The following is a 253,133-nucleotide window of genomic DNA, read 5'->3' as shown; positions in this document are numbered from 1 at the left end:
GGCTTTCTCTCACCAGCAGAGTGAAGCTGGACTATGTCTCTGATTTGATTTTTGTTTCACAGCCCTTGCATTTTCTGTTGAGGATGCTGAATAAAAAGTTAGAGCTTAAGCAGTGTCTGTCAGACACTAGGTGGTTTAAATTTGCTGAAATGTCTCCATCTGGTGGACTCTCTGAAATACTACATGGTTCAATGCTGTTTCAGAAAAACAATGGGGCGATAGCTGGGGCTGCCCTGCCCTGCTCAGAAACGCTGGTGGCTCCCCATTGTCTGCAGGGTAAAGTCCAAAAGCCAAGCCTGGAATTTAAGCACCTCCACAATCGGTCCCCGCCCTACCTATCGGACCTTATCACAGCTCCAACCTCCTGCCCCGGCCAGGCCGAGCTCCTCCCTGGCTCCGGAACCAAGGCCCATTCCAGCCTTGCACGTGGGCCTGCCCTGTGCCTTAGACAGCCACCTGCCCTCCTCCTCTCCTCCTCCTAAGGCTAACCTCCCTTCCAGGGGCGGCTCATATGCCACCTCTTCCTGGAAGCCTCCCAGGCTCTTAAACCCATCCTGGTCTTCCCTGACCTCCCACCAACACTTACTGTTGGTTATTTTTCATATTTCAGTATTGAATGTTGTGTGGTTTTTGTTTGTTTTCTTTGTTTTTTTTTTGAGACAGTGTCACTCTGTCGCCCAGGCTGGAGTGTAGTGGCGCGATCTCCGCTCACTGTAACCTCTGCTTCCTGGGTTCAAGTGATTCTCCTGTCTCAGCTTCCTGAATAGCTGGGATTACAGGCGCATCACCACGCCCGGCTAATTTTTATTTTTATTTTTTTAGTAGAGACGAGGTTTTGCCATGTCTTGAACTCTCGACCTCAGGTGATCCACCCACCTTGGCCTCCCAGAGTTCTGGGATTACAGGCATAAGCCACCGTGCCCGGCCTGTCGTGTTTTGTTAATGCACTGCCCTCCTGTATCCAGCATGACAGATTAAAAGAGCATAAGCCCCGTAGATCCATATCCTCATCTGGCCTTCACTACTTCCTAGCAATGACACCATGGGCATGTGCGGTAACCTTGGCTGCAGAACAGAGGTAAGAACACCAATCTCACAGCCCTGTTATGAGAATTAAATAAGATCGTGGATGCAAAGGTGGCTGGCACATAGTAAATGCCCAATAAATTGTCACTAGGGTGGCCAGATAAAATGTAAGGCACCCAGATTAACTTGAATTTCAGATAAACTTTTTTCTTAAGTATATCCCAAATATTACTTGGAGGTTCTGTGGCACATTTCACCGATAACTGTGCATTGTATTAGATGTGCTAGTGATACTGGGGATATGTTGATATAGTCCATCCTCCCTACTCTTGGATTCTGTATTTACAAACTCACCTAGTTGCTAAAACTTATTTGTAACATCACAATCAATACTTCACTGTCATAGTCATCTGCAGATATGTGCATACACAGAATACCAAAAAATTTGAGTCAGTCAGTGTGCACATTCCCAGCTGAAGTTGAACAAGGAGACTCTGCCTTCTTGTTTCAGCTCTCATACCATAAGTATGCTTTTTTGAACTCTAGTTTGTGCCATGTTTTTCACATTTTTGTGCTTTTTGTTGGTGATTTAACTGTTTAAAATGGCCCCAAGTGGAGTGCTGAAGTGCTGTCTGGTGTTCCCTACCCAAGAAATGTGCCTTATTGGAGAAAATAGGTGTGTTAGATAAGCCTCCTTTAGGCAGGAGTTATAGTGCTGTTGGCTGCGAGTTCAATGTTGATGAATCAACAAATTATATAAGGTGTCTTTAAACAGAAACACATGAAGTGAGGTTATGTATTGACCAGTTGATGAAAATGCTGTGACCAGAGACTCACAGACACCTAACCTTGTATTTCTCCTGGAAACATGGTTCAGTATTTGCTAATTCAGTGTTTGTGGCAACTTTATAGAACAGAATTACCTCAAATAATGAGAATGAACTACACAGTTGATATATGTGTGTGTGTATGTGTGTATATATATATATGTAGATGCAGATGTATTGTAATAAAATTAAGTCCTTATCTATTAGAGATACCTACTGAAATATCATGAAGTTATATCATATCTGGGATTGTTTTAAAATACTCCAGCAAGGAGATAAAAGTGTGTATATCGAGAATGCAAAAGAAATGAGATACCAAAGGCTGAAGGTTGTGGAAGCGATTTTTTATTTTTGAGACAGAGTTTTATTCTTGTTGCCTAGGCTGGAGGGCAATGGTGCAATCCCGACTCACCACAACCTCCACCTCCCCGGTTCAAGCGATTCTCTTGCCTCAGCCTCCAGGGTAGCTGGGATTATAGGCATGCACCACCATGTCCAGCTAATTTTGTATTTTTAGTAGAGACAGGGTTTCTCCATGTTGGTCAGGCTGGTCTCGAACTCCCAACCTCAGGTGATCCACCCGCCTCAGCCTCCCAAAGTGCTGGGATTACAGGCATGAGCCACCGTGCCCGGCCAGAAGTGATGATTTATTGGACTGTTTTCTCTACTTTTGTGTTGTATGTTTGAAAATAACCATATCAAAGGGTTTAAAATGCACTTGAGGAAGTCTTGGGGAAATTTTCTTTCTTTTTTAAAATTTACAGATTTTTTTTCTTTTTTAAATTTTTTTTTTTATGTTTTTGGGAGGGGAATTTGAGATCCCATTATCAGCAAACCCCAAATCCTTCCACGAGCTGGGATGGGATTTAAGAGACCTGGCTCTAGTCTCAGCCCCACCTCAGACCTGCTCGGTTATCTCTGACAACTCACAGTGCCACTAGAACTGTTTTCTTATCAGTTAAATAAGGAAGTTTAACTGGACAACCTCTGAATCCCTTTCATTGTTAAAGCCGTCTAATTCTAAAACCAGTATTTCTTAAATTTGCATGTTCTGGTCGGATATTACAGCCTGTCTTCAGCTGTCTCTCCCCTGCTCAATCCATCCTGTTACCATATCCTGTGACTCTTGCCAATTTTCTCCCTTTCTTTTGCAACATTCTTACCACAAAGCTCTTTGATTTTGGTTTATCTAAAGCCTGAACTCCCTAGCCTAGCAGTTAAGGTCCTTGCAACAGAGGACCCACTGACTGCTGCGACATGATCTCACTCTACCAAGAGCAAGCCCACAGTGCAGTTCAAAAAGGGCCAGGCAGGATGCAGTGGCTCACGCCTGTAATCCCAGCACTTTGGGAGGCCAAGGCGGGAGGATCGCTTGAGGTCAGTAGTTTGAGACGAGCCTGGCCAACGTGGTGAAACCCCGTCTCTACTAAAAATATAACAATCAGCCGGGCGTGGTGGCAGGCGCCTGTAATCCCAGCTACTCGGGAGGCTGACGCAGGAGAATCACTTGAACCTGGCAGGCAGAGGTTGCAGTGAGGTAAGTGAGCTGAGATGGTGCCACTGCACTCCAGCCTGGGCGACACAGCCAGGCTCCGTCTCAAAAAATAAAAAGGGCCAGAAAAACAGGGACAACACATGCCATGCCAGACTACTGCAGAGCACAGAGGCAAGTCACCCAAGCAGGTCTGGGGAGGCAAGAAGTCTCCTGGAAGAGGTGATATTTGAGCTGAGACCTAAAGGCTGACCAGGAATTACTGCAGCTTAACAGAGGGGAGGGAACATAGAGGCAACAGCATGCATGAAGGAATGGAGGCAAGAACATTGGCAAAGGTCCAAAATTCAACATCCATCATCACATCTAGCACCATGAATCTCTCCAGCAGTATTTGCCACTCTTCTTTGCCAACCTCCTTTGCCTCCTGCCTAGTCTGTGCGGTGGAACTCCTGTGATTCATATTTGGGAAAGTATATATTGGACTCCCCACAGGCCTCCTTTAAAATAACCAGGTCAGGAGAAACTTACACTTCCTATTGCACTCTAGTTTTGCTCATCGTCCGTAATTCTGATGGCCCATTTTTCAGTAAACTCAAGCTCAGAAAGGCTGTCAGTCATTCAAGCTCACGCAGCCAGTGAGGAGGGAAAATGGGGATGCAGAGCAGGTGGACCTGCCCCCTATTGTCCCTTAACTGCACAGGCAGTCTGGGCACACAGAGGCTTCTGGCCAGGTGTCTGCCAGAGGAAACGTCCTTGCAAGTTCCCCGCATGCTGCAGCGTACACAGGTGCGCTGCCGTGATCCTCTTTCTACACTGAGAAAGATGAGATCAGTTTCCTCAGGGCCATTTAATAAAGTCCTGCCGGTCGCCTCAAACATCCCATCCTCCGAGGGCCGAAGACTCTAGGTCTCTCCCACCTCCCACGTGACTATGTGACATCTGACGGGTTACTGCATCACATCTGTAAAATGCGTCTTGCAGGATCGTTCTGGCTTCTGTACAATCCTGCAGAGAGCAGCAAAGAGCACACGTAGCCTCCGCCTCATACTCCGCAGTGGCAGAGCTGGCGCACGGAACACCCGCCAGCCGGCCGTGCGCAGGCGGACTCCACCAAGTCCTGACGGGAGCTCTGCGGCTGCGCACTCGGCTGGCTTTGCGACCGCAGTGCTTGACGGCCGCGGTGTCCGCCCCACGGCCGGCGTTGCCGGGGTAACGGCGAGCGCTTGGGGCCAAGAAAGGTAAGGGCCCTGGGCGAGGAACGCGCGGCCTTTTCCGAGTTTGGTGATTTGCCGCGGAAGGAAATCTCGCTCCTCCGAAAGCCCTCCAGGCAGAGAGAGGAAAGGGCCCAGGTACTGTGTTGGAGTCGCACAGCCGGCCGAGACAGTGCCGGGACGAGGAGCCAGGCTTCCTAGTGCGCCGGTCACTGACTCCCACGCGCCTTCTTCGTGCGCCTGCAGCCCTTGGTTCTTGGAAACGCCGACGCCTTGTTCAGGGCTGGTGGGGCTGGGGCGCAAGGTGCAGCTGACAGTGCCCGAGAGGAGCTACGGCCTCTGGTGGAGTTCGGTCGGGTGTAGGGGTAGCCAGGGAAAGAAGCAAAGGGGTAAGACACGGAGTTAGGAATTCGTGGGGCCCCTAACGCTATTTGGGTGCGCAGTTGTTTATTTGTATTTGTATTTGCAGCTGTCGTCTGGTGAGCGCTTTCCACGTGGTAGGCCCCGAACGAAACACCTTCTGCAAAATTATGCATTTAATCCTCACAACAACTTTCAAAGGCTTGTCATCTGTTTATATGGCTTATTCTCAGGTTCTAACTTGAAAGCTCCCCAGAGGCAGGATTGTTTACCTTGTCCCTTTCATCCTTGCCTCCCTAAGCCCAGGAGGTGCGCAGATGGAGCTTGAAGCGTGTTTTGGTTGGGAGAAGGTGAGATTTGCTGGGTAGGAGGTTTTTTAACCAGGTTTGTTTGGCACCTAGTCCAGGAAGGTTGGAAAATTAAATGGAGCCACCTCCCCCTTTTTTGTTTGTTTTTCTAATAGACATTTACCAGCACCTAAGAGGTGTTAGCTTGTGTGCTCGAGGGAAGAATAAGAAATAGACCCTGCTTTTAATAGAAAGTAAGAATATGCAGCTCTGGAGTTAGGTGTGCACAGGTTGGGGAAAGAAGAAGTAAAGATTTCTCAGGGGTGCGCCGGGCCCCTCCGAGTCACTTTCCCCATCTGTACAATGGAAATAAAAATAGTCTTTACCTCCGGGGGCTATTGTGATTAAGTGAATTTGAATAGACCATGCTGTTACCAGTGGTTAGCTATATGTTAAAATCACCTGGGTCTACCGAGGAAATTTTGATGTAATTGATTGCAGGTGAGGCCTGTGCATGAGGCGTTAAGGGTAGCTAAGCTTGAGGGCCACTGTAATTGATTGCAGGTGAGGCCTGTGCATGAGGAGTTAAGGGTAGCTAAGCTTGAGGGCCACTGTGTGATGTGCCACTCCCAGGTTTAATTTTCTTAATCTGCATTTTTCAGTCATCATTCTCAACTTAAGAACCTGCAGTGACTCCAATTCCAAACCAGCCTTTGCATCCCAAACCTCTTGACAACTGACCCAGTCTTTCCTAGTATGTTTTTGTGCACCTCAGGCACCACTCTTCTTTCTTACCTGTGGAATGAGGATAGTACAGTCAGCGCTCCCTATCAGGTTCCGAATCTGTGGATTCAACCAATATTGCATCAAAAATATTTGGAAAAAGAAATTAAAACAATATATATAACAATGATTTAGCATTTACATTGTATTAGGTATAAGTAAGTAATCTAGAGATGACTTAAAGTAGATGGGAGGATGAGCATAAGTTACATGCAAATACTACATTTTATTTAAGGGACTTGAGCTGCGGATTTTGGTAGGGGGTGAGTCCTGGAACCAGTCCTTCTGTGGATACCAAGGGGTGACTATAGTACCCACATGTACAGCACATGGCAGTTGGTGCCTCTGGCATCTGGTACCTACCTATGACAATTTCCTCTTCTTATTTTACTCACATCCCACCTCTTACAGCATGCTGTTCTCCTGCCACGGCACTAAAGAACCTTCTTGAATGTCCATTGCAGATATGGGGAATGGTAAATGCAGTCTTTTCTCCTCTGCTTTGTCTTTCGAGTTCGGCACAAGAGGACTCTTCCATGAAACTAGAGATCATCTGATTTGTCCTCTTGAATTTTTCTCCCTTGGGAAGTGAGCTCTGCCTTCCCAGAGAGTTTCTTTCGATCTTTTCTAGAAGCTTCACGCTGGTATCCGTGAAGCCATTCTTGCAGGACATGGCCTGGGGGATGTCTTTACTTCTGAATTTTTAAAAATAGCTTTTTTGAGATACCATATAATTCTGTAAAATTCACTTTTCTGAAATGTACAAGTCAGTGGTCTTAGTATTCGCGGAGTTATGTAACCATTACCATCACTACAATCTAATTTTAAAATTTTCATCACCCTCCAAAATAAACCTCCTGTCTATTAGCAGTCACCCCCCCATTTCCCACTTTTCCCTGTCTCTGGCAACTGGTAATCTGTCTCTATGGATTTGTCTATTCCGGACACTTTATATTAATTGTCTCGTGGTCTTTTGTGTCTGGCTTCTTTTAGCATAATGCTTTCAAGTGTTGAAGAATGTATCAGAACTTCATTCCTTTTCTATGGCTAAATATTTGATTATATGGATAGACCACATTTTGTTGATCCGGTCAACTGTTGATGGACATTTGGATGGTTTCCACTTTGATGCTATTGTGAATAATACTGTTGTGAACATTCACATACAAATTTTTCCGTGAACATATGTTTTCAGTTCTCTTAGGTCTATACCTAGGGTTGGAGTTGCTGGATCATGTCGTAACTATGTGTTTGACGTTTTGAGGAACCGTCAGACTCCTCCAGTCCTGTTCAATTTGAAGATGAAACTGGGCTTAGAGAAAGTGGGTTGTGCAAGGTCACACAATAATAATGGCGGCTTTGCATGTCTGGAAGGCCTACTGCGAGCCAAATTCCTGAGGGGTGTGCAGCCACATGGGCAAGAGTAACACAAGAACCTGGATTATGAGGGGTGTTTTGTCGCAGGGACCCTTCCATCCCACACACTTGAGTTGGAGTACAGAGTTCTTTCGATCAAGTGTCACAGCTAAATCTTGCCTTTTTTAGATGTGACAGCAGTCTGAGAGGGAAAAACGCTGAACAAATGAGGCAAACTAAAATACAACTCTTTATTTATTGAGAGAATTTATTAGAACTTCTTGAAGGTGGCCATTAAATCTTTTTTCATTTTTTAAAATTCCAAATGTAATATATACAAGTCAGCTGCTGAGCAGAGGTTATTGTAAAATTGAAAAATCCCATAAAAGTCCAAACCATTCCTGGAAGTCTTTCAAAAAGTGCCTTACTAGAGACCAACATCCTGCCCCCAAAAAGCAGTGTTTATTTTCAGTTTTAGAATAAATTATTGTCTCTCCAATTGAGTACTAAATGTGATAATTGGCTTGGGCTGAGAGATAAGTCAGCAAGCAAGGTAAAGCCTAGTCAAAATATGCTCTTAAGAAAATCTCTTAGGTTTCCTGTGAACTTGCAGTAGACATGGTGTTGTTATAAACACTATACAGCAAGATGCATGCATACATATAAAATGTACAAAGTAATGCTCAGTATGTAATTCCTTCAAGGAACCTTATTTAGAGATTAATCTAGCATGTTGCTGCTTAGAACGATGGCAATTCTAGGAAGGTTCCAACTTCCCGATTCTTCTTGTTTTTCATGATTATCTTTGTAATTGATGTGTCATTTCTTCTAACTCTTCTTTAGTCTGTGTTTTTGAATGTCTTCATATAATTCCTCAGCTTCTTCCTTGAGAAGTTGGATAAAGATATCATCACACATTGGATAAGCCTTTTCATTTCTTAATGGTCATGACACTCTTAAAGCCACTCACCTTCCCCTCTCTCAGCTTTGGCCACCTTCTTGACTATTTCAGGCTTGATGGCATCCCTTGCCAATGGGATGCAAGTACTGAGTGCAGGAGCCACCTAAATAATTAGTCTTATTTTTTCCCTTGTGAGGATTTGGAGTCATGTAGGTTAAATGTGTGTATGATTTGGCTGCACTGTATCTTCAAGCACCACGTAAGCTCTCGGTTGAAATCAAGTCTAAACCTAGTATGGAGGGAGCAGCAAATTCAAGTTTCCCGTCTCATTCCAGGACAGCTGCTCCTTGAGTGGAATGTCTTGCACCATTTACATTGTTTTCCCATGTATATGGTTACGTTTTCCTAGGTTAAGTGCATCTGCTGTATCTCTGTGTCTGCATCACACAATATGCTCACATTTACTTCCCTCCTTTAGACATTAGTGGATCACAGCCAGTTCCATTAGCTCCAACCTGTTTTCTACGCTTCCAGGTATGTTATATACTTGTTTTGTCTCCTTGGATCCAATGTATGGCCCCAGAGGGACACGTACTGGCTTTGGCTTTCTGTTCTCCCTCACGGTGCTGGGTGCACAGTGGGTAATTCTGTTATTGCTCAATAACCCTTCACCGTCTGATTTTGAGAAATAGTCTTCAGACAAAAGTAGATAGACCCTGCCTGTGCTTTCAGCAAAATCCAGAGTGACAGCAAGGGCTTGGGAGTTCAACAGACCTGGGTCATCTGATGCCACCACACTAGGGATCCTCTACAAATCTCTCTAACCTGAATCTGTTTGCTATTTGTAAAATAGTGTTGCTACTGCTCACCCTGTAATACTAATTATAGGTGATACATGCATGGTACCACTGTGTGCCAGGTACTGTTCTAAGCACTTTATGGATCTTAACTATAAGATAGAGTCTGTTCTTATCTTGATTTTGCAGGTGAGGAAACTAAATCACAGAGAGAGTCAGTGACTTTTGCCCAAAATCACACTGCTAGGAAGTGGTAAAGTTGATTCCGATGCTGGTAGTCTGACTTTAGAGTCCCTGCTTGAAGCCAGTAGCATTTGGTAGTATATAATCGACCCTTAAATAACTGCTGCTGTCATTATTATTTATTAATGTACTTTAAAAATTGAGAGCTGATTGACCCAGTGTTTAGTGTGTATTTTAAGATCCTCTTGGAAAATGAAGTGCTTGCAAGATTTAATTTGTTGAGGATAGGGTCTCAGTTTTGTATTCGTCTCCCCAGCACCTATGATTATTAGGAATTCCTGGTAGTAAATGTCTGTCGGGTGAGTGAAATGGAAGCACTCCTGGTAGATACAAATCCTGTTGTGCTTGCTCTTAGGAGACCTACATTGCAGCTTTGGGCATGTCACTAGGTCTCAGCGTTGTCAGCTGGAGTAGAAAGATTACCACTCATTTCCTGGGGGTTATTGTGGGGATTAATTGCAGTATTCTAGGTCAATGTGATTTACGTTGCTCACACAAACTGTTCTTATTACTTTTAGTTTATTGCTTTATAAATGCTCGATTTCTTCCCACAGACCACTAAGTTTTTTGAGCCTACTAGGTACAGATGTACTCACATTTTGGATCAAGGTGGTTATTGATTGTCTGTTTCTTTCTCTTTGTTGTCTACTCTTTAAAGAATACCTCCTCTGAAAAATGGCAGAAGCAGTTTTCCATGCCCCAAAGAGGAAAAGAAGAGTGTATGAGACTTACGAGTCTCCATTGCCAATCCCTTTTGGTCAGGACCATGGTCCTCAGAAAGAATTCAAGATATTCCGTGCTGAAATGATTAACAACAATGTGATTGTGAGGAATGCAGAGGACATTGAGCAGCTCTATGGGAAAGTAAGTGCGGGCAGCCTCAATAGGATTACTTTCAGACAACCCTGAGCAAGCAGTCCTTTCCTTCTCCCCATCCCAGCCATCCCCTCACACCAGCCGTGAACAATGTGTATTTCCTTGTGGTTTGGTCCAGTTGTAGGAAAAGTACAATTTGAATTAGTGCCCAAAAGCCATACATTAAGGTAACAGAATGACAGATGGAGCACCCCTGCCCACAAACCTTTATTTCAGTGATGAAGTAGATTCAATGGATTGACTTTTTTTTTTGTCTTTAGTTGTAAAAGCAATGCATGTTTGTTAAAGGAACAAAAAAAGTAATTTATGGAAATATAATCGGTAAAAAAGTGAAAATTCCCCACTCACTTCCATTCCATTCCCAGAGGTAGCCACAGCGTGGCATAGTGTCCCTGCTCAGGCACGGATCAGGTGGGGCTTTGGCATGGAGCTCCTTATCTGCTGTCTCCTGGTTGGGGACCTCTTCTCAGATGAGGACAAGTTCTAGTTTTTACTGTTTTCCAGCATTGATCAAGTTGAATGAAGACTGGTAGTTCTTTAAAAAAAATTTTCCATAGTCTGTTCATTGCTGGGCATTTTTAAAAAACAGCTTTATTGAGTTATAATTTACAACTATAAAGTTCTCCCATTGTAAGTGTACAATTCAGTGATTGTCATAAATTTATAGAGTTGCACAACTCTCACCACAATCCGGTTTTAGAACATTCCCATCACCACAGAGTTCCCTTGTGCCCGTCACACTTAAATCCCTGCTCCCACTCCCGGCCCAAGGCAGCCATGGATCAGCGTCTTGTCTCCATAAATGTGCCTTCTCTAGACATTTTGTAGAAGACTGGGTGGTACTGGCCATGGTGAGGCGGGAGTCTCAGTAGGCCAAGGGCAGGTCACCAGAGAGGCTTTCATTTACAGTATGTAACATTAAGCAAGAGGCTTTATAAAGTGCTGTATGCATTATTTCTTCTTGGTTTTTGTTGTTGCTGGGTGGTTTTTTTTGTTTTGTTTTTTTGTGACGGAGTCTTACCCTGTCACCCAGGCTAGGGTGCAGTGGTGTGATCTTGGCTCACTGCAACCTCTGCCTCCCAGGTTCAAGTGATTCTTCCACCTCAGCCTCCCGAGTAGCTGGGGCTACAGGCACATGCCACCATGCCTGGCTGATTTTTGTATTTTTTGGTAGAGACAGAGTTTCACCGTGTTGGCCAGGCTGGTCTTAAACCCCTGACCTCAAGTGATCTGCCCACCTCGGCCTCCCAAAGTGCCAGGATTACAGGTGTGAGCCACCATGCCTGGCCTCCTTATTCTGATTGTTAATCTAGATGGAGAAAGGGGTGTTTGTTTTATTCTTTCAATTTTCTGTGTGATTAAATATTTTATAATAAAAAGGGGAAAAATACATGTTGTTTTTGGAATCAGCAGGAGTGAGAGGAATACTTCAATTCTGGAGTACAAAAGAATCCAAGAGGATTTTTTGGACCTAGTGGGCAGCATGGCTCCTGCCTTCAAGGCACACTGTGTTCCCAAACCATATGTAGAGAAGAAACTCTGCCTCTGCCTGCCCTCGGCTTATCAGACCTAGACTGAAAACATTAGTTATGGGATAAATGAGGTGTGCTAAAAACTTACTAGTACTCTTGAAGCGATTAGAAAGGTATTATGCTAAGAACATCCTTAGTCATCATTAGATAATCAGAGGGAAAGTGTAAAGACATGAAAAGTGGGGCGAACCTCTTGTTAACTCAGATGGGTACAATCGGCCCTCCATATCATGGGTTCCACTTCTGTGGATTCACCCAACCTTGGATTGAAAATATTTGGGGAGAAAAATTGCATCTGTATTAAACGGGGACTTTATTTTCTTATATTAAACAATATAGTATAACAACTATTTACGTAGCATTTGCATTGCATTAAGTATTATAAGTAGCCTAGAAATGACTTAAAGTATATGGGAGGACCTACATAGACTATATATAAATACTGCACCACTTTATATCAGGGACTTGACCATCTGCAGATTTTGGTATCTACCAGAGGTCCTGGAACCAGCCCCCTGTGGATACTGAGGGATTACTGTATATTCTACCTCAGCTAAAAAACTGGTAACTAAGCATGAACTAACTTCATTTTCTCTCTTCCTGGAAGGGTTATTTTGGAAAAGGTATTCTTTCAAGAAGCCGTCCAAGCTTCACAATTTCAGATCCTAAACTGGTTGCTAAATGGAAAGGTAAAGTTGTTGTATCATTCAGTTCTTTTGACAAATTAGCATTTTCCTTTATTTTTGATCTTGTACCTCAGGTTATATAGTAAATTCTAGAGAAGTAACATGTACACTGGCAGTTTTACGGCCAAAGTTAGCTAGAATAATTCTAATCAAAGCAAAAGGGTTATGATTGGGTGACAGTGTGTTTAATTTCTAGAATTATCAAGTGTTAATTGGGCTTTTCTGTTGTTAAGTGTTTGCTTAGCAGAGTACTATGCCTGTGGCAGGTACTGGTAGTTAAGTACCTGCTCACCTGTGGCACTGTGCAAAATTTTTAAAATTTTGTTTCCAGAACTAGAATTTGTAATAGCCATGACATGTATGTGTGTAGTTCTCCCTTGCTGATTCTCTTTAATTTATAAATGTTTTAGAATATTTATCTAAGGAATTCTCATGGTAATTACTTAAGAACCAATACCAGCATGTTAAAACATAATTAGAAAGGCTCTTTTAAATGTTTTATTGTAAGAAAATATACAGATTAAAACTGCACTGAGATACCATTTCAACAATCAGGCAGAAATCCAAAAGTGTGACAATATACTGCATTGGTGAGGACTTCAGAAACAGACCTTCTCTTGCGTTGCTGGTGGGGTGCTTGTCGTACAGCCCTCGTGGAGGTGAATTTGGCAATGTCTAGCAAAATTATATATGCATTTGTTTTGTTTTCTTTTCCCCCATTCTTCTCTCTCCTCAGTCCCTGGTAACCTTTATATGTTTTCTGTCTATGAATTTACCTATTATAGATATTTCATATATAAATAACAATCATACAATATTTGCCCTTTTGTGTCTGTTGCTTTCACTTAGCATATTTTCGAGGTTCATCCCTGCCATAGCATCTATCAGAACTTCATTCCGTTTTATAGTGGAATAATATTCCATTGTTTGGACATAGTGCCTTTAGCTCATCTGCTGATGGACACTTAGATTGTTTCTGTATTTTGGCTTTTCTGAATAATACTGTTGTGAACATTTGCATACACGTATCTGAGTCTATTTTTAGTTGTTTTGGATATATACCCAGGAGTGGAATTAATGGGTCATATGGTAATTGTCTGTTTAACATTTTAAGAACTAGCCAAACTATTTTCCACATTGACTGCATCATTGTACATTCCCACCAGCAGTGCACCAAAGGTTCCAATTTCTCCACATCCTTGCCAACACTTGTTTAAAAAAATAATAGTCGGCTAGGCGGAGTAGCTCACGCTTGTAATCCCAGCACTTTGGGAGGCCGAGGCGGGCGGATCACAAGGTCAGGAGTTCAAGACTATCCTGACCAACATGGTGAAACCCCATCTCCACTAAAAATACAAAAATTAGCCGGGTGTGATGGTGTGTGCCTGTAATCCCAGCTACTCAGGAGGCTGAGGCAGGAGAATCACTTGAACCCGAGAGGCGGAGATTGCAGTGAGCGGAGATTGCACCACTGCACTCCAGCCTGGGCAACACAGCAAGACTCCGTCTCTAAATAAATAAATATACAGAGCAAGACTCTGTCTCTAAATAAATAAATAAATAAAATAAAATAGTCATCCTAATGAGTATTAAATGGTAAAAGTTTTTCATTTTAATGAAGTCCAATTTATCTATTTTTTCTACTATTGCCTGTGCTTTTGGTATCTATTTAAGAAACCATTGCCAAGTCCAAATCATGCAGATTTCCCCCGTGTTTTCTTTTAAGAGGTTTATAGTTTGAACTCTTAAGTTTAGGTCTTTGTTCCATTTTGTGTTAATTTTCGTATACTGTGTAAAGTAAGGGTCCAGCTTCATTGTTTTGCCTGTGGATATCCAGTTGTCCCAGTATATGCATTTACTTTTGATCCAGCAATCTCACTTCTAGGAATTTATCTTAACAATACACTGACAAAAATATGAAAAGAAATAGCACAAGGCTATTCATGCAACATTGTAATATCCAAAGACTGGGAACAACTTACATGTTCATCAGGAGAGGACCAGTGGAATAAACCATATTTATATAATTAATCCATATAATGAAGGACTGTGGAGCTGAGACAGGAATGGGAGATCGCTAGGATATGCTGGTAAGCGAAGACAGCACAGTGTAAAGTAAAGTACGTGCTGTGCTGTGGTTTATCTAAAAAGATGGAAATATAAAATAGATATTTTATTATATTTTTTGAGACACAGTCTCACTCACTTTGTCATCCAGGCTGGAGTACAGTTGTGCAATCTCCGATCTCAGCTCACTGCATCCTCCACTTCCTGGGTTCAAGCGATTGTCCTGCCTCAGCCTCCTGAGTGAGTAGCTGGGATTACAGGTGTATGCCACCATGCCCAGCTAATTTTTGTATTTTTAGTAGAGACAGGGTTTCGCCATGTTGACCAGGCTGGTCTCAAACTCCTGACCTCAAGTGATCTGCCTGCCTTGGCCTCCCAAAGTGCTGGGATTACAGGCACGAGCCACTATGCCTGACCAATTTTTTTTTAATGGAAGGATAAACCATAGTTTTTTAAAAATTCCAGTAGGAAGGGATGAAACAGGATGAAGAGAGAGGTGAGACTTTATAGATTTGACTTTGAAACCAAGTAAATGTATTACATAATTATAAAACAAGTTTGGCTGGGCATGGTGGCTCACATCTGTAATCCCAGCACTTTGGGAGGCTGAGGCGGGCGGATCACCTGGGGTCAGTAGTTCAAGACCAGCCTGGCCAACATGGCAAAATCCTGTCTCTACTAAAAATACAAAAATGAGCTGGGCATGGTGGCAGGCACTTGTAATCCCAGCTACTTGGGAGGCTGAGGCAGGAGAATCGCTTGAACCCTGAAGGTGGAGGTTGCAGTGAGCCAAGATCGCGCCAGTGCACTCCAGCCTGGGTGACATAATGCAACTCTGTCTCCAAAAAAAAAAAAACAAGTTAAATTTTTACGAGGGATTTTTTTAAACATAGAAATGAAGTAACTGAAAGCTTATATTAAGTTGGTTGTATAACCACACAGGGAGAAATTATTTTGAATAACTTTTGGGTTTTTTGGAGATAGGGCCTGGAGTGCAGTGGTGCAATCTGGGCTCACTGCAACCTCCACCTCCTCGGCTTATGCCGTCCTCCTACCTCAGCCTCCCGTGTAGCTGGGACTACAGGCACATGCCATCACAGCTAGCTAATTTTTGTAGAGACAGGGTTTCACCATGTTACCCAGGCTGGTCTTGAACTCCTGAGCTCAGACAATCCACCTGTCTCAGCCTCTCAAAAGTGCTGGGATTACAGGAATGAGCCACTGAGCCTGGCCATTTGAGTAACTTTATAGTGATTTGATTGTTCAACCTAATGGGATAGACTGTGTCAGTTACTTCTTGTCACAATAATGCTGCTTAGTAAACCACCCCAAAATGTATTGGTTTTAAGCAACAACCGTAGTAGTCACTAGGTGTGCAGTCTTGGTTGGGTGTGCTCACTTTCCTGTGGTGTTAAAGCTGAACATCATCTCTTCCAATCCTTTAATGCATGCAGAAGAGGCTGAGTTTGGGAAAAGAGAAGTAATTAGCCCAAAGGCAGAGTTAGGAAAAGATCAGGACGAAAACCCAGACCACTGGGTGACCTGATAAACATTTTGGTTGGAAAGACTCCTCCCATCTGATGCCCTGCTTATGCCTGGGGTACAGGCAAGTTACTACAACCAAAACCTAGGGATTCAGAAACAGCAGGAGCCCGCCTGTCAGAACTGCGCCCTCATCAGGCTGGTTTTCAAAATAACTTGAGGTCAAGCCAGTTTGAGATTCTGCACAGGGAGCTAGAGCTGGAGCCCTGAACTCCCAAATCCACGCCCAAAACCAACACTGCAATCAAGTTCACTTTTCCAGCCCTTTTGATATACACTTGTAAGGAGCTTTCAGTGAAGAGGGAAGAATGGAGATGAAGCGCATACCTCTAGGGCCTCAGCATTCTCATTTGGAAGTTGGAATGAGCATTCAGCCGTGGCAGGGAGGTTTCCTCGCGTGCTGTTGCTGCTTAGCTGGAGCCCTGAGTTGAGAAGGATTCTGAGGTCCCCTCTAAGCCCAGCAAGACTGATGTGATTGATGGGCAGCACCTGCCAAGGGTATGGGTTCAGGGAAGGATGGCATAGAAAGCATGTTTTTGCCATTGCTGACGAGACAGTATTAACTTTCTAGGTGTGTGATTTTGTGAATCTTAAAATTCGCAGTCTTTCCTAGATTTTTAGTGTTGTTCCCCTTATGGGAAATTTGCCTGAAACTAATAGAACTTCTTTGTTCCAGATATGAAGACAAACATGCCTATCATCACATCAAAGAGGTAAGTCATAATGAACTTTGGCTTCTGTCAAAATGATGGTTTAAGTCAGATGTTTTTAGGTAGTCTTGTCACATGTAGCAGTCCAGTCTACACCTTTTTTTCCTTTCTCTTTTTGGTAGTAAATGTATCCTTGAAAATTATGTCTGAATTTAATGTGGATCAAATCATTTTTGAAATGCCTTACATGAGTTTATGGTTTGTTTAAATACTGTTTTGCCAGTTGAATTCTTTCCAAATTATGAATAACTATCCTGTAATAGCTATGTTATTAAGTCCTCATATTCTTGGGCCTAGATTTTGAACCAGCCTTCTGCCCTGTGGGCACAGATGGTCCTTTCCCCCTTCCTCCAGCTACACTGTAGGGTCAGAGAAAGAGGCTTTCACAGAGGCCCTTCCTCATTTAATCCTAGACATTTCCAGAACATTTCTCCCTGACTCCCCAAACACACACATATGGCCTGGCTGATTCCTGCATGTCCTCGATCCTGCTCATGCATGACCTCTGCTGGGTTTCTCTCCTTACCACCGTCCCCTCCTCTGTCCTGGGTGCTGCTCCTCTGGCCCCCACAGTCCTCTTTAGCATGCTGCACTCTCCTCATGTGTCATACATGGGTTCAGACTGTCAGTGCTTGGAGAGCAGAGATCAGGCCCTTCTCCTCTCTGCAGCTCCACACTTTGTGGTCCGTTGGTGAGATTGTTGACTGTCTCCATCCATCCCAGACCTCCTTGTCCCTGTGGTACAGTACAGCTCTTCCATGAAACCTTATAAAACTTCTCCCCAGTGATTGTGTTCATCTTGCTTCTGGCGTATACGCGCAAAATCCAGCAGCTCCTTTTTGGTTACATGCCTGGCAACCCCATAGCCAGCGGGGTGGCAAGGAGTGGTGGCACCAGAGAGATCTCAATGGCTGTTCTGCCTGTAATCTCAGGCTGGGGTCAGGAGTGGGATTCTGGTGTGTGGGAGGGACCTGCTAAGAACCTGGCAGAGCCCCCAGCCTTGGAGGAGCTATAGTGCAGACAGGTTGCCACAACAGAAACCTAGGGATCAGAAATAGCAGGAGCTCGCCCATCAGAACTGCATCCTGGCTAGGCTGGCCTCAGCATGACATAAGGTCAAGCCAGCTTGCCAGCGTAGAGGTTCTGCACAGGGAGAGGGCTACCTCCCTAAAGGGCATCTCTTTAGGAGCACTACAGTATCCCAGGAAGTTTCATTGACCCTTGTATTCATTTCTTAGGGCTGCCATAACAAAGTACCACAGACTCAATGGCTTAAAACAACAGAAATTTATTCTCATGGTTTTGGACACCAGAATTCCAAACTCAAGGTGTCAGCAGGGCCACAGTCCCTCGGAAGGCTCTGGGAGAGCATCCTTCCTTGCCTGCCTTCACTTCTGCTGGCTTCTGGCACCCCTTGGCATTCCTTAGCTTGCAGATGCATCACTCTAATCTCTGCCTCTGTGGTCACGTGGCATTCTCCCTTGTGTGTTTCTGTGTGTCTTTGTCCAAATTTTCCTCTTTTTTTTTTTAGCATTAAAAAAATTGATACATAATAGATGTATGTATTTTCAGGGTACGGGTACATGTGCTATTTTGCCTCTTTTAAGGACGCCAGTCACTATGTCCTTACATCAAACTGATTCCATCTGCAAAGACTCTGTTTCCAGATAAAGTCATATTCGCAGGTACTGGGGCGCGTAATCTGGGAGGTGTATGTTGTCCTAGTACTCCTCAGTCAAGGCCCCGCAGTTACGGAGTTGCACTGAGAAGTGAAAGTGATAAACTATTCACTAATAAGCAGGCCTGGTATGAACTCAATCTGCATTCAGATATATCTCTCTTCCCTCCTCAATTCTCTTGATATACCTTATTGTGTTATCACCTTAGTTGATTTTTCCTTCAATTCTCCTCTAGTCTAACTGACAGATTCTCATTTTTTAATCCCTTTGCCATACTTTGATCACTTTCATAGACTTCACGAATCCTGCATCTTTTTTGCAAGATTTAAATGTTCAATTTGCCGTGAATTTGCATTGAATTTACATTAACATAACAAAGGACAACGTGACATAGACTCAACACATAGTGACAGTGCAGGAATGTTGCTTGAAGGGGGTATGCTTGTGGGGATTAATTTTTTATAAGAAATTTTCAGATTACAACTCATTTCCCTGTGTGAACCTAAGGATGTTTAAAGATGTTACCAGCACAGTTCTATCAGCAAGCTACATATGTCCCCCAACCAAAACCAATACTTGATTTATTATTTGTTCACAACACTTGGAATCACAATCTAAATTTAGCTAAATGTAAGAAAAATGGATTCATGTTCATATTTTTAGATTAATTTTTCAATTTAAATACTTGTCATAATAGTTGTTTATATTTTTTGTAGAGACAGGGTCTCGCTCTGTTGCCCAGGCTGGTCTTGGGCTCCTGGGCTCAAGTGATCCTCCTACCTCAGCCTCCCAAAGCACCAGGATTACAGGTGTGAGCCACTGCACCTGGCCATAATTGTTTCTTTACTGGTGCCTCTGAAATTCTGATTTCTGTTTCAAGTGGATTCACTCACATTGGCCTTTTTCCAACAATAGTCGTCCTTGGGTGAAGAGCACCTTCTGCGTAACTCTTTCTGAAGGTAAGTGTCAGGACCCTTCTGTGATGCCTTTGGGGAACTGACACTGGTAGGGGTATGTCCCTGAAGGACCAGCCCTGATGGCCTTGCTGGTCGCCCACCCCATTGTGGTCCTTTATTCAGCCAGAATTCAGTATGTGTCAGGCATTGGGTAGGTGCTGGGGACTTGGGCGAGGAAAAGCCCCTGCCTACTTCCTCTTTCCCTCGGAGCGGGCGGCAGCGGCAGCGGCAGCATCGGCGGCCTGTGCAGCAATGGCCAAGATCAAGGCTCGAGAGCTTCGTGGGAAGAAGAAGGAGGAGCTGCTGAAACAGCTGGACGACCTGAAGGTGGAGCTGTCCCAGCTGCACGTCCCCAAAGTGGCAGGTGGTGCGGCCTCCAAGCTTTCTAAGATCCGAGTCGTCCGGAAATCCATTGCCCGTGTTCTCACAGTTATTAACCAGACTCAGAAAACCTCAGGAAATTCTACAAGGGCAAGAAGTACAAGCCCCTGGACCTGCGGCCTAAGAAGACACTCACCATGCGCCGTCGGCTCAACAAGCACGAGGAGAACCTGAAGACCAAGAAGCAGCAGCGGAAGGAGTGGCTGTACCCGCTGCGGAAGTACGCGGTCAAGGCCTGAGGGGCGCATTGTCAATAAAGCACAGCTGGCTGAGAGAAAAAAAAAAAAAAAAAGCGAGGAAAAGACCTAGTCCCCGTTCTTGAGGAATTTACAGTCTAGTGAGAGGAAGAGAAGTGAACAGTTGTGTTGTCCTGTAGTCGGCGTTGTGGTAGAGATACCATCACCATTATAGCCAACAGGTGCTGACTGCTCAGTGCCAATCCCAGTCTCTGAGCTTGCCTGCGTTACCTCCTTTCATCTTCTCAAGAAACCTTCGAGGGTAGGTACTAGAGATGTTTCCGTTTCATAGATGGGGACTCAGGTGAGGCTTCAGTAGCTCGCCCAAGATTACGTGGGCTCAGTGCCAGAGCCTGGGAGGCATTGATATGGGTGTGTGCACCAGCACTCCCTGAGCACCTTCCAGTGCTAAGTATCGTGCCAGTGATGGGCCTGTGTGTCATCTCAGGTCCTCACATCACTCCCATGAGGTGGGTCCCATTCTTACCCATCTTCCACAAGTGGAAGAACTGAACACAGGGAAGTGAAGCTCCTTGCTCAGGGTCAGTATGTGAACTTAGGCGCTGTGGCCCCAGAACCTGTGTGCACTAACCACTCTAAAGCACTCTGCTGTGCACTTCCAGTGATAAATGGGCATTCATCGGTACAACAATAGGGAACAGTGCCCTGTGCAAATAGGAGAGATGTGTGTTCAAGGGTGCAGAAACATGAGAAGCTGTGGCATGTTCTGATGGGCACGTCCTGTGTCCTTGCGGTCCTGGATGGTGCTGCTTTCCCCAGTCCTGTCACTGCTTCCAGTCGTGGCTGCTGCCTCATTCTTCTGCCACGCTCCCCCTTACGCTTTCTGCTTTTTACTTTTCATTTCTCTTCCTGCAACTGCTCCAGCATCTGGGATTGATGGCAACAGGACTTGGCTTTTTAAGGTGTTGCCAGCCAGCTAGAGGACGCCTTCAGCTCTGACCCATGTGTCGTTGTCTTAGTCATTTGTTTGTGTGGCTCCTTTCATCATGTCTGACTTGGAGGCTTTCTTCTACATGCTCTTCGAGCCTCAGTCTCCTTTGACCTTTCATAGCAATCCTCTGAGACCCTGAAAAGGGAACACAGGTATGGCCTGGTTCTGGTGTGTGGCAGAAGAGCACAGAGGTAGAGGTGCTAAGTGGCTGAGCTCAGAGCCACACAGAAGAGCCAACTCCAGGACCTAGACCTCCAGAGGCTGCGTTCATCCCCACACTGCTGCCTCTGTTCTCAACAGCAAATGAAGACATTTCCATTCATGAACATCTTTTTTAATATACCGTATGTTGAGTCTGCTTTATTTTTCAAGCCACTCCTAAAAACTCCACAATGATATAGTAGTATTGATTGAGCACTTCTTATGGGCTATGCACTTTACATGTCTTATTTAGTCCTTGCTGCAACCCCAGGAGGTAGGTGCTGTTATCCCTGGTTTGTAGATGGTCACTGAGCCTTAGAGAGGTGGGGTCATGTAGCTAGTATGAGAACGTGATGGAGCAAGGATTGGAACCCACATCTGCTTTGACTGCTCTGCTGCAAAGAGCAGAGCAGTGCCCTCTGTGTGCTCACTTCGTTCCAGATCTTCTGGTCAAAGGAGGAACTGTTGACCATTTAAATCAGTGGTTCTTTCACGTGTTTTGAGTCAAGGAATTTGGCAAAAGTTTTGGGTCCCTTCCCCAGAAAAATATATTTTCACAAAAATTTGTGTTCAAATAAAGGAAATTTATAGGCCCTGTAGAGCCAATTCTTTTGTTGATATGAAGAGCTAAGATTCTTTTTAGACCTCTCACATGAAAGTTCTTTTAAACGTATGCATAGGTGGCCATGTTCCAGGTGAGAAGACACCCTGCTGGTTGTGGCACAGCTATGTTCTTTTTGCTGGTTTTAAAAGTAATACATAACAAGATCCCTTTGAGGTGGTAGTGCTCATCTGCACATTTTATAGGTGGGAAAATTGAAGCACAGAGAAGTTAAGTAATTTGCATTGCCACATAGTTATAAGTAACAGGGCTGGACACAAAATGTGCCATACCAAAGTCACAGCGCCGTACTGTCTCTCAGGCATTAGGGTAGCCTTACCAGGTGTTAATCTTTAAGGTACGATTCCCAGCATATAGGGAGGCATCCCTGATGTTCATCCTCACGTGGGGTGAACAGGGTATGGACAGCTTCGGGATTCTTAGGAATCAGGGTTAAGCAACCACTAGTCTCTTTTTAGGTATAGCAGAAGCCAATGTCCTTGTTGAACTGTGTGAGATATGGCAGTTTATAAACTATGACAAATTTAGTCTTTTTTTTTTCTTTTGGAACATTTCACAAATTTGCTTGTCCTTGTGCAGGGGCCATTCTAAGTATATGTGCTGCCAAATCGAGCACTATTCAGTCTTCTTAACCAGGTAAAAGAAGGTGAAAAGTAAAATTACATCTGTCTTCTCACAAGCCATGTGTTGTCTTGGATGCCTTTCAGACTGATCACTGAAGGTCGAGGCAAAAAGCACTTGAGTTTCACAATGTCTTCGACCTTCTGATCAGATTTCCAACATCTGGTAGTTCTCACATCACATGAACACATCCCAGCAGCCTAGGCATGGACGCTTTGCCCTATTGTTTTGCCTATAATTTTTTGTAACTTGGGAAGTGTTTTGTAACTTGGATGTTAGCTTCAAGTTTTAGAAACTTAACATGAATTTTATCATTAAAATCTACTGTGAAAAGTATTGTGAGGAAAAGGGCCATTTCTGTTAGAATATTTGGATTAATCTACATAAGCCAAATCATTTCTCTCCTTACCCTGTGAAGAGGTTAGTGGGCACTGTGATGAATATTTGTTGAAATTCTCATTTTGCTTTCCAATACTAAACAAGTTATTTGTATTATGAATGGCATATCTATCTGAAAACGTTATGAGATCCAAAATTGAAAATAATACAAAACAAGCTGAGGGCAGTGGCTTACACCTGTAATCCCAGCACTTTGGGAGGCCAAGGTGGGTGGATCACTTGAGGTCAGGAGTTTGAGACCAGCCTGGCCAACATGGTGAAACCCCGTCTCTACCAAAAATATAAAAAATTAGCTGGGGGTGGTGGCGCGAGCCTGTCATCCTAGCTACTCGGGAGGCTGAGGCAGAAGAATCGCTTGAACCCGGGAGGCAGAGGTTGCAGACGAAATCGTGCCACTGCACTCCAGCCTGGGTGACAGAGCGAGACTCCATCTCAAAAAATAATAACAATAATACAAAAAAAAAAATCTTGATAAAGGATGGCCATTTTTTTGTTTATTTACCTAAATCACTTAATCTACCAGTTTTAAATTAGATAAATTTGCATAGTTTGTTAAACTGGGGGTTTTTTGTTTTTTGTTTTTTTTTTTTCAAATAAAGCAAATAAAATGAAACTATATTGTAAAAACAAAGAAACAAGAAGTAACATATGCTTGTTACCCAACACTTAGAAAATGCAGAGGCCGGACGTGGTGGCTCACACCTGTAATCCCAGCACTTTGGGAGGCCAAGGTGGGCGGATCATAAGGTCAGGAGATCGAGACCATCCTGGCCAACATAGTGAAACCCCATCTCTACTAAAAATACAAAAATTAGCCAGGCATGGTAGTGGGTGCCTGTAGTCCCAGCTACTTGGGAGGCTGAGGCACGAGAATCGCTTGAACCCAGGAGGCAGAGGTTGCAGTGAACTGAGATCACACCACTGCACTCCAGCCTGGCAACAGAGCAAGACTCTGTCTCAAAAAAAAAAAAAAAAATAGGAAAGTATAAAGAAGAAAAATATTTATCTGTAATTGACCATTCACTAATACTGCTGTAAACATTTTGGTGTGTCACCTTCCAGTCTGTTTTATGTGCTTTGTTGTTCTTTCAGTTTTGAAATTCAAGTGCTGTTTCTAACAGTATTTCTGTCTTGCAGGTATCAGCGTAGTGTTGAGCGGGCAGCAGAGCTGATGTGTAGACAGGGGCAGGATGAGAGTACAGTGCGCAGAATCCTCAAGGATTACACGAAACCGCTTGAGCATCCTCCCGTGAAAAGGAATGAAGAGGCTCAAGTGCATGACGAGCTTAACTCTGGAATGGTTTCCAACATGGAAGGCACAGCAGGGGGAGTGAGACCTTCTGTGGTAAACGGGGACTCTGGAAAGTCAGGTGGTATGGGTGATCCCAGTGAACCATTCGGCTGCCTGCAGGAGGGCTCTGGCTGCGACCCAACAACAGATGGCTTTGAGAAAAGTATGGGAGAGGACGCCTCACTTCTGCCCCAAGTCTGTTGCTGCAAACAAGATGCTCTCATCCTTCAGTGTGGCCCTCATCATGAAGACAGCAGCCAGCATGTCGGCCTCCTGCATGCTGGGGACAGAGGGCCTGACCATGAGTACGTGCTGGTCGAGGAAGCGCAGTGTGCCGTGAGTGAGAGGGAGCATGTCCCAAATGAGGAAGTAAGTAGAAGAAAATCGCTTCCTCCAAAGCCATCTGTTCCTGGAGATGTTGGCTAATAGGGATGTCTTTTGCCTGCAGCTGGTAGCTGGCCTGTTGTAAGGTCCAAGGGAAGCAGCAGGCTCTGGGCCACAGCAGCTGTGAGGGCCATTTCAACTAAAACCCCAAAGTTGGTGAATAACTTTTTAAAAATTTGTAAATTAAGACAAGGCCAATGGTATTCTCTCCTTTATTTGGGAGAAAACAAAATGCGGTGATAATTACACCTGATCTTGAGTATAGCTGAGAGAGAAGGGCTCATGTGTGGAAGTCAGCCGTCTCAAGAAAAGCCTAGAGAGGCTGGGTAAGAGCTACGTCATTAAGGGACTTGCTGTTAGAGTTACCCTAGAGCTGTCTGGAATCGCTAAAAATTAGAAACAGTCTAATGGCTAAGTGGGATATGAGATACCCATTCAAAGAAATATCATGTAGACTTAGAATGAGGTTTATGAAGTCATATTAAGAACATAGGAGCCAGGTGCAGTGGCTCACACCTGTAATCCCAGCACTTTGGGAGGACGAGGCAGGAGGATCACTTGAGGCCAGGAGCTCAAGACCAGCCAGGGCAATATAGCAAGACCTCATTTCTACTAAAAATAAAAATAGATTGCTGGGTGTGGTGGTACATGCCAGTAGTCCCAGCTACTCAAGAGGCTAAGGTGGGAGGATTGCTTGAGCCTGGGAGATCAAGGCTGGGCAACAGTGAGACCCGGTCTCAAAAAAACAAAAACATAGGCACATGCTTATTAGGTACAATTGGGTGAAAAAAGCAACACGTAAAATAAAATTCACCAACAAAATGATTACAACTGCAGGAAAAATTCACAGAGGAAAAAGGAAATAAACGAGAATCTTCATAGTAAAATTAAAACTTCCTTTTTCACACAAGTAATAAAAAAGCACTTCTTGGCCAAGCGTGGTGCCTCACACTTGTAATCAACACTTTGGGAGGCTGAAGCGGGAGGGTTGCTTGAGGCCAGGAGTTCAAGACCAGCCTGGGCAACTCTGTCTCTACAAAAAATTAGCCAGGCATGGTGGCACACGCCTGTAGTCCCAGCTACTGGGAAGGCTGAGGCAGAAGAATTGCTTGAGTCTAAGAATATGAGGTCGCAGTGAGCTGTGATCACACCACTGCACTCCAGCCTGAGCAGTAGAGCAAGAGTCTGTCTCAAAAGAATTTTGTTTTAATCATTTTTTAATAATATTAACACAATAGAATGTGAATCCTGAGAATTTGTAAGAAAAATGTTCATTTTAAAATACATTCTCTATGATATGTAGTGCTTGCATTTGTTCTGTGTATATTGTATTTCTTTCTCTTTAGTTGGTGCAAAGAAACAGATTAATATGCAGAAGAAATCCCTATAGGATCTTTGAGTATTTGCAACTCAGCCTAGAAGAGGTATGTTTTCAACATATTGTCATTTCAGCCATCGGTCTCTGGGCCTGAACTACACTATATCTGAACCTACCTCACAGTGTAGTTCTGTATGTAATTCAATTGTTGAATATTGTAATTCAGTATTGAAATCACTATGGGTAGCTCCCAAGTAGGCCTGCCCAAATTTCACTCCTCAGCCTTTATTTCATCAGTTCTAAGATATGTGTTTGCAGTCATTCCGCAGAATATTCGAGGGGTTTTTCTGAGTACTCCTTTTCTTGTTAAGATTTTAGATTGTTAGGCCGGGCGTGGGGGCTCACACCTGTAATCCCAGCACTCTGGGAGGCTGAGGCAGGCAGGTCACCTGAGGTGATCCGAGACCAGGAGTTCGAGACCAGCCTGGCCAACATGGTAAAACCCTGTCTCTACCAAAAATACAAAAATTCGCCAGACGTGGTGGCTCATGCCTGTAATCCCAACTACTCAGGAGACTGAGGCAGGAGAATTGCTTGAACCCGGGAGGTGGAGGTTGCAGTGAGCCAAGATCGTGCCATTGCACTCCAGCCTGGGTGACAGAGTGAAACTCCGTCTCAAGAAAAAAAAAAAAAGGTTTTATATTGATGGCTTGGTGTGATGGCTCATGCCTGTAGTCCAGCCACTTGCGTGGCTGACGTGGGAGGATTGCTTGAGCCCAGGAGGTCGCGTCTGCAGTGAGCCATGATTGCACTACTGCGCTCCAGTTTGGGCGACAGAGTGAGACTCTGTGTCAAACAAAAAAAAAGAATAAAAAGATTTCAGATTGTTAACAGATGCTGACTGGTGATGCCGGGGGTAGGGGGGTGGAAAGAAGAAAATAATGGATTTCGGATTGGCTGAATATTTTGTTACTAATTTTCACTAGCTTTTTCAAAAATACTATAATTCATATACCATACAATTTATCCACTTAAAGAGTACAAGTCACTATTGTTTGGTATATTCATGGAGTCTCTACTTTTCATATACTGTGCTACATGATTCAGATCATGTAGTGACTGCTAATTAAGTAAATGGATTTATTTCCTTCTGCAGGATCCCTCTACTTAATGCAGTAGCTACATTCTTGAAAGTTAGCTTGGGCCTGGTGCCATGGCTCACACCTGTAATCCCACTACTCTGGGAGGCCAAGGCAGGCAGATAGCTTGAGCCCAGGAGTTTAAGGTCAGCCTAAGCAATACGGCAAAACCCCATCCCTACAAAAAATACAAAAATTAGCCAGGTGTGGCGGTGCATGCCTGTAGTCTCAACTACTTGGGTGGCTGAGGTGGGAGGGTTGCTTGAGCCTGGGAGGTCGAGGCTTTAATGAACCGAGATCATGCCACTGCACAAGTGAGATCCTGCTTCAAAAAAAAAAAGTGGCTAAAAGTGGCCTTCCATAAACTGCATCATATTGTCCCAGTGACCTGGAGTTTCTCTAACCTGTGGTCACTTTATGCTCAGACCCTCTTTTCTTGCTTATGTTGATAGTGCACACAGAAATGTCTTTTCTGCCTTTGAAGATAGGACCCCTTCTTGGGCTCCCCTCTCCTCCAGGAGTTCTGTGATTGCTTTCTTTGATAGTTCCTGCAGCGTCCAGTGTGGTTCTTGGCATACAGGTAGGTCCCAGGAAGTGCTATGGAACACATCCATGTTGGTAATTTTATAGCTGAGACCACAGGAAAGTAATTTTGGGGACCGGGCGCCGTGGCTCACACCTGTAATCCCAGCACTTTGGGAGGCCGAGGCGGGCGGATCATGAGGTCAGGAGATTGAGATCCTGGCTAACACGGTGAAACCCCATCTCTACTAAGAATACAAAAATTAGCCGGGTGTGGTGGCACGCATCTGTAATCCCAGCTACTCAGGAGGCTGAGGCAGGAGAATCGCTTGAACCCGGGAGGCGGGGGTTGCGGTGAGCCGAGATTGCACCACTGCACTGCAGCCTAGGTGACAGAGTAAGACTCCGTCTCTAAAATAAAATAAATAAACAGTTCAAAATTCCTTTTCTCGGTTGCACCAGCCACGTTTCAAACACTGAACAGCCATGTGGCCACTGGCTACTGTATTGGACAGCACATGCGTAGGCATTCCCAGCATTGTGGAGCGCTTTACTAGACAGCCCATGTGTACCCGTTCTTTAGATGTTTGACCTCTCAGAACCTCAGATTTCTTCTCTGTAAAGTGAGGGCTATGTAACATCTTGTTCATAGGATGTTCTGGAAATTAAATAGTACATGGAATTGGGTGAGGACAGTACCTGATAATATAGTAAATGCTCAATAAATGTTAGTGCCTGCTATTTTTGTCATTATTAAGTTACTTGTAAAAGCTAATTAGCAGCTAGTTGGAACCTTCTTTTTGACAATCACAAAAATGCCCATTGGGTACACACTATGTGCCAGGCATTGGGCTAAGTGCTACCAATACTGAAATAAGTAGAACGTGACTTCGGTCTTAAAGATAGCCCAGAAATCATTAAAGTTCAGTGTGATAAGCATAGTGTGGCATATGGATCTTGTCAATATCGCTCTTCGTGTTTCCTTGGGCCCAATGCCTGACATCTATTAGGTGCGTAATAATATTTGTTAAATGAATGAATGTACAAGATAGGGAATTTGCGCAGAAGCTGATGGAGACCATCGAGCAGGGCTGAGGTGGAAAGCCTTTGTAGTCATGATAGCTGAGGTTAGTAAAGGATAAATGGGGCTTGCCACATGGACACAGGGTAGCAAAGGCTCTTCCAGATAGCTCAGCCAAAACAAACGCCAGATTGGGGAGGGTGTGTCCATGAGTCAGGGTCTGGCCTGATCCTGGGGCAGCAGGGCACTGCAGGGGATTCCGCAGGGGAGTGGCAGTGACCAGAGCTAGCATCAGTATGAAGGGTGGGCTGGAGGCCTGGCGTGGGAGGTGGCAACTGTAGGCAAAGGGTATTCGGTGTCAGATGCTGGAAGTTCAGCCGCACTGTTCAGTTGACCAGCTGCTGTCTTTTATTGACAAATTTTTTAAAGGCTGCTGCTGCCTGCTGCCTCCTTTTGAACACTCCCTGATGAAAGGCAAGAGTAACAGGAGACAGGAGATGAGGTTACTCTGCCTTCTTAGAAACTGCATGGCACCTGAGAACATTTCAGAGATGTGTTCCAGAAGTTTTCAGGGAGCATACCGTTAAACCTAGCTCTACTTGTCTTTCTGTTTTGGCAGATTTCTTTTGAATGAATCACCCATGTTTGGTGTACTGCCTGTACCCGCTGAGTGTTTCTGTGAATGTCAGTCAGGAACGCAGGCAGAATGGGGCCTCACCCTTGCTGTGGTGATTCACGACAGCTCTCTTAAGGGACTCAGAGTGGTAATACAGAGCTGACTTAGAAGTCTGCTCAGCACTGACATGGGAAGCTTTTGGTCTGCAACCTACCACAGATGTAGACATGCAGCCTTGTAGGAGTGTTTTCATGCCTTTGCCTTGACTCATTCAGAACAGAGATTTGGAAATTTTCATAGAGTAATTGAAGAGCTATAAACTATATTTACCTCAGTTATTTTTGAGTAGTTATTTCTGAAGAGTTCTGTCTCCATCCATCTTCTGCATCCTTCAGTGGACACGCACACACGCAAACACTCAAATGCTTTGCTCTTTAAATTTTTTATTTTTATATTTTTTAGAAACAGGGTTTCTCTCTGTTGCCCAGGCTGGATTGCAGTGGCACCATCGTAGCTCACTGAAGCCTCATACTCCTGAGCTCAAGGTATCCCACCACCTCAGCCTCCTGAGTACCTAGAACTACAGGTGCATGCCACACCATGTCTGGCTAATTTTTTAATCAAATACTTTTTAATTAGCAAGATACAGTGAAAAATAGATTGATTTGGGGGAGCGAATTTTTTTTAAAATCAAATGAAAGTTGATTTCACTGTAAATTAAAAGCAGTTGCATAATGCTGTCATAAAGTTAGGGCCGTCAACTTTTTTTTTTTTTTTTTTTTTTTTGAGACAAGGGCTCGCTCTGTCACCTAGGCTGCAGTGCAGTGGCATGATCTCAGCACACTGCAACCTCTGCCTCCTGGGTTCAAGTGATCCTACCACCTCAGCCTCCTGGTAGCTGGAACTGCAGGCACGCACCATCACACCCAGCTAATTTTTGTATTTTTAGTAGAGATGGAGTTTCACCATGTTGGTCAGGCTACTCTCGAACTCCTGGCCTCAAGTGATCTGCCCGTCTTGGCCTACCAAAGTGCTGGGATTACAGACATGAGCCACCACACCCTGCCAGGCAGTCAACTTTTGAAGGTTAAGGAGATTTAACGTTTATATTTCCCAAGTTCCAAAGTAGATGAGTTTAATTTTACCATCTCTGTGTGTGCCGTTGGGAAACTGATGGGAGGTGATTTAATAGGGGTGGTGCGGACCAGCTCACTCACTCCCAGCAAGATTCCCACCATGGCAGCACCCCAGTAGGGCCCTGCATTCCAGGTCTAATCCTTTGCTTGAGGGACTAAGAAGTTCGGATTTGTTAGAGCACAGAAAATGACTTGAGTTCTAGGAGCAGCATTCAGGCTGAGTGTGCTCACAAGAGCCTGGGGAATAAACTAGAATGTGAGTTTATTAACATCAGCAAAGGCCCCACCACCTGCCTTTCCATATTGACATGTTCTCTTCATGTAGAAAATTCAGATGCCGAAGGGTAATATAATTGGAAGGCTGCTTGGTGAGCACAGAGTCAGCCTGTGAGGAGTGAGCTGGATAATAAAAATGCTTAAGGATGTCAGGCTCATGTGTCCTTCTCCCCAAGGAGGTATAAGCGGTTTTTTACTTGATACTGAGATTCTAAGATTGTTGTATGTTTTTCCATTAATTATTTTACTTAATGTGGTAGCATTTATTCTTTTTCTTGAAAAGCCACCATTGAATTGAGGTATATCAAACAAAGAGCTGCTAACATCTAGACTGAAGGCAGTGTGGTACATGCATTGGTCTGCCACTGAACCCTTGGGTCGGAGTCCCATCCTGTGCGCAGTGCGAAGACCTTGCCACCGTCACCAGACTCCCCATTTGCTGAGTTTCCTCACTCACTCTGTGTCACATTCTTTAACTGTGTTGATATCATTCAGTTGTGGCTCTGAGTTTGTCAATGCATGTTGATTTCTTAGTCTAACTCCAGTTTTGGAGTCTACCTTACTGGTAACTTCTGTGTATTGTTTGTATATACTTATAAAGCTTTTAAAGTGCATGAGAAAATTTCTCTTTAATTAGAAAATAAAGAAAATAGTCCCCACACAGGAGGACTAGCTGGGAATGCTTGGAAACAAAGGGACAGACCAGGGTCGGGCGACAGCTCTCCTTGTGCCTGACAGCAGCAGTCTCAGTTGGATCTCGTTTACGCATCTTCTTGTGCCCGGCTCTTCCATTTTGTACCTCACCCGTTTTTTTCCACATTTCTTTTTCCTATTCTTAGTGTCCATAATATGGATTCCAAGTATCAGAATCTGGTGATTAGAATGTCTAAGATTCTTCCCTAGAATTTTGCGGTTATTTTTTTACTGCTACGTTGTTTGACTAGTCTCCCTCCCCTGCAATATGTCAGTGACTTTCCTTCTATCTAAACTTCTGAAAATTTTCCAGAGACTTCAACTGTGAGACAGTTTGGGTCCTTTCAGCAAGAATATATACTTACAGCAGAGCCTTTTGATTAAAGTTTGAAAAACTACTCTAATTTCTCTCTATAAATATATTTATATTCTGCTTATATACCCAGACACACAGGAAACTTCAGGTGAACTGCTTTGAGGATCGGGTTTTGTTTTAAAAGCCGTTGTGTGCTGGTGGGCAGGAGAGAAAAGAACTGCAGTTTTGCCGTTTGTTTCATTGATCCTTGTTTTAAGCCTACAGCACCCAGTATTCCCAGGCAGTCTCCCCTCCAAGTACTAACCAGGCCCAACACTGCTTAGCTTCTGAGATCACACAAGATCAGGCACATTCAGAGTAGCATGGCTGTAGGGCGTTACTCATTTTTAAAGTTCACTTGGAATCATTAGAGTAGCCAGAAAAAGAAAAGGAGATCTTACTGCAGCTGTTAATAAAACATAAAGTAACAATTAAAACAATATAGTCTTGGTATAGGAAAGGAAAGATTGGGCCACAGTCTACAAACAGACCCATTTATAGATGGGATTTCAGGGTACAATAAAAATAGCACTTCATATTAGTAAAGAAAAGATGCATGGTGTTGAGACAGCTGATTAGCCATTTGGAAAAAGACAAAGCTAAAATCCCATCTCCTAACATATACCAAAATAAATTTCAGGTCAATTAAAGATATAAAGGGAAATTTGAAATAGAAAACAAGGATAATTATGCTTTTTTTTTTTTTTTTTTTTTTGAGGCAGGGGCTCTCTCTGTCACGTAAGCTGCAGTGCAGTTGTACAATATTGGCTCACTGCAGCCTCAGTCTCCTGAGCCCAAGCAGTCCTCCCATCTCAGCCTCCTGAGTAGTTGGAACCACAGGCACATGCCACCACGCCCAGCTAATTTTTGTATTTTTGGTAGAGATGGGGTTTCGCCATGTTGTCCAGGCTCGTTTTGAACTCCTGGGCTCAAGTGATCCACCTGCCTTGGCCTCCCAAAGTGCTGGGATTACAGGTGTGAGCCACCCTGCCTAGGTTTTATATATTTTTGAGATATGGATAAGTACTTCTAAGAGGCCATAATATATAGATTTCATTACCTAGAGATTTAAAACTCTATGTTAAAGACAAAGGCAAAATTACAGGCAAAAGATGAAATGGGAAGAAAATATTTGCAGCATGCAGTATAACGCACAATAGACAGTGTTCTTGGCATTCCTCAGTTTCCTCAGATGTAATGTTCTCCTTCAGAGGAAGATAGTGAAGATTGAATGTAGTGTGATATGTGTAAAGTCTCTGTCCTGGAAGACACTTAGCAATGTATATTCCTCATTGTGTCCCCATCCCTCTTCAAGCTAGCCAACTTCCCTGGGTGGAGTGAAGACTTATAGCTTTAGTTCACAAAATGGCAGATATTTTTAAATGAATATATTTTCTGTAAATTTAAAATGGACTTCAATGCAATGTGTTTTATGGGCACTTTGGAGAAAGACGTGTGTGTGCTGAGGGAGGGCTAGCACTCACAAGAAAAAACACTTCTTGGAAATTGTGCTTTATTTTTGCTTGAATTGATGTAACAGCTAATGACATTCAGTGATGTATACACAACGACCAGCACAGTTCCTGGCACATGTAATAGGTGCTCATTTGGTTCCCGCCTTTATACTCCGCCTGGTAGCAGATACATACTCTGTCTCTAAATTGTTGATAATGATCACAAAATAGATCTTTTACTTAAATGGTGGAAGTATTACACAGTGACTAGGTCTTTCACACACACAGTGACTAGATCACATTAGTAGAATACACTTTTCTCCTGGTTAGGCACCTACAACTGTATTCACACGTGCCACATGGCATATTCCACATGCAACATCTTCCTTACCTCTGCTTTTAGCCAGTGACATTTTAACCCATACTTTTTGTGAACCGGTCATGGTGATGATTTAATGTTCAGTCTGTGTGAGTATTCATTTCAGGGATAATTAGATTGCCATGCCAGTTAGCTAATGTATTCCATTGTTTCATAGGGATCTGTTATTGAGATCTATTTTTCCATTACAACACTTGAGGGCCCTAACTACATTTAGCAGTATGATGTTAAAAACTATCATTAAACTTACCCTTCCATCTTATTAGTACTGTGAAAGTAAAACTTACTAAGGAGATTGCAGGGAATATGATTGTCAACCTCTACAGACCTCTCCAGTCTACTGATAATTTAATTTTAAATAAAACCAACTCAGTTGAATGAAGATCCCCTCCATCTGTAATAAGTGCCTAGTCGCATTTTGCATAGATGATCAAAGCCAATCACCATTTTAGGCCAATAAAAATGAGATATTGGTTTCATTCACTCTTGGGGAAATGTATGCTGGCTGATAATGAAAACACATCAGTTTTTGAAGAACTTACATTTTAGCAGATATCAAGAAAGAATCTCTTATTAGGCAAGGATGGGATTGAACTTTTTTTTCCAGGCTGTGCTATCCAGTTATTAGAAAGGGAAGAAAACTAAGGCCAGCTACGGTGGCTCATGCCTGTAATCTCAGTACTTTGGGAGGCCAAGGCAGGCAGATCACCTGAGGTCAGGAGTTCCAGAAAGGAGGAAAACTAAAATTAATTGAGCTTTTAGATGCTTTTCATAGCTTATTAAATATTTGTATGATTTCATCTTATTAAATATTTAGCTAAGAAAGCATTATTATCCCCATTGTATAGATGAGGCATGGAGAATTTAAGTGATACTTCCAAGGCCCTAGCTAACAATGACAATTTGAGCTCAGGTCTGTCAGATCTCAAACTTCAGTCTTTGTGTTACACTGTTCTGAACCAAGAAGTGCAAACTGTGGTAAAATGCAAGGGACTCAGCCATTTGAGGAAACAACTTTATCTTTTCCATTGCACCTTTTGGCTGGTAGTCCATCTGAAAAACAGCAGTATTCTGTATTAATAAGTAGTGAGTGATGGAAAGAGAAAAGGTCAAAATAAGATTGTGGGCCACTTGGCAGGGCTGTCAACAGCAGTGAAAGAGATGGAACGCAATGTTCACACTGAGAAGAGATGAACTGAGTGAGGTGCAGAGACCTGCTGTAGGGTGGCTCTGGCTGTTGTGGCCTAAGCCAAGGGCAGGATTGGGGATCTGTCTTTTTTGTCTTTCAACACAAGCATTGAACACCCAACATGTGCTAGACCCCCTTCTAGGCCAAGGGAACAGCAGGCAGTTTCTGTTCTGCCAGAGTTTACATTCTAGTTGGAGGAACACATGTAAGAGAAAGATTTTCACACAAAAGTAAGTGCTCTGGAGATGATCAGGGTGGGGGTTACTTAGACTTGGTGGCCAGGGAAGACCTCTCCGAGAAGTGACCTTTGAGTCTGGAGCAGAACATGCCAGATAGTAGGAGTAGTGATTACAGAGGCAAAGGCCTGAATGAGCTTAGTGTCTTCAGGGGCAGAAGTGCAGCCAGGACAGCTGGAAAGAGCAGTGGTAAGATCATGTAGGGACCTGGAGCTGGTGGCAAGCAGTTTGGACTTTATTCTAAGGGCGGTGAAATATCTTTGGAGAGTTTTAATTAGGGGAACGACATGATCTTCATGTGCCAAGAAGATGAATCTGGATGCTATGGAGAGTGGACTGTAGAGGGCTCAGAACAGGGAGGGTGTCACAGAAGGCAGGAAGGAGCCACCCACAGGCTGGGACCAAGAAGGCCATAGGAAAAAGTGGAATAGAAGGTGACCACCTTCATCTCCAGAAATGCTCTAGATTAGGATTTGGGTAAAACTAAAGTAGTGGTCCCTCGTATCTGTCAGTGTTTATCAAATTATAAATTAAAACAAAAATGTTGAGTATCAGTTTAACACATTTAAAAATAATAATAGTGATGTCTTCAACAGCACATATACTAAAATTGGAACAATGCAGAGATTAGTATGACCCCTGCCCACGGATGACACAAGTTTGTGAAGCCTTCCATATTAAAAACAACAACAACAACCCATACCTTGACATAAATACTTTAATGTAAGATTTTTATGAAAAATAACTATATTTTCCAAAACAAAAAATTTAGAAGAGGCTTCGTTTTTCATTTTTGCAAGTCGCTTTAAGGTCTGATTTCCTGAAAGTCAGCTAGATTGTTGCATCTGCTTCTGGATTCAGTCTTGGGCCATCACACGTCTTATAGTCACTGGAGAGAGCACAAATGAGGCAGATAACACCACGTTATTATTATGAAGTGGTTTTGACCTTGAGACCTCCTGAAAGGGTCTTGGGGATCCCAGGATCCCCAGACCACCCTTTGAGAACTGCTGCCATGAAGAGAGATGTCATCAGATAGCCAGGCAGAGAATGACAGGGTATTCACTGCTTGGAAGTCCTTCCACCTATATTACTTGTGCTGTCTTTTGTTCTGTGTATGCCGGGTTAGTGGTGGGGTGGAAGGACAGTGAGGAAACAAGCTGAGTGAGCAGTTTCTCAGTGCCTTGTTGCTGCACACAAGCCTCAAAGCTTATGACAGGGAGGGGATTATGTTTCTGCTCCCACACTGCACAAGAGGGCCCCTCCTCATCTGTGTCTGCTGGAAGCAGCAGTGAGAGCCGAAGCAGAATATTTGATGTTTGGTTATAAATCTAATTTTTCACCTTCATATTTAAAAAGAAATGTGACTCCATTTTACCACTGGCTACCATTTGGTCACTACCTGCTATGCACCAATCTCATGGGAATCCCTTCAGTGGTATCTGTAGACCCTAAGCGCCCTGGACAGGCAAAGCCAACAACACATGGCTCTTTGGGTGGTGTCAGTGTTTGGCAGTGTATTACTTTAACAGAAAGCCATTTTCATTTCCATTTAAGTGTGACTATATTCAACTGGAGCCGATTTTCTTTGCCATTCCTACAGCCTCCCCCCACACAGTAAAATATATCATTATGTGAGGTCAGTGCAAACATAGGGTTCTAGAAAATCACTGCACCAAAGATGACTGGGAAACTAGTATTTTGTCAGGTAAGCAAAATCAGCACTGCCCCACACTTTTCACACATTTTTTTCTTTGTATATTTTTCTCAATTTAAATATGGTTATTTAATTTTACAGGGAGAAACTCCAATGAGCAACAGGTTCTATTGCTACAGCTGTTAACGTCATTCTTCAGTTATATAGGTTTTTTAGGGAATAAATATGGAAACATTCATAAAAATTTTTTATTGTTATTGATTTAAGCCAGTTTGTAACATTTGTATTTTCTTAGATTTTTTTAAAAATCTAAGACATTTGAATGAACCATTTATATTAAAAATATGTGACCTTTGGCCGGGTGTGGTGGCTCACACCTGTAATCCCAGCTCTTTGGGAGGCCGAGGCAGGAAGATCATGAGGTCAGGAGATCGAGACCATCCTGGCTAACACCATGAAACCCCATCTCTACTGAAAAAAATACAAAAAATTAGCCGGTTGTGGCGGCGGGCACCTGTAGTCCCAGCTACTCGGGAGGCTGAGGCAGTAGAATGGTGTGAACCCAGGAGGCGGAGCTTGCAGTGAGCGGAGATGCGCCACTGCACTCCAGCCTGGGCGACAGAGCGAGACTCCGTTTCAAAAACAAACAAACAAAAAATATATATATATATGTGACCTTTTTGATGATGACTTAAGAGCATTTCTATTTGAGGTGAAAAGAGATCGGTCTGTAAAATAGTTTCACAAGAATGTGGAACTATTTGTAATGAGCATTTTCTGCTTGCTGTATTTTCAGGCCTTCTTCTTGGTCTATGCTCTGGGATGTTTAAGTATTTACTATGAGAAGGTAAGATGCTTTGTTTACATACAACCCACTTAAAATTTCCCTGTTGCCAAAAGCAGGTTGTACTAATTTCTATATTGCATTAATACAAATGCTTCTACTCTTACGGAATAAAATAGGAATTGAATTTTTCTCTAAAGTTTTGGATTTGGGTCCTGAGGTGGGACTGTTCAAGCAAAAGGCATCTTTGACCCTTTTAGATTGCATTTCATTCCTCGAAACTAGAAGTACAGTATCTTATACTGTATAATGTTTAGGAAATCTGTGTCAGAACAGTATTAAAAATTAACAAAAATAAAAGTTACCACTATTTGGCATCTACTGTGGTAAAAGCTACATTTTAGGTACTTTACATGCAATATTTCCAGTCCTTACCTCCACCTGGTAAGAATTTGCAGATAAGGGGCCGGGCGCAGTGGCTCACGCCTGTAATCCCAGCACATTGGGGGGCCGAGGCAGGCAGATCACAAGGTCAGGAGATCGAGACCATCCTGGCTATCCTGGCTCACATGGTGAAACCCTGTCTCTACTAAAAAAATACAAAAAATTAGCCGGGCGTGTTGGCATGCGCCTGTAGTTCCAGCTAATCGAGAGGCTGAGGCAGGAGAATGGCATGAACCCGGGAGGCGGAGGTTGCAATGAGCCGAGATTGCGCCATTGCTCTCCAGCCTGGGCGACAGAGCGAGACTCCGTCTCAAAAAAAAAAGAATTTGCAGATAAGGTAACTGAGGCTCAGAGAAAATAAATAATGTACCCAAAGTCACACAGCTAGTCTGGTTAGATAAATATTTGAACCTATGTCCAAGTAACTCCAAAGCCCATGACTTTGTGCTGTAGCCTGCTGCCTTTAGAAGGGAGATAATTGTAAAATAATTCAAATAAAATTTAAAAGAGAAAAGTAAACAGAACAGTAAATGGAGCAGATAAGGTATATTCTGTTTGGCTCTTGAGAGCACATAATTTAATCAGTCATCAAATTCTAATTGCGTAAATATTGTTCATGGGTATCCAGCCGTTTGGAAGCAATGTCTGCCTGACAAATGGCTCATTTTCCCAAATGGTGGCAATTCTTAGCCCCACCCTGCTTCCTCTCGCAGGCCTTAGCTGAAATTTGTCAGAATGTTACAGCTGTGACATAAAAGCCTCAACATCTGAACAACACTGGGCTGTGTTGGAAATTCAACCTTCTCTATGAGACTGTTGCTTGTTACTCACAGTGGGGTCACAAGGTCACACAGGTATGGAATTTTTGCATTAGGAACAACTGCAAAAAAAAAAAAAAAAAAAAAGCAACTCTAGCCTATTGTATTATAATCTTAGGCTGGGACAAAGTGAGCCGGTCTCACTGAGTGACTAAGCCTTAAATCAGCTGAAGACTTGATTGTTTCAGTAACTACTGAAATGAAGCAAAAATTTTCCAAACTTACCTAGTTATTTTGTTGTCATTGTATTTTTGGTAATGATACATTCAGAATATTCTCTAGACCAAACCATTCTCATTCTCTTTGACTCCCACATTAAAAACAAAATTGTCTTTTAAGCAGTTAATTATTAGTCTGTGCCATCAGATAACAAATTCTCTAGTTTCAAACACTAAATGGAGGTTTGTTTGTTTGTTTTTAAGTTTTACTATAAAATTGTTTTTTGTTCTTCTGAACGTGACCTGACATAGAATAGCCGCTCATTAAGGATCTGTGAAATGTTGTCACGAACTGCGCTTCAGCCTTGGTGGGCTTGTTACAGTGAGCCCCCTGCATGCACTGGTTCCTCTGCCTGGAATGTCCTTCCCAGCCCACCACCACCCCCTCCAGCCCCTTTCCCTCACTACTTCTCGTGCTCAAATGCTGCCTTTTCTAAGTCCTCTGGAGCAGTGCTGTGCAATAGAAGGACAGTGAGAGCCTCAGATGGGAGCCATGTGTATAATTTCAGATTTTTGGTAACCACATTAAAAACATTTTTTAAAAAGCAGGTGGTATTTTAATACAGTATTACACAGTTTATTTAACCCAGCTTATTCAAAGATATTGAAATAGTTTCTCTCTTTTTTTTTTTTTCGTACTGAGTAGGAAGTCAGTGTATATTTTATACTTAGAGCCCCTCTCAGTTCAGACTAGTTATGTATGGCTGGCAGCTGCCCTACTGGACAGTGCAGGGCCAGACCTTCTTGCTAAATTGCTCTGCTGGGAGTGAACCGAGATCGCGCCACTGCACTCCAGCCTGGGTGACAGAGCGAGACTATGTCTCAAAAATAAAATAAATAAATTGCTCTGCTGGGGGAACTGCATTTTATTCTCTGCTTCAGCTCCACACTTAGTATAGATGTTGATGCCCTGGCTGAACGGAGAGCGAATGCATACATAGTAATGCTTTTTGTTTTTTTGTAAATAACTTTAGGAGCCTTTAACGATAGTGAAGCTCTGGAAAGCTTTCACTGTAGTTCAGCCCACGTTCAGAACCACCTACATGGCCTACCATTACTTTCGAAGCAAGGGCTGGGTGCCCAAAGTGGGACTCAAGTACGGGACAGATTTATGTAAGTAATTCTTGGCGTGGTGTGTGTGAGAATGGAGTTTATATCAGATTCACCCTAGAACATCAAATTGGTTGTGTGTGCTGTTGATGATGTTTTCTAAGAAGGTGTCCTTTGGGTTTAGATAGGTTATTGGATATTTGGATTGGGGTAAGGGTAAGTGCAAAAAGAGAAAAGACAGTCTAGGGAGAAAGCCTAGGAGTAGAAGCTTGCATCGCCAGTTCAGGCTTTCCCTCTTGTTTGCTCTATAATCTTAGAAAAGCGTTCTGGCTGAGCGCCGTGGCTCACGCATGTAATCCCAGCACTTTGGGAGGCCAAGGCGGGTGGATCACAAGGTCAGGAGATCAAGACCATCTTGACTAACAAAGTGAAACCCCATCTCTACTTAAAAATATAAAAAATTAGCCAGGCGTGGTGGCAGGTGCCTGTAGTCCCAGCTACTCGGGAGGCTGAGTCAGGAGAATGGCGTGAACCCAGGAGGCAGAGCTTGCAGTGAGCCGAGATCGCGCCATTGCACCCCACCTGGACAACAGGGCGAGACTCCGTCTCAAAAGAAAAAAAAAAAAAGCATTCTATAGCACCCACCCCCACGTCTCACTAGCCATGAGATTGGGTAATTTGGGAGAGTCCCTTATCCCCAGGCCTCAGTGGCCTCATCTGCCAAGTGAGAACAATCATATAATTGTAATAATCGCCACAGCCATCATTGAGCACTTGCCATGTGCCAAGCATTTTACTAAGTATTTTACATTCATCATCTTGTTTAATCCTTATAGCAGTCCTATGCAGTGGAGACTCCTATTGTCTTTTTTTTTTTTTTTTTTGAGATGGAGTCTCGCTCTGTTGCCCAGGCTAGAGTGCCAGTGGCGCAATCTCAGCTCACTGTAACCTCTACCTCATGGGTTCACGCCATTCTCCTGCCTCAGCCTCCCGAGTAGCTGGGACTACAGGCGCCCGCCACCACGCCTGGCTAATTTTTTGTATTTTTAGTAGAGACGGGGTTTCCCCGTGCCAGCCAGGATGGTCTTGATCTCCTGACCTCGTGATCTGCCCACTTCAGCCTCCCAAAGTGCTGAGATTACAGGTGTGAGCCACCATGCCCGGCCGTATTGTCTTCATTTTCTGATGGGGAGACTACACAGTTTAGAAAAAGTAGGTCATTAGGGAGGAGCCAAGATGGCTGAATAGGAACAGCTCCAGTCTACAGCTCCCAGCGTGAGCAACGCAGAAGACAGGTGATTTCTGCATTTCCATCTGAGGTACCGGGTTCATCTCACTAGGGAGTGCCAGACAGTGGGTGCAGCATACCGTGCGCCAGCTGAAGAAGGGTGAGGCATTGCCTTCACTTGGGAAGCGCAGAGGGTCAGGGAGTTCCCTTTCCTGGTCAAGAAAAGGGGTGACAGACGGCACCTGGAAAATGGGGCCACTCCCACCCGAATACTGCGCTTTTCCGATGGGCTTAGGAAATGGCGCACCAGGAGATTATATCCCGGACCTGGCTCGGAGGGTCCAACGCCCATGGAGTCTCGCTGATTGCTAGCACAGCAGTCTGAGATCAAACTGCAAGGCAGCAGTGAGGCTGGGGGAGGGGCGCCCGCCATTGCCCAGGCTCGCTTAGGTAAACAAAGCAGCCTGGAAGCTCGAACTGGGTGGAGCCCACCACAGCTCAAGGAGGCCTGCCTGCCTCTGTAGGCTCCACCTCTGGGGGCAGGGCACAGACAAACAAAAAGACAGCAGTAGCCTCTGCAGACTTAAATGTCCCTGTCTGACAGCTTTGAGGAGAGCAGTGGTTCTCCCAGCACACAGCTGGAGATCTGAGAACAGGCAGACTGCCTCCTTAAGTGGGTCCCTGACCCCTGACCCCCGAGCAGCCTAACTGGGAGGCACCTCCCAGTAGGGGCAGACTGACACCTCACACAGCCGGGTACTCCTCTGAGACAAAACTTCCAGAGGAAAGATCAGACAGCAGCATTCGCAGATCACAAAAATCCGCGGTTCTGCAGACACCGCTGCTGATACCCAGGCAAACAGGGTCTGGAGTGGACCTCTAGCAAACTCCAACAGACCTGCAGCTGAGGGTCCTGTCTGTTAGAAGGAAAACTAACAAACAGAAAGGACATCCACACCGAAAACCCATCTGTACAACACCATCATCAAAGACCAAAAGTAGTTAAAACCACAAAGATGGGGAAAAAACAGAGCAGAAAAACTGGAAACTCTAAAAAGCAGAGCGCCTCTTCTCCTCCAAAGGAACGCAGTTCCTCACCAGCAACGGAACAAAGCTGGATGGAGAATGACTTTGACGAGTTGAGAGAAGAAGGCTTCAGACGATCAAACTACTCTGAGCTACAGGAGGGAATTCAAACCAAAGGCAAAGAAGTTGAAAACTTTGAAAAAAACTTTAGACGAATGTATAACTAGAATAACCAATACAGAGAAGTGCTTAAAGGAGCTGATGGAGCTGAAAGCCAAGGCTCGAGAACTACGTGAAGAATGCAGAAGCCTCAGGAGCCGATGCAACCAACTGGAAGAAAGGGTATCAGTGATGGAAGATGAAATGAATGAAATGAAGCGAGAAGGGAAGTTTAGAGAAAAAAGAATAAAAAGAAACGAACAAAGCCTCCAAGAAATATGGAACTATGTGAAAAGACCAAATCTGCGTCTGATTGGTGTACCTGAAAGTGACGGGGAGAATGGAACCAAGTTGGAAAACACTCTGCAGGATATTATCCAGGAGAACTTCCCCAATCTAGCAAGGCAGGCCAACATTCAGATTCAGGAAATACAGAGAACACCATAAAGATACTCCTGGAGAAGAGCAACTCCAAGACACATAATTGTCAGATTCACCAAAGTTGAAATGAAGGAAAAAATGTTAAGGGCAGCCAGAGAGAAAGGTCGGGTTACCCACAAAGGGAAGCCCATCAGACTAACAGCGGATCTCTTGGCAGAAACTCTACAAGCCAGAAGAGAGTGGGGGCCAATATTCAACATTCTTAAAGAAAAGAATTTTCAACCCAGAATTTCATATCCTGCCAAACTAAGCTTCATAAGTGAAGGAGAAATAAAATACTTTACAGACAAGCAAATGCTGAGAGATTTTGTCACCACCAGGCCTGCCCTAAAAGAGCTCTTGAAGGAAGCGCTAAACATGGAAAGGCACAACCGGTACCAGCCACTGCAAAATCACACCGAAATGTAAAGACCATTGAGACTAGGAAGAGACTGCATCAACTAACGAGCAAAACATCGAGCTAACATCATAATGACAGGATCAAATTCACATATAACAATATTAACTTTAAATGTAAATGGACTAAATGGTCCAATTAAAAGACACAGACTGGCAAATTGGATAAAGACTCAAGACCCATCAGTGTGCTGTATTCAGGAAACCCATCTCACGTGCAGAGACACACATAGGCTCAAAATAAAAGGATGGAGGAAGATCTACCAAGCAAATGGAAAACAAAAAAAGGCAGGGGTTGCAATCCTAGTCTCTGATAAAACAGACTTTAAACCAACAAAGATCAAAAGAGACAAAGAAGGCCATTACATAATGGTAAAGGGATTAATTCAACAAGAAGAGCTAACTATCCTAAATATATATGCACCCAATACAGGAGCACCCAGATTCATAAAGCAAGTCCTGAGTGACCTACAAAGAGACTTAGACTCCCACACATTAATAATGGGAGATTTTAACACCCCACTGTCAACATTAGACAGATCAACGAGACAGAAAGTCAACAAGGATACCCAGGAATTGAACTCAGCTCTGCACCAAGCAGACCTAATAGACATCTACAGAACTCTCCACCCCAAATCAACAGAATATACATTTTTTTCAGCACCACACCACACCTATTCCAAAATTGACCATATACTTGGAAGTAAAGCTCTCCTCAATAAATGTAAAAGAACAGAAATTGTAACAAACTGTCTCTCAGATCACAGTGCAATCAAGCTAGAACTCAGGATTAAGAATCTCACTCAAAACCACTCAACTACATGGAAACTGAACAACCTGCTCCTGAATGACTACTGGGTACATAACGAAATGAAGGCAGAAATAAAGATGTTCTTTGAAACCAACGAGAACCAAGACACAACATACCAGAATCTCTGGGATGCATTCAAAGCAGTGTGTAGAGGGAAATTTATAGCACTAAATGCCCACAAGAGAAAGCAGGAAAGATCCAAAATTGACACCCTAACATCACAATTAAAAGAACTAGAAAAGCAAGAGCAAACACATTCAAAAGCTAGCAGAAGGCAAGAAATAACTAAAATCAGAGCAGAACTGAAGGAAATAGAGACACAAAAAACCCTTCAAAAAATAAATGAATCCAGGAGCTGGTTTTTTGAAAGGATCAACAAAATTGATAGACCGCTAGCAAGATTAATAAAGAAAAAAAGAGAGAAGAATCAAATAGATGCAATAAAAAATGATAAAGGGGATATCACCACTGATCCCACAGAAATACAAACTACCATCAGAGAATATTACAAACACCTCTATGCAAATAAACTAGAAAATCTAGAAGAAATGGATAAATTCCTCAACACATACACCCTCCCAAGACTAAACCAAGAAGAAGTTCAATCTCTGAATAGACCAATAACAGGAGCTGAAATTATGGCAATAATCAATAGCTTACCAACCAAAAAAAGTCCAGGACCAGATGGGTTCACAGCCGAATTCTACCAGAGGTACAAGGAGGAGCTGGTACCATTCCTTCTGAAACTATTCCAATCAATAGAAAAAGAGGGAATCCTCCCTAACTCATTTTATGAGGCCAGCATCATCCTGATACCAAAGCCTGGCAGAGACACAACAAAAAAAGAGAATTTTAGACCAATATCCTTGATGAACATTGATGCAAAAATCCTCAATAAAATACTGGCAAACAGAATCCAGCAGCACATCAAAAAGCTTATCCACCATGATCAAGTGGGCTTCATCCCTGGGATGCAAGGCTGGTTCAATATACGCAAATCAATAAATGTAATCCAGCATATAAACAGAACCAAAGACAAAAACCACATGATTATCTCAATAGATGCAGAAAAGGCCTTTGACAAAATTCAACAACCCTTCATGCTAAAAACTCTCAATAAATTAGGAATTGATGGGACGTATCTCAAAATAATAAGAGCTATCTATGACAAACCCACAGCCAGTATCATACTGAATGGGCAAAAACTGGAAGCATTCCCATTGAAAACTGGCACAAGACAGGGATGCCCTCTCTCACCACTCCTATTCAACATAGTGTTGGAAGTTCTGGCCAGGGCAATTAGGCAGGAGAAGGAAATAAAGGGTATTCAATTAGGAAAAGAGGAAATCAAATTGTCCCTGTTTGCAGACGACATGATTGTATAGCTAGAAAACCCCATTGTCTCAGCCCAAAATCTCCTTAAGCTGATAAGCAACTTCAACAAAGTCTCAGGATACAAAATCAATGTACAAAAATCACAAGCATTCTTATACACCAATAACAGACAAACAGAGAGCCAAATCATGAGTGAACTCCCATTCACAATTGCTTCAAAGAGAATAAAATACTTAGGAATCCAACTTACAAGGGACATGAAGGACCTCTTCAAGGAGAACTATAAACCACTGCTCAATGAAATAAAAGAGGACACAAACAAATGGAAGAACATTCCATGTTCATGGGTAGGAAGAATCAATATCGTGAAAATGGCCATACTGCCCAAGGTAATTTATAGATTCAATGCCATCCCCATCAAGCTACCAATGACTTTCTTCACAGAATTGGAAAAAACTACTTTAAAGTTCATATGGAACCAAAAAAGAGCCCGCATCTCCAAGTCAATCCTAAGCCAAAAGAACAAAGTGGGAGGCATCACGCTACCTGACATCAAACTATACTACAAGGCTACAGTAACCAAAACAGCATGGTACTGGTACCAAAACAGAGATATAGATCAATGGAACAGAACAGAGCCCTCAGAAATAACGCCGCCTATCTACAACTATGTGATCTTTGACAAACCTGAGAAAAACAAGCAACGGGGAAAGGATTCCCTATTTAATAAATGGTGCTGGGAAAACTGGCTAGCCATATGTAGAAAGCTGAAACTGGATCCCTTCCTTACACCTTATACAAAAATTAATTTAAGATGGATTAAAGACTTAAACGTTAGATCTAAAACCATAAAAACCCTAGAAGAAAACCTAGGCATTACCATTCAGGACATAGGCATGGGCAAGGACTTCATGTCTAAAACACCAAAAGCAATGGCAACAAAAGCCAAAATTGACAAATGGGATCTAATTAAACTAAAGAGCTTCTGCACAGCAAAAGAAACTACCATCAGAGTGAACAGGCAACCTACAAAATGGGAGAAAATTTTTGCAACCTACTCATCTGACAAAGGGCTAATATCCAGAATCTACAATGAACTCAAACAAATTTACAAGAAAAAAACAACCCCATCAAAAAGTGGGCGAAGGACATGAACAGACACTTCTCAAAAGAAGACATTTATGCAGCCAAAAGACACATGAAAAAATGCTCACCATCACTGGCCATCAGAGAAATGCAAATCAAAACCACAATGAGATACCATCTCACACCAGTTAGAATGGCAGTCATTAAAAAGTCAGGAAACAACAGGTGCTGGAGAGGATGTGGAGAAATAGGAACACTTTTACACTGTTGGTGGGACTGTAAACTAGTTCAACCCTTGTGGAAGTCAGTGTGGCGATTCCTCAGGGATCTAGAACTAGAAATACCATTTGACCCAGCCATCCCATTACTGGGTATATACCCAAAGGACTATAAATCATGCTGCTATAAAGACACATGCACACGTATGTTTATTGCCGCATTATTCACAATAGCAAAGACTTGGAACCAACCCAAATGTCCAACAATGATAGACTGGATTAAGAAAATGTGGCACATATACACCATGGAATACTATGCAGCCATAAGAAATGATGAGTTCATGTCCTTTGTAGGGACATGGATGAAATTGGAAATCATCATTCTCAGTAAACTATCGCAAGGACAAAAAACCAAACACCGCATGTTCTCACTCATAGATGGGAATTGAACAATGAGAACACATGGACACAGGAAGGGGAACATCACACTCTGGGGACTGTTGTGGGGTGGGGGGAGGGGGGAGGGATAGCATTAGGAGATATACCTAATGCTAAATGGTGAGTTAATGGGTGCAGCACACCAGCATGGCACATGTATACATATGTAACAAACCTGCACATTGTGCACATGTACCCTAAAACTTAAAGTATAATAATAATAAAAGAAAAAGAAAAAGTAGGTCATTGCCCATAGTAGTTTCCAGGACCAGTAACTTGCAAAGCTGGGCTTTGAATTCTGAAGCTCATGCTTTTCGAAATGTCTAACAGTACTGCCTCCCTTGATCTTTTCTTTTTTTTAATTAAATCAATATTTTATTTATTTAATTTTTTTAACTTTAAATTTAGGGCCAGGTGCAGTGGCTCATGCCTGTAATCCCAGCACTTTGGGAGGCCGAGGTGGGCAGATCACTTGAGGTCAGGAGTTTGAGACCAGCCTGACCAACATGGTGAAACCCCGTTTCCACTAAAAATACAAAAATTAGCTGGGCGTGGTAGCAGGCACTTGTAATCCCATCTATTTGGGAGGCTAAGGCAGGAAAATTGCTTGATCTCGGGAGGCAGAGGTTGTAGTGAGCTGAGATCATGCCACTACACTCCAGCCTGGGTGACAGAGAGAGACTCCACCTAAAAAAAAAAAATTTAGGTTCAAGGGTACATGTGCAGGTTTGTTATATGGGTAAATTCATGTGACAGGGGTTTGTTGTACAGATTATTTGATCACCCAGGTACTAAGCCTAGTACTCAGTAGTTATTTTTTTCTGATCCTCTCCCTCCTCCCACTCTTCACCCTCAGGTAGACCCCAGTGTCTGTTGTTCCCTTCTTTGTGTTCATAAGCTCTCTTCATTTAATTCCCACTTACAAGTAAGAATATGCGGTAGTTGGTTGTCTGTTCCTGTGTTAGTTTGCTAAGGATAACAGCCTCCAGCTCCATCCATGTTCTCACAAAAGACACGATCTTGGCTGGGTGTGATAGCTCACGCCTGTAATCCCAGCACTTTGGGAGGCCAAGGAGGGCGGATCACAAAATCAGGAGATCGAGGCCATCCTAGCTAACACAGTGAAACACCGTCTCCACTAAAAATAGAAAAAATTAGCTGGGTGTGGTGGCGGGTGCCTGTAGTCCCAGCTACTCGGGAGGCTGAGGCAAGAGAATGGCGAGAACCCAGGAGGCGGAGCTTACAGTGAGCCGAGATCGCGCCACTGCACTCCATCCTGGGCGACAGAGCAAGACTCCGTCTCAAAAAAAAAAAAAAAAAAAAAAAAAAAGACACAGTCTCATCCATTTTTGCGGCTGCATAGTATTCCATTGCATCCCCCGATCTTAAAGTGAGGGTCTGGAGTAGGTGAGTTCGTCATTCAGCAGATAATGACTAAGGGTCTGCTGTGGGCCAGGTACTGTTTGAGGCATCAAGAATACAGAAGTGAACAGGACAAACAGAGCTGCCTTCATGGAGTTTACATTCTAAGGGGATGCGGGGGACACACAAGCAAATAACTACATGACGTAGTTTCTGCAACAGATAAGCACTGTAAGAAGAAGCAGAGTCAAGGCTACCCAAGGTCAACTGTAGTCAAAAAGATTCAGATATCTGCTGGGCACAGTGGCTCACGCCTGGATTCTCAGCAGTTTGGGAAGCTGAGGCAGGTGGGTCACCTGAGGTCAGGAGTTTGAGACCAGCCTTGCCAAAGTGGTGAAACTCTGTTTCTAGTACAAATACAGAAATTAGCCGGGTGTGGTGGTGCGTGCCTGTAATCTCAGCTACTTGGGAGTCTAAGGCACGAGAATCTCTTGAACTTGGGAGGCAGAGGTTGCAGTGAGCCAAGATCACACCACTGCACTCCAGCCTGCGCAAGAGAGTAAGACTCTCTTAAAAAAAATAAAAATAGGCTGGGCGTGGTGGCTCACACCTGTAATCCCAGCACTTTGGGAGGCCGAGATGGGCGGATCATGAGGTCAGGAGATCGAGACCATCCTGGCTAACACGGTGAAACCCCATCTCTACTAAAAATACAAAAAATTAGCCAGGTGTGGTGGTGGGCGCCTGTAGTCCCAGCTACTCCAGAGGCTGAGGCAGGAGAATGGCGTGAACCCAGGAGGCAGAGCTTGCAGTGAGCCGAGATTATGCTACTGCACTCCAGCGTAGGCAATAGAGTGAGACTCTGTCTCAAAAAAAAATAAATAAAAAATAAAAGTATTTTGAGAGATCAGATTCCCATAACTTTCATTACAATATATTGTTATAATTGTTCTATTTTATTAATGTTCTTAATCTCATACTGTGGCTCTTTTGCCTGCAACTTTAATTATCAAGTTATACTTTGGATGATGCATAGGGGAAACTTCCTTAATTTAAAGATATTCTGCCTTATAAGGATGGTTGGACAGATGGATAGATGTATGGACAGATAAATAGAATTTTGAAAACAAAAAAGATAAACTGCTCAGTTTACAACTCCCCTGGAGGCCTTTGCCCCCACTGGGACATATCATCTAGTCCCACATCTAATGTGGGACCAGGTCTCTGACTCACACACAGGGTCAGACTTGGCCAGCATCAGTGTTAAAAGTGTCTTTACATTCTCTGCTTAAGCAAAGGTTCTCGAGCAGTGCTAGTCTGGGATATGAGGAGCAGCTTCCTAAACTCTACCTCGTCTTCAGGCATGGCTGCACAGTTCCTGCTGCTTTTTAACAATATTATTTTAATTTCAAAGGCCAATGACCTAATCACATGAAGCCTAGAACTGCCAGCATAAGCTAAACTCTTAACAATTGTTTTTCCTTAGAGGTAATGACTCGTAATACAAGACCATTGTGAAATTCACATCTTATCAGGGAAACTTTTCCCTTGAATAAATCTTGTCAATCAAATTTCATTCCAGGAGCAGTATTTGGAAGAGGTGATATGGTTCTCAAATCGAGTGCAGCTGCCAACCTAGTTGACCTTGATTGCCTACTGGGGGAGCCAGCCCAGAAGCCAAGAGGGAGCCTTTCCTTATACTCCCCACTCAGCAGCTCCCCTGGCTGCCGGCTCCTAGGGCCAGTCAGGAACCTTGCCTTGGTGTTTCCTTCTCTTGTCTCATTTAATCTTCACACTCCTGTGAGGCCTGTAGTAGTAGCTTCCTTTTGTAGCAGAGGAATTTGAGGTTTAGAAGGGTTAGGTAAGTTGCTGGGGTACTTAACAGCACGTTAAGTACACAGATTAGGGCTGTGTGGGTCTGTCCTCCCTGTCCTCCTACCATATCTAAGTCATGTTGCCTGCCAAGAAGCCAAAAACTAACGCAGGATTTATATTGTCTTATGTACACAGTTATGGATTGATTTGATTTGGTTTGGTGTGACCCAAAGGTCTGGTTACTCCTAAGCCTCCTTCCCAGCCAACCCTAGTTGGGGATTTGCATTGACTGATCAGTATGATTTCTGAGCTTTCTGCCAATTAGAAGTCCCAGCACAGAAATGGAATGGTGGGAGCCATTGAAAGCTAGCAGAATTATGGAATTTCCAGACCCAGAAGAAACCATGACCTGTCGTGACGTCCAGCCCAGAGACTAACAGTTCTGTCCGTGAATGGAGGTCAACAGAGCAGCTCTCCATTTGTCACAGAAGAAGGAGATGTGTCTTCTTCTCATCTTCCTCTTTGATTCTTTTTTTTTTGAGACAAAGTCTCACTTTTTTGCCTTGGCTGGAAGTGCAGTGGTGCGATCTAGATCTCGGCTCACTACAACCTCTGCCTCCCAGGTTCAAACCATTCTCCTGCCTCAGCCTCCCAAGTAGCTGGGATTATAGGCGCACACCACCACACCCAGCTAATTTTTGTATTTTTAGTAGAGACGGGGTTTTGCCATGTTGACCAGGCTTGTTTTGAACTCCTGACCTCAAGTGATCTGCCTGCCTCGGCCTCCCAAAGTGCTGGAATTACAGGCGTGAGCCACGGCACCCGGGCCTTTGATTCATTTCTAAGCCACCTCCTGGCTTGTTTTTCTCGTCAAACTTTTGATATATTTTTGTTAATATTCTTCATGTTTACGTACATAATCCATATTAATCCGTAAGTATTTTTCATATGTATCTCCAAAGAATAGGGACATTCTCCTACATACCATATAATGCCTGAGAAAAATTAGATTTACTTGATATCATCCAAATATCCAGTCTATACTTAAATTTTTCCAGTTGTCCTTGTAATGTGTTTTGTGGCTATTTTGGTTGTAATTTTTATAGAGATGGGGTCTCTCTATGTTGCCCAAGCTGGTCTCAAACTCCTGGGCTCAAGCCATCCTCCTGCCTGGCTTCCCAAAGTGTAGGATTACAGGCGTGAGCCACCATGCAGGCCCCTGGCTTTGATTTTCTTGATACAGTCACAGTTGATTATTATATCTACCTTTTAGTTTCCTAGGGCTCATAAGAAATTACCACAAACTGGGTGGCTTAAAAGCAACAAAGATTCATTCTCTCACAGTTCTAGAGGCCAGAAGTCTAACTTTAAGGTGTCAGCAGGGCCAGGCTCCCTCCAAAGGCTGTGGGAGAGAATCCATTCCTTGTCTCTTCCAGATTCTGGTGGCCCCAGGCGTTTTGTGACTGGTGACTGCATCCCTCCATTCTCTACCTTGTCTGTATCAAATCCCCTTTCTCTTATAAAGACACTTGTCATTAGATTTAGGGGCCATCCAGCTAATTCAGGATGATCTCATCTCAAAATTCTAAATTTAGTTATATCTGCAAAGACTCTTTTTCCAAGTCACATTCCACATTCCAGGTCACATTCACAAGTCCGGGATTAGGACATGAACATATCTTTCTGGGAGCTGCCATTAAATCCAGTGCAATCTCTTTGGTCTCTTTTTTTTTTTTTCTTGAAACGGAGTCTCTCTCTGTCGCTCAGGCTGGAGTGCAGTGGCGCGATCTCAGCTCACTGCAACCTCTGCCTCCCACGTTCAAGTGATTCTCCTGCCTCAGCCTCCTAAGTAGCTGGGATTACAGGTGCTTGCCACCGTGCTTGGGCTAACATTTGTATTTTTAGTAGAGACAGGATTTCGCCATGTTTGCCAGGCTGGTCTCGAACTCCTGGCCTCAGATGATCCACCCATCTCGACCTCCCGAAGTGCCGGGATTACAGACATGAGCCACCGTGCCCGGCCTCTTGTAATCTGATACAGTCACTCTACCTTCTTGTTTTGTTTGTCATGATGTTGACTTTTTTCGAAGTCTTAAAGGATGTTCCCCATTCTCTTTATGTCTGATTGTTCCTGATGATCAGACTCAAGCTTGGGTTCTCTTGGCATACATAGGTGATGTGTGTGCTTATTGGAGTGTGTCAGGAAGTACGTGAAGTCAGGCTTTCCTGCTGTGGTGATGCTAAGTTTGATGGCCATTGTCAATCAATGTCTGTCATATAATTACAGTTTTTCTTTTGCAAAAAACAAGTCATTTGTGGAGTGATACCGTAAGTAGCTGTTTCTCTAATAATTATAATAGTTGTCTGATTTAATTATTGCACTAATCATTTTCTGATTTTGTCATTCATTCCACACCTCTATCTAGCATTCTTCTGTAAGAAAGAGTTTTCCTTTTATACTCCCTGTTCTTTCAGACCTTATTTTTACTTTTATTTATTTATATAGTTTTTGAGACAAGGTCTCACTCTGTCTCCGAGGCTGGAGGGCAGTGGCACAATCTCAGCTCACTGCATCCTCAACCTCCCAGGTTAAAATGATCCTCCCGCCTCAGCCTCCTAAGTTGCTGGGACTACAGGCATGCACTACCATGCCCAGCTAATTTTTTTTTTATTATTTTGTATTTTTAGTAGAGATGGGGTTTCACCATGTTGGCCAGGCTGGTCTCGAACTCCTGGCCTCAAGTGATCCATCTACCTCAGCCTCCCAAAGTGCTGGGATTACAGGTGTGAGCCACCGCACCCGGCCCTCAGATCTTTTTTTAAATGCCTACTATTTCTCAGACTACTTATGCTTTCATCTTTCTACTTGGGAGGTATTTTTGTAAAACAATTTCATTTTTCCCCCTGAGTACACGATCACCATCATACAGTCATGTGCTGCATAACATTTTGGTCAAATAACTTTTATACAAATGGCAGCGCAGTAGGTTTGTTCACACCAGCATCACCAGAAACATGCAAATAATGCGTTGCACTATGACAGCACGATGGCTACGATGTCATTAGGTGATAGGGATTTCTCAGCTCCGTTATAATCTTATGGGACCACGGTCATATCCATCATGGTTCATTGTATGTTGACCTGCACCCAGCCAGGTTAATTTATTATTGAAGAAAGAGACCAGGCATGGCGGCTCACACCTATGTAATGCCAGCACTTTGGGAGGACAAGGCGAGAGGATCCTTTGAGCCCAGGAGTTCCAGACCAGCCTGGGCAACATAGGTAGACCATGTCTCTCTCTCTATATATATATGTATATAAAAACCTAAAGACAGAAAACAAGTGTTTATAAAGAGTACAGTAGCACACAGTACTGTCCTAGAACTTCACATTCACTCATGACTCACTCACCCAGAGCAACTTGCAGACCTGCGGGCTGCATTCGTAAGTCCCCTATACAGGTATACGAGTTTTCTCTTTTATATCGTATTTTTACTGTACCATTTCTATGTTTAGATACACAGATACTTAATCATTGTGTTATAATTGTCTACAGATTCAGGACAGTCACATGCTGAACAGGTTTGTAGCCTAGGAGCAATAAGTGGTATCACATAGCCTATGTGTGTGGTGGGCTGTACCATCTAGGTTTGTGTAAGTACACTCTACCGTGTTTACACAACAACGAAATTGCCTAAGGACTCATATCTTAGAATGTATCATTGTCATTAAGCCACGCAGACTGTAATTGTTACTAGCATAGGTAACTTTGTGATGCTTACTGTATGTCATACACTGTGCTAATACTTCTGCCTTCACCATAATCCCCATTTTTATAAGGAAATTGACATACAGAGTTGTCCCATGGTCTTGGCACTGCTGACTTGACCTTGGGTCCATCTGCTGCCAGTGTTCTTGCTTAAACTAAGCTGTGCTGTGTCGGAGCCCATCATCAGAAATTACTTGCCTTGTGGGTGTGAGCTACTTTCAAGCTCTGTGATGCTCCAGGTGCATATTGGGTTAAAGATGTGTGATTACAGGTAATGGCATTTGAGGACTAGAAAAGATCTCAATTTCCCCTGATGTCTTCATTTTAGGATTTTGGAAACGGAGGCTCAGGGAAGTTAATAACTTGCCTAAAGGCACACAACTTGAAGAGGCAAAGATTGGGCAGGGAACAAAACTCCTGAGTTCACTTTTGTTCTAATACATGGTTTCTTTCCAGTACACTCCATCTCAAAAAGTTGAAAATTGTATGTTTGGATATTTACTTACATTTGTGCCGCAGTGAATTTGAGCTGACTTGTCGAGTACTTTACATACAGCTTAAATAGGAAATACAGAAAGGAAATGGACCATGGAAAATATAGACGCAAAACAAGACTAAGTGAAGGGTTACTGTGTCGTCCTTGGGGCCCTATATGGTTACTAAAGTCATGCTACAAATTTGGCTCTGAGCTTCCTGAGCCAAAAAGAAACATGATTAGTTACAGGATTGATGTGTCCAAAAAGGAAAATTCTATCCATTCCTCAAGGGAAACAAAACTTTTCCTTGAACTTTTCTGTGCTGGTTTTAGCACAGAGGACAGCTAACAGCTTACAGATGTAATTGTGTCGTTATGGCAATTCCCATAGCTGTAGTTGCATATAAACCCTAAGTCTCAGGGGCTTAACAATAGAGTTCATTTTTGTTCATGTGAAATCCAACACAGCTGTCTCTGATTGGTGGCCCAGTCAACTCCAAAAGATGCTTTAGTAACTGCTTCCTGGTGGCTCCCAGTCTTCAGCACACAGCTTCCAAGGTCACCTTCCATACCTAACTGTACGGGAGACTGAGAGCTGTGGTCTGGCCATGTACCTGGGGGAGAAATAACTGGATGCGGTGAACAGTTAGCCAGTCCCTGCCACAGACCATGTGCCTCTGAAGGTTTCCCTGCCAGATTCCAGAGTCTATGTGGCAGAGTCCCTGGTCCCAGGCTCCTTCACTGAGTAGCTCTCGACCTCCACAGACTGAATTCCCCCATCTTCTTCAGGTCCTCAATAGTGGAGCAAACTGATACTTGAATGGCATGTATGGTTATGACTTCTATCACTTGACTTTGAATTTCTTAAAAATAGGCATGAGTCTTATTCTTCTTCTTTTACCAACCCCTGTCACAGTAGCTGGCCAGAGTAGTGAGTCAGACACTTTGCATTACGTTGATCTGAAATCAATAACAAAATATTGATCCACATTCTATGAATCTTACACCTCTCAGTATGATTCACACTCACTCTGGAGAGTGTAAGACAAGAGGCAAGGCAAGATTGCCTGTACTTTGACTTTGGAATTTATTTGTAGGGTGAGATGAGGTGTTAGGGTCTTGACAACAGATTTCTTTACGAATTGTACTTTGTTTCAGGAAAAAAATAGTTTGGATTTTAAAAATAGATGATGGTGGCTGGGTGTGGTGGCTCACACCTGTAATCCCCCACTTTGGGAGGCTGAGGCAGGAGGATCACTCAAGCCCTGGAATTTAAGACCAGCCTGGGCAACATAGCGGGGTGCTGTCGCTAAAAAAAATTTTAAATTAGCTGCATGTGGTGGTGCACGCCTGTAGTCCTGGCAACTCAGGAGGCTGAGTGTGGAGGATCACTTGAGCCCAAGAGGGCAAGTCTGTAGTGAGCCATGGTCATGCCACTGCACTCCAGCCTGGGTGACAGAGCGAGACCCTGTCTGAAAAAATAGACCACAGGCATATTGCAGATTATCTGTCTACATATAGGTTATTGAGTATTTGCTTCCTTTTGGAGAAGAAAAGTTAATAAAGCAAGCTTTTTGTTGAGTCTTACTCCTCTCTCATTATTTTGAGTGGTTATACTTCTTTTTTTTCTTTCTTCTTTGCAGTGCTATATCGGAAAGGCCCTCCATTTTACCATGCAAGGTTTGGAGTGATTTTTAAATAAACTAATGGGTTAAAGGGACACAAGGAATTTCTGGCCTCTAATTTAACTTTTTGGTGCCATAGGAACAAAAGTCATGTTCTTCCTGGCCTCATACAAATAGATGCTATATGTTCATGCCTCCTTACACACTAATGTCATTATACTATATATAGGATGATACATAGTTTATGATAATATATGTTCTAGTGTTAAACATTGAGTTAATCTGTGCCGTAATTGTTCATTTTAACATCACTTAGGCCAGGCGCGGTGGCTCAAGCCTGTAATCCCAGCACTTTGGGAGGCCAAGGTGGGTGGATCATGAGGTCAGGAGTTCAAGACCAACCTGGCCAAGATAGTGAAACCTATCTCTACTGAAAATCCAAAAAAAGTAGCTGGGCGTGGTGGCAGGCGCCTGTAATCTCAGCTACTCAGGAGGCTGAGGCAGAGAATTGCTTGAGTCCGGGAGGCGGAGGTTGCAGTGAGCCGAGATCGCACCACTGCACTCCAGCCTGGGTGATAGAGCGAGAGTCCGTCTAAAAAAAAAACAACAACAACAACAAACAAAAACATCAGTTAGTATTAGTGTCTAAACAGTTGTGTGAATTTACAGCTTTCGCATTGGGAAAAGTATTTGTTTTCTCCTGTAAGTAAGTGTTGGAATCAGCCTGAAAGTTTTTAACTTAAAGTATGAATTTTTCATTAATATTTTCTCAATAGCAATTTAGGGGAATTTAGAATCAGATGATGTAAATTTTATTTTCTGTATATTTGTTCTTGGTAGGACAAATATTCTTTTTAAACAGGTTTATTTCATGCTTGCTTTTAACATGCTTTTTTTGTATTTTCCAGTTATTCTGTCATTATCGAGCTAGTTGATGACCATTTTGAAGGCTCTCTCCGCAGGCCTTTCAGTTGGAAGTCCCTGGCTGCCTTGAGCAGAGTTTCCATTAATGTCTCTAAGGTAACACAACGTCAGCTTTGCCATTGGAGTGTCACTTAAATGGTTCAGTTTTTTTTTTTTCTTAAATGTAGTAGAATCAAAAAAGTTAGTTGTAGAAACTTCATAACATTCCTGCCAGTGACATGCTGGAAGATTTGGTGTCATTTGTACCCTTCCCTTATTGCGCTAGAAGTTGTCCTCCCTTCATGTTACATTTTATTGTCCCCTCCCTCCCAACTGCTGCTGAGCTCCAATGATGGAGCTTTGAAGTTTCCCGTGGTGATCTGATCTGTGTAGGCATTGCTTCTCTTCCCAGGGGTATCGTTGCTATGTGACTTGTTTTGTACTGCAATTTAACATTCACTCATACACATATTCACAAAGGAGTCAAAACATTGAAAGTTTGCAGATCTCTTAGAGAGGAAGGGACTTGATATTTGTTGCTGAGCACTTTGCCACCCTGTTGTTATCCTCATCCTGACAATGAGAAACCAAGGTTGGAGCCGTTGAGTGACTAATCCAAGATCACACAGCTCGTGTGCAGAGTCGGGATCCAAACCCACAGCTCTCTGGCTCCCTGGCTTTTGTTTCACTATATCCTTCGTGTTGCCATCAGAGATAGGAGGGACTCAGCTTACACAAGGACTATCAAGAAAGAAAGCTGTGTGTGTTCTCATTACTCAGTGATTTGCTGGCTGAAAACAAATTGTAGATACCCTCTAATTTCATCCTCGTGCCGCTGGAGGTGAGGTGGGGCTGAGGCCCGAGGGTCTTGCAGGGCTAGAGATGACTGCCGTTTAGAGCAGGTTAGGTTTCCTAGGCTTTAGCTTGGTCCTATAGAAAATTAGGGAGCCTATACTGTTTCTAGAATTTTTATGCCCATTTTAGGGGACTCGTAGCATATACTTAATATGTCCTCACTTAACATTGTTGATATGTTCTTGGAAACTGCAACTTTAATGTTGTATAACAAAACCGTTTTTTCTTCTCATCATTTCAAGAAAACAATGTTGAAGTTTATTTGAAGACCTGCTGTACATCCGTTATTAGTCCATTCTCATGCTGCTATAAAGAAATACTTGAGACTGGGTAATTTATAAAGAAAAGAGGTTTAATTGACTCAGTTCCATGTGACTGGGGAGGCCTCAGGAAACTTAAAACCATGGTGGAAGGCACCTCTTCAAAGGGTGGTAGGAGCAAGAATGAGAGGACGAGTGAAGGAGGAAGCCCCTTATAAAACCATCAGATCTCATGAGAACTCACTACCACAAGAACAGCATGGGGATCGCCCCCATAATCTAATCACCTCCCACGAGGTCCCTCCATGACACGTGGGGATTGTGGGAACTATAGTTCAAGATGAGATTTGGGTGGGGGCACAGCCAAACCGTATCAACATCATTTCACTTAAAGTCCGTGTCCAAGGACCTATCAAGGACATTGAGGACTTAACTATATTTAGTATTCTTAATGGTGTGTTTATAATCAATGTATCTGCTTATATCTCTTGCCATGTTCAGTGATTACTAAATGGCAGGTACTTAGTCAGAACGTAAATCCCAGTTATGATTTCCCCAGGAGGAAACTGATGTGCTCTGTGAGTTTCCACTTGGAGTGCACAGTGAGAGGGACTGGAGACCGCCTGCATTTCCTGCTGATGCACCCAAATTTGTACTATTATTTTGTAGGATACAGAAGTGGTTTTTCATTTCTCAATAGGAACTTATGCTGTGCTATTTGATTAAACCCTCTACTATGACTGACAAGGAAATGGAGTCACCAGAATGTATGAAAAGGATTAAAGTTCAGGTGGGTAAACTCAGAGAAATTCATGTCATCCCAAACATTCTGTGAATCATAGTGTATCTGGAACATGTGGTCCCAAGAAAATAACGTGAATACAGTTTTGCCTTGGTAACAGAGCCTTCTCAGGCAGGCTCTGTAAGTCTCTCACCTTTTCCCCATTGAACCCATTGGACATGAAATCTATGCTGACTTCCACTATTCCTTAATTCCCTGCTTTATTACCTGTGATGTCCCCATCACTCAGCTGAAACTGCTCTCTTACAGGTGGCCTGTGACCTCCTGGCCAGGCCAGGACCACTCACAGGTCTCATTCCCAGAGACCAGAAGTGTCCCTGTTGACTCGTTCCTGCTTCTGGGCTTCTGTATTGAACCAAGGCGCCTCCTGTCATCTTGGCTTGTTTCTCTCTGGTCTGGCCGAGTTGTCTAGTGTGTGTCCGTGTTTCTGCATTCCCTCCCTCTGTGTGTAGAGCCTTAACGTTGTCATTGGCTCCTCCCAACATCCAGTATGTCTTTGTTGTCATCCTGTCTTGTACACGTTATCCTTTCTTTTCACACCGCCCTGCCCCCTGCAGACATGCTGGTTGGTCTCCAGGGTCCCAGCACCTCTTCCCTTCAGTTGGTCCCACTTATCTCCACTAGGCTAGTTTTTCATAAAATGCTCATCAACCTCATTTCTCCCTTCTCAGTAGCTGGCCCAGTTACAGCAATGCCATCACAGACCTAGCTCTAATGTAAAATGCTAGCTTTCATCCAGCCCACCTGTTTCTGAAATGTGCTAGTAGAATACCACAGCAGAGGCAAGCTTAGCTGTTAAAATCTTTGCCTGGTGAAAGTAGATACTATATGCTTGTAAGGTTTATATTGTTACATTCGTTTTCTCCAGATGTTTCTGTTATAAAGATGGGAACAGTATCATCATTATATAGACTGCCCTTTGTGAAATGTAGCTGTGGTGTCAGCTCCCCAGAATGGTCTTACATTTCTGTTTTAAGAAATGGTCTTTTTTTTTATTGGTTGCAGGAGGTGATTCTGAGTCGATGGGTTTCTTCACGAGAGAGGAGTGACCAAGACGATCTTTAACAATTCAACCTCAAATTTCTAATTTCACCAACAACTATTTATTGAGGGCTAGTTAAAAAGTTCTTTTTGTTGTAATCGTCCATTAATTTATAAGTTTTAAAGGGCATGGTGCTCCCAGCACCAGAAAACTATCAGCGTTTTTAAAGATAAATTACACAGGGGAGGAAAAAGATCCCTGTGCTAGGACTGCAGATTCTATACTTGTGTTGGCCTCTAACTCTCCAATCCCGAGCCTCATGCCTCTGGCCTCAGTCTGTGCCCTCATCCAGTCACTGGGAAGGTTGGACTAGATGAGTCCTGAGAGGACACTTCCAACAACAGAGACGTTTATTCTCTGATTTTACCTGAAAATGATAGTAGTTTACATTTATACAGTACAGTTTATGAAGCACTTTCATACACAGGCATCTCTTGTTACCTACATCTAAGCTGTTCCCGAAAGAGTGTTACAGAACACAACAGTATTGTACAATATTCGATAAGCATATCTTCACTGCACTTGTTATAAAAATGAGTGGTGAAATAATGTTTGGAGACATAATGAAAGCAATATTTGGCAAAATATAATAAAGCCTTTTTGTAATTGGTGAGAAAGTCATGAAGACTTAAGTTGCCTAAGGGCATTTGGTGGCAAGAGGAGGGAGATGGGTGGCTGGGCATGGTGGCCCATACCTGTAATCCCAGCACTTGGGAGGCCTTGGGAGGCCAAGGGACATGGATCGCTTGAGCCCAGGAGTTGGAGACCAGCCTGGGCAACATGGTGAAACCTCCTCTCTACTAACAAAAATTGACCGAGCATCGTAGCACATGCCTGTAATTCCAGCTGCTCAGGAGACTAAGGAGGATCGCTTGAGCCCGGGAGAAAGAGGTTGCAGTGAGTGGAGATCGTGCCACTGCAATCCAGCCTGAGCGATAGAGCAAGGCCCTGTCTCAAAAAAAAAAAAAAAAATGTGGGTAGGGGGGAAATGGGAAGGGGGAGTACTTGCTCTTTAGTGGTAGAATACTTAACTCAGGCTAAGATGGTAGCCTGAGCTATATCCTCTTAACTGGTCCAGACACTACTTGAATGATTTTGCTGCAAACCCTTACATGTTTGTTATATTTAATTTGGATCGCCAATATGGGGTAAAATATTTTGCAAACCATGATAGCAAACATTTGGAGAGTAGGAGTTGAGATGCGGCAGATGCCTGTGTATTTATCCCTGCAGCAGCCTTGTGAATTCAGGAGGAGGGACCCACAGAGGGGTGTTTGAAGCTCAGAGATGTTGATGGGTGTGCATCACTACCAGTCATGCACGTGGAAGACTGGACCTGAGATCAGTATCTCAGCTGAAATGGCGCTATCCAAAAAATTGCATACAGTCAGAAATAGAGTCCTGTTTGGTGGTAGTGGTGGTGAACAAGGAAGGCCACCCACCACATCGGGCAGGGCCAGCTTTGTGCTCCCACACAGTCCTCTACCTCGGGTGGGGTGCAACCTGAAGCCCTCTTACTTACTGGTTATGCCTGTGATTTCGCAAACAGTGTCAGAAAGATTCCACGATGACCACCTGTGGATCCAAGGGTAAGAACCTTGGTGCAGTGTGAGGTACTTGGCTTTTAATTCCCCAGAGAGAATTCTGAAAACTGGGTAGTGAAATGAACCTTCTAGAAAAGAACGCTTCAGATCTCAGCTCTGCTTCCCTGTGGTGGTGTGCCTTGGGCAATTTACTTGCCCTTGATAACCTCAATTTTCTTATTTCTAGCATGTGGCTAATGATGTTTACCTAATCATGTGGTTGTGTGGGTAAAGGAGAGCCCAAAAAGCACTGTAATCCCAGCGCTTTGGGAGGCTGAGGTGGGTGGATCACAAGGTCAGGAGATCGAGACCATCCTGGCTAACACGGTGAAACCCTGTCTCTACTAAAAAATACAAAAAAACTAGCCAGGCATGGTGGCGGGGCCTGTAGTCCCAGCTACTCGGGAGGCTGAGGCAGGAGAATGGCATGAATCCAGGAGGTGGAGTTTGCAGTGAGCCGAGATCGCGCCACTGCACTCCAGCCTGGGCGACAGAGCGAGACTCCGTCTCAAAAAAAAAAAAAAAAAAAAAAAAATTAGCTGGGTGTGGTGGCAGCACCTGTAATCCCAGCTTCTTAGGAGGCTGAGGCAGGAGAATCACTTGAACCTGGGAGGTGGAGGTTGCAGAGAACTGAGATCACGCCACTGCACTCCAGCCTGGGGGACAGAGTGAGACTCCATTAAAAAAAAAAAAAAAAAAAAAACCTGAAGTTTCATTGTTACTTATTGACAACTTTAAATTGATAATTTTTAAAAATTTGTCTTAATTATTTTACCTTTATTGTTACAACGTATTTGCTTTCTCTTTTTTTAAGAAAAAAAGATTCTGTTTACTTGAATGTGGTTCTTATTTTCACCTTTGTGGAGAAGTAGTTGGATTAAAAAGAAATAAATTTTCTCTCCTCCCCACCACCCATCTCCCATGTATGATTTTACTAACTGAATTGAATTTTTAAAATCTCATTACAGACTTGAATAATCATCCCATGAATGTTAACTCCCCTAACACTATAACCGAGGCCCATTTCTAAAGTCGATCTTAAAACTGGAAAATTTGAGTCTATCTAATTTTGTGAAATACAGGGATGCGTTTTACATGATGTAAAAATCATATTTGTAAAATGGTTAAACTAGGAGGCTACAATATTTTTATTGCAATTATGATCTCTTTTAAGTGAAAGGTTTCTGTCATTTAAAATGTTTAGTGTCTTTATATTTTCATAAACAGTATTTCAAAGGCAAATGTTCTTTTTAACTTTGTGTGTGTGTGTGTGTGTGTGTGTGTGAGACAGAGTTTTGCTCTTGTTGTCCAGGGCTGGAGTGCAGTGGTGAGATCTTGGCTCACTGCAACCTCCACCTCCCGAGTTCAAGCGATTCTCCTGTCTCAGCCTCCCGAGTAGCTGGGATTACTGGTGCCTGCCACCATGCCTGGCTAATTTTTGTATTTTTAATAGAGACAGCGTTTCACCATGTTGGCCAGACTGGTCTCGAACTCCTGACCTCAGGTAATCTGCCCGCCTCGGCCTCCCAAAGTGCTGGGATTTTCCTAACTTTTAAATGGCACATTCTGGTAAAGTAGAATCAGAAAACTCGGGTCCACATTTCAAATCACCACTGGGAAAACAGTGGCGACCTTGGGAATGTTGCTTGATCACTCTGAGCCCTGGTTTCCTCAACAGTAAAATAAGGATAATTACCACCTCCTGAGTTTGCTTTGCAGACTGAATGAAATGAGATGACATACAAAAGGGTCTGGCACACAGTAGGTGTACTTTTCCCCTTTCAGACAAAGTGTAAGCATTGCCATCCTTATTTTCTCTAGGAAGTGAAAAGCCTATTTTATGCCCTGGTAGGTGAGACAGTGGAGGAGAAGGAGGTGGTAGAAAATAGTTGGAGGTAAAGTAGTGAAGACAGCAGAGGAGATTGGGAGGAGAGGCAATACTGTAGTAAGCACCTGCTGTACACAGGGAGCTAGATGCAGCCATTGTGAGTTTTTGTTTTGTTTTGTTTTGTTTTTTAATAATGGTTGGTAGGTTGTCCTGGTTCTAAGAGTAATTCATGCATGCTGTAGAGGCTTTGGAAGATTACCTTTGTATAGATCATTTTAGTGTTTCAGATAGGAAACACTGTGACACTTGCTGTGAAAAGGATCCTGGTGGTCATCCCATGAACATTGATTGAGTCCCAGATGTGTGCTCCGGGGAGTGCTGAACAATGGAATGAAGAAGCACATCTCGGGAGGTGCTGGGAAGAAACTTGGGATTTCATCTGGGGAACAGAGTTGCTGCCAATGCTTCAGTTAGCATTTAGCTGGTATGATAAAGGAAACTTAATCTAAGGAGTCTCTGTTCGTAATTCTACAGACTGAGCAACATTGCCATCTATTGGTGTAAATCAATGGCTGATTTCCTTTATTAGGGGCAAAACCTATAGATTGGTATGTGGTCTTATTTATAAGAGGAGGGGGCCAGGTGCGGTGGCTCATGCCTGTAATCCTGGCACTTTGGGAGGCCGAGATGGGTGGATTGCTTGAGGCCAGGAGTTCAAAAACTAGAGTGGCCAACATGGTGAAACCCCGTCTCTATTAAAAATACAAAAAATTAGCCAGACGTGGTGGTGGGCGCCTGTAATCCCAGCTACTCGGGAAGCTGAGGCAGGAGAATCACTTGAACCCGGGAGGTGGAGGTTGCAGTGAGCCGAGAGCATGTCACTGCACTCCGGCCTGGGCAACAAGAGCAAAACTCCGTCTCAAAAAAAAAAAGGGGAATTCGTAGCCTGCTGAAGTGAGAGAGAAGAAATATGAGGCCAGCTCTTGCCAATGTCACCTCCAGGTTGGAGAGCACCCCCTAAAATAGGAAATGGGGACCATCTAAAGCTTTCGTTGAAAATTAAGGGGTGAGAATCCCAGCACTTTGGGAGGCTTAAGTGGGAGGATCACTTGAGACCAGCCTGGGCAACATAGTGAGACCCCGTCTTTACAAATAATTTTTAAAAATTAACTGGGTGTGGTAGCATGCACCTGTAGTCCCAGCCACTGGGAAGGCTGAGGTGAGAGAATTGCCTGAGCCCAGGAGGTTGAGGCTGCAGTGAGCCGTGATTGTGCCTCCGGACTCCAGCCTGGGCAACAGAGGAAGACCCTGTCTCCAAGAAAATAAATGAAAAAGAGAAGAGCTGCTGCCCCTAAGGGAAATTAGCATGAAATAGGCATTCCTTATATTATTTATTTTAGCTGACTTTTATTGTTTACCTCCTTCCCATGTTTGAATGTTGATAAAAGCAAATCCTTATTTTCTCCTTTTTCTTCTCTAATGATGGCAAAGTATTGACCCAGTTTCTGCACATACTAGGTACAGTTGGTCCCTTTCAATTTGCTGGGGTTGTCTTCTTGACCACTGCAGTGTGGCCCAGGGGTTAAGGGCACAGCTTTCGTGGTCAAACTCTGGTTTGAACCCCAGTTTTGCCACTGTATGACTTTGGACATTTCCTCAATTTCCCTTTTCATCTATAAAAGAAGCATAATTTATTTGTTTGTTTTTTTGAGATGGAGTCTCGCTCTGTCCCTCAGGCTGGAGTGCAGTGGCACGATCTCGGCTCACTGCAAGCTCTGCCTCCCGGGTTCATGCCATTCTCATGCCTCAGCCTCCCGAGTAGCTGGGACTACAGGTGCCCGCCACCATGCCCTGCTAATTTTTTGTATTTTTAGTAGAGGCGGGGTTTCACCGTGTTAGCCAGGATGGTCTCAATCTCCTGACCTCATGATCCGCCCGTCTCGGCCTCCCAAAGTGCTGGGATTACAGGCGTGAGCCATTGCGCCCGGCCAGAAGCATAATGTTAAGATCCACCTCAGAGGATGGTCTTGAGGATTGACAAGGAAGAATAAGTGTTTCTTCTGGTGAGGAGTCCTTTATGAATACTCATTAAATGCAGCTGCTGTTACTACTAATAATGAGCAAAGAATTAGACTAGAGAAGCTGAATCCTAGTATAAAATGTGAAGAAATGGGGGTAAATTGGAATTCTTTCATCTTTACCCTCTGGGGTTTTGTTGATTTCTTGAACACCATGGAATACTAGTCATAGTTCTGCTTAAAGTGGTGTCAAATTCTGGGTGGGCTGTTTTGTGTTTGAAGGAAAGTACTTGAGCTTGTAAATGCAAATGTCGCTATGCCATGCATTCTTTCCCACTGAAGTTAACTGTGCTGAAACATGGACTAAATGCCTATTTGGAAACAAGCTTTAAGGATCTGTAGCAAGTTTTCTGAATATCTTTATTACTAATGTTAAAGGATAAAACACATTAAAGTTTATTTGAGCAAACAGCCATTCGTGAATCAAGCCACACCAAAACTGAAGTGGTTCGGGCTCCCGAGGAAGGGTGTGAAGGGAGGCTTTTAGAGGGTGTGTGATGAGGCACAGGAGAGAAGTTGGTTGGTTAAAGTTTGAGCAGTTGTCTTATTTAGGTTATCCCAGTGGCAAGTATCTGATTGTGTAACTAACGCTCACTTGGCCATTTAGGATTGGCTGATCTTAAGTTTCATTTAGTTTAATTTGGAACTGGGTGTTGGATCCATCTCAGTCTAATGGCTTCCCCCTAAGTTATTTTAACACAAGGCGGTTATTGGTACCTTTAAGATGGGTTTGATTTTTGGAAATTAGACATCGGTTAGTACCAAGGCTGGGGAATAAGATTAAGTGAAGTGGTACATCACATTTGGTCAAAAACAACCGAGTTCTGGAAGAGGTTTCCAAAGAGGAATTCGGGAATGTTTTGCATGTTGGCCTTTTGAAGTTCGATGATTCTTTCAGTGCACAAACTCCAACATACTTGTTAAAAATCACCTCATTTCTTTACAGTTTCTCATCCCAGTTTCCCCAGCCTCCTGTGAAGGTGTCAGAGAAAGAAGATAGCCCTCTCTTCACGTCCTTTCTGAACTCTGCCTTTTCAGTGGGCAGAGGAAGTGCTTTGTAGCAGCAAACACAACCCCCAAACCTCCGTGTGTTGGGTCAGGCAAAATGAAATGGACACAGGCTGGAATTCTACTGATTTCAGTCATTGCTGGGCTCGTTTGTAAAAATAGACTCAGAAGAGCTCATTTAAAAGGAGTGACCATTTCCTTATTTAGATTCTGAGGGGGTTTTTGGTTTTGTTTTACTATTGTTCACTGTCATGAGCTTACCATGTGCTTTTTTTTTCTCTTAAGATGTAGTCTTGCTCTGTCGTCCAGGCTGGAGTCCAATGCTGTGATCTTGGCTCACTGCAACCTCTGCCTCCTGGGTTTAAGCGATTCTCGTGCTTCAGCCTCCTGAGTAGCTGGGATTACAGGCATGCACCACCACACATGGCTAATTTTTGTATTTTTAGCCGTGTATTTTGTATTGTAGAGATGGGGTTTCACCATGTTGGCCAGGCTGGTCTGGAACTCCTGACCTCAAGTGATCTGCCCGCCTCAGCCTCCCAAAGTGCTGAGAGTACAGGCATGAGCCACTGCATCCGGCCCTTAGCATGTGCTTTTAAAGTAAAAACCACAATGGGAAGGTACTCATTACTTAACTTGTGTCTCACCCACCTTGCCGTCTTCACATCCCCACTTTCTGTATGCACATTGGAAGGTGAATTTGTTCAGCTCACATTAATTTATAGGAATAATTTTCATTGCTGTGTGAATAAAATGTGCTGCCACTTTATGCTGTAAATGGATTCTTAGTTTAAAAACCTCATTGATATGAAAATAATTTTGTTGGAATGCGTATAATTTTTAAAACCTAGGGCAATTTTTATTTTATGAAGTCTTATGATGTAGTAAGCTGACATGCTTGAAGGGAAGCCATACACGTTTTTATTTTTTTATTTATTTATTTTTTGAGGTGGAGTTTCACTCTTGTTGCCCAGGCTGGAGTGCAATGGCACGATCTCAACTCATCCCCACCTCTGCCTCCCGGGTTCAAGCAATTCTCCTGCTTCAGCCTCCCTAGTAGCTGGGATTAGAGGCATGCGCCACCATGCCCGGCTAATTTTGTATTTTTGGTAGAGACGAGGTTTCTCCGTTTTGGTCAGGCTGGTCTCGAACTCCCGACCTAAGGTGACCCACCTGCCTCAGCCTCCCAAAGTGCTGGGATTGCAGGCATGAGCTGCCGCGCCCGGCCCATACACGTTTTTATTAACCACAGTTAAATGCATTTAGAAATCCATAGTACTGATTAAAGGTAGCAACCACCCTACCCCCAGCGTCCGGGCTGCGCTTACATAGCTCTCAGCACAAACCGCCGCCCTCAGGGGGTTGCGCCTCCTGCTGGGGACAGTCAGTGACACAGAAGCCATGCTCCCGTATCGCCCGGTAGAGTGTGATGAACTTGGATGCCAGCCTTGTCCGCGGGACCACGTACTTCTCCGTAAATTCACCCTTGTCCAGTTGCTGTCTACCTTCTGCCATCAGAATGCAGTTAATGAACGTGAGTGCATAAGTGTAGCAGTTATGGTGGTGGTCTTCATACCTTATGGAAGAGAACAAGGGTGTTGAGAAGAAAAGCCTGCTCAGAACAGGCTGTGAAGCTACCAAAGGCCTTTCCTAACTTAAATCAGGTGCCTCAGCAAGCAAGGCCCCTGCATGTGCTGGCTTATGTGGTTAAGCAGCTTCAAGATGTGCACTTCAGGCCAGGTGCGGTGGCTCACACCTGTAATCCCAGCACTTTGGGAAGCCAAGGTGGGAGGATCACTTGAGGTCAGGAGTTCGAAACTTGCCTGGCCAACATGGTGAAACCCCATCTCTACAAAAAATACAAAAGTTAGCTGGGCATGGTGGTGCACGCCTGTGGTCCCAGCTACTTGGGAGGCTGAGGCAGGAGAACTGTTTGAACCGGCGGGAGGCAGAGGTTGCAGTAAGCCAAGATCGCACCACTGTACTCCAACCTGGGTGACAGAGTGAGTGAGACTCCATCTCAAAAAAAAAAAAAAAAATGCAATTCTAGGGAATGCTTGGTCTCTTGGGCTGTTTCTGCTTGCTACTGATTGGCATAGACTCACCCAGATGTTCAGAGTGGTTACTCAGTTGCAAGTTAACTACCAATTTGGGGAACTTATTGAACTTCTAGAGTTTAGAGATGGAATTCCATATGAGTTTTATGATATTCCGTAGTATCTAAACTTATTTCAGGGGAAACCTCAAAATAATTTAAATCCACAAATATGCTATACGTCTTATAAAATGTTGAGAGTGAGAAATTAACTTGAAATTGCTAAAATTACAAAAAAGCAGCTTTTACATTTTGAACATTGTTTTTTGTGTTTTTTTGTTTCTTTTTTTGAGACGAATTCTCACTCTGTTGCCCAGGCTGGAGTGCAATGGCGTGATCTCGGCTCACTGCAACCTCCGCCTCTTGGTTCAAGTGATTCTCCTGCCCAAGCCTACCAAGTAGGGACTACAAACGTCCACCACCACGCCTGGCTATTTTTGTATTTTTAATGGAGACGGGGTTTTACCATGTTGTCCAGGCTGGTCTCGAACTTCCGACCTCAGGTGATCCATCCACCTGCCTCAGTTTCCCAAAGTGCTGGGATTACAGGCGAGAGCCACCGTGCCCAGCCTGAATATCGTTTTTTTTTTAAATTTTTAAGGAAATACAATATCGTGACTTGCTATGTGTGTGTAAAAATACCTTGTCACATAACTAAAATAACTGAATACAGGTTCTAGACCTTTCAGCTCTTAAAACGCTGTGATTTTGTTGTATGTGTATGCTGACCCACCTCTGCAGAAAACCTGTTTAAATTCTGTCAGAGATGCTAATATCTCTGTATCAGTTCAACGTGAAGCTAAATGCTGCTGAGTCCTCTGTGAGCTTAGGCTACATGGGGATCCCACTTGCATAGCATGTGTGTGTCAGCGAGGGGGCAGCATCTGCAGTCGTGTACCTGTGAGGCAGCCAGGCCCCCGAGGTGGAGAAGTCTTCCAGGTACTTGTCCCATTGCTCCATCATTCCGTACATGTTGGGCTGCAGTAATGGGATGCTTATGCTCTGTTCCCACCCTGCTCCATCTCGCTGGACACCATGTGCTCTGTAATTATACACAACCCCTGCAAATCAAAACCAAAGTCATGTGAAGCCTCAAGGAAACACACACCTCTGTGAAAAGGGACATCAGAAAATGACAGTAGCCATGTGGTAACATGACATAAGATAAATCCAGGGGGGAGGTTCTAGAAACTTCCATCCACCTAATGAGCTTTAGATTTGCCTAGAGTCAGGGAAGGGTTTATGTAGCCTTCCCTGTTATCAGCGGTCACTTCCTTGAGAGAAACCCAGTTCTAGCTCTACTTGCTGTTCAGGGCTGTGAAGTTGCCCCCGGGAAACAGAGACAATAATAGGCACCAGGATATCATCTCCAATATTTTTATTGAAGTTCTCTATTTACCAATGGGTCAATCTTGTTTCCTTAAATCAGGAATAAATTTCCACCTGCCAAAGATGAGTGGTAAGTATGACTGTTCTTGTCGGTAACTAAGTTCAAAACCGTTCTGGGTTTCTGATTACAGTGTCAGTTTCTCTTGCCTCAGTGGGTAAGGAAAGGCTGTTAATAGACTTCAGCTGTGAGGCCTGGCTAGGTGCGTCACCTGCCTCACCATATCCAGGCTACACATCCTGCAGGTGGCTCCACCCAGGCCCTTTTCCTGCAGACAAGAAAGCTTCTGGCTGAAGGGTTGCACACTGCCCTCAGAGCTATAGGTGGCCAAAGGAACAGTTTTGTTTAATCTTCACTTTCCTTAAAAAAAAAAAAAAAAAAAAAAATTGCAGGCCCCACCACATCCTGCTTTACTCCTGAAGTCCCTAGAATGTGGGGACCCAGTGGTAGTCAGCTAAGCGTAGGATTGGAAGTCAGAGGGCCTGGTTCCAAATTCTGGTTCGGACACAAGATGTGAGATCTTGGGCAAGTCAATCTCACTGGACATCTATTTCTTCCTCTTTTAAAAACCAATAAAAAATGTACAGGTTTGTGAGGTTCTTCAGTGAGAAAACATTAAAGAGCTTTCAAATATTTTGTATTGTTAGTAATAATTTGCCATAAAGTCAAATATTTCTCATTTGGGGGCAATGCCCACCTCATGGTGCAGTATGAGAACCCAGTGAACAATGGAATCACTCATTAGATGTTGTCATAATCAAATCTCCACAAATACTGCTTTCCTTTTGCTGGGTAGTAGGGGTTTTTTAAGCTACAAAACTGCACTTACCATTTGTGTTAGTTATTCCAACATGAAGATCAGACCTTCCATCATACTCCCTGAAAGAAACAAGGTTTGTTTTTTTCTGGTTTGCATGTATTTGGCATGAAGAATTGGCATGTAAAGCAGGAGGAGGCCGAGCACAGTGGCTCAGACCTGTAATCCCAGCATTTTGGGAGGCCAAGGCGGGCAGATCACTTGAGACTAGAAGTTTGAGACCAGCCTGGCCAACATGGTGAGACCCCATCTCTACTAAAAATACAAAAATTAGCCAGGCGTGTTAGTGTGCATCTGTGATCCCAGCTACTCGGGAGGTTGAGGCACAAGAACAGCTTGAACCCGGGAGGCGGAGATTGCAGTGAGCCAAGATCGAACCACTGCACTCCACCCTGGGGGATAGAGCAAGGCTCTGTCCAAGAAAATAAATAGAACCGGCCGGATGCAGTGGCTCACACCTGTAATCCCAGCACTTTGGGAGGCTGAGGTGGGAGGATCTCTTGAGGCCAGGAGTTCGAGACCAGCCTGGAAAACATTGTGAAACCTCGTCTGTACTAAAAAATACAAAAATTAGCTGGGCATGGTGGAGGCAACTGTAATCCCAGCTACTCGGATGACTGAGACACGAGAATCGCTTGAACCTGGGAGACAGAGGTGGCAGTGAGCCAAGATTGCACCATTGCACTCCACCCTGGGCAACAGAGTAAGACCCTGTCTCAAAAAATAAATAAATAAATAATAACAATTTTAATCTTTGTTTTACAGATAAGGAACCAGAGATACCTGGAGCTGGTTAAAAGAACCAGGATAGGAATCGGGCTTTATGACACCAGAGCCTGTAATGCCCTCTTTGCGTTGGCTGCCTCCCTGAGCAATGCCCAGGGATGCTGTCTATTTAGCACCTAACAGTATGACCAAAACCTTTTACATACTTTGGTTCGTTTAATCCTTGCAGGGACCAGAAGGAAATTGATTAAGGAAGTTAGTAGGCAGGAAGGTGAGTAGTCAACTCTCATTTTCTTACTCAAAACCAGCACTCTTGAGGGGACAGGAAGTTAGGAGGGTAAACTCTAGGGAGCATTAGACTAATGATACACAGGAGCTGAACATATTTCCTAAAGCATACACCAACATTCTACGACCCATGCTCTCCTAAAGGCTGACTTACGCTGGGCCGATCCTAATCCTATTGGTAAACTCCACGGGGACAATAAAATATAAATCTGGCTGGGCACAGTGGTTGACGCCTGTAATCCCAGCACTCTGGGAGGCTGAGGCGGGTGGATCACCTGAGGTCAGGAGTTTGAGCCCAGCCTGGCCAGCATGGTGAAACCCCTTCTCTTAAAGAATACAAAAATTAGCCGGGTGTGGTGGTGGGCGCCTGTAATCCCAGCTACTCAGGAGCCTGAGGCGGGAGAATCGCTTGAACCCGAGAGGTGGAGGTTGCAGTAAGCTGAGCCACCATTGCACTCCAGCCTGGGCAACAAGAGCAAAACTCTGTCTCAGGAAAAAAAAAAAAAAAAAAAAAAAAAAGGTATAATCCTTTCTTTTGCTTTCTAATTCATCCTTTTTGTTTATGCCGGCACTCTCAGCAAGAGAGAACTGAATTTGTTCTTAAAGCCAGGTGGTGTCTACAGTGGAAATAGATCAGTTCTAGTCTTCAGTTTAATTTGCCTCCATACAAAATAGTCTGCAAGTGCCAGTTCATCGGGCCCTGTAGGTTGTACCTGTTTGTCACTGAAACTACAAATTAATTGGCAGTAAAGGTATTAGATAAGATTAGCTGCTGGGTCATTTTCCCGGTTAGCCGCTGAGCACGTATTTTTCTCTCTGAATATCATATGAGCAGGTTTACTCTTCATATATTCCACATATATTCTTGCACTTATCACTGCAGGAACATATGCACACCATCTATTTTTATGAAGCCAGTAGGCCTGCATCTCAGGATTTAAGGCCAAAGCAGCACTGAAAAAATTGTTCACCAAACCTCACACATTATGTATTAAGAAAAGGAAAGTTTAGTGACTAAAACAGAAGGAAAAGTTTGCACAATGCAATTTAACACTTTAAAAAACACTGTACCTAAGAAATGTCCCCTGAGTTGGTCTGAGGAGGAATGAACATTTTTCTTGATGTCCATTAGTAAATGGATTAGCGATGCTAACAGGTGCGTCCTCCAGCTTCCTCGAGCCCAGGTCCTGCTGGCAGAGAGGGCAGCACTGGGGCACACTGAAGCTGTAGATGTATTTCTCACAGTGGTTGAATTTAATTAAAGCCTTCCCAGCCTCTGCGCAGTGCATAGCTTTCACCTCCTGGAATGCCAGGGGAGGTTTCCAGAGACTTCCTTTTCCTCATTATACACCTGGCGAATGCACACCACCCCAAGGAACCTGATCAATGGTGATGTCATCCTGACTGATGGCTTCAGAAGCCAAACCAGATAGGATTAACCAGTAGCCAGGCCTCCCCATAGACTGTTTCTTAAAGAGCTAGTTTCTATTTGTTTATTTCCATTGTTTGTGGTAACTGATAACTTCCAGCTCCTATTCATCCTTTAAAGCTTCACTTTTCTGTGAAAGTTTTCTCAGCTTCCCCCAGTCTTCCCTTGCAGTGGCAGCGCTGGATTCATGTTTCTGTCAGAACTCTTATTTATTTATTTAGAGACAGGGTCTCACTCTGTCACCCAAGCTGGAGTGCAGTGGCACGATCTTGGCTCACTGCAACCTCCACCCCAAGGTTCAAGTGATTCTACCCATTCAGCCTCCACAGGTAGCTGGAACTACAGACACACGCCATTATACCCAACTAATTGTTGTGTTTTTTGGTAGAGGTGGGGGTTTCACCATGTTGGCCAGGCTGGACTTGAAGAGGCCTGCCTCGGCCTCCCAAAGAGCTGGAATTACAGGTGTGAGCCACTGCACCAAGCCTAGAACTGTTATTTAATCATTTAGTTTTGTTTCTGCCGTTAGTCTGTGAGCTTCTTGGAATTGGAGACCTTTACTTTTGTGTTCCCAGAATTGGTTAGATCATTTGTTGTTGCATAAATAAATCCTTAATTTAAGGCTATTTTATTTTGACATTTTATATTATAAAAGTAATTTTGCTTATAAAAAAATTAACATCCAGAATGTTCTGGGGATTTTTTTAAAAAGTTGACAGCCCTGTTAGAAATAAGGATAGTGGTTACAGGAGGGAGGTACTGACTGGGAGAGGACAGAGGTGGTTTCTCGGGTCCAGGGCTGTTGTGACTCATCTGGGTGTTAATAATATGGGAGATTCCATTTGTGAAAAATCATCAAGCTATGCATTTTATTATATGCAGTATATAATTTTTCAATTTTAAAATAATTTTTTAAATTTTTTATTTTGTGGGTACATAATGGGTGTATATATTTAAAGGGTTTATGGGATTTTTTTTTGAGACAGAGTCTCACTCTTGTCACCAGGCTGAAGTGCAGTGGTGTGATCTTGGCTCACTGCAACCTCCGCCTCCTGGGTTCAAGTAATTCTCCTGCCTCAGCCTCCTGAGTAGCTGGGATTACAGGTGCCCACCACCACGCCCAGCTAATTTTTGTACTTTTAGTAGAGATGCGGTTTCACCATGTTGGCCAGGCTGGTCTCGAACTCCTGACCTCAGGTGATCCTCCCACCTCAGCCTCCTAAAGTGCTGGGATTACAGGCGTGAGCCACCACACCCAGCCTACATGGGATATTTTGATACAGGTATACAATGTGCAATAATCACATCAGGGTAGATGGGGTGTACAATTTAAAAATAATTTTTAGCTAGGTGTGGTGGTGCACACCTGTAGTCCCAGTTACTCAGGTGGCTGAGATGGGAGGAGTGCTTGAGCCTGGAAGGTTGAGGCTGCATTGAGCCAAGATCATCCCTCTGTGCTCTAGCCTGGGCCACAGAGTGGGACCCTGTCTCTAAATAAATAAATAAAATACTTTTAAGCAATTCCATAAAAATATTCAGAAAAAAAGTAATGCCCCTTGTTTCTCACATAACATTTTTCCACCCACCATATTCTACTTTCTGGAGAAAACTAATGGTATGTTAGGCTTTTTAAAAGCTCAATATTGGCTGGGTGTGATGGCTCACACCTATAACCCCAGCACTTTGGGAGGCTGAGGCAGGTGGATCGCTTGAGCCCAGGAGTTCGAGACCAGCCTGGGCAACATGACAAGACTCCATCTCTACAAAAAATACAAAAATTAGCCAGATTTGGTGGTGTGTACCTGTAGTCCCAGCTACTTGGGAGGCTAAGGTGGGAGGACTGCTTGAGCCCAGGAGGTCTTGACTGCATAGAGCCATGATCGCGCCACTGTACCCCAGCCTGGGTGACAGAGTGAGACCCTGTCTCTAAAAGCAGAACAAAACAAAAACCCTCAATATTGTTATATTGTATACTGTTTTGAAGTTTGTGTTTTTGCCTCATCTTGGAAACTTTTCCACAATATCAGTAATATAGGTCTAGTTCATTTCAGATTGCATTGGAATCCACATTTTGGTTGTACTACACTTTAACCAAGGCCCAATTGATGCCTATAGTTCCAAAGATAAGCAATCTTAAAGGGGAGACCCACAGAGAAGGTGTCATGGCAGGTAAAGGCACTTCAGGAGGGTTAAGTATTTCACAATGTACATTTAAATAAATTACAGTATGCTAAAATGCAGAAAAGTGCATCTTCAGTATTATAACATGAGAATGATCATCAGACTCACAGAACTAGAAAAGACCTCAGAAATCATTTCAACCAACCTTCTCTTGTTACAGTGAAGGCAGAGAGCTTATAGCTAGACACTCAGCTCAGGTGACAAAGACCTGAGATTGTTCATTATTAATACAAACCACATGGTACAGCTGGGCGCAGTGGCTCACGCCTGTAATCCCAGCACTTTGGGAGGCCAAGGCAGGTGGATCACCTGAGGTCAGGAGTTCAAGACCATCCTGACCAATATGGTGAAACCCCGTCTCTACTAAAATTACAATAAGCCGGCCGGGTGCGGTGGCTCACGCCTGTAATCCCAGCACTTTGGGAGGCTGAGGCGGGTGGATCACGAGGTCAGGAGATCGAGACCATCCTGGCTGACACGGTGAAACCTCATTTCTACTAAAAATACAAAAAATTAGCCGGGCGCGGTGGCGGGTGCCTGTATTCCCAGCTACTCGGGAGGCTGAGGCAGGGGAATCGCTTGAACCTGGGAGGCGGAGTTTGCAGTGAGCAGAGATCGCGCCACTGCACTCCAGCCTGGACGATAGAGCGAGACTCCGTCTCAAAAAAAAAAAAAAAAAAACAGCTGGGTGTGGTGGCGGACGCCTATAGTCCCAGCTACTTGGGAGGCTGAGACAGGAGAATCACTTGAACCCAGGAGGCGGAGGTTGCAGTGAGCTGTGACTGCACCATTGCACTCCAGCCTGGGCTACAGAGCGAAACTCTGTCTCAAATAAATAAATAAATAAACCACATGGTATTGTTTGTTAGGTTGCTTGAGTGACCAAAGCCACTTTCAATTGAGAATATAATCTTTCTGACACCAACACCAAGAGGTATTGTTAATCTCATGAAAAGAGATTGAGGCACCATGCTTTAATAAACATTTTAAATATACCAGCATTTTTTTTCAACACAAGCATCTTCAATCCTTTTTTACCTTGTCTCTATCTTTAAAAACCTTATTATAAAATAAAACACAGACACAGAAAACTACAGAAATTGTAGTTTTTAAAAGATTTTTAAAGGCACTTTATTTTTTATTTTATTTTATTTGAGACGGAGTCTCACTCTGTCACCTAGGCTGGAGTGCAGTGGCGTGATCTTGCCTCACTGCTACCTCCACCTCCCAGGTTCAAGCGATCCCTTTGCCTCAGCCTCCCAAGTAGCTGAGACTACAGGCACCCACCATCACGCCTGACTAATTTTTTGTATTTTTAATAGAAATGGGGTTTCTCCATGTTGGCCAGGCTGGTCTTGAACTCCTGACCTTGTGATCTGCCCGCCTCGGCCTCCCAAAGTGCTGGGATTACAGAAGTGAGCCACCACACCTGGCCTATGTTATTTGTTTGTTTGTTTGTTTATGAGATGGAGTCTTGCTCCATTGCCCAAGCTGGAGTGCAGTGTTGCAGTCTCAGCTCACTGCAGCCTCCGTCTCCCGGGTTCAGGCGGTTCTCCTGCCTTAGCCTCCCAAGTAACTGGGATTACAGGTATGCACCACAGCACCTGGCTAATTTTGTATTTTTAGTAGATATGGGTTTTCACCATGTTGGCCAGGCTGGTCTCAAACTCCTGACCTCAAGTGATCCTCCCGCCTCAGCCTCCCAAAGTGCTGGTATTACAGTTGTGAGCCACCACACCCAGCCTATTTTATTTTATTTTTTGAGACAGGGTCTTGCTGTGTCACCCACGTTGGAGTGCAGTGGTGCAATCAGTGCTCAATGCAGCCTCAAACTTCTGGGCTCAAGGATCCTCCCACTTCAGCCTCCCAATCAGCTGGAACTACAGATGCATAACACCACAGCTGGCTAATATTTTAATTTTAATTTTTATAGAGACAGGGTCTTGTTATGTTGCCCAGGCTTGTCTTGAACTCCTGGACTCAAGTGATCCTCCTGCGTCAGGCTCACAAAGTGCTGGGATTATAGGTAGCGCCCTATAATTTTGGCTTGAAGAACTCCTTTTAGTATTTCTTATAGGGCAAGTTTTCTAGTGATGAACTCTCACCTAGTAGAATGGCTAAAATCCAAAACACTGAGAATACCAAATACTGGAGAGGATGTGGAGCAACAGGAACTCTCATTGCTGGTGGGAATGCAAAATGGTATAGTGATTTGGAAAATAGTCTGCCAGTTTATTACAAAACTCAACAAACTCTTACCGTATGACCCAGAAATTGTGCTCTTTGGTATTTACCCAAATGAATGAAAACCCACATCCACACGAAAACCTGCACATAGACGTTTACAGCAGCTTCATTCATAATTGCTAATACTTGGAAGCAACCAAGATGTCCCTCAGCAGGTGAATGGAAAAACTGTGGTACATCCAGACAAGGGACTATTGTTCAGTGCCAAAAAGAAGCAAGCTATCAAGCCGTGAAAGACATGGAGGAAACTTAAATGCGCATCACTAAATGAAAGAAGCCAATCTAAAAAGGCTGTGTACTGTATGACTCACAATTATATGAAACTGTGGAAAAGGCAGAACTGCAGAGACAGGAAAAAGATCAGTGGTTGACGGAAGGGAGGGATAAATAGGCAGAGTACAGAGAATTTTTAGGGCGGTGAAACTACTATAATATGTCAGTATACGTTTGTCAAAACCCATAGAATAAGCCTGGGCAAAATAGCGAGACCCCATCTCTACAAAAAATTTTTTAAAACCTAGCCAGGCACTTGTCCTCCAAAATGCCCACTTGGCCCTCTTCCAGGTATATTTTACTTTCTTTTCATTCCTGCTCTGAAGCTTTTTAATAAACTTTCGCTCCTGCTGTAAAACTTGCCTCAGTCTCTTTTTCTGCCTTATGCCCCTCAGTCGAATTCTTTCTTCTGAGTAGGCAAGAATTGAGGTTGCTGCAGGCCTGTACGGATTCACTGCCGATAACTCAGACACCTGCCACCGGTAACATATTTTGGTGTTGGGTAACTCAGATAACTTCCTCTGCTAACATAGTTTGCTGTGTGACTCAAATACATTCCCTAGTGGACACGTATCCATTTGATTCCTTAAGGAAAGTGTACCATTCCAGTCAAAGCCTTGGTAAAATAACCAGTTTCTTCACAGTATCAGCAATACAGGTCTAGTTCATTCTTTCAGATTGCATAGGAATCCACCCATCAGTGGGACATGACAGAGGCAAAATCCTGCCCCTGTCTCCTTTGGACTTGGTTACATACCGCTTTCACCAACCCAAGGAGCCACCCTCCTGCCCTGACAGACAGCAAGTGGCCAAGACCCACAAAATGACCACCACCACCCCTCTGTCATTACATTTTATCAAAAAAAAAAAAAAAAAAAGGCCGGGCACAGTGGCTCACGCCTGTAATCCCAGCACTTTGGGAGGCTGAGGTGGGTGGATCACTTGAGGCCAGGAGTTTGAGACCAGCCTGGCCAAAATGGTGAAACCGTCTCTACTAAAAATACAAAAACACAAAAATTAGCCTGGCGTGTTGGCACGCGGCTGTAGTCCCAGCTATTCCAGAGACTGAGGCAGGAGATTCGCTTGAACCTGGGAGGTGGAGGTTGCAGAGAGTTGAGATCACACCATTGCACTCCAGCCTGGGTGACAGAGTGAGACTCTGTCTCAGAAAAAAGAAAAAAAAATCAAGATGATACATTTAAATCCAACTATATTACATTTAGTGTAAATGGAGTAAATGCTCCAATACAAAAAACAAGGCCGGGCACGGTGGCTCACGCCTGTAATCCCAGCACTTTGGGAGGCCGAGGCAGGTGAATCACTAGGTCAGGAGTTCAAGACCAGCCTGGCCAAGATGGTGAAACCCTGTCTCTACTAAAAATACAAAAAATTAGCTGGGCGGGGTGTTGGGCGCCTGTAATCCCAGCTACTTGGAAGGCTGAAGCAGAGAATTGCTTGAACCCTAGAGGCGGAGGTTGCATTGAGCTGAGATCATGCCGCTGCACTTCAGCCTGACCAACAGAGCAAGACTCCATCTCAAAAAAAAAAAAAGCTTTCCAAAACTTCCATAAAAAAATGAAATCTGAATAGCTTTATATATAAGCAATTAGATCTTTTTCATTTTTAAAAATTTAAAATTTTTTTTTTTTTAAGACGGAGTCTCACTCTGTCGCCCAGGCTGGAGTGCAATGGCACCATCTCGGCTCATCAAATCCTCTGCCTCCCGGGTTCAAGCTATTCTCCTGCCTCAGCCTCCCGAGTAGCTGGGATTACAGGCATGTGCCACCACGCTTGAATAATTTTGTATCTTTAGTAGGGTTGGGATTTCTCCATGTTGGCCAGGCTGGTCTTGAACTCCTGACCTCAGGTGATCTGCATGCCTGGGCCTCCCAAAGTGCTGGGATTACAGGTGTGAGCCACCATGCCCCACATTTAAATTTTTAATTAAAAATCATCCTGCAGGCTGGGCATGGTGGCTCACGTCTGTAATCCTAGCACTTTGGGAGGCCGAGGTGGGCAAATTTCTTGAGCTCAGGAGTTTGAAACCAGCCTGGGCAACATAGTGAGATCTCCTGTCTACAAAAAATAAAAAATTGGCCAGGAGTGGTGGAGCGTGCCTGGCGCACACCTGTAGTCCCAGCTACTTGAGGGGCTGAAACCAGGAGGTGGAGGCTGCAGTGAGCCAAGATCACACCACGGCACTCCAGCCTGGGTGACAAAGTGAGACCCTGTCTCCAAAAAAAAAAAAAAATCTTCCTGCACAGTAAACTGCAGGCTGAGATGGCTTCCATGGTAAATTCTTCCAGACGTTTAAGGGAAAAATTAATACCCATATTACACAGACTTTTCCAGAGAATAGAAAAGAAAGACTTCCAAGCTCATTTTATGAGACCAGCATATCCCAGATACCAACACCTGGCATGGACATTATAAGAAAGGAACACTACAGACTAATATCTCTCGTACACAAGGATGCAAAAATTCTAAACACAATTTTAACAACTAGATGATTTATAGAAAATATATCATGGCCATATGGGGTTTATCCTGAGCAATTGGATAGGGTTAACATTAAAAATCAATCAGTATAATTCAATACATTACCAGTATAAAAGGGAAACACAATATAGGTTTCTGAATACATGCAAAAAAAAGTGATAAAAGTCAAGATGTGTTCATGATAAAAATGCTAATAAAACCAGAAAGAAACTTTCTTAATTCGGCAATGGATAGCCTAAAAAAAATTCTAGGACTAACATTTTAAGTAAAATATTAGTTTAATATTTTAAGTAAAATATTAAATATTTTTATTGAATCCAGGAACAAAATAAGATGTACACTATTACTACTTCTCCTTAACATTGTTCTGAAGCCTGTAGACAGTGCATGCAATAAGGCAAGGAAAAGAAATAAAAGATACAAAGATGAAAAGGAAACAAAACTGTCATTATTTGCTGATGGCGTGATTGTGTGTAGAAAATCAATAACTAACTACAAATAAACCATTAGAATTCAAAATTTAGCATGGAGCTGAATCCCAAGTCAGTATACAAAGATCTAGCGTATTTCTATATATAAGCAACAAGCAGTTCGGAAATTTTAGGAATATCATTTAAAATAGCATCGAAAACCGCTTCTAGGGGCTGGTCGGCACAGAAAGAAAACGAAAGCTTTGCAAGAAAAGGGTCTCTGTGTCTCCGCCCAGATGGCCATTTTGAGTCCCGAGCTGGCAGCCACCCTTCTCTTCTGTTTTCTTAGCTTCTTCACCCGCCTCCATCTGATACGCCTTTTTCCCCCGTGTGTTTGGTAGCAAAGTTGCTTTTCCTAAGGGGCGAGAACGGGAGCTGGTGGTTAGCAAGCAGACGTAAAGTTTTACGCGCCCCTGCTACGGGCAGGAGCGAGTGGCCCAGCCTTCTCTGCCAGCGCGGGTTCCCTGGGGGTGAGGAAAGTGAGTTCCACGTCCCCGGTAGGGCAGGACTTGGTGTTTAGTGCCCAGCGCCAGATAACGCCGGAAGAACCCCAAGTGGAGACTGCTTGCATCCTTCGGGAAAAATCTAAGTGCTAAGTACCATGACAGTAGCAGGAACCAAGCTGTTGGGTACAGCTTGTGGAAGTGCACACTGGCCGTCGTTGATCCCGTGTTTTATTATTTATTTATTTTTTTCGTGTGTGTATATATATATATACACACACACATATATATACATGTATATACATATATACACATATATACATATACACATATATACATATATACGTATATACATATATACACATATATATACATATATACACACACATATATACATATATATACACACATATATATATATATAGCCCATGACACAGCCCTCAGGAGATCCTGAGAACATGTGCCCGATCCAGTGTTTTATTAGCACAGATACCCTAAAGGGCACCAGCAGTACAAGGCTGATGAAATAACTTACGGCATAGTCGTACAATGGAATACTATACAGTTCTACAAAAGAAGGAAGAGGCTCTATGTACTGATATGGAAAAATCTTCACTGATATGTACGCTGTGCAGAACAGTACGTACGTTATCTTTTCTACAAAAGGGAGAAAATAATATATATGTATTTACTTGTGTATATTTAAAGAAATTCTGGAAAGATATATACAAAGTTTATAACAGTGGCCAGGTTTTGAGTTTTTAAAAAATGTTTCTGCTTTTTGTTTTGAAGAGGCGGGAGCTAAATTGACAGGAGACTGAGACTTTTCACTTTACGCTTTTAAAATATTTGAACATAATAACGTTCAGATCGTGAATGTATTCCATAAAGAATGAGATAAGCTGAATTTTAAAAATAAGTGGCATGGGCTGGGCGCGGTGGCTCTCGCCCATAATCCCAGCACTTTGGGAGGCCGAGGCTGGTGGATTACCTGAGCTCAGAAGTTCGAGACCAGTCTGGGCAACAGGGTGAAACCCCGTCGCTACTAAAACACAAAAAATTAGCTGGGCATGGCAGCGTGTGCCTGTATAATCCAAGCTACTCCGGAGGCTGAGACAGGAGAATCGCTTGAACACGGGAGGTGGAGGTTGCAGTGAGCCAAGAGCACGCCACTGCACTCCAGCCTGGGTGACAGAGCAAGACTCTGTCTCAAAAAAAAAAAAAAAAAAAAAAAAAAAAAAAAAAAAAAAGACGTGTAATTTTTACGAGCATGAATTGCATGGATCAAATGTGTTATGAATTAAAATGCAATATTCAAGACACTGAAAACAAAATTTCCAGTATACTTCCAAATTCCTGAGAAAAATTTCAAAAGTTCTAAGTAATTGGAAGTATGTACCATGCTCATTCATTGGAAGACTCAATATTTTTATAGCAAAGTAAAAGAAGAACATACAGTTATACATACATAACATGGAAAGATCTCACAAATAAAATGTTAGTCAAAAGAAGGCAGACAAAAGCATAGATACTGAATTATTATTTATATGAAAATCAAGAACAGTTAAACTAATTTATAGTGATAGAGATGAACCCAAGCAATGACCTTTGTAAAGTATTGACTGGGAAGGACCATAAGGAAGCCTTCTGGGGTGTCGATAATATCCACCCCCCACCCACCTACCCCCCTTTTTTTTTTTTAAGAGACAGGGTCTTGCTTTGTGATCTAGGCTGGAGTGCAGTGGTGCGATCACAGTTCACTGCAGCCTCGACTGCAGTGAACTATGCTCAAAGGATCCTTCCGGCTCAACCTCTCCTTACTCCAGCATTTTGAAGTTTAGTCGAGCATGGTGTCGCACACCTGTATTCCCAGCTGCTGGGGAGGTTAAGGCAGAGGATTGCTTGAACTATGATGGCGCCACTGCACTCCAGCCTGGGCGACAGAGCAAGACCCTGTCTCAAAACAAAACAAAACAAAACATTCTTTATTTTGATCTGGGTGGTAGTTTCATGAGTGTATGCATGTGCAAAAATTCATAGAATGTGTTTGGTGCACTTATATTGTGCATGTTATGTATCTCGAGGTTTTAAGCAATGAGAAACCATTGTAAGATTAAAAGGTGAATGACATGATCCGATTTATATTTTAAAAATAGATTTTTACCTGGAGCGGAAGCCAGAAGACCAGTTAAAAGGCTATTGCATGGCTAGCCGGGCGTGCACGCCCGTAATTCCGGCTACTTGGGAGGCTGAGAGGCAGGAGAATCGCTTGAACCCGGGAGGCGGAGGTTGCAGTGAGCCGAGATCGCCCCACTGCACTCCAGCCTGGGCAACAAGAGAGAAACTCCGTCTCAAAAAAAAAAAAAAAAGTTATCGCATGGTGCTAGGTAGAAGGGACGGTGGAAAGGGGCCGAAGAGGACGCATTGGACAGAGGTGTGGGAGCAGAATCTGCAGGGTATAGAGAGCTAGAGGGAAGTGTCAAAAATAACTTTTGGGGTTTCCACCATAGGAAATGGAAGACGAGCAGCACAGGACTGGCAGGAAAGAAAATGAAGACTAAAACTTGTGGAAGTAGAGACGGGGAAAGAGCAGTTGGGAGAGAGCTAAGGAATTTCCTTAAGTAGGAGGCGAGGTCCGGCGGGAACAATTGAGGCAGAGCTTGAGAAGGGTGTCCAGGGAGTGCAAATATGAATGGATAGGGGCATCTGGGATTAAGAGGAGAGGCTGGAGTTTGCCCCAGGAATGGTGAAGTGCCTCGAAGGAGGCGGGAGATCCTTAATGAATACTCTTGGCGATCGGGGCAGAATCGCAGGCACTAACAGTAGGCATCGGGATAAGACAGGCAGGACTAGGATGCCAGCCAGGCTCCGCCCCGGAGGCTTGGAAGTGCGGGACACCGAGAGCAGGGACGCCGGGACAGCCTGCCCGATCCCCGGTGCGGAACCAATTGTGACGGCGGCTAGGTTACCCGCCGGCGCTACAAAGGTGATACACCGGAGGGGCGGCGTGCGCCGGCGTGACGCGGCTACGCGGGATGGGCCGGGCCAGGGCCAAGGCCGAGGCGGCAGCGGCTGCGAGAGGCGGCGGCACGACGACGGTCCCTCAGCCCAGCCACCATGAGCACCAAGCAGGTCACTTGCAGGTCAGTGCGCGGGAGCCAGGAGCGCCGGGCCGCTCCCCCAGGCCGCAGGGGGGCCTGTGCGCGCCAGTCCTGTCGCCCGGGAACCTGAGGCTAGAGCGGGACTCGGAAAGTTACTCAGCTGTTCGCGGCGGGGCTTTGCGAGGCACAGCGAGCGCTGCGGCCAGAGCCGGGGATCTGGGGGATGCGTGGCCGAGACGCTGGGCGAGGCCAGAGCTGGGGGCTACGCCGCGAGTTTGAAGCGTGGCCCCTGTGGGCTGGGAGGAAGGACGTCCTAGCCAGGGCCGTGCAGGATGCCGGGGCGCTGTCGAGAAGGTTCTGGGGCTTACGCTTTAACTGGAAAAGATTTGGAGTTGAGTAAAGGGACGCCAAGAGGACGTTTACAAATGAGGATACCACATAGGAGTAATTTGTTAATCGATTATAAGGGCCTCAAAGTTTGGAGAATCCAGATGCAATCTAAACTTGCAGAGAGTTAGAAAGTAAAAATTGTTGTGTGGAAAATAATAACGACAGGTAGCATATTCTGAATATCGATGAAGCGCCCTGCATATTTCCAAGTCCTTTATATTCATTATTATCAGACTTCACAGTAAGACAACTTAGTAGTTATTATTACCATTTTACAGTGCAGGAAACTGAGACTGAAAGACGTTGACACTCCCTTTTATCTTAGTGAGAGAGCCATTTACGAGGAGAAATGCCACGGTAATGGATGGTTTATTGTAGAAAATAGAAAGCCAGATAGCTACACTACGACTTCTCCTATGAAATAGAATGGTGTGGTTGTGTAACACCCTCATTGCTTGGTCAGCTTGTGGCTTACTGGTAATGGAGTCTAGTCCTATTGAATTGTATGCTTGGAAAATGCAAATTTCATTTAATAATTTCTGTGGGAAACATTGCTTAAAAACAGTTATAGAGTTTGTGTAATAAACAGTTTATTTTCTATGTTATTACTTCTCTTCATTGGTATGAATAGTCGAGACGTGACTGTGCAGTAAGTTTTCTATTAGCATTAGTGTACATTTACTGTTCAATTTATCCAAGGCCCAGGTGGCTTATGTTAAGCTGTTGTCAGAAATTTGCACCTAGTGTCTATAAAGACTTTTACTAGGTTTTTTGTACTGGAAGGTGTTCTGTGAAGACGGGTTTGTGTGTGTTTACGTATTTTTATTTGTATAAAGTTTCTCCTGCTGGAGGAAGTATTCCTAGGTCATTGTGCACTGTAAAGTAGCTTGTAGCCTTCTAGAAAAACCTCTCTATTCCTCCCCACGCTTATGGTTTAATTCTACCGTTTATTCCTGTACCTCATCTAAGAAGTGTCCACAAAACAGTACACATTTATGTAATGATGCTTTATCATTGAATCTCAACTCTGTAGTATCTTATTTTACAAAAAGGAATCTTATGCTCAGAAAGACTTGAAATTTGCCTAAAATTTCGCACCTTAGTAGAGGCACAAGGACCTAAATCAGGATCATCTTGGTGTTTTCCTTGTATACCTGGAGATAGCTTGACTTGAAAGCTTTAATTCTGTTTCCCAAACAGGGGTGTTCTGTAGGATGTTGTTCCATATAAATGAAGATCAGGCTGGAATGTTGAGAAGGGATCACTTCTGTTTAAGTGTTTATTCATGTTTGTTGGGGACTTACAATGTGCTGCGGCTCTTAGGTACTGTAGTGTATAATCCAGGAACCAGCGCTATTCCACAGATCGTAAAACTGAGCCTCAGCATTGAAGCGACTTGCCTAAGGTCATTTAGCTTCCAGGTGACAGAGGTGTGAAATCAAAGTTCATGCCCTCATAGACTGTAGGGCCTCCAGATAAGTTTCGAAATGCTAAATTAAAATTTCCTTACTGCAGGACTTTTCAAAGCTTTTAATATGTTCTCATGAAAGGAAACTCATACAAGGATATGTAAAACTGCAAAGAAGTTTACTCACAAAGGGGTGTAAAGGAGTCAGGGCTCCCGATGACTGCCTTGCCAAATAAAAAACATAACAGGTGTTTTAAGTGGGAAAAACCCAATATGACCAAGAGTACCAAGTTTACATTAGTGTGTTTATCTACCATCAACTTTTCTACCAGCTTATCTACCAAAAGCTTTTCTCACTTTATTATCTCATTAACAAAAGCCTTATCTCTAGACATTGATAATTTATAGGAAATATTCAAGGTATGATTTATTTTGGGGACCAGATCTAAGCAGGGTGTTGTTTTTTTTTTTTTTTTTTTTTTTAAATCTCAGGTCACAAAGTTTTAGGTTTGTTTTCCTGACTGTGGGATGTGATGTACATGTTTATTTTGAATGACAGCAGAATAATGTCAGGTTTGCTTCCAATCTGTTAGGTATTATGTCTCTCCAAGAGATGCTTATCAAATGCTAGGAGTCTCAAACCTAATGACAAAGACACTCCATGTTTTTATTGCCTGGAATGGTAAAAATGACTGCTCGTACAGTTATACTGTCAGTCAGCTCTTCTGATTCCTTGACATGCCGCTCTATCCAGAATCTCAATCTGTGCATTTTTGCTGATTCCCCTCCCCCACAACCATCTCCCTGTCTTCCAGTCTGTTTTCAGAGCCCTGGGGGAGGCCCTTATTATAGCTTGGTAACCAGTTTATTTCAACCTCTCCTCTTGTGATAGAGCTTCCCTGCATCTCATAATCACTATTAGAAGACACAGGATTTCATTGTCCTAAGATAGTCAAGCCTTGGGCTTTTGATTCTTTGAAAGTCACAAAACATGGGGGATCTTTTCAGCTGGCAGGTGGTAGGAAGAGTTTGAGCTCCAGGGTTGGGCAGTTCTGGATTCTAATCCTGGTACCACCTGTGCCACAACTGCCTCATCTGTGAAATGAGGATGGTAATGCCTAACCGGCAGGGCTGTTTAAAAATTAAATAATAGCAACAAACCATTTATTTTGTATTAGGATGAGTACTTACATGCATTTTCTCAGTTAAATGTCCCAGTAGTCTATCATAGCAGTCTATGAAGTAAGTGCAGTTATTATAATCACATTACAGATGGGGAAACTGAGGCTCAGTGATTTAAATAACTTGCTCAAGCTCACATAGCAAGCAGTCTGACTTCAGTGTCTTCACCACCACACCGTACTTCATTTTATCCCCACCTCTAATCAGTACATTTATTGCAAGCCTGCCACAGTGCCTACCATTTGCGTCCTTCCCCCTCAATGGATCTGCTGTCACAAGGAGTATAGCCATAAAATTTTAGCCTGCGAAAATATGTAGGAAAATGTAAAAAAAAAAAAAAAAAAAAAAAAAAAAAAAAGACACTGAGGATGCAAATTACCTGTATACTTGGAAGTGATTTGCAAAAGCGTTTTGCTAAACAGGCAACATTCAAGGGCCTGTAAGAAACCAGATTGATTGTTTTGCTTAGCACTGCTGCTGCTAGAGCTGCTGGTGGTTCTGTGGCCAGCAGTGAACCTGATATGCTCTGCAGTGTATAATAGCCATACTGTCTGAAACAGTCTTTTGGGTTTACCCAGTGTAACACCCCTTTGGAGTGTCCTCCAGAAAGAACCTACCTGCTCTGAGTCTCCAGCTATGCACTTCACTTGCCTAGTCGTCTCTCCCCTCCTCCAGTTCATGTCTCAGTCGTCTCTCTTGGAAGATATGAGAGGCGGTTTGTCCATCAGAAAGGGTGAGCAGTTGGAAATTCATTACAAAGCGCAACATGAAAGAGGCTTGGAGTAAGATCAGTATAACATAGATGGAGAGGAATGACTGTAAGCACATGACAGAGATGCCCCAAAGGACAAGCAGGATGTGCTCTAGGTGGCTTTGTGCTTGTCACTGGGGAGTGGAAATGGTGACATATGCTGCAAAAATAGGACTGGGCTGACTTCACCTCTTACATAACTCTCGTTTCATACTTGCCTTTCTTGAAGGCAGTGATGGTGGTCTAGAAATTATTTTTGAATCTGTTTAAATCTCAGCTCAGTCACTTACAGAAATGAAGTGGCTTTTATGAAGTCACCAGCTTATAAATGGCAAAACTAACTAGAAGCTCTGGTTGGCAGTTAAATATTTGTATTTTAATGGAAGAGATAATTAGTGCAGTTTGGAAGGCAAGTTTTTTGGATAGGACCTATGGAAGGTGGAGGTAGAATTATAAAAGGCATCCTTGCAGGAGACCACTACCTAAAAAAATCTTTCTTCTTGTCTGCCTTGTTAACAAATAGTGTCTGGTAGAGGGCCTGTGGTAGTCTTCCACCCTGGTTCTTTCGGGAAATTTTCTGTTCTAATTGCTTCAAAAGAAACGATACAGTATTGGCTGGTGCAGTGGCTCGTGCCTGTAATCCCAGCACTTGGGGAGGCCGAGGTAGGAGGATCACTTGAGCCCTGGAGTTCAAGACCAGCCTGGGCAACATAGCAAGATCCTGTCTCTACCCGAGAAAAGGAAAGAAACTATACAGTATTCATTCGATATCACTTTTGTGTAACTGCTTATGTTGCCACTTTGAACCTGTCTTCTTTCAGTATTTATGAGTTTACTAATCCTGATACCTCTTTGTCATTCAGACTTGGCTCTTGGCACTGACTTTTTTTTTTAAACTATTATACCTTCAAAGATTACCATGTTTGAGGACAATTGAAATATTGCAGTCTTGAGCAGCATTTCTCAAAAATAATTCTCAAACTGCTTAGATGTATACTCTACTTTTGTGTTTGGGATCTCCAAGAGCACCCCAAATCCAGAGACTGTCTAGAACTAGGACAAGTGGGTCCCAGTATACAGCTGTATTCAAGGCTGAGATTATTACCATATCTAGTAAGGGGTCACAGCCAGATCATGAGGGCAGAAGACATAGGGGGTCTGGAGGAGCCTGGGTGCAGGCTTCCTACATCTCTCCCTCCCTGAGAGGGCCACACAGCAATGAAAATGCAGCAACATGTGTCCAAGGAAGCCCATTAGGGATTCAGTGCCCAAGCTGGTCACATAGGCACCCTCTGCCTAGCATGAACCAAAATTCCAGACTCCCAGAAGGAAAGCAGGTTTTCAGCATGAACTACATTGTACATCAGTTTAGACACAGCGAGCCACTCTCCATCATTTAGGGAAAATTTTGTATCTGTGTAGAGAACTGTTACTAGCCAAGTTCCCAGATGCCAGGCAAGGGGCAGCCTTGGAAGCAGACCTTCCTAAGGATAGCAGTCTCAGATCTGCTACGTAACTCTCTTCTGTGCATTTATAAAATCAGTATTGTAAATAACAGGAACTCTAAGTCTCTAACAAAAAGTTAGTTTCCCAGCTTCTGTTTGTGCTTTTTCTTTTTAAAAAATAAAACTTTAACAGCCTTATGGCAAATTACTGCACAATGTCTGATCTAGTGCAGAGGTCCCCAACCAGTCCCTGGCCTTTTAGGAACCAGGCCACACAGCAGGAGGTGAGCAGTGGGCAAGTGAGCAAAGCTTTATCTGTGTTTATAGCCACTCCCCATCACTCACATTACCACCTGAGCTCCGCCTCCTGTCAGATCAGCAACAGCATTAGATTCTCATAGAAGCACTAACCCTATGATCTACGTTGTGTGCTTCTTATGAGAATCTAATGCCTGATGAACTGTCACTGTCTCCCATGATCCCCAGATGGGACCATCTAGTTGCAGAAAAACAAGCTCAGTGTCCCACTGATTCTACACTGGTGAGTTGTATACTTATTTCATTATATATTATTATAATAAAGTGCACAATAAATGTAATGTGCTTGAATCATCCTGAAACCATCCCCCATCCCCCCATTCCATGGAAAAATTGTTTTCCATAAAACTGGTCCCTGGCTCCAAAAAGATTTGGGACTGCTTATCTAATGGTAGGCCACAAGAGGGTGCTTCCTGGGGAAAGCCTAGCTGACTACCTAGCAAAGGCTGTAGGATGGCACCATTGTATAGTCACTTAAGTCATGAGGTCCCAGTTCTCATTTTATAGGCTCAGAAATTTGATTCTGTTGGTGTACATAGAGGTGGCTCATACTAGCCAAACTCATAAGAGACTGACTTATATACTAGAATATCCTTTTATAATTTCCCTGGGAAAAAAATAAACAGGAGGTCTGGTCAGCACTTCCTCTGCTTTTGGGGAGAGAAACAGGTGGAGAAGTCAGAGGTTTCTGATTGGGGCGGATGTGCAGCGTGTTCACTAGTACCTTTCTCTGGAGACACCAGCAGTCTGGGCCTCTCGGGCCTCCCTGGCATTCCTTCCATACCATTCCCTCCTGTTGTCTAGTTCTTTTTTTTTTTTTCCTGAGACGGAGTCTCACTCTGTCGCCAGGCTGGAGTGCAGTGGCACAATCTCGGCTCACTGCAGCCTCTGCCTCCTGAGTTCGAGAGATTCTCATGCCTCAGCTTCCCGAGTAGCTGGGATTACAGGTACCTGCCACCATGCCCGGCTAATTTTTGTATTTTTATTAGAGACGGGGTTTCACCATGTTGGCCAGGCTGGTCTCAAACTCCTGACCTCAGGTGATCCGCCCGCCTTGACCTCCCAAAGTGCTGGAATTACAGGCGTGAGCCACTGTGCCTGGCCTTCTGTTGTGTAGTTCTGTTTTCCACTTTCAGACAGAACCATATAAATGGTTAGGTTGAGGCTTTCTATATCTGCTTGCATTTAGTCATATTCTAGCTGTGCCTTCCTGCAGTTATTCCCAAGCATTCTTCATTAGAGAACAGATGTTCCCTACTACATCTTCCAGAGCACTAGCTCAAGAGGATCTGGGGCCTCAGATTGGGAAGTGCCATAGCATGTGGATGCCACTAGTGAGTGAGCCTGTGGGCTGGAGGGTATGAGGAGGCCTCTTAGATCAGCCAAGACTCATGCTGGTCCATGAAGGAAGGTGGGTTATAGTAATTCAGTGGAATGAAAGATATGGGCTACTGTGTTTTACACAGGGGCCACGATGGGGATGAAGGCAGCATGGTAGGGAAATTGATTTTGTTGGGGAAAGGTCAGGGCTATCTGGAAAGGCCAGAGTTGGGGTCCTCATACCTAGCAATTAAATCATCTGTAAGTCACCTCACCTCTCCAAGCCTTGGCTTTCCTATTTGCAAAAATAAAAAGAAAAAAAATACCATATATCTTATCCTCAAGAATCACTACTCTTAACATGCTATTATATATCTTTCCAGATTTTTTTTTGAGACAGGGTCTCACTGTGTTGTCCAGACTGGAGTGCAGTGATACAATCATAGCTCACTGCAGTCTCCAATTTCCAAGCTCAAGTGATCCTCCCGCTTCAGCCTCCCTAGTAGCTGGGGCTACTGGCGCACACAACCACAGCTGGCTAATTTTTGTATTTTTTGTAGAGATGAGGTTTTGCCATGTTGCCCAGGCTAGTCTTGAACTCCTGAGCTCAAGAGATCTGCCCACCTCATCCTCCCAAAGTGCCGGGATTACAGGCATGAGCCACTATGCGTGGCCCCAGATTTTTTTTTTTTTTTTTTGAGACAGAGTCTTGCTCTGTTGCCCAGGCCGGAGTGCAATGGTGCGATCTGGGCTTACTGCAACCTCAGCCTCCTGGGTTCAAGCGATTCTCCTGCCTCAGCCTCCCAAGTAGCTGGGATTACAGGCACCCACCACCACGCCCAGCTAATTTTTGTATTTTTAGTAGAGATGGGATGTTGCCATGTTGGCCAGGCTGGTCTTGAACTCCTGACCTCAAGTGATCTACCTGCCTCAGCCTCCCAAAGTGCTGGGATTATGGGTGTGAGCCACCATGCCCTGCTGGGCCTCAGATTTTTAAAGTACATGTATATATATATTTATAATCTTTTACCAAAATGAGATCATACTGTATATACTGGTTTAAAAAATTTTATGTGGGCCGGGCGCAGTGGCTCACTCCTGTAATCCCAGCACTTTGGGAGGCCAAGGTGGGCAGATCACGAGGTCAGGAGTTCAAGACCAGCCTGGCCAACATGGTGAAACTCCGTCTCTACTAAAAATACAAAAATTAGCTGGGCGTGGTGGCGGGTGCTTGTAATCCCAGCTACTTCGGAGGCTGAGGCAGGTGAACGCTTGAACTTGGGAGGCGGAGGTTGCAGTGAACCAAGATCGTGTCACTACACTCCAGCCTGGGTGACACAGCGAGACTCCATCTCAAAAAAAAAAAAATTATTGTGGTAAAATTTCCATAAAATTTACCATCTTAACCATTTTTAAGTTTATAGTTGTGTTACGTGCATTCACATTGTTGTGTAACCAATCTCCAGAGCTCTTTGTCTTGCAAAACTGAAACTCTGTACTACCCATTAAAAAACTTCCATTTCTCCCATCCCCAGCCTCTGACACCTGGCATTCGACTGTCTGTCCCTATGAATTTGACTCCTCTAGGGACCTCACAGAAGTGGAATCATACAGCATTTGCCTTTTTGCGACTGGTTTATTTTACTCAGCGTAATGTCCTCAAGGTTCGTGCATGTTGTAGCATGTGTCAGAATCACCTTCTTTTTTTTTTGAGACGGAGTCTCGCTCTGTCGCCCAGGCTGGAGTGCAGTGGCACAGTCGCGGCCCACTGCAAGCTCCACCTCCCGGGTTCGTGCCGTTCTCCTGCCTCAGCCTCCCGAGTAGCTGGGACTACAGGCGCCTGCCACCACGCCCGGCTAATTTTTTTCTATTTTTAATAGAGACGGGGTTTCACCGTGTTAGCCAGGATGGTCTCTATCTCCTGACCTCATGATCCGCCCGCCTCGGCCTCCCTAAGTGCTGGGATTACAGGCATGAGCCCAGCCAGAATCACCTTTCTTTTTAAGGCTGATTGTGTGGATAGACCACATCTTGTTTATGCATTCGTCCATTAGCTCACGCTTGAGTTGCCTCCACCTTTTGGCTATTGTGAATAATGCTGGTATGAACACGGGTGTGCAAATGTTTGTTTGAGTCCCTACTTTGAAGTCTTCTTTTTTTTTGAAACAGACTCACTCTGTTGCCCAGGCTAGAGTGCAGTGGCGTGATCTTGGCTCACTGCAACCTCTCCCTCCCGGGTTCAAGTGATTCTCCTGCCTCGGCCCCCAAAGTAGCTGGGATTACAGGCGCCCACCACCGCGCCTGGCTAATTTTTGTATTTTTAGTAGAGAGGGGGTTTCACCATGTTGATCAGGCTGGTCTCAAATTCCTGACCTCAGGTGATCCACCCACCTCGGCCTCCCAAAGTTCTGGGATTACAGGCGTGAGCCACTGGGCCTGGCCTGAATTATTTTATGTCTGTACCCAGAAGTGGAATTGCCAGATCATATGGTAAATATATTTTTAATTTTTTAAGGAACTTCCATACTGTTTTTCTATAGCAGCTGCACCATTAGCTATTTTATAATCTACTCTTCTCAGTTAATTGTGTTTAACTTTCCATATTAATAAGTTTTCATTTTATACCTAGTCCATACTCACATTTATTTCAAAATATCTTTCAAAATATCTGGTTTCGAAAATGTCTTTTGTATCTGGTTTGTTGAAACCAGATTCTAGTCCAGAGGTAAGTATTGCATCTGGTTATTATGTCCCTCGTGTTCTGTCTGCTAACCTAGCATTGTCCCTTCCCTTTTTTCTCTTTTTTAACAGCTTTTTCTGAGGTATAACTTATATACCATAAAATTTACCTGTTTGAAGTGTACAGTGCAAAACTTTTTAGTGAATTTACAAAGTTGTACAACCATCACCACAGTTAAATTTTAGGACATTTCTGTCACCCCTAAAAGATCCCTTGTGCCCATTAGCAGTCACCCTCACTTCTGTCCTCCCAACCCTAGGCAACCACTTAATCTACTTTCTGTCTCTATAGATTTACCTTTTCTGACATTGTATATAAATGGAATCATGCAACATGTGGTCTTTTGTGTCCAGCTTCTTTCACTCTGCATAATGTTTTCAAGGTTCACCCATGTTGTAGTACGTGCCAGTACTTCTTTCCTTTTTATGGCTGGATAAGAGCCCATTGTGTGGATAAATCACATTTTGTCTGTCTGTTCATCAGTTGATGGACATTTGGATTGTTTCCACTTTTTGGCTGTTATGCATAATGCTGCTTTGGACATTCATGTACAAGTATTTGTGTGGACATAGATTTTCATTTTTTTGGGTACATACCTAGGCGTAGAATTGTTGGGTCATATGGTAGATTTATGTTTACATTTTTTAAGAAACTGTCAAACTGTCTTCCAGACTTAACCTCCTTTAGTTACGTGGCACTTATAAAGAGAGTAGGCCTAGGTCCCACATACAGCCTCTTTTGTATTTGGTTGTTTTCTTGAGATGTCTTTCATAGGTTGTCCCCAGTCTCCTGTATTTTCTATGAACTGGATGTTAGATCTGGAGTTTTGTGGATTCAAATTAATTGTTTCTGGCTAGAATAAGTCATAGGTTGTTTTATACTTCATTTTGGGTCATATCAGCAGGTACATATTTAAGTTTTTTCCAAGTCGATTTTGAGTCCAACATCATTTGTTGATTCTTTCCCCCACTTATTTTTTTTTTTTTTTTTTTTTTTTCCTGAGACAGAGTCTCACTCTGTCACCCAGGCTAGAGTGCAGCAGCATGATCTTGGCTCATTGCAACCACTGCCTCCTGGGCTCAAGCGATCCTCCTACCTCATCTTCCTGAGTAGTTGGGAGCACAGGCGCACGCTACCATGCCTGGCTAATTTTTTGTATGTTTTTTGGTAGAGACGAGGTTTCACCATGTTGCCCAGGCTGATCTCAAACTCCTGAGCTCAAGCAATCCACTCGCCTTGGCCTCCCAAAGTGCTTGGATTACAGGCATGAGCCACTGCATGTGGCCTATGTGTGGTTCTATTTACAGGGTTTTTTGTTTGTTTTTTGTTTTGTTTTGAGACAGGGTCTTGCTTTGTCACCCAGGCTCGAGTACAGTGGTGCAAACAGAGCTCACTGCAGCCTCTCTCCTTCCTGGGCTCAAGCAGTCCTCCCACCTCAGGCCCCCAAGTAGCCACCATGCACAGCTGATTTTTGTATTTTTTATACAGATTGTGTTTTGCCATGTTGCCCAGGCTGACCTCAAACTCCTGGGTTCAAGCACTCCTCACACGTTGGCCTCCTGAAGTGGTGGGATTACGGGCATGAGCCTCTGAGCCCAGACTATTTATGGATCTTTAAAGAATCCCTGCAGCCTCCCTAAACTCCAATCTCTGTGATTTGCCTGAGGTTCTACTCCCAGTACCAAGACCTAGAATATGCCTCCAGGTAGGAAGTCAGACTAAATGTGGGGCTTACTGCCTGTGTTTCCCTTCTCTTAAGGACCAAGTCCTATTTTCTATTGTCTGAAAGCAGTTGTTTCACATATTTTGTTTCATTTTCCAGTCGGGTTTTTTTTGTTTTGTTTTGTTTTTTTTACAGTGAGAAGCCAAGATCCATGCTCCTTGATAGTCAGAAGCAAAAGTTTGTTTCTCTCTCTCTCTCTCTCTCTCTCTCTCAGATGGTTTCTATTCTGTGTCTTCAAGTATTCTGATATTTTCCTTTGTAGTATCCCATCTACTAAACTCATCTAATGTAATTCTCATTTCAGACATTGTATTTTTCACTTCTAGAAGTTTCATTTGTTTTTTGTTTTGTTTTGAGATGGAGTTTCACTCTTATTGCCCAGGTTGGAGTACAATGGCGCGATCTCGGCTCACTGCAGCCTCCGCCTCCAGGGTTCAGGTGATTCTCCTGCCTCAGCCTCCCAAGTAGCTGGGATTACAGGCATCTGCCACCACACCTGGCTAATTTTTGTATTTTTAATAGAGACGGGGTTTCACCATGTTGGCCAGGCTGGTTTTGAACTCCTGACCTCTGGTCATCCGCCCACCTCAGTCTCCCAAAGCACTGGGATTATAGGCGTGAGCCACCACGCCCAGTATTTGGTCTTATTTAAATCATCCATTTCTCTCCACATTATGTTTATGTTTTTCTTTAAATCTTTTAGCATATTGAGCATATTTATAATAGCTGTTCTTAAGGTCTTATTTTGCTGATTCCATCATCTCTGTAATTCCTGTTCTTTATTTTTCTCCTGGTTATAGGTCACATTTTTTTCTGCTTTTTGGCATATCTAGTAATTTATGATTGGATGCCAAGCATTGTGAGTTTCTGAGCATTTGGATTTTATTGTCTTTCTTTAAAGTTTGTTTTGGCTGACAGTAAGTTATATACTTGCTATCAGCTTGTTTTTTTTTTAGCTTATTTTTAAGCCTTATTAGGGTGTGTCTAAAATACTTCTACTCTAACACTAGTTTACTTTTTTTTTTTTTTTTTTGTGAGACAGAATCTTGCTGTCACCCAGGCTAGAGTGCAGTGGCACAATCATGGCTACTGCAGCCTTGAACTCCTGGGTTTAAGCAATCCTCCTGTCTCACTCTCCTGAGTAGCTGAACCACAGGTGCATACCACCATGCTAGGCTAACTTTTAAATTTTAGGGTCTCCCTTTGTTGCCCTGGCTAGTTTATCTTTTTTTTTTTTTTTTTTTTTTGAGACAGAGTTTTTGCTCTTGTCACCCAGGCTGGAGTGCAATGGCGCAATCTCGGCTCACCACAACCTCTGCCTCCTGAGTTCAAGCGATTCTCCTGCCTCAGCCTCCCGAGTAGCTGGGATTACAGGCATGCGCCTCCACTCCCGACTAATTTTGTATTTTTTTTAGTAGAGATGGGGTTTCTCCATGTTGGTCAGACTGGTCTGGAACTCCCAACCTCAGGTGATGCGCCCGCCTCGGCCTCCCAAAGTACTAGGATTACAGGTGTGAGCCACCACGCCCAGTCTAGTTTACCTTTAATATCAAGGCATGTTCATCTAGGGTCTCTACTGTTTGAGTATTCACTCAGGTCTCTCTACCCTGTCTGGACAGAGTTAGCCTCCCAGGTATTCCTGTACCACTTATTCCTTCAAGGCCAGGATCTGATATCTCAGTGGAATATTCTGATACAGAACATGTGATACATCTGATATTCTGATACATCTGAAACAATATATCAGAAACGGCTTTCATTAAAAACTATACTTCAAGTACCCATACAATCTTTCTGTTTCTCACTTTCAGTACGGTGTCCAATAAATTGCATGAGATTATTCTACACTTTATTATAAAATAGATTTTGTGTTAGGTGATTTGGCCCAACTGTAGGCTAATGTAAGTGTTCTGAGCATAAGTAAGGTAGCCTAGGCTGAGCTAGGAGAATCGCTTGAACCCGGAAGGCAGAGGTTGCAGTGAGCTGAGACTGTGCCATTGCACTCCAGCCTGGGTGACAGAGAGAGACTCCGTCTCAAAGCAAAAAACAATGGCTTTATTGGGATGTAACTCCATTATTAGTCAAGGAGCATCTGTGTATATCTTTTGATACCACACTATGGTATTTGATCCTCACCACGACCAGTTAAGTGGGTAGTATAATCTTCATTTTATAGGGAAAGGTAGCAAGGCCCAGGGAAGTTGGTTTTGTGACATGTTTTTAAGTGGCAGAGCTGGGTCTTGAGCCCAGATCTTCTGGTGTCATTAGTCATGCCCTTTAAGCTCCTTGAGAACAGAGAGAACAGTTTTTCACAGAGTATTTTCTCAGTTATATGGCTCACATTGAACATATCTCAAATCAGGAAGATATATCTTCACATAGAAATATATGGGATCATTTGTTTTTCTTTCAGAAAAGCTGTCATTGAATCAGTTGTAGTGCCTCTGAAATCACTGTTGTAGAATCAAGGAAATATATAGATCTCTCTCCAGTGCCTAATAGAGCCTTTATACATAATATATGCTTGGTAAATGTTTGTATGCTAGGTTCAAGAATAAGCTGATTTTATAAAGCAAAATGTGCTTCTAAAAGTCGTATGCCTGTGCTTGTCTCTGCAGGTATTTTATGCATGGTGTGTGTCGGGAAGGAAGTCAGTGCCTGTTCTCACATGACTTGGCAAACAGCAAGCCGTCCACCATCTGCAAGTACTACCAGAAGGGCTACTGTGCCTATGGAACTCGGTGCAGGCAAGGACTCTGCAACAGGCTCCAGCTGTGACACTGATTTCATTTGGAGAATGGGTCTTGATAAGGGGGAAATTTTAATGTAAAAGTAATATGACAACATTACAAAAAGAATGGCAAATAAGTTTAAAACCTCAGTTTCAATACCCTAAAACTAATTTTCTTTCTTTTTTTTTTTTTTTTGAGATAGAGTCTCTCACTGTTGCCCAGGCTGGAGGGCAGTGGCGCGATCTCGGCTCTCTGCAACCTCCGCCTCCAGGGTTCAAGCAATAATCCTGCCTCAGCCTCCCAAGTAGCTGAGATTACAGGCACCTACCACTACTCCTGGCTGAATTTTTTTTTTTTTGTATGTTTAGTAGAGATGGGGTTTCACCATGTTGGTCAGGCTGGTCTCTAACTCCTGACCTCATGATCCACCCGCCTCGGCTTCCCAAAGTGCTGGGATTACAGGCGTGAGCCACCGTGCCCGGCCTAATTTTCATTTTTTAAAACTACTTTTCAGCCTTATTCTTAGGAATATATAGTTATAAAATTGTACACAATTCTGGAAACTTGTTCATGCTTTTGTAGTGAAGAGCTGATCTTTTCTTTCCTAGGCTGCAAAGCTTCCTTCCCTCCTTTTTCTGTGCTGTGCAGTGGGAGATGATGGAAGTAGGCCCACCTTGGTCTTTCCCTGTCAATGAGTGCCAAGAGAGACAGTCAGGGAGAGATCATTGGCCCTTGTCAGCATTTTGGGGACTCCTGCTCAAAAGAATACTGGGTCAGTCAGGCATCAGGAGATTTCAGCTCAACATCTGTTTGGAACTTTCAGGTTCTCTGTGTGGTCTGGTGCTGTGTGTCTGTCCCACTCAAGTCCCATAGAGACACTTAAGCATAGGTGATAGATAGCAAATGTCCCCCTCACACTGAATTGCCAAGCATCTGTTAATAATCGATAATCCTGTTAGAGTTTAAATATTGGAAAAGATGGCCACCTTCTTCACCTCAACAAGTGCAGCAGAAGGAGGGCCATTGGCATCTGGGGAGTGTGGGAGATGTGTGTGGGTGGCATATCTGTAATGCGTCTGCTGTGTGTTTTGTTTAGATATGACCACACGAGGCCCTCCGCTGCAGCTGGAGGTGCTGTGGGCACCATGGCCCACAGTGTGCCCCCCCCAGCTTTCCACAATCCTCACCCTCCTTCCGAGGTCACTGCATCCATTGTGAAAACTAACTCACATGAACCCGGAAAGCGTGAAAAGAGAACATTGGTTCTTAGAGACCGAAGTGAGTAAGCGGAAGCCTTTTGTTGCGTCTTTTTGCATACCACTCTTGTTTATGCTTGGTGCTCCTTTCTAGCCTCCTCTTGTCAAGAGGACTCCTAACCTAATACACCTCCAGATTGTCTGCATGGAGAGACTTCAGAACTCTTCTGAAGAGGCTCCATGTGGCTGCAGATCATTCAAATGATACATTCGCCCTCGTGCCCAAGGCTGGGTTGAGCTCTAAGACTGGCCTGGCAAAACATAAAAACGCAATCTTTTTGTCAACATGTAACTTCCATCTTCATATGGTGGTTGTCCAGCTGGTGAGAAGCATCAAGCTCTTCATTTCAAACCTAAATATTTTGTCTTGGTGCAGTGGCTCACACCTATAATCCCAACACTTTGGGAGGCTGAGGCGGGCGGATCACCTGAGGTCAGGAGTTCGAGACCAGCCTGGCCAACATGGTTTAGTAGAAACCTGTCTCTACTAAAAATACAAAAATTAGCCGGGCGTAGTGGCAGGTTCTGTAATCCCAGCTACTTGGGAGGCTGAGGCAGGAGAATTTCTTGAACCCGGGAGGCAAAGATTGTAGTGAGCTGAGATCAAGCCACTGCACTCCAGCGTGGATGACAAGAGTGAGACTCCCTCTCAAAAAAAAAAAAAAAAAAAAACTAAATATTTTGCTAAAGAGCATGTTTCACTGTTTGACTTTTAGGCCCGTGAATGGTCTTAGTTTTTATGCTGACAGTGTTTGACAGTTTAGATTGCACCTTTGGGAACAGAATAGCACACTAGGGTTTGGGACATGGTCTGTGCCTTAAAACAGAGTTTGATGAGGAAGAAAGCTACAAATTGTAAAAGTTTTTTTGTTTGCTTTTTGTGTTTTTTGTTTGTTTGTTTGTTTTGTTTTTGTTTTTTTTTTTTAAATGGAGACTCGCTCTGTCGCCTAGGCTGCAGTGCAGTGGCATGATCTCCGCCTCCCGGGTTCAAGGGATTCTCCTGCCTCAGCCTTCCGAGTAGCTGGGATTACAGGTGCCCACCACCATGCCCGGCTAATTTTTTTATTTTTAGTAGAGACGGTGTTTCACTATGTTGGCCAGGCTGGTCTCAAACTCCTGATCTCATGATCCACCCACCTCGGCCTCCCAAAGTGCTGGGATTACAGGCAAGAGCCACTGCGCCCGGCCATAAAAGTTGTTTTTATTGGCTGGTCCTCACCAGGTGAAGAGATTTCTAATTCTTGGAATTGGGTACCATGAGGTAGGCAGATTCCATCCCCAGCAAATGAGTAATCCTGTGAGAATACGTGACCTCTAAACAAGCTCTGAGGTGTGCAGTGGGAAGGCAGCAGCTCCTAGCGTGAGAAGGGGTCACCATGGGGCAGTTTACACTGGCCTCAGGACCCACAGATTTGCTCTAGACATCTATTCTAGTTCACTTAAAATGATTTTACTTTTGCTGGTATGAAGGAAACACTGTGTTCTAGTGATCTCACTGTTTTTTTGTTTGTTTTAGTGTTAACTGGTCCAGGTGTTAACATTTCCATATTTGCCATTTTAAACAGCTTTAGTGTTCTTTTGTATAAGTGTATCCTGTTGTTTTGCTATTTCCCTGTCTTGCCATTTTTGTTTTTTTGTTTTTTTAAGTAATTATAAGTAATGTCACTATGAACATTTTATACTATTCCTTTTATTTTTCCCTTTCGGTCTGTTTTTTTGGCCATATGTTCTCAAGAGTGGAATTCTTAGGTCAGAGTAGCTTAAAATGTTAGGCTTTGGCTAACGCATACCAAAAAAATTGGGCCATTTTCATGTGCATGTGTGCTGTGTGTTGTATTCAGATCTCTCTGGCATGGCTGAAGGGAAGACCCAGCCGAGCATGGTGAGTAATCCAGGCAGCTGCAGCGACCCCCAGCCCAGCCCCGAGATGAAGCCGCATTCCTACCTGGATGCCATCAGGAGTGGCCTTGATGACGTGGAGGCCAGCAGCTCCTACAGCAGCGAGCAGCAGCTGTGCCCCTACGCGGCTGCTGGGGAGTGCCGGTTTGGGGATGCCTGTGTCTACCTGCACGGGGAGGTGTGTGAAATCTGTAGGCTGCAAGTCTTGCACCCATTCGACCCAGAGCAGAGGAAGGCTCACGAAAAGGTAAAGTCACAAACCTTTGCATGAACTCATGTTAAGAAATCTGAAATGTACTGAACAGGACATGGAAGGCCATCCATACACACTCAAGAAATCTGAAATGTACTAAGTGACAGAATAGTTGGTATTTCCACAGGCATCCCCCTGCCAGTAATACCCATATTATGTATCTGGTATATTTACATCCTATTTTCAGGTTCTTTTTCCTGCAGTCATTTTGCCAATTTTTTTTTTTTTTAACGGAGTCTCCCTCTCACCCAGGCTGGAGTACAGTGGTGCAATCTCGGCTCACTGCAACCTCTGCTTCCTGGCTCAGGTGATCCTCCTGCCTCAGCCCCACCGAGTAGCTGGGATTACAGGCGCCCACCACCACACCCGGCTACTTTTTGTATTTTTAGGAAAGATGGGGTTTCACCATGTTGGCCAGGCTGGTCTCAAACTCCTGACCTCAAGTGGTCCGCCTGCCTTGGCCTCCCAGAGTGCTGGGATTACAGGCATGAGCCACCATGCCCGGCCTATTTTGCCAATTTTTGATTACTCAGAATAAAGAGAAAGAGAAGTGGTATCTGAAACATAAAATCATGCTAAGTTCAAAGAACAGATCTAGCTCGGGACCATGGTATGTCGTCTGTGTGCATATCTCTATCACATGCAGATACAGCATCCTCCCTCCCTAGGTTCACACTTCCTCAGGGTTGGGATCCAGCTAGGTGAAGTTTGGGAAGATTTGAGCCCAAATCATAGAATCTGAGGAGCCACTTGTTGGAAGGGCCTTTTAAAGTCATTAATGTCTGCAGTGTTTTGGGAGGCTTTGCCTTATGCTAGGCCCTGTGCATGATGCAGAGGGTACAAAGCTCGATAAGAGGCAGGGGAGGGCCAGGCATGGTGACTCACACCTGTAATCTCAGCACTTTGGCAGGCCAAGGCAGGCAGATCGCTTGAGCCCAGGAGTTTGAGACCAGCCTGGGCAACATGGTAAGATCCCCATCTCTACAAAAAAAAAAATACAAACATTAGCCAGGTATGGTGGTGCACACCTGTAGTCCCAGCTACTTGGCGGGACTGAGGTGGAAGGATCACCCGAGCCTGGGAAGCAGAGGTTGCAGTGAGCCAAGATTGTGCCACTGCACTACAGCCTGGGCAATAGAGTGAGACCCTGTCTCAAGAAAAATAATAATAAAAAAAACTTAAAAATGCCCGGTGTGGTGGCTTGGCTAACTTTTAAAATTTTATTTTATTTTGGCTGGGCACGGTGGCTCACGCCTGTAATCCCAGCACTTTGGGAGGACGAGGCAGGCGGATCACGAGGTCAGGAGATTGAGACCATCTTGGCTAACATGGTGAAACCCTGTCTCTACTAAAAATACAAAAAATTAACTGGGCGTGGTGGCGGGCGCCTGTAGTCCCAGCTACTTGGGAGGCTGAGGCAGGAGAATGGTGTGAACCCGGGAGGCGGAGCTTGCAGTGAGCTGAGATTGCGCCACCGCACTCCAGCCTGGACGACAGAGAGAGACTCCGTCTCAAAAAAAAAAAATTTTATTTTATTTTTCACAGAGGTGAGGTCTTGCTGTGTTGCTTAGGCTGGTCTTGAACTCCTGAGATCAAGCAGTCCTCTTACCATGGCCTCCCAGAGTAATGGGATTACAGGTGTGAGCCACTGCACCTTGCCTAAGGCATGTTTAAATGGACAGCGTATTTCTAGATAATCAAGGGGTAAGTTAGTACTGACTCCATGTGGCAATGGACAAGGAGACACTCTCCATTGTCTTCCAGGGAAGCAGAGGGTTAGAGCTGTCTTCTTTATGCAAGTGTGTGAGGTCTCTGCGGTGAGTGTTGGCTTGTCTCAGATCTGGACACACTGAGCTCACAAGAGCTGGGCCTAGGTCTTCTCACTCTTGCTCAAATGCCAGCACATGAAGGAATTCAGGGCATGCCTAGTGAATGAATGAATTCATTGAATCATTTTCTTGGGGAGAAGTGGTACTTCTTACATATGACTAGGCTGCCAGCCTCAAGGCTCATGGTAAGGACGAGTCAGCATCTCTGATGTAGACATGGCTCAGAGTCGGGGGAAACAGTGCCCAGAGGAGCTGGGGGACTAGGGCCACAGTCCTTACGGACTCTGACTCCACTGCAGTTTAAGCTTTTTGGATCTCCGTGTTCTCAGTCCTAAATGGGTGGTGACCGTGTCACCTCCTAGGAAAGCAAGGGGCTGGACCAGTGATGGTTTGAAGTCCTTTGTGTGGTCTGAGGGAGATGTCAGTGTCCTGACTTGGGGGAGGCTGGGCCTTTGCTCACAGCAGTCGCTGTCAGTGTTCCTTCCTGATCTCAGCTGTGGCAGTGTGGCTGCAGCTACTCCTAGGGCTCCTGCCACTCCTCAGTGGCCCACAACCAAAGCCTTCCTTCCTGTCTGTGCTTCAGATCTGCATGTTGACATTCGAACACGAGATGGAAAAGGCCTTTGCCTTCCAGGCAAGCCAGGACAAAGTGTGCAGTATCTGCATGGAAGTGATCCTGGAGAAGGCCTCTGCTTCTGAGAGGAGATTTGGGATTCTCTCCAATTGCAATCACACGTACTGCTTGTCCTGCATCCGGCAGTGGCGGTGTGCCAAACAGTTTGAAAACCCAATCATTAAGTAAGTACAGCCAGGGGTCTTAGCTGTAGGAGCTAGGAGAATGTTTGATTTGAGACTTTATTCCATCCACTTTTAAGCCCTCTGTTACACTCCAGAGTAACTGGTGAGTTCTGGCCCCTGGCTGCATGAACTTCGGCAAGTCATTTACTCTTCCTGAGCCTAAGTGCCTGTTCCTATAAAAGATGGGCAACAATTCCTACCAAGCCTTCTGGGTGTTGGGGAGGAACTCAGCAAAGATGGTCTGTGTAAAAAGGTGTTAAATGGCACTGGCCTGTTTTCATCTCCTAGCCTTGTGTTTGAAATCCAGTACTACCTGCCTGTAGCCCAATTGCCTGTTAATCGTTTTGAGCTTCGTTTTTTCCCCCACCAAAAACAAAAATAGGGTTATTTGAGGATGAAGTGGAATAATGCATGTAAAACATTCTGCATGATGCCTGGCACATGGGATGTGCTCAATGTGGCCAACATAGGAGTCTCAAATTCTCCAGCAGGACATGGGAAGAGCTGGCATGTGGAGAGGTTACTGCACGCGTTCTACTGTTCAGAACTCTTCACATCTGTCCGCTCATCTCATTCCCTCAAAGACCCTCCTCAGTTACAGATTAGGAAACAGGCCTGGGGTGCGGGGGTCAAGTAACTTGCCAAAAATCGTGTGGTAAAACAACTGCTTTATTGAGATAAAAGCCCACAATTTAGTTCACCACTCATCTGCTTTCTGTCTCTACAGAGTTGCCTATTCTGGACACTTCTTATAAATGGAATCATAGAATTTGCAGCCTTTTGTGCCTGGCCCCTTTCACTGAGCATAGTGTTGTCAGAGTTCATCCCAACTGTAGCATGTGCCAGAGTCCCCTTCTCCTGGCGGAATACGTTCCATTGTATGACACAGCACATTTCCCTCATCCATTCCTCAGCTAGTGGACATTTAGGCTGTTTTAACTTTGCAACTATTATGAATAATGCTGCTGTCAACATTTGTGAACACAGTTTTGGGTGGGCATGTGTTTTCATTTCTCTTGGGTATACACCTAGGCGTGGGATTGCTAGGTTTTATGGTATAATAACTCTACATTAAACTGTTGGAGAATCTGCCAGACTCTGTTCAAAGTGGCTGCACCATTTTACATTCTCACCAGCAGTGTATGAGGGTTCTTATTTCATCTGTCTTTTTTGTTGAGGAAACCCTATATATATATGTGTGTGTGTGTGTGTGTATTTTTTGCTTTAAGTTCTGGGATACATGTCCAGAATGTGTAGCTTTGTTACATGGGTATCCATGTGCCAAGGTGGTTTTCTGCACCTCTCAACCCATCACCTAGGTTTTCAGCCACGCATGCATTAGCTATTTGTGCTGATGTTCTCCCTCCCCTTGCCCCTGCCCCGACAGGCCCCAGTGTGTGATGTTCCCCTACATGTGTTCATGTGTTCTCATTGGGAAACCCTATTTTTTTAATAGTAAATAAGGTTCTTGGATGATTGTGATTTCATCTTTTGGAATTTCTGGTGAAGGAAATGCCTGTAGTGGTCAGGCAGTTGAGCAAGAGGTTTAGCAGAGAGCGTGCCCAGGCTTCGTAACATGACTTCTCCCTTAGTAATCTAATTCTTATTTCAGGTCTTGTCCAGAATGCCGTGTGATATCAGAGTTTGTAATTCCAAGTGTTTATTGGGTGGAAGATCAGAATAAAAAGAACGAGTTGATTGAAGCTTTCAAACAGGGGATGGGGTAAGTGCTTTTGAGTTTCGACATGCCCCTGCTGCCTGCCTGTCTCTGCTGTTAGCCCGTGTTCTCGTTCTCCCTCCCAGGAGTGTGGTCTTAGGGGCCTCTTCCTCTCTTCCTTCTCTCAGGCACCATGCTGGGCTCTGGGATGCAGCAATGAGCAAGGACATGGTGATGTGGACCTGTTTAGTTTTGGTGTTTTTTTTTTTTGTTTTTATTTTTTTTCGGTGAGATAGGGTCTCACTCTGTTGCCCAGGCTGGAGTGCAGTGGTGCAATCTCAGCTCACTGCAGCCTCAGCCTCCTGGGCTCAAGCAGGAGCCTCTTGAGTAGCTGGGGCCACCAGTAGTGTGCGCCACCATGCCCGGCTAATTGGCTAATTTTTTTGGTAGAGACAAGGTTTTGCCATGTAGCCCAGGCTGGTCTTGAACTCCTAGGCTCAAGTGATCCTCCTGCCTCGGCCTCCCAAAGTGCTGGGATTACAGGCATGAGCCACCGTGCCCGACCTCAAGTTTTCCTCTTTATCCTGGTTGTCAGCATGTTGATATTTTGCCTAGGAGTGGAGTGGTTTTTCTCTACATTTATGTCACTCCCCAAGATTAGAGAAATTTTAGCTATTGTTTCATTAACTTTTTTTCTGTCTTGTTTTTTCTTTTCCTGCTGGGACTCTACTTCCATTTATGATAGTTTTTTTATATTGTTCATAGATCTGTGGGGATGTTCATTTTTTTTCAATCTTTTTTTCTTTTCATCTCCTTGAACATAGTTGTAGCAGCTACTTTGAAATCCTTGTTATCTTGAAGTTGACCTCTGTTGTCTTTTAAGAATGGATCACATTTTCCTGATTCTTCGTATGTCTAGTAATTTTAGATTTTATCCTTGACATTGTAAATATTACATTGTAGAGAGACTTAGGATTCTGTTACCGTTTATCTGTAAAGTGTTGATTTTTTTTTTTTTTTTTTTTTTTTTGAGACGGAGTTTCACTCTTGTTGCCCAGGCTGGAGTGCAATGGTGCAATCTTGACTCACCGCAACCTCTGCCTCCCGGGTTCAAGCGATTCTCCTGCCTCAGCCTCCCGAGTAGCAGGGATTACAGGCATGCACCACTGCGCCTGGCCAATTTTTTGTATTTTTAGTAGAAACAAGGTTTCACCATGTTAGCCTGGCTGGTCTTGAACTCCTGACCTCAGGTGATCCGCCCACCTCGGCCTCCCAAAGTGCTGGGATTACAGGCATGAGCCACTGCGCCCAGCCAAGTGTTGCAGTTTTTAACAGGCAGGTAAATTGTTTGAACTCAAACCCAGGTAGCAGTTCAGATCTCAGTTCTGGTTTTGCATTCGTAGCTGACTTTGTCGCATTCCTGTGTGGTTCGGGAGTTAGTCAGATTTGGGCAGAGTTTATACACAGCCTTTGAGCACGTTTTCACAGGCCCCTTACTTTGTGGGATTGCTTCCTCACTTTCCAATGGCTGTGATTTCCTTGAACTCTTGTCTTTTAGTTCTTCAGGCCAGAAAGATGGATTTCCCCTTGGAGTTTTAGCCACCCCATGTGGTTATGATTTTGGCCTGCTCCAGGATAAGAGCTACTTCTTTTTTCTTTTTTTTTTTTTTTTTTTTTTGGAGATGGAGTCTTGCTCTGTAGCCCAGGCTGGAGTGCAGTGGCACAGTCTCAGCTCACTGCCACCTCCGCCTTCCGGGTTCAAGCACTTCTGCCTCAGCCTCCCAAGAAGGTGGGACTGCAGGCGCATGCCGCCACGCCTGGCTAATTTTTGTATTTTAGTGGAGACAGGGTTTCACTGTGTTGCCCAGGCTGGTCTCGAACTCCTGAGCTCAGGCAATCCACCTGCCTCGGCCGCCCAAAGTGCTGGGATTACAGATGTGAGCCACAAAAGCTACCTTTTTTAAAAAAGGTAATTTAGCCTTTGCCATTGCTATTCTTCTTTGTGTTTACTCCTCCAAAGAATCTAACTGCGTTTGTTCATTCTCCGGTGCCTTCAGGTCTTCTTGAAATATTTGTGTTAAGACTTATCTGCAGGAGGGTTGGGTGTGGTAGAAGTTTACTTGTCATACTAAAAGTGAAACTATGCATTACCTTTTTTAATGGTTCCTTTATGTTGCATATTAGTTTACTAAAGCTTGATTTTTTTTTTTTTTTTTAACACCATTTTTTCCTCAGACAGTCTTCCTATGTGTCCACAAGAGGGCAGGCGTGGCAAGCAGAGGGGTCCCAGCCTGTAGAAAAGGGCCCCGGCCTATAGAAAGGGGCTCTGCTGAAAAGCAGTCTGGAAATTGTTATTGCTATTTGGATCTTTCCTTGCTTTGCTTTCCTTTAATGACTGTGTTTTTTGCAGTCCACAAACATTTACTGAGTACTCACTATGGGTCAGGTACCTTCCAGCTAAGCACCACTGGGGGATGTAGAGATTAGTAAGACAATTTCTTTTTTCTTTTGAGTCTCTCTCTGTCACCCAGGCTGGCAATGGCGTGATTTCAGCTCACTGCAACCTCCGCCTCCAGGGTTCAAGTGATTCTTCTGCCTCAGCCTCCCGAGTAGCTGGGATTACAGGTGTGCGCCACGACACCCAGCTAATTTTTGTATTTTTTTAGTAGGGATGGGGTTTCGCCATGTTGGCCAGGCTGGTCTTGAACTCCTGGCCTCAGATGATCCACCCACCTCAGCTTCCCAAAGTGCTAGGATTATAGGTGTGAGCCACTGTGCCCGGCCAAGTAAGACAACTTCATGGGAAACTGCAAAAGGGCAATTATGATACAGGTTTGCTGGTGACCAGTTCTTCATGAGGGACCATCTATCACCACAGAGAAAGCACTTGGATCCACCAGGGGCTGCCAGGGGAAGCAGCATGGGAGCCTGAACCATGAAGCAGGAAGCACCTGTCTGTAGGGGGAAGTGATGGAAGGACATGGGCACAGAAGGGTGTAGGTTTTGTGTCTGGAGGACACTGGGAGTGGCTCCTGGCATTGAAACAGGTGTGTAGAAGGATGTGGTGGGACCTACAGACAGACTGGAATCTAAGGGACACTTGAATCCCAGTGTGACCATGGTCTTTAAGGACAGGTTGGGGCCAGGCACAGTGGCTCATGCCTGTAATCCCAGCACTTTGGGAGGCTGAGGAGGGCAGATTGCTTAAGTCCAGGGGAGACATAGGGAGACCTCATCTCTTTAAAGAAAAAAAAAAAGGTTGGGAAGCTCCTCCGTGGTACTCTGAAGGTGGTAAACTGGTGGGAGTGGGAGGGAGGCCAGTGAGGAAGTGGCCCTGGCAGGCAGGTCCCAGAGGCTTCCACAAGTGTGGGAACCCAAAGGAAGGGGAGATTGGGAAGTGATTTGTAAACAATGAACACAGTTGGGTGTGAGAGCCAAGGACACAGAGTGAGTGTCAGAGTGAACTGGCGGCTTTTGGCCTTGGTGACCAGATAAGCCTGGGGGAGGAAAAAGAGTAATATTCTTGTGAGAGTGGGGACCAGCATATAATGTGTTTGACCTGATCGAGTTCATAACCAGTGTGCTAGGATGCTCTGGAGTTGTCCAGCAGGCTCTGGTGAGAGCAAACTGCTCAGGGTCATTTGAAGTCTGCTCAGAACTCCAGGCAGGCAGGGGCCTGGAGGATGTGTGGTCCACACACCTGCTCTGCAGCCACCTGTGCTCAAATCAGATCAGCTGGCAAGGGAGCTTTTTCTCTCTACCCATGCCCCCCCCCCCGCCCCCACCCCCCCCACCAAGACGAAGTCTCACTCTATCTCCCAGGCTGGAGTGCAGTGGCATGATCTTGGCTCACTGCAGCCTCCACCTCCGGGTTGAAGCAATTCTCCTGCCTCAGCCCCCCGAGTAGCTGGGATTACAGGTGCCCGCCACCACACCCAGCTCATTTTTGGATTTTTAGTAGAGATGGGGTTTTGCTGTGTTGGCCAGGCTGGTCTCAAACTCCTGACCTCAAGTGATCCACCCACCTTGGCCTCCCAAAATGCTGGAATTACAGGTGTGAGCCACCGCACTCGGCCAGAGGGCTTTTCTTTATGCTGCTATGAAGCCGTCCTCAGAGAACTTCACCACTGGCCTGTGGCCATTCCCATCTGACAAGACAGAAAACCACTGGATTCAGGAGCCTCCTTTCCCTGTTCTTGTCTCCCGCTGTCACACACCCCAGCTGCCCCTGACAGCAGTGTGCCCTTTCTGTTGTTTGGCTTTATTTCTGTGACTTTCCCCTTCCTCTGTACTCCGAGATGGCCCTCTGGATTCTTGGGTATCTTTTTTTTTTTTTTTAACTTCAGTTTGGGGTCCTTTATGATTGGATAAAGCAGAATTCATTTGAGCAAAATGGGAATTCATTTGATTGAGTTTCCTTGGGCAGGGTTCTTAACATAGAGGTCTGTGGGGAGAATGGTAGAATTCAGAGAGAGGGAAAACATTTTGAACTGTTTGGTAACTGTATGCTGTAGACCCATGTGTTTTATGCATTGAAAAACATTGTTCAGAGAAGGGGTCCAAAGCACATGAAGAAGCCCTCCCTGGTGCCGAGGTTGGAGACAGGAAAACTGGAAGGAGACCTATGGCTTTAGGCAGTTGCTAAAACCCTCTGCTTTCCCTGTAGCCACCTTGACAGCACTGCGGCCAGGAGGAAGGGGAGACTTGGCTTGGTGGGGTACCTAGGGAACTTTGAGCAGAGATAAGTGGCCCAGCTTCAGACCTTAGTGCCCAGAGGAGTGACCAGGCCTGGCTTAGCTCTGTGGTGACCCAGGAGGTGCTCTGGAGCTGCCGGAGGGCCTGTGGAGCACTGCAGTCTCCACACAGCCAGTCCCCTGGCAGGTTAATATCCTTTGCAAGGCTGCAGGTAAGTGGCGATACTTCCTATTCTGCTTGGAAATCAGAATCCCAGCTGTGTGTGACCTGAGACAAATCACTCAACCTCTCCCAGCCTCAGCTGCCCCACCTAGAATGTGAGGCTGACCTACCTCTGGCGTAAGGGTAAGGATGGAGGAAGGCAGTGGCCCAATCTGGACCCCTCATTTTCCCACCAGCCTCTTGACTTTTTCTTTCTGCTTTTCAGGAAAAAAGCCTGTAAATACTTTGAACAAGGCAAGGGGACCTGCCCATTTGGAAGCAAATGTCTTTATCGCCATGCTTACCCTGATGGGCGGCTAGCAGAGCCTGAAAAACCTCGGAAACAGCTCAGTTCTCAAGGCACTGTGAGGGTAAGGACTTTAGCCATCTCTAGTCGGGGACACTTAGCAGCTGTGGGCATTTCCAGGTACTGTTCCTGGCAGAGAAATGGGATAGGCAAAAGAACGATCAAGCAACGCAGCCTTCTTGTTGCTCTTAGCAGTAACCAGGCATGTCCACTGGCTGTTTTTGCAGTTCTTTAATTCAGTGCGGCTCTGGGATTTCATCGAGAACCGAGAAAGCCGGCATGTCCCCAACAATGAAGATGTCGACATGACAGAGCTCGGGGACCTCTTCATGCACCTTTCTGGAGTAGAGTCATCAGAACCCTAAAGAGTAGATGGTTGCCCTGCATCTTGGGCTCCATCAGCTGAAACTTTCCCAAGCCAGGGTGTGCAGAGCTTCCCTGTACTGCAGCCAAGGTGGCGTGTGGCTTGGATTTGAGTGGAGTTGGGCTTAGCCTTAGTCTCATTCACTCTCCATTATTACAGCCATGGAGAAGAGTGAAGGATATAAAGTAACCTAATTAAATGTATGGAATTGCTATTTTTATAGCTGATATAGTTACACCTCAAGCCCCTCAGGGGTAACAACTAACACCCAGACTGTTTGGATTGATTGCTTTAAAAAACAAACCTGGCTCTTATCTTTGATCTTTTCTTCCCCAGAAATATAGTAAACTTGCAGCTGCCCCTAATGCAGCATATTTTTCTTACCAAAGGAGTCTTCAACCCTATAAAAGGATTCCTCTATAGTGTATTTCTCTAGTGTATTTAGTGTGTGGTCAAAATTTTGATTTATACAGAGCTTTCAAGAACACACAATGCAAAGTGAGCGCAGCGTAGCTGTTAACATACAACAACTTTTTTCTAGGGCTTTAAGGGTGGTCATTTTTTTTCGAGTTCTCTCAAGTGTCCCAAATCAGGGTAGCAATCTTGTTGCCACATGTGCAGCAAACAAAGTGGAAGTATAAATCTTCTCCCTTAGGGAGGCTCTTTAAGGAGCAGGAGGTACAGTACTGGGTAGCAGTCTGGCCCTCCTGTCTGGTTGGTGCTGGGGCTTCCAGCCAGGGCCCTCTAGGGGAACCAAGCCTCTGCTCTCACCTGTGGGTTCATGCCCATCAGGGTAATTGTATTGAGAACTCAAATAGACGTGCACTTAATGTGTGGTTCGTACTCAAGTGATCTATTACCTGCAAAGCCTGGCTTTGATTTGAAATTTTGTAAAAATTTCATGGCACCCAAGGTTTCTGATTCTGACCCAGCAGTGGTCCTGAAGAGAGCCGACGGCAAGTCTTGTAGTCATTTTGGTTTTAATTGAAGGGTGAGCACAACCTTGTGAACCAGCACTAGCTTGTTCCAAGCTGAAATTTATCTATTTTTGTGTTTTTTTAAAAAAGCTGTACCTACCAAATAGTTTATAAAATGTATTACTTAAGGTATTAGCTGAGTTTAGAGTACTTTCTGCTTAATTTTTATACTTAACTCTTCAGTAGAGAGTTACAAAGAGTACAAAGGTTAAATTACAAATTCTTTCCCAGCCTAGGCTCTGGGCACATTTCCTGTTCTTGAATTCTGCTCCTGAAGAGGGTGAACAAATGGCGCATTCAAGTTGTGAGCTCAGAATTACTTTAAAAGGAGTTAACAGCCATTACACCTAAATTTAATTTATTTTATTAAAATAACATAATTGAGGGACCATCAGATAACTGTATTTTGTCAGGTGCAATAAAAACAAAATTAAAACCCAAATCATCAAGAAAACCTGTATTCCTGGCTTCCTTGTATACACATGATGTGACTAGAGAAACAAGGCTGTTTGTTTGTTAGAGAAACAAGGCTGGCCCTGCGGCCCCGCCCCATAGGGGCAGCTCCTGGAAGACAAAATTCAGTATGATGGAAGACTGCTCCCTGAGAGGGCTGAGATGTGGATTGGCCGAGTGCCTTGCCTGGAAAACCATCCCAATGCACTGGACACCTTAGAAGCTGTGAAAGGAGGACGTGTCCCCTAAGAAAAGTTCCATAGTACCAAAGCAGGCTCCTTCAGGCGGCCAGAGTCTTGGCAGTCCTGGGCTGTTTGGTGCCTTCTGTGCAAAATGTCTGGCGCTGCACCACTCTCTGAAGAAAGTCCCGCCTGTGACATGCATTCCTCCAGAAGCTGATTTCCAAAATCCCATGTGTCTCCACATCAGGGCTGGACTGCCTGCTACCTTACTTCCTCTAAATACTCATGTAGCCAACAGCTGGGCTGGGCCCCTGCTTTTTATACTACCATCAACATCCACTTGCGCATCTAAAGAATGCTGGGCCTTGAGCACGGGGAATGTGGGGAGGGAGCAGGACGCACCAGCACTGCAAATGGCTTCCTTCTCCCAGGGCCCAAAGGGATAGAAAAGAAGGCAACATGAAGTTAAGGCCCTGTGAGCAGTCTAGAAGGTCCTTAGCAGCAGCTTCTCTGAAAACATGTGTTCTGCCTCTGGAGAAAGGGAGCAGAAAAGTGGTGCCTGCTGGCTTCTCCTCTTCCCCTGGCAGCCTGAAGGCAGGTGCAAAGTCAATTAGAAGACAGGCAGCCTCGGGGACGTGGTCAGTGTGCAAGCGTTGATATCCTCAGTGTGGGCTGCCCGATGCAAGGATGGCTCGGAAGCGCTCCGGTTGATCTTCGGTAGAGAGTGTTGGAGCAGCTCAATGGAAGACAGGATCTGAAACAAAGCCCAAGAATGCTCTCATTAGCCGTGTCTCAAAGACACAGGATGTACCCTGCCCCCCACCATCTTGTAGAGGACCTGGGTCCCCTCCCTATAAAACAAAACAAAATACTCCCACCTTATATTGCCATCTTTAAGAACCAACCCATGCTTTAATCACGTTCTAGCAGCCCTGAGCCTTACCTGGGGAAAAAGAGGCCTCTCCTCCTTTACTTTCTTCACACAGTCAGCTACCAGCCTCTTCATTGCTTTGGGGCAGTTCTTATATAGCTTACTAAGATCTGGGGAGGCATATCCTCGGCCCACCATGAAGATGATCTAAGGGAAAGAAAACAGCTGAGCTAATGGGGGGTAAATGAACAACAGATAATAACAAGTCCTAACCCTCTAGCTGCTTAGGCTGGCAGGAGGCCCAGGGGCTCCCACGAGTTAGGTCCTTTAGCACCAGCACAGACTTACCTGATCTCGGTTGTTGATGTGAGAATAAGGAAGCTCCCCCGTCATCAGCTCATACAATACGATGCCATAGGAGTAGACATCCGACTGGAAACTGAATGGGTTGTTATCCTGCATTCGGATCACCTCTGGGGCCTACATGTATCACCATATGACAAAAGTGCATTTATCACCATATGACAGGCCTCACAGACATCTAGGGGCCAGGCTGTCCCTTTCATTAGTTATGAATGAGTCCATTCTTCAGTCCCCACATAGCTTTTCCCCCAAAGGACTCCAACTCAGGCACTGGTTAAAACAGCTCAGGAATCCTTGTCTTTAAAGGACCAAGACCCAGCATTTCTATCACCCAGCTTATTAACTCCTCTCCACACTAAGCTTCACAGTGGTTCTGATCAACAGCTTCCTCAAGAAAATCTACAATTGCCCTGAGGCTGGCTGTCACTAGGGGTCATGTGGATTTTGGGGAAATGTACAGAAATGCTTTAAGTTTCCACATAAATCTCCAAGGCATTCCTTTTGCCCTACACCAGAGACTGCTGGTGGGAGCCCAGATTCTCACCATCCACAGGACAGAGCCAGTAGGTTGTTCAACCTGCTGAGAACCACTCCAGCGTGACTTTACTGTTGCCAAACCAAAATCTCCAATTTTCACTGTTAAGCCTTCATGGAGAAATATATCTCAATGCTTGTTAAGGACTCTGGTTTCAAAAGAATGGTCAGGTTAATTTTGAAAAAACATCCCAAAGTTCTTTTATAACACGGTAATCTCTCCACCTTACCTCTGTCACAGCCTCTCTGCACTGAACTTCCTAAGGTTTCTGAAATTCTTTAAAGTGCTTTTGAAATGCACCTTCTTCCAGAAGACAGGCAGGGATTGGTCAATGTGCCAGATTATTTGGCCCTAGCCAAAAGCAAGCCAGCGTTTCTTCCCTACTTCTTCTCCCCATGTGCACATCTAGGTGCTGGGTCCCTGGCCTTGTGACCTTTCCACATAATACAGGTGCTTGAAACCCTAACAGGATGAGCAGAGGCCACACTCCAGTGCTCCCCAGAGGGCCAAGGATGGCCTGACAGCTTACAGTCATTTCTGCCTGTATTCTGCCCTCAAATCATCATCTGAAACTTGAGTGGTTAACAAAATAGCAAATCCCTTACTGAGTGTTCAATGTTGTAATAAGAAATTCCTCACTAGAATTGGTACCACTCAGTGACTTCAAAATGAGAACAAAAGTCAGCTCGCTTCTGGGTAAAGAAGTCATACAGTCATACAGTTTAAGTCTAACTTGTGAGGAAAAAAAAATTAAAAAAGAGAGAACAAAAAATTAAAAAACAAAACACACACAAAGTAACTTGTGACGTTGGTGGCCAGGAATTCATACGTCCTTAAATCTGTGGTGTCTGCTTTCATGGTATAATGTTTGCCTGCTAAAAAACCCACCACTGAAAGGCGTTCCACACCTCAGACATGTACCTAAAATAGGCCATGTCCCATAATCCAACACAACTATCATGCCTCTCACTGCTCAAGAGGCAAAGCGTGGGCTGTAATGCCATCTTTCTTTCACAAGGAAAGGCTGGTGGAGGGTGGCAGATTCAAAATTGTTAAATTTCACGCCTCACAGCATTAAAAATACCTTTCTTCATTTACTCTTCTATAAAAACAACCCCTCTCCTCTTCTAACAGTGACTTCTGAGGAACCCACTTATGTACCTTTGAGAAAGACCATTTTATTCATTTATTTTTTTGAGACACAGCCTTGCTCTGTCCCCAAGGCTGGAGTGCAGTGGTGTGATCTCAGCTCACTGCAACCTCTGCCTCCCAGGTTCAAGCAATTCTCGTGCCTCAGCCTCCTGAGTAGCTGGGATTATAGGTACGTGCCACCACGCTCAGCTAATTTTTAAATTTAGAGATGGGGTTTCACCACATTGGCCAGGCTGGTCTCAAACTCCTAGCCTCAAGTGATCCACCTGCCTCAGCCTCCCGAAGTACTGGAATTATAGGTGTGAGCCATCACGCCCAGTCAAGAAAGACCATTTTAAATAGTGATTTTGGAAACCTTTCAACATTTGGCTTGTAGCTACTTGCTATCCACATAACAAGCAGATAGACATACACACACTGGCCACAAACTAGAAATAAACATAAGACAAAAGCCCAATCCCCCTCAGGTTAAATTTACTAATAGTGTGACAAAATTATGCCTATTTCAAGCTTATGGAAATCTCTCCAAATCACTTTTGCTGAGATAAACTCAGAAAGGAACCTAACCTAAACATTGCTCTCATCAGTCCAGGTGAGGCATAAGCTGCTGAGGGGCAGGCCAAGCCTACTAATTTTCTGACTTTTCTGTTTTCCTGTCCTCTGCCTCTTTCCTTTAAAAGATATCCCCTGGCACGGAGAGCCACTTGTGATAGAAAGGCTCCCTTCTGTTTCCCTAAATTTAGAACCGAGCAGTCAAATGAACTCAACAACCAAAGGATACTGTTGGATTTCATGTCTCTATGGATGATGTTCTTTGCGTGCAAATAGCTGTGAAGGGAAAAGAAATTATTAAAAATAAGTTTGAGGGGCATGGGTAGAAAGCAGTTTTAAACTACGGCTAAGAAGTAAAGCCACTGAAGGCCTGGCTCCAAGGAGTGTTACACACAGGGATAGACTCTGTGCTGTTCAGCCTGGTTCACATCACGGCTTACCTGTGAGGCCACAGCACAAATATGCTTACACTTTCTTTTTTTTTTTTTGGAGACTGGAGTGCAGTGGTGCAGTCGTAGCTTACTGCAGCCTTAACCTCCTGGGCTCAAGTGATCCTCCCACCTCCCAGTAGCTGGGACCACAGGCATGTGCCACCACGCCGCCTTTTTTTTTTTTGGGTAGATACAGGGTCTTGCAGTGTTGCCCAAGCTGGTCTTGACTCCTGGGCTCAAGTGATCCTCCCACGTTGGCCTCCAAAATGCTTGGATTACAGGCATGGGCCCCTGGCGCCTGACCATTGCTGACACTTCTTCAAGCATCAGTTTTCCTCTAAAGTAATTCTGATAACCCAATGTCCATAAATGATGAATGAATAATGTGGCATATCCATACAATGGAATGTTACTCAGACACAGAAAGGAATGAAGGAGTGACACATGCTACACAACCTGGATTAACCTTGAAAATACTATTCTAGGTCTAAGAGCCCAGGCATACAATACCATATCTTATGTATTATATACAGCCAAGCATCACTTAACAGCAGGGATACCTTCTGAGAAATGTGTTGTTAGCCAACTTGTCATCATGCACACTTCATAAAGTGTACTCACACAAACCAAGATAGTACAGCCTTCTACACACCCTGGCTAAATGGTATATAGCCTGTTGCACTTAGGCTACAAAGCTGTATGGCCCTCAGTGTACTGAATACTGTAGCTGGTTGTAACATGGTGAGTATTTGTGTCTCTAAACATAGCCAAACATAGAAAAGGCACAGTAAAAATACAGTATTATAATCTTGTGGGACCACCTTCCTATATGTGGTCACTGACCGAAACATCATTATATGTTACCTGACTATATTATATCTTACATGATTCCATTTATATTAAACTATAAAGGAGGCAAAATCCATAGAAACAGAAAGTAGACTGCGAGTGGGTGGGAGGTATTGGGTGACCGCTAATGGGTATATCGTTTGGATATCTGTCCACTCCAAATCTCAAGTTGAAATGTGATCCCCAGTGTTGGAGGTGGGACCTAAGTGGCAGGTGTTTGGGTCAATGGGGATGGATTCCTCACGAACGGCTCGGTGCCTCCCTGCGGTAATGAGTGAGTTCACACACTATTAGTTCACATGAAACCTGGTTATTAAAGAGTCTGGGACCTCCCTCCATGCTCTTTCTCTTGCTTTCTCTCACCACGTTACATGTGGCTCCCCTTGCCTTCTGCCATGAGTAAAAGCTTCCTGGGGGCCTCACCAGACGCAGATGCTGGTGTCATGCTTTTTGTACAGTCTGCAGAACCCCGAGTCAAATAAAGCTCTTTTCTTTATAAATTACCCACCCTTAGGTCTTCCTTTAGAGCAACCCAAACAGACTAATACAATGGGCATATGTTTCTTTCCGGGATAATGAAAATGTTCTAAAATTAGACAGTGGTGGTGGTGGCTGCACAACTCAATACCAGAAAAACACTGAGGTAGGTGTACATTTTAAAAGGGGGAATTTTATGATATATGAATTATATCTCAATTTTTCTGAAAAGTCATTCCATTTCTTAAAATACACAGAAGGCAACTTCCATATGAATTTTAAAGACAGTATGAGAATTTATGTAGGACTTGCAAGCACAGCTATAGCTTAGTAACTCCCAGATGTCTAGGGGTACAAGGAGTTCCTCTACTTCAGAGGAAAAGTTTGAGAAGCACTACCCTAGGCTAGCCAGGAAAGGTGGGAGGATCACTTGAGGCCAGTTTGAGACCAGCCTGGGCAACACAGTGAGACCTCCGACTCTACAAAATACACGAAAATTAGCTGGGCACGGTAGCATGTGCCTGCAGTCCCAGCAACCTATGAGACTGAGCCAAGAGGATAGCTGGAGCCCAGGAGTTCAAGGATGCAGTGAGCTATGATTGCGCCACTGCACTCTAGCATAGGTGACAGAGTGAGAACCTGTGTCTCTAAGGAAAAAAGTGTGTTTTTTTGTTTTGTTTTGTTTTTGTTTTTTTAGATGGAGTCTGGCTCTGTCGCCCAGGCTAGAGTGCAATGGCACGATCTCCGCTCACTGCAACCTCCGCCTCCCTCCCGGGTTGAAGTGATTCTTCTGCCTCAGCCTCCCGAGTAGCTGGGATTATAAGCGCGTGCCACCACAACCAGCTAATTTTTGTATTTTTAGTAAAGATGGGATTTCACCATATTGGCCAGGCTGGTCTCAAACTCCTGACCTCGTGATCCACCTGCCTCAGCCTCCCAAAGTGCTGGGATTACGGGCATGAGCCACTGTGCCTGGCCAGGAAAAAGTTTTTAATTAAATAAAAAAATTATCCCAAAAACGACATCTGCTTAAACCCTCATGTGGGACAGCCATGCCTCAGCTGAGCAGAAGGCATTGCCACAGCTGTCCAAGCAGAAGGTACATGCACCCCACTATATTCTCAGGTTTCTGATAAAGCCAGGGTAGCAGGCAGAGCCCGAATCTGAGCCCCAAGGGGGAAGTTCAGTCCCAAGGAGGAACCTGAACTTCTCTTTTTTTTTTTTTTTGAGACAGAGTCTCGCTCTGCAGCCCAGGCTGGAGTGCAGTAACGTGATCTTAGCTCACTGCAACCTCTGCCTTCCATGTTCAAGCGATTCTCTTGTCCCAGCTCCTGAGCAGCTGGGATTATAGGCATGTGCCACCAGGCCTGGTTAATTCTTGTATTTTTAGTAGAAACAGGGTTTTGCCATATTGGCAAGGCTGGTCTCGAACTACTGGCCTCAAGTGATCCACTGGCCTTGGCCTACCAAAGTGCTGGGATTACAGGTGTGAGCCACTCCACCAAGCTGTAACCTGAACAACTCATTCCTGATAATTGGCCCCTCCAGCCCAGGCCAGAGGCTTGTGCAAAGATATCACAGAATCGCTTAATGGACTAAAAGGCTTTTCCTAATCCTGGTTCCAATTTAGGGACAAATTTGATGCCCGGGTCCCAGAGAGGCATCAGACCATCTACTCACTCCATTCCCTGAGCCGTCTGCCGGGCAATGTCAATTAGCTGGAACATCTGAAACTTGGTCTCCTGGACATGCAGGTGTTTGTAGAGGCTGCTGCCCTCGCACCACTGGGTCACAATTGCCAGGTTGTCCTTTGTCATGTACCCCATGAAAAGCAGAATGTTCACATGCCGTGTTTTGCTGGGGAGGGGAAGAGAGGAGAGGGAGGAGGAAAGTGCTCAGGGAGGTCTATTGTGCTTTCCCGTGGACACTGGGTTCTGTGCTCTCGACACCACCCCCAGTCCCAACACCACCCCCAGTCCCAACACCACCCCCAGTCCCAAAAACAAACACATGGCACGGCTGATAACCTGGGTGGCATTCTGAGCAAACAGAAGCCCACCATTAGTTCACTGGGCCATCAGTTCAGTGCCGGCCTTGCTTATAGAGAAGACATTCTCTTTCATCAATGTACACTCCATGACCTTCCCTGTGGAGGTCACAAGGACTCCTCTGTAGAAGTCTCCATTATATGACTTATTCCTACAAGTCTAAATAGTGACTGAAAGATTTGAAAGCTGACTGTTCTGAAGTCTAAAATGAGGCAACTCAGCTATAAAGAGGGTTCTGGGAAATAAAGGTAAAAATAGGGCCTATTTCTGCCCACCTCAAACCAAAACCCAGAGACAGAAATTGGGTTATTGAGTTTACTGTGCCCAGAGGAGGGTATTCTCCTAAAAAGGGGCTCTTCGAAAGGCTTGACAACCACATAAACTAAAGGAAACATCCCTTTGCTCTCAAGGGAGGAGCATCCAACCACAGGAACTCCACAGTGAGTCCTAACCGCCTGCCCGTCCCAACCCGCGGCACAGTCCACTAACTCTACAGTCCTTGTACTCCCCACTCCAGCACTCCAGAGGGACTGGACCGCCAGCTTTCTACTCACCGCAGAACAGCCACCTCATTCCTGAAGGCCTGGAATTGCTCTGGGGTTGGGTCGACAACCTTTAGGATCTTTACTGCAACATCTCCTGCAAAATTAGTTGGCAGTCAGTGCAATCAGTTGAATGATCTTAGTCTTTCAAATAACCTAGTTTTGAGGAAGATACAGTGAATCATTTATCCAAAGAATCACATACCTACACAGATACAACAAATTTCCAATTTTTTTTTTTTTTTTTTTTTTTTGAGACAGGGTCTCACTCTGTTGTCTAGGCTAGACTGCAGTGGCACACTGCAGCCTTGACCTCCTGGGCTTAAGCAATCCTCCCACCTTGGCCTCCCAAAGTGCTGGGATTACAGGTCCAATTTCTACATAATTCAAATGACTCAAAAAAGTTACATAGGTTAATTGCTATCGCTACAGTTAGGCCTTCAATAGGCTTGGTTAAACTATTCACACCAACCCTGGCAAGCCACAGAGGTGAGGTCATGTGTGACAGGTCAAAACCTTGTCCTGTGGGGATGAAATCAGTGCATAGATATGAATGGCCTGGCAAATACAGAATGACTGGGGCTGGATGCTGGTGTAAGGAAGCAGGCCATTTAGCAACTATTGAGGCTGAACTCTGAATCCACATTTCAGTGAGACCTAAGATGGTCCCTAGTAAAAATTCAGAGATATATATTGAAATTAAGCCTTCAATACCATTAAAAAGTAATTCTAATAATACTGAATCCTGGCACTGTGTGTACTTTATCTCTTCTAATCCTCACAGTTGCCCTATGACGTAAATAATTTATCTTCACAGACAACAAGCAGAGATGTTTAGTCACTTGCCCAAGGTCATACAGCCAAAAAACAAAGAACGCTGCAGCCAAGATCAAAACCCCAGTCTGACTCCAATTGCTGTTCTACCTACAATACTGACAACTGATTGTCAAGCACTGTAAAACCAGCCTCTTGATATAACTTTAGACACATCCAGGGATCCATTCCACTTTAGAGTGCTATAAATTTAAAAGCCACTCTCTTTCTTTTTTTTTTTTTTTTGAGACAGAGTCTCGCTCAGTCACCCAGGCTGGAGTGCAGTGGCACAATCTCGGCTCACTGCAAGCTCCACCTCCCAGGTTCACGCCATTCTCCTGCCTCAGCCTCCCGAGTAGCTGGGACTACAGGCACCCGCCACCATGTCCGGCTAATTTTTTGTGTGTGTTTTTACTAGAGACGGGGTTTCATCGTGTTAGCCAGGATAGTCTTGATCTCCTGACCTTGTGAGGCCTCCCACCTCAGCCTCCCAAAGTGCTGGGATTACAGGCGTGAGCCACCGTGCCTGGCCAAAAGCCACTTTCAAAAATGTTTCTGGAGCCTCTCTGTTGGAGCCTTCCTCCTTCCTTTTTTTTTTTTGAGATGGAGACTCGCTCTGTCACCTAGGCTGGAATGCAGTGGCACAATCTTGGCTCACTGTAACCTCCACAAGCGATTCTGTTGCCTCAGCCTCCCGAGTAGCTGGGATTACAGGCACACTCCACCATGCCCAACTAATTTTTGTATTTTTGGGTGGAGATGGGGTTTCACCATGTTGCCCAGGCTGGTCTCAAACTCCTGACCTCAAATGATCTGCCTGCCTCGGCCTCCTGGAGTGCTGGGATTACGAGCGTGAACCACCCCACCCAGCCCTCCTCATTTCATTTTTGGGAAGAAAATTGGTAGAGAGATGGTTCTCACGATAGGCCCAAATTGTCTCCCTGTGATCTCTGGTTTTATCATCTAAAGTTTCAACGAGTCCCCATGTTTTAACAGCAGCCTCCCAAGTGGCTCTCATCCAGTTAACCTGCACATGTTTGCCACGGGCTGCCGGTGAAGGTGCTGTTGACTGGATGGGAGAGATCCACACTACGTTTGGAGCCACCTTCTATCTAGAAAAATGGATCCATATGGGACACCATATGGCAAATGTGTATAATATCCAGCCCTGAGTAGGAGGACAACAATCATTTGCATAAGTATCCATTCTGGTACAGTTGGAGCCAAGACAGGAGTGCTGGAACAGAAGGGGTTCCCCAAGATGGGGGAGTAAATTCCTTTTTTTTTTTTTCTTTTTTAGACATGGGGCCTCACTATGTTGCCCAGGCTGGCCTCGAACTCCTGGGCTCAAGCAATCTTCCGACCTCAGCCTTCCAAGTAGCTGGGACTACAGGTGCCTAAGTAAATCTCTTTTCAAAGAGAATACAGAAAGGTTTTCTGAAGGAAATGGGATATAAACCAAGGGAAGGATTTTAGTAAATAGGAGAGAGAATGTTTCAGACTGGGCGCATCAGAAATAAAGGTGAGGTGAGGGGGATGAGAGAAACCTAAGCTGTGTTTAGTAAACTCTAGGGTAGGATTTGGACACCTGTAGGAGAGAAAGAGGGAGGCCACAGAGGAATCTGCTGCAATAGCTCAGGAAAGGTACAAGCAGAATGGCTGACTGTGGGGACTTAGAAAGAAGGGATGAAGATAAGAAATCCTGTGAAGGTAAACTGACCCAATGAGGCAGTCAACTGAGTGGAAGTGCTGGGAAAATGGCCAACACTATGACCCAGGCTCCAGGACCCAGAAAAGGGCAGAGTCTTTAACAGGATGGGACAGGACAGGGCTAGGGGTTCAGGCAGGTGGCTTGGGAGATGCTGGATGATCACTCAGGGGGAACTGCTTCTAAGGACCTTCCTATTTCAAGGACCTCATTTTGTAGTCCATTCCCTTTCTTATAGCTCTCCTCTGGGCATGCTCTAGCTGTCACTGAACCCACCCTCTGGTGTCACCTGTTCTGGCCCTTATCAGTAATATAACCTCAGAATTCAGAGCCAAGCCCACGCAGTGACTTACTCTGACCTTGCAGTCGGCTGAACTTCCTTAGCAATTTCCACACACATTATCATTAAGCCACATCTTACCCCTCCAGTTCTACTTTTTGGAACAATGAATATGACTTATCTCTGTTAAAAGCTGATCTTTTCTTTTTTCCATCATCCTAGCCAGTTGAACTCTTCTCACTTTTCTAAATCCTCACTACTATGCAAATACATATCACACCTCTGATTAAGTCACTGATGGGAAGACTGAACAGGGTCAACCAAAGACAGTGCCCATAGGGATCCATCTGCCAGCCAGCTCTCATTAACACAGTTATGGTAACAGATTATTTGCAATTTCTTATGAAATCCAGAAGCAATGTTCTATACTGCAGCATTCCCCTCATTTACATATAAATAATCCAAGGACTGCCATGAAAGGGATTCATTCAGTCTGCTAGGATCAATGAACAAACATTATAGGAAAACGGATTTCAACTCTAATGAAGAACTATTCCATGCCCTTCCCTCGCCCCACTCTGGCTCTTGCTCTGTTACCGAGGCTGGAGTGCAGCAGCACCATCACTGCTCACTGCAGCCTCAAATTCCTGGGCTCGAGGGATCCTCCCACCTCAGCCTCCCAAGTAACTGGGACTACAATACAGGTGTGCACCACCACGCCTAGCTAATTTTTAAAATTTTTTGTAGAGACAAGGGTCTCATGTTGCCCAGGCTGGTCTCAAACTCCTGATTTCAAGTGATTCTCCCGCCTCAGCCTCCTAAAGTGTTGGGGTTGTAGATGTGGGCCACTGCACCCAATCAAACTATTTTCTACTAGTAGGAACTACCTGGAGATAGAATGGGCTCTCAGACAGATAATGAGCTCTCTCATCACACTCATTTTCAAACAAAGGCTTGCCAAACCTCCTAAAGGTCTCCTACAACCCCAGATCCCATTTAACCCAAATGATAGTCTTTACAGGACCCTAAAACACCCTACCACTGGACCTCAATCCTATTAGTATACCTCTCACTCACTCTAAATGAAGCCATAAGATCTCCTTGAGTTCTCTGAACAGGCCAGGTGAGTGGTCCACTTTGCACCTGATGTTGCTGCTTCCCTAGATATCTGCACCACCCACCCTCACCCTCCATGCGAATGCCACTTTCTTGGCAGATTCCTCCCTGACCAACCTACTAAAAAACATTGAACTGGGACTGCCACTCCATATCTCCTTTCCTCCATTTTTCTCCTTAGCAATTACAGCACACTATATATTCTACTTTTCTTGTTTACTGTCTCCACTAGAATATAAACTCCTTAAGTTTCTTTTTTTTTTTGGACACAGGGTCTTGTTCTGTTGCCCAGGCTGGAGTGCAGTGGTGTTATCATGGCTCACTGCAGCCTCTATCTCCCAGGCTCAAGTGATCCTCCTGCCTCAGTTTCTCGAGTAGCAGGGACAACAGACACACAGCACCATGTTCAGCTAACTGTGTTTTTTGTAGAGACAGGGTCTCACTATGTTGTCCAGGCTGGTCTCGATCTCCTGGGCTAAAGTGATCCTCCCACCTCAGCCTCCCAAAGTGCTAGGGATTACAGGTGTGAACCACCACACCTGGCCTAGAGCAAGAATTTTTCTTTTCTTTTTTTTTGAGATGGAGTCTCATTCTGTCACCCAGGCTGGAGTGCTGTGGCGTGATCTTGGCTCACTGCAACCTCGCCCCCTGGGTTCAAGCAATTCCCTGCCTTAGCCTCCTAAGTAGCTGGGATTACAGGCGCACGCCATCACACCCGGCTAATTTTTATATTTTTAGTAGAGACAGGGTTTCACCATGTCGGTCAGGCTGGTCTTGAACTCCTGACCTCAAATGATCTGCCTGCCTTGGCCTCCCAAAGTGCTGGGATTACAGGCATGAGCCACCGCACCCAGCCTTGATGCCAAATTTAATGCTCAGAAGGAGGTTGTGAGCTTTGGGCCTGACAGATGCTGCTTTAAATAAATATGTTGAGTTTTAGATCATGCACCTGAGGCCTCTGAGTTGCTTTGAGACCCTTTCTGCTTTACTTCCACAAGTGGGTGGGCTGAGTTAAAAAAATCTTCGATCAAAATCAAGAAAACAGTTGTAATTTTTAAGATACTGAACAGATATACTGTATACAGGAACTAGAATATGGGGGGGAAAAAGTATTGCACAAAACAATCTAGAAATTATGTTTCCTGGACCACTCATTTTTCTTCTTCATTCATAGACCAGGGCTTGCTTTCTGAAAGCATGGCATAAAAGTCCACTGCTCCTCACTCCTCTGACTTTTGAGACTTTCTGACTTAAAAAACCTAGAATCTTTTTTTTTTTGAGATGGAGTCTCGCTCTGTCACCCAGGCTGAAGTGCAGTGGCACGACCTTGGCTCACTGCAAGCTCTGCCTCCCGGGTTCACGCCATTCTCCTGCCTCAGCCTCCCGAGTAGCTGGGACTACAGGCGCCCACCCCCACGCCCGGCTAATTTTTTGTATTTTTAGTAGAGACGGGGTTTCACCGTGTTAGCCAGGATGGTCTCGATCTCTTGACCTCGTGATCCACCCACCTCGGCCTCCCAAAGTGCTGGGATTACAGGCGTGAGCCACCGCGCCCGGCCTAAAAAACCTAGAATCTTAAAAACAAGTTAGGTACGTTCTAATAGCAGTCTTTATGGAAGTAACACTGTAACAAATAATCTTTATCATAGTTTGAAAGCTCACCCTATTGAGAGAAGACAAAGCTCAGAAGCAGTACCACGTACCAATGCCTTGAAAAATTATGAATCCCCAAATGAAAGTGCTCAACCAGAGGAAAATTAAACTTGGGTACAACTTAAACTTCATCCGCTGGCTTTTAGCTGGGGCTTTTAAAATGTGATATAAAAATGATCTAATGCTAACAGAAGCAATAAATGCAATATCCATTGCTCTGCCTCCTACAGTTACTAGCAGCCTTGTTATCTCAGACACAAATAAGCGCTCTATCCCACAAAGTGCTTGTGTTCTTCTTTCCTAAGGAATCCTGGAGATATTTATGCCATCTAAAATATTCTGCAACTGGCTGAGCACAGTGGCTCACACCTGCAATCCCAGTAGTTTGGGAGGCCGAGGCAGGCGGATCGCTTGAGCTCATGGTTTCGAGACCAGTCTGGGAAACATGGTGAAATCCCATCTCTACAAAAAATACAAAAATTAGCCGGGTGTGGTGGCATGTGCCTGTAGTCCCAGCTACTTGGGAGGCTGAGGCAGGAGGATGGCTAGCTTGAGCCCAGGAGGCAGAGACTGCAGTAAGCCAAGATTGTGCCACTACTCCAGCCTGGGCAACAGAGCCAGATCTTGTCTCTAAATACATATAAATAAATATTCTACAACAGTATCATTTCTCTGGGACCCAAGAGGCAGCCCAGTAGTACATACTAGATGCAATTTTCTTTTTTTTTTTTTTCTGAGACAGGGTCTTGCCCTTTCACCCAGGCTGGAGTACAGTAGTGTGTACTCACTGTATTCAGCTCACTACAACATTCACCTCCTGAGCTCAAGCAATCTTCCTGCCTCAGCCTTCCGAGTAGCTGGGACTACAGGCGAGTGCCATCACATCTACCTAATTTTTGGTAGAGATGAGGTTGCACGATGTTGCCCAAGCTGTTCTTGAACTCCTAGGCTCAAGTGATCTGCCTGCCTCAGCCTCCCAAAGTGCTGGGATTACAGACATGAGCCACCCTGCCCAGCCAGATGCAATTTTCAAAGGAAAAGGAATCATTCTGCATGTACTTTACAAATGTTCAGTCGGGTGCCAATCCTCTTAAGGAACTAGAAATTGGTCAGATGATTAATTACAAGTGGTAAAAACCATGCATTAATGAGCACATGGTAAGGCCGGGCACAGTGGCTCATGCCTGTAATCCCAGCATTTTGAGAGACCCAAGAGGACTGCTTGAGTCCAGGAGTTGGAGACCAGCCTGGGCAACATAGTGAGACCTTGTCTCTACAAAAAGTAAAACAAATTAGCTGGGCATTCACCTGTGGTCCCAGCTACTTGGGAGGCTTAGGAAGGAGGACTGTTTGAGCCCAAGAGTTGGAGGCTGCAGTGAGCTGTGATTGTGCCACTGTACTTCCAGCCTGGGCAACAGAGCAATAATCTATCTCAAAAAAAAAAAAAAAACAAAACAAAACACACCAAGTACTCAAAACTGGAGGTGTTTGATATTTTCAGTACCTTGAATTTTAATACTCCATTCGATACTTTTAACTTCTCTCAGTCTTTGCACATTTATCTCTAAAGATAATTCCAGTGTCATCCAAAGTAGAAGTATAGACACCGAGGGACTCTGTGATTTTTGCTTTATTGCAATCTGAATTTAGAAGAGATGACTTTTTGGGAACATGCAGCATTTTCAAGGAAATACCTATTATTTCCCAAAGTCCTAAAGCCAGAGGCATTAAAAACCTAACAGAGAAATGCTAAATATGTTGCCAAAATGTTCAGTGTTGCCAAAATACACAAGCTGTAACTACATAAGTTAAATAGTACCTTTCTTCCAAGTGACAAAGTGTTTCCATTAAAATAAGAACACTAATATTCCACATAGATTCAAGAATTAAGTCTATACCTTCCCTGTTTGACAGGGACACCCACAACTAATCCTAGGGCAGGACAAAGAGAAGTTATTTCAGGAGATTTCCGGCTTTCCTATGCCTAACTGCATGGGCATGGGCAAATCAGCCCCCATTTCAATCTCTAAGGTCCTTTCCAGCTTAAAGTTTCTAGAACCCATGCTCCCTCCATAGCAGCAGACTCACTCACTTAAGGAGCTTCCAAGCATGACCCATGTGCAGACTGTATTTAATCAGTTTAAAGGAGAAGTACTCCTGACATTTGATTATAGGGCTCAAGTCTTATTCACTAATTTCGAATTATCCTGGGAGCTTTATAAGAACTTAGTCTAAAAAGAATTAAGTTCAATCTTCAGGTATAATCAAGTATCTAAGGGAAAGTACTGCTGTAAGCCCAGGAGCACTCAGTCCTCTCCTCCTCCTGGCCCCCTGGGCTGAAACTTGACTTCACACCAAAGCCCTGCAGTAAGTAAAGGGAGGGCCCCAAGCTTACCGTGCCATTTACCCTTATAAACAGTTCCAAAAGAGCCTGACCCAATCCGAGTGGACAGCATCACTTCACTGGCTTCTATTTCCCAGTAATAGCTTGAATCTCTCTGTCCACGAGGCCTCTGAAACAAGTAGAAATCATTATTATACTCCATGCAATGGTAATAATCTTTTGATAATGAGGGCATCAAAGGATCAACCCATGTCATCTGTTTCCATATCTTTTAAAGATAAACATATTAACCATACTTTTTTTGTCTTCCAATTTTTGTCTTTTGAGAAATGCCATTTTAGTTATAGCACTGGCAAACTGTCTGATGCAAGTGTGCCAAAAATGACAGTGACATTTATAATCTCCTTCATTAAATGTATTTTATTAGAATCCTCTCCCAAAATAAGTTAAAAGTACTCTAATTTCCAACGAAGTTTTTCTTACTGAACTCTAAGTGGCAGGAGGTACTGTTGTCTATACTCACAATTTTGTTTTTCTCCTGGGTCCCAGATACTGGTGCCCGCTCTCTTTGTGCTGGCACGGGGGTTTTCGGCTGTGACCAGCCTGTTGGGCTCAGATTGTTGGGGCTACTGGACAGGGCTGAAGGTGAGGCTTAATAGACAAGACAAACAGAATCCACACAAGGATAAGCCAACAGAAGATACACCGCATAAAGAAAAAAAGCCCATTATTGTTGGCTAAATGACTATGGAAAAGTACCTGATTCGCTGTGACTTCGAATTGCATCCTGAAACAGAAAAGGAAAGCTGGTCAACTCCTACACACAAAAGATTTTCTCTGGGGGAGGGAAAAGAGAGGAGGAGGATGTGCAAGAACAAAATAGATTATAAAACCTCTAAAAACCATAGAAATCCTAAACATATTCTAATTAACATTCCTTGATTAAATTCAGCAAATATCAGTGGCCAGTACCTCCAAGGCTGATTTTTCATTAAATATTAGAAGGATTTAATATTCCACCTCCCAGGTTCAAGCAATTCTCCTGCCTCAGTCTCCCGAGTAGCTGAGATTACAGGTGTGCACCAGCACACCCAGCTAATTTTTGCATTTTTAGTAGAGACAGGGCTTTGCCATGTTGGCCAGGCTCGTCTTGAACTCCTGACCTCAGGTGATCCTCCCGCCTCAGCCTCCCAAAGTGCTGGGATTACAGGCGTGAGCCACTGTGCCAAGCCTGGTATTAGTTTTTCATATATAATGAAAACCACATTCTTTTTCTCAAAAGAAAGCAATGTACACAACAAACACTCTTTTTCAAGGGAAGCTAGCAAAGTTACTCTCAGCTGAGACCCTTCCAAAGATTGGGATTCTTGTTTCACTGAGGCTCAAAACTCTTTTAAAAAGGCAAGGTGGGGAGGTGGATTCTGGGGGAAGCTCACTCTTACTCCACGAGGAGTTAGGCTAAAGTGACTAGAAGTTGGATTTGAAAAAGGTAAGCAGCCTACATACTTTATCCAAGCCTAAAATCACAGAAAGCTAGAAAGACCACAAATCCAAGTTCAAAACCTACATTTTACATATAAGAAAACACATCTGAACAGGTAGAGAGACTTGGCAGGGTCACTTGGCAGAACCAGTAGGTGGCAGAAATAGAACGAGAAATCATCATACATGAATCTCAGCCCTCAGCTCTTTCACCACAAAACACTGCCTTATGGGTAAATTTGGAAATCGGTTACATTCTACTCATGGGAGAAGGCAAAGGCTGTCTTTAGAATTTATTAGAAACTGTTTGGAAAATAGTTTAAATCACAGAGGCCTCCATGAGACCTAAACCCCAATCTAAAATTCATCGCTTGGAATAGAACAGTATAATAGAATAATTCAAAACCACTTGGCCCCCATATCCTCAAAAAGGACATTTTTTGGGGGGAAGTCCTACTATTCTCTTTGTGTAACTACAGTATAGACAAGATACTTGTTCCGCACAACTATTAGTAGAATGCTCCCACTCAATTATATAAAAAGATAAAATTATATATCTAATTATATATATCTAATTATATAATTAGATAAAAAGAATCAAACCAAGCTGTTCCCCTGCTCCCAAAACATAATTCGGAATTTAACAAGAAAGCCTAGTTCTGGTTCCCAAAACTAGCTAGTCTTCAGAATTACCTAGAGAGTGATTCTGACTCTGGAAAGAAGAATGAAGATCCACCCCTAATCCCCGACCCAGGATTGACTGAGCATGTTTTGGAGGGGAATGTGGGAAGCCCAGGAATCTGTGTGTTTTTAAGTACAGCAGGATAACTGCCAGGTGGGCAAAACACTGGCAAAAAATAATGTGGATTTCAATAGTAATCGGCAGCTGTAGTTTCATTATCCAAGTAATCTGTTCTGTTTTTAAAGCAAAGCACAATTTATTTTTATCAACCACAATTATATTCCTATGTAGTACAATATTTTCCTTATTGTTATGGTAATTTTCTTCCCTGTATCCATTAAATATCCCATATTTTATTCTGTGCTAATTTCTATAGTTGGATCAATTTATTCTAGAAAGAATTTTCCTATTGTTCCTGGAGTCTAAATACTCTAGAGAACTATAAATAATTTGAGACCTACAAATAATTTAAATAAATAAAGCAACAATTAGTCTACTTTAAAAATGCTGACTTATATGTGATTAAATTAACAGGAATCAAAATTTACCCTGCTTCTAAAGTAAAAAATGATTAGGCACAACAATTGTGCTAATTCTTTTATAATGAAAACTCAAAAATTCTTACTTGACACAATCATACACAGCTCACTACAACCTCAAACTCCTGGGCTCAAGTAATCCTCCTGCCAGAGCCTCCTGAGTAACTAGGACTGCAGGTGCACACCACCAAGCCCAGCTAATTTTTATTTATTTATTTTTTTTGTAGAGGTGGGGTTTTGCTACATACAGCCCAGGCAGGTCTCAAACTCCTGGTCACAAGTGATCTTCCCGCCCAGCCAATTCTGACCTTTACTGTTCCCTGTAAGTATTACAGTGTTCATACAGGAACAAACCATTTAATAGAAGTAGCAGTAACTGGTATATTATTGTATTATCAGGACTAATCATAATGATAAAGTCAGAATAATAAAATTTATAGCTTATACATGACCTCCTCACAATAGTGGCAGGACAATTATGCTGAAAGTGATTTGAGGTCTGAATGAGATAAACTGTGCCTAAGGCAGCAGGTGTCTACATGATGAGAGAGAGCATAGTTGTCTCTGATAAGCTTTCAATAAAGAATATTTATTCCAGGGTTTATCAACCAAAAACACATTTGGTTACTAATATATAAACAGAATACCAATGCTGTGAGCACCAACTAAGTAAGTCTAACATTAGTCTTTGGTTGGACTTAAAAAAAAAAACTTTTTAATGCCCTTTGGCCTCAAAATCTAACTTGAGATTTTTTGTTTGTTTTTAAGGTGGATTCTTACTATGTTGCCCCAGTTGGAGTGCAATGGCTATTCACAGGCACAACTGTAGCTCCCTACAGCCTAGAACTTCTGGGCTCCAGTGATCCTCCTGCCTTAGCCTCTGGAGTAGCCGGGACAACAGGCATACACCGTCATGCCTGGCCTAACTTCAGAAATTCATTTCACCTATCATCAATACCATATACAACTTTTTTTTTACTTCTATATACTCTACTGCCAAAAAAAAATTTTAAAAAGAAAGAAAGAAAAAGAAAACATGGAAACAAGTGACAAGAAATATAAATTTAACTTAACAACTATTTCATTTTTGGTAGTCTGCTGTCTGACAGTTTTAGCAATCCTGTTAATTACAAGAAAGCAAAGGCATGAAGAAAAATACCTACTCTTCCCCTCAAACAAAATCGTCTGGACCACGCCCTGGGAGAAGCACTCAGGTTGTTATTCTAGTCCAAAGCAATGAGAAATAAAGAAGAATAAAGAACAAAGGAAGTATTTAAGTGTATTCAGTTGTTATTAAAGATGAAGCAGAAAGCAAATTAAACCAATAGGACATAACCAAAAAGCCAAGAAAAGAAAAAGCAGTTCAAAAACACTAGCTTTGGGCACTTTGACATCTCCCTAAATACCTGCTTATTAAAAGTCCTAGGACTCCACCCTTTTATTTCTAAATAAAATCACAAAAGTCTTCCAGAGAATCTGTAGTTCTCCATCACTGTTATTTTCTGTCCCACACCAAAATTAAACTGCTCTTTAAATATCTTAGACACTCGTTCATTAATAGCCTATTCAAATCTGATAATGGGAAGAGTTCAAATGTTAACATTTTTTCAGGAAGTTTTAGTTCTCCAGTTGAATGATATACTAACCAGACTATTCAGCAAGTCTGAAGATATTATGGATATAAAATAAACTGTAAAAGTCCAGAGACCTGAGAAAGTGTTGCAACATTCCTTGATCAGATTTGAAACCCAAAACTCTGAAATAAATATCAATCTCACCCCATTAATTGACTGACATTACCACCCCCAAGGGGCCCTTTACCTCAATCATCCTGCTGTCCACAGGCAGGGTAGTGCTGACCATGTGGACATTAGGTGTGGACGTCGACCTCTGCCTCTGGGAGAGGGAACCTTCAGATGAGGGACTGGAGGTGTTAAAGGTGAAGGCGTGAGGTGTAGAATATCTGTGCTGAGAACTAGGAGGAAAAAGAAAATTCCATGATTGGCATTTAGGCTTTCATACTGGTGAAGTCTTTCAAGTACATATTTGACAAAGTAAGATGCTTAAGGGCAAACTCTACCTGTACAACCTTTGACAAAATGTTTGATTCTTTCAAATATGTGACATCTAAAAATTATCTTAAGTCTAGGTGCTTTTGCATACAAAATTTGGAACAGGAAATAATATATGTATTGGGAATTCAATGAAAAGGAGAGTGCATTATAAGTTTTCTTTTTTTAAATAAAGCACCACCTGAATACTCCAAATTTTTACAACATCTCCAGGAAAGAACAGATTAACATTTGACAACCACACTACCACCTATTAAGCTAGTTGGCACATGCCCAGTTTAATTTAGAGACTAAATTTGAGAATTTATTTAAACAGATGAGTAGACGTGCTGAGCATGTCTGCAAAAAGGCAAGGATTTTACCCTCTGTTTGTCCTTTCCTGCTACAATCAGCAAACAAAGTAAATAAATGGGAATTCAGTTTTTAGATGGAAATACCTAAATGTGAAATTAACCACTGGCCTCTTCCAGCCACCACCACCCCCCCACCAACCAAACTGGAACATGCATTAAGAGGTATAACGTTTTCATTATTTGCTCTAAAGATTAGTCTGAGGTTTGTTCAGATTCAGGTTAACACCCACGTATGAATTAAAGGGAAAAAGGCCAGCTTTTCTAAGGGAAATTGTTCTATTGTCTTGAAAAAATGCCTTCCCACATAATCCTCTGTTTATGGCTTCAGAGGCCTGGTTTCTTCTAATCTTCAGAGGTAACTACTTTTCGAATTATCAAGAAAAATAAGAGCCATACAGAAATAAATATCCAGACATATGCAAATTCCTTATTCTAAGATATGCTGCCTTTAATATTTCCATAGTATTTTCACATTAAACATTATCTGATTACATATTATATATATGTGTGTGTGTGTATGTGTGTGTGTGTATATATATATACATAATATTTTTTTTTTGGAGACAGAGTCTTGCTCTGTCACCCAGGCTGGAGTGCAGTGGTGCCATCTCAGCTCACTGCCTACCACGTTCAAGATTCTCCTGCTTCAGCCTCCCAAGTAGCTGGGCCAAAAGGCACATATCACCACATGCACCCAGTTTTTTGTATTTTTAGTAGAGATGGGGTTTCACCATGTTGGCCAGGCTAGTCTGGAACTCCTGACCTCAAGTGGTCCATCTGCCTCGGCCTCCCAAAGTGCTGGGATTACAGATGTGATCCCAGGCCTGGCCTAAAGTAAGATATTTTGGATGTAGATTTTACTTTAGGTTTCAAATTCATGTGTGTAACACTGAGCAACACGTGAACTCAACAAAACTGATTATAAAGCTGGAAAACAGAGTAAAGACAAGTTATATGCAAACTCAGAGACACACTAGAAACAATATTTATGCTGAAAATCTAATTAAATGTTCTTTAAAGACACTAGTCTATTTAAATACATGGTTTTAGCAAATGCATCGGCCACAACATGCATTTCAAAGTTAAGGGTTTTATTTTTATCGAATCACTGTATTAAGTTTTGGGACCCTTTCCATCGAGGTTGAACTCAGTACATACTGAGGAAAGCAGAATCTCAAGCTCTTTAAAATGTAATGACCTATTAAGGAATATGCTATGATAACAGAAGAAGCTACAGTCAAAGTCACTTTCCAGAATGTAAGACCTACAGGTCCATAAAGAGAAATTTCTACATTTTGCTGTACCACCAGTATCAAGTTCCACAGAAGCAGCAAGGGGTTTCCACATAGAGAGGAGGGAATGCGAAGAGACTTATTTTTTGTCTTCAAGCTTCCAACCCCACCACCCCCAATAACTTTCTAAAAGAAAAGCTATAGGTAAAAAATTACCTAACAGGCATCCTGGAAACAGACTCTCGCATACGACGCATAGTCAAAGAAGGTAGTGCTGGGACTCCACTATCACCAATAGTGGAATTTGGAAACAATCTAAACAAAAGCAGGGAAAGACTGGTTTTTAGGCTTGCAGTAATCTTACAGAGACAATCAGCATGCCTTGCTTTTGCAAACTCAGAGCTACTAAAACTGAACTTTTCCCAGTCACATTTTCCTCAACTGTTTTACATTACCTAGAATAAAGGGAACAATATTCCAAATAACTGGATTTGAATGATTATTGAATGTGAATAATACTGACCTGCCAATAAACATACAGGCTCCTGTGTGCTTTTTCTTTTTCTTAAGATGGAGTCTTACTCTGTCGCCCAGGCTGGAGTGCAGAGGCATAATCTCGGCTCACTGCAACCTCCACCTCCCGGGTTCTCCTGCCTCAGCCTCCCAAGTAGCTGGGATTACAGGCACACACCACCATGCCCAGCTAATTTTCTTTTTTTTTTTATTATACTTTAAGTTTTAGGGTACATGTGCACAACATGCAGGTTTGTTACATAGGTATACACGTGCCATGTTGGTGTGCTGCACCCAGTAACTTCTCATTTAACATTAGGTGTATCTCCTAATGCTATCCCCCTCCCCCAATTTTTGTATTTTTAGTAGAGATGGGGTTTCACCATGTTGGCCAGGCTGGTCTCGAACCCCTGACCTCAGGTGATTCACCTGCCTCGGCCTCCCAAAGTGCTGGGATTACAGGCGTGAGCTACCGCGCCCGGCCCAGTGTGCATTTCTAGGAAATACTGGTCCTATGTCTAGCTATATCAAAATAATGTTTTTCACACTACAGTATAACATTTCACAAACTATGTCACATAGAGCTTCTCTGGAAACATTCCATCTTGAAAATACATAGATAAAAGACTAAAACAGGAGGAATAAATCACAGAAAAGTGAGTAATTAGGCACCTTCTTTCCATGAGGTGGGCACTTGTGCTTAGTAATTTCACAGGTTATGTCAGCAAGCCTCATAAGAACAATGCAAGGAAGGTAATATCCCTTTATTCAGATGCATGAACGAAAACTCAGATGTGGTTACGGTTAATGACAACACTGAGATTCTGACATATGTCTGTTAGACTCAAAAGCTTGTGCCACCGGATGTGGTGGCTCACACCTGTAACCACAACACTTTGGAAGGCCACGGCAGACAGACTGCTTGAGCTCAGGAGTTTGAAACCAGCCTGGGCAACATGCTGAAACCCCATCTCTAGAAAAAATACAAAAATTAGCTAGGCATGGTGGCATACACTTGTAGTCCCAGCTACTCAGGAGCCTGAGGTAGGAGGATTACTTGAACCCGAGAGGTCAAGGCTACAGTGAGCTGTGATCATGCCACGGCACTCCACTGTGGGAGACAGAGCAAGACCCTGTCTTAAAAAAAAAAAAAAAAAAAAAGGCTGGGCGTGGTGGCTCACGCCTGTAATTCCAGCACTTTGGGAGGCCGAGGTGGGCAGATCATGAGGTCAAGAGATCAAGACCATCCTGGCCAAGATGGTGAAACCTCATCTCTACTAAACTACAAAAATGAGCTGGGTGTGGTGGTGTGTGCCTGTAGTCTGAGCTACTCGGGAGGCTGAGGCAGGAGAATCACTTGAACCTGGCAGGCAGAGGTTGCAGTGAGCCAAGATCACGCCACTGTACTCTAGCCTAATGACAGAAAGAGACTCGTCTCCAAAAAAAAAAAAAAAAAAAAAGGTGGGGGATTAAAAGCTTGTGCTATTTGTGCTACTCAAGCTCTCATCACAAAATCAATACATAAGTGACCATGAAAGCAAAAACGTTTTCATCATGGTCTAATAATAACACTCCCTTGGTTTCTCTAGTACTGTCAAAAAAAGGACAAAAGTTAGTAAACTTTTCATATCCCTAGTTACAGTTTTTAAAAGGCAGTTTGGACCACGTACTTTTAATATAAACTTTAAATTCTTTAATAAAATTTTATCTATATGAAATATATTGTCTCCTGAAAGAAACAAGAATCTTTCAAGATTTTATATTCAAACAATTTTAAGTCCAAACAACTAAGTTTTCTCCAGTTTGAAGTGAAGAAAATAGCATCAACCGTGCTTTCTGCTCCTTCTCAATGTCAAAGGCTCATTCAGCATATTCAACAAAATACAGAGCAGTGTCTACTAGCAACCCTAGTAGATGATACTATTAAGAGAGAAAAGCAAAAAATCTTGTTTTCATATCCTTTTGCTCTTTTCCTTACTGAATCACAGTCACAGTATGTCAATCTCAATTTGACAGATAACAAGTCCTACTCCTACTTGCTCATTCTGGAGTATTAATGCCACCAAACCTAGCTAGTTTCAGAATTATCACTGTTTCTAAAAGTAGTTTCTGGATCACAATTCATTAAATGAGTCTAGAATCCAGACCTGTCAGTCAAAATCTACAACAAATACTCTTTAAAGTATTCATACTCCTCATCCCTATATTTCTTGAGAAAAAGAACAATGCCTTACAAGAGTTGTCTGATGTTACTCCAGTCCACACACATAGTAGGTACTTTGGTGCTACAGTGCTCATGAAATTTGTAGCCACAAGTCTGACATCGAAATCCATTGAGCAGGAACTTCTGACAGATGTCACAGAAGGCAAGCTTCAGGAACGTCTTCCGAGCCTACAACAAGAACACAGGTGTAAATTATGCTGAATAAATAAAGATGACAAAAGACAACATCATTTCCTTCTTGGCCTCCAAAAAAGTTTTTACAAAATGAATCATACTTCCAACATGTACAGAATTCATAATCACAAATTACAGTCTATCTCTGACTAATGAAATCTAAATTGCCTTACTGTAAACAATAGCATAAAGAACTTTAAACAATCCAACTATATATATATATATATATGCATATTACCTGAGAAATTTCTGTTATGCCTGGCAAAGCCCTCAACATGCCAGAAAGAGAAGAGATCTACAACTTACAAAGTTGTGTGTTGTGAGCGGAACATGATCCAGGAAATCTACTTGAAGTTCTTCTCCAATCAAAGACGCAGCATCAGTATTCCAATCTAAGCGTGCTTTTTTACTAGAAAGGATTAAAAAAAAACATGAAAGGGAAATGTTTAAACAAGTTCAAAGTTCAACAGAAATAACAACAGCTACCATTTATCACATGCCATATAAACACAACTTTATTTAATCCATACAACAATAATTTATTTAATTCATACAACAATAATTTATTTAATTCATACAACAAACCTATGAAGTAGGTATTATTTCTATCTGAAAAATAAGAAAACTGGGACTCTAAGAAGGTAATTTGCTCAAGGCCACACAGCAAGTTAAAGGGCCTATGTTGGAATCTAGGTCTGTTGAACTCCAAAGCCCATGTTCTTAGAATAAAGTTTTCTCTTTATTTACTTAAAAAAATGTTTTTTGGTAGAGACAGAGTCTTGCTGTGTTGCCCAGGCTGGTCTTGAATCCCTGGCCTCAAGCGGTCCTCCTGCCTCAGCCTCCCAAAGTGCTGGGATTACAGGCGTGAACCACCATGTCTGGCCAGAATAAAGTTTTCTTTAAACAATGATAATATAACAATCTCACGATAAAGTCAATATACATTAAATTGGAATTTGTAACACTAACATCTTACAAAAATCCCCAAATCCTGTAAAATGGATTATAAATATTGCTGCAGTACAAAATTTAGTCTTCAGTAGCCTATTTCAATCTAGATAAATAGAAAGGAACCACAAATGAAAAATGTACTCTTCTATTAATTAATAAGACTCAAATCTGTAGTTGTAGGGTCTATAAGTCAATGAGAAACTTAACTGTCTTAAAATCTACTCTGAAACCACACTTTCTGTGCCTACAGTATAAATAAGACAAAAAATAGATACATAAGTAAAAATTAATGCCAATTCCTTTCTTATGTTTTATCCAGTTAATCTGGCCCATTTTCCAAAGGAAGAATATTCTCAGGTAAAGAGAAAATAACATGTATAGCACCATTCAAGCCTCTCCATTATCTACCAGAAGCCTAGTCAAGCCATTTTTCTCACTATCCAACAGTAAATAATACATTCCTTAATATAATTACCTATACAGCACCTGGAAAACTTCCTATAACTCCAAAGGACTACTTTGCCCTTATAAAGAGGAGGACAAGCCTTATTTTCTCATCATCTGCAGACTGATCCTAGTGACAATCTGCTGTCTGTCCTAGAGACTCCAGAGTAGCTCCAAACCAGTGCAGCCTTGGATGAGAGTAGACCAAGCCCTCCCTGTCTCAGAATCTCTCTAGTCCTTAAGGAACACTATGGATTGGCTTAGGGACCCAACCTGGGTTACCTTCAGCAAAAGTTAACATCTGCTTCAAAGATTTGCACTTCAACAAACGCCTCCTAAATTGAGAATTACACTTACCCCTTTGAGTAGATTCATTCCCTGGACTATTCTCCCAAACTGGAGAACTCTTTGAAACATGAAAAAATGTAAGCTAAAGATGAATAACATAAGTGACGCTTTCCAAGAAGAGGGTAAAAAAGAACCCTTTAAAGGTTTCCCTATATTTTAGGGGTGGAGGGAATAATGGATAATGGATAATTATGGACAGCTCTGCTGCTTTGAGGTATTACTCCTAGCCTTTGAGGGGATGCCTCTATCTTGCCACCACCAGTAGGAATAGGATAAACCATGAATCTTCCCTGAAGCAGAAATGCTTCCGCATCTTTAAACAATCTATCAAACAGTAGGGATTAGTACGCATTTAACTGAATAAAAAAAAAATTAGTGAACGAGAAAAGTCAATCTCCCGAGGACAGCATTCTTTATATATAATAATGCACTTTCTGAGTGCCCAGTCTATATAATGCATTAGAGTAAACACGAAGAAAAATCTTTGTCTCAAAAAACACAGCATCTAACATCACTGTTTCCATCCATGGAAACATTATCAATGCCTAACATGTGTTTGTTTTTGTTTTTTTGTTTTTTGGCTTTTTTTAATAGACAGGATCTTGCTCCAGCCCAGGCTGGAGTCCAGTGGCACAATCATGACTCACTGCAGCCTCAAGCCCCTGGGCTCATGCAATATTCTCACCTCAGCCTTTCGAACAGCTAGGACTACAGGGTCGCACCACCATGCCTAGCTAATTTTTAAAAATCTTTTGTAGAGATGGGCCTTCACTATGTGCCCAGGCTGTTCTTGAAATCTTGGCCTCAAGCAACCCTCTTGCCTCAGTTTCCCAAAGTGTTAAAATTACAGGTATTACCATCCTGGCTAACACGGTGAAACCCCGTCTCTATTAAAAATACAAAAAATTAGCCGGGCGCGGTGGTGGGCGCCTGTAGTCCCAGCTACTCCGGAGGCTGAGGCAGGAGAATGGCGTGAACCCGGGAGGCAGAGCTTGCAGTGAGCCGAGATCGCGCCACTGCACTCCAGCCTGGGCGACAGAGCGAGACTCCATCTCAAAAAAAAATTACAGGTATTAGGCATCATGCCCAGCTTAACGTGTATTTAACTTTTCAAGAGAATGTCCAAGCAATAATTTCAATTTCTTAATACCTATTTTTCTGAATTATCTCCTTATAAAGAAAGGTATAGAAATATACAATATTCTATAGGAAGCTAGTACAATTTAATACAAACATAGCTATTTGAAGCTAGAAGATTCTTACTAGTCTGAAGAAGTCAACTGACTTTTGAGCTCTTACCCTTTGTGTTCGTGGAGAAGTCTGAACACTGCACAGCACTCTGGTTGCAGGCCCCTCACCTTGAGTGCTTTCATAAGGCAGTCATGCAAGCTCATTCCATTTCGCACATTGACCTACAAACAAAGGACCACCTTTAGGACCAACACAGGCTGCAGCACCCCTTGGAAAGGTGGGCACAGAAATAAATGCACCAGTCTGTAAGGGTGCGGGCAAATTTATGACAGCATTGCTTGTGATGGCGCACGCACACACACATATACGAAACAACCTGAATGTCCAGCAATAGGAAAGTACTTGAATGGAGTGTGAGACATCTGTTATTATGTCACATTATGCAGCTATTATATTACTTATAATGACCTGGATGGAGAGAAGTCCATGATATATTAATTGGGGGAAAATATCCTTCAGAATAATAGAGTAAGATTATTTTAAAGGTGAAGAGGCCAGGCACGGTGGCTCACGCCTGTTATCTCAGCACTTTGGGAAGCCGAGGCGGGTGGATCACCTGAGGTCAGGAGTTCGAGACCAGCCTGGCCAACATGGTGAAACCCTGCCTCTACTAAAAATACAAAAATTAGCCGGGCATGGTGGTGGATGCCTGTAATCTCAGCTACTTGGGAGGCTGAGGTAGGAGAATTGCTGGAACCCAGGAGGGAGAGGTTGCAGTGAGCTGAGATCACACCATTGCACTCCAGCCTGGGTGACAAGAGCGAGACTCCGTTTAAAAAAAAAAAAAAAAAAAAAAAAGGTGAAGAAATCTGTATATGTTATATGAGTGGAAAGATTTAGCTGTTCACATCAAGGACAGTGGTTAAGAAAGATAAAATTATAAACTTTTCCTTTATACGTCTCTAATTTTGTGGATTAGAATGTATACACGTGTATGTTCATTAGATTCATTAGAGAGGAAATAAGCCAATCTGATCTATAAACAAACGAGTTTCTATGATCAAAATTTGTACTTCAACCTATTTCAACAAAAATGACTGATGATTCTAACAAAAATTCTATCTCACAAGTACTTAACACTAGTGAAGACAAAGCAGGAAGTGGAAGATACAGAACTCCAGCCCTGCTATAGGGACAAACACCAATCTTAGTTTAAATATATGTGCACACCATACCAAGCAGCCTTAGTGGCACATACTTCTCTATATTCCCCTGGACTCCATCCTCAAAAAGCTAGGCAGGTACTCAGAACCCTATTGGGAAGTGTGAGTGCCCAGGATACTCACAATTAATGGCAGCTGTAAAAAAATCTGAACTAAAATTTCAGAGTTTTGATAAAAGCCCTCCATGTTTTAACTTCAAAGCCAAGAATTAATCAAAAGTAAGGTAACTAGAGTCAGTATGGCCAGCAAGGAGGGCAAAACAGAGATTTGCAGTGCTTGTGAACTGCCTACAACAAGGTTCCTCCTCTGATTGAAAGTGCTAACAGCTGACAGCAGCCAGCCAACCCCCCCCTCCCCCACCCCCTCCCCAGAAGGTGGTGAGTGTATGCATATATCTACCTATGTGGGTACATGGGGAGAGGGAAGGAAGTAAAGCAGGGCTCCAATCAAGGCCCAAAGTGTTCTTCATCTTGGCTCTTACTCCAGCCACCTCAATGCCAATCCAGCCAACCTTCTCTAGCTGGTTTACAACAGAAAAAAGTCTTAAGAAAGAGGACATAGGTATCTGGGTCCTTCTAGTTACCAGGCTCCAAACCAGGGCATAGTATCTGGATGCAAAGCAGAGAAAACAATCTAGGAAAGAAGGGAATGCATGTAAGCCTAAGGAATTTGAAAACATCAGAGAGGGGCAACGTAAGAAGTTTTTCACAAGGCTTTATTTTGCTATCACCAGGGACTGATGGGGACTTATCTGCCCAGTAATCATTCTTTGAAGCCCAAAGATGGACTCCACATTGAGAGTGCAGTATAGAAGAATTTGAACTTGTAACAGATTAGTCGAGAAGGTGATGGGAGTGGGGGAGGAATATTCTCCAGGAGGATCAATCATCTGAGAGAAGGAAAAGATTTTCCAAACGAAAAAAGTTCCTTTGGAGTTTGTGATAGCCTCCTTAGCTACCGATGGTTTTTCCTCTCCTTCAGAGATGTGGAAGAAAGGAAAGGTCATGAACAACAGGGTAAGGGGAAACCAACTGATTCTTCGAATAGATAAAGATTGATCATAAGAAACCTCTGAGGAAAAGAAATGGGGATACAGGGGCAGGGGTCACCCAAGACTTTTGGCTCATATGAATGCTTTACCTACTTAAAAATAAAATTAGCATTCTTTAAAAGTTCCTTGTACATATCAAAATAGTTCAGACAAATGATACCTGGGATTTGTGTCAAAACAGTGGGAAAGGATTGGATGAAAACACAGATTAAGCAGGACTGCCGTGGTTAGCTAAGTTTTGAAAGTGAGTAAGGGATACATCAGATTTGTTATTTTCTCTACGTGCGTGCGTGAGAGTGTGTGTGTGTGTATAAAATCTATATTATATATACTGAGACAGGGTCTTGCTCTGTCATCTAGGCTGGAATACAATGGCATGATCATGACACATGCAGCCTTAACCACCCCAGTTCAAGTGATCCTCCTGCCTCAGCCTCAGCTGGGACCACAGGTGGGCAGCACCACTTCCAGCTAATTTTTTTTTTTTTTTTTTTTTTTTGTGGAGACAAGATCTCACTATATTGCCCAGGCTGGTCTCAAACTCCTGGGCTCAAGCAATCCTTCCACCTCAGCCTCCCAAAGTGCTGGGATTACAGGGAAGAGCCTCTGCACCCAGCCTGTATATATTTTTTAATGTTCCAAAATAAGTTTATTTTAAAAGTTTCTTGACGCAGTGATCCCATCAACTTCCAGCTTTTCAGAAACAAAACAAGTAAGCTATACTGATGTGAACTATGAAGACACTAAGAATGAGGAAAACAAAGAGTAATAAACATACACTAACGGAATCATGACCTGCATCAAATACTGTATACCAATGTTTTCTAAGTTATAAAGTGATATCTGTTACATTATCAGTCTTCATTAAATCATACTTCAAGCTGGACAGTTCTTTAAATATCGTCTAATCCAGTCAGGTTCCCAAATGTAGCTGGCATGAGAATCCTCAGAGAAGCTTGTGAAAATATAGATTCCATCTATCTGTCCAACACATCCAAGGATTCTGATTCAGTTAGTATGGAATAAAGCCCATTCATACAGAATGAATCTGTATTTTAACCTGCTGGTCAGCTGATTCTAATAGCAATGGTCCTCGGCTCCAGTCAATCACTCATCTAATAATAATTAGAAGCAGTGGCAGCAGCAGCAATAGCAGCAACAGCAGCAGGAGGAAGTCAAAGAGGCACACATTTAGAAAATAAAAATTCCAAGAAACACTCAAAAACCTAATTATCACATCTAAAATTATTTAAATCAGATACACGTCCTCTGTCTCATTCTCCTCTTTACAGCCCTCCAGGGATACATGCTGAAATCAGTTAAATAATTTCTAGACCCCACTGAGTGATTATGAGAGTCATTCTGGGTTCAGGAAGTGAAGCAACCTGGGGAGGAGTAAAAAGAGCTGACTGATGGTGCTGGCCTAGCTAAGCGACTCTTCCCTCTTCTGCCGCTTTCCTGAAGCTGAGTGCCTGGTGAAAGCAGCTAGTTCTTCCACAGTTAGTTCATCTTTACCCAAAGAAACAGGCAAAACTAACCCAGGCTACAACCTTCTCATAAGCTGTAGGAGAAGTCAAGCTTGGTTTCCAACCACCAGCTGTGCTCAAATGGAGGGATCAAGGACTACATAGATGTATAAAAAGCTAAGAAATAATCATAGCAGCCGGGCGCGGTGGCTCATGTCTGTAATCCCAGCACTTTGGGAAGGCGAGGCAGGCAGATCACAAGGTCAGGAGTTTGAAACCAGCCTTGCCAACATGGTGAAACCCTGTCTCTACTAAAAATACCAACAAATTAGCCAGGCGTGGTGGCGGGTGCCTGCAATCCCAGCTACTTGAGAGGCTGAGGAAAGGAGAATCGCTTGAACCTGGGAGGTGGAGGTTGCAGTGAGCCGAGATTGGGCCATTGCACTCCAGCCTGGGTGACAGTGAGAGCCTCCATCTAAAAGGAATACATATAATAATAATAATCATAGCTACCACTTCACTTATCAATCAGCCACTGTGCTAAGTACAAGCCTCATTTCATAAAGGTCAGGAAAGAGGATCAAAAAAGTACAGAACTTGTCTAAATGATACAGCTAATAAAAGGCAATGCAAGGATTTAAATTGGGGTTTTCTTGTTTTAAACGTTCATACACTTAATCACTATGCCAAATTAAGTTTCCCAGCCTTCTGGGCAAACTGGTAGCAGATGGGGATGGAGAAGATAGTCTCAATAACACTATGAAGAAGCACCAAATGGTCTTCAGCTTCTCATAACACACACTTTCTATCTGACTTCTCAATTTAAGGTCACAAAGAAAATTAATGAGAAACATTAGGTAAAATTACTTTGCAAATGGAAGACCATTGTTCAGATATAGGGGATTATTACTGCTTATTTTGCCAGCCATAAAATTTTCATTTTTAGGAAGAGAGACAAACTTACTCAAACTTTAATTGAAGTTAAGACTTTTGAGTTTTGCCTTCAGTTCAAAATGCACCTAAGTATTCAACACTACACTTGGGAGGCTCCTTAGGTTCACAAAAAAAGTATGAACAATTTATTAACAAATTGGGAAGAGTGGAACTGTTAGAAGCAAACAGAAAACTAGACAGGGGTTCCCCACCTCAGAACCCTGCTTCACCTGACTATATGGAATAAACACAATGCATTGATTTTACACAAAGAACAGAGGATGGGAAAGGAAGAGGCATGGAAGTTTTGAACTCAAGTTTTCTCAAAAGTTCCACCAAGCAAAACCAATGCAATTTCACTTTTCTGTTTTGGCCAGGTGGTTGGTTTTGTTTGTTTTATCCATAATAGTAGAAAACTTTTTTTTTTTTCTTTTCTTTGAGAAAGGGTCTGGCTCTCTGTCACCCAGGCTGGCGTGAAGTGGTGCGATCTCAGCTCACTGCAACCTTTGCCTCCTGGGCTCAAGCCATCCTCCCACCTCAGCCTCCTGAGTACCGAGTAGCTGGGACTAAAGACGCATGCCACCACGCCTGACTACATTTTTGTTGTTATTTCTTTTTTTTATATAGAGTCTCACCCTTTCGCCCAGGCTGGAGTGCAGTGGCGCAATCCCGGCCCACTGCAACCTCTGCCTCCTGGGTTCGAGTGATTCTCCTGCCTCAGCCTCCCAAGTAGCTGGGATTACAAACGTGCAACACCATGCCTGGCTACGATTTTTGCAACTTTAGTAGAGATGGGGTTTCACCATGTTGGCCAGGCTTGTCTTGAACTCCTGACCTCAAGTAATGAGCTGGCCTCAGCCTCCCAAACTGCTGGGATTACAAGCCACTGCACCAGGCCTACTTTTTTGATTTTTTTTTTTGTAGAGATGGGGTTTGCCATGTTGCCCAGACTGGTCTCGAACTCCTGAGCTCAAGTAATCTGCCCACCTCGGTCTCCCAAAGTACTGGGATTACAGGTGTGAATCACCACACCCAGCCAGAAAACTTTTTGAGTGCTAAATTCTTAGAAAAATTGAAGTTTTGTATCAGGCTGGGCATGGTGTCTCATGTTGGTAATCCCAGCAGTTTGGGAGGCCGAGGCGGGTGGATTACCTGAGGTCAGGAGTTTGAGACCAGTCTGGTTAACATGATGAAACCCCGTCTCTACTAAAAACACACACACACACAAAATCAGCCAGGCGTGGTGGTGTGTGCCTGTAGTCCCAGCTATTTGGGAGGCTGAGGCAGGAGAATCACTTCAACCCAGGAGGCAGAGGTTGCAGTGAGCTGCACTCCAGCCTGGGCGACAGAGTGAGAATCCGTCTCAAAAAAAAAAAAAAGAAAATAAATTTTCTATCAGAAAACCTAGTGGCAGTGTCCTGCCATGATGCCAATATGAACCTATCACTGGTACTACAAAAATAAACTATGCAGAACTAAGTGGCTGGTGTCAGTGCCCTGAAAAAGAAGATTCCATGATTTCTAAGCTGCCTCCACACTGGTCCTGGGCCTATGAAATATACAAAAATAATTTTTTCTATGTAATTTTACTTTCTTCTTCATACTTGATTGTAATATTCAAAAAGCTTTAGGTGAATATTTTAATAGAAGAAATAAAATGTCTTCTAAAATAAGTAGTTGGAAAGGCCTAGAGATTTTTCAAAGAAAAGTCTTTGAAACATACCCATAAGAATGTACTATTTGTTTGGATGAAGTGGCACAAAGGAAGACATTCCAGGCAAGAGTAACAGAAGGAAGGCCAAGAGGTAGGAAAAAATAGGGGGTGTGGAAGGAACAGCAATATAAAGAAATAAATCTGCAGTTAGAAAAAAAACAATAAAGACCCTAAATGACAATGAATATTTTGCCTCTTTAAGTTGAACAACACGATCCTTAATGTGTTCCACAGGCAGATACATGGCTAAATTTCCTAAGTAGAATGTTCACATACCACTGTTCTTTGCTTGTTCGGCAAGAAAACACGGATAGTGTTGCTTGTCTTAGAAGGATCTGTGAGTTTGCCATCATCTGATGCCCGGCGCTGATAGCCAAACTGCTGAACTATTGTAGGAGAGATGCAGCTGGAGCCATCAAACACGGCATCTTTGAATCCAAAACCATTGCTGATCGTCTTCCAAGCTCCCTGTATGTGCTCCATTGATGCAGCTTAAACAATTCTTAAACCTGGTAAGAAACACAAATAATTGTAACTCTAGAACAAAAGTATTTAACCCAAGAACACAATACATAAAGAGTAATTATGAAAATAGCACTGTGTGGGTTTTTAATGATACCTCCTGCATTCATCAGCAAAGAAGAGTTTCTTTAATAGTACATTTCCATAAAATATTTCATAGATGAGGAAAATGGGACCAGCAGTTAAAAGAGTTAGCAAGGGACTGCCGGGCACGGTGGCTCACGCCTGTAATCCCAGCACTTTGGGAGGCCGAGGTGGGTGGATCACGAGGTCAGGAGATGGAGACCATCCTGGCTAACACGGTGAAACCCCATCTCTACTAAAATTACAAAAAATTAGCCGGGCATGGTGGCAGGCGCCTGTAGACCCAGCTACTCGGGAGGCTGAGGCAGGAGAATGGCGTGAACCTGGGAGGCGGAGCTTGCAGTGAGCGGAGATCATGCCACCGCACTCCAGCCTGGGTGACAGAGCAAGACTCCGCCTCAAAAACAAAACAAAACATTTAGCAAGGGACCAGGCACAGTGGCTCATGCCTGTAATCCCAGCACTTCGGGAGGCCGAGGCCAGCGCATCACTTGAGGCCAGGAGTTCAAGACCAGCCTGGCTAACATGGTAAAATGCTGTCACTACTTAAAATACAAAAATTAGCCAGGCATGGTGGTGGGTGTCTGTCATCCCAGCTACTAGGGAGGCTGAGGCAGGAGAATTCACTTGAACCCAGGAGGTGGAGGTTGCAGTGAGTCGACATCGCGTCATTGCACTCCAGGCTGGGGGACAAGAGCGAGACTCCATCTCCCAAAAAAAAAAAAAAAAAGCCAACTTGGAACATGAGCCCAGGTCTCAAGACTTCTCGTCTATTACTTTTTCAATTACATTTCTCTTCTTCCTAAGCAACTACCCTTGAGTGTGAGCAACACATTAGTACTATGAGAAATACCTGCAAAAAAGTGTAAGCCATAATTTATGACTTCAAGGAAGAAAAACTAATATTTCTAGGATGTATTTTAGGCACTTTATAAATTATCTCAAGCCGGGCGTGGTGGCTCATGCCTGTAATCCCAGCACTTTGGGAGGCCGAGACAGGTGGATCACAAGGTCAGGAGATCGAGACCATCCTGGCTAATACGGGGAAACACTGTCTCTACTAAAAATACAAAAAATTAGCCGGGCATGGTGGCGGACGCCTGTAGTCCCAGCTACTCAGGAGGCTGAGGCAGGAGAATGGCGTGAACCCGGGAGGCAGAGCTTGCGGTGAGCTGAGATCGCGCCACTGCACTCCAGCCTGAGGGACAGAGAAAGACTCCATCTCAAAAAAAAATAATAATAAATTATCTCATTTAATTTGTGTAAGAACCCCAAAGATTTTCTTTCCTTTTCTTTTTTCCTTTTTCTTTTTTTTGAGACGGAGTCTCACTCTGTCGCCAGGCTGGAAGTGCAGTGGCGCGATCTTGGCTCACTGTAACCTCCGTCTCCCAGGTTCAAGCGATTCTCCTGCCTCAGCCTCCCGAGTAGCCGGGATTACAGGCATGCACCACCACGCCCGACTGATTTTTGTATTTTTAGTGGAGATGGGGTTGGCCATGTTGGCCAGGATGGTCTCAATCTCTTGACCTCGTGATCTGTCTGCCTCGGCCTCCCAAATCACGCCTGGGATTACAGGCATGAGCCACCGTGCCCAGCCAGGTTTTTAATCCCTTCCTCCATCCACACTTTCTTTTTAATTAATTTATTTTCTGAGACAGGGTCTTGCTCTGTTGCCCAGGCTGGAGTGCAGGGACATGATCACAGCTCACTGCAGCTTCGATTTTCCAGGCTCAAATGATCCTCCTACCTCAGCTTCCCAAGTAGCTGGGACCACAGACGTGCATCACCATGCCCAGCTAATTTTTAAAAACAGTTTCTTTGTAGAGAAAGGCTCTCACTATGTTGCCCAGGCTGGTCTTGAACTCCTGAGCTCAGGCAATCCACTCTCCTTAGCCTCCCAAAGTACTGGGATTACAGGTTCAGTCACTGCAAACCCTTTCTTTTTTGGACACAGAAGTCATGCTACTTGCCCAAGAACACCCCAGCAGTGGGTAAAATAACCAGATTCCTTATCTGTTTAAATTTAAAGTCCATGAATTTTCTACCATAACATTCAGAGTTCAGAGTTCAGTTCATGGTCAGAAACCATGCAGACGTAAGAGGGGTAGGGTTTCCTCCTTTAGAAAACTTTGAGGTTGATAAGGAATCCCATCTTTTCAAGCCTTCCTCCTTCAGAAACTTGTTTTATTATTAACAATAGCTACCATTTACTAGAAGCTTACTATTATGAGGCAGGATACATAGCATACATTCCAATCATTATCCACCTTAATACTTACAGTATTACTCTAGGTAGGAATTATGTCCCCATTTTACAGTTGAGAAAATTCTCACACACACAGCTTGTAAGTGGCAAACTGGGATTCTGAACTGGGCTGCACTGACTCCATAGCCCTTACCTTCCCATATATAACACTAACACTCAAATCATTTTAGTCAGAGCTGAAATGGCCTAGAATTAAAGACCACAGAATCCAAACCTTGTTTTCAACCAAAAGTTTCTAACTTAATATCCACTATATGCTAAATCACATCACATGCCCAAATCAAGAGGGAGATTAGATATTTAGTATTCTTAGATGACAGCTAAGAAAACCAAAGAGGTTTAGAGACAACTGAAGATCACAATATGGAGTTATTCTCATACAGTCTTGGTACATTCTTTTTGGGAAAGAATATGGTAATATCTATTAGAAGTTTGAAATGTTCTTAAAGAATGATCTAGTATTCTACTCCAGAAATTTGTCCTACAGAAGCCTAAGACAAGTGTATAAAAACATGTGTAAGCATATTCCTTGCAGCACTATTCATACCCTTGAAAAACTGTGGTAAAGACCAAATGCCTAGCAATAGGGATTAAATAAACCATGTTAATATCCATGTGATAAAGTAGATCCATATATACAGAGATGGGAAAAGATATCCAAGACAACAAAAAATGAACAAAATATATAGTCTGAACCCTTTAATATTAATTGACAAAGAGGGAGGGAAATCTAGAAATAAATAAATGGATAGGGAACTCTAGAATTAAAGTGTTAACAGTAATCATTTCAGCAGGACTGTGAAGGGTTTTTATTTTCTACATTACTTACTTTTTGTTTTTATATTTTACTATTACACTATAAACTTTTATCGGCATATTTTATTTCTGTAAGAGGGGATGACAGAACAAGATCTCGCTGCCTCCTGCCTCTAGAACCTCAACCTGAGCCCTGACTCACTCCTACCTAACTCTATCCCCAGGTTACTGTGAGGTCCCTTCTTAGGAGTACACACAGCTCTTTTTTCTAGATCTTTGAGTTTTTTTCCAACTAAAAAGGAAAAGATGGAGGAGCTTAAGACCAGATAACAGAGAAATAGATGAGGGAAGAGACAGAAGGCAGACTCATCTGAGCATCTCACTAGCCTGAAATGATACAGCTCCTAATGATCCATGTAACAGCCTGAACAAGCTTAAAATGCAACTCATTGTGTCACTCCCCTGTTTTAAAACTCAGAATAAAATCTAAACTCCTTGACAAGGCTTTGTCTAAAGGCCTTCTTTCATTACATGCCAGACTTTGTGCCTCAAGACTTCTGAACTTCGTGTTTCTCTTCACCTGCAAGGCTGAAACCCCAAAAACAGGCAAGCTGGTTTTTTCACATCTTGTCTCCACCCAAGAAACATCTCTTTAAAGAGGCTTTCCCTAACCACACTAGCCAAAATAGCCTGCTCTCCTTCTGCCAATTAATACTGTTTCATTTTCTGCATGGTACTTATGTTAGATAGTTTTCAAGTTTTAGTCAGTCCCCCTACCTTCCTTCTGCTCCATAAGGGCAGAACCCTGCCAATCTTGCTCAGTATCTGGAATACAAAGGCGCTCAAATATTTACTAAATTAAGGGAAAAGCCAAAATAATGCTACAAAAACAGTAATGTTTTTAAATAGAAAAGACCTGTCAAAAACTATCAAATGTGAATCAAATCTCCATTTAGTGGTACATCTTTAAAAAATACTTTGTCAGCCGGGCGCAGTTGTTCACACCTGTAATCCCAGCACTTTGGGAGGCCCAGATGGGAGGACTGCTTGAGGCCAAGAGTTCAAGACCAGCCTGGTCAACACAGCAAGACCCTATCTCTAAATTTAAAAAAAAATTTTAATTACAAAAACAGTATTTTGTTTTCCAGCAAGATGAACTGTAATGAATTTTATTTTATATATATATATATATTTTTTCAACTGAGATGAGGTCTCACTATGTTACCCAGGCTGGTCTTGAACTCCTAGGCTCAAGCGGTCCTGCCACACGTGTGCCCCTGCACCCAGCTTGCAATAGATTTTATTCTATATTCAACAGTGGGGAAAGACTGTATTGGAATTGACTGATTCCAATTGATTGGTGAAGAATCCACTGACAAGACTAAAATGTAACCTCAGCCCAAGAACAGTAATTTTACAATGAATTCTAAGTCTTGCAGGCACTCAAAATATAGTGCTGGTACTTAGAGAACATACTACAATAACTTTTAATAAAAAGTGACAAAATAAAAATACACCTGCTTTAATTCAAGTTTTAGATTATTTGTCATTCATAGTATTTTATTTTCTATCTCCATATCAAGACCACTTACAGCTTAAGAGGCAGGCTAAGGGTCGGGCACGGGGGCTCACGCCTGTAATCCCAGCACTTAGGGAGGCCGAGGCGGGTGGATCACGAGGTCAGGAGATGGAGACCATCCTGGCTAACAGGGTGAAACCCCGTCTCTACTAAAAACACAAAAAATTAGCCGGGTGTGGTGGTGGGCACCTGTAGTCCCCGCTACTCAGGAGGCTGAGGCAGGAGAATGGCATGAACCTGGGAGGTGGAGCTTGCAGTGAGCTGAGATCGCGCCACTGCACTCCATCCAGCCTGGGCGACAGAGCGAGACTCTGTCTCAAAAAAAAAAAAAAAAGAGGCAGGCTAAGTTAATGTTTCCTAACCTTTTTCTTTTCTTTTTTCTTTTTTTTCAGGCAGTCTTGCTCTGTTGCCCAGGCTGGAATGCAGTGGCGCGATCTTGGCTCACTGCAACCTCTGCCTCCCAGGTTCAAGAAATTCTCCTGCCGCAGCCTCCCAAGTAGCTGGGATTACAGGCATGTACCACCACGCCTGGCTAATTTTTGTATTTTTAGTAGAGACAGGGTTTCTCCATGTTTGCCAGGCTAGTATTGAATTCCTGACCTCAGGTGATCCACCCGCCTCAGACTCCCAAAGTGTTGGGATTACAGGTGTGAGCCACTGCACCTGGCCTTCCTAACCATTTTCATGGCACATACTCATACAAACGATAGGTCATATTTGCAGAATATGCTGAAATACGCAGACAATGCTGCTTCAAGGGCCCTACAAGTTGTGTCAGGGAAGAGGGGTACAACTCTAACCTGTTAATCACAGAAAATTCTACTAAGGTATTCCTTTATCAAGGCAAACATCTGAAAAATCAGGGCAGACATCTGAAAACAAGGAAGAAAAAGCATCTTCTAAAAAAATCATATAGCAGCAACATACTTCAATCTTAAATGGAGATAATCAGAAACCCTGTTGATACTACCTTCAAATATAAGCATAGATCTAGCTTTTAATACTGTAATTTCTCTGACTAAAGGCCCCATGTTAAAAAAAATGTATACACAGACACACATACACACACATCCTAGACACATACTAAAACTAGCTAAGCCAAAGTGAAAATCAGCTTCTGCATGTGAAAGGTCTTTCAAAGTTCCACAGATAAGTTCTAAAATCAAATGCATTCTCTTATGAATGGAGAAATTTGTCATGTTGGAAAAGATCAATCATTTAAAAAGAGAGACATGTTGGCTGGGCACAGTGGATCACCCCTGTAATCCCAGCACTTTGGGAGGCCAAGGTGGGTGGATCACCTGAGGTCAGGAGAATTGCTTGAACCCAGGATATAGAGGCTGCAGTGAGCCGAGATTGCGCCACTGCACTCCAGCCTGAGCAATGAAGCAAGACTCCAACTCAAAAAAACAAAAACAAAAACAAAACAAACAAAAAAAAAAAAAACAAGGAGCTCCTAAAAATTAGTAAAAGATGAACAATGCCATTGGAAAAAAACAGAAAATTAAATTCACAGAAAAGCAATACAAAGGCCAACAAACATATATGTTTATATATAAAGTAGGGAAACAAATATAAAAACTATTTTTAATATCAATTTGTAAAATTTATTTTATTTTATTTTATTTTTTGAGGCGGAGTCTCACTCTGTTGCCCAGGCTGGAGTGCAGTGGCGCAAACTCTGCTCATTGCAACCTTCGCCTTCTGGGTTCAAGTGATTCTCCTGTCTCAGTCTCCCAAGTAGCTGGGATCACAGACATGCGCCACTATGCCTGGCTAATTTTGTGTTTTTAGTGGAGATGGGGTTTAACCATGTTGCCCAGGCTGGTCTTGAACTCCCGACCTCAGGTGATCCACCCACACCTCAGCCTCCCAAAGTGCTGGGATTATAGGCGTGAGCTACTGTGCCCAGCCAGATTTGTAAAATTAAAAAGACAAAACATCTAGCACAAGCATTTGAAGTATTCTACTCTCACAGTAAAGAGTATAAACCACAGAAGTATAGCAATCTAATAGTATCTATTAACTATTTAAAGATTTAACTTTACATTTCACACCCAGCACTACACAAACACAGGAATGTTTCTAATACCAATAAACTGAAAATTACCTCAGACTCAAAGCCACAGAACTAAAATTGGAACAATTTAAGGCAGGACTGGTTTAAAAACAAGACCTCCTAGGAAAGAATATTGCTCCCAATACATTAGCTAAAGGTCTAACTGAAAGAATATTTACCCCCAGCTACTCAGGAGGCTACTCAGGATTTCCTGAGGCCAGGAGTTCGAGGCTGTAGTGCATGACTGCACCCGTGAAGAGCCATTGAAGTCCACCTGGGCAACACAGTGAGATCCCTTCACACACACACGAGTCATTTTCCATAATTTAAGAATAAGGTCAGTGTCATCTGTCACCAATACCAATACAATTTAATACTTCCAAGTACTATATGCGTAGTGTAATATCGAAAGTAAACCATACTGCAGGAAATAGATAAGCATTAAAAAAAAAGTAGGCCGGGCGCGGTGGCTCACGCCTGTAATCCCAGCACTTTGGGAGGCTGAGACAGGCAGATCACCTGAGGTCAGGAGTTTGAGACCAGCCTGGCTAACATAGTGAAACCCTATTTCTACTAAAGATACAAAAAATTAGCCAAGCGTGGTGGTGCATGCCTGTAATCCCAGCTACTCAGGAGGTGGGAGGTTGCAGTGAGCCAAGACGGCGCCACTGCACTCCAGCTTGGGCAACATGAGCAAAACTCTGTCTCAAAAAAAAAAAAGGTAAACCAAACATTAAAAAAAAAATGTTAATTGTTCATGGGTTGGGCACCATGGCTCTCACCTATAATCCCAGGACTCTGGAAGGCTGAGATGGGAGGACTACTTGAGCCCAGGAGTTTAACACCGGCTTGGGAAACATACCAAGACCCCATCTGTACAAAAAAATTTCAAAAATTAGCTGAGTGTCATGGCATGCACCTGTAGACCCAGCTACTTGGGAGGCTGAGGTGGGAGGATCACTTGAGCAAAGGAGGTCGAAGCTGCAGCGTGCCACAATCACACAACTGCACTCCAGCCAAAGCGACAGACCGAGACCTTGTCTTTAAAAAAAAAAAAAAAAAAAAAGGCGTTGTTTAAAAGAATATTGTTAAGTATGTAATTTGAAGATACTTTGGTAACAAAAAGTTTATATGGAAACTAATTGTAAAATCACATTTCTGCTCAATGATAAAGTTTTTTTGTTTTCTGTTTTTTTAAAAAAGATAACTCTCTTCGCCAGGCGGGGTGGATCACGCCTGTAATCCCAGCACTTTGGGAGGCTGAGGCAGGTGGATTACCTGAGGTCAGGAGTTCAAGATCAGCCTGACCAACATGGTGAAACCCCGTCTCTACTAAAAATGCAAAAATTAGCCAGGGTTGGTGCTGCACGCCTGTAGTCCCAGCTACTCAGGAGGCTGAGGCAGAAGAATCGCTTGAACCCAGAAGGCAGAGGGTATAGTCAGCCAAAACTGTGCCATTGCACTCCAGCCGGGGTGACAGCGAGACTCTGTCTCCCAAAAAAAAAAAAAAAAAAAAAACCTCTTCATATATATAAAACAGTAGTAAAAACTTTTATTACCACAAAAGTTCCCAGGCTTTAAACATTTATTTGGTAAGACAGTCTGGGAACTTGTATTCTATAGGCAAAACATTTACCTTTTACATGCCAGAGAAGACATAGTGTAATCATAATTTATCATGATATCTAAACCATATAAATTATTTCAGAAGCCTACAATTTACTTAATACAAATTATTCTAGTCTATTACAGAAATTAGGTTTACCTGGTTCCAAGCTACTTCTCTCTGGATTCCTGACTTCCCCTGGTCACCCCTACCAATCATCACAGAATGCTTCAAAAATCAAAAGGCCTAGATTCTACTCTGTTTTGCCTTCCTCTACTTTGGCTACTATTCCATTAAAAAGTTACTACATGGGCCTAACCCCAAAATCAATCTCTGAAAGATACCAGGGGACGTTTTAGGACAGAAAAAAAAGGGATGACTCATAATTGCCAGTTATCGTAGCTTTCTGTAGTCACCTACTCTACATCTATCAATCATGAATTTATATAAACTTCTCTATAACTATTTTTTCTGGTCGACATTATTTCTGAGGGTGGTAGGTTCCCTAGGTTCACCAAAAAAAAAAATTGCCTTTTATTGGCTTCATGCATCATTCTGCCACCTGGACTTTGAGGATATATTTGCTTTAATCAAGCAATTCATGATTGTTATGGTGTAAACTCTTCAAAGCCATATCTTTCTATAATCTCTCAACTGCATTTATTCCCTATGTGAATATTTCTTTTAGAAAGTTAGAGTGTGGCCAGGCACAGTGGCTCACGCCTGTAATCCTAGCACTTTGGGAGGCCGAGGCAGGTGGATCACCTGAGGTCAGGAGGTTGAGACCAGCCTGGCCAACATGGCAAAACCCCGTCTCTACTAAAAATACAAAAATTAGCCGGGTGTGATGGCACGTGCCCGTAATCCCAGCTACTCAGGAGGCTGAGGCAGGATAATCGCTTGAACCTGGGAGGCAGAGGTTGTAGTGAGCCATTGCACTTCAGCCTGGGCAACAAGAGTAAAACTCCATCTCAAAAATTAAAAAGTTAGAGTGTAAAACTATTTCTATATTCAAGTTATAAAATGGGCTTACAGCCTGGCCAGGTACGGTAGTTCATGCCTGTAATCCTTGCACTTTGGGAGACCGAGGTAGGAAGATCACTTAGGCCCAGGAGTTTGAGACCAGCCTGGGCTAACCCCTGCACTTTGGGAGACCAAGGTAGGAAGATCACTTAAGCCCAGGAGTTTGAGACCAGCCTTGGCAATCTTGAGACCTCATCTCTACAAAATCTAAAAACTAGCCGGGTGTGGTGGCATGCACCTGTAGCCCCAACTACTTGGGAGGCTGAAGCTGGAAGATCACTTAAGCCCAGGAATTCAATACCAGCCTGGACAACACAGTTAGACACCTACTCTACAAAAAAAGTTTTTAAAAAAGTCATTTTTCCTACTTCATGTAACTCAACTCTACTAGTTTTCATGTATTTCATTATCGTGTTAATAAGAAAAAAATCTCAGTATATTATACTGTCATTCTTTTCTCAGGCACTGTAAGTTATTTTGTGACCTTATTTATCATTCAAATTTCTACTTTAAAGTAGAAGATACTTTAATGGATACACTGGCAGTAACTTCTATTCGTATAAGTATGATGAACCTGAGACTATTTTTTTGGGGGGGCGGGGGGCATGGTCTCACTCTGTTGGCCAGGCTAGAGGGCAGTGGTGCAATCTTGGCTGACTGCAACCTCTGTTTCCGACGTTCAAGTAATCCTCCCACTTTAGCCTCCCAGGTAGCTGGGACTACAGGTGTGAGCCACCATGCTGGCTAATTTTTATATATTTAGTAGAGATAGGGTTTTACCATGTTGGCCAGGCTGGTCTCAAACTCCTAACCTCAAGTGATTCACCAGCTTGTCCTCAGCTGGGATTACAGGCATGAGCTACCACACCCAGCCAGTTCACTAATTTTTAAATATCATGACAGTTGTATCATAATTCCTCTGGATCATTTTAAATCAGCTGACCCACAGAAGTCAACCAAAAATGCAAAACCAATGAAACAATGGTAGTTGAAGAATCCACATGTTAATTATTAAAATTTATGCAAATAATTACGAAAAGGTGGCTATTGTTTAAGATGTAATATAAAATTAGAACCACAAGCAAGTGTCCATGAAAAAACACAAATACTTGACAAAGCTTGTTTGGCTATCTGAACAAAAACAGTAAGTGTTTGCTCTCTATTTTGGTACTCGCTAAAACTCACTAGGCAAGAAGATATATCCACCAAAAAATAAATTTCTTAAAACTGTATCAACTAAGCAGCAGCAACAATAATGATATTAGCTAATGTATTAGCTAATACAGAATGCTTATTATGTATCAGTTCTTTACATACAATATCCCTTTTAATCCTCCCAACAACCCCCTATAAGAGAAATTATCATTTTAGAGTGAGGAATCTATGGACCATAAAGGTTAACTAAAAATGTCCAAGGTTACATGGTATTCAGAATATTCACAAATCTCACCAGGGTTTCATCACACCATCACACATGTTAAGATCCGTGCATTTGTGGGAGAGGCGGTTCCTAAGATGAGGTGCCAGATTTCAACCTTGTGGCAGCCTACTCAGGCTTCCTGGTATCTGGCTCTTCCCTCTACTCTGATAATCTGTTTCTAATTATACTTTTATTTGTTTATTTTTCTAAGGCATGACCGGTCTGGGTCTGTCGCCCAGGCTGGAGTGCAGTGGCATGATCACGGCTCACTGCAGCCCTGAGCCACATTCAAGCAATCCTCTTGCCTCAGCTTCCTGATTAGCTGGGACTACAGGTGCACACCACTGAGTCCGGCTAATTTTTTATTTTCTGTAGAGACGAAGTCTCACTATCTTGCCCAAGCTGGTGTTGAACTCCTGGCCTCAAGTGACCCTCCCACCTCAGCCTCCCCAAAGTGCTAGGATTATAGGCGTAAGCCACTACACCTGGCCTAATTATATTTTTATTTACAATAAAATAAAAACTAAATTTGGGAAGGAGGATAAAGGGGAAGTTACTCATAATTTTACGGATCCTAACACATTTTTTGGGGTATCATCTTCTAATATTAGAGGCACAATAAATAAGTATCAGTTCGAAATCTACCTCCACCTTTTATTAGCTGTATGGCCTGGCCTTTCACCAAATTGCTTACCTTTCCCATATACCAATTTTCGTCACTTATTCATGCAATAAACATTACTGAGTGCCTACTACGTATCAGGCACTGTTCAAGATGCTTGGGCTACCTCAGGAACAAAACACAAGGATCCATGATCATAAGAGAAGCCTATCTTCTGGTGGAGGCATGCACAGTAAATTCTATGATAGTGGGTGATAAATGCTGGGGAAAGGGAGGCAGACTGCAATTACATAGTGAGGTCACAGTAGGTCTCAACGAAGAGGTAACAGCTGAGACTTGGAAATCAGTGAGTCTGACTTGCAGATAACTGAGAGAACAACATTCCAGGCAGAAAGAACAGCCAGTGAAAATCCTTTGTACAAGGAATGGTAAAAAGATCATAGAGTTAAGTGAGTACAATGTAGGGGAGCAGGGACAATGTGGGTAACATAATGCCTTGTAGGTTATTAAAAGGATTTTTTGCCTTTTACTGAGTGAAGTGGGAAGCCACTGAAAGGTCCTGAGCAGAGGAAAGGCACAAAAGGCACAATCTACCTTCGATTTTTTTTTTTGGAGACAGGGTCTCACTTTGTCACCCGGAGGGAGTGCAGTGGCACGATCTCTGCTCGCTGCAACCTCTGCTTCCTGGGTTCAAGCGATTCTCCCACCTCAGCCTCCCGAGTAGCTGGGACTACAGGCACATGCCACCACACCCGACTAATTTTTGTATTTTTTGGTAGAGATGGGGTTTCACTGTGTTGGCCAGGCTTAAATCTTAAAAGGATTGTTCCAGGCACAGTGATTCATGCCTGTAACCCCAGCACTTTGGGAGGTCAAGGTGGGCGGATGAGCCCAGGAGTTAGAGACCCAGTCTGAGCAACATGGCAAAACCCTGTCTCTACAAAAAAATTTAAAAGCTGGCCAGGCGTGGTGGCTCACTATATTGAAAATAAATGACATAGGCAGTTAGATATAGAATTATGAAGTTCAGAAGATGTCTGGGCAGAAGAACTGTAAAATAAAGATAATATTTATCTAATTGAGTTGTTACTAAATTGTTCAATAGTGGCCGGGCACAGTGGCTCACGCCTGTAATCCCAGCACTTTGGGAGACCAAGGCAAGCGGATCAAGAGGTCAGGAGATAGAGACCATCCTGGCTAACACGGTGAAACCCCATCTCTACTAAAAATACAAAAAAATTAGCCGGGCGTGGTGGCAGGCGCCTGTAGTCCCAGCTACTCGGAAGGCTGAGGCAGGAGAATGGCAGGAACCCGGGAGGCGGAGCTTGCAGTGAGCCGAGATCGCGCCACTGCACTCCAGCCTAGGCGACAGAGTGAGACTCCGTCTCAAAAACAAAACAAAACAAAATTGTTCAGTAGTGTTTGTAAAGCACTTAGCATTGCACCTAACACAGATAAACGATACTGTTATAGCTTCTATCCCACAGAACACCCACCACAAGAGATGAGAGAGGGTGGAAATTCAGCCCATGCTTCACTTGCTAGGCCATATGTCTGGTATACAGACAGCATAAGCATGAAGGATGGGGATCCTTCTAATTCACATGTAGAAGTTTTCCTGCTAGCTGAGCTACATCTCTGCAGAGGTACATCTGTTCAAAATGGACCTTTTTCTATTTAGTAATGGTGACTTTGGGGCTGTGGCCCTAATCCTTTTCCACATACACATGTACTTTCACACAACTACATTCTCAATCCAAATACTGTATCACAAGATTCTCCTTCAAATTTAATTTTAAATGTTTGATAATAAATTATTTAATTTTGGCAGGGCACAGTGGCTCACGCCTGTAATCTCAGCACTTTGGGAGGCCAAGGCAGGGGGATCACAAGGTCAGTAGTTCGAGACCAGCCTGGCCAACATGGTGAAACCCTGTCTCTACTAAAAATACAAAAATTAGCCGGACGCAGTGGCGCATGCCTGTAGTCCCAACTACTCGGGAGGCTGAGGCAGGTGAATCGTTTGAACCCGGGAGGCAGAGGTTGCAGTGAGCCGAGATCATGCCGTTGCACTCCAGCCTGGGCAACAAGGGCGAAACTCCGTCTCAAAAAAAAAAAAAAAAAAGAGTAGGCTTGGGTGAACTGTCACAATAAACTTATTTTCTGAAGCAATGGATCACTGTCTGTTTTTTCTGATCTTTTAGGGCAGGGAGAAGTAGGTTTAACCCGGAAAAGGAGGGTTGTGCTACTACTTCCTCTTTCTTAAGTGCCAAAGCCTTCTAAAAGTTTAGAGAAGGTGAAGATACAGATTGATAAAGGCAACCAACAACAGTGGGTATAATCTTTCTAAGAATTCCACATTAGTCAGCTTTCCATCAGCACCTTAAAAGAAAGAGACTATTTTCTATTTTTTATACTCCTTGGACAAAAAGTAGAATTCAATAACCTAGTTCCCAAAGAGCTCTCTGAAACTCTTCTGAAACTCTGAAACTCTCTAAAACTCAGTCCCCAGGCTGATCCTTTTGTAGTTTATAAGCATGATTGAGTTTTCACACTCATGTGTGAGATGTGCCTTCTTCAAACCTTGTAATGACATGGACACATTACCCATCTGACGTAAAGAGGAAAAAAGAAAAAAGTAGTCCCAGGCTTATATTCCTGGAGAAGGTAAATTAGAGGATCTCTTGACTGGAGAATTCCAGACACAGTTGAGAGTATGAATACTGTTCTGCAAACTACACTAACTGAATCCTTGACTGCAGAAACCCCTTTTCCCCAGTGGGGCAACCAAACTCAAAGAAACTAAAATCTTTAGTTTCCCTTACCTTACAATAAAGCTCAAAGACAACAAATCTCATCCATGCACCCAAAGATTCCAATTTGTTTTTAATCTTATCTTTAAAAAAAAATAAAGAGGTTGCCAAGGAATATCAGACTTTTTAGGAAACCCTCGAACATGGATGATAAAGACCAAAACACACAGAGAAAAAAAACCCACAATGGCCTGTAATCCAGCACTTTGGGAGGGTGAGGCAGGAGGATCACTTGAACCCAGGAGTTCAAGACCAGCCTGGACAACACAGTGAGAACCTCATCTCTACAAAAAATTATAAAAATTATTCCAACACAGTGGCGAACGCCTGTACTCCCAGGTATAGGCTGAGGTGGGAGGATCACTTGAGCTCAGGAGGTCGAGGCTGCCAAGAGCTGTGACTGTGTTGTGCCACCGCACTCCAGCTTGGGCAACAGAGAGAGACCCTGTCTGGAAATTTAAAAAAAAAAAAAAAAAGAAAGAAAGGAAAAGAAAAAAGAAAAAAATCCACAATGAAATAACTTGAACTATCAGATTAAAATAGCCTATCAAATGCCTAACACATTAAATTTCACAATAATGGAGGACCAGATTCCATAAACTTTTACAGTTTAAAAAAAAAAAAAAAAAAATACAGGCCCAGCGCGGTGGCTCACGCCTGTAATCCCAGCACTTTGGGAAGCTGAGGCGGGCGGATCATGAGGTCAAGAGTTCAAGACCAGCCTGGCCAACATGGTGAAACCCTGTCTCTACTAAAAAATACAAAAATTAGCCGGGTGTGGTGGCGCGCACCTGTAATCTCAGCTACTTGGGAGGCTGAGGCAGGAGAATCCCTTGAACCCAGGAGGCAGAGACTGCAGTGAGCCAAGATTGCGCCATTGCACTCCAGCCAGGGCAACAAGAGTGAAAACTCTGTCTCAAAAAAAAAAAAAAAAAAAAAATCAGGAATCCGAATGACTTCAAACTCTTCAACAACACTAGAAGACATAATGGAGCAAAGCCTCCTAGATTCTGAAGGAAAACTATCTCCAATTTACAATAATCAGCAAAACTATCAGTGAGGGACAGAACTAGAGAAATATTTTCTGACATTCATGATTACAAAAATTTGAACCTCCATGATTCCTTTTTTTTTTTTTTTTTTTTTTTGAGATGAGTCTTGCTCTATCACCCAGGCTGCAGTGCAGTGGCGTGACCTTGCTCACTGCAGCCTCCGCATCCCAGGTTCAAGCAATTCTCCTGCCTCAGCCTCCCAAATAGCTGGGACTACAAGCACACACCACCACGCCTGGCTAATTTTTTTTTTTTTTTTTTAGTAGAGATGGGGTTTCACCATGTTGGCCAGGCTGGTCTCGAACTCCTGATCTCAGGTGATCCACCCGCCTCGGCCTCCCAAAATGCTGGGATTACAGGCTTGAGCCACCGCACCTGACCCATAATTCCTTTCTCAAGGGATTTGTTACAGGAATATAGCAAGAGAAAGACTTAGGATGTAGGAAACGGGACATCCAGCATAGGAAAAGCGAAGGAAATCTCCAGAAGGCCAATGGAGGGAAATCCCTGGATGACAACTGTGCACCGGATACAAGAATCCATAATTATGTGACCCCTTCTAGCAATTTCCAACTATCATCTACATAATGGCCTTTTTTCTTGAGAGTGCCAGGGAGGGAGGGAGGGAGGAAAGTGGTTGGAGGAAGAGCAGAGAGAGGGAAGGAGGGAGGGAAGGAGTAACAGAGAAGGGAAGGAAATAGCCCATATTTTCAAAGTTAGCCCCTTTAAGTATATTCTCTCCCCTTTGGAGGAGGTGAATGGTAAAACCTGTGCTAGGTCTTGAGATACTCCAGGTAGCTGAACAACAATAATAAAATAGTATAGCACCATAGTGTTTCCTAAAGCAGGGGATATATACCATTCATGGTTTACAAAATGATTATAAGGGATATGTATACAAGATATAAACTAAAACTGATACAAGGAAAAAGTCTCAGTTAGGTGCTAGTATATGTTTAATACTTCTTTAAGACTTTCTACTAGGGCAGCCACAATGGCTCACACTTGTAATCCCAGCACTATGGGAAGCCAAGGTGGGTGAATTGCAGGAGCTCATGAGTTCAAGACCAGCCTGGGCAATATGATGAAATCCTGTCTCTATTAAAAATACAAAAATTAGCTGGGCTGTGATGGCATGCACCTGTAATCCCAGCTACTCAGGAGGCTGAGGCAGGAGAATTGCTTGAAACCGGGAGGCGGAGGTTGCAGTAAGCCAGGATCTTGCCACTGTACTCCAGCCTGGGCGACAGAGGGAGACCCTGTCTCAAAAAAAAAAAAAAAAAAAAAAAGGCCTGGGGCCTTGGCTCACACCTGTAATCCCAACACTTCAGGAGGCCGAAGCGGGCGGATCATGTAAGGTCAGGAGTTCGAGACCAGCCTAGCCAACATGGTGAAACCCCATCTCTACTAAAAATACAAAATTAGCCGGGTGTGGTGGAACACATCTGTAATCCCAGCTACTCGGGAGGCTGAGACAGGAGAATCCCTTGAATCTGGGAAGCAGAGGTTGCAGTGGGCCGAGATCATGCCATTGCACTCCAGCCTGGGCAAAAAGAGTGAAACTCCGGCTCCAAAAAAAAAAAGAGAGAGAGAGAGATTACTTTATAAATTTATTAGGCTGGGCGCGGTGGCTCATGCCTGTAATCCCAGCACTTTGGGAGGCCTCGGCGGGCGGATCACAAGGTCAGGAGATTGAGACCATCCTGGCTAACACAGTGAAACCCCGTCTCTACTAAAAATACAAAAAATTAGCCAGGCGTGGTGGTGGGCACCTGTAGTCCCAGCTACTCAGGAGGCTGAGGCAGGAGAATGGCATGAACCCGTGAGGTAGAGCTTGCAGTGAGCCAAGATCGCGCCACTGCACTCCAGCCTGGGCGAAAGTGCGAGACTCCATCTCAAAAAAAAAAAAAAAAAAATTAATAATGTTTTTAGGCCGGGCGTGGTGGCTCATGTCTGCAATCCCAGCACTTTGGGAGGCCGAGGTGGGTGGATCACTTGAGGTCAGGAGTTCCAGACCAGCCTGGCCAATGTGGTGAAACCCCGTCTCTACTAAAAATGCAAAAATTAGCTGGGCATTGTGGTGGGCACCTGTAATCCCAGCTACTTGGGAAGCTGAGGCAGGAGAATCACTTGAACCTGGGAGGCAGAGGTTGCAGTGAGCTGAGACTGCGACACTGCACTCCAGCCTGGGCGACAGAGCGAGACTCCATTTCAAAAAAAAACAAAAAAAAAAAATAGCTGGGTTTGGTGGTACATGCCACCAAGCTACTTGGGAGGCTGAGAAATGAGAATCGCTTGAGGCCATGGTGGGAGAATCGCTTGAGCCCAGTAGTTCAAGACCAGCCTTGGCAACATAACAAGACTGTATATCTTTAAAAAAAAAAAAAAAAAAAAAACTGATTAAATTAAAATGCAGTAAGAATGGTTGCTCAAAAAAAAAAAAAGACATTTGCTACACTGGCTAGGTGCGGTGGCTCATGCCTGTAATCCCAGCACTTTGGAAGGCTGAGATGGGGAGGACTACTTGGGTCCAGAAGTTCAAGACCAGCCTGGGCAACATGGTGAAACCCCATCTCTACAAAAAATACAAAAATTAGCCAGGCATGGTGGCTTGCACCTGTAGTGCCAGCTACCTGGGGGGCTGAAAGGGGAGAATCACTTGAGCCTGGGAGGTGGAGGCTGCAGTGAGCTGAGATCATGCCGCTGCACTCCAGCCTGGGTAACAGAGCAAGACCTTGTCTCAAAAAAAAGAAAGAAAAAATATTTGCTACATCAATGAACAGCAGCGGCAACAACAGTTTCATTACATACTACATATCCTGGAGACTATACTGAACACTTTTGGTTTAGTAGATAAAAGAACAGGTACTGAGTTTGAAATCCAGCTTCACTACTTGGGCAACTCCATGGATCTAGAGTAAAGATAATAATGGTACAAACTTCACTAAATTGCAGTGAAGAATGAATAAGATAGTGTATATAAAGTACCTAATTTAGAGTCTGGCATATAAAAAACATTCTAAGTTACCAAAAATTGTATAACTCCGCTATTAAAACAAATTCTTCAAGTGAAAAGCTGAACTCGCTCAATTTTTAAGTGTATTATACTCACTAGTAAACCTGGGAATTAGATTATCACCTAGGAACTAGGGTATGGGGGTTAACTTCAATCTTTCAACTTCTGAGAACTTCAGTGAATTCACGAACTTCCAGAAACTGAATACAGTGTATTGTATATATGCACACGTACATCTTTGTAGGTCTTGCTTCTATTAACATTCTTTTTTTGAGACAGAGTTTCGCTCTTTTGCCCAGCCTCCCGAGTAGCGGGGACTATAGGCGCATGCCATCACACCTGGCTAATTTTTGTATTTTTAGTAGAGACAGGGTTTCGACATGTTGACCAGGCTGTTCTGGAACTCCTGACCTCAGGTGATCCACCCGCCTCCATTCTATTAACATTTGAAAGCAATCTGTCCTCTATGGAGCACAGTCATTGTGTTCTTAAAACAAAAATCGAGGCTGGGCACAGTGGCTCGCAGGAGGCTGAGGTGGATGGATTACCTGAGGTCAGGAGTTTCGAGACCAGCCTGGCCAATGTGGTGAAACCCTGTCTCTACTAAAAATACAAAAATGAGCCGGGTGTAGTGGTACACGCCTGAAATCCCAGCTACTCGGGAGGCTGAGGCAGGAGAATCGCTTGAACCCGAGAGGCAGAGGTTGCAGTGAGCCGAGATTGCACTACTCCACTCCAGCCTGGGCGATAGAGCAAGACTCTGTCTCAAAACAAAACAAAAAACACAAATTTTGACATATTATTAAATACCCTTTATCTGTTATTTATTACACTCAAATTAGCACTCAAATTCTTTAACTGTGACCTACAAGACCTTTCATGATGGCCTGGCCCCTTACCCATCAAACAGGACCTCCCCTGACCACCCTGGTTCAAATGTATCCTGCCCTTCCCCATCATTCTTCTCTTTACTCAGCTTTATGGTTTTCATAATAATTTATCACCATTTGAAATAATATTAGGTATCTGCCTACTCAATGATTATTGTCTGCCTATACCACTAGGTAGTATGCTCCAAGAAGCTAAGTTCAGTTCACCCTTATAACCCACTGCCTTTAAATAACTAGCATTTGGCAGGCTCTTAAGAGTTATTTCCTGAATGAGTAACATATGGTATCTGGGCTATCTGGCAAGTGGTGAGTTCTAACAAAAGTTATCAGTGCAGTCGTTTATGAACCACATTATGCCAAGAGACTATACTCAGAACTAGAACACCGACAACTGTGGAAAAACTGTAGAATCAGCATGGAGTAATTGTTGACTGGCAGTCAGCTAAGGAGCAGCCAGGATAATGGTTGGCTGGCAGTCAAAGTCATGTAACAGTTCATCAAACAAATCCCAAACAGACCAGCTGATAATAATACCCAATTAAAGCTACTATAGAATTCTACTTCAGAGGTATTTCCAAAGTTTGATTTACTACTATTGTTTGGCATTCCCTTCATAGTTGTTTTATATTACAAATAAAACCAAATACATTCTTGTTCATCTGTTCTGTCACAGTAAACGGTAAATATTTTCTACCTACTCACACATCTGATTTGTCCTAAACGTACACTGCTGAAAATAAAGGGGACTTTTAAACTACAGGGCTCCTGCTCAAGAAATGTAAAAATGGGCTGGGCATGGTGGCTCATGCCTGTAATCCCAACACTTTGGGAGGCTGAGATGGGCGGATCACCTGAAGTCAGGAGTTCGAGACCAACCTGGCCAACACGGCCTAAAAACACAAAAAAAGAAATGTAAAAATGTGTTTTTAAACATACATAAGGTCATGTAGAATGCAAAAGAATGTACAGGAACATGATGGATTACGTTTATTGATTTGCATATGTTGAACCAGCTTTGCATCCCAGGGATGAAGCCAACTTGATCATGGTGGATAAGCTTTTTGATGTGCTGCTAGATCAAGTTGGCTTCATCCCTGGGATGCAAGGCTGGTTCAACATACATAATCCATCATAAAAACAGAACCAAAATCAAAACTACATGATTATCTCAATAGATGCAGAAAAGGCCTTTGACAAAATTCAACAGCCCTTCATGCTAAAAACTCTCAATAAATTAGGTATTGATGGGACGTATCTCAAAATAATAAGAGCTATTTATGACAAACCCACAGCCAATATCATACTGAATGGGCAAAAACTGGAAGCATTCCCTTTGAAAACTGGCACAAGATAGGGATGCCCTCTCTCACCACTCCTATTCAACATAGTGTCGGAAGTTCTGGCCAGGGCAATCAGGCAAGAGAAAGAAATAAAGGGTATTCAATTAGGAAAAGAGGAAGTCAAATTGTCCCTGTTTGCAGATGACATGATTGTATATTTAGAAAACCTCATCGACTCCGCCCAAAATCTCCTTAAGCTGATAAGCAACTTCCGCAAAGTCTCAGGATACAAAATCAATGTGCAAAAATCCTAAGCATTCCTATACACCAATAACAGATGAACAGAGAGCCAAATCATGAGTGAACTCTCATTCACAATTGCTTCAAAGAGAATAAAACACCTAGGAATCCGACTTACAAGGGATGTGAAGGACCTCTTCAAGGAGAACTACAAACCACTGCTCAACGAAATAAAAGACGACACAAATGGAAGAACATTCCATGCTCATGGATAGGAAGAATCAATATCATGAAAATGGCCATACTGCCCAAGGTAATTTATAGATTCAATGCCATCCCCATCAAGCTACCAATGACTTTCTTCACAGAATTCGAAAAAAACTACTTTAAAGTTCATATAGAACCAAAAAAGAGCCCACATTGCCAAGACAATCCTAAGCAAAAAGAACAAAGCTGGAGGCATCATGCTACCTGACTTCAAACTATACTACAAGGCTACAGTAACCAAAACAGCATGCTACTGGTACCAAAACAGAGATATAGACCAACGGAACAGAACAGAGCTGCCGGAAGTAATACCACACATCTACAACCATCTGATCTTTGACAAACCTGACAAAAACAAGAAATGGGGAAAGGATTCCCTATTTAATAAATGGTGCTGGGAAAACTGGCTAGCCATATGTAGAAAGCTGAAACTGGATCCCTTCCTTACACCTTATACAAAAATTAATTTAAGATGGATTAAAGACTTAAACGTTAGACCTAAAACCATAAAAACCCTAGAAGAAAACCTAGGCAATACCATTCAGGACACAGGCATGGGCAAGGACTTCATGTCTAAAACACCGAAAGCAAGGGCAACAAAAGCCCAAATTGACAAATGGGATCTAATTAAACTAAAGAGCTTCTGCACAGCAAAAGAAACTACCATCAGAGTGAACAGGCAACCTACAGAATGGGAGAAAATTTTTGCAATCTACCCATCTGACAAAGGGCTAATATCTAGCATCTACAAAGAACTGTAACAAATTTACAAGAAAAAAATCAACCCCATCAAAAAGTGGGCAAAGGATATGAACAGACACTTCTCAAAAGACATTTATGCAGCCAACAGACACATGAAAAAATGCTCATCATCACTGGCCATCAGATAAATGCAAATCAAAACCACAATGATATACCATCTCACACCAGTTAGAATGGTGATCATTAAAAAGTCAGGAAACAACAGGTGCTGGAGAGGGTGTGGAGAAATAGGAACACTTTTACACTGTTGGTGGGACTGTAAACTAGTTCAACCACTGTGGAAGACAGTGTGGCAATTCCTCAAGGATCTAGAATTAGAAATACCATTTGACCCAGCCATCCCATTACCAGGCATATACCCAAAGGCTTATAAATCATGCTGCTATAAAGACACATGCACACGTATGTTTATTGTGGTACTATTCACAATAGCAAAGACTTGGAACCAACCCAAATGTCCATCAATGACAGACTGGATTAAGAAAATGTGGCACATCTACACCACGGAATACTATGCAGCCATACAAAAGGATGAGTTCATGTCCTTTGTAGGGACATGGATAAACCTGGAAACCATCATTCTGACCAAACTACTGCAAGGAGAGAAAACCAAACACCACATATTCTCACACATAGGTGGGAATTGAACAATGAGAACACTTGGACACAGGGTGGGGAACATCACACACCGGGGCCTGTCATGGGGTGGGGGGAGGGAGGAGGGACAGCATTAGGAGATATACCTAATGTAAACAATGAGTTAACTAGTTAACTGGTGCAGCACACCAACATGGCACATGTATACATATGTAACAAACCTGCACATTGTGCACATGTACTCTAGAACTTAAAGTATTAAAAAAAAAAAAAAAGAATGCACAGAAACAGAAAGATTTCAGATATGGAGAAAAAATAGTTCCACTTACAGGAAATATAACAATTTCCAAATATTTGGTGGACATGCCCCCCCCCCCAAAAAAAAAAAAAGTTTTTTTTTTTTTTTGGAAACAGGGTCTCGCTCTGTCACCCAGGCTGAAGTGTAGTGCCGCAATCTCAGCTCATTACAACCTCTGCCTCCCAGGTTCAAGGGATCCTCCCACCTCAGCCTCCCAAGCAGTTGGGACCACAGGCACATGCCACCATATCCCAGTAATTTTTGCACTTTTCATAGAGACAGGGTTTCACCATGTTGCACAAGTTGGTCTTGAACTCCTGAGCTCAAGTGAGCTACCTGCTTTGGCCTCCCAAAGTGCTGGGATTACACATGTGAACCACCGTACCCGGCCCCAAAAATGCTTTCTTAAGCATAACTACATAATGCTAGTTGTAGTTTAGATTCCTGGATGTTAACTTAAAACACTCCCATAGGAACCCGGTGTGGTGGTTCACGCCTGTAATCCCAGCCTGAGGCAGGTGGATCATCTGAGGTCAGGAGTTCGAGACCAGCTGGGCCAACATGGTGAAACCCTGTCTCTGCTAAAAACACAAAAAAATTAGCTAGGCATAGTGGCAGGCGCCTGTAATTTCAGCTACTCGGGAGGCTGAGGCAGGAGAATTGCTTGAACCCAGGAGGCAGTGGTTGCAGTGAGCCCAGATCGTGCCATTGCACTCCAGCCTGGGCAACAAGAGCAAAACTCTGTCTCAAAAAAATTAATTTAGGCCGGGCGCGGTGGCTCATGCCTGTAATCCCAGCACTTTGGGAGGCTGAAGCGGGTGGATCACGAGGTCAAGAGATCAAGACCATCCTGGCTAACACGGTGAAACCCCATCTCTACTAAAAATACATTAAAAAAAAAAAAAAAAAAAAACTAGCCAGGTGTGGTGGCGGGTGCCTGTAATCCCAGCTAGTCGGGAGTCTGAGGCAGGAGGAGAACGGAGTGAACCCGGGAGGCAGAGCTTGCAGTGAGCTCAGATCACGCCACAGCACTCCAGCCTGGGCAACAGAGCGAGACTCCATCTCAGGAAAAAAAATAATTAATTAAAAAAATAGTAAGATAAATAACACTTCTCCCATTTCAGTAAAAGGATGAAGCCAGTTTCTCAATGAATAAAAACAAGAGACTGTTGAATGTCAAGTTTTATAGACAGCCCAGACAACACAGGGAGACACCATCTCTACACACACACACACACACACACACACACACACACACACTAGCTGGGTATGCTGGCATGGGCCTGAAGTCCCAGCTATTGGGGCAGGGCCCGGGGGTGGGAGGCTGAGGGGAGAGGATGGCTTAACAGGGAAGTTGAGGCTGCAGAGAGCCATGATCACATCACTGTACTCCAACCTGAGTGATACAGCAAGACTCTGTCTCAGGGAAAAAAAAAAAAGAAAAAAGTCAAGAATGCATTCTTGAGGAATTCCACCAACAAAATGCACCAAATATAGCCAAAGAGTTTTCTGCTATATGCCAAGTGGAAAGCTATGAAGAAAGAGAAGAACAGAAGCAGGAGGACATTGATTTTCATCTCCTATTCTTTCAAGAAGTAAGATTCATTATCTTTTAAAAAGTCTAAACACTGGTAAGGCAAGACACAAGTCCTACCCATAACACTGCATCTCTGTCCTCAGGCAACAAATCAAATGACAGATAAAAGCACAATATCTACCACTCAACCCCCAGGCTTCAGCACAGAACTCACAAACATTCTGCTAAAGCAAAAAGGTGTACTGTATTTCCAGAGAGCTTGCAGAGTTCTGAGCACTATTCCCATAATCCTCATATCTCAACCTACACAAAGCACCATCAGGCTAAGAAACAGACTATATAGCAGACAGAACACTCTTGCGTATGCAAACATGTTAAGGATCAAAGTAAGAAAAGAGTAACTATAGGGGCCATACTATATTTGCCAAAAAGTGACTTGTTTAAAAATTAAGAAGAAACCGGGTGCAGTGGCTCACATCTGTAATCCCAGCACTTTGGGAGGCTGGGATGGGTGGATCACCTGAGGTCAGTAGTTCAAAACCAGCCTGGCCAACATAGTGAAACCCCATCTCTACTAAAAATACAAAAAATTAGGCGTGGTGGCAGGCACCTATAATCCCAGCTATTAGGGATGCTGAGGCAGGAGAATCGCTTGAACCCGGGAGGCGGAGGTTGCAGTGAGCCGAGATCGCACCACTGCACTCCAGCCTGGGCAACAAGAGCAAACCTCTGTCTCAAAAAAAATAAAAATAAAAAAGAAATCCAGTTTACCTCCTTGTGCAATTCCTAATAAATTGCTGAGAAGTGATCTTACACAGGAATCTTGTATAATTTATTCTGATGCTCATAATCCAGAAGAATATAGGGTTGTGATTAAGGCATTTTCAACTCAACAGTCATTTCAGCCTTCTCACCCTGTGGTCCACCTCTAGAAATAATTTCAGTGAATTGTTGCATTCAGAGGCATTTCTAAAAATGAATAAGTAGTACCAGATTAATAAACTATAAATTAGACAACAAACCTTCAAAAACCCTGGAAAGGTTTTGCTGGTTTTTTTCAGTTTATCATATCCTGTAAAAAATAAGAAAGCACCACTATGTTCAAGGTGCAAGACTATTAGAGAGCAGCACACATACAAAGTACAATGAAGTAGCTTCAGGACAAGTCAAATCTGGAGAGACTACAATTATTAAAGAGTTACTACCTGTACTTTGGGTATCATTTTAAGTGATTTGAATCCTAATATTTTAAGGTACATCTGCCACATTAAAGCTAAATCTGAGGAATAAATGTTTGAGTGAAAATGTTATTTTATCAACGTCTAGAGAAGTAAGCCATACTAGAACACCCACTTAAGTTTTCTCATGGATTGTACTGCCGCAACTACTCTCCCGAAAAATGAGATTAGATTCCTTTGGACAGTGGTAAGAATTATCACAATTCTGACTAATGCAGCAAGCTTCTCAGGAGTTAAGTGTACAAGAACTACAAGTCCTAAAACTTCTGTCCAAAAGAGAGTCAAGAAGCAGCTGGACAAACTTAGGGTTAAGGATGACTTTGTTTTGCCCTATCCCTTGGCTCTATCCTTTTGTTTAGCAAGGCCTAGCAGTCAAATCTTCCTATTGCCCTTTCTGAGTAGGGCAATCCTCCCACCTCAGCCTCCTGAGTAGCTGGAAAAATGTAATCTTTCATTCATGCAGCTAACATTATAATCTACAGCAAATGGATAAAGAATTAAGACAGGCAGAAATATAATAACGATATTACCGGTTTCTTTTAAGTCTTTTTTTTGAGATGCAGTCTTCCTCTGTCACCCACGCTGGAGTACAGTGGCGCGATCTCAGCTCACTGCAACCTCTGCCTCCAGGTTCAAGTAATTCTCCTACCTCATCCTCCTGAGTGGCTGGGACTACAGGCGAGCACCTCCAATGCCCTGCTAATTTTTGTATTTGTCTTTTTTTTTTTTTTTTGAGACAGAGTCTCACACTATTGCCAGGCTGGAGTGCAATGGCACAATATCGGCTCACTGCAACCTCCGCCTCCCAGGTTCACATGATTCTCCTGCCTCAGCCTCCCGAGTAGCTGGGATTACAGGCACACACCACCACACCCGGCTAATTTTTTGTATTTTTAGTAGAGACGGGTTTCACTATGTTGGCCAGACTTGTCTCGAACTCCTGACCTGGGGATCCACCTGCCTCAGCCTCCCAAAATGCTGGGATTACAGGTGTGAGCCACCACGCCCGGCCTAATTTTTGTGATTTTAGTAGAGACAGGGTTTCAACGTGTTGGCCAGGCTGGTCTCAAACTCCTGACCTCAAATGATCCACCCACTTTGGCCTCCCAAAGTGCTGGGATTACAGGAGTGAGCCACTGTGCCTGGTTTTTAAAGTCATTATTAAAATCTTCATTACCGGCCAGGCGTGGTGGCTCACGCCTGTAACCCCAGCACTTTAGGAGGCCGAGGCGGGCGGATCACAAGGTCAGGAGATCGAGACCAACCTGGCTAACAGGGTGAAACCCCGTCTCTACTAAAAATACAAAAACAGCCAGGCGTGGTGGTGGGCACCTGTAGTCCCAGCTACTCAGGAGGCTGAGGCAGGAGAATGGTGTGAACCTGGGAGGCAGAGGTTGCAGTGAGCTGAGATCGCGCCACTGCACTCCAGCCTGGGCAACAGAGCGAGACTCCGTCTCAAAAAAAAAAAAACAAAAAAAATTCAGGCCAGGTGTGGTGGCTCACACCTGTAATCTCAGCACTTTGGGAGGTTGAGGCAAGCAGACTGCTTGAGCCTAGAAGCTTGAGACCAGCCTGGACAACATGGAGAAACCCCATCTCTACAAAAAAATCAGCCATGCACAGTGTAGCACATGTGTAGTTCCAGCTACGCAAGAGGCTGAAGTGGGAAGATCACCTGAGTCCAGGGAGGTCCAGGTTGCAGTGAGCCATGATTGTGCCACGGCATTCCGGCCTGGGCAACAGAGTGAGACCCTGTCTCAAACAAACAAACAAAATAAATAAATAAATAAATTTTAAGTGGTCACAACACTGGAAAAAAAATAAATCTCACACATAAAAAGTTTCTGCTGAGCAAATATGCTCAAATGTTAGCTTCCTCACCAGTCCAAAAGGGCACTCTCATGCACTGCAAGGTGATGTGTATGTGTCAATATTTTGAGTTTCCTCACTCCTCTTTCTCAATTTCTGACCACAAACTGGTAACTTCATCAGATGACAGCCCAGAATAAACACACATGAAGAAATAAGCCACTCTACTCTTCTAAAAGTTAGCAGGGGCTGTACAAGTTTACAAAACAGACTCCTACATTTTAAAAGTGTAACTTTAAAAATACAAGTTAAAAATGAGCTAGTTCAAAAACAATTATGCTAAAACAATCAGTTCCACAAATGATACCTGGAGCCAACTTTATTTTTAACTCTCACCACAAATGAGCTTAAATTATTTTCATTTTAAATCACATTGTCTGGACTCTTTTTTAACCCGAGTTTTTCTTTTCACCTTCAAATCAGTCACTGTTTTCTTCATCTAGTCAGCAACTGCTGATTTTTAAAATAAACAGATGTGTATTCAAAGTACACCATTAACACAAGTACCAAAACACACAATGTACAAATAAAATATGGTTTAGGAATGATTACTCAGATAGCCAAGTAACAGTGGAGTTAAAAAAAAAAAGCTACATAATGAAGTAGGAAGGAAGGGGGAAAAAAATCACCTGGAAACACTAACAATTTCAACACTAATTTCTCTTTCATACTAAAGGCATTAATTTTCACAGTAAATCTTGCATATTCAACAAGTGGTTAAAAAAAATTAGCCCTCCTCAAAGATAAGGACACAGAATATAAGTGAATCATTCATTCTACACACTGGCAACACTCATTTGGCAGAGGAGATGTGTCCTCAAGAGAAGAGGTATTCCCCCAAGTTTACATCTTACCAAAGCAATTTCAAGAAGTAACCATCTGTATTAGCCGGATGTGGTGGTGCACACCTGTATTCCCAGCTACTCAAAGGGCTGAGGCACGAGAATCATGTGAACCCAGGGAGCAGAGGTGGCTGTGAGCCAAGATCGTACCACTGTCCTACAGCCTGGGTGACAGAGTGAGACTCTGCTTAAAAAAAAAAAAAAAAAGTAACCATCTGATTTGGCCAGCTCCCCTACACTTCCTTCTGAAGTCAATGGCTTTCAAATAGAAAAATTCCCATCGGCCGGGTGCAGTGGCTCACGCCTGTAATCCCAGCACTTTGGGAGGCCGATGTGGGCGGATCACCTGAGGTCGGGAGTTCAAGACCAGCCTGACCAACATGGAGAAACCCAGTCTCTACTAAAAATACAAAATTACCCAGGCGTGGTGGCACATGCCTGTAATTCCAGCTACTTGGGAGGCTGAGGCAGGAGAATCGCTGGAACACAGGAGGCAGAGGTTGCAGTGAGCCAAGATCATGCCATTGTACTCCAGCCTGGGCAACAAGAGCAAAACTCAGTCTCAAAAAAAAAAAAAAGAAAGAAAGAAAGAAAAGAAAAAAATTCCCTAGTCTTTAGTGGTGCACTCAATAGTAAACTTTAACAACTTCTAAGAGTTACAGTAAGACACCTGTAAAACTGGTAATATCATTTGTTCTTCAGAAATTACTTTTAACCAACTTTTCAATAATAATTTTCTCAAAAGAAGGACATGTTTAAAATTTTTCCCTGGCCAGGCGTGGTGGTTCACGCCTGTAATCTCAGTAATTTGGGAAATCAAGGTAGTAGAATGGCTTGAGCCAAGGAGTTCAAGACCACCCTGGGCAACAGAGTGAGACCCCATCTTTATAAAAATGAAACAAAATTAGCTGGGCATGGTGACATATGCCTCTAGTCTCAGCTATTCAGGAGGCTGGGCGGGATGATCACTTGAGCGCAGGAGTTTGAGGCTGCAGTGAGCTATGATCGTGCCACTGCACTCCAGCATGGGGGCCAGAGACTGTCTCACACACACACACACACACACACACACACACACACAGTTTTCACTGTTAGTTACACTATTAATTCATTAAAGCTCTAAATTATACCCTGCTATTTTGCCAGAGGATAAAATAGTAAATGAAACACAAAAATATAACCTAGGGTCAGGAGCAAAGGCTCACATCTGTAATCTCAACACTTTGGGAGGCCAAGGTGGGAGGAGTGCTTGAGCCCAGGAATTCCAGATCAGCCTGGGCAACTGGGGGGGAACATCAACTCTACAAAAAAATTGTTTTTAATTAGCTGGGCAGTCAGGCGCAGTGGCTCATGCCTGTAATTCCAGCACTTTGGGAGGCCAAGGCGGGCGGATCACCAGGTCAGGAGTTCGCGACCAGTCTGGCCAACATAGTGAAACCCTATCTCTACTAAAAATACAAAAAATTAGCCAGGTGTGGTGATGGGCGCCTGTAATCCCAGCTACTTGAGAGGCTGAGGCAGGAGAACTGCGTGAACCCAGGAGGCGGAGGCTGCACTGTGCCGAGATCACGCCATTGCACTCCAGCCCGGGAGACAGTGCGAGACTCCATCTCAAAAAAAAAAAAAAAAAAATTAATCGGGCATGGTAGTCGTGCCTACAGTCCCAGCCACTCAGGAGGCTGAGACAGAAGAATTGTCTGAGCCCAGGAGGTCGAGGCTGGAGTGAGCCATGACTGCATCACTGCACTCTAGCCTGGGTGACAAAATGAAACCCCATCTCAAAAAAGAAAATATAACCTACATAATTATACACGAAAGCATTGAAGAACTACATGTATTTCCTATAATCTTGTTATAATCCATCATCCAGTATAGGACACTGCACAAAATTAGGTACTCAAATATCTGCTGAATATTAATGGAGAAAATTTAACAATTACAATATTTATCCTAACCCTTTTTCATGAATACCGAATCACTATCACATAAATCTAAAGAACCAGAATGCCTCTCTATAGACTGTAACCCAGCAAGGAATGAAAGGAAGATAAGAATAAAGAGCACCATTCATTCAACAATTTCTAAGAATCTACTTTCAACTGTTAGCTGCTTTGAGGAATATAAAGTTCAGGGAGACATGGTCCTTGCATTCCAGAACCCCTTAAAGTAGAAGTAAAAACCACCACCGTTTAACAAAAATTCAATATGTGATAGGCACTGGGCTAAGAGCTTTCAGGAAGACAAGTAGGCCTACAACAAAATATGAAATTAAGGGTAGGGAGGATTCTCAAGAAAGGTACTATAAGAATCTGAAATGTGGTAAGGTCACTTCTAGCTTGAGTGGAAGAAGAGGTAGACAAGGATATTTCATTGTGTATTTGAGCTTAAAGGGGCAATATTTCAACAGACTAACGCAGAGGTAAAACAAAAGCTAAAGTGTGCCCAGGGAATAAGCACAGACAAGCAGGTAAAGAAATGAGCCTGATGAAGGATACAGCCTTTCTTATTATATAACTTCGTTTCCTTTTATTTTAAATCTTCACAATTAATGTCTTTACAAAGGCACTCGTTATAAATAGCAAGCCTTTTTACTTCTAAAATGTTTACCCTGCTTTGTTTTTTTTCTATAGCACTTTAACACTGCATATATTAGAGGGGGTCTTTTAACCCCTTCTTTGTTTTATCTTTCCTTTCCTTCTCCCAATAACCAATTATTCTTCAGTGTTTTCCTACATGCTTATAATCTCATACCGATATATATAGATTTTTTGCAATAATTTCTTTTCCCAATAATTTTTTAAGATACACGAATTGGGCCGGGTGTGGTGGCTCATGCCAGTAATCCCAGCACTTTGGGAGGCCGAGGCGGGTGGATCACCTGAGGTCCGAGTTTGAGACCAGCCTGGCCAACATGGTGACACATTGTCTCTACTAAAAATACAAAAAAAATTAGCCAGGCGTGGTGGCTCATGCCCGTAGTCCCAGCTACTCGGGAGGCTGAGGCACGAGAATCGCTGGAACCCGGGAGGCGGGGGTTGCAGTGAGCCGAGATCGGTTGCAGTGAGCCGAGATCGCACCACTGCACCCTAGCCTGGGCAATAGAGCGAGACTTGGTCTCAAAAAAAAAAAAAAAAAAGATACACGAATTGATCACAGAATACATGTTCAAAGAGGGAGGGAAACAAATTAAAAATATGAGCTGGGCACGGTGGCTCATGCCTGTAATCTCAGCATTTTGGGAGGCCAAGGCGGGCAAATCACTTGAGGTCAGGAGGTTGACACCAGCCTGGCCAACGTGGTGAAAACCCGTCTCTACTAAAAATACAAAATTAGCCAGGCGTGGTGGCGCATGCCTGTGGTCTCAGCTACTCGGGAGACTGAGGCAGGAGAATTGCTTGAACCCAGGAGGCGGAGGTTGTGGTGAGCTGAGATCACGCCATTGCACTCTAGCCTGGACAACAAGAGCGAAACTCCGTCTCTAAAATAAATAGATAAATAAATGACATAAAAAATTAGCTGGGCAGGGTGATGAGTACCTGTAATCCCAGCTACTCTGGAGGCTGAGGCAGGAGAATCGCTTGAACCCAGAAGGCAGAGTCTGCAGTAAGCCAAGATCATGCCACTGCACTCCAACCTGGGAGACAGAGCAAGACTCCATCTCAAAAAAACAATAATAAATAAAAATAGGCCAGGCATGGTGACTCACGCCTGTAATCCCAGCACTTTGGGAGGCCGAGGTGGGTGGATCACAAGGTCAGGAGTTCAAGACTAGCCCGGCCAAGACGGTGAAACCCCATCTCTACTAAAAATACAAAAATTAGCCAAGGGTGGTGGTGGGCGCCTGTAATTCCAGCTACTCAGGAGGATGAAACAGAGAATCGCTTGAACCCGGGAGGCAGTGGTTGCAGTGAGCCAAGATCATGCCAAATAATAATAATAATAATAATAAAAAAACTATGGAAAAATACCAAAAGCTTAAAATAACCTATAGACGACAAATGTGAACATTTGTAGATATTTGTATCCAGTCTTTTTTTTTTTTTTTTTTTCCGAGACAGGATCTCACTCTTGCCCAAGCTGGAGTGCAGTGGGAAGATCATGGCTTACCACACAGCCTCAACTTCCTGACCTCAAGTGATCCTCCCGCCTCAACCTCCCAAGTAGCTAGAACTACAGGTGCACCCATGCCCAGCTATTTTTTTTTTTTTTTTTTTTTTGTAGAGATGAGGTCTTGCTATGGTGCCCAGGCTGGTCTCAAACTCCTGGGCTCAAGTGATCCCCCTGCCTCCGCCTCACAAAGTGCTGGGATTATAGGCATGCTCTACCTTGCCCTGACTCCATCTTTTCCACGCAGATACATACTTGTAAGTATTTTTCTTCAAAAAAAAATGAGGTCTTACTTAACATATTTTAGTGCTGTTTTCACTCAATATGCAATTGACCCTTCCCAACACACATTGAATTGTGCAGGTCCACTTATATGTGGATTTTTTTTCAATAAATATATTGGAAAATTTGGGGAGATTTGTAATAATTTGAAAAAACTGGCACTTACACTGTAACATAAAAATATCAAAAAAAATTTAGATGTTAGATATATCATGAATGCATACAATGTATGTAGATACTAGTCTTTTATCATTTACTATCATAAAATAAAACACAAATTATAAAAAGTTAAAATTTATCAAAACTTAGGTCGGGCGCAGTGGCTCACGCTTGTAATCCCAGCACTTTGGGAGGCCGAGATGGGTGGATCATAATGTCAGGAGTTTGAGACCAGCCTGGCCAACACAGTGAAGCCCTGTCTCTACTAAAAATACAAAAATTAACTGGGCATGGTGGCTGGTGCCTGTAATCCCAGCTACTCGGGAGGCTGAGGCAAGAGAATCACTTGAATCCAGGAGGCAGAGGCTGCAGTGAGCCAAGATCGCAACACTGCACTCCAGCCTGGGTGACAGAGCTAGACAGGGTCTCAAAGAAAAAAAAAAAAATCAAAACTTATGCATATACTTACAGATCATACATAACACCATTTGCACAGACACACATTCACAGTTGAGAGAAATGTAAACAAATGTTAAGATGCAGTATATTAAATAACTGCAGCATATTATATAACTGAAGCCAGGTGCAGTGGCTCACATCTGTAATCCCAGCACTTGGGGAGGCAGAGGCAGGTGGATCACTTGAGGTCAGGAGGTCGAGACCAGCCTGTCCAACATGGTGAAACCCTGTCTCTACTAAAAGTACAAAAAATTAGCCAGGTGTTGTACAGCTACTCAGGAGACTGGGGCAGGAGAATCACTTGAACCCGGGAGACAGAGGTTGCAGTGAGTATAGTGAGCCAAGATTAAGCCACTGCACTCCAGCCTGGGCAACAGAGTGAGACCCCATCTCAAAAAAAATTTTTTTAATTAAATAAATAAATAACTGCATAAAATTAAATGATGTTGGCTGGGTGCGGTAGCTCATGCCTATAATCCCAGCACTTTGGGAGGCTGACGCGGGTAGATCGCTTGAGGCCAGGAGTTTGAGACCACCCTGGGCAAGAGGGTGAAACCCCATCTCTACTAAAAATACAAAAATTAGCTGGGCATAGTGGCACAGGCCTGTAATTCTAGCTACTTGGGAGGCTGAGGCAGGAGAATCGCTTGAACCTGAGAGGCAGAGGTTGCAGTGAGCTGAGATCTTGCTACTGCACTCCAGCCTGGGTGACAGAGTGAGACTTTGCCTCAAAACAAAACAAACCTGTTGTACAAACTATATTACTATAGTAATTTCATAGCCACCTCTTCTTTCTATTGCAGTGAACTCAAGTGTTACAAGTTGCAAGTATCCACTTAAAAGGCCTTGTGTCCCTGTGAGCAGTTGGTCTCTCCAGTACATTTCCTATTGCAGTAAAAAGTGATATCTCTTGGCTGGGTACATTGGCTCATTCCTGTAATCTCAGCACTTTGAGAGGCCGAGCTGGCGGATCACTTGAGGTCAGGAGTTCGAGACCAGCCTGGCCAACATGATGAAACCCTGTCTCTACTAAAAATATAAACATTAGCCGGTCGTGGTAGCAAGTGCCTGCAATCCCAGCTACTAGGGGGGCTGAGGCAGGAGAATCGCTTGAACCCAGGAGGCAGAGGAGAGCCGAGATCATGCCATTGCACTCCAGCCTGGGCGACAGAGCAAGACTATGTCTCAAAAAAAAAAGTGATCTCTCATGGGTCTTCTGTATTTTTCATCATGTACAGTACAATACCATAAACTTTGAATAACACCATGGCTCCCATATGAAGTGCCACTAGTGATGCTGGAAGCGCTTCCAAGAAGCAAAGAAAAGCCATGACATTATAATAAAAAGTTGAACTGCTTGACTTATACAGTAGATGCAGGTCAGGTCAGCAGCTGCGATTGCTGGCCATTTCAGACAGACTATTCATCTTTTCTTTTTCTTTTTTTTTTTTTCAAGAGACAGCATCTTGCTCTGTTGCCCAGGCTAGAGCACCATGGCACAATCATAGCTTATTGCAGCCTCCAATTCCTGGACTCAAACAATCCTCTCTCCTCAGCCTACCAAGTAGCTGGGACTACAGGCGCATACCACATGCCTGACTAGTTTTTTTGGTTTTAGAGATGGGGGTCTCACTATGATGCCCAGGCTAGTTTTGAACTCCTGGCCTCAAGCAATCCTCCCTCCTTGGCCTCCCAAAGTGCTGGGATTACAGGCATGAGCCACAGAGGCTGGCCCTAAATACATAATAGAATAAAAAAGTATGAGAGGCCAGGCACAGTGGCTCATGCCTATAATCCCAGCATTTTGGGAGGCGGGAGGATCGCTTGAGCTCAGCACTTCGACATCAGCCTGGGCAACATGGCAAAACCCCATTTCTACAAAAAATACAAAAATTAGCTGAGTGTGGTGGCACACACCTGTAGTCCCAGCTACTCAGCAGGTTCAGGAGGGAAGATGGCTTGTGCCCGGGAGGTCAAGGCTACGGTGAGCTGAGATCACACCACTGCACTCCAGCCTGGGCAATGGAGTGAGACTGTGTCACTCACAACACAAAAAAAGGGTATGAGTATAAAGTAACTACAACTATGTGTATCAACTTATAGAAAAACTTTATTCATTTTTTTTTGCTTATTTTTCTTCTTACACTTCACAAGGATGAAAGAAAAACAGTGTTCTTTTTAAAAAGATGTCATTAATTGTCTAATTAATGTATCTCTTTGAACAACATTATACACAAGTTTAAGACGGAGGAAAAAACCCATCAGATCCAAATATAGCCAAATTCAAAGGTTCTGGTTTGCCCATTAGATCTAAGTAGCAATAAGAAGAAAAGGAGGGCCAGGCGCAGTGGCTCAAACCTGTAATCCCAGTACTTTGGGAGGCTAAAATGGGAGGATCAATGGAGGCCAGGAGTTCGAGACCAACCTGGTAAACATAGTGAGACCCCCCCATCTCTCAAATAGTAAAAATAATAATTTTTTAAAATGCAAAAAGAAAAGCCTACAACCATTTCACAATCATTAGGGTTGTTATTTTATTTATTTATTTTTTGAGACGAAGTCTCACTCTTGTGGAGTGCAATGGCGCCATCTCAGCTCACTGCAACCTCCGCCTCCCGAGTTCAAGGGATTCTCCTGCCTCAACCTCCCAAGTAGCTGGGATTACAGGCATGCGCCACCACGCCCAGCGAATTTTTTTTGTACTTTTAGTAGAGATGGGGTTTCACCATGTTGGCCAGGCTGGTCTCGAACTCCTGACCTCAGGTGATCCGCCCGCCTCGGCCTCCCAAAGTGCTGGGATTACAGGCATGAGCCACCGTGCCCAGCCCAGGATTGTTATTTTAAAAATTAAAAAAGAAAAAATAACAAGTGTTGGAAAAGATGTGGCAAAACTGAAACCCTTGTGCTTTGCTGGTTGGAAATGTAAAATGGTGCAGTCACTGTGCAAAACAGTTTGGCAGTTCCTCAAAAAGTAAACACAGAATTACCATATGATCCAGTAATTCTACTCCTGTGCATTACCCTAAGGCACTGAAAGCAGGGGCTCAAACAGATATTTGTACACCAATGTTCACTGCAGCATTATTTACAACAACCAAAAGGTGGAAATAATCCAAGTGTCCATCACGGATGAGGAGATAAACAAAATGATATATTCATACAATGAAATATTATTCAGCCATAAAGAGGAATAAAATACGGATACATGCCACCACCACATGGATAAACCTCGAAAATGTGCTAAGTAAAATAAGCCAGACAAAAAAAGGCCAGATAGTGTATGACTCCCCTTACATGAGGTAACTGCAATAGGCAAATTCATAGAGAGAAAGTAGAATAGGGGTTACGAGGAACTGGGCATAGGGAGGAATGAGGAGTTCTTGCTTAATGAGTACTGTTTCTGTTTGAAGTAACGAAAAGGTTCTGGAAACGGGTAGTGGTGATGGTTTTAAGACATTGTGAATGTTGTTAAATGTCACTGGATTATAGATACACACACACACATCCCCCCCAATCCCCCCCCCCCAACTTACATAAGACAGCCTAGGGGTCCATTTTGCATTGTCAGGCAATATTAGATAATACCAGACAGGGAAATCACAATCTCTCCTCTCAAAATCACACTATAATGCTAGACCAGACTAAGGTCAAAAATGGTAGAAGAGTATCATTTATCCCCCCATTCTCTCTGGGTATAACTTTCTTCCATATCTAAAACCTATCAATGCAAAAGGAAATAGCCAGCATGGTAACAGCTGCTTGAGCTGAAGAGTCAGTGTGCTGCTAAAGCAGGCAAATGTCATCAAGCAGCTAGCAGGCAGAACCTAGAGCACTCTACATATAATGCCCAATAGAGGGAGAAGCTTAAGCAACTTAGCTCCTCTAACAGACAGGTCCTAAGTTACAAAGTTCTAAGTTTGAATTTAGTAAGTGTAGCCTCTTTACTGTAAGCATTTTGTAGAGATGGCAGTAGAGTGAAACTAAATCCATAAGTGATTAACCTCTGATTAATGTTTGCTGTGTAAGACAAGGTTTTAAGAACTGGAGATATATAAACAAGAATAAGACATGCCCCACTGGAAATATATAGGCAAGAGTAAGACATGCCTCATTTTTAAACAGAGACATAAGACATCTATACAAGAAATTCAACTTGGCCACTGCGGTGGCTCACGCCTGTAATCCCAGTATTTTGGGAGGCCGAAACGGGTGGATCATCTGCGGTCAGGAATTCAAGACCAGCCTGGCCAACATGATGAAACCTCATCTCTACTAAAAATACAAAATTTAGGCAGGCGTGGTGGCAGATGCCTGTAATCCCTGCGACTTGGGAGGCTGAGACAGGAGAATCACTTGAATACAGGAGACAGAGGTTGCAGTGAGCCGACATCAAGCCACTGTACGCCAGCCTTTGTGACAAGAGTGAAACTCCATCTCGGAAAAAAAAAAAAAAAAAAAAAAAGAGGAATAGATAAAAGTAAGGAAATGTCAGCCTCTCTCAATTAGATAAGGTCCTTGAAGGTAGGAACTTGCCTTATGCTGCACCAAATGCACTGGCCTGCACCTTCAGGGGCTTAAAAATACTGGCTTTTGATTTCCACTAAACATACTATTACTATGAGAAAGCCATGTGAGCAAGACAGGGAAGCAAGAATTGTATATTCTTGGTATTAGTCTTAATACCAAGTCTGGTATTAAGTCTGGTAGCCAGGGAAAGCCTGGAAGATCTGAGCTAGAAAGTAAGGCCAGCACATCTACCCTTAAATATTCTTATGTCATCACAAAATAGGATACATAAGAATTCACATTTCCCTCTGTGAAAGGAAGCTGGGTAGCTAGAGAACAAAGGGGAACGTAGAATTACTATGCACAACATAACTTTCTATATCCTTTAAATTTTGTGACATGTGACCTTATTACTTACTCAAAAAAAATAATATTTAATTCTTAAGAATTTCCAGGCAGGGGCCAGGTGCAGTGGCTCACACCTGTAAATCCCAGCACTTTGGGAGGCCGAGGTGGGCAGATTACCTGAGGTCGGGAGTTCGAGACCAGTCTCACTATCATGGAGAAACCCCATCTCTACTAAAAATACAAAATTAGTCGGGCATGGTGGCGCATGCCTGTAACCCCAGCTACTCAGGAGGCTGAGGCAGGAGAATCGCTTGAACCCAAGGCAGAGGTTGCGGTGAGCTGAGATTGCGCACCACTGCACTCCAGCCTGGGCAACAAGAGCAAAACTCCATCTCAAAAAAAAAAAAGTATACAATAAAATGGCTTTTATTATATTCACAGTTGTGGATCCATCTCCATAATTGTAGAACACTTTTATCACCCAAAAATAAAAAATAAAAAAAATACAACCCTATCACAGTCACTGACCATTCCCTACATCCCTCAACCCCTAATCTACTTTCTGTCACTAAGGATTTTCCTATTCTGGACATTTCATACAAATGGAATAATTCAATGTGGTCTTTCCTGCATGGTTTCTTTTACTTAGCATGTTTTCAATGTTGTAGTATACATCAGTACATCCTTTCTTTCTATTACTGAGTAACATTCCATCACATAGTAGCGCTCCCCATATCCACTTGGAATATGTTCCAAGACTACCAATGAATGCCTGAAAGCAAGAACAGTATACTATACTGTATACACTATGTTTTTTCCTATACATACATACCCAGGATCAAGTTTAACATAAATTAGGCACAGTAAGAGATTAATTATAATTAATAATGGAACAATTATAAGAACATAATATCATAAAAGTTATGTGAGGGCTGGGCATGGTGGCTCACGCCTGTAATCCCAGCACTTTGGGAGGCTGAGGCAGGCGGATCACCTGAGTTAGGGAGTTCGAGACCAGCATGACCAACATGGTGAAACCCTGTCTCTGCTAAAAATACAAAATTAGCCAGGCGTGGTGGCACATGCCTGTGATCCCAGCTACTCAGGAGGCTGAGGCAGGAGAATCGCTTGAACCACGAGGCAGAGGCTGTGGTGAGCCAAGATCATGCCACTGCACTCCAGCCTGGGCAACAAGAACGAAACTCCGTCTCAAAAAAAAAAAAAATTGACTGCCACTGCCTGCTGCTTCCCATTTATTAACAAAAAATGTAAACAACCTCTAAATCATAAAGATTTTAAAACTGTAAACTAGCTTTAGGATTGTTAAGCCCCACCCAGTAAAACCCCTTAGAATCTGGTCTAAAAATAAAACCGTGTGTCAAGTGTTCCTCAAAAAATACTATGTACACTGATTGGAATGTGATGCCAATTAACATACTTTGTGAGTAATTTGCCAAACTTTAGATAGTCTAGGCCAAAACCAGTAACAAAGAAACAACACCCACTTGACATTTTCCTTGGTTAAGCTGAGATTCTAGGGGTCATTTTAGAAGAAAGGCAAACAGATCTGAAATTAACTAAAATCATTTAAAGCTATGCAAGTCATTCTGGGAGAAAAGAAATAACAAAATGACTCAAACATTGTAAAATTAAAGATCAAACCTTAATGTGTAATTAAGGAATTTTTACTTACAACTCTAAGGCAAGAAAAAAATAGCCATTACTATCATGAGAATTAAAAGGCAAGATGCCTGAGCGACCCTGTAATGCCAGCACTTTGGGAAGCCGAGGCGCGTGGATCACTTGAGGTCAGGAGTTCAAGACCAGCCCGGCCAACATGGTGAAACCTCGTCTCTACTAAAAATACAAAAATTAGCCAGGCAAGGTGGCCGGCGCCTGTAATGCCAGCTACTCGGGAGGCTGAGGCATGAGAATCCCTTGAACCTGGGAGACGGAGGTTGTAGTGAGCCAAGATCACACCACTGCACTCCAGCCTGGGCAATAGCACCAGATTTCATCTCAAAAAAAAAAAAATTACAGGCAAGATATGTTAGCCCTATACCAAAAGTACCAACTGAATTGCAACACAAATATCTAGTATTACATTTTGAACCCAGTCAGATGAGCAATTAGGAATTCTACCCTCCCATACACATAACAATAAAAGACTTAAACAACCTCATCCTAAATAAACCCAGTGTTCTCTGATTTTCCAATTAATTTATTCAAGGTAAGTAATTTGCCACCACATAGTCATTTGTTTTGAAGAAATGACTCCCAAGATCTGCACAACTTAAAAACAAAAAACTAAGTCAAAGCTCAATTTTATGGTTTCACAAACCCCCTCACTGTCACATTACCTACTGCCTTTCAAAGGCAATATTTAAAATTCTCTTCTGCAAGTCAACATGAAGGCATGCTGTTTGGCTAACAAGCTCCTCCCAAGATCAAGATTATTATGTACGGCCTATTATGTTCTTAACATGCAAACAAAAGTACTCCCTCATGTAACATTTTTTTAGGCAGTAGGTTACTAAAAAAGATTTACCTGAAATTTAAATGTAGAATCATACATTTACTAGTAATAGACTACCTGAAATAGTAGTTTAAAGTTATCAATTATATTTTTTATTTCATAAATAATCCAGGGCTTCTGGAAAAGTCAAATTTAACTTCCAAGAAGTATGAACTTGTTTAATCTTCAGAGCAAACAAATGACATGTTATAAACTAAAAGCCACTAGTCTCAGAGCAACTGTAATACAATACTTGATGTTTAACATTCTTCACTTCATCTTTTAGATACTTTTTGTCAGAAATTACCAGCTTAATCTGCTGCTCACTGTTTTTTCCAGCTAAACCAAATCCCATAAAATATGCACAAGCCTTCTATTAAAGGCCACTTTTTTTTTAAGACAGGGTCTCACTCCGTCACCAACGCTGGAGTACAGTGGCATGAACATGGCTCACTGCAGCCTCAATCTCCCTGGGCTCAGGTGAGCCTTTCACCTCAGCCTCCCAAGCAGCTGGGACTACAGGCATACTACACCACACCCTGCTAATTTTTTTCTTTTTGCGTGTGTGTATTTTTTGTAGGGACAGGTTTTCACCATGTTGCCCAGGCTGGTCTCAAACTCCTGAGCTCTAGCAATTCACCAGCCTCGGCCTCCCAAAGTGCTGGGCTTACAGGCCTGAGCCACCACAACTGGCTGATGTTTTTACAACTACTGACAAGACTTTAACAAAACTAAGGAACTCTACTACAATTTATAATCACAAAACACCACATATCAGCCAGGCACGGTGGCTCACGCCTGTAATCCCAGCACTTTGCAAGGCCAAGGTGGGTAGATCACAAGGTCAGGAGTTCAAGACCAGCCTGGCCAATATGGTGAAACCCCGTCTCTACTAAAAACATAAAAGTTGGCTAGGCGTGGTGGCAGGCACCTGTAGTCCCAGCTACTCAGGAGGCTGAGGCAGGAGAATGCTTAAACCCAGGAGGCAGAGGTTGCAGTGAGCCGAGATCGCACCACTGCACTAAAAAAACACCACATATCTTTAAAAGATAAGCCTTTAGTACAGAAACAGTAACAGGTTTATTTTTCCAAGTATCCCAGCATTCAACTGGGTCAAATGTTTATGTTGCATTTTAAACAGCTTAGCCCTTGAATGATAAGGGTAAAAACAAGCCAAAATAATCCTGAATGTTCTTCAGTGGTATATAATCATCACAACCAAAGCAAGATTTAGGAACTGCAACTGAAGTCTGTTAATTCCATAATAGTCACTTTAGCATAAACATTAATCACAATATTATAGCTATTTTAGGAAAATTATGTTTATGGGGATAAAGATTTTATAACAGGTTATCCGAGAAGTCAATACAAATAGTTTATAAAATACACTTATTAAACTAAAAATACTCACATTCTACACTTTTTTTGATGTTTGTTTTCTATAGTCGTCCAATTTCTGTAAGACTGGGGAGTACATTATTTATATTTAAAATTTAGGCCCCGCATAGTGGCTCATGCCTGTAATCCCAGCGAGGCCGTGGGAGGCCGAGGTGGGCAGATCTCTAGAGGTCAGGAGTTCGAGACCAGCCTGGCCAACACGACAAAACCCCATCTCTACTAAAAATACAAAAATCAGCCGGGCGTGGTGGTGTGTGCCTATAATCCCAGCTACTCCGGAGGGTGAGGCAGGAGAATTGCTTGAACCAAGGAGGCGGAGGTTGCAGTGAGCCGAGATTGCACCGTTGCACACCAGCCTGGGCAACAGAGTGAGACTCTGTCTCAAAAAAATAAAAAACAATAGAATAATAAAATAAAAATTAGTAGGAGAGTGTTCTACATTTATAAAGTTAACATTTTTGTGAGCAAGTATAACTTTAAGAGAATTTTTTGCAAGAATCCCCAGGAATATATGAGTTCAATTCATTCACCACTGTGTAAGTGCAAAACATTGATATAAAACACTTATCAAAAATGTTCTGCTGGCCAGGCACAGTGGATCACACCTGTAATTTCAGCACTTTAAGAGGCTGAAGCTGGAGGATCACTTGAGCCCAAGAGTTCAAGACCAGCCTGGCCAACATAATGTGACCCCCTCTCTATTATTTAAAAAAAAAAAAAAGTTCTGCCTGGCCAGTGGCTCACCCCTGTAATCCCAGCAAGCACGTTGGGAGGGAGACGTGGAGGCAGGAGGATCGCCTGAGCCCAGGAGTTTGAGACCAGCCTAGGCAACACTGCCAGACTCCATCTCTACTATTTTTTTTTTTTAATTAGCCATGTGTGGTGGCACCTGTCTGTAGTTCCAGCTACTCAGGAGGCAAAGGCAGAACTGCTTAAGCCCAGGAGTTAGAGGCTGCAACCGAGCTATGATCATGCCACTGCACTCTAGCCTGGGCGACAGAGTGAGATCCTGTTCCTTTAAAAAAAAAAAAAAAAAAGTTTGAATTGTTCTGAAAAAATAAAAAAAAAAGTTATAGTCATTAACTAAGTTAAACTAAATATGTTCAATCACTATCAGCTTCAACATCAACAAAGGGAGAAAATTATCAGCAAGAATGAAGATTCAGCAACCCATGTACAATAATCCAAATTCAACTAGTTCACTATCTACAACAAAGACAGCCCCCTCACAATTCTAGCAACTTTTATTTTATTCACATCTCTCACCATTTCCTTCCTGCACCCCAGGCAATTTGCTGCTCCCCAAACTCATCCCAACTCCCACATGGCTCTCAGCCTTTGTACCAGCTGTTCCCTGAGCTCCTCCTCACCTGGTGAGCACTTACTCACCGGTGTTTCAAAACTCGACTCAGAAGTCTCCTCGAGTGTAGAAGCTTCCTCAACTCCTCCCCAAGCAAAACTAACTGTTCTAAATCCCCACAACACTTGATAAGCCAATTCTTATCATACTGCATTGTTTTCACGCCTTAGGAGCGCAGGGAGGGCAGAGTCTCTCCACTCAGCCCACAGAGGACCAGGCAAACAGAAACGCTCAATGAACGTGCCTTGAATTCATTTTCCACTTAGATTAAGTGACCCCCTAGAACCCGTTCACATCTCAAGGATACACATAAGTTCCATTCCTTCTTCCCACCACAGAATGAATACCAGGGGCACACCCAGGGCCCTAGAACGAGAACAATGAATGAACACGACCGCCTAGCCTCTCACGACGTCCAAACGCCTCTCTCTTGGGCATCGACTCGCTCGCAGAGCCTCAGCAGCTGCAGAGCTGAAGCGTCCCGGCGGCTCTCGCTTCACACACAAGACAGCCCTGGCTCTTCATTCCAAAGCGTCCTGAGGCCAATCCTCTGTAAGTATCCCAAGCCTTTCATTAATAACCCACAGAGTCCTGATACCCAAGGCTAGCCCTGATACCCAAGAAGAGGCCCCTGTGCCTTTGTGGTAGGGCACTGGCCAGTTTCCTCCTCTCTTACCCGATTCCTCACGTCTTCTCTAAAAGGGTGTCACTTGACTGAAGTACCCTGAGAAAGGGTGCAAGCCCGGGTCCCACATTCGGCGGCCCAAGAGAAAAGGAATTGCCCCATCCAAGTGACAACAGATATGGGGCAGCTCTGGGCGGATTTTCCCACTGCCAAATATGAGGAATGCGCATGGCATAAGGGTGGCGTTGGCACGTTTCCGCCAAACACAAGGAAATTTGAGTGGGATGTGGGACCTAGGCTCGCCGGCCATGACACCGGACTCCGGGGCCCCCGCCCAACTCTACCCGGGGTGACAGCGGCCTGGCCCAAGCCCTCTGCCCGGCAGCCGCGGGGCCGCTCCATCAGCGCCACCCAGGCCCGGTCGCCCTGGAAGCCGATCCCTCAGCCCCGCCGCCCGACTCCCCCAGCATCCACGACCCGGCCCTGCCACCTACCTGAGGGAGCCAGGCCGCCCCAACGTCCTGTCGTTCAGCTGCAGCTTCTCGCCCGCTCCTCCTCCCCGCGGCGGGTGAGGGAGCGGGAGGCGGTCACATTCGGCGCGTCCCCAGCCCAGGGGACGGAGCCCCAAGCAGCCCCCGCATCGTAGCAAACGCGCTCCGCGCCTCAGGGCACGCGCCCCAAAGCCCGGCCAGCTGACCCTTTTCGGGGCCCAAAAAAAGCAGCAGAAAACCGTTCCCGCTTCACAATCGTTTTCCTCTTACTCCCGCCATCTAAGATGGCGGCCCAAGCGCCCGCGATTAAGACTCTCGGGCGGCCCCGGCAAGCGAGCCCTCGACTCGGTGCTCGTCCTCCCGACCTGCGACGCCACCGGCTCTCCGATTCTGCGCGAGCCCTACTGGCAGTCGACTTCTAACTTGGCTCGGGCATCCATCGCTCTGGCCTGAGCTCATGCCCCGCCCCCGGGGCGTGGCCTCGCGATTTGGTGGCCGCCATTTCGAAGCTGAAGAGGTTAGGCGATGCTAATTTGCTTTCAGGAGGGGCACTCGGTAATCGAGAAGAACCGGCTTTCGGCCAGCCAGGAGTGGCCAGAGGCCTAGAAGGGGAGAGGAAGGCCTGCCTGCCCAGCATTGCAAGGCCCAGCGATCACCAGACGTGCCTCAGGACACAGGGCACAGTGTCCAACTTTGACGCCATATCACGGCTCCGCCACTTGACAGCTATGTGGACAGTCCCTGAACCTTAAACGGTCTTTTCCTTGTGTGTAAATTCCGAGTTCATTTTTCCCCCACCACATTAGCAACAAGTTAGAAAAACTGATAATATCCAGTTTGGTCCAAGGTATATTGAAACCTGTTGTGTGCCCTCGCAGCGCTATCACAGTGGAACTTGGACATGTTAAAAGTATATATCCTTACTCCCGGCAGTTTCACTTCTAGACACTAATTCTAGAGAAATAAGTATACACATACACAAAAAGCTATGTGTGAAGATATTTAATGCCATATTATTTGCATTCTGGAGAAACACTGGGGATGAAATAAAGATTAATAGGAAACTGGTTAAAAGAACGCTGCTACACATCCAATCTGGGTTGTCATCCATCCAAGAATGAACTAGATACAGTTACTGAATTTAAAAAACAACAAAAAAAGGGCCGGGCGCGGTAGCTCACTCCTGTAATCCCAGCACTTTGGAAGGCCGAGGCAGGCAGATCACCTGAGGTCGGGAGTTCGAGACCAGGCTGACCAACATGGAGAAACCCCGTCTCTACTAAAAATACAAAAATTAGCCGGGCGTGGTGGCGTGCGCCTGTAATCCCAGCTACTCAGGAGGCTGAGGCAGGGGAATCGCTTGAACCCGGGAGGCAGAGGTTGCAGTGAGCCCAGATCGCGCCATTACACTCCAGCCTGGGCGACAGAGCAAGACTCCGTCTCGAAAAAATAAATAAATATAAAAAAAAAATACAAAATTAGGTGGGCGTGGTGGTGCATGCCTGTCATCCCATCTACTCGGGGGGCTAAGGCAGGAGAATTGCTTGTACTCGGGAGGCGGAGATTGCGGTGAGCCGAAATCGCGTCATTGCACTCCAGCCTGGGCAACAAGAGCGAAACTCTTGTCTCAAAAAAAAAAAAAAACATGGCTGGGCGTGGTGGCTCACGCCTGTAATCCCAGCACTTTGGGAGGCCGAGGCGGGCAGATCACTTGAGGTCATGAGTTTGAGACCAGCCTGGCCAACATAGTGAAACCTGTCTCTGCTAAAAAATGCTAGGCCGGGTGCGGTGGCTCACACCTGTGATCCCAGCACTTTGGAAGGCGGAGGCGGGCAGATCACGAGGTCAGGAGGTTGAGACCATCCTGGCTAACACAGTGAAACCCCGTCTCTACTAAAAATACAAAAATTAGCCGGGCGTGGTGGCGGATGCCTGTAGTCCCAGCTACTCGGGAGGCTGAGGCAGGAGAATGGCATGAACCCGGGAGGCGGAGCTTGCAGTGAGCCGAGATCGCGCCACTGCACTCCAGCCTGGACAACAGAGTGAGACTCCGCCTAAAAAAAAAAAAAAAGAAAAGAAAAGAAAACGAACAAACAAAAAAATTGGCCAGGTGTGTTGGTGCGCGCCTGTAATCCCAGCTACTCAGGAGGCTGAGGCAGGAGAATCACTCGAACCCAGTAGGCAGAGGTTGCAGTGAGCCAAGATAGCGCCACTGCACTCCAGCCTAGGTGACAGAGCCAGACTCCGTCGCAAAAAAAAAAGAAAAAAAAAGTCATTAAGTTAAAAAAGCAGAACATTGTGTATGATCTTATTTACGCAAACACAGGAACACAAGATACCTACCTAATACTACAGAATGCCATGTGCAGTATTACTTTTCGATATTGAGAGCCTATTAGGTACCACACATTATTTTGGATATTGGAAAATTAACAGTAATCAAAATCCCTGCCTTCTAGTAATGGGAGACTAAAAGAAAATATGAATAATAAAATTCAGGCTGGATGTGGTGGCCAAAGCCTCTAATCCCAGCACTTTGAGAGGCCAAGGAAGGAGGCTCACTTCAGCCCAGGAATTGAAGACCAGCGTGAGCAACGTGAGACCCCATCTCTACCAAAAAGAAAAAAGAAAAGAAAATTAGTGTGCATAGTGATATGCTCTTGTAATCCAGCTAGGGAGGAGGCTGAGGCGGGAGGATCACTTGGAATTGGGGATAGCATAAGCTATGATTGCCTCACTGCACTCCAGCCTAGACAACATAGCAAGACCCAGTCTCTTAAAAAAGAAGAAAGGAAAAATGAAGCAAAGTGAGAATGACAGGAGTATGTGGACCAACGTAAAAATAAATGTAGGAGAAAGACTGGCTGGGCGTGGTGGCTCACACCTGTAACCCCAGCGCTTTGGGAGGCCAAGGCAGGCAGATCACAAGGTCAGGAAATGGAGACCCTCCTGGCTAACATGGTGAAACCCGGTCTCTACTAAAAATACAAAAAAAAAAAAAAAAGCCGGGCGCAGTGGCTTATGCCTGCAATCCCAGCACTTTGGGAGGCCGAGGCAGGCGGATCACGAGGTCAGGAGCTCGAGACCATCCTGGCTAACACGGTGAAACCCCGTCTCTACTAAAAATACAAAAAATTAGCCGGGCGTGGTGGCGGGCGCCTGTAGTCCCAGCTACTCGGGAGGCTGAGGCAGGAGAATGGCGTGAACCCAGGAGGCAGAGCTTGCAGTGAGCCAAGATGGCGCCACTGCACTCCTGCCTGGGCAACAGAGCGAAACTCTGTCTCAAAAAAAAAAAAAAAGAAAGAAAGACTAGAAGGTGTGGAATGTGGATAGCATGAGAGGGATTTTTAAAATGGGAATAATAGGCCAGGCACGGTGGCTCACGCCTGTAATCCCAGCACTTTGGGAAGCCGAGGCAGGCAGATCACCTGAGGTTGGGAGTTTGAGACCAGGCTGACCAACATGGAGAAACCCCATGTCTACTAAAAATACAAAATTAGCCAGGCATGGTGGCCTGTAATCCAGCTACTCGGCAGGCTGAGGCAGGAGAACTGCTTGAACCTGAGAGGCAGAAGTTGCAATGAGCGGAGATTGTGCCATTGCACTCTGGCTTGGGCAACAAGGGTGAAACTCCGTCTCAAATAAATAAATAAATAAATAATAAAATAAAATAAAATGGGAATAATAACACCTTCCTTGCAGGATTAAATGAGATAAAACCTGGAGAGCACTTAGTGCGGAGCCTGGTGGTTGAGACTTCAGTGCCTAGAGTCTGACTTGCCTGGGTTCAAATTTAGACTCTGCCATTTCCTTATCTGTGACTTGGAGAACTCATTTAAACTTCTCAATTCTTCCATTCCCTCATCTATAATGGAAATGTGATGATACTACCTCTCACAGTTGTAAGGATTTAGTAAGTTTTAGACGTAAAGTACTTGGAACAGTGCCTTCCTCATATTAAGCATTGTAGAAGTGTTAGCTGTAATTATTAGAGCTGTCTCCCTCTTTTTCTAAAATAACACTGGTTTACAAGGAAACCAAAGAAGTCAATATTATAACTATCTCTAATTATCATTATCATTATTACTTGAGGCAGAGTTTCGAAGCCACACTTACTGACCTTCTGATTATTCCTTCCTTCAGCATCCCCAGCTGATATTTGCCCAGCACTTTACATCTTAGAAATTTAAGGAGCCTGTGCCTCATTCCAACTTTTCAGCTCACCTGGAAGAATGGCTACTTCATTTTTAAAAAAATTTACTGAGGTGAAATGAACCATTTTAAACTGAACATTTAGTGGCATTTAGTACATTCAGTCTTTTACAGCCACTACCCCTAGTTCCAAAACATTTCCATTACTCCAAAGTAAAACCCCTTACCCATCAAGCAGTTTCTTCCCCAACCCCTGAACGTCTGGCAATCACCAATATGCATTCTGTCACTATGGATTTTTCTATTCTGGATACTACATAAAAATGGACTCACACAATACGTGGCCTTTTGTGACTGACTTCTTTCACCTGGCATAATGTTTTCAAGGTTCATCCACATGGTAGCATGTGTCAGTACTTTATTCATTTTCATGGCTGAATAATATTCCATTGTAAGTTTATACCACATTTTGTTTATTCATTCATCTGTTGGTGGACATTTGGGCTGTTTCCATTTTTTGGGCATCGTGTGTGCTAAGAACATGTGTGTTACATGCTGGGTTGCATATCCCCTACTTTGGATACCTCTGATTTGGTGGTAGGAGAGGTCAAGTGTGCTAAAGTTATTAGGAAAGGCCTCAGAAGAGTAATAGGAGGAAGGAATGAGTCTGAAATGGTTTGAAGGAAGAATAGACATGCCCATGATGTCAGATCAGAGGAGGAAAATAGGCCGGGCGCAGTGGCTCACGCCTGTAATCCCAACACTTTTGGAGGCTGAGGCAGGCAGATCATCTGAGGTCAGGAGTTTAAGACCAGCCTGGCCAACATGACAAAATCCCATCTCTACTAAAAATACAAAAATTAGCTGGGCATGGTGGCTCATGCTTGTAGGCCCAGCTACTCTGTAGGCTGAGACACGAGAATTGCTTGAACTCGGGGGGTGGTGGTTGCAGTGAGCCAAGATCGTGCCACTGCACTACAGCCTGGGTGACAGAGGGAGACCCTGTCTCAAAAAAAAGAAAGATGTACAGTTGGCCAGGTGTGGTGGCTCACGCCTGTAATCCCAGCACTTTGGGAGGCCGAGGCGGGCAGATCACGAGGTCAGGAGATCGAGATCATCCTGGCTAACACAGTGAAACCCCGTCTCTACTAAACAAAATACAAAAAGTTAGCTGGGTGTGGTGGCGGATGCCTGTAGTCCCAGCTACTCAGGAGGCTGAGACAGGAGAATGGCATGAACCCGGGAGGCGGAGCTTGCAGTGAGCCGAGATCACGCCACTGTACTCCAGCCTGGGAGACAGAGCGAGACTCCATCTCAAAAATAAAAAAGAAAAGAAAAAGGAAAGAGGTACAGTAAGGTCTTTATGCTTGGCAAAAAGGGTACATTTTTCAGATGAAGGAAAGAAAAAATAACAGCCATTTATGGAATGTCTTCACGTATCAGGCATTTTTACAGTTTCCAATACACAACCCATGAGAGGCCTCATCTTCACATGAGGAGAGGGTAAGTAATTTGTCCTAAGACACAAAGCTGGTGGTAAGTAGTGGAGCAAGGATTTGGATCTATTTTGTTTGTTCATTCCTCATTCAGTTAATAAAAATTTCTTGGTGGACTGGTGGCTCACACCTGTAATCCCAGCAATTCAGGAGGCCAAAGTGAGAGAACCACTTGAGGCCAGGAGTTTGAGACCAGCCTGGACTACATCGTGAGACTCCATCTCTATCAAAAATTTTTAAAATTAGCCAGAGGTGGTGGCACATTCCTGTAGTTCTAGCTTCCTGGGAGGCTGAGGCAGGAGGATCAGCTGAGCCCAGGAATTGGAGGCTGCAGTCAGCTATGATCATGCCACTGCACTCCAGCTTGTCTGAAAAAAGCTAAAATTGGCCGGTTGCAGTGGCTCATGCCTGTAATCCCAGCACTTTGGGAGGCCGAGGAGGGTGGATCACCTGAGTTCGGGAGTTCAAGACTAGCCTGACCAACATGGAGAAACCCTATCTCTACTAAAAGTACAAAATTAGCCAGATGTGGTGGCACATGCCTGTAATCCCAGCTACCAGGGAGGCTGAGGCAGGAGAATCGCTTGAACCCGGGAGGTGGAGGTTGTGGTGAGCCGAGATCGTGCCATTGCACTCCAGCCTGGGCAACAAGAGCGAAACTCCATTCACCAAAAAAAAAAAAAAAAAGTTAAAATTAAATTTTTTTAATGCTTAATATATGCCAGGCCCTGTGTTAGAGCTGGGCCTATAGCAGTAAACAAGGCAAAGTCCCTGTATGTACTCAAGGACTTTAAGCTCTAGCAGGGGAGACAAGCAGCAAACAAGTAAATGAATAATATGATAATTAGGGTTGTGGCAAATCAATGAAGGGAATTGCTGGAGAATGACAGAATGGGAAGAGGGTGTGCCCTTAGATTCAGTAGTCAAGGAAGGCCTGTCTCAGGAGGTGATAGTTAAGCTGGGCACGAAAGGATGAAAAAGAGCCAGAGGAAGAGCATTCTAAGCAGTTGGAACGGCTTCTAAGCAGTTGGAACGGCATGTGTAAGGGCCATGAAGTGAGACAGGAGTGCAGGCCAGTGTGGTTAGAGCACAGAAAACTGGGGGAGCAGATGAAGCTGAGGACAGAGGATGGAGTCATATTCAGTCTAACTCCCAAACCTGTGACTTTTCCATGCCATCCTGCCCTGCAGGGACTTTGAAGTGTGGGTCTGGCCTGGGCTGGGTCCTGGGAGAGAGAGAGCCATGTAAACAAACAGTTGCCCCAGCAGGTGACACAAATGTGCTCTCATGGATAACTGTGCGAGGGGCACCAAGAGGAGGGAGGCAGTGACCAGAGGCAACATGTAAGCTATCTTGAAGGATGAGTGGAAGCTCTTTAGTTTGACTACCATCAGAGTGAACAGGCAACCTACAAAATGGGAGAAAAATTTCGCAACCTACTCATCTGACAAAGGGCTAATATCCAGAATCTACAATGAACTCAAACAAATTTACAAGAAAAAAATAAACAGCCCCATCAAAAAGTGGGCAAAGGATATGAACAGACACTTCTCAAAAGAAGACATTTATGCAGCCAAAAGACACATGAAAAAATACTCATCATCACTGGCCATCAGAGAAATGCAAATCAAAACCACAATGAGTACAATCTCACACCAGTTAGAATGGCAATCATTAAAAAGTCAGGAAACAACAGGTGCTGGAGAGGATGTGGAGAAATAGGAACACTTTTACACTGTTGGTGGGACTGTAAACTAGTTCAACCATTGTGGAAGTCAGTGTGGCGATTCCTCAGGGATCTAGAACTAGAAATACCATTTGACCCAGCCATCCCATTACTGGGTATATACCCAAAGGACTATAAATCATGCTGCTATAAAGACACATGCACACGTATGTTTATTGCAGCACTATTCACAATAGCAAAGACTTGGAACCAACCCAAATGTCCAACAATGATAGACTGGATTAAGAAAATGTGGCACATATACACCATGGAATAATATGCAGCCATAAAAAATGATGAGTTCATGTCCTTTGTAGGGACATGGATGAAATTGGAAATCATCATTCTCAGTAAACTATCGCAAGGGCAGAAAACCAAACACCGCATGTTCTCACTCATAGATGGGAATTGAACAATGAGAACACATGGACACAGGAAGGGGAACATCACACTCTGGGGACTGTTGTGGGGTTGGGGGAGGGGGGAGGGATAGCATTAGGAGATATACCTAATGCTAAATAACAAGTTAATGGATACAGCACACCAGCATGGCACATGTATACATATGTAACTAACCTGCACATTGTGCACATGTACCCTAAAACTCAAAGTATAATAACAATAAAAAAATAAATTAATTAACTAAAAAAAAAGACAAAAAAAAAAAAGGATGAGTGGAATTGTAACCATAATAGGTCCTTTATCCAGTGCACATGGCGAGTCAGTTCACCACATTGCAGCAGTGAAAGAGGTTTAATTCTAGGGATGCTGAAACAGGAGATGGGAGGAAACCTCAAATCCGTCTCCATAGAGTTTGGGGCTAGGGTTTTCAGGGGTTTGGGAATCAGCCAAAGTGTGAAGATCCTTGATTGCTCAAAGGGCACAGGGCAAAGTCATGGGACAGGGAGATGAAGAAACTGTATTCTCATGCTGATTCCATTACTCTGTAGGGGTCAGTGGGTCTTCAGACTATTTGAGGTCAGCTGTCTTGCCGGAATTCAGGATCTAAAAAACACCTTAAGAAATTCTTAAACAAAAGCCTTATGATTCTAATATCAGAGAGTCTACCTATCTTAAATAAAAAGCTTATTATTCTAGCATCAGAAAGCTGATCTATAGGCCAGGTGTGGTGGCGGCTCACATCTGTAATCCTAGCACTTTGGGAGGCTGAGGTGGGAGGACCCCTTAGCCCAAGAGTTCAAGACCATTCTGGGCAACATAGGGAGACCCATGTCTCTACAAAAAAATTCAAAAATTAGCGAGGTGTGGTAGCCTACACCTGTAGACCGAGCTACTCAGGAAGTTGAGGCAGGAGGACTGCTTGAACGTGGGAGGTCAAGACTGCAGTGAGCCATGATTGTACTACTGCACTCCAGCCTGGGTGACAGAGTGAGACCTTGTCAAAAAAAAAAAACAAAAACCTATCTGTAGGAACAATGGGGATGCAAATGGTCCGTATCTAGTGCCCTGTAACTTTCAGTTACAAGAAAGTGAGTCAAAGTGCAGCCTAAGTAATGCTTAATTATAACTATTAATATATTTTTGTCCAAAATTCTTGTTAATCCTGTGAGGACAACTTCAGAATGTTCCAGACTGAGAAGGGAAGGAGTGCAGGGCAAGAGGTGAGAACAGTATGGGCAAAGGCATAGAGGTGTGATTAGCATAAGTTTGGGAAACAGCAAGCAGGTCTCTGAGGTTGGAGATTGCCTTCCTGGGGCAGACAGCACGGAGAGAATGATGAAGGGGAATCCTAGAGGGGCAAAAGATACCTGGCCCAGTGTCAATCCCCCTCATGCCATAATGGGCAGCCCATGATGGAGGGTGAGGGCCTGGTTGCTGGGGTGGCAACCACAATATATGCTATGGTGTCATTTGCAGGAAAGCCTAGTACAGCCATCTTGGAAAACAATTAAAAATTAAGACCTGGGCTCTCTCATAAATTACTGGGGTGCATATACATTGGAACAATCGGCCAGGCGTGGTGGCTCACTCCTGTAATCCCAGCACCTTGGGAGGCCGAGGTGGGTGGATCACCTGAGGTCAGGAGTTCAAGACCAGCCTGGCCAACATGGTGAAATCCCATCTCTACAAAAATAGCAAAAAAAAAAAAAAAAAAAAAAAAGCCAGGGATGATGGCAGGTGCCTGTAATCCCAGTTACTCGGGAGGCTGAAGCAGAAGAATCGCTTGATCCCGGGAGGCGGAGATTGTAGTGAGCCGAGATTGTGCTATTGCACTCCAGCCTGGGTGACAGAGCGAGACTCCGTCTCAAAAAAAAAAAAAAAAAAAAAAATTGGAGCAATCTCTATGGAAGGTAATTTGGCAATATCAAAATTATAAATGCATGTATCTTTTGTGCTAGAAATTCTTCTCCTGGGAATTTATCCTACAGATGTAAAGGTGTGAAATTATGTCCAAACAGGTTATTCCTTGCCACATTGCAATTGCTTGTAATCTTTTTTTTTTTTTTTTTGAGACGGAGTCTCTCTCTGTCACTAGTCTGGAGTGCAGTGGCGCCATCTCAGCTCACTGCAACCTCTGACTCCCTGGTTCAAGCAATTTTCCTGCCTCACCCTCCCGAGTAGCTGGGATTACAGGCACATGCCACCACACCCAGCTAATTTTTTTTTTTTTTTTTTTTTGTATTTTTAGTAGACACAGGGTTTCACCATGTTGGCGAGGATGGTCTCAAACTCCCGACCTCGTGATCCACCCGCCTCGGCCTCCCAAAGTGCTGGGATTACAGGCGTGAGCCGGGCACGGTGGCCCACCACCTCCCCCACCATTTCCATGACTAACCTCTAGAGGAAGGTTGCCCACAGCATTCCCTCACAACTCACATGTGAGTCTCGCACTAATAGTCCACTCCTGCTGCAGCCACAGCTGCCTGCACCGGACCCAGTGCTGCCATCCCCAAGCGCTCTAAGTGCAACAAGAAGGTGTACCTGCCTGGGTGAGGTGGCTCATGCCTGTAATCCCAGCACTTTGGAAGGCCAAGGCGGGTGAATCACCTGAGGTCAGGAGTTCAAGAGCACCCTGGCCAACATGGCGAAACCCTGTCTCTATTAAAAATGCAAAAATTAGCCGGCCATGGTGGCACACATCTGTAGTTCCAGCTACTCGGGAGGCTGAAGCAGGAGAATTGCTTGAACCCAGGAGATGGAGGTTGCAGTGAGCTGAGATCACACCACTGCACTCCAGCCTGGGTGACAGAGCAAGACTCCATCTCAAAAAAAAAAAAGAAAAAAGTGTACTTTGCTGAACAGGTGACCTCCCAGGGCAAGGACTGGCATTGGCCTTGCCTCAAGTGTGAGAAGTATGGAAAGACACTGACCTCCAAGGGCCACCCGGAGCATGAAGGCAAGCCCTATTGCAACCACCTCTGCTATTTCGCTGTGTTCAGGCCCAAAAGCTTTGGGCGAGGTGAAGCTGACAGTCACACTTTCAAGTAAACCCAAATGGTGGAGACCTCATCTGGGCGACTGTCCAGGCTGATGTCAGGATATATCCCAGACACTCAAGGCTTCCTCGTAGCTCCTCATGGCCTCAATAAACCTGAACACTTGGGGGTGGGAGGGGGAAGACTCACTTGCTCTGAGCCCTGGAAACACCTCAGGGCTGAAGACCCACCTTCAATAGGAGCCCGATTATGCCATATTCCTACTTTAGCAGCGTGGGGAAAAGAAAGAGAGATCAGACTGTTACTGTGTCTATGTACAAAGAAGTAGACATAAGAGATTCCATTTTGTTCTGTACTAAGAAAAATTCTTCTGCCTTGAGATGCTGTTAATCTGTAACCCTACCCCCAACCCTGTGCTCGCAGAAACATGTGCTGTGTCGACTCAAGGTTTAATGGATTTAGGGCTATGTGGGATGTGCTTTGTTAAACAAATGCTTGAAGGCAGCATGCTTGTTAAAAGTCATCACCACTTCCTAATCTCAAGTACCAGGGACACAAAACACTGCAGAAGGCCGCAGGGACCTCTGCCTAGGAAAGCCAGGTATTGTCCAAGGTTTCTCCCCATGTGATAGCCTGAGATATGGCCTTGTGGAAAGAGAAAGACCTGACTGTCCCCCAGCCCAACACCCATAAAGGGTCTGTGCTGAGGAGAATTAGTAAAAGAGGAAGGCCTCTTTGCAGTTGAGATAAGAGGAAGGCATCTGTCTCCTGCTTGTGCCTGGGCAATGGAATGTCTCGGTGTAAAACCCGATTGTATTATTCCATCTACTGAGATAGGAGAAAACCGCCTTACGGCTGGAGGTGAGACATGCTGGCAGCAATACTGCTCTTTAATGCACCGAGATGTTTATGTATGTGCACATCAAAGCACAGCACCTTTTTCTTAACCTTGTTTATGACACAGAGACATTTGTTCACATGTTTTTCTGCTGACCCTCTCCCCACTATTACCCTATTGTCGTGCCACATCTCCCTCTCCGAGATGGTAGAGATAATGATCAATAAATACTGAGAGAACTCAGAGGCCAGGCTGGTGCGGGTCCTCCGTATGCTGAGTGCCAGTCCCCTGGGCCCACTTTTCTTTCTCTATACTTTGTCTCTGTATCTCTTTTCTCACAGTCTGTTGTCCCACCCGACAAGAAACACCCACAGGTGTGGAGGGGCAGGCCACCCCTTCATCCAGCTCCTGAGGAGAACATGCATTTTCTCCTTGATAAGCCCAATCCCTCCTCTCTCTTCTGCACAGAGGGGCTGGCCTGGACTCTGGAGTCAGACAGCTGGGGGACCAAACCCCACCCTGCCCCTCATCCCTGTGATTCTTGGCCTCTCCCTCAGGTCAAGCAGGAAACACTTGCCTTCAGGCCTTGCTGGGAGGAAACAAAACTGGAAAGCACAGCCCTAGCACACAGTAGGAGCGCAGAAAGCGCGGCTCCTCCCCCTCTCCCTGACTCACTGCTTTCTGCCCTACATGGACAAGTCGACCGGGTCTTGAAGAAGAAAAACACCAATGTGCCCCCTGTACTTGGTACCCTAATTCCTCCCCTTTAGGGCCAAATTAATCTAAAAAATGGTCTAGGCTCAGGCTGAATTTTCTCACCCACCCCTGCATTAAGCCCTGACAGTTGGCCTTCCACAGCCATCCCCAGAATGCCTCTCCTTCCCACGGAAACCACCCTCCAAGGCCCCCAGTAAATCCCAGGAGGGTATCCCAAGCCCAGGCCTCAATGCCCTTTGTGGCATTTGGTAAAGGGTATGCCCTTCCTGTTGAAACTCTACCTCTGTGCTTCTCTCCTATTTCACACCAGCACTGTCTGATTCTTCTTGTCCCAGGACTGGCTCCTTTTACTCTTGCAGGGCTGTGGAACCCAGAGCAGCTGGGTGAAGCAGCTCTTGCCATTTCCTCTGTTGGAAATACCCTTCCATGCTTTAGATCCCAGCTCGAGGACCACTTCTGCAGCGACTGGCTCCACCTCTAGCCCAACTTCGTTGTGTGCATTGCCTTTTCTCAGCCTCACATAGGCATCACAGAATAGGCACAAGCTGTGGAATCTGACTTATTTAAAAGGTAGTGCTACTCAAAAAAAAAAAGAGGGGCCAGGCACAGTGGCTCACACCTGTACTCCCAGCACTTTGGGAGGCCAAGGCGGGTGGATCACCCGAGGTCAGGAGTTCGAGACTAGCCTGGCCAACATGGTGAAATCCCGTCTCTACTAAAAATGCAAAAAATTAGCCAGGCATGCTGGCAGGCGCCTGTAATCCCAGCTACTCAGGAGGCTGAGGCAGGAGAATCACTTGAACCCTGAGGCAGAGGTTGCGGTGAGCCGAGATCATGCCACTGCACTCCAGCCTGGGCAACAAGAGCAAAACTCATCTTTAAAAAAAAAAAATAGAAACAAGGTTGCACTGTGTTGCCTAGACTGGCCTCAAACTCCTGGGCTCAAGGGACCCTCCTGCCTCAGCATCAGGTGTAGCGGGGAATACAGCTGCACAACCAGCTATAGACTTGTGTTTTGTTTTGTTTTGTTTTGTTTTGTTTTGTTTGAGATGGAGTCTCATTCTGTCACCAGGCTGGAGTGCAGTGTCGCAATCTCTACTCACTGCAACTTCCGCCTCCTGGGTTCAAGCAATTCTTCTGCCTCAGCCTCCCAAGTAGCTGGGACTACAGGCATGCACCACCACGCCCAGCTAATTTTTGTATTTTTAGTAGAGACAGGGTTTCACCATGTTGGCCAGGATGACCTTGATCTCTTGACCTCGTGATCCGCCTGCCTTGGCCTCCCAAAGTGCTGGGATTACAGGCGTGAGCCACCATGCCCGGCCTTTGTTTTGTTTTATTTTATTTTGTTTTGTTTGTTTTCCACCCAGGCTGGAGTGCAGTGGCGCAATCACGGTTCACTGTAGCCTCATCCTACCGAGGCTCAGGTGATCCTCCCGCTTCAGCCTTTTGAGTAGCTAGGACTACAGGTCACCACACCCAGCTAATTTTTTTTAATTATTATTCAGCTATAGACTTTGAATTTCCATCTCTTTATCCTAGTAGCTGTTTGACTCTATGTATTAGCAAACTGGCTAACGTATCTGCGGTTTTCTTATCTGTGAAATGGGAATGATGTGCCCACCTCCCCCCAGCCCACCAAGGGCTTTGGTAGGGCTGATATCCCTATTTAAAACATCTTATTGGCCGGGCGCGGTGGCTCCACCTGTAATCCTAGCACTTTGGGTGGCCTAGGTGGGTAGATCACTTAAGATCAGGAGTTCAAAACTAGCCTGGCCAACATGGTGAAACCTCATCTCTACTAAAAATACAAAAAAATTAGCCAGGCGTGGTGGTGGATGCCTGTAATCCCAGCTACTTGGGAGGCTGAGACAGGAGAATCGCTTGAGCCCGGGAGGCGGAAGTTGCAGTGAGCCGAGATCACGCCATTGCACTCCAGCCTGGGCGACAGAGCAAGACGCCTTCTCAAAAAAGAAAAAAAAAGCATTCTTATTTTATGTGGTGAGAGGGACAGGGCAGGCTTTATGACCACGAGGCCAGCTAGTCACACAGGAACCCCATTCCATGCTCAGAAAGCACCTATACTTGGGGTTGAATGCTCTGTGATCTCTGTTTTGGAATTCTTCATCATTTTATCTTTGAGTTTGCGTTTTGTATGTGAAGTCCAATGTGACGACGGAGCTTGAGACCTCTGCTCCTGCGTGGTCCAGCCTCTTACTTCCTCCCTACCTGGGAAGGGGGGCGGTTGCAGCCACTTGCTCCACTGTGTTCTGCCACTTCCCTCCGACCCCACCCCACTCCCTACTGCTACCTGGCGCAGCCTCCCCTCTTTCACCCCCACCCAGCTCCTGTTGTGACCCTCCACCTTGGGGTGGGGCCAGGAAGGTCAGGGTGGGACTCCTCCCAGCCCACCAGGTGTGGTGCTATCACTACACATTTGGCAGGCAGCCTAGCAGGCGCCTCCCGCCCCGACCCAGATTCTGAACACTACCTGGCACAGAAGCTGCAATCCCTTGAGGGTCACTATCTATCAGGATGTGGGACAGTGTTCTACTGGGAAGCGAAGATTGCCTTCCCTGCCCCCAGCTGGGCTCAGCACATCAGTCTGGCAGTTGGTGGGAGGGGCAACCTGGGAACCAGCTGGTGGGAACACACAGGCCCCTATTGGGATCTGCATTCACCCTATAAGCATCCCCATGTCCAAAGGAACATGACATGAAATAACAAATATAAAACATGGTGGAGAAACCATGAAAGAAAAGAAAATGTTCTACATTTTATTTTTCATTTTTTATTTATTTATCTTTTTTGAGAGATGGAGTCTTGCTCTGTCGCACAGGCTGGAGTGCAGTGGCACAATCTCACCACACTGCAACCTCCACCTCCTGGGTTCAAGTGATTCTCCTGCCTCAGCTTCCCAAATAGCTGGGACCACAGGCATGCGCCACCATGCCCAGCTAATTTTTGTATTTTTTTAGTAGAGCCAGGCTGGTCGAACTCCTGACCTCAGGCAATCCGCCCGCCTCGGCCTCCCAGAGTGCTGGGATTACAGGCGTGAGCCACCGTGCCTGGCCAAGTTCTATATTTTAGTTGAACTTTTTTCTTTTTTTTTTTTTTTTTCCAAGATGGGAGTCTCACTCTGTCACCCAGGCTGGAGTGCAGTTGCTTGATCTCGGCTCACTGTAACCTCCGCCTCCCGGGTTCAAGCGATTCTCCTGCCTCAGCCTCCTGAGTAGTTGGGATTACAGGCATGCGCCACCACGCTCGGCTAATTTTTGTATTTTTAGTAGAGACGAGGGTTCGCCATTTTGGCCAGGCTGGTCTCGAACTCCTGACCTCAGGTGATCCACCCACCTCGGCCTCCCAAAGTGCTGGGATTACAGGCACGAGCCACTGTGCCCGGCCTTAGTCGAATTTTTAATGGCACTTTTTTTTTTTTTGCCTTTTGAACAAGGGCCCTGCATTTTCTTTTCTTTTCTGTTTAATAGAGACAGGGGTCTCACTATGTTGCCCAGGCTGGTTTGGAACTTCTGGACTCAAGCAGTCCTCCCACCTTGGCCTCCCAAAGTGATGGGATTACAGGTGTGAGCTACCGCAACCAGCCACGGGCCCTGCATTTTTTCTTTTTCTTTTTTTGAGATGGAGTCTCACCCTGTCGCCCAGGCTGGAGTGTGCAGTGGTGTGATCTCAGCTCACTGCAACCTCTGCCTCCCGGGTTCAAAAAATTCTCCTGCCTCAGGCTCCCGAGTAGCTGGGATTACAGGCGCACACCACTATGCCCGGCTAATTTTTGTATTTTTAGTAGAGACGGGGTTTCACCATGTTGGTCAGGCTGGTCTCGAACTCTTGACCTTGTGATCTGCCCACCTCGGCCTCCCAAAGTGCTGGGATTACAGGTGTGAGCCACCGCACCCAGCCAGGCCCTGCATTTTCATTTTGCACTGAGTCTCACAAATTATGTAGATGACCCTGGAGAGAGGCCAGGAGGGTCATATAGGCCTGGAAGGGTCTTAAAATTTGCCATTCTCCCCAAACAAGGTTATAGAGGTACACTGATCAGAATAGAACAAGAAACCACTCATCATACAATTTTAAACTGGAGCCTGACATCATACCACACTGTCTGTGGTAGATTATTATTCCAGCTGTCCTCTCTTGTGTAACAAGCTGCCTGAACTTAAGCTCAGCTGAGGGTATCTGCCAGAGCACCTTTGCCTGCTCTTCCAGCACGGTGGCCTCAGGGTGTCCAGAATTCCTACGTGGGGACTCAGAGCACCAACAACTAATGCGTCATGGTATTTTATGACCTACTGACCTAGCATCTCTTCCACTGTACTCTACTGGCTGTAGCAGTCACAGCCCACAGAGCCAAGGGGAGGGAATACAGAATCCACTTCTCGATGTGGGACTGATGAGGTTACAGAAATTCATATGGGATGGCACCTATTGTTGCACTATCTTTGAAAACTATTAATTGGCCACATCTGTGAATTACATCTTAAATCCTTTATCTTGAAAAGAGCATCATAAATTTACATTATGTTTGTATGGGGGTGGATTATGAATTTAAAAGTTATTAGTTTGTTGAATATAAGCTTTTAAAGGCTAGGCACAGTGGCTCATGCCTGTAATCCCAGCATTTTGGGAGGCCAAAGCAGAAGGATTGCTTGAGGCCACGAGTTCAAGACCAGCCTGAGCCATGTAGCAAGACCTCTTCTCTACAAATAGAAATAAAAATTTAAAAATAAGCCTTTAAAATAATTCATCACTTTTTTTTTTTTTTTTTTTTTAGACAGAGTCTGGCTCTATCACCCAGGCTGGATACAGTGGTGTGACCTCAGCTTACTGCAACCTCCACCTTTTGGGTTCAAGTGATTCTCCTGCCTCAGCCTCCCGAGTAGCTGGGATTACAGGCCCATGCCACCACACCCAGCTAATTATTTGTATCTTAGTAGAGATGGGGTTTCACCATGTTGTCCAGGCTGGTCTTGAACTTTAGAGCTCAAGCGATCCTCCAGCCTCAGCTTCCCAGAGTGCTGGGATTACAGGCATGAGCCACCGTGCCCAGCCTTCATCATCAGTTGTTTTGTTTTGTTTTGAGACGGAGTCTGGCTCTGTCACCCAGGCTGGAGTGCAGTGGCTCAATGTCAGCTCATTGCAACCTCCGCCTCCTGGCTTCAAAGGATTCTCCTGCCTCAGCCTCCCGAGTAGCTGGGATTACAGGCATGTGCCACCACGCCAGGCTAATTTTTGTATTTTTAGTAGAGACCGGATTTCACCATGTTGGTCAGGCTGGTCTCGAACTCCTGACCTCGTGATCCGCCCTCTTTTGCCCCCCAAAGTGCTGTGATTACAGGCTTGAGCCGCCGCGCCTGGCCCATCACCATTTTTTAATACCTGCTTTGGAATTTCTACATTTAAAAAAATATACCAGGAAATTCCGGGGGTAGTGGCTCACGCCTGTAATCCCAGCACTTTGGGAGGCCGAGGCGGGTGGATCACTTGAGGTCAGGAGTTCGAGACCAGCTTGGCCAACATGGTGAAACTTCGTCTCTATTAAAAATACAAAAAATTAGCCTGGCGTGGTGGTGTACTCCTGTAGTCCCAGCTACTTGGGAGGCTGAGGCAGGAGAATCACTTGAACCCGGGAGACAGAGTTTGCAGTGAGCCAAGATTGCACCACTGCACTCCAGTCTGGGCAACAGAGCAAGACTCCATCTCTTAAAAAAAAATAAAAAATAAAAAAAAATCTCAGGAGCTTCAAAAAAAAGTAATGGCTTAGGTCTTTCTCAGTCTCTGGGATAAGGGCCTTATTATGGTATATTCGACCACTCTCATCCCACAGCGTGTAGTACTGAGCATATAGTTGGTGCTTGATGTATACTTATTTCACTGTTAGCTAAGACAGAAGAGAAACTGTGGCTTTAGCCTTAAGATGAACCTTGAAGGAACAAGGCTTATTGGATGACTAACACTTTAATTTCTGGTTATTTCATTGTCACCACATCCAGTCTAAAATTGATACAATTTCCTTCATTGACTCACATTGGCTGGCTCCAAAGGGAGAATGAAAGCCAGATAATCAGGACCAAAGATGTGCTTGTGTTGTTTTGTTTTGCTGAAATGATATGGACAATCCTCTCAGTTCTCCCTTTCACTCTCCATTATCTACAGTTCAGCCTCATGCTGGAGGCCACACCAGCTACTGGTGATGTAGAGATGCCCAGCAGAGTCCCTGCCCTTGAGGGCGTCATTGTGCAGTGTGGAGGAGAACAAATGAATTACAGGCCCAGGCAAGGCTTTGAAACATAGTAGTCTATCTACGTGTCAGTGTTCCTTGGAGAGGGAATGACTGGATAAGTGGGAAGGGAGGGCCTCCTGGAGGAGGAGTGTGTTCAGGGATGAAATCACAAGTGAAATTCTCCAAGGGAAGGAGATGAGGAAACACAGGCAGAAGAAACAGGGCAAATAAAGATACACACAGAGGCAGGAGTTGGCACTCTTCATGGTAGCCAAGATGACTGCCTGTGATCTCCACTTCCTGTATTCACAGCTTGTGAAATTCCCTGCCATATTTTGTCAGGGTTGGTCTGCATGACCAATAGAATACCGCAGAAGTGGTGTTGTGTCACTTCCAAGGCTAGTTCTAGAAGACTGTGTACAATGCTGCCAAAAAAAAAAGGAACTTCACCTAAGATTTTTTTTTTTTTTTTTAAGCCCTGTTTCTTCTATCTTCTATCTCTTTCTCTCTCTTTTGGATCATTTGTGCTGAAGGAAGTCACAGGCAGTCCTATAGAGAGACCCACATGATGAGGAACTGAGGCCGCTTGCCAACAGCCACACAAGCAGATTCTTCAAGCCCATCAAGCCTTCAGATACCATGGTCCCCACTGACTACAACCTCAGCTTTTATTTTTTGACTATGACCTCATGAGAGACCTTGAGCCAGAGCCACCAGCTAAGCCCCTGCTGAATTGAACTCTCATAAACTGCATGAGATAGTAAATGCTTGTCTTAGCTGCTGAGTTTTGGAATAATTTGTTACACAGCAATAGATCACTTATACAGTGTGTGTGTGCAAGCAAATGTAAGTAGTTTGGTTTGTTGAGTGCCTAAGTTTGGCGAGATACAGGCCCAGTGGAAGGGGCTGGGAAGCACCTGGGTTGTCCATCTCAGGACCCATGCCTCAATTGAAGTAGCCGGTTACAGAGGACTTCATTGTTTGCCTTTTCTTCTTATCCTAAGAAACGTTTGGGGACCCACCTCTCCCCTACTCTCAGCCCCTGCTATTTGGCTGGGACTCTCCCCCTGGTGCCAGGAATGGAAGCTGTGACTCAGGCACAGGCCCCTGGTCACTGTGATTGGTTGAGAGATGGACACATGACTCAACGGATCCAATCACAGTGAGTCTCAGGTTTTAGCGGAAGCTTCCAAATAAGCCTTCTGGGCTTTCCCATGGACTTGAACTGGGAGGGGAGGAAAGGCTGGAGCTGCGTCTGCCACTTTTTTTTTTTTTTTTTTTTTTTTTTTTTTTTTTTTTTTGAGATGGAGTCTCGCTCTGTCGCCCAGGCTGGAGTGCAGTGGTGCCATTTCGGCTCACTGCAACCTCCCTCCCAGGTACAAGTGATTCTCCTGTCTCAGCCTCCCGAGTAGCTGGGATTACAGGTGCACGCCACCATTCCCAGCTAATTTTTTGTATTTTAGTAGAGACAGGGTTTCACCGTTTTATCCAGTCTGGTCTCCAACTCCTGAGCTCAGAGAATCCACCCACCTCGGCCTCCCAAAGTGCTAGAATTACAGGCGTGAGCCACTGCGCCCGGCCCTCAGCCACCTTTATACAATGAGAGCAGAGCCTGGGTCGGGCGCGGTGGCCCACGCCTGTAATCCCAGTACTTTGGAAGGCCGAGGCGGGCCGATCACGAGGTCAGGAGATCCAGACCATCCTGGCTAACACGGTGAAACCCCGTCTCTACTAAAAAAAAAAAATACCAAAAAAAAAAAAAAAAAAAAATAGCCGGGCGTGGTGGCAGGCGCCTGCAGTCCCAGCAGCTTGGGAGGCTGAGGCAGGAGAATTGTGTGAACCTGGGAGGCAGAGCTTGCAGTGAGCCGAGATCGCGCCACTGCACTCCAGCCTGGGCGACAGAGCGAGACACTTGTCTCAAAAAAAAAACAGAGCCTGGAGTTCACAGGACCCGAGAATGGATTCCGCGGGGTCCTTCAACCTCTGTTTAGCACTGAAACCATCCAGACCTGCAACAGCCAGACCTGGGCTTTTCAGTTCCATGCAAATTACATTCCCCTTTTTTGTACTTAAAATAATTAAGTTAGTTTTTCTATCGCCGATAGCAGAGCCCTGATAGATGCCTCGGCGGTTAGCTGTTGATTTTCTCTCCGGAAACTGAATATTGACATTCAGTGAAGCTCATGTCTTCTCCTTCTGAAGAGGGTTCTCTTCAGACCACATGTGGAAATCACTGGAAGTTATGCACACGCTTTCAGGAGGAGGGAGTCTATGAACTGAAGGAGTGTTCCGAGCCCCAAAGACCAATGAGGGTAAAAGGCTGCCCATTGCCTTTAGTCTTCCTTCCGCTATTCATCCCTCAGGTGGCTTGCTTTGCCCCACAGCCTCTGAGGCTTTTGTGGATTCACAGGGGTTCATGTTGGAGAGGCTTCATCAGACCAGATTCTGTACATTGTGAGAACTCTGGAATTATTATTTTTATTTTATTATTACTATTTTTTATCTGACTAGAAGCCATTTATTACCAAACCAATTTATTTCTTAGAGTTGAAAACCTTCTGTGAGAAGCTTCTCTGGCCTGGATGGAGATCCAGCTTTTTTTTTTTTTGAGACAGAGTCTTGTTCTGTCGCCAGGCAGGAGTGCAGTGGCACGATCTCTGCTCACTGCAACCTCCACCTCCTGGGTTCAAGCAATTCTCCTGCCTCAGCCTCCCAAGTAGCTGGGACTACAGTCGCACACTGCCACGCCCGGATAATTTTTTGTTCGTTTGTTTGCATTTTAGTAGAGATGGGGTTTCACCATGTTGCCCAGGCTGGTCTCGAACTCCTGAGCTCAGGCAATCTGCCCGCCTCGGCCTCCCAAAGTGTTAGGATTACAGGCGTGAGCCACCGCGCCTGGCTGTTTTTTTTGAGACGGAGTCTCGCTCTGTCACCCAGGCTGGAGTGCAGTGGTGTGATCTTGGCTCACGGCAAACTCCGCCTCCCGGGTTCAAGTGATTCTCCTGCCCCAGCCTCCTGAGTGGCTGGGACTACAGGTGCCCACCACCACGCCTGGCTAATTTTTTGTATTTTTAGTAGAGACGGGGTTTCACCGTGTTAGCCAGGATGGTCTCGATCTCTTGACCTCGTGATCCGCCCGCCTCGACCTCCCAAAGTGCTGGGATTACAGGTATGAGCCACCGTACCTGGCAGGTAGTTTATTTTTTGGGGGACAGAGTTTCGCTCTATCACCCAGGCTGGAGCGCAATGACACAATCTTGGCTCACTGCAACCTCTGCCTCCTGAGCTCAAGCGATTCTCGTGCCTCAGCCTCCCCAGTAGCTGGGATTACACGCGCGCCCCACCAGCCTGGATAATTTTTTGTATTTTTAGTAGAGATGGGGTTTTGCCATGTTGCCCAGGCCAGTCTCAAACTCCTGAGCTCAGGCAATCCACCCACCTCGGCCTCCCAAAATGTTGGAATTACAGGCATAAGCCACCACACCTGGCCTGGTATTATGTTTATAATTAACAATATTTACAACCCTTATAATGTGCAATGTTTCCATAACTTGGAGACCATGAGAACTAACTTTAAACAGTAGCTGAAGATGCAGTCCTCTGATGTTTAGCTTAAATTTTGTGCCCCTTCACTTACCTCTCTAGAAGTGAAAAATTTAAGGATAATACAAGAGGGTCAACCTTAGCTAAAAGCTCCGGTCATCAGATTGAAAAAAATCAAGCCTGTCTATACAGCCTTTTTCTCAGCCTAAAATACGGTTTGCACATTAATTCTGGAAATTGCTTTCTTTTAGTTCATTTTCTCATTATAGATCTGGGCAACTGTGGTTTTATCTTCTTCCTCAGATTCTTTTGTGTGTGTGTGTGTTGCCCAGGCTGGAGTACAGTGGCATGATCTCGGCTCACTGCAAGCTCTGCCTCCAAGGTTCACGCCATTCTCCTGCCTCAACCTCCCGAGTAGCTGGGACTACAGGTGCCCGACACCATACCCGGTTAATTTGTTTTTGTATTTTTAGTAGAGACGGGGTTCCACCATGTTAGCCGGGATGGTCTCGATCTCCTGATCTCGTGACCCACCCTCCTCGGCCTCCCAAAGTGCTGGGATTACAGGCATGAGCCACCGCACCTGCCTCTCAGATTCTTTATAGTAATGTTGGCATCCTGTAGACATTTGTCCGATCAGGAAAATCAGTGTTTTCTTTTTGAGATGGAGTTTTGCTCTTGCTGCCCAGGCTGGAGTGCTGTGATGTGATGGCTTACTGCAACCTCTGCCTCCCGGGTTCAAGCAATTCTCCTGCCTCAGCCTCCCAAGTAGCTGGGATTACAGGCGCCTGCCACCACACCTGGCTAATTTTTGTATTTTTAGTAGAGACAGGGTTTCTCCATGTTGGTCAGGCTGGTCTTGAACTCCCTACCTCAGGTGATCCACCCATCTCAGCCTCCCAAACTGCTGGGATTACAGGCGTGAGCCACTGAGCCCAGCCAGTGTTTTCTTTTAGAAACAATTTCAGAAGCCAAATGACTCCAAAACAAATTGGTTGGTCATAAAACGTAGAAAGGAAATTATTAACAACAATAGCTAACAAAAATAGAGCACCAGCTCTATGTCAGGCATAATGCTAGAAGGCACACGATCATATGGGCATAACAACAGTTTTAGATGGCTACCATTATCATCCCATTTTACAGATGAGGGAACTGAGGCAAGGACACACAGCTAACAGTGCTTGAGTTGTAGATCCAATTCAAGCTGTCCAATTCCACACCCCTCTATTTTTTTTAAATAATTTTTTTTTTTTCCTTTGAGACGGAGTCTTGCCCTGTTGCCCAGGCTGGAGTGCAGCGGTGCGATCTCGCTCACTGCAACCTCCGCCTCCTGGGTTCAAGCGATTCTCCTGCCCCAGCCTCCCGAGTAGCTGGGATTACAGGCGCGTGCCTCCATGCCCAGCTAATTTTTGCATTTTTAGTAGAGACAGGGTTTCCCCATGTTGGTCAGGCTGGTCTCAAACTTCTGACCTCATAATCCGCCCGCCTCGGCCTCCCAAAGTGCTGGGATTACAGGCATGAGCCACCGCGCTCAGCCTAAAATAACTATTTGGATAGAATTTCTAACAAGGAGAAAATATGCAAGAAACATCCTTACATAGTACCTGCACCTTTAACCATTATAGTTTATTTGTTCAATAAATAAATAGGCATTCAAACATAGTACATAACTAATCTTAATTAAGAAAACACCAACAGGCCGGTTGCAGTGGCTCATACCTGTAATCTCAGCACTTTGGGAGGCCGAGGCAGGCAGATCACTTGAGCCCAGGAGTTCAAGACCAGCCTGGGCAACATAGCAAAGACCCTGTCTCTTTGCTATGTCTCTAAAAAATACAAAAATTAGCTGAGGCAAGGTGGCGCATGCCTGTGGTACCAGCTACATGGGGAGGTGGAGGTGGGAGGATCACCTGAGCCTGGGAAGTCAAGGATCCAGTGAGCCGTGATCATGCCACTGCACTCCAGCCTGGATGACGGAAGGAGACCCTGTCTCAAAAAAAAAAAAAAAAAAAAACCACAAACAAACATACAAACAAAAAACACCAACATACTCAAAATGGTAATCCAAAACAAGATAAATCTTGGCTGAAAGCCACAATGCTGAAGGGGGAAATGAAGAGTGTCTAATATTTGCTGCACAGGCTGGGCGCGGTGGCTCACCCCTGTAATCCCAACACTTTGGGAGGCCAAAGCGGGCGGATCATGAGGTCAAGAGATCGAGACCATCCTGGCTAACACAGTAAAACCCCGTCTCTACTAAAAATACAAAAAAAGAAAAATTAACCGGGCACGGTGGCAGGTGCCTGTAGTCCCAGTTACTGGGGAGGCTGAGGCAGGAGAATGGCGTGAACCTGGGAGGCGGATCTTGCAGTGAGCCAAGATCAAATTTACTGCACAATTCTTCTTTTTTTTTTTTTTGAGACAGAGTCTCGCTCTGTCACCCAGGCTGGAGTGCAGTGGCACGATCTCGGCTCACTGCAAGCTCCGCCTCCCAGGTTCATGCCATTCTCCTGCCTCAGCCTCCTGAGTTGCTGGGACTGCAGGCGCCCGCCACCACGCCTGGCTAATTTTTTTTTGTATTTTTAGTAGAGATGGGGTTTCACCGTGTTAGCCAGGATGGTCTTGATCTCCTGACCTCGTGATCCGCTCGTCTTGGCCTCCCAAAGTGCTGGGATTACAGGCGTGAGCCACCGCCCCCGGCCAATTTACTGCACAATTCTTACTCATTTCTGTATTTGTCCTTCCTGAGGTTTACTTGCAATAAAGAGTCACGAAAGCTTACAGCTTAGAGAAATCCTAGAGACCTTCCAGTGCAAACCTTTCTAGCCCCCACATTTGGCAGATGGGTGCTGGCCTGAAGAGGGGTCAGGGTGCTCTGCGTCACATGGAGCCGTGGGCAGCTGAGAGCCCAGCTGGATCTCCTGGGATCAAAGCCCAGCTGTCATTTACAAGCTGTGTGACCTTGACAGGGACTTAACCTCACAGAGACTTGATCTTATCTTCAAATGGAGCAAGGAATACCTATGTTACAAGATTACTGAATTAAAAAAAGATAAGATACGGAAAGAGCTTGGCATTTAGTAGGCATCCAACAAATGTTCCTTTACCTGTTCAAATAGCTTTTCCACACTTCAGATTATTTCTCTAATATAGAGTTCCTGAAGTTAGGGCCGAGCATGGTGGCTGAACACTTTAGGAGGCCCACACTTTAGGAGACCAAGGCATGAGGATCAATTAAGGCTAGGACTTCAAGACCAGACTGGGCAACACAGAGAGACCCTGTCTCTACCAAAAAAAAAAAAAGTTAGCTGGGCATGGTGGTACTTGCTTGTGGTCCCAGCTACTTGGGAGGCTGAGTGGGGAGGATCAGTGGAGCACGGGAGGTCAAGACCGCAGTGAACCATGATTGAGCCTGGATGACTGCACTCCAGCCTGAGTGACAGAGCGAGACCTTGTCTCAATAAAATAAAAATAACAAACAAAAAAACAGAAGTTGAGAAGGCCAGATGTGGTGGCTCACGACTATAATCCTTGCACTTTGGGAGGCCAAGGCTGGTGGATCACTTGAGTCCAGGAGTTCGAGACCAGCCTGGACAACATGGCCAGATCCCATCTCTACAAAAAATACAAAAAAATTAGCCAGGCATGGTGGTGTGTGCCTGTAATCCCAGCTACTAGGGAGGCTGAGGCAGGAGAATTGCTTGAACTCAGGAAGCAGAGATTGCAGTGAGCCAAGATTGTGCCACTGCAACCTCCGCCTCCCAGGTTCAAGGGATTCTCCTACCTCAGCCTCCCAGGTAGCTGGGACTACAGGCGCACGCCACCACGCCTGGCTAATTTTTGTATTTTTAGTAGAGACCAGGTTTCGCCATGTTGCCCAGGCTGGTCTCAAACTCCTGACCTCAGGTGATCTGCTCACCTTGGCCTCTCAAAGTGCTGGGATTACAGGTATGAGCCACCTCACCCAACCTGTTCCCTGTTTTCTGATTTAACTGTTTGTGATCTTGGACCATTTGGGTATTGGTGTTTTTTTCTTACCAGTATATAAGAATGATTTTTTATGATAAAGAAGTTAACTTCTCCAGCCTTGGCAATGTGGTGAAACCCCATCTCTAGTGAAAATACAAAAACTAGCCCAGTGTGGGGGCATGAGCCTGTAATCCCAGCTACTAGGGAGGCTGAGGCAGGAGAATTGCTTGAACCCAGGAAGCAGAGATTGCAGTGAGCCAAGATTATGCCACTGTACTTCAGCCCGGGCAATAAAGCAAGAGTCAGTCTCAAAAAAAAAAAAAGGCCGGGTGTGGTGGCTCATGCCTGTAATCCCAGCACTTTTTGAGGCTGAGGTGGGTGGATCAACTGAGGCCAGGAGTTGGAGATCAGCCTGGCTAACGTGGTGAAATCCCATCTCTACTTAAAATACAAAAAATCAGTTGGGTGTGGTGGTACCTGCCTGAGGCTGATACAGGAGAATTGCTTGAGCCCTCGAGGCAGAAGTTGAAGTGAGCAAAAACAAAATAAAACAAAAAACAAATAAGTTAACTTTTTTTTTTTTTTTTTTTTTGAGACGAGTCTTACTCTGTCACCCAGGCTGGAGTGCAGTGGTGAGATCTCCGCTCACTGCAACCTCCGCCTTCTGGGTTCAAGGGATTCTCTTGCCTCAGCCTCCCAAGTAGCTGGGAGTACAGGCATCCACCACCACGCCCAGCCAATTTTTGTATTTTTAGTAGAAACAGGGTTTCACCATGTTGGTCAGACTGGTCCTGAACTCCTGACCTCAGATGATCCACCTGCCTCAGCCTCCCTGTCAATGAGAACTTATTTGGAAACAGGGTCTTTGCAGACACAATGAAGCTGAAGTGAACTTGCAGTGGAGAAGGGTCTCACTCTGTCACTCAGGGGTCTGAGTGACAGGGTCTCAGTCTGTCACTCAGGCTGCAGTGCAGTGGCGCCATCTCAGCTCACTGCAGCCTCGACCTCCCTGGGCTCAGGCGATCCTCCCACTACAATCTCTGGATTAGCTGGGACTATAGGCATCCACCACCATTTATTTGTTTATTTTGTTTATTTTTTGTAGAGATGGGATTTCCCCACGTTGCCCAGACTGGTCTCAAATTTCCTGGGCTCAAGCGATCCTCCTGCCTTGGCAGCCTCAGAAAGTGCTGGGGTTACAGGTGTGAGCCACCACACTCGGTCTGGCTGATGTCTTAATAAGAAGACAGAGGCACAGGGAGAACACCAAGAGACAACACTGGCAGAGACTGGAGTGATGCAGCTGCAGGCAAGGGCCTCCATGGATGGCCAGCACTGCTAGAAGCTCGGTAGAAGCAAGGAAAGATTCTACCCAGAGTCTGAGAGGGAACGTGGCCCGCTGATACCTTGATTTCAGACTTCCGGCCTCCAGAATGATTTCTTATTTGTGGTACCAAATTTGTGGTACTTCGTTATGGTAGCCCTGGACACTGATACACCAAATTAAGGCTAAATTTTTTTATTAAAATTGGAACTGGACAGAAATGATTCCATGCTGAAAGTGGAAGTGCTGGGCATGTAGAGTAGGACCCAAAGTGACTCTACTTTTTTTTTATTTGAGACCGAGTCTCGCTCTGTCACCCAGGCTGGAGTGCAGTGGCGCAATCTCGCTCACTGCAAGCTCTGCCTCCTGGATTCACGCCATTCTCCTGCCTCAGCCTCCTGAGTAGCTGGGACTACAGGAGCCCGTCACCACGCTCGGCTAATTTTTTGCATTTTTAGTAGAGACGGGGTTTCACCATGTTAGCTAGGATGGTCTCGATCTCCTGACCTCGTGATCCACCCGCCTCGGCCTCCCAAAGTGCTAGGATTACAGGTGTGAGCCACCGCGCCCGGCGACTCTACTTTTACAAATTACACCAAAATGATACCCAAATGACAGGCAGATTTAAATGTAAAAAATGGGCCAGGCATAGTGGCTCATGCCCATAATCCCAGCTCTTTAGGAGGCAGAGGTGGGTGGATCACTTGAGACCAGGAGTTCGAGACCAGCCAGGCCAACATGGTGAAACATCCTCTCCACTAAAAATACAAAAATTAGCCAGGCGTGGTGGCAGGCGCCTGTAATCCCAGTGCTTTGGGAGGCTGAGGCGGGCGGATCACCTGAGGTCAGGAGTTCGAGACCAGCATGGCCAAAATGGTGAAACCCCATCTCTACTAAAAATACAAAAAAAAAATTAGCCCGGTGTGGTGGCAGGTGCCTGTAATCTCAGCTACTCAGGAGGCTGAGGCAGGAGAATCACTTGAACCCGGGAGACGGAGGTTGTGGTGAGCTGAGATTGCGCCACTGCACTCCAGCCTGGGCTACAGAGCAAGACTCCATCTCAAAAATAAATAAATAAATAAAAATAAAAGAAAAAGCAAAAAATGAAACCATAGGAGTACTAAAGGAAGGCCGGGCGCAGTGGCTCATGCCTGTAATCCCAGCACTTTGGGAGGCCAAGGCGGGCGGATCACGAGGTCAGGAGTTCAAGACCAGCCTGGCCAATATGGTGAAACCCTGTCTCTACTAAAAAATACAAAAATTAGCCGGGCGTGGTGGTGTGTGCCTATAGTCCCACCTACTCAGGAGGCTGAGGCAGGAGAATCGCTGGAACCCGGGAGGCAGAGGTTGCAGTGAGCCGAGATCAAGCCACTGCACTGCAGCCCAGGTGACAGAGCAAGACTCTGTCTCAAAAAAAAAAAAGAAGTACTAGAGGAAAGCATGAGAAGGTTAAAAACATTTTTTTTCAGTACAGGGGAAACTTCCATATCTAAGCATGATACGAATGCCAGAAGGCATAAAAGAAAAGCCTGATAAATTGACCTACATGAAAGTCAAATTTCTGCATGGTAATAAATACCTTAAACAAAATCAAAGGTCAAATGATAAGCTGGGAAAAAACATTTGCAATTCAATTCATAGATGAGCCAAGCATGGTGCCTCACGCCTGTAATCCCAGCACTTTGGGAGGCAGAGGCAGGCAGATCACCTGAGGTTAGGAGTTTGAGACCAGCCTGGCCAAGAAGGTGAAACCCCACCTCTACTAAAAATACAAAAATTAGTGGGTGTGGTGGGTGCCTGTAATCCCAGCTACTCAGGAGGATGAGGCAGGAGGATCACTTGAACAGAAGGCAGAGGTTGCAGTGAGATGGCGCCATTGCACTCCAGCCTGAGTGACAAGAGCGAGATTCTGTCTCAAAAAAAATAATAAGTAAATACAATTCACAGATGAAGGATTGGTTTCCCTAATGTAAAAAGAGCTCCAAAAATCAATTAAGAAGAAACAAAGAACCCCACAGACAAATAATCAGGACTAGGATAGTTAGGATATGAATAGGCAATTCACATAAAGGAACACGCAAGTAAATCAAATACACAAAAAGAGAGCCACCAGTATAGTAAGAGAAACTACACTGAGAGACCACTTCTCACCTGACAGGTTGGGCGAAGTCAAAAAATGTAGTCAGGTGTGGTGGCAGGCCGGTAGTCCCAATTACTCAGGAGGCTGAGGTGAGAGGATCCCGTGAGCCCAGGAGTTTGAGCCCAGTCTGGGCAATATAGAGAGCCCTCTCCCGGAAAAAGATTTGCTAACTGATTCCAATGTGTTTTCAGTATATTCTTGACTAAAAAGGGCAGAAAGTTACCACATCACTGGGTGGTGATTTAACTTCTGAACCTCAGTTTTCTTTTCTGTAAAATGGGTGTAACACAGTTCTTACCTCATAGGGTTGTTATGGAGAATTAATGAGTTTAAAAATGCAAAGCATTTAGGCCGGGCGCAGTGGCTCACGCCTGTAATCCCAGCACTTTGGGAGGCCAAGGCAGGCAGATCACGAGGTCAGGAGATCGAGACCATCCTGGCTAACACAGTGAAACCCCGTCTCTACTAAAAATACAAAAAATTAGCCGGCGTGGTGACAGGCGCCTGTAGTCCCAGCTACTCGGGAGGCTGAGGCAGGAGCGTGGCGTGAACCCGGGAGGCGAAGCTTGCGGTGAGCTGAGATCGCGCCACTGCACTCCAGCCTGGGCGACAGAGCAAGAATCTGTCTCAAAAAAAAAAAAAAAAAAAAGCTAAGCATTTAAAACAGTGGCTGGCACATGGTAAGCACCATATAAGTGTTAAAGTCTGAAAGTATGGAGAATTTTAGTATATATTAGCAACAGACCATTTATTCTGAAAAATCCTCTGTGTTTCCAGACTTGGTAGCCACCCTATACATACTAGGTACTTTTAAAATACATTATCTTGTGGCTGGGTGCGGTGGCTCACGCCTATAATCCCAGCAATTTAGGAGGTCAAGGCTGGCGGATCACTTGAATCCAGGAGTTCAAGACCAGCCTGGGCAACATGGTGAAATCCCATCTCTACAAAAAATACAAAAAATTAGCCAGCTGTGATGGTGTCCCCCTGTAGTCCCAGCTACTCATGAGGCTGAGGTGGGAGGATCACCTGAGCTCAGAAAGTGGCGGTGGCAGTGAGCCAAGATGGTGCCACTGCACTACAGCCTGGGTGACAGGGCAAGACCCTGTCTCAAGAAATAAGTAAGTATAAATACATACATACATACATACATACATACATAATTTTATTTAATCCTCCCAATAGTCCTATAAAGTTGGTTTTATCACCATTTTACTAATAAGGAAACAAGGGATCAGAGAGTGAAGTTACTTGCCTAAGGTCACACAGCTAGTGAGGGTTAGGGACAAGGTTCACACTGCTCATGTTCTTTTCACTCCAGTTGCTCTGTCATCTTAGGCCATCTACTCGGGTGTGCCTTTCTCAGTCACCCAAGTCACGCTTTGGTCCACTGAGAATGGAAAAATCCAGCCCAGTTCCAGATGCCAGGCCCCAGCTGGAGCTCCTGCCTGACTGATGCTGCCACATGATAGGCTGATTTATGGAGAAGTAGGAGAGCATTCCCCACACCCAGCGTCACCCTGATGCAGGATTCCTAAGGTGGAGGGAGAAGCAGGCTGGCAGCTCCGCCTCCTGAGAAGTTGGTGGGGGCTGGGGGAAAGGTCGGTGGAGAGAAAGACCACTGAAGCCCCACGGAGAGTTGCCAGGGCTTACATTTACACAGGGGCATAAACATAGTGGCCCCACAATTCCTTCTAACTCTGTCCCTTGGGTAAGCCCCAGAGTCTCCTAAGTGCATCCACGCAGGCTTGTTTTAAGGCGCCATCGACGTGAGCAAAGTGTGCAGTGACCTTTTCTAAATAGATCTCATTGGGCTGTGACTTTGAAAGCGGGCCAAAGGCCCCAACCCAAAATAGACAGCCTACTGCCCTGTTATTTTCATGGCTTTAAAAAAAAAAACAAACCCTCCAAAGCAAAGCAACTATTTTTATCACAGGCCTCTCTTAGAATAGCAACACCTATTTACTTGGAGGGAGGAGACGGCAGGGACAGTTTCAGAGCTGGCGACTGTACCAGACAGGGTGGATGAGCACACGCAGAGGGAATCCTCCTACCCATCACAGCGCCTGGCTGGCTCCGGTACATCTACCTCCAGTACTTACACACAGGTCCCAGCCCACCCCGCACCGTGCACCTCATTTTTTTTTTTTTTTGAGACAGAGTCTTGCTCTGTCACCCAGGCTGGAGTGCAGTAGCCGACATCTTGGCTTACTGCAACCTCTCCTTCCTGGGTTCGAGCAATTTTCGTGTCTCAGCCTTTCTAGTAGCTGGGATTACAGGCACCTGCCACCACGCCCATCTAATTTTTTTTAATTTTTAGTGGAGATGGTTTTGCCATGTTGGCCAGGCTGGTCTTGAACTCCTGACCTCAGGTGATCCACCCATCTTGGCCTCCTAAAGTGTTGGGATTACGGGCGTGAGCCACCGCGCCCGGCCGTACCTCACTTTATAAACAGCTCCTGCTCCTCCAGGCTTCGCTTTCATGTTTGGAGCTGCAGCCCTCAGACCCTTTATTTCTCTCCACCACTAAAATTTGGATCTTCTTAGGGCCGGAGGCTCACCAAATCTAAAAAGCATACATCGGCCAGGAATAATCAGTCGTAGCTGAATTTTTACTGAGCACCACAGAATGCCAGGGACCACGCTAAGCATTTCTCATGTATTATCTCACTGAGTTTTTAGGCCTGCTCTATGAGGTTGGGCTATGAACAGTCCCATTTTACATAAGGTAAGACTGAAACTTAGATTAAGTCATTTGCCCATAATCACACAGTTAAGCAGAGGAAAAGCTAGGAGATCTGAACCCAGGCTTAATGACTCCCGGCTGTAAGCTCTGGATCATTCTTTCATCATTGTAGGATTTTATTTTATTTTATTTTAGAGACAGGGTCTTGCTCTGTCACCCAGACTGGAGTGCAGTGATGCAATCATGGCTCACTGGCTGGGTATGGTGGCTGTCGCCTATCATCCCAACATTCTGGGAGGCTGAGGTAGAGGACTGCTTGAGCTCTGGAGTTTGAGATAAGCCTGGGCAACATGGCAAAACCCCATTACCACAATAAAAAGAAAAAAAAATTAGGCCGGGCGTGGTGGCTCACACCTGTAATCCTAGCACTTTGGGAGGCCGAGGCTGGTGGATCACAAGGTCAGGAGATCGAGACCATCCTGGCTAACACAGTGAAACCCCATCTCTACTAAAAATACAAAAAATTAGCCGGGCGTGGTGGTGGGCGCCTGTAGTTCCAGCTGCTCTGGAGGCTGAGGCAGGAGAATGGCGTGAACCCGGGAGCCGGAGCTTGCAGTGAGCCGAGATCGCGCTACTGCACTCTAGCCTGGGTGACAGGGAGAGACTCCGTCTCAAAAAAAAAGAAAAAATTAAAATTGGCTGGGTAGGTGCAGCAAACCACCATGGCACATGTATACCTATGTAACAAGCCTGCACGTTCTGCACATGCATCCTGGTTTTTTGTTTTTGTTTTTTTTTTTTAGAAGAAGAAATAAAAAAAAAAGAAAGAAAAGAAAAACTGGAAACACTAAAAATGCTTAGTAGTGGTATAGACCCAGCTACTCAGGAGGCTGAGGTGGAGGATTTCTTAAGCTTGGGAGTTCAAGGCTGCAGTGAGCAATGTTCAAGCCCCTGCACTCCAGCCTGGGTGACAGAGACTCTATCTCAAAAAAAAAAAAAAAAAAAAAAAGAAAAAGAAAAGAAAACAAATACTAGTAATTTATTTTGAGAAAAATGAATAGGAGAAAGCTGTCAGTGTCTCTGGTAGGGGCAGCGTGGTGTGGTGGTTAATGACACATACTCTAGAGTCAGGCTGCTTGAATTTAAATCTGAGCACTGCTACTTTCTAGCTGTGTGACCCTGGGTCATCTACGGAGTGTCTCTGTGCCTTTGCTTTTTTACCTATGGAATAGTACCATCTATCTCATATGATGGACCTGAGGATAAACATGTGAAAAGTGCTCAGGAAACTGAGGCTCAGAGAGGGATAGTGATTTGTCCAAGGTCGCACAGCATAGTGACTGGTAGAGCTAGAATTCAAACCTAGGAGTTTCTGATTCCAAAGCCTGTGCTTTTCTAAGGCTATTTATGAGTCTAGCACTTTCCCTCTCCAATGGTTCCTCCAACCTCAACATTCTGAGACGAGTTATTAAGGAAAAATATTCTCTCTGTGGCATTTCTTCTCTTTTTTGCCTTGAAGTAAAAGCTGTTGGCTACCAACATCATCTCTAAATGAAATGAGGTTTTCCTTCTCAGGACACACAAATGGTTAAATTAAAGGTGGAGCTGGTCTCTGCTACCTGTGCTAGCTGGCAGTCCTCTGCCTACCCTTACCTTCTCTCTGAGCAATTCAGCAAATGCCTATTAGGTGCCCATTCTACCTTGAGGACAGTGCTAACCGTTAAGAAATTATTAGAGCTCTTCAAGCAGGAGGGCAAATGTTGTGTGGAGATGGAGATGGAACTAACACATACTCAGCCCCTACTGTATGCCAGGCACATGGAATCTTCACAACAACCCACTTTTTCTTTTTCTTTTTTTGAGATGGAGTCTTGCTCTGTCACCCTGGCTGGAGTGCAGTGTCGCGATCTCGGCTCACTGCAACTTCTGCCTCCTGGGTTTAAGCAATTCTCCAGCCTCAGCCTCCTGAGTAGCTGGGATTACAGGTGCGCATCACCACGCCCGGCTAATTTTTGTGTTTTCAGTAGAGATGGGTTTTCACCATGTTGGCCAGGATCGTCTCGATCCCCTGACCTCAGGTGATTTGCCTGCCTTGGCCTCCCAAAGTGCTAGGATTACAGTCGTGAGCCACCATGCCCGGCCAGCCAGTTTTTCTTTTTTTATGTCTTTGAGACAGGGTCTGGCTCTGTCACCCACGCTGCTGGAGTGCAGTGGCGCGATCTTGGCTCACTGCAAGCTCCGCCTCCTGGGTTCACACCATTCTCCTGCTTCAGCCTCCCGAGTAGCTGGGACTACAGGCGCCCACCACCAGGCCCGGCTATTTTTTTTTGCATTTTTAGTAGAGACGGGGTTTCACCGTGTTAGCCAGGATGGTCTTGATCTCCTGACCTAGTGATCCACCCGCCTCAGCCTCCCAAAGTAAGCCACCGCACCGGGCCAACCAATTTTTCTTTTTTGTATTTTTTTTTTTTTTGAGACGGAGTCTTGCTCTGTCACCCAGGCTGGAGTGCAGTGGCGTGATCTTGGCTCACTGCAAGCTCTGCCTCCCGGGTTCACGCCATTCTCCTGCCTCAGCCTCTGGAGTAGCTAGGACTACAGGCGCCCGCCACCATGCCCAGAGAATTTTTTGTATTTTTAGTAGAGACGGGGTTTCACCATGTTAGTCAGGATGGTCTCGATCTCCTGACCTCGTGATCCACCCGCCTTGGCTCCCCAAAGTGCTGGGATTACAGGCGTGAGCCACTGCGCCCAGCTTTTTTTGTATTTTTTGTAGAGACATGGTTTCACCATGTTGCCCAGGCTGGTCTTGAACTCCTGACCTTAAGCAATCCGCACGCCTTGGACTCCCAAAGTGCTGGGATTACAGGTGTGAGCCACCAGGCCCGGCCAACAACCCACTTTCTAAACTATGTGGAATTTCCTGAGTATTACCTGTGAAGTAGGTATTATTCCCATTTTATAGCTGATAAACTAGAAGGTCTGCAAGAAGAATTTCCTCGAAGCCACATGGGTTGTAAGGGAGAAGTTGCATCTCACACCCAAAACTTATAATCTAAAAATTATCCCTAGACCTTAGCATCAAAGTGGCCTGGGGGCTTGTTAGAAATGCGCTATCTCGGCCAGGCGCGGTGGCTCACGCCTGTAATCTCAACACTTTGGGAGGCCGAGGCTGGTGGATCACGAGGTCAGGAGATCGAGACCATCCTGGCTAACATGGTGAAACCCCGTCTCTACTGAAAATACAAAAAATTAGCCGGGCGTGGTGGCGGGCGCCTGTTGTCCCAGCTACTCGGGAGGCTGAGGCAGGAGAACTGCGTGAACCCGGGAGGCAGAGCTTGCAGTGAGCCAAGATCGCACCACTGCACTCCAGCTTGGATGACAAAGTGAGACTCTGTCGCGAAAAAAAAAAGAAAAGAAAGAAATGTGCAATCTCAGCCAGGCGTGGTGGCTCACGCCTATAATCCCAACACTTTGAGAGGCCAAGATGGGAGGATCACTTGAGGCCAGGAGTTTGATGCCAGCCTGGCCAACACGGTGAAACTTTGCCTCTACTAAACACATAAAAATTAGCCTGGTGTGATGGCACGTGCCTGTAGTTCCAGCTACTCGGGAGGCTGAGGCAGGAGAATCGCTTAAACTCAGGAGGTAGAGGATGCAGTGAGCCGAGATAGTGCCACTGCACTCCAACCTGGGCTCCAGAGCGAGACTCTGTCTCAAAAAAATAAAGCACAATCTCAGGCTGCCCTCAGACTTGCTGGATCAGAAACTGCCTTTTATAGGACCCTGCAATGATTCTCATGCATATTAAAGTTTGAGAAGTACTTCCCTGGTGACAAGGAAAGGCAAGGAGATACAGGGAAAGCCACCAAGGGCCCGGCAGGAGTGGGAGTCGGCAAAGCAACCCCAGCTGTCAAGACTTGGGAGGGTTAAGGCCTGTGGCAAATGAACTCCTTCTCTCCTGACCTCAGTCTCTTCTACTTTTTGTGATGGGACTGCAGAGCTGATAGCTTTCTCTGTGCATTTCAAACTTTGTGCTGACGTGCCCCAAATGAGCTGGGTATAGTAGCAGCTTTCTAGTGTTTATTCCCTAAGTTCAAAAGTAGTTTGACTTAAACCTCAACTTGAATGGAAAGGAAATCCTAAATTTAAGTAACACATATCAAATATTGGCATGTGAGCTCCCTAATGGGTGGCCAACCGTGCCAGTTTGCCCAGGACTAAGGGATTTCGTGGGATGCAGGACTTTCATTGCTAAAACTAGCATAGTCCTGGGCAAACTGGGATGGTTGGTTACCATATCCCTCTTTTCAGCTTCTCAAATGAACACATAGGCAATTCCTTACTTAGCACAGTGGTTCTAACACTGGCTACACATTGGAATCACCTGGACACTTTTGGAAAAATAATAATGCCTGCTGACTAACCCAGATGAATTAAATCAGAACCTCTGTGGGTAGGGACTGGGCATTGTTATATCAAAAAATTTTCCCATGTGATTTTGTGTGTGTGTGTGTGTGTGTGACAGAGTCTCGCTCTGTGGCCAAGGCTGGAGTGCAGTGGCACAATCTCAGCTCACTGCAACCTCGGCCTCCCAGGTTCCAGCGATTCTCCTGCCTCAGTTTCCTGAGTAGCTGGGATTACAGGGGCTCACCACCACACCCGGCTAATTTTTACATTTTTAGTAGAGACTGGGTTTTGCCATGTTGGCCAGGCTTGTCTAACACTCCTGGCCTCAAGTGATCCACTGGCCTCAGCCTCCTGAAGTGCTGGAATTATAGGCGTGAGCCACCAGGCCCAGCTCCCATGTGATTTTGATGTGTAGCTAAAGTTGAAAGCCAATGCTCCTCCTGAAGTCGTCTTTTGCTCTGAGTAGCACATTTTTTTTCAGGAACATGAAAAATTGGCTGAAGAAAGGAGAAAGGAAAAGGGGCCAACCTTTACTGAATCCATGCCTTTCACCCTGGTCAGCACCCAAGCGCCAGAAGATGTACTGTCTGTGAAGTAGGGGTTATTTGTGCCAATTATGCAGATAAACACTGAGGATCAGAGTTCTTAACTTGGCCAAGGTCACACGACTAGGAATTAGTGGTGAACTGTGATTCCAGGTCTGTCTCTTCACACTAAGGCCAAGACAAGAATATGCAAAACTAATTGCTGATGGTAGAAGTCAGAGGTATATAGATGGGAGAGAGTCACGAGCAAGCTTGTCAGGGGCTGGAGGTGTTCTAAATCTTAGTATTAGTGGTTGTTGCAGGGGTTTGCAGATGTAAACATCTCTGAGCTGTAGGTGGAAAATAAACGCACTTTAAGTTTACCATGTGTATGTTACACCTAAAAGTCCATAAGCTCCTCAGCCAACAGTGACCTTGCCGTAGGACCCACTAGTTGACCCTGGAGGTCTGCACGGGGAGTGGACTGAAGAAGGCAAAGGCTGTGGAGTCAGATGGAACTGGATTCCAGTCCAGCTCATGACTTTGGGCAAGTCACTGGACATCATAAATTGAGGGAGCAATACTTACCTAATTGGGTTAGCCTTGAGGCCTAAGGAAGAAAATACATGTCAAGTCTCTAGCACAGGGCTTGGCACAAGACAGAACAGGCAGTTCCTAAGTGGTCAGTAAAGGGTGGATTTAAGCCATCTTTAAGACATCTGCCCTGTTAGAAGGATACAGAGTCGGAGCCTTCTTGAGGTAACAGGAGCAGCTGAAGAACGGGAACACCTAGGGCCAGAGCATGTACAGAACTTGTCCTAGGTCTTCCTACCCTGTTGAAGAGACCACAGAAGAGATCCTATGGAGAAGCCAAGTCAAGAGAGACACCTGATGTCCCAGTGCCCTAGCGGAGCCCAGCCTTTGAGCTGTCCCCAGCAAGGTGCCAGTCATGTGCGTGAGCTGTTTTGGACAGTCCAGCCCAAGTGAGCCCCTGAATAATGCTGTTCCTGCCAACGTCATGTGGAACTGAGCCTGGTCAATGCAGAATCTCAAGAGGTAATGCATGGATATTGTTTTAAGCCATTAAACTTTGGGGATAAGAAAAACAGGAATTGCTATTTAGAGTAAGCGGGCTCCAATAATCAACACCAAAAACATGTGCCATTGGCTTAGGAACAGAGCAGTGGGCAAAGGCTAGACAGGCCCCGAGGGGATTGTTATTGGAACATGGAAGGACTGTGAACGTAACTGTAATAGGGCCTTTGCCTAACACATGGCAGATCAATATGCTGAGACACTAGGTTGCAGCAGAGAAAGAGGTTTAGTTGCACAGCTGGCTAATGAGGAGATGAGAGGAAACCTCAAATCTGTCTCTCCAAGGAATTTAAGGATAGGGTTTCTAAGGGGTTTGGAGTGGGCCAAAGTGTGGAGATTGTCAATTGGTAGAAAAGGGCAGGGTGAAGTCATGGGACAGGGAGATGAAGAAGCTGTTTTCATACTGGTCTGGTTCCTCCGTGGGGGTCTTCAAACTGATTGGTGTCAGCTGTTCCACTGGAAGGCAGCATCTGCTTGAGCAATTTTTTTTTTTTTTTTTTTTGGGACAGAATCTCACTCTGTCACCCAGGCTGGAGTGCAATGGCACGATCTCGGCTCACTGCAACTTCTGCCTCCTGGGTTCACACGATTCTCCTGCCTCAGCCTCCCGAGTAGCTGGGATTACAGGCACCCACCACCACGCCTGGCTAATTTTTTGTATTTTTAGTAGAGATGGGGTTTCACCATGTTTGCCAGGCTGGTCTTGAACTCCTGACCTCTGGTGATCTGCCTGCCCCGGCCTCCCAAAGTGCTGGGATTATAGGCGTGAGCCACCACGCCCGGCTGCTTAAGCAATTCTTTTTTTTTTTTTTTGTGAGATGGAGTTTCGCTCTTGTTGCCCAGGCTGGCATGCAATGGCGTGATCTCGGCTCGCCGTAACCTCCGCCTCCCAGGTTCAAATTCTCCTGCCTCAGCCTCCCGAGTAGCTAGGATTACAGGTATGTGCCACCACACCTGGCTAATTTTGTATTTTTAGTAGAGATGGGGTTTCTCCATGTTGGTCCTGCTAGTCTCGAACTCCCGATCTCAAGTGATCTGCCCACCTTGGTCTCCCAAAACATTGGGATTACAGGCATGAGCCACCAGGCCCCACCTTGCTTAAGCAATTCTTAAACAAAAGCTTTGTGATTTCTTATGTCAGAGATCCCATCTATCTTAAGTGGGTCAAAGTGCAGCCTGATTAATGCTTAATTATAAGTATATTTCTGTCCAGAATTCTTGTTAACCCTGTGAAGACAGCTGAATGAGGAAATTGTTATTGGAGGCTGAGTGAAGGGGACCCGACTTATTCACTGGTAGAATAATTTAGTAAAACTGTTCCCTGTGATAATGTGGTCACTAAAACATACCTCATGAACTTGCTGATTTGGCTGATGCAGAATGTTGATCGCACCAACTGGTTCGTGTTTTTTTTTTTTTTTTTTTTTTTTTGAGACAGAGTTTTGCTCTTGTTGCCCAGGCTGGAGTGCAATGGTGCGATCTCAGCTTACTGCAACCTCCGCCTCCCTGGTTCAAGCAATTCTCCTGCCTCAGCCTCCCGAGTAGCTGGGATTACAGGCATGCACCACCACACCCGGCTAATTTTGTATTTTTAGTAGAGATGGGGGTTTTGCCATGTTGGTCAGGTTGGTCTCGAACTCCTGACCTCAGGTGATCTGCCCACCTTGGCCTATCAAAGTGCTGGGATTACAGCCGTGAGCCACTGCACCCGGCCAACTGGTTCATTTTAACTGCATAGCAGGAGGTATGAATAGACAGATGAACTGAAGAAGGAATTGTTCAGGATCCAAGCAGAACCTAAAAAAAAAGTTTCTACCCCCAAACTTGCTGGATTGGAAAAAACAACTGTTTCTTGTTCCTAACCTTAACAGCCCAGTAAAAATTCTCCCAGAAAACAAAAACCTGAAGGGATGGCCAGACACGATGGCTCATGCCTGTAATCCTAGCACTTTGGGAGGCCTAGGTGGAAGGATCGCCTGAGGCCAGGAGTTTGACGTTACAGAGAGCCCCAGTTGCACCATTTCACTCCAGCCTGGCGGGGACAGAGTGAGATCCTGTTTCAAAAAAAAAAAGTTAAAAAAATGTGGAGGTAGGGGAGAAACCTGGTGCTAAAGATCAAATCCAGGGAACTTCTAGTAAAACTTGGCCTCAGGGTCAAGACCAAATCAATGACACAGCTATAAGACCCTTTTGTTGATATTTCAGAAAGATTTAAGCATTTGCCAGGTGGATCCTCTCAGCTAGATAAAAAGGGCTGTAAGAATCTTTAGGGCATTGTTCCTCAGCAGTAGATGCAGGGTCCAAAGCGGAAAAGGCTTGTCTCTGAAAGAAATTAAGGGTGGCTTTTGTCTAATGCAGTGGATTATAATCTGATACATAGGAAACTCACAACATTTTTAATTGTACTTGCTTGACTGAAAGGAACAGAGACTTTTTTTTTCTTTTGAGATAGAGTCTCGCTCTCTTGCCCAGGCTGGAGTGCAGTGGCAGGATCTCTGCTCACTGCAACCTCCACTTCCCAGGTTCAAGCAATTCTTCTGCCTCAGCCTCCCGCGTAGCTGGGACTACAGGTGCATGCCATCATGCCTGGCTAATTTTTGTATTTTTAGTAGAGATGGGAGTTTCACCATATTGGTCAGGCTGGTCTCGAACTCCTGACCTCATGATCCACCCACCTCGGCCTCCCAAAGTGTTGGGATTACAGGCGTGAGCCACCATGCCCGGTGGAACAGAGACATTTTAAAATAAAAGGTAGCCTTTGTGGCCCCAGCTCCCTAAGTGCAGGAAGCCAGCAAACATGGTCATATCTTATGGAAAAGAAGGATGATTCAGAGGGTGGAGCCAAGAGCCTAAGAGGACCATTCCCAGGAAGCTGACCCGGGACCTTCATCAACATTTTCTACTCTTGGAGCAGGGAGGATTGTACCCCGTGGAATTTCAGAATGGCCACGGACCTGTGACTAACCTAGGTCTCCTGTTTTTGAACGGGAGTGTGTATTGTGGCACCTGAGTTCCTGTTTTGTCATTCTACATTGGGTCTATAGGGGGAGAGAACTTGTCTCTTTAGTTTACAGGTCTGCAGAGCAGGAGGAACCACACCCAAAGGCCTCAGCAACAACTGGATGAGATTTAGTTGATGAGTAACTTGACTTCAAGCCTAGGCCTGAGGCTGAATGGGGGTGAGACTCTGGGAGTTATGGGAGGTAAAGGGAAGTTCATTTTGCATGTGAGAGAGGCTTTGGGGACCAGGTAGCAGACTATGGTGGCTAGTCTCCAAAGATGGCCCAATGACTCATGCCTCCCTGCGTGCATGCCTTTGTGCAGTCCACTCCCACATCATATCTGGGCTGGTTCTGTGACCTACTTTAACCAACAGAAGGCAGCAGATGTGATGGATGCCATGCCAGCTCTGGACCTAAGAATTAAGGCAGCCTGGTAGTGTCAGCCTTTGCTGTTTGGAAGACCCTGAGTGACCATATAAGAAGTCTGTTTACCTTGTGCTCGTAAGACCACATGGAAAGGCCTTGGGTAGGGGAGAAGCCCTGAAACCACCTGGAAAAAGACAGGTGCAGCCTTTCTGGTCTGGCTGAGTTCACACCTCTAGCCACCCCACCAACCTGCCAGACATGAGAATGCCATCTTGGATGTTCTAGCACAATTGAGACCCTGAATGATATCGTATAGAGCAGAACTGACCTCAGATTACCTGAATCAACCCAGAGTCATGAGAAGATAATACAATGGTGGTATATTTTTTAGTGTGTGTGGGTTTTTGTTGTTGTTTTTTGTTTGATTTTGAGACAGAGTCTCAGTCTTTCATCCAGGCTGGAGAGCAGTGGCGTGATCTTGGCTCACTGAAACCTCTGCCTCCTGGGTTTAAGCAATTCTCCTCCCTCAGCCTCCCGAGTAGCTTGGATTACAGGTGCCTGCCACTTGTAATTTTTTTTCTTTTTTTTTGAGACAGAGTCTTGCTCTGTCCCCCAGACTGGAGTGCAGTGGCTCAATCTCGGCTCACTGCAAGCTCTGCCACCTGGGTTCATGCTGTTCTCCTGCCTCAGCCTCCTGAGTAGCTGGGACTACAGGCGCCCGCCGCCACGTCTGGCTAATTTTTTGTATTTTTAATACAGACGGGGTTTCACCGTGTTAGCTAGGATGGTCTCGATCTCCTGACCTCGTGATCCGCCTGCTTCAGCTTCCCAAAGTGCTGGGGTTACAGGCGTGAGCCACCGATCCTGGCCTGATTTTTGTATTTTTAGTAGAGACGGGGTTTCACCATGTTGGCCAAGCTGGTCTTGAACTCCTGACCTCAAGTGATCCACCCACCTCGGCCTCCCCAAGTGCTGAGATTACAGGCGTGAGCAACTGTGCCCAGTCAATGGTGACATTTTGAAGCCACTCAGTTTTGGGATAGTTTGTTATACAGCAGTAAACAGCTAAAATGCCATTGGCCAAATCCAATCAGAAATTAAAGAACAAGAAGCCCATGAAAAGTGTGCTTATAATCATCTTCCAGAAGCAGAGAGTGGAATGGAGAAGGGTGGGGAGTGGATCTGGAGGGGTGAACTGAAGATAACCAACACTGGTCCTGAAGGCTTAGATATGGGGTAAGAGACAGGGATTCCTGGGTTTGTGACATTCGGAATTGGAAGGATTGTGAGACCTTTGCTGAAACAGGGATGGCTGGGCAACAACCATGTTTTGGGGGAAAGGCCTGATTTCTATTCTGGATATATTGAGTTTGAGAGGCTTTGGGACATTCACATGGAAGTGTCAAAGGAGAGGAATGTGAGAACCATCAGCGTACAAAGCTGGGAACTGTAGCTGAGGGTGAAGTTGCCCAGAGTGAAAGGCCAGGGTGAGATGAGAAGAGGGCCAAGGACTGAGCTCTGAGGAACCCAAGCATTTAACAGTCAAGCCTGCAAAGGAGACAGAGAAGGGACAACCAGAGAGGTAGGATAAAAAATGAGGATTGTGCAATGTCAGGGAAGCCATGAAAAGAGGATGATAGAAGAGAGCAGTCAATGACATCTTACACTGCTCAGAGGTCAAGTCAGAAGAGGACTGAGGGCCAGGTGCAGTGGCTCACACCTGTAATCCCAACACTTTGGGAGGCTGAGGCAGGAGGATCACTGGAGCCCAGGAGTTCAAGACCAGCAACATGGTGAGACCCTGTCTCAAAAGTAAATAGATAGATAGGACCAAACGATCCATCAAGGTTGGTGGCCTTCAGGAAAGCCATTCCAGTTTTCTGGAGCTCAGTAAAGTGAGCACTCACTCCCTTACTAGGCAGCATGAAATGAGTGGGCCCATAAAATGGGGCCAGCAGAAGAGCTGGGGCTATTTCCAAAGAGGGAATCCAGATGGCCAGCAAACCCTTGAAAAGGGACTCAACCTCAATAGTTACCAGAGAAATGTGAATTAAAACCACAATGAGCTTCCATTTTACGCCCACTAAATTGGCTAAAAATAAAAAACCTAATGATACTAGAATTTGGCAAGGGTATTAAGCAAGTGGAACTCTCAGGCGCTGTTGGTAGGAATGCAAGTTGATACAACCATCTTGGGAACAGTTTGACATTAACTAGTGTGGTTGAGGATGTGCATAGTGTGTTAAGCCAGGTTTCCCGGGAAACTGAGGAGGGTGTTGGCATGCAGGAGGTTTTGTGGGGAATGCTCTTAGAAATAGCACCCATGAGGTAGTGAGGAATCAGGATTTCCCATAGGGAGAGGATGAACTGTGATAGAGTTGTAACAGAGACTTCTGTCACTGGGAGCTCTGAAACTGGGATGGCCCTTCACAGTTGTCCTGAATTGACAGAAGGGCATCATGCCTTTATACTCCTCTGTTGATCAGTCATTGGCTGGAACTGCACCCAAAGAGGGGTTGCAACCTCTTTCACTAGAGGGCTCTCCTGGCACCTGGGAAGTGAGTGAGTGCCTTGGTCCTGAAGAGGGAGATCTAAGCAACACATCACAGCATCCACTACAGTCCTGCACCACATGGATCTCCCTGCTTCATAAAATAAGCTAAACCCATCTGAGAACAGCTTCTCCAGGATTCTGCTTCATCTCTTTTTCTCTTTCTTTCCTTCTTTTTCTTTCCCTTTATTTCTTTCTTTTTCTCTCTCTTCTTTCTCTCTTTTCTTTCTACCTCTTTTCTTTCTCTCCCTTTTTTTTCTTTTCCCTTTCCCCTTTCTTTTCCTTTCTAATAGGATCTTACTCTTTTGCCCAGGCTGGAGTGCAGTGGCAACCATGACTCACTGCAACCTCGACCTCCTGGGCTCAAGTGATTCTCCCACCTCAGCCTCCCAAGTAGCTGGGACTACAGGTGTGCACCACCATACCCGGCTAATTTTTATAGAGACAGGATCTTGCTATATTATCCAGGTTGGTTGAAAACTCCTGAGTTCAAGTAATCCTCCCATCTTTGCCTCCAAAAGTGTTAGGATTACAGGTGTGAGCCATTACACCTGGCCATTTCCTTTTCTTTTTTCATCTCTTTTTCTGGGGAAGTTTGAGAAGGTTAGTGGAATGAATGGCAGCTCTCATGCTGCAGCTGGTCTTAGGCCACAGCTGATAGTCTTCTTCTCCCTCCTCTCCTGTGCATTCTAGATCCCCTCACCCTCGGCCAGCATCTCTGCTGGTCTAGGTGGCTTACCTAGTGTGATGGCCCTGAGAGGTTTCAGACTGTGGTCACCATGCTTGTCTCAGGTCACAGTTGTCGCATCTGTCTATTAACCATCAAAGTTGGTCAGAGAAGAACCAAGAATCACCGCAATAGATCTGCTGGAATGTTAGATGAGTCCCTCCCCATCCTGTTGTGCAACAGCAGCCCTGTCTCCTCCTGGTGATCATTTAACCTGCCAAGAACATGACTCCTTTTTTTGCCTGCTGGTCTGTTGATGCAAGGAGCCTGAAGTGACAAGGTGGCAGCTGGTTTGATAAGACAAATTTTATTGGCCTCCTGGAGGAAGCATCCTCCTGCTGGGAATGAGGACTTCTACACCTATAGAGCCTAGAGCTGTACAGATGAGATGCCTGATTTCTCCCAGCAGCTCGCTGGGAGTACAGTGACAGCAGCCACTCATACTTCCACCCCCGGATTCCCAGATCCATTTATTGTACTTCGACAAGACAGCCCCAGACCCAATCTGGAAATACCATCTGATGTCTCTCTACAGGCCTGCAAAAAGCAGGCACTTGAGCTCTTAATCAACAACGCATGAACGGCTGTTGATTCAGGGTGAATACTGCATCCTGGGGGATGGTGCTGTATCCTTGCAGTGTCATTTCCAGATTGATGCCTCGGCTGCATTTCTTGTTTTCTAACTAAAGTGATTTTTATTTATTTTATTTTATTTTATTAATTTTTTGGGGGGCGACAGAGTCTCACTCTGTTGCTGGAGTGCAGTGGCATGATCTTGGCTCACTGCAACCTCTGCCTCCCAGGTTCAAATGATTCTTGTGCCTCAGCCTCCCAAGTAGGTGGGACCACAGGTGTGTGTTACTTCACCTGTAGTAGCTTTTTGTATTTTTAGTAGAGAAGGGGTTTCACCATGTTGCCCAGGCTGGTCTTGAACTCCTGGGCTCAAGTGATTTGTCTGCCTTGGTCTCCCAAAGTGCTGGGATTACAGGTGTGAGCCACTGCACCCGGCCACTAAAGTGCTTTTTAAATTTTTAGACTTGCCAAACATCTTTAATATAGAAATTCTTTAATCTATCAACTAAAATCACAGCAGCAGCCACAAAGCAGTTAAGGGAAGGGTCTTGGGAGGGAGAAAGGAAGGTTTTCAGGCTCCTGACTATTTCCCTCACCTGCAATCCTGCTTGCTGCCCATGAGAACAGTCTTAGCAGAGAACAAGTCGAGGCATCCAGAGCCGTAGGGGCCTTACAGCCCACTCTAGGGTGGCCCAAGTGCTGTAGTCCCCTCCAACATGACATCACTGCAACCTCTAGAGAAAGCCAATTCCAGCTAGGAGACAATAGGAAGGTGATTGTTACTGAGAGGAGACATCATTCATCTGCATTCTGCTGATCATGTCTTTTGGAGATAGAATTTTCCAGACACTGTTGGATAGAAAAGAGTTAAAAATGCACCTGGGAGAAGAATAGAAGTTGAACGTTAGTCTGCCTTCTGCCAGAATTCCTTGCCCACGACTCTAGAAAGCTGGCGTGGATCTGCTCAGAGTTGGGAAGGGGAAGGGATGACAGAATCTTTGGTCCAGTGGGGCTGGAGCCTTGCCAGGCACTGACCAAGAAAGCCTCAAGGCAGATCAGCGACTCCTGTGGGAAGCAGCATTGGGTGAACCATACTCCAGGGAGTGCTGTAGTACAATAGCTTTCAGGCAGAACTTATTGCAGGTGTGGAAGAGAGAAAGGACCCAAATGGGAAAGAATTAAGAGCTCAAGTGCCTGCCTTTTACAGGTCTATAGGGAGACGTGAAATGATATTTCCCGTTTGGGTCTGGGAAAGACCCAGTCTATTGTTCCTCTGGGGCCCAGTTTGACTGTCTGGATGTAGGCAACAGCACCAAAGTCCTCCAGGGTCATTGAGGCCAGCTGCTTCTGGACAAGGTGGTATGTGGTAAGTCCAGTGGATGTCACAGTCATAAGCAAGGTTGTACCACCTTTGCTGTCTCCTGGTCTAATGGGAGTTATCAGAGACTCTTGGTCTAATGTGATATTATCTGAGACCAAATGTTAGTGGATCAACGCTTTGAAGTCCTTAGATCGGCTGAGGCGTTGTAGCCAGGAAAGGTAACCCACACCCAAAAGATGTGTCAGCTGTAGTCAACATGAATTGCTTCCCCTTCCAGGTAAAAGAGTTCTGATGTAACTAGCTTGCCACCAAGGGGCTGATGGGGCTCCTTGAAGGATGGTTGTCATGTTGAGGGTTCTATGTTCTTTTTTTTAAGAAAAAATTATTTTTCTCATACATCACATGAAGGATGAAGAGGGATCTATGTTAATCTTTGTTGCTGGAAGATTGGACATTCAACAGTGACAGTAGCTAGAGCATTCTTAGTGAATGCAGAACCTCTAACCCCGCCACATAGCTTCTCCATTTGTAAACCCATTGTGCCAGAACTGGGGTGGCCAGTGACAGAGGCTGACTGCTGAACGGACTGAGTCTCTCTGCCTATTTTGTTACATAGTACCTCCTCCACGGTAGATGCTGTCTGGGGGACAGGAGCATAAGATGTAAAGACTTTCACACTTTGTGCCAGTTCCCGTGGGTCCACACATCTCTGTTTCCCAGACCTCCTTGTCTCTCATCTTCTCATATTTATCCTTCCTAATTTTGCCACTGCCCATATGTCTGTAACTTACCTCAGGCTATTTCTCTTGGCCACAAAGTGGATGAGCAGGTGCACTGCCCAAAGCTCTGCCCATTGGGAAGATTCCTCCTCATTCGTGTCTTTAAGGGTCCCTGCTGAGTGAGGCTGCAGTGCAGCCATCCTCTGTTTTCAACTTGCACTCCCGTGTTGAATGCACCCACCTGTGGATCAAGCTTGGCCTTTTTCCTCTTTGCTGGCTGGTCATAAGGGAGCCCAAAAGCAGCTGCCAGGGTGAGCTGAAGGAGGCGTGCTGGTGTCACACTGGGGGATGACATGGGGGTCTTGGCCACCACGGGGATCTTGTGCAGCTTACTCATGCTCTCTGGCCCTGCTTGTGCCTGATCCCAGATATTCCACCTTACTATGGATTGCTGTGAAGCCCATCTGACCTTGTCATTTGGTAGCTCTGACAGATCCCAGCTTGGGATGGACAGTTCTGGCTGCAAGGGTCACTTAATGTCCAATGGTCAAGCCCTCTATCTCTATGAGGGCCACCCACAGGTAATTTCTCAAATGGCAATAATACTCTGCTGCAGACTGAATGGCTTTGCTCTGGAACTTGAGGGATCTACGTGGTGATTCTCTCATTGGGGCTTGCCATAAATATGTGGCATCTCTTCCCACCACAGATACCTCTAATAGCACGGGTTCTTCCAGGTTATGTGGCCCCAGAGGCCGAGCTGCTTGTACTACAGCCTGACTGTGCCAGAGAGCTCTTTTCTGCCTTGAGATCTGTTCAAAGTTGGCAGCCTTCCATGTTCCTAAGAAAATGGGTTGGAGCTGTATTCCAAAGTATAAAATATGCCACAGGCCGGGCACGGTGGCTCACACCTGTAATATCAGCGCTTTGGGAGGCAGAGGCAGGTGGATCACCTGAGATCAGGAGTTTGAGACCAGCCTGGCAAATGTGGTAAAACCCTATCTCTACTAAAAATACAAAATTATCTGGGTGTGGTGGCGAGTGCCTGTAGTCCCAGCTACTCAGGAGGCTGAGGCAGGAGAATCACTTGAACCTGGAGGTGGAGGTTGCAGTGAGCCGAGATCATGTCATTGTACTCCAGCCTGGGCAAAAAGAGCGAAACACCATCTCAAAAATAAATAAATAAATAAATAAAGTAAAATATGCTGCGGAAGTCTACAAAGTGTTCCTGTCTTTTTTTTTTTTTTTTTTTTGAGACGGAGTTTCACTCTTATTGCCCAGGCTGGAGTGCAATGGCATGATCTCGGCTCACTGCAACCTCTGCCTCCCAGGTTCAAGTGATTCTCTTGCCTCAGCTTCCTGAGTAGCTGGGATTACAGGCGCGCACCACCAGTCTCGGCTTTTTTTTTTTTATTTTTTTTATTTTTAGTAGAGACGGGGTTTCATGATGGCCAGGCTGGTCTTGAACTCCTAACCTCAGGTGATCCACCTGCCTTGGCCTCCCAGAGTTCTGGGATTACAGGCAGGAGCCACTGCGCCCGGCCGAGTGTCGCTATCTTTCTTTTTAAGGAGGAACAAGATGTAATTACTTGTCCTTTACCTTGGAGAGGATGTCCTAGCAGGCCCTAGACCATTGAATCCCTGAAAACCTCTTGATGTGGTGAGCCTCTTAAACTTCTGGAGTCCTTCTAATTCTTTTTTTTTTTTCCTGTTTTTTTTTTTTTTTTTTTTCTGGTTTCCAACTTTTAGATTCAAGGGGTACATGTACAAGTTTGTTACCTGGATACATTGCGTGATGCTGTGATGCTGAGATTTGGGATACAAATGATCCAGTCACCCAGGTACTGAGCATAGTATCCAACAGTTTTTCAACCCTTGCCCCTCTCCTCTCCTCCCCGCTCTAGTAGTCCCCAGTGTCTAGTGTTGCTGTCTTTACGTCCGTCAGCCCCTGATGTTTAGCTCCCACTTATAAGAACATGTGGTATTTGATTTTCTGCTCCTGTGTTAATTTGCTTAGGATTAAATTTTTTTTTTCCTTTTTTTTTTTTGAGATGGAGTCTCGCTCTGTCGACCAGGCTGGAGTGCAGTGGTGTGATCTCAGCTCACTGTGAGCTCCGCCTCCCGGGTTCACGCCATGCTCCTGCCTCAGCCTCCCGAGTAGCTGGGACTACAGGCGCATGCCACCACGCCCGGCTGATTTTTTGTATTTTTTTAGTAGAGATGGGGTTTCACTGTGTTAGCCAGGATGGTCTCGATCTCCTGACCTCGTGATCCACCTGCCTCGGCCTCCCAAAGTGCTGGGATTACAGGCCTGAGCCACCATGCCTGGCCAGGATTGAATTCTTATAGGGTTTATCTCCAACTCTCTGGAGCCATGTCCTGTTCATCCAGTCCTGTTAACACTATCTCACCCATAGACTGGATCAATATGATGTTTTGCAGGATGCCCAGATGGACCAGTCCCTTTACACCATGTTATGACAGAGGGCAAGACTTAACATAGCCTTGAGGTGGACTGTAAATGTATATTGTTGTCTGTCCCCACATATATTGAGCTATTTTTTGTCCTTTTTCTTGTTAGGGATGGGAAAGCCAAATCAATGGTTGGACACCACAGACTTGAAGCAATGTTTATCGGATCTAGGAAGACACCATCTCCACACAGCAACTTCAGTTGGGGCTTGTATTAGTCCGTTTTCATGCTGCTGATAAAGACATACCTGAGACTGGGTAATTTATAAAGAAGAAAAGATTTTACTCACAGTTCTATGTGGCTGGGGAAGCCTCACAATCATGGCGGAAGGTAAAAGGCACATCTTACATGGCGACAGACAAGAGAGAACGAGAGCCAGGTGAAAGGGAAAACTCCTTACAAAACCATCAGATCGGCCGGGCGCGGGGCTCACGCCTGTAATCCCAGCACTTTGGGAGGCCGAGGCGGGCGGATCACGAGGTCAGGAAATCGAGACCATTCTGGCTAACACGGTGAAACTCCGTCTCTACTAAAAATACAAAAAAAAAAAAAAAAATTAGCCGGGCGTGGTGGCGGGCGCCTGTAGTCCCAGCTACTCGGGAGGCTGAGGCAGGAGAATGGCTGAACCCGGGAGGCGGAGCTTGCAGTGAGCCGAGATCGCGCCACTGCACTCCAGCCTGGGGACAGAGTGAGACTCTGTCTCAAAAAAAAAAAAAAAGAAAACCATCAGATCTCGTGAGGCTTATTCACTACCACCAGCACAATATGGGGGAACCGCCCCCATGATTCAACAATCTCCCACCAGGTCCCTCCCACAACACGTGGGGATTATGGGAGCTACAGTTCAAAATGAGATTTGGGTGGGGACACAGCCAAACCATTTCACAATTACTATTTGGCTGAGTTTGCAGTAGTCCTCCGTCATCCTCCAGGATCCATTCAATTCTTGCAGGAGTCAGTTTAGTGAATTAAATGGGGGGTAGATGGTGACCACGACCCCTGAATCTTTGAGATCTTCTAGAGAATTCTATGAAAGAAGTAGTTTCAGCTGCGTTTTACAGACAAGGAAACTGAAGTTTAGAGAGTTTTACAAATATTTATTGTAAAACTTTGTTTTATCAAATCTGTTTGACTCACAAGCTTTTTACTTAATCACTAAGCTACCCAGCCAATAACTGTAATTAGAGTTGATTTAGGAAACTGAAAAAGAGTTGACTAAATTGCTATATGTCCATAAAACTCCATCATGCTTTTTGTTAGAAATGTTATTAACAAGTCTAATTTTCAGATCAAAAGGGGCCAATTCTGCCTAATTTATTAAAAGTGGGAGATAATGCTGGGCGCAGTGGCTTATGACTGTAATCTCAGCACTTTGGAAGGCTGAGGTGGGAGGATCGTTTGAGCCCAGGAGTTAGAGACCAGTGTGGGCAACAAAGCAAAACCCCATTTCTACAAAACATACAAAAAAATTAGCCAGGCATGATGGCACACACCTGTAGTCCCAGCTACTCGGGAGGCTGAGGTGGGAGGATCACTTGAGCCCAGAAGGTCAAGGCTGCAGTGAGCTGTGATTGTACCACTGCACTCCAGCCTGGGAGACAGAGCGAGACCCCGTCTCAAAAAAAAAAAAAAAAAAAAAAAAGGGGGAGAAAGTGGGAGATAAAACTCAGTGGAGAAAGTGTTAGCTTTTATTCCTGGCAGCTTTCAGACAAACTGTATTTCCTAAACTATATGCCAGGATGTTTCCTCATTTAATTTTTCCAGAATTGTAATGGAAAAAGAAAGAGGAAAAAGAGTTGCCACCCAAAATTAAAATATCCCTTTCCATATGGAGCAACGCAGCATGAGGCTGTTGAGAGCCAGAGGATCAACTTTGTGCAAATGAAGCAATGCAAGGAATGGTTCTCTGTGTGTCCTTAGGCAAGTCATCTCATGGATCTCAGTTGTTGTTGTTGTTTTTTTTCTTGAGATGGAGCCACACTCTGTAGCCCAAGCTGGAGTGCAGTGGCGTGATCTTGGCTCACTGCAATCTTTGCCTCTGGGGCTCAAGCGATTCTCCTGCCTCAGCCTCCCAAGTAGCTGGGACTAGAGGTGTGCACCACCACACCCGGTAAATTTTTTTGTATTGTTAGTAAAGACGGGGTTTCATCATGTTGCCCTGGGTGGTCTCAAACTCCTGAGCTCAAGCAATCCACCTGCCTCGGCCTCCCAAAGTGCTGGGATTACAGGTGTGAGCCACCATGCCTGGCCTGGATCTCAGTTTCTTTATCTGAATAATAATAATATCTGAATAATAATTATATTATATATATTTTTTATTATTATAATTATTTTATAATTTATCTGAATAATAATTATCTGAATAATAATAGTATCTACCTCAGAAGGTTGCTATGTCTCGCTCACCTCTGAGTCCCTAAAATATGTGGCACAAAGTAGCATTCAAAAAATATATGCTGAATGAATGAATGAATGAATTTTGAAGATTAAATGAGATGACGTACTTACATGGTGTATGGTAAATATTAGATTCTATAAGCCAAGTGCAGTAGCTCACGCCTGTAATCCCAGCACTTTGGGAGGCCGAGGTGGGTGGATTATTTGAGGTCAGGAGTTTGAGAGCAGCCTCGCCAACATGATGAAACCCCATCTCTACTAAAAATATAAAAATTGACTGAGCAGTGGTGGTGCACGCCTGTAATCCCAGCTACTCAGGAGGCTGAGGCAGGAGAATCACTTGAGCCTGGGAAGCAGAGGTTGTGTTGAGCTGAGATCGCACCACTGCACTCCTGTCTCAAAAAAAAAAAAAAAATTCTATGGTAGCGATTTGATGATATATATTGAAAGCTTGAAAAACATGCATGTCTGTTGATCCAACAATTCCATTTCTAAAAATGGAAACTTAATCCTAATAATTTTAGTAATTAAGAGTAAATTAATGATTATGATAATCTTAGTTATTCAGGGCTGGGCGCGGTGGCTCACACCTGTAATCCCAGCACTTTGGGAGGCCGAGGCAGGCAGATCACGAGGTCAGGAGATCGAGACCATCCTGGCTAACACAGTGAAACCCCGTCTCTACTAAAAATACAAAAAATTAGCCGGGTGTGGTGGCGGGAGCCTGTCGTCCCAGCTACTTGGGAGGCTGAGGCAGGAGAATGGCGTGAACCTGGGAAGCAGAGTTTGCAGTGAGCCAAGATTGCACCACTGCACTCCACCCTGGGTGACAGAGAGAGACTCTGTCTCAAAAAAAAAAAAAAAAATCTTAGCTATTCAGATAATTAAGAATGCACCAGAGATTTAGGTACAAGAAGACTCTTGGAAAAACAATCCCATCATTTTTTTGGTGAAGAATCTACATGTGTGACATACAGAAAGATTTGATAAGACTATACGTTAAAGTGGTGGTTCTCAAAGTGTGGCCCAGGGACTGGCAGCATCAGTGTCATTTGAAAACTTGTCAAAAAATGTAAATTCTTGGGCCCCATCCCACATCTACTGAATCAGAAATTCCAGGGTGGGACACAGACATCTGGGTTATTTTTGTTTGGTTGGTTTTTTTGAGACAAAGTCTTGCTCTGTCACCCTGGCTGGAGTGCAGTGGTGCAATCATGACTCACTGTAGCCTCAACTTCCCAGGCTCAGGTGGATCCTCTCACCTCAGCCTCCCAAGTAGCTGGGACTACAGGCACACACCACCATGCCCGGCTAATTTTTGTGTTTTTAGTAGAGATGGGATTTCACCATGTTGGCCAGGCTGGTCTTGAACTCCTGACCTCGTGATCTGCCCACCTCGGCCTCCCAACGTACTGGGATTACAGGCATGAGCCACCGTGCCCGGCCCATTTTTTGTAGAGATAGGATTTCACCGTGTTGCCTAGGTTGATCTCAAACTCCTGGGCTCAAGTGATCCGCCCACCTAGGCCTCTCAAGTGCTGGGATTTCAGACATGGGCCACCGCACTTGGCCCCATCTGGGTTTTAACAGGTCCTTTAACAAGGTGATACTGATACACATTCAAGTTTGGGAATCACTGCTCTAACCACTGTTACCAGAAGTTGTTTATGAGTGAGAGTATGAATATATTAATACATATGTTTTAGAGACAGAGTCTCTCTCTGTCACCCTGGCTGGAGTGCAATGGTACAATCACAGCTCACTGGAGCCTCCAACTTCTGGGCTCAAATTATCTTCCCACCTCAGCTTCCCAAATAGCTAGGACTATAGGTGTGTAGGTGTGTACCACTGTGCCTAGCCATTTTAAAGATTTTTGTGGAGATGGAGTCTCGCTATGTTGCTCAGGCTGGTCTCAAACTCCTGGGCTCAAGCAATCTTCTGCTTCAGCCTCCTAAAGTTCTGGGATTATAGTTGTGAGCCACTGTGCCTGGCCTTAATATTGTTATATTTCCTGGCTTTCCTGGAGTAAGATTACATTACCAACTGATATAAGAAATACCTACTAAAATTTTATTTTGAAAAGAAGAAAAAGTAGGCCAGGCACAGTGGCTCACACCTGTAATCCCAACTCTTTGGGAGGCTGAGGTGGGAGGATTTTTTGAAACCAGGAGTTTGAAACCAGCCTGAGGAACATAGTGAAATCCCGTTTCAAAATAAAAGCTTGGTCTGGTGGCCTGTGTCTTTAGTCCTGGCTACCTGGGATGCTGAGGTTTGCTTGAACCCAGGAGGTTGAGGCTGCAGTGTGCTGTGACTGGGCAGAGGCACTGGAGCCTGGGTGACAGAGCAAGATCCTATCTAAAAAAAAAAAAGAAAAGAAGAAGAAAGAAGAAGAAGAAGCAAAAAGGAAGAAGGAAGTAGAAGATCCCGAGTAGAAGTGAAAGGGGAGAAAAAAGTTATGAAAACAAAAAACAAGAGAAAAAAAGCATTCTTATCTTCCCAACATAGTTTCTTCTCCTGCCTTAGCTTTCTCCCCACATGAACGGAATGGTATGTACTTATGAGGTTGATTGATATCGCTGTTATTTTGTAGCTGCTTTTGTTTTCATTTAATATTCATGGCATTCCTGCATGAGGGAAGTCTAGCTAAACTTTAAAAAACATTACACAGCAGCATTTCCCATGATGTCACAGTCTTCAGAATAAGATATATATATATATGTGTATATATATGTATATATGTGTATATATGTATATGTGTATATGTGTATATATGTATATATGTGTATATATGTATATAGGTGTGTATATATATATAGATATATAGATATATAGATATAGATTTTTTTTTTTTTTTTTTAGTAGACAAGTCTCATTCTGTTACCCAGGCTGAAGTTGCAGTGGCAGGATCATAGCTCACTGCAGCCTTGAACTCCTGGGCGCAAGTAATCCTCCCATCTCAGCCTCTGGAGTAGCTGGGACTACTGGCATGCATCACCACACTCAGCTAATTTTTTTTTTTGTATTTTTTGTAGAGACAGGGTTTGGCCATATTACCAAGGCTGGTCTTGAACTCCTGACCTCAAGTGATCCACCCACTTCAGCCTCCCAAAGTACTGGGATTATAGGCGTGAGCCACCGCGCCCAGCCACACCCAGGTAATTTTCAAAAATTTTGTAGTCATCATTTTTTTAAAAAGGAGACATTCATGTTACTTAATAGAGTTGTGCCCTTGATCACCCATTTCCCTTGGTTGTTACCAATTTTTCACCATCATAAATAATGCTGCCACCAATATTTGCACATATACCTTTTCCTAAATTTCAAATTATGTCCTTAGGATAGATTCCCAGAAGCTGGGTTGCTGGATCAAAGGGTAGGAACATTTTTATGGCTTCTGCTGGGTGTTGCCAGACTGCTCTCCCGATGAGTGGCTACCAGTTTATGCTGCCGTTAGCGTCGTACAAGACTGCCAGTTTCCACTAGGCCTTCCTAGTGCGAGGTATTATGATTGAAAATAGTTTTGCTATTTTAATGAGAAAATAAACTACCTCTCCATTGTTTTAACTTTCTTTGATTATGACAGACAATTTTTTTTTTTTTTGAGACAGAGTCTCGCTGTGTCGCCCAGGCTGAAGTGCAGTGGCAGGATCTCAGCTCACTGCAACCTCCACCTCCCAGGTTCAAGCGATTCTCCTGCCTCAGCCTCCCAAGTGGCTGGGACTACAGGTGCCAGCCACCATGCCTGGCTAATTTTTGTATTTTTAGTAGAGACAGGGTTTCACTATGTTGGCCAGGCTGGTCTTGAACTCCTGACCTCATGATCCACCTGCCTCAGCCTCCCAAAGTCCTGGGATTACAGGCATGAGAGACAATTAACAGCATCCCCCCCTTAAAAATAAGCTAGTTAATACTTCTTCTTTAGTAAATTGGATTGGGAGGAAAGCTCTGGCCTGCTCACAGTTTAACCTCTCTGAGCCTTAGTTTCTTCATCTGCAAAATGGAGTGGTACCAAAGTGATTGCGAAGTCAAGTGAGATAAAGTCTGGGATAACTTCTTTTAACAGAGTAGGTATTCATTATCATAATCCCACTCAGCCTCAAATTTACCTAATATTTACCTATGTATCATAAAACCTTCTGCTTTGTCAATAATCTTTTTTTTTCCTTTTGAAACGGGGTCTCACTTTGTCACCCATGCTGGAGTTCAGTGGCATGATCTTGGCTCACTTCAACCTCTGCCTCCCAGGTTCAAGTGATTCTCCTGCCTCAGCCTTCTGAGAGTAGCTGGGATTATAGGCGCGCACCACCACGCCCAGCTAATTTTTGTATTTTTAGTAGAGACGGGGTTTTGCCATGTTGGCCTGGCTGGTCTTGAATTCCTGACCTCAGGTGATCTGCCAGCCTCGGCCTCCCAAAATATTGGGATTACAGATGTGAGCCTCTATGCCCGGCCAGCAATCTTGAAAACTTCCACCGCATCCCAAATCTTGAAAAACTTCTCTCTTTGTGTGCGTATGAGACAGAGAGAGAGGAGAGAGGAGAGAGGAGAGAGAGAGGAGTGAGAGAGAGAGGAGAAGGGGGGGAGGAGGGGAGAGAGAGAGAGAGAGGAGAGAGAGAACCTGAGGTCTTAGAAGGCTGGAGGCAAGGTCCCTCCTTTCCATTCTTTAATTTCCTCCGTTTTTCGAGGGAAACACTACGACTTGCTTGGAGTCTTACGGATAAGAGCCCTCCGTTACTAATGATATTAATAATGGCATCCGTTAATGAGGACGTCGTTATTATCTAACACTGGCAGGAGAAGAAAGCTCCGCGGCACAAGGGAGCAGCCTCCCGTGTTCTGCAGACCCGATTTCGCATTTGGGAGAAGAGCTCCACTCCCCACAAAAGTCAGTGACACTCCAGACCCTGCAGAGACGCCTCCAGGGTGCGAGGTGGACTCTGGCCGACCTGTCAGGGGCAGGAGCCAGAATCCATCAGTTAACCACTCTAAAGGAAGTTTCTGCTTCAACGTTTTCCCTGTTGCTAGGAAACACTGCTTCGCCGCTGCTCATTGGTTAGCGCCCCCTCTTGTGTCTATGCCCTGTAATAGCACCCACAGTTGAGCAAACAGTAAAGACTATTTAACACATGATTTAAATCGTCTTTATTGTGAAATAGAACACACAGAAAAGTATCTAGGATATACACACAGCTTGGAAAATAGATATTGTGTATCTATTGTGTAACCACCACCTACAAAAACAAAGCATTGCCAGCGCATTAGACACTGGCGCTGCTTCTCTCCCTCCTTCTCCCCAGCAGGTGTTTCTCTTTTTCGCTTTCCTTACAGTTTTATTACCTGTATGTATGTATCCTTTTATTAATATTTATTAAATATTAATATTTAATATTTAATATTTTATTTTCTTTGTTTTCTGGCTGCTCCTCCAACTTGCCATGCTTGCTCCTGCCTCAGGGGCTTCGTACTTGCTATTCCTTCTGCCTGAAACACTTTTCCTCCAGACAGCCACATGGCTAGTCCTTCACTTCCTTTGCCCAACGTCATCTTTTCAGTGAGCGCTTCCCCAGCACTCCCTGTCCCCTGCTTTTTTTTTTTTTTGACACTGAGTTTCACTCTAGTCGCTCAGGCTGGAGTGCTCACTGCAAACTCCGCCTCCTGGGTTCAAGCGATTCTCCTGCCTCAGCCTTTCAAGTAGCTGGGATTACAGCCGCCCACCACCATGTCCACCTAATTATTGTAGTTTTAGTAGAGACAGGATTTCACCGTGTTGGCCAGGCTGGTCTCAAACTCCTGACCTCAGGTGATCCACCCTCCTCGGCCTCTCAAAGTGCGGGGATTACAGGCATGAGCCACTATGCCCAGCCCGCTGCTTCTTCCATAGCACTTAGCACCCTCTGACACATTTTTCTTACCTCTATCTTCCTCCACTAGAGTTGAAGCTATATCAGAGTTTCTCAGCCTCAGCACTATTGCCATCTGAGGCTGGAGAATTCATTGTTATGGAGGCCTGGCCCGTGCACTGCAGGGCATTTGGGAGTATCCCTGGCCTTTACAAGCCAGATGCCAGTTGCACCCTCCTCACCATGGTTGTGACAACTAAAAGTGTCTCCAGGCATTGCCAAATGTTCCCTGGTTGGTGGTGCGGCAGGATGGTGGCCAGGGCAAAAATCACCTCACTGAGAACTGCTGAGACTTTGGGCTGGCTTTGTTTACCCCTTGTCTAAAACACAGTCAGGTAGCCAGTAAGTGTTTACTCATCTCAGTCTCAGCAGAGCCTGGCACACAGAGTGAAGTCTCAATAGAAGTTTGATGAATGAGGCCGGGTGCCGTGGTTCATGCCTATAATCCTAGCACTTTGGGAGGCCGAGGTGGGCGTATTGCCTGAGGTCAGGAGTTTGAGACCAGCCTGGGCAACATGGTGAAACACCATCTCTACTAAAATACAAAAAATTAGCCAGGCATGGTGGTGCGTGCCTGTAGTCCAAGCTACTCAAGAGGCTGAGGTAGGAGAATCGCTTGAACCCGGGAGGGGGAGGTTGCAGTGAGCTGAGATCGTGCCACTGCACTCCAGCCTGGGTGACAGAGTGAGACTCCATCTCAGAAAAAAAGTTTGATGAATGACTAAATGACTAACTGAACGAATAAGTGACTGATTGAATGAGTGACTAAATGACTCACTGAATGAGTGATACAGTGACCTCAAGGGTCAACAGCTGCCTTTGAATCTTACCAAATTATTTCCTTTAGTTTTTACTCCAACCAAAGAGTGTTGATGTGGGAAATTCATCAAGAATATAAGCTTGAGGTTAATTGAAAGGAATCTTGCCTATAATCCCAGCACTTTGGGAGGCCGAGGCAGGCGGATCAACTGAGGTCAGGAGTTCGAGACCAGCCTGGCCAACATGGTGAAACCCCATCTCTACTAAAAATACAAAAATTAGCTGGGCATAGTGGTGTGTGCCTGTAATCCCAGCTACTTGGGAGGCTGAGACAGGAGACTTGCTTGAACCCAGGAGGCGGAGGTTGCAGTGAGCCGAGATCACACCACTGCACTTCAGCCTGGACAACAGAACAAGACTCTGTTTCAAAAAAAAAAAAAAAAAGAAAAGAAAAAGAAAGAAAGGGATCTTGTCAAGTTTCCCCTGGGACACCTTTCTTAGCCAAATAACTTGAAAAAGTTTTCTACACTCAATGTCTCCATGTCTCTACTCCCTCACCCTCTACGCTTGCTTACTTGACTCCAACCTGAACTCTGCCCTCAGCACTCCCCTGAAACTGCTGTGGATCAAGTCACCAGTGGCTTCCTTGTTGTGAAACCCATCAGCACTGCGAAGATGGAGTAACAGAGACTGGGTTTGTCTCCCACTGGAAACAACTAAAAACTGGACAACACGTGTGAAACAACCATTTTTAGACATTGGACATCAGACAGTGGAAGGCTGTGACCTCCAGAGAGGGGAAGCAAACGATGTGAGTTCCACAGTTGCCCTGGTCTACAGGCTGCAGTGCAGAGAGGGTGCTACAGACTGAAGTGCGTCCGCCACATTCATACCCTGAAGCCCTAACTCCCACTGTAGCTGTATTCGGAGATGCGGCCTTTGAGGAGATAAAGGTTAAATGAGGTTATAAAAGTGGGCCCTAGGCTAGGTGCGGTGGCTCACGCCTGTAATCCCAGCACTTTGGGAGGCCAAGGGGGGCGGATCACGAGGTCAGGAGATCGAGGCCATCCTGGCTATCACGGTGAAACCCCGTCTCTACTAAAAATACAAAAAATTAGCCTGGTATGGTGGTGGGCGCCTGTAGTCCCAGCTACTCAGGAGGTTGAGGCAGGAGAATGGCATGAACCCGGGAGGCGGAGCTTGCAGTGAGCCGAGATCGAGTCACTGCACTCCAGTCTTGGCAACAGAGCAAGACTGTGTCTCAAAAAAAAAAAAAAAAAAAAAGTGGGCCCTAAGCTGACAGGGCTGGTGCCCTTAAAAGAAGAGACTCTAAGCCTGGGCAACATAGTGAGTTCCTATCTCTACAAAAAATAACAAAATTAGCAGAATGTGGTGGCACGTGCCTGCAGTCCTAGCTACTCAGGAGGCTGAGGTGGGAAGATTGCTTGAATCCAAGAGTTTGAGGCTAAAGTGAGCTATGACTGCACCACTACACTCCAGCCTGAGCAACAGAGTAAGATCCTGTCTCTAAGAAAAAAAGATGAAAGACATTCTCTCTGTCTCCATTTCTGTCTCTCTCTTTCTTTGTCATGTGAGGACACAGTGAGAAGGGAACCATCTACAGGCCAGGAAGAGAGCTCTCCCCAGAAACTGACCATGCTGACACCTTGATCTTGGACTTGCCAGCCTTCAGAACCATGAGTAATAAATTTCTGTTGTTTAAGCCACCACCCAGTATGTGGTATTTTGTTTTTTGTTTGTTTTAG

General features: G+C 44.4%; 4 protein-coding genes, 2 non-coding genes and 2 pseudogenes across 23 annotated transcripts; 5 read left to right on the top strand and 3 right to left on the bottom strand.

The window, feature by feature from the left end:
• The first annotated feature begins 4,497 nt into the window (after positions 1 to 4,497).
• On the top strand, positions 4,498 to 60,390 carry TSEN2 (tRNA splicing endonuclease subunit 2). Of its 10 annotated transcripts, none has more exons than XM_054480361.2 (12): positions 4,498 to 4,586; positions 9,945 to 10,150; positions 12,302 to 12,383; positions 16,666 to 16,702; positions 23,884 to 24,406; positions 25,768 to 25,845; positions 37,209 to 37,259; positions 39,651 to 39,789; positions 55,930 to 55,966; positions 56,820 to 56,931; positions 58,630 to 58,719; positions 59,737 to 60,390. In XM_054480361.2, exons 2-12 carry the CDS (start codon positions 9,962 to 9,964, stop codon positions 59,794 to 59,796), a joined length of 1,398 nt encoding a protein of 465 aa, XP_054336336.1. In that variant the 5' UTR covers positions 4,498 to 4,586; positions 9,945 to 9,961; the 3' UTR covers positions 59,797 to 60,390. The 10 variants fall into 10 exon arrangements, 8 of the variants coding, with proteins under 8 accessions (XP_054336336.1, XP_054336339.1, XP_054336337.1 ...); XM_054480362.2 differs by having other exon boundaries at positions 4,531 to 4,697; XM_054480363.2 differs by having other exon boundaries at positions 4,542 to 4,948.
• LOC129032699 (large ribosomal subunit protein uL29-like) lies at positions 19,455 to 20,026 on the top strand (annotated as a pseudogene).
• Positions 31,714 to 31,832, bottom strand: LOC129034476 (5S ribosomal RNA; annotated as a pseudogene).
• LOC129034375 (U6 spliceosomal RNA) lies at positions 35,336 to 35,437 on the top strand. Its single transcript, XR_008501866.1, has one exon. It is a non-coding gene; the product is annotated as a U6 spliceosomal RNA (small nuclear RNA).
• Positions 60,391 to 67,210: 6,820 nt separating the features above from the next.
• Positions 67,211 to 72,881, bottom strand: MKRN2OS (MKRN2 opposite strand). Of its 2 annotated transcripts, XM_054480358.2 has the most exons (4): positions 72,655 to 72,881; positions 70,582 to 70,631; positions 69,264 to 69,426; positions 67,211 to 67,846 (listed from the first exon to the last, which is right to left on the bottom strand). In XM_054480358.2, the coding sequence occupies exons 1-4, from the start codon at positions 72,870 to 72,872 to the stop codon at positions 67,606 to 67,608; spliced, it is 672 nt and encodes a 223-aa protein (XP_054336333.1). In that variant the 5' UTR covers positions 72,873 to 72,881; the 3' UTR covers positions 67,211 to 67,605. The 2 variants fall into 2 exon arrangements, with proteins under 2 accessions (XP_054336333.1, XP_054336334.1); XM_054480359.1 differs by lacking the exon at positions 70,582 to 70,631 and having other exon boundaries at positions 72,655 to 72,712.
• Positions 72,882 to 84,103: 11,222 nt separating this feature from the next.
• On the top strand, positions 84,104 to 112,925 carry MKRN2 (makorin ring finger protein 2). Its single transcript, XM_054480357.2, has 8 exons — positions 84,104 to 84,268; positions 98,122 to 98,250; positions 99,332 to 99,513; positions 101,333 to 101,637; positions 104,056 to 104,270; positions 105,883 to 105,993; positions 111,050 to 111,194; positions 111,358 to 112,925. Exons 1-8 carry the CDS (start codon positions 84,243 to 84,245, stop codon positions 111,493 to 111,495), a joined length of 1,251 nt encoding a protein of 416 aa, XP_054336332.1. The 5' UTR covers positions 84,104 to 84,242; the 3' UTR covers positions 111,496 to 112,925.
• Positions 112,813 to 192,740, bottom strand: RAF1 (Raf-1 proto-oncogene, serine/threonine kinase). Of its 8 annotated transcripts, none has more exons than XM_054480351.2 (17): positions 192,324 to 192,740; positions 147,709 to 147,941; positions 141,154 to 141,266; positions 138,418 to 138,520; positions 137,948 to 138,105; positions 135,417 to 135,515; positions 133,365 to 133,518; positions 129,600 to 129,627; positions 129,364 to 129,491; positions 128,892 to 129,009; positions 120,939 to 121,023; positions 120,017 to 120,193; positions 116,809 to 116,855; positions 114,885 to 115,003; positions 114,326 to 114,457; positions 114,050 to 114,184; positions 112,813 to 113,860 (listed from the first exon to the last, which is right to left on the bottom strand). In XM_054480351.2, the coding sequence occupies exons 2-17, from the start codon at positions 147,913 to 147,915 to the stop codon at positions 113,717 to 113,719; spliced, it is 1,947 nt and encodes a 648-aa protein (XP_054336326.1). In that variant the 5' UTR covers positions 147,916 to 147,941; positions 192,324 to 192,740; the 3' UTR covers positions 112,813 to 113,716. The 8 variants fall into 8 exon arrangements, with proteins under 8 accessions (XP_054336326.1, XP_063517781.1, XP_063517782.1 ...); XM_063661711.1 differs by lacking the exon at positions 192,324 to 192,740 and adding an exon at positions 191,881 to 192,057; XM_063661712.1 differs by lacking the exon at positions 192,324 to 192,740 and adding an exon at positions 189,858 to 190,220.
• LOC129034449 (small nucleolar RNA U13) lies at positions 161,886 to 161,986 on the top strand. The gene has a single exon (XR_008501923.1). It is a non-coding gene; the product is annotated as a small nucleolar RNA U13 (small nucleolar RNA).
• Positions 192,741 to 253,133: the final 60,393 nt, after the last annotated feature.

The sequence above is a fragment of the Pongo pygmaeus genome, chromosome 2, assembly GCF_028885625.2.
Source record: "Pongo pygmaeus isolate AG05252 chromosome 2, NHGRI_mPonPyg2-v2.0_pri, whole genome shotgun sequence".
Classification (NCBI taxonomy): domain Eukaryota; kingdom Metazoa; phylum Chordata; class Mammalia; order Primates; family Hominidae; genus Pongo; species Pongo pygmaeus.
Note: the sequence above shows the minus strand (reverse complement) of the source record. Positions and strands in the feature narration are given on the sequence as shown.

Excerpts from the sequence above, each read along its gene's own strand:
- TSEN2 (XM_054480361.2), top strand. The coding sequence starts at position 9,962 with ATGGCAGAAGCAGTTTTCCATGCCCCAAAGAGGAAAAGAAGAGTGTAT. Across the intron at positions 37,260-39,650 it reads TAAGTATTTACTATGAGAAG|GAGCCTTTAACGATAGTGAA; the intron begins GTAAGATGCTTT and ends AAATAACTTTAG. Across the intron at positions 55,967-56,819 it reads CCTCCATTTTACCATGCAAG|TTATTCTGTCATTATCGAGC; the intron begins GTTTGGAGTGAT and ends TGTATTTTCCAG.
- MKRN2OS (XM_054480358.2), bottom strand. The coding sequence starts at position 72,872 with ATGCACTGCGCAGAGGCTGGGAAGGCTTTAATTAAATTCAACCACTGT. Across the intron at positions 70,632-72,654 it reads ACTCAGGGGACATTTCTTAG|GGAGTATGATGGAAGGTCTG; the intron begins GTACAGTGTTTT and ends TGTTTCTTTCAG. Across the intron at positions 69,427-70,581 it reads TGGAATAACTAACACAAATG|GGGTTGTGTATAATTACAGA; the intron begins GTAAGTGCAGTT and ends TTTGATTTGCAG.
- MKRN2 (XM_054480357.2), top strand. The coding sequence starts at position 84,243 with ATGAGCACCAAGCAGGTCACTTGCAG. Across the intron at positions 101,638-104,055 it reads AGAGGAAGGCTCACGAAAAG|ATCTGCATGTTGACATTCGA; the intron begins GTAAAGTCACAA and ends TCTGTGCTTCAG. Across the intron at positions 105,994-111,049 it reads GCTTTCAAACAGGGGATGGG|GAAAAAAGCCTGTAAATACT; the intron begins GTAAGTGCTTTT and ends TCTGCTTTTCAG.
- RAF1 (XM_054480351.2), bottom strand. The coding sequence starts at position 147,915 with ATGGAGCACATACAGGGAGCTTGGAAGACGATCAGCAATGGTTTTGGA. Across the intron at positions 135,516-137,947 it reads AGTAACATCAGACAACTCTT|ATTGTTTCCAAATTCCACTA; the intron begins GTAAGGCATTGT and ends GCTTTTGTTTAG. Across the intron at positions 129,492-129,599 it reads TCGAAGTCACAGCGAATCAG|CCTCACCTTCAGCCCTGTCC; the intron begins GTACTTTTCCAT and ends TTGTCTATTAAG.